The following is a 256423-nucleotide window of genomic DNA, read 5'->3' as shown; positions in this document are numbered from 1 at the left end:
GTTCTCAGGGGACCATATGAGATGCTGGGGATCAAACCCAGGTTAGCTGCATGCAAAGTAAATGCCCTGCCCATTGTACTATCTCTCCAGCACCACAAGTTTGTTTTTTGTACCTGCTGTACTATCTCTCTGGCTCCAACTAGTTTTTTTTTTTTAATAACACTTCAGACAGGGGCCCGAGGGGCAGAGAAATAGTGGGTAGAGCATTTGCCTTGCACAAGAATGACCTCGGTTCGATCCCCAGCAACCTATTATGCCTCCCCCGACCACCACCCCCCCACCCCAAGCTCACCAGGAGTGATTCCTGAGCATGCACGGAACCAGGAGTGACCTCTCAGCATCGCCATGTATGAGGCAAAAACCTAAATAAAAGACAGGGGCCTGGAAGAGGGCTCCATGGCTTAAAGCTCTTAAGCCCAGCAAACATGAGGGCATGAATTGAAAGCCTGGTGCCAGCCACACTGACAGCTCGGCTCTTTGTGGCCCTCCCCCCAGGGAGAAAGGACCCAGGAGATGGCACAGCATCCAGGGCAAGTATCCGCTCCTGAGCTTGGCACCTGCAGTGCCCGTGTCCATGCAGTATCAACAGCGAGGGGAGAAAGGAGGAGACGGACAAGCCATTGATCCTCTACCCTGGGGGGGCCACTCACTGTCCCCACAAGCCAAACTGGGCGATTTCTCTAGTTCTCTGTTCTTATCCCCCCCGCTCCCTGCCTGTGGGGTTGCTGGCAGAGGAAACCATTGCAGATACCAGGGCAGGTTTAATTGGGGTGTCTTAATTGCCTGGGGAGCTTATCAACAGGCCAAGCTTGCCAAAGGGGAAAGCAGAACGGACTGCAAGGCTCTGCGTGACCTTGTGCAAAGGCTGACGGGGTGTGGGGGGTGGAGGCAGAGGGGGAGGGGGAAGGCTCCAGAAGTTCATTAACGAGGGGAAAGGATTTGCTGGACGCAGGGTTTATTGTGTTTACAGCGTCTGCGGAAACGCATTCCGTGTTGTGTGGTCCAGTTTCGTTCGGTGGTTCAAAACCGTGTTATCAAATCGAGTGCGTTTTGGTATAATTTGGGGAGCTCTTAAGCACTATTAATATCTGGACTCAGACCCAGAGATGTCTGACTTAATTGGGCTGGTGTGGCGGCGGGGGTCGTGCCTGAGCATGAATGTGTTTACAGAGTGTTCTGGCTAAGCGCAATGTTTGTGCTCCGTGTGGGCTGGTCTGGCTCAGGCCTCCGCTACACCTGATGTACTGCGAGCTATTGAGGGTTTGGAGGAGGAGGCTCTAGGCAGGGCCGGCCATGGTGAGAAAAGTTTCTTCCAAGAGTCAAAGAGAGCTTAAAGGGCTGCATGAGTGCTCTGTGTGCCGAAGGCCCGGGTTCAATTCCCAGCACCATATGGTCCCTCAAGCATTGCCAAGAGAGACCCCAAGCACGGCTGGATATGGCCAAAAAAAAAACAAAAACAAACAGAATGTGTTTATGGCTTAAAAGAATTGTTAAGATTCAGCTAAATTCTTTTTTTACGAAAATTTTTTGGATATACGCATGAGCGATAGCACAGCGGGTAGGGCGTTCGCCTTACAAGCGGCCAACATGGCCGACCCGAGTTCGATTCCTCCGCCCCTCTCGGAGAGCCCGGCAAGCTGCCGAGAGTATCTCGCCCGCACGGCAGAGCCTGGCAAGCTCCCCGTGACGTATTCGATATGCCAAACACAGTAACAACAAAGTCTCCAATGGAGACGTTACTGGGCCCGCTTGAGCAAATCGACGATCAACGGGAGGGCCTTTATACACATGACACCTTTAACAAAATGTTCTGATTCACAACAAATTGTCACTTTTCTCGGTCTCTTCTGTTTGCTTTGAAAACATTGGGCATTTTCAATGTATGAGTGTAGGCCTTTTCCTTACTCCATGTTCTCTCCAACATAATAAGCTTCAATTCGAGGCTTCAGTTATCATTGATTTATCTCTGAATCTCAACTGTGAATCCATACCCCCAATTTTTTCTGAACTGTAGACCCATAAGCCCAAATTCCAGCATGTCTCCTTTGATCCGCCCTTGGCTTCTTTTTTTACTGATAGGACTAAGGACTAACACACTATTCTCTTTCTTTATGAACTCATATGCTCCTTTCTCTGTACATGTCTCAACATCCCTACCCCTGCCCATGCCAAAAATCTAGGCATTTTCTATTCATTTATTGGGAGCGCAGGGCTAGTCCCAGGTTCCTACTGGGTAGGACCAGAGCCCCCTGTAGGTAGAACATTGCTCCATCTTACACGAAACTCTTGAGTTGAGCTGGCTATTGCAGAAAGAATAGGCCGCTCAGCATATTGAATTACTTGGAGATAAAATAGTTTATAATTAGATGAACAAAATCTTACAGCCACAAACCAACTGCGTGGGCATTGAAATTTTCATCAATACATTCTCATTGGGCTAGAGTGATAGCACAGCGGGTATGGTGTTTGCCTTGCATGTGGCCAACAGGACTGACCCAGATTCAATTCCTCTGCCCCTCTCGGAGAGCCCGGCAAGCTACCGAGTATCTCACCCGCACAGCAAAGCCTGGCAAGTTCCTCATGACGTATTCAATATGCCAAACGTAGTAACAAGTCTCACAATGTTACTGGGCCAGCTGGAGCAAATTGATGAACAACGGGAGGACAGTGACAGTGACAGTGACATTCTTGTTGCTAATCAGTCTTAGTTTCTTTCAGGCATTTTTTGTTTTTGTTTTTGAAGAAAGTTTTTATAATGTTTTGTAAGCTAGGTTATTTCTGCAGTAGCCCTTATCTATTGCTCCACGTACATTTCGAAATTCAGCACTCAGAGTGAAACAGAAAACCAGTTTACAATTTAATGCTATCTTCAGAACTGTATGTACAAGCACCTATAATAATGTGACTGTAATTCAGTGACAATGTATGAGAAAATGTGTTTGTTTGTTCGTTTGTTTGCTTGCTTTTTGGGTCACACCTGGCAATGCACAGGGGTTACTCCTGGCTCTGCACTCAGGAATTACTCCTGGCAGTGCTCGGGGGACCATATGGGATGCTGGGAATCGAACCCGGGTCAGCCACGTGCAAGGCAAACACCCTACCCGCTGTGCTATCGCTCCAGCCCCGAAAATCTGTTTCTTGAGGACTCTTCTGTGCCATGAATTATTCTTGGTTCTGAAGAACCTGCTTTAATCTCTGCCAGAAATGCCTCTGAGGTATAAACTGACCATGTCTTCACGGAGCATTGAGAAAAGTACTAAAAATCATCTGAAAGCCAAGAACCTAAACCTTGGCATCACCACTGCTTGTCTCTACCCCTCTCCCTGCCCTCCCCCACCCCCAATCACTAATACTCAGGTCCTTGCAGGGAAAAGACCCAAAGGGCCTAATTCAACCGAGCTTAACCATAGGACTGTTTACAGAGGGGAGGAGAGTTAAGGAAGCAAACAAAACTTTGGGGATGCTCAGAAACAAGCAGCATCCGGAGTCTTTTACCTTCCCTTGTCCGAAAGGAATAGAAGGAAGGACTGAGAAATAGTACAGGGGCTAAGGCGCTTTCCTTGCACGTGGCCCACCCTCAGTTCTGTGATAGCTGAGAGGGAAGAGTAAGGAAGTTGCAGAAGAAAAATATGAAGCTAATCTGGGGACATGGTGGAGGGAAGTCGACAGCGGCAGTGGAAGTGGTGTGAGATTGTTGTTTACTGAACCTCTACTTCCAACAACTTTGTAAATCCGCATGGCCTTAAAAATTCAGGAGAGGACAAGGACAGACGTTTCCACCAAGAGGACAAAAAGATGACCGACAGGCACGTGTTAAGGAGAGAAAATAAGAGACAAGACAAGGAGAAAAGGAGACGAAATAAATGAGAAAAGATGAAGCTGGTGAAGTTGGTTCACGCACGCACGTGAAAAAAGAAGAAGAAAACCACAACACCCTAAAGGAAAGAGAGCAAAAGGGAATGCCCTACCACAGGGGTGGGGTGGGGGGGTGGGGTGGGGGTGGGAGGGCTACTGGGTTCATTGGTGGTGGAGAATGGGCACTGGTGGAGGGATGGGTACTCGATCATTGTATAACTAAAACCCAAGCACGAAAGTTTGTAAGTCTACAACTGTACCTCATGGTGTTTTACTAATAAAATAAAATAAAAAAATAAATAAATAAACAAATATGCAAATAAAAATAATGAAGAAGAAGCAGCCATCCTGGCAGGGCAAAGCAATAATTTCTCCTGTAGCAAGGAGGAGCTTAAACAACTACAGCAAGTTATAATGAAGATCTAGCTAAAGTCATTGATCAAGGTGACGTCAGTACACAGATGATGTTCACAGATGGTCATATGTTGAAAGAAATTGCCATCAAGGACTTTCTTACCAGAGAGTGAAGTTAATAAGGAGCTTCAAAAGACAGGTTGCCCAGTGTCAGGGCTTATGCAGCTGGTGTCTGTAGGTTGAAGCGAGTGCTCAATGCCACCCCCAAAATCCGGGGGTCCTTGAGAATTACCCGGGGTCTACTCTGCTCCCACTCAATAAATGCAAAAACAAAGTCTGACTTTCAACACATCTATTTGCGGCATGGTTTGCTGAGTATATGAAGCCCTCTGTTGAGATCTACCACAGTGGTTAGAATGATTTGTTTCTTTCACTGGTAAATTTTGGGGTGTGTTTTTGGTGAAATACACAGACTCAGTGAAAAACTGGAATAAGATATTTTAAGCCAGTATCACAGAGAACAAGACAGGAATTGCCCTACTGTTTTCTTTTTCCTTTTTTTAAAGACCACTACTAAATACTACTTATAAAGTGAATACGACTAAAAAGTAGTATTTTTTTTAAATAAAATACTACTCAGCAATTCATAATACACAACTGTGCTTTTTGTGACAACATGCATGGAACTTGAAGTGATTATTCTACACACAGCTAGTCAGAAATGAAAGGCAGTTACAAAATGGTTTCACTTCTGTGGAATATAAATACCCAAAACAAACAATCAAGGCACAAAAATAAATAGGTCCAGAACAAAAAACGCTGTGATGATCAGAAGGACGTGGAAGTGGGATGGGAGGAATGGGAAGAGGGATCATTTTGTTGTTAGGCTGCTGCTGGTGGTGGTGGTGGTGGTGGTGGTGGTGTGTGTGTGTGTGTGTGTGTGTGTGTGTGTGTGTGTTGTAATGCCGGGGAGTGAACAAGCAAGGAAAGTGCTTTACTGCTTCAAGTGCTCTCCAGCCCGTTGGGGTGTGTTGTTTTGATAGTGTGACGGCACAAGTTGGTGGTGAAGGTGGTGAGATTTAGACCCAGAGAGGTGTGAAGCTGAACTTCTGAAATCTCTGTGAGCCAATGGTAAAACGCTACAGTCCAATGAATGCAAAGGAAGTGGTTTCTCCAGACCACATGCACTCCCAATGGAGATACTTTGAACACGGCTGAGAAGACAGCAAAGAGCTTAGAGGATTGCTGACGCTTGGCTGATGAAGCATTGGCAGAGTTTGAGAGTTCAATTGGAAAGAAGTTCTGCTGTTGATAAAACGCTATTAACCAGCATCTTATGCTATGGAGGAATCTTTGGGCAGGGGGTGGGGGGTGTTTTTGGGCTTTTTGGGTTACAACCAGCAATGCACAGAGGTTGCTTTCCTGGCTCTGCACTCAGGAATTACTCCTGGTGGTGCTGGGAGACCATATGGGATGCCGGGGATCGAACCCAGGTTAGCCACATGCAAGGCAAATGCCCTACTCACTGTACCATCACTATAGCCCGGCTTTGGAGTAATCTTTCCTGAGAGGAACAGCCCATCAATGCGTTAACTTCATGACTATCTTATTTTGAGAAATTGCCTCAACTACAACAGCCTTTGGCAGTCCCTATCTTTATCCAACAGCAGATATGAATATCAAGTCAAGACCCCCACCCCATTAGCAAATAAAGGGGAAAAGAATAATGATATGCTGAATGCACAGATGATGATTAGTAGCTTTTAGAAATAAGGTGCTGATTTTTACATTTTTACTGTAATCTTGGACTGGAGCGATAGCACAGTGGATAAGGTGTTTGCCTTGCAAGCGGCCAATATGGCCAACCTCAGTTCGATTCCTCCGCCCCTCTCAGAGAGCCTGGCAAGCTACCCAGAGTATCTCTCCCACACGGCAAAGCCTGGCAAGCTACCCGTGATGTATTCAATATGCCAGACACAGTAACAACAAGTCTCACGATGAAGATGTTACTGGGCCCACTCGAGCAAATCAATGAATAATGGGAGGACCGTGACCGTGACCATGATTGTAATCTTTTCTTCATGTAGGGCTAAAAGGATACTGACTTCTTTTCCTTCTAGAACTGTTTTGGGGGTAGGGGATTGGGTCATACCCAGCAGTACTCTGGACTTATTCCTAGCTCTGTGACTGGATCACTAAGGGGCTCTGGGGACCATATGTGGTGCCAGAGACCAAATCCAGGTTGACCATGTGCCAGGCAAGGGCCTTATTTACTGTACAATCTCTTTGGCCCCCAGCATAAAGCATTTTTAAATGAAGATTTGTACTTTCAGGTGTCTATACTTTACATTCTGCATAACAGATTAGAGTGTCAAAATAACCGAGGTGAGCAGGCAACCAAGGAAAATCCTTATGACTTGATCTATCGCTATGTATGCAGAAGAACCCGGTCTGGAACTGAGTGCCCAGCACCCCTCGGGTGTGCCTGAAATCACCTTTTCTGTTTCCAAATTTTCTTTAAAAACTTTTCCCTCTCCTCTCCTCAGTGCTTGTGACCACATCCTGTGATTCGAGGCTTTCACCTTCTCTGGTCCAACAGTCTGGCCCTCTCTTGTCATCTGTCATGCACCCCATCCATCCACCCATCCATCTGTCCCCCACACTGAGTCTATAATGATCTAGAATACAAGCTCCCTGTTCCCTGGTTCCCTCACACCTATAACTTTATACCCCAACTTTATTACTGCAGGTATTTGTGTTAAAAGCATAATGAAACAAAGCTCTGGATCAGAGAAGAGACAGACAGCACCGTCATGTTGAATGTGGAGGTTGACTCATGGAGCTGGTCCGGTCGGGCTGAGAACATACCAGCTGAGTAAACGAACTCAGCATGCTCTGGGGTTCCTGCAGGCTCAGAGTCACAGGGACACTTAGTGGGAGTGTCTTCCCTGTGTGAAATCAAGTGGTTAGTCTATTGGAAGTGACCTTTGGAAGTCAATGAGCGGTTTAGGACACAGTCTCAACTGCATGATTGCATCACCTCAGTAGAACTTGTCAACCTTTTCTGTCTGAACGGTGGAGACACTTGGACCCCTAGAATACTGAACCTTGTTCACAGGATCCAGTTTCTTTTCTTTCTTTTTTTTTTTTTTTTTTTTTTGGCTTTGTGGGTCACACCCAGCGATGCTCAGGGCTTACTCCTGGCTTTGCACTCAGGAATTACTCCTGGTGGTGCTTGGGGAACCATATGGGATGTCGGGAATCCAACCCGGGTCAGCCACATGCAAGGCAAATGCCCTACCCACCGTATTATTGCTCCGTCCCTGATCTGCTTTCTGACCTTGGCCTCACACCATCTGCTTTTCTTTTTTTTAATTTTTTAAAAAATGTTAATGAATCACCATGAGATACAGTTACAGATTTACAAATTTTTGTGATTACATTTCAGTCTTACAATGATTGAGTACCCATCCCTCTACCAGTGCCCATTCTCTACCACCAATGTTCCCAGTGTCCCTCCCGCCACCCCCACCGCTTCTCACCCCCACCTCTGTGGCAGGCACATTCCCTCTTTCTCTCTCTCCTTTTGGGTGTCATGGTTTGTAATATAGGCACTAAGCAGCCATCATGTTTGGTCCATAGTCTACTTTCAGTATGCAGCTACCATCCCAAACAATCCCTCCAGCCATCATTTACTTAGTGGTCTCTTCTCCTTCTCCATCCCACCTGCCTTTTCCCACAGCACATGAGATCGGCTTCCAAGATGTGGAGCGACCCTCCCTGGCCCTTCTCTCTATTATCCTTAGGTGTTATTCTCCTGTTGTGTTACTTTATATTCCACAAATGGGTGCAGTCCTTCTATGTCTGTCCCTCTCTTTCTGACTCATTTCGCTTAGCATGATACTCTCCAAGTTGATCCACTCACATGCAAATTTCATGGTTTTCATCTTTTACACCACCTGCTTTAAAGCACTCTGGTTGAAACCCAGTTACAGCTCAAAGGTCAAAGGTCATCTGTTTGGATTTCAAGCCTCACCCTGCCACTTACCACAGTATAATTTTGTGTATTTTTCAAACGGTGAATCTTATTTCGTGTAAATATAGCTCAGGCTTGAGAAGGGCGGAGGAGCAGTAATCCTCACCCAGATGCTCCAGGCACTCACTGAGCCTCCAGGCTACTCCAGGAAGGCTAGAAGTGAGAATTCTAAAGTTTTCCTTTCATAGATAGAAAGATGATGTGGAAACGAATCTCCACTGACAAAGTCAAGGACCAAGTTTAAAAGGACCAGCAGGAAAATAGGGAGAGGACACTAGAAACTGGGGGAAAAAAAAACTTCCAGAAATGTGGTCCAGCCAGCAAATCCAACCTCAGTTAAATATTAGGACTAGTAAGAAAGAATTGTGGGTCTTCAGCCAGAATTAGCTCAATCAGAACTGTGAGAAAATACATTTCTGTTGCTTTAAAGCACACACACACACAGAGAATTCTGGCTCAGTCAGCCAGAATTAAAGATCATTAAAGGAATGATCTTTCCCCCATGACTCTATAACGCTGTTGGTCCCAGCACAGTGCTCTCCGGTGTACTAAACAAGAAAAGGAAGAGAAAGTATGGGCCCGGGCAGGTCTGTGCTCGCTGGCTCATTTGTATGGGCTAAGAGTACCACAGGTCTACCTCTGGTTTTTTGCTTTATTGGGGTTTGGGGGGGGGTCAAGGGGACACACTCAGCCATACTCAGGTGTTATACTTTTTGGCTTTGGGGCCACACCTGGTGCGGTGTGGGGGCTACTTCCAGAGCTGACGAGGTCATGCTGGGATCGAACCTGGGCCCAGACGTACAGACATGCAAGTGGTCTGTTGAGCATCTCTTTGGCCCTGTCTTATGTCTTAAAGTTTCTTCAGCATCTAGGTTAATTAAATGATCGTGCAACCCATTATATCTTTTTCTCATTCCCTCTGTGTAATTTTAGTTGAAGTTTATTAAAGAAAGTGGGGCCTGCCGTAGATATGTAGCCTTTTGATTTGGTATGTTTGTTTGGGGGCCACACCCAGGGGTCAGGGCCTCTGTCTGGAGGTGCTCAGGGCTCAGACAACTGGCTTTCTGCTTCAGCTCTTTAAAAAAAAAACTCCCTCTACTATCCTAGTTGTGAAAGTGGGTATTTCAATAGTATTTTTGGACTAATTATAGTTTTCTCTAATGCATGCTCAACACACAATCATTTCTTAAAGACTAAGTGTGGAACCTGAAAGTATCTGAAAATATCAATGAATTTTTTTTTAATTTTGGGTTTGGGGCCACATTCAGCAGTGCTCAGGATTTACTTGTGGTTTTGTGCCCAGGGGTCACTTCTGGGGAGCTCATGAGATCACACAGGGTGCTGGAGATGGAACCCAGGTCAGCCATGTGCAAGGCAAGTACCCTCCCCGCTGTCCTATTGCTCCTGCACCTCCATGAGCTTTTTCCCCCCCCACTTTTTTTTGTAGGGGGAGGTCATTTCCCCACTGTACTCAGGGAACACTTCTATCCTGCTCTGGGGACCCTGTGGGATGCCAGGGATCCAACCCGGGTTAGTATCATGCAAAGCAAGCGCCTCACTTGCTGTATTATATCTCTGGTCTTTCTTTCTTTCTTTTTCTTTTTTTGCCTTTTGGGTCACACCTAGTGATACTCAGGGGTCACTCCTGGCTTTACACTCAGGAATTACTCCTGGCGGTGCTCGGGGGACCATATAGGATGCTGGGAATCGAACCCGGGTCAGCCGAGTCCAAGGAAAATGCCCTACCCACTATACTATCGCTCCAGCCCGTCTCTGGTCCTTCAAAAAAAACGTTTTGCGCCCTGGCACTAAAATTTACTGGCATCTCTCCACTTTCTAATAATCTCACCCCCACACACAAAAATTATGCTTTGGTTATTTGGAAAACAAATCACTGACTCATACTAATCTTCTAGGTGTTGGCACATTTCGTTACCAAAAACATCACATTTGTTAATATCATCAGCATTCTCAGAAGTTTCTGATGTTTGGGGAAGCTGTTGAACGAAATGCTGGAGACAAATGTGCAGACGTCTAATTTTCACCTTAAAGGTCAAATTGAATCCTTGGCAACAAATACTTGTTATTTTCCTAGGCTAACTTTGTTTTCTGAAGTGCTGCTGGCCAAATTTTCCAGTGAGGATAAACAACCGTTTGCCCCCAGCTGTTATTTCACTGAGGAGATATTTTCGGATCCCAGTGTCTGCTCTGATTCCTGGAGCCCTGCCTCCCCAAACAGCCACCCCTTACCCGCCTTCCCGGCAATAGACATCTCATTCACTATCTAAACCACAGATGCACCGGGGTAGCACACCACATCGGATGGGATGTAAAGTAGAAAGTAACCAATCTCGATTAAAAGCATATTAGCACACCAGGCTCAACCTGTAATAACATGTTAGTTAATCTCTTATACAAGGGCTGAATGGGTCCAGGTTGAAATACAACCTCCACACACTTTTTTTTTTAAAGTAAACCTTTTGGGATCATTTTCAGTGAATTATTCATAACAAACAACACAACATAAATTATTTAGGGACTGCTATTGGGGCAGGCTTGGGTGGTTGTTGGGAAAATTTGAAACAATGGTGATAGGAAGGTGTAATGGTGGTGGGATTGGTGTTGGATATTGAATGTAATAAATCATGGAAAGGGACAGATATTGAATGACTGCATTCATTTGTGGCATATAACATATATAGTAGAAGAATAATATCCATGGCCAAGGTAAACTGGGGTTAAGGGGATTGAACAATGGTTGGAACTAACCACAAGTGTGTGTGGGGCTGAGGTTAGGTAAGATGGAGAAGAGACCACAATGACAATAATAGCTGGGAATGATCACGCTGGACAAGATCTGAGGGTTAAAAGTAGGTAAGGGATATTCTTGATAACCTTTCAGTATCAATATTGCAGCAGAGTCTCCTGCCTCTGTGCCTGGCTGTCCTCACCGAGGCCCCTTGGAAGAGGGTGGGTTGAGTTTCCCTCCCCACCCTGAGCAGAGCCCCGGCAGCTGAAGACCTCCAGTTCCAGCCACAGCCATGCTTAAGACCACTCTTCACACGTTCGGACAAGCCTCACGCATGAAAGAACTGGCAGAGGAACCCAGGTATGCGGGACCCGGGGCGCAGATCTCCAAGACAGCTCAGATTGAGACTGGGGCCTCCTCCATCCAGATCCCCATCTTCCAGTATGTAGGTATTACACCCACCAACTGCCTCTGGTGCCATGTAATCCCATCAACAGCCAAGACCCAGAGACTATAAAACCCTGCTCCTGGAAGCACACGGCCGCATTCTCGGCCACACAATATCTTATTATCTAGTTCTTACTCTAGAGAACCTGGCAAGCTACCAAAAGTATCCTGCCCACACGGCAGAGTCTGGAAAACTCCCCGTGGCGTATTCAATATGCCAAAAACCAGTAACAATGATGGGTCTCATTCTCCTGACCCTGAAAGAGCCTCGAATGTGGCACTTTTTAAAATCTCAGGGCTAGGACGATGGCCTACTGGGGCCTAGGTCGAGGCAATTGATGAACAACAGGATGACAGTGATACAGTGATCAATATTGCACACTACAATACCCAAAAGGAGAGAGACAGAGAGAGAGACAGAGAGACAGAGAGAAGAAAAGTGTCTGCCATAGAGGCAGGCAAGGGGTGGGGGGTGGGGGGTGATGGGAGGGAACCTGGGGACACTGGTGCTGGGAAATGTACCCTGGTGGAGGGATGATGTTGGAATACTATATGACTGAAATTCAATCATGAATGGCTTTGTAATGCTCTAAAAAAATAATTTAAAAAATTAAAAATCATTGTGAACAACTTTATAAAAATAAATTAAAATTTTTAAAAAGTGCCTTTCATAGAGGCAGACTAGTGGGTGGGGGAGAAACTGAGGACATTGGTAGAGGGAAGTGGACAAAGGTGACAGGATGGGCACTGGAGCAGGATACCTAAAACTCAATCACGAGGGGGCTGGAGAGCGGGTAGAGTGTTTGCCTTGCACGCGGCCTACCCGGGTTCTATTCCCAGCATCCCATATGGTCCCCTGAGCACCGCCAGGGGTAATTCCTGAGTGCAGAGCCAGGAGTAACCCCTGTGCATTGCCAGGTATGACACAAAAAGAAAAAAAAAACACCTCAATCACGAGTAACTTCATAAATCTCAATGCCTCAATTAAAAAATTTTTTAAGAAAAAAAATGAAGTGTCTGGCCTTGGACTGGGTGGTGGTGAGTGGCTGAGGCTTTGCAGTTGTGAGGTCATGAATCCGATTCCTGGTGCTCCCACATGAGCCCAGGAGGCTCCTGGCAGCTCTGCTCTCCCTCATCCATGATGCCACAGCGATTCTCAGCTGCAGAGACACACAGGCCTGAAGTTAGGTACTGGCCCTGCAGCTGAAGGATGCCACCCCCTAAGAAAGACTCAAGAGACTCAAAGACTCAAGAAAGACTCAAGAAACACCCAGCGCCAGGCAGGCTCTGCCATGGAAGAGCAGCCCCTCGGGAGCACCACAGCTGAGTTTTCTGTGCAGTTCACTGGTATTGGGCACTGAGACCGAGTGAGTACCACCACGCCTAATCATAATAGTAGCAGAGGCAAGGGCGGGGCGGGGGTGGGGTGGTGGAAAGCCCCTCCCCCCTCCCTTTCCCTCCCGGTGATGCAGACCCTCCCTGCCTCTTCCTCCTCCAACCAGCCCTCAGAAACACTTTCTGCTCCTTTCTCGTTGGGTCTCACAGTACGGAAAAGGTACCTGCTCTTAAAGTCTATCTCATGGTAATTTAAAAAATGTATCAGCCAGGGCTGGAGCGATAGCACAGCGGGTAGGGCATTTGCCTTGCGTGCGGCTGACCTAGAATCAATCAATCCCTGGCACCCCGTATGGTCCCCTGAGCACCGCCACGAGTAATTCCTATGTGTAGAACCAGAAGTAACCCCTGAGTATCACCGGGTATGACCAAAAAAGCCAAAAAAAAAAAAAAAGAAAAAAGTATCAGCCACCAAGTAGGGGGCTCACCTTGCATGGGGCTGACCAAGGTTCGATTCCCGGCACCACATATGATTCCCTGAGCCCCACCAGGGAGTGATCCCTGAGCACAGAGCCTGGAGTAAGCCCTGAGCACAGCTGGATGTGACCCCAAAATTAAGCAAACAAAAAATGCGATAGCCTAGAATCAATCACAGTATTTAGTTTTCAAATTTATATACCTACAAAAAGGAGCAAGATACAGTTCTAGAAAAAAAATTGTCTTTTGTGGCTTTTTTTTTTCTTGCCATACCCAGCGATGCTCATGGATTACTCTTGGCTAATCATTTTTTATTACTTCGTTAAAGCTCTACTAAATGAGAACAGAGGGATAGCGCAAAGAGCTCAGCCTGTGCTCTGCATGCAGGAGGATGGTTTCTGGAGCACTTATGGGAGTGACCCAGAACACTGAGCTGGGAGTAACCCCTGAGCACTACCAGAGAGACCCCAAAGCAAACTATAAAAAGACATGCTAAATGGAATGGGCTTGTTTTTCTGCATGTGTGTGGTGTGGGAGAGAGTGGGGGCGACTCCCTGTGCAGTTGGTCCCAGTGCCTTGATTCATATCAGGACACTTAAACTTTAAACCCTCATTGTTGGTGTAATACCCGAGCAAACGTGAACACAGAGCAAGAGTCAAATAACAACTTGTCACTGGAAACTGTTTTTGCGATCCCTGAGACCTTCTGAAATGCTCTTGTTCTTAGAGGGCCACACCCTGAAAGGCTTGGTCCCCAGAGCCTCTCGTGGTTCGTTCTTGGAGGTTGCCCAGTCGAATTAATCAGTACTTAGGGTCAGGCCGTGCTGGGCATTCAACTCAGGTCCTCACTTGTGCCAGACTGGGACTCTCCCACCTGAACTGTCACACCAGAACTTCATATATTTCAGAGCCCTACCAGGGTCCAAGAAACATACTTTACAATTTTCTTAAAGGGCCAGGGGGCCAGAGTGATAGCACTTCGGGTAGGGCATTTGTCTTGCACACGGCCAACCCAGGTCTGATCCCTGGCATCCCATATGGCCCACCATATGTGCACCACCAGGAGTAATTCCTGAGTTCAGAGCCAAGAGTAACCTCTGAGCATCTCTGGATGTGACCCCCACCTCAAAAAAATTTAAAAAATAAAGTGGCGTGATCGTCTAGTGGATATGTGCTTGCACACAACAGACCTGGGTTTGAACCCAGCACCCCCCACCCCAGATGCATGTCTAGGAGTGATCCCTGAGTTAAGAGCCAGGAGTGACCCCTGAGCTACAGAGTGTGACCCCCATAACAAAACAAACAATCAAAAAGTTTGAAAGCACTGTGCTTTGCAAAGGTATTCATCATTGGGTGTGGGACATGCAGTGTTCCTGCAGGAAGCCACCATCAGTGCCAGCGTCCCTCCTCCAGGGTCCCCACTCACCCCACCCCAAGTCTGGCTCCTCTCTGAGAAGCAGCAGGCGCCCTTGTAAGTGCGGTGGTTGTAGATTGGATCTCATGTTTCCGGTCTTGTCTGTCTTGTGGTTTGGATACAGAGCTCGACCACTTCTCCACATCACTGATGTATCTGAGGCCATTGACTCTACCACCCTTCACTTCCTGTCTTCCCTTTATTACTGCCTCCTCGATTTCTTTCCTTCTCTGACCTCCTCGCTATACTCTGGGGTCACGGTTGATCTAGCCATCTCCCCTCTTATGCACTTCATTCCTTCGTGCAGTTATCCTATATGCCGCAGGTTAGTGAGATCATCCTGTGTTTGTCCTTTTTCTTCCAGCTTACTTCACTCAACATATTTTCCAGTTCTACCCATGTTGCATGACTTTAGTTCCCTGCAGCTGCGTAGTATTCCATCGTGAATATACACCACGTCTTCGGAATCCATTCATCTATTTTTGGACACCTAAATTGATTCCTTATCTAAACTATTATAGTGGGTGCTGCAATGAATAATGGTGTGCAAAGGTCATTTTGGATGGAAATTTTTGCATCCTGCGGATAAATACCCAGAAGCGGTACCGCTGGGTCAGATGGCAGCTCAGTTCTTAGTTCAGTGAGAAAACTCCACATACTTTTAAGAATGGGTCATCTAGATGACTGGTTAAAGAAACTTTGGTACATCTACACAATGGAGTACTATGTAGCTCTTAGAAAAGATGAAGTCATGAAATTTACATACAAGTGGTACAATATGGAAAATATCATGCTAAGCGAAATGAGTCAGAAAGAGCAGGATAGACACAGAAAGATTACATTCATCTGGGGGATATAAAATAACAAAATATGAGATTAATACCCAAGAATAGCTGAGATCAACACCAGGAGGATTACTCCATAGCTTAGAGGCCAGCCGGGTATTCTAGGGGAAAGGGCAGTTCAGATAGAGAAGGGAGCACCAAATGGAGGGTGTTTGGGGGATCCTCCCAGGAGGGGAGATGCATGTTGAAAGTAGACTATGGACTGAACATGTTTGCCACTCAATGCCTCTTTTGCTGACCACAACACCCAAAAGGAGAGAGAGAACAAAAGGGAATGCCCTGCCACAGAGGCAGGGTGGGATGGGGGGTGGGTGGGAGGGATATTATCCATGGTGGTGGAAAATGGGCACTGGTGGAGGGATGGGTAATTGATCATTGTATAACCGAAACCCAAGCACAAAAATTCGTAAATCTACAACTGTACCTCATGGTGTTTCACTAATAAAAATAAAAAATGGGTCATCTAGAATGGGAACTCCATGAAAGCAATGAAATTCTTTTAGTCGTGTTACATTACCCCACCTTGTACCTAGGACAGTGCCAGGCACCCAGTGGATTTTTTTTTTTAGAGAGCAGATTTATTGCTTCCACAGCATACTGAGAGGTACATAAAAGAAAAATTATATATTAATGCAATGCAATAGGATCTGGCTCCCAATTAAAAGCTATAAATCGAGAGCTGGAGTGATAGCACAGCGGGTAGGGCATTTAGTTTGCACACTGCCATCCCGGGTTCGATTCCCAGCATCCCATATGTTCCCCTAAACACCGCCAGGAGTTATTCCTGAGTGCAGAGCCTGTAGTAACCCCATGTGCATCATATTTTCCAAAAAAGGAAAAATAAATAAATAGAAACTATAAACAAACAAACACTGTCCTCCCGTTGTTCATCGATTTGCTCGAGCAGGTCCAGTAACGTCTCCATTTTGAGATTCGTTGTTACTGTGTTTGGCATATTGAATATACTCTCGGTAGCTTGCCGGGCTCTCGAGAGGGGTGGAGGAATTGAATCCAGCTCGGCCGGGCTGACTTCGCACAAGGCAAACGCCCTACCGCTGTGCTATCTCTCCAGTGTATTCAATATGCCAAACACAGTAACAACAACAACTATAAGCCAACCATAAATTCTGTAAGTTCAAAGAGGAGGAGATTTACTTTGAGGGACTTTCAATACAGAAATGTAATTCTAGTTTTTAATCTCCGAGGTTGAAGTACTTGAATTGTTGAATCAGATCAGAAAATTTGATTTCCTGAAAATCAACTGTCATCCAAAAACCCAGTGGATTATTAATAAACATATCCTCGATGTGATAATAAAACAGCGAAAGACAGAAAACTCATCCTTACTGAAAAATCAAAATTACTGTTTCAGGTTTTGAGTTTGGGGCAACACCTGATGTGCTCAGAACTTACTCCTGGAGGGGCTTGGGGGTCATGTGTGGGGGACCATCTGTGCACGTTGGCTGCATGCAAGACAAACACCTCACCTGCTCTATAACCTCTCCAGACCTTAAAATGACCATTTTTCACTCCAGAGACGCCAATGAACCAATATGTGCTCCAAATATTAATAAAGTCTAGCTTCATTATTGTCACTCTCTTTGCTAACCATGTCACTTGGCTTTTGTGTGTGTGTTGTTTATCTTTGGGGAGCACACCTGGTGATGCTCTGTGGTCACTCCTAGCTCAGTGCTCAGTGGTCCTTTCGGGCCTACTCAGAAGACCAGGACGTGGTGCGGGGAATCCAGCCCAGGACTCCAGCGTGCAGAGACACTCAGCCCTTTGGAGTTTTGTTTATTTGGGGGCCACCCAAGCAGTGCTCAGGAGTCCTTGGAGCCCTGTCTGGAGATATTCTACACGCAGACCCGAGTGAGACAGTGGGCCCTCAGATCCTGCCATGCTAGTTGTCACCGGGGCCTCACCAGGTGGTCCTCATGGCCTCAAAGCATCACCTAGTAGTGCTCAGGGTTCATGTAGGCTGGGGATCCAATCGAGGTCATCCACACGCAAAGCATGAGCCCCTGATTCCTGTGGCATGAGCTCGGCCCTCCACTAAGTCAGGAGCCAAAGAACGAGAGGCCCTGTGAGAATGTACCAGAATCATGGAACCAACACTGCTTTTCCCTCTTAGAAACACTGAGCCGAAAAGCCTTTCAAGATCATCTCGCCCGATTCTTTCATGTTTAGAAACGAGCAGGCTAAGCTCTGTGTGTGTGTGTGTGTGTGAGTGTGTGTGTGTGTGTGTGTGTGTGTGTGTGGTGGGATTAGCCTTGAACGCCAGGGTGCCCCAGATCCCCCCACCCCCACATCAATTACATGGTGTAATTCCCCCCTACCATGTAATTCGCATACAGAGAAGGGCCTCGGGGGTGCAGGCTCTGATCCTGGACCTGTCCTGGACCGTGTGAAAGACACAGTAGTTAGAGGAGGGAGCCCCAATCAGCTCCTGGCTGAGAAGCTGCCCACCCCCACCCCCACCCAGCTTAGGGGGATGAGGCGGAGAGGGGAGTCAGGAAAACAGGTCAGGGAGCAGGTGTGGCTCCCCAGAGGAAGCCTGGCGGGTTCCCCCAGAGCGTGGCATCCCTGCACATTCCTAAGTGCCCACGAGGGGGCCGGCTCAGCCCCAGGATCCCTGCACGGCAAGAGAAATGAACACAAGTTCCTTGTGGTGGCAGTGGTGTTGGCATCGGGTCTTGCAGATAACAGTGAAAGTTTCTTCATCCGGGCTTGGTGCTTCCCAGCCCATCCCCAGTGCGGCTTCAGGGCAAACTCAACCCAGAAGCGAGGAAGCTTCCCTATTGTAGAAGGAATTTTGAAATCAGGGCTGACGTCGGCTATGGAGTCTAAAAGGCAGGCTTCCCAAACGTGGAAACACGTTTTTAAAAAAAAATTCAAATTCATTAATTGTTTAGAATTTCTCCCCCCTCCCCAACAATCAGAATTGCTGAAAAGGCATTGTGAAATACTTTGTTTTCTATAGCTGGTTATGAGAATCATATAATGATTTTGGATTTTTGCAAAGAGCTAGATAATTATGAAATTGGTTTCTGTGCATCTGGTGTTATGGCTGTGCTGGAGAGTCACTCGTGGGGGGCAACTCGTGACCTCAGTAGGGCGTGAAGGACGAGCCAGTACCACTCCCCTTCGTGTTGAAAAATGAGTACTGGTGAAGGGAAAGGTGGTTGATCATTGCATGACCGAGACTTAAACCTGAAAGCTTTGTAACTTTTCCCACAGTGATTCAATAAATAAATATAAGAAGAAAAAAAATAAAATTATAAAAAAATATATTCAAATTCATGGGGCTGGAGCAATAGCACAGTGGGTAGGGTGCTTGCCTTGCACGTGGCCCACCCGGGTTCGACTCCCAGCATCCCATATGGTCCCCCGAGCACCGCCAGGAGCAATTTCTGAGTGCAGAGCCAGGAGCAACCCCTGAGCATTGCCGGGTGTGACCCAAAACCCAAGCACTGTAGCACTGTCCTCCCGTTGTTCATCGATTTGCTCGAGCGGGCCCAGTAATGTCTCCATCGTGAGACTGGTTGTTATTGTGTTTGGCACATCGAATATGTCACAGGTAGCTTGCCAGGCTTTGCCGTGCGGGCGAGATACTCTCGGTAGCTTGCCGGGCTCTCCGAGAGGGCCAGAGGAATCGAACTTGGGTCAGCCGTGTGGGCTGCATGCAAGGCAAACGCCCTACCTGCTGTGCTATTGCTCCAGCCCAACCCAAAAACAAATTCAAATTCCTGCTTCACAGCTGTGGTCACAGTGCCCCACACCAGGGCTGGCTGTCCCCTGCTTGTGCTGCTTGCACACTCTTCACCAGGTTCTCTCTCCCTCCGTGGTGTCCACGGCGGTGGTGGCTCTGTGGCTCACATGTTCTTGCCAAGTGTCACGCTTCCTGGCCGTGATGCTCAGACATGGCTGCACGCGGTTGTGTATCTGCCCCTTTGGGGTGCTGTTTATACACACCTGGCTGTGGAGCGGCCAGAAATAAACTTGTGACGCCATCAGGAGCAGGCAGTGGAGCCGCCAACGCCATGCGTATCACGTGTGGGGCACCTGGGCTTGCAGCTCTTGACCACACACTGGCCAGGCAGATGCTGTAAGGTCCCAGGCTGTTCCTTGGGGCCAGGCGCAGGTTCCTCCAGCTGTAGGTGAGTAAGACATGGGGAGACCTGAGGCAAAGGACTTGCATCATCAACCAGAGCCAGGAAGAATGAGGTCTGAGGGCATGTGACCGCAGATGCTTAATGAGGGGGGTGGGGGGGAGGGAATTCCTGGGAAAGATTATAAATTCCCTGGGAAAGACAGGAATGTCTTTTGCACAGAGAAGATTGCTGGGGTGGAAGGAGGGGAGCAGGGGGCCCCCCAGGGGTGGTGAAAAGCCACTCCATATGCTATGCATGGCCAACCAGGCCAGCGGTTCCGTGTGAGGACCGGAGGATGTTATTTTGCTGGGCAGGGAGGCCAGAGAGCCACCCTTGGGGCACTGAGGGCCATGTGGTCATGGGATGGAACCTGTCTGCCCCGCTCAGCTGAGGACCTTCACCATATCACTTCCTGTAGGCAGCTGGCACAGGGCCCACCAGCAGAGGAAGAGTGACCTCTGCCCCCAGAAACTGCAACAATTTCCCGAATCCCCGAAGTATCCCTGAAGGGAGGTGACCTGCGGCCTTGGCTCCCTCTTAGGCTCCTTCTGTGTGAAGCTTTGGTGACCCAAGACTCACTGACCGGCGAGTTTTTCCTTCTTGGGGCTCTGCACACCACCTTAGCCACCTCACATTTACTGATACTCGGGAGAGTCACCACGGCCAGCAAATGAGCCTCTTTAAGATTCTTTGAAATAAAATAATCACTGTATCAGGGGGAATGAGACCTATTGTCGTTACTGTATTTGGCAACTCGAATATGCCATGGGCAGCTTGCCAGGCTCTGCCCGTGTGGGTGGGATACTCTTGGTTGCTTGCTGGGCTCTCCGAGAGGCATAAATGGGTAGGAAGTGTCTTATAATGTGTCGTGCGGCCGCTTCTTGGCTGCGCGGTCTGGAAAGCGGCCTGGAACATGGCAGTGGTCGGGCAGTGGAGGTTGGCTGCCAGGGCTGGGTCCCTTGGGGTGGGGAGGGCTCTCACCCACCCCACAGCCTGGTGTGGAGTTCTGAAACAAAATAATAAAAAAATAAGAGTCTGTTCTATTTTTTTGGTGGGGCGAGGGGTTGGAAATACCCAACTCTGCTTAGGGCTTACTCCTATTTCTGTGCTCAGGGATCTCTCCTGGCAGGATTTGGCGCCACATGCGGTGTCAGGATTGAATTTAAGTCCAGGTTGGCCATGGGCAAGGCAAGCACCCTACCATTGTACTATCTCTCTGGTCCCTCTGCCCATTTCTCTAATCCAAATAGCCAACAGAGCCAATAGCTCTCATATGGGGCATGTGAGAGAGGAAGAGGAAGAGGACTCAGCAGTTAGAGGAGAGAGCCCCGAGCACCACCAGGGCAGAACCTGAGCACAGAGCCAGGAGTCATCCCTGAGCTCCACTGAGTGTGCCACCACCACTCCCCACCCCCAATAAAATAATAAAGATTAACTAACGCTCTCTCTATGAAAACAGCAAGACCTTAGACCTTAGGCTCACTTTCTCGAATACTGTTTCCCAGCCTTTTTCTGACCGAGGATCCTCCGCCCTGATTCCTGTTTCCTAGTCCCACACCATAGTCCCCAATTTCTGTGATAGGCCCTTGGGATATCCCGGGGACCCACTGAGGGCCATGTGGCCCCAAATTGAGAAATGCCACTCAAAAGCATCAGAGTTCCTAAACTGAGAACCACAGCATCCGTTCAGAGGGGAAAGCTGGGGGCCGAAGCTCTAAGACAGCGGAGAGAGCATTTGCCTTGCATGCAGCTGACCTGTGTTCGCTCCCTGGCCTCCCATATGGTCCCCCGAGCACCGCCAGGAGTAATTCCTGAATGCAGAGCCAGGAGTAACCCCTGAGCATTGCCAGGTGTGACCCCAGAAAAGAAAAAAAAAAAGAATAAGGAAAAGCTGCTTTGGCTAGGAAGAAGAATCCAGAAGCACGTGATTTTCCACTCTGTTTACATTCTCGTGGTCGTTTTTCATCAAGGCGTCATCACCAGTCACATTCTAGAGCTGACAGCCAGACTCCGAGTGGGATGGAGCCTGTCCTTGAGGACCAACTAAGAGGAGCCTTTCTACCTTTCTGAGCTCACTCGTTTTCTGGAACCAGAGCTGATGTTCTTGTTTGGATATTAGTGAGACACTCATAGGATTGTGTTTTTTTGTTTGTTTGTTTGTTTTTGTTTTATTGGACCATACCCAGAAATGCCCAGGGGTTACTCCTGGCTCTGTGCTCACGAACCATTCCTGTTGGTGCTGAGACCTGGGTCAGCCACACGCAAGACCTGACTATATTATCGTCCCAGCCCTGAGAAGCTTATGTTTTATGTTAGCTGTTTCTAGCTGTTATCACTTTCCAGAAAAGAGGAGAATTTTAGCTGGTTTTCAAAGAGTGTCAGAATAGTCTGAACGCAAACAGCAGCAGCAGCAACAAGACAAGCTAAGAGAGTTTTAAGCTCTCCTAAGCGCATAATCAGGTCCTCCTGCCTTTCCTGGGAATTTTTGTTTGGTAACCTGCGCCTGAGATTCCAAAAGAGCGAAGTGGCTGTGTTCTCACATACTTCTGGTTTTGCAACCAAGACTCATAAATGTTCAAAGTTCTCTGCATCTGTGCATTTTTAAGATTAGCCTCCTTGCCTTGTGTTGAAATTAAGGGATTAAAAAAAAAACGCGGCGAAGTCAGTTCATTTTATTGCACACTTGACAGCTCTTGTGGTTGGAGTTTTTATTGATTCATGGAAAAAAAAGTCTGCAAGCCTGATTTTCCGGTCATTTCTGATAGCCTTGTGGTTTATTCTATTGTTTGGGAGCTGTACGTTATGCTTTTTTCCCCCTGGGCTTTTTTTCTTTCTTTCTTTCTTTTTTTTTTCAGTCAAAAGGAGTTGGTTGCTTGAATGGTCCCATTACTATTTATATAAAGAAAAAAAATTTAGACATAATAATAATAAAATAATAGTGTGTTATCTGAATAAAGCTGGTTGAGCCCTGAATTCAATGGAGAGTTGTGACTTCTCCTCCTTCTTCCTCTCCTCCTCTTCCTCCTCCTCCTTCTCCTCCTCCTCCTCCTCCTCCTCCTCCTCCACCTCCTCCTCCTCCTCCTCCTCCTCCTCCTCCTTCTCTGCCTACTCCTAGCTCTGCACTCAGGAATCACTCCAGCCCTTTTTTGTTTTGTTTTGTTCCAAGGCTCTGGGCTAGACGCCCGACACTAGTGTATGCCAGGCAAGACTCTCCCACTGAGCTATATCTTAGACTCGTCATTTCTCCTTGTGATCTCCTCATACTATAAATACCATACATACCCAAGAGAAGCATAAAAGCTGAATCTCTAAGAATATTTTCTGAGATTGAAAGACAGAAAAAATACAAAGAAAAAACTGAGTATTAGTCATTGAGCATGCCAGCCACTTACTTCTCGCATCTAGAACTACCTTTTTTATTTTTTATTAGTGAAACACCATGAGATACAGTTGTAGACTTACAAGTTTTTGTGCTTGGGTTTCAGTTATACAATGATCGAGTACCCATCCCATTCTCCACCCCTACCAATCCCAGTATCCCTCCCACCCCTCCCATTCCCCCATCCCACCCTGCCTCTGTGACAGGGCACTCCCTTTTGTTCTCTCCTTTTGGGTGCTGTGGTTTGCAGAAGAGGCATTGGGTGGCAATCATGTTCGGTCTAGAGTCTACTTTCAGCATGCATCTCCCGTCCTGGGCGGATCTTCCCAGCATCCTTTATTTGGTGCTCCCTTCTCCATCTGAGCTGCCTTTACCCCTAGGGTGTGCGGCTGGCCTCGAAGCCATGGAGTGAACCTCCTGGTATTTATCACAGCTGTTCTTGGGTGTTAGTCTCTTTATTTTGTTACTTTATGTTACCCAGATGAATGCAATCTTTCTATGTCTATCCCTCTCTTTCTGGCTCATTTCGCTTAGCATGATATTTTCCATGTAGTACCATTTGTATGTAAATTTCATGGACTTCATTTTTTCTAACAGCTACATAGTACTCCATTGTGTAGATGTACCAAAGTTTCTTTTACCGGTCATCTTAGAACTACTTTTTCAAGCCAGTTAAAAATGGGTAAGAAGCTCTTGGGAAACTGATCTATCACTGCAAAAACAACAATGATAATAAGCCACCAAGCTTAAACAATCAAGCTGGCAAGAGCTTCCTAGAAAAATCAAATGAAACTGAATCTGTCCTATTGGCTCACAAGCTGTGATACGAATTGAATTCAGCACAAAGATGTCTTCTTGGTCTGCAGTAGACTCTTGGAGCACATTTGCAGCTTAACACAGAGATGGTTACTCTAACTGACGCTGCAGGAAGTGGCCTTTAGGATGCTCACGTTTGCTCGGAGTTAGTGAGTTCCAAGCAGGTTCTTTGGTGACTGTTCAGCGCTGGACCACAATGGTTTGTGTTTCCCAGGAAACGGTTGCCGGGCACCATTCACTCTGGGCACATCCTTCCTGTCTCCACCTTTGTTCTTGTACCTTTGTCAATTTGCAAAATTAATCTCACAAGTTACTTGTTATTTCTTTTTCTTTCTCCCTGTCCACTATCAGTGTGTTAGTAATTTTCAAAACTGTGGTCAACTATGTAAAGTGATCCATCATAGAGTTATAACTTTTTTTTTTTTTGCTTTTTGGGTCACACCCGGCTTTGCACAGGGGTTACTCCTGGCTCATGCACTCAGGAATTACTCCTGGCGGTGCTCGGGGGACCATATGGGATGCTGGGAATCGAACCCGGGTCGGCCACGTGTGAGGCAAACGCCCTACCCGCTGTGCTATCGCTTCAGCCCCTATAACTTATTTTTGAGGCGAGTTCTCTCTTGTTGAACACTTAAGCTAGTTCCAATCATTGTAAATATTCTTATGGCTAGCTTGCATCCTTAAACTTAAATCTTCAGGCACATTCTACCCAAAAATTCCTAAAGAATTTCTAGGTCAAAGGATATCTATTCATGCATTCTTTCTTTTGCTTTTAGGCCATACCCAACTGTGCTCAGGGCGGACTCCTGGCTCTGTGCTCAGGTATCACTCCATATCAGGAAACCATCGGTTATGCCTGGATTGAACTAGAGTCAGTAATAAACAAGGCAAATGAATTAACTCCTGGATATTTCAAAATGTCATAGGTAATAGTCCCCCTCATAGAGAACACGATCCACAATTTGATGTAAGTTTTAAGTCTTTTAAGTTTTTATTTTGTTTTGTTGTTGGGCCACACCCAGTGGTTTTGGGGGCTACTCCTGGCTTGCGGGTTGTGGGTTGCTCCCTCCTTGTAATTATTCACTCTTGGGACCAGGCAGTGCCAGGAAAGACCCAAGGCCTCCCACGTGCAAAACTTCCTACTAATTCTTTGACCTCTCTTCCTGGGCCTATAATTTTTTAAAGCTAATATTTATATGCATTTTTAAAAAGTTATTACTGTGTTATATGGGGCTGGAATAATAGTACTGCAGCTAGAGCATTTGCCTTGCACACGGCCAGCCTAGGTTCAATTCTCAGCATCCCATATGGTCCCCTGAGCACCACCAGGAGTAATTCCTGAGTGCAGAGCCAGGAGTAACCCCTGAGAATCGCCAGGTGTGACCCAAAAAGAAAAACAAAACAAAACAAAATAATTACTGTGTTATAGATGTTATGAAGAGATTTAAGTAGAGTAATGATTGTTTTGCTTGATTGTTTTGGGGGTCCTTCCTGGTGGAGCTTGGGGCTTACTCCCAGAGCAGGTCCTGAGGGAACAAACGATGCTAGGGACGGGACCCGGGGCTCCCCCGTGCCAAGCATACACTTCAACCCTCTCTGCCACCTCCTGGACCTCTGATTTCTTTTCATTTCTTTTTTAAAATAAGGACCACACCCAGTGGTACTCAGGGATCCCAAACCTCCTGGGTTGAAACTCAAGCATGCAAAGGCAAATACCCTAACCCTGGAATTACCCCTGACCCATTTGAATAGGATTGTGTGTTTTTTTTTTTTGTTATTGTTGTTGTTTATTTTGTTTGGGGGCTGTACTCGGTGGTGTTCAAAGCTCACTTCTGGCTCTGGGTTTTGAGTCTGGTGGTGCCAGGATCAAACGGAGGTCGGCCACATGCAAGTGAAGCACCCAGCTTGCTGTGCTGTCTCTCTGGTCCCGCATAACATGATTTTGAAAAAGAAAGATGCCTCTGGCCTCCCTGTGAAAGGAGACTCCTGGGGAGCATGAGGAGAAACATGGAAGCACCTCAGGAGGCAATGACACAACAATTCACAGCTGGCTCAGCAGGGGAAGTGATGCGTGATGGTCAGTGTAGAGGGAGGGTCACATCTGGCAGAGCTCAGGTCTTTTTTTAAAAAAATATTTTCATTTATTTTACTTTTATATTTATTTGCTTTATTCCCCCCCCCCCCCCGCCCCCACACACACATACACACACATGGCTGTGGCTGGGTTTCGGAGGTCTTCAGCTGCTGGAGCTCTGCTCGGGGCGGGGATGAAAACTCAACCCGCCCCCCCCCTCCTCCCCGCAAGGGGCCCCAGTGAGGACAGCCAGGTGCGGGGGCAGGAGACTCTGACAAAGCCATGCTTAAGACCACTCTCCACACACTCGCTTGGACGAGTCTCACGCATGAAGGAACTGGCAGAGGAACCCAGGTGTGTGGGACCCAGGGCTGAAATCTCCAAGCCTGCTTGGATCAGGACTGGGCCTCCTCCACCCAGATCCCCCATCTTCCAGTAGGTAGGCAGTTACACCCACCAATTGCCCCCTGACGCCATGTAATCCCATCAACGGCCAAGATCCGGAGACTATAAAACCCAGCTCCTGGAAGCTAGACTTCTTATTGTCTAGTTCTCGCTCTTGGAGAACCCGGCAGGCTACCGAGGGTATCCTGCCCACACGGCAGAGTCTGCCAAGCTCCCTGTGGTGTATACGATATGCCAAAACCCAGTAACAATGATGGGTCTCATTCCCCTGACCCTGAAAGAGCCTCCAATGTGGCACTTGCTAAAATCTCAGGGCTAGGATGAATGGAGACATTATTGGTGCCTGCTCGAGGAAATCGATGAACAACAGGATGACAGTGATACAGTGATACAGTGTGATTCCCCCTATACTTTATTTAAACACCCGGTTTGCAAAGTTGTTCCTGATGATTTGCTACAGGCATTCAATATTCCAACCCCAATCCCCCCTCCACTGTCCCCTTCCCTCCATCACTGTCTCCAATTTTCCCAACCACACCTCAAGCCTGCCCTCTTAAGTGCTCAGAGCTTAATCCTGGCTCTGCGCTCAGGGGTCACTCTTGCTGGCTCAGGGGATCCTATAGGGTGACAGGCATCAAGCCTGGGCCGGCTACATGCAAGATAAGACCCCTCCCCTTCCGTGCATATATGGATTTTTGGCAGGAGGACACTGGGGGTAGAGCGGGAGATGAAGGGGTGTGAGCTTGTGCGGGCTGGTCCCTGGGAGGACGGCCCTGCTGTAAAGGAGGAGAGGGACAGGCTGGAGGGGGAGTGGGCGCAGAAGGACAGAGGGCAGGGCTGACGCAGAGACTGAGCTGGGAGGCTGGGAAGCCCCTAAGTACGGGCGCCTGCTAGCCTGGGGGTTGGTGAGGGGGGCTCTGGGGAGAGCAGGGGCTGGAGATGCGCATTTGGGGGTCACTGGCATCCAGAGGGTCTGTGAAGCTGGGAGATGGAGGATGACCAGGAAGAGCAAAGAGAAGAAAAGGAAAGTCTGGGAGGGAACAGCTTCCCCAACGGAGAGCCCTGGGCTCGCGGCTGGCACTGTCTGTGTGAGCGGGAATGTAGGTGGTTGCATTGAACGCCCTGCGCGAGTCAGTGAAGGCTCACTGTTCGATTCACAGAGGGGGCATGGACACAGAGCGAGGTACTCAGCAAGCCTTCCCCTATGGCCCGCTAGGAAAAGAGGGTCCCTTCGCTCCCCCGCTGTTCATTTTACCTCAGATAAGCCACAAAGTGACTGCCCGCCAAGTCCAACGCGGCTTTTACTCATTGACTCAAAATTTATCTGCTCCAAAGCATCTCCAGGACCCAGACCTAGGTCTGTCTGTCCCCAAAACAAAAACAAAGAGCCAGCAGAAGAAAGAGAATGCCCCTCCGGGCCAGCGAGATAGGACAGGAGATAAGGCATTAGCTCTGCAATGTTGCTGATGCGGCCAAGACTCTGGTTCGAATCCCTGTACCATATATGGTGCCCCAAGCACCCGTGGGCGTTTCTCCTGAGCAGGAGCCAGGAATAGCCGTGAGGACCTCTCTGGGTGCCCCAACCTGCCTCCTTCTCCAGAAAGAGGAAGCTCTGATCTCCTGTGGGAAGGAGGAAGGGGAAAGGCACCCAGGGCCCTCCCAGGAGGAGCTCAGCCTGGGGTGGGGCGTGGGGGAGGGCAGGTAGTGCTTCCCCTCCCCCCTCCCCTAGCCACAAAATGGCACAGGGTGGAAACTGCAGGCGGGGCAGAGTCTGCCGCATTCCATGGCAGTGCAGACTTACAGCCCTTCCCTTCCATCTTCCACATGTCCTCGGAACACATGTGCATGGATCCATGCAGTGACATGCAGGGCATGTGGTCCAGGAAGCAGTGGAACCAAACACTCGAGTCAGAAGGACAGAGCAGGTTTCCTGCGGGCCTCATCCTGTCTTGGCGCTGACCCCGAGAACAGTTCACACCCGCTGATCTCCATCCAGCCCTGGGAAATTAATCTGACACCACTGTAAGGTTTGCTCGGGACCAAATGGCTGGCTGATGAGGCAGTGACATTCCTGGAATCAAAGATCACCCAGTGGTTCTCAGAATCCGGGCGGCATTCCCCAGAAGAGAGAATGAAAAGGACATCAAAGCATATGGCCTCGTCTTTCTTGGAGCTTGGGTGGGCTACATCCAGGGGGGCTCAGGGCTTCCTCCTGGCCCTGTGCTCAGGGATCACCCCTCCTAGGCTTATGTTTCCAGGCATCAGACTCAATGAGCCACATGCAAAGCAAGCACCTTAATTCCTTCTCTCTCTCTCTCTCTCTCTCTCTCTCTCTCTCTCTCTCTCTCTCTCCAGTTTCTTATCTTTTTTGACTCAATAATTCCAGACAGAATGATAAATCCAAGGGTGAAAAAAAAATCTGATTTAAGGTCTATTTATTGGACGCTTTGCTGCAGAAGGCAGTGAGGGGAAGCCTTCTAACAGTGGGAAACAGGACAGGGAAGAAAGTGTCACCAAACCCCACAGCCTCATGGCTTTGAAGACTCGCAGACCATTCAGATGAGCGCCCTTTTGCTTTCTGGGGTGGACCTGTGCCTTTTGGATGCTCGGCTTCATGAATGCTTGTTTGCCCATGTGGCCCAGAGACTTGATTATTTTCCCACGTGGTGCATACACTTGATAATTGCACGCCATGCGTCACCGAGAGAAGCCGGGACACCCATCCGTAAGACCTTCTTCCTCTCTGACCCGCCCTGCCACCTCTGCCCCGCTGACCAAATTTGCTTTTCCAGACCTCCGATCTGCGGGAGAAGCAAACTTCATCCCCTCCTAAGCAGAGTGTCCAGAGGCCTGCCCCCGGCCAGCAGCCACTGGTTTCCACCCTTCCGAGACTGCTGTGCCAGAATGGAATTTCCCCCGTTAGGGTGACTAGCGGGAAACACAGGATGGGCATCTGAACTCCAGACATGTGGCCGAGCTGGAACTGAAAACAGTGACACTCCATTTCCATTGACAGAGGACCTCGGGCCACCTCAGCCACCGACGGAGACTCCTGGCTGAGTCGCTGTCTTTGATCACTTCACTCTAATGCCACAGACCCTCTGTGATGGCTCATTTTATGGGACAACTGGACCAGGAGCAGGGAGACCCCTGCCCCAAGTTTGTAAAAAAAACATCACTGGGGCCAGAGAGATAGCGCAGGGGGGAGGGCGTTTGCCTTGCACACGGCTGATCAGTGTTTGCTCCCCGGCTCCCTCTATGGTCCCCCAGCCCTGCCAGGAGTGATCCTTGAGCACACAATCACAATCAATCAAATCACAACCATCCTGTTATTCGTCGATTGCCTCGAGCAGGCCCCAGTAACGTCTCCTTTGTCCTAGCCCTAAGATTTTTAAAAAAAGTGCCATATTCAAGGCTCTTTCAGGGTTAGGAGAATGAGACCCATCATTGTTACTGGTATTTGGCATATTGGGTACGCCACGGGGAGTTTGCCAGACTCTGCCGTGTGGGCAGGTTACATTCGGTAGCCTGCCAGTTTGTCCAAAGTAGGAATGAGATAATAAGCACAGGGCCAGAAATAAGCCCTGAGCATCACTAGGGGTGGCCCCAAAACAAATAAGCATTCTTCCTGGGTACGGGTATATGGGCGGCTCTTTCCAGACTAGATGAGCACTGGATCGGTTCTGAGAAAACTTGTATCCACCCTATCCAGTATGGGTGGCTATACCGAGGTGCTAATCCTTCCCTGCCCTTGAACCTGAGAACTCAGGTTCTCTGGCCTTCAGCTAATGGTTCCAGCACTACAGCCAGATGTGTGAGCAACTACCCACCCCCAAACCCCCAATCACAACAATGCAAGGAAGATGGAGGGAAGAAACCAAATGACCTGGGCAGAAAAAAAAAAAACTCAGGAGGATAATTGAGACTGGCAAAGTCTTGGCCACTTTCTCCCCTTCCCTGGGGATTCCCTACCAAGGCACCAGGAGATGCTGGGGGCAGACGAAAGGAGCTTGGGAGCTCTGCTCTCTCTCTCTCTCTCTCTCTCTCTCTCTCTCTTATCTCTTGGACGTTACATCACTGCCCTGGAGTTCATGTTTTCCTGCTTGCTCTGAACATGACCTTAAAAGGACCCTTTTTGGTATTGTGTGTGTTTTTTTTTTAAAGAGAAAAGAAACAATTTTCCACGTTACATTTTTTAGAGTGTTCTGGCTCCTTTTTTCCCCCGGGTCTCTTAACCAAGGGCCCCATGGCATTCACAAATGTCCAGTGATGCAAATGGTCACAACCATATGTTGGCTTTCAGTCGGACTAATGGAGATAGATGTTTCTGTGGGTTCTCTTAATTTTTTTTTCTTTATTTTTGTAGGGAGGTTTGTTTTGGGACCACACCTGACAGTGCCTAGGGCGTACTGCTGTCTTATGCTCAAGCATCACACCTGATAAAACTTGGGGGATCATATGGGGTGCTGGGGATGGAACCCAGGTCAGTGGTGTGCAAGGCAAATGCCTTACATACTCTGGTCCTACTCTTAATTTTTTAAAGCCACTCTCTCTCTCTCTCTCGCTCTCTCTGTTTGTGTGTCTGTGTCTGTGTGTCTCCTTGTCTGTCTCTGTCTCTGTGTGTGTCTCTCTCTTTCCAACCCTATTGGAATTATTTTGGGTTTTGGGTCACATCCCGTGATACTCAAGGCTTGGGGGTATTTCCTGGTGATGCTCAGGCAGCCATGGGTGCTGGGAAAAGAACCCTGGCCCCCCACTCAGTGTTTTAGAATCCTCCCGTCCCTGAACAGAAACTTATTTTTTTTCCCTTTGTAAGCTCGCATCAATATTCTTTCCTGGAATGTGTTGTCAGCTGGAAAGAAAAGCACCTTTGAACCAATTAGTCATGCTGATTCTTTAAAGTCTAGCTGGAATGTCTACTGCGGCCGACTAAGATCTCTGTGGTCTGATGCTGTGCAGAAAAGTTCACAGCATTTCTTTCAAGATAAGCAAGCGTCACTGAAAAAGGCAGTGAAACCTCTTTCCCTAGTGTGCCGTAGGGAAAGACTTGCTGAGTCCACCTTCCCGGGCCCCCGCTGTTAAGTGAGCCTTTACTGCCTTGTGCGGGGTGTTCAATGCACCCACCTGCGTGCCCGCTCACACAGACAGTGCCCGCCACATGCCCAGGGCCCTTTGCTGGTGAGGCTGTTCCCTCCAGCCTTTCCTTCTCTTTGCTCTTCCTGGTCATCCCCATCTCCCGAACTCACAGACTCTCTGGATGCCAGTGACCCCTGGGTGTGCATCTCTGGCCCTTGCTCTCCTCCACTGACCCCGAGGCTAGCAGGCATCCGAACTTAGGGGCTTCCCAGCCTCCCAGCTTAGTCTCACATCAGCCCTATTCTTTGTCCTTCTGCGCCTGTTTCACCTCCAGCCTGTCCCTCTCCTCCATCACAGCAGGGCCGTCCTTCCAGGGACCAGCCCGCACAAGATCACACGCCTTCATACCCTGCTCCATCCCCAGTGTCCTCCTGCAAAAAATCCGTGTATGCGCGACGGGGAGGGGTCTTGTCTTGCATGCATTAACCCCTGTCCAGCTTGCGTTGGTTCCAGTCCTAATCCAGGCTCTACGCCCAAGCCGAGAGGCAGCCTCACACCCGATGTACCTGCTAGGCCCAGCGTTGAGTGCGTGAAACTCATCTCTCGCACCCCAGTCATCTCGCCATTGCCTTGTTCCGTTTACTCTGCCTCTTCCTTGCAACAAACACTCCATTAAGTTCTTCTGTCCCCTCACCTGTCAGAGCCGCAGCCTGGGGCTGTCTTTGTCATCTTCTTCCTCTTTTCTTTCCCATTGAGCTATAAGCGACATAACATGACATCAGCTTCAGAGGTACAACGCAATCATCGGAAACACGTATGGATTGCGAGGGGATCACCGTTACAAGTCTGGTTAACAGCCCTGGCCACACGGATTTATAATTTTTCATTTTTCTTTTGGCATCTCCCCTGAGGGTGCTCAGGGGTCACATATGATGCCTGGGATAGAAGTCGGCTGGCTTGCATGTATGGTGACAGACTTATCTGGCATAGTGATAGCACAGCGGGTAGGGCGTTTGCCTTGCACACGGCCGACATGGCTGACCCAGGTTCGATTCTTCCGTCCCTCTCGGAGAGCCTGGCAAGCTACCGAGAGTATCTCGCCCACAGGGCAAAGCCTGGCAAGCTCTCTGTGACGTATTCAATATGCCAAACACAATACCAACAAGTCTCACAATTTGTTGTGAGACGTTACTGGTGCCTGCACGAGCAAATCGATGAACAACTGGAGGACAGTGCTATAGTGCTACCGTTTTTCCAGCCCCTCTTCTTTTTGTTTTTCGGGCCATACCCAGCTGAAGTCAGTTTCCTCCTGGCTCTGTGCTTAGGGATCACTCCTGGCAGGGCTCAAGGGACCTTCTGGGACAGCAAGGGGTGGAAGTAGGGTCATCTGCATGCAAGGCAGATGACCCTACTTATTGTGTGCAAGGCAAACGCCCTACCCGCTGTGCTATCGCTATGCCAGGTAAGTCTGTCACCTGGCCCACTGTATTCTCTTTCCAGCCTCTTTTCCTTTTAGCAAAGAAACATTGTTACAAGGTAGAGGAAAGAAAATGCCCCCAAGAGAGGTACAGGCTTGTCTAGAGAGAAAGGGGTTGGGGAGATGGCTTAAAGGGTAATAGGGTGCGCACTAAAAAGCTAAATAGAAAGTGAAGAGAACATTAAGAAGACACACACACACACACACACACACACACACACACTCACACTCTCCCTCCAACCTCCAAATTGGGTTGTAGATGATTCCAGAGGTGAGTGTCGCCTTTCTTTTTTGTCGCGTAATGAGAACTTGGAAGATTTCCTCTCCCACTAAGTTCCAAGTATACAGTCCAACATTATTAACCGTGATGACCATTCAAATGAGCATTTTCATTTCCTTGAAATCAATGCCCAGAAGTGAAATTGCTGGATGAGAGAGATCTATTTTTAAGTTTCTGAGGAAGCTCCATCCTGTTTTCTGTAATGGCTCCATCAATTTACATCTTCCGGACAGGGTAGCCGGGTTCTCTTTTCTCCACCTTTTCCCTCATTTTGATTTTGGGCCACACCCAGCGGTGTGCAGGGCTTCCTCCTGGCTCTGTGCTCAGGGATGAGTTCTGGAGGTGCTCAGGGGACTCTAGGGGGTGCTGGGAGTTGAACTGGAGTGGGCTATGCACAAGGCAAACACCTTAATGCATTTGCTCCATTCCAGATGAATGTCTGCTCCATTCATCTCCCGCGCCATGTCTGCCTCCACCAAGACCAGCCCCCTTTGAAGCCAGTTTCTCAGGTCCAGTGGTTTGCAATAGGTCCTTCTTTCTCTTTTCCCATACGCCTCGGGTCTCAGGAGACTCAGGACCACTTCCAGCAGTGTCTCGGGGGGCAACATGGACATCGCTGTGGAGCTTAAGGGCCTCTGCGCTGTTTGGGGATGGAACTCGGGGCCTTGGACATGAAGGCAAAGGCCCTACGTGTTGTTCTCTCTAGCCCAGAAATGGTACAGCTTGAGTGTACTCATTAGTGTTCTCACAGACATGTGCATTCGCAAAATAATAAGCTGTGTTTGTTCTGAGGCCCGATCTGGCCGTGCTCAGGATATATTTCTGGCTCTGTGCTCGGGGATCATTCCTGGTGGTTCTCCTGGGACCATACGTGGGACCTGGGATTGAACCCAGGACAGCTGAGTGCAAGACAAATGTCTTCCCTCCTGTTCCAGCTCTCTGGGCCCCTGAGTCTTTTTTTTTTTTTCTTTTTGGGTCACACCTGGTGATACTCAGTGGATACTCAAGACTCTGCACTCAGGAATTACTCCTGATGGTGCTCAGGGGGCCATATGCTGGGATGCTGGGAACTGAACCCGGGTTGGCCACATGCAAGGCAAACGCCCTACCCTCTATACTATTGCTCCAGCCCCCAACTCCAGATCTTTTTGTTTAGGGCCACACCTGGCTACGCTCAAGTGTACTCCTGGCTCTGCACATAGGGGTCAGTTCTGGTAGTGTTGGGAGACCATATGGGATGCCAGGGACAGAACCCATGTTGACCATGTGCAAGGGAAGCACCCACCTTGCTGTCTATTGCTTCGGCCTTCAAAATCTGTTTTTAAAAATTTTTTTGGGGGGGCACATTTAGCACAGCGCTCAGGGATTACTCTGGTAGTCATAAGAAACCATCTGGGGTGCTGGCATTGGGCCCTTGGCCGGCTGTGTGCAAGGTAAGTGTCCTCCCCATTGTACTATCTCATTAGCCCCCAAACCTATGTATTAATTATTTTATCATCGCAAGAAGAATCTTCCCACAGCCCATCTAGCTCCCGGTAATCAAAATATATTTTCCCACAGCAGGTAGGGCGTTTGCTTTGCATGTGGCTGACCTGGGTTTGATTCCTCCGTCCCTCTCGGAGAGCCTGGCAAGCTGCCGAGAGTATCCTGCCCGCATGGCAGAGTCTGGCAAGCTCCCCGTGGCATATATTCAATATGTCAAAAACAGTAACAACAAGTCTCACAACGGAGATGTTACTGGTGCCCGCTCGAGCAAATCGATGAACAATGGGAAGACAGTGCTACAGTGCTATGAACTTTCTCCATTCTGGACTTTTCATTTGGCTAGATAGCATTACCTATGATAATTTTGTGATTGATTGCATTGTCAGCATGTTTTCGATGTTTCATCTTGTATCAGGCATTTTTGACGGCAGATGAGAATCCCACTGTATGGGTACGCATAATTTGTTCATTCACCTGATGAACATTCGATTGATTCCTTTTGTTGTTCTTAAATACATAGCTATTGGAAGATGTAGTTGTGTGGGCATACTTCTTTTTTTTTCTTCTTGGGCATGCACCTAGAGAGCGGAGTTGCTGGCACTTAATGCAAACTTGAGGTTTGCCACTTTGAGGAAGTGTGAGTTCTTTGTGAAGAAAAGATTAAGTTTTTGCCCAGAGGACTGAGGGTTGGGTGCTTAGCAAGTTCGCACTGCCCCTTCGCATCCCTTCTGTTGCTTCTTTCTCCGTTTTCTTTTGTTTTAATTCTCTCTAGATTCCAGCCTGCTGATGATTTTTTGTCTTTTACTAAGAACTGACTTTTCAACATCTAGAAGTTATTAAATCATTTTGAATTCTCTGAAATAAGGACATGAAAGTAATGATGTTTATCTGTTTATCTGGGGCGAGCCACTCACAGGCTGTTTTGTAACAAAAGAGCTCATTGAGTAGGAGGGTTATTTAACCTGTTTCTGAGGGCTATGCCGCTCCAACGCTGTCTAAACAGATTCCTAATTACCCAGCTCAGAGTCTGAACCTTTTAAAGAATCACTTTGAAGTTTCTTGGAGATATTCGCATGGTTAGTAAGCCTACAGAGGTAAACATATGTTGAAAGCATGTAAAAAGTATGTAGATTTCCGCATGTTTGCTTGGGGCATACCTGGCTAATACATTGCTAGTGGCTTTTATGAAAAATTACTTTGCACACGTTTCACCAAGTATTCACCAACGTCAGCTTCAGGGAGGTTGTGGGGGACACCTTTGAATTTTCAGAAGGCGTGTGCGCCAGAGTTTACTTTTCCTGGGCGCAGAAAAATTCTCAGTTTGATTGTCACCCCCCCCCTCACGTTTCCTCCCCATCCCGTGCAAACCGCCTGGGCGACCGGCCTGGCATTTGTTTTCCGGGGGTTATTTTTAGAATAATAGCAAACGTGTCTACCTACCCCAGCAAATCCAATCTGCTGAATGCAACAGAAAACAGCTCCCGGGGTGATTTCGACACACTCTCGCTCTGTCTCCCTTCCCCCCTGCCTGAACTTCAGTGAGGCTGGAGAGTGTAACTGGAGCTGCGGGACAAAACACCCGCTGCCGGCCGAGCGCTTCCCATCCACCGCGGGGGGCGCCACCGAGGGGCGCGGAGCGCTGCGGGTGTGCGTGTGCGTGTGTGCGTGTGTGCGCGCGCGCGCGTGTGTGAGTGGTGGGCGGTGATCCTCCTGTGTGTGTGTGTGTGTGTGTGGTGGGGTGGTCCTCCACGCAGGGACGCGGACACGGGTGATGCATTTGCAGTTGCAGCTGGAACGTTAAGACCCCCACCTCCCCAATTCTGAAAAGCTTTATAAATCACGGCAGTTACATTAAAAAAATAAAATAAAACAAATAAAACCACAGAAGTGGGGGCTGGGAGCCCCGCAGCGACCCCCATTCCCTCCATCCCCCCCGACAGCTCCAGCGCGCCCAGCGCGCGGAATCCCCCGCGCCCCGACGGCGGGGGCGGCGCCGGGACCGTGCACCCCGCGAGGCGCCCCGGAGTCCCGGGGTGAGTCACCCCGCAGCCGGCGAGCGGGGCGGGCCGCGGCCCGAGCGCCGGGAAGCCTCGGAAGGAAGAGGAGGGGCCGGCGCCCGGGAAGGGGAGCCGGAGAGGAGGAAGGAGGAAGGGGGGTGGCGGAGGGGCGCGGCCGGGGCGGCGCGGGGGCCGGGCGGGGCGGGGCCGCGGGGCTCGGGGGCGCCGCTCGCTCGCTCGCTCGCTGCGGCCGGCCACCCGCGCCCGGGAGCCGGCGTCATGGGGCTGCAGCCCCTGGAGTTCAGCGACTGCTACCTGGACAGCCCGTGGTTCCGCGAGCGGGTCCGCGCGCACGAGGCCGAGCTCGAGCGGACCAACAAGTTCATCAAGGAGCTCATCAAGGACGGCAAGAACCTCATCGCGGCCACCAAAAGTGAGCGGGGCGCGCGCGGCGGGGCCGGCCGGGCTCCCCGAGCCGGGGCGGGGGGCGGGGGGGGACGCCCGCGGGGAGCCCGGGCCGGGGGTGGGGTGGGGGATGCGGCTTCCCGCGCCCGTCCGCCGCGGGGCGTCCTCCGGTTTCCCGCCCGAACCCCTCGGCGGCCGCGGGGGCGCGGAGCCCTGCGCCTCCCGCGAGCTCCTGGTGGTGGTGGTGGTGGTGGTGGTGGTGGGGAGGATCCACTTCCCGGGGTGGGGGTGGGGTGGGGTGGGGTGGGGTGGGGGACCACCCCCCCCCCCTTTGGAGTTTGCACTCCGCGCCCCGGGCTTTCCCCGCCGGGGGTCGATTTTATTGCACTCGCCAGCTGCACCCAGGTCTGGTGCAGACACAGAAGAAGCGTCAGGTTTTACTAGTGTCTCGTGACCTCTCCCAAGAAGTGGCCCGGGGAATTTTCCCGGGCCGTTGAATTCGTGTCCGGAGTCCCTTCCCCGCCACCTGGCTCCTGTCATTTCCTGCGCGATCTCTGACAGCCCGAGCCTGGCCCCCTCCCACCCCGCCCCCCCCCCCCCGAGATGGGCCAAAACTCCAGAGAGGCCACCTGGCTTGCGCGTCGCTTTGGGGGGGGGGGCACCTTCCTCCTTCCCCTTCTCTCCGCCCGCGCCCAGGCGGGTTCAAAGATTGAGGATGAACGCGAGCTGCCTGCACGCTGCTGGGGAGATCCCGCCCTCCGAGCTCAGGCTCGGTGCCTCCCTCCCCTGCCTTTTAAAATTTTATTTATTTATTTATTTATTTATTTATTTTTGCAAAGCTCAGACGCCCTGACCGCGGGAGAAACGGGAGCGACGTCTAGGTGTCCGGCCGCGTTGGCGCGGCTTGCTGGGCGCGGGGTCGGGGGTGGGGGGCGTTCGCTGGAGCGTTGCGGCGCGCACCTGCCCGAACCACGCAGCCCTCCGGGCGCCCTCTGCCCTCCTGGACAGACCTGCCCAGACAGCGCTCGGGGACGGCGGCCAGCCGCGGAGGCCCCGTGATTAGGGTCTTTATCTCATCCCTATTCCCCACCCCCCCGCCCCCGCCCCCGCCCCCCTTTTTTTTTTTTTAAAGAATTTGCTCTCCCGAGCCCTTGTTGGTGACATCACTTCAGGGAAAAAGATCCCATCTCTTGCCCCATCCCCCCCGCCGCCCTTGCTTTTTTGCATTTCGGAAGATGAAAGCGTGCTGGACATACCGGGCATACTGTCTGCACCGGTAACTACTCATTTCATGAATGAATCGGAACACGCGTTCATGGGAAGAATGGAGGGCGCCCTCCCCTGTAATTTGGGAGGCAAGGTGCTCCACCTCCGTGGACCGTGGCCAAGGTTCCTTTATTTCGGTGCTCTGACCTCTTTGGTGTTGCAAAATGTGCATGGGGGAGTGACTCGGTGTGGGATGGGTGCCTCTGGCTGGGGCTTATTTGGTTAATGGCTAGCCAGTGGCTTGGCGTTGAGGCGGTGGGAATCAGGAGGGAGCAGGCAAGACCTAGAGAGGGGGCTGGAGAAGGTCTAGGGGGGCCTTGTGCGCGCGCGCGTGCGCAGCGAGACCCCCTCTGTAGTCGGTTGTTGCCTCTGCCATCGGGTGTGTGTGGGGGGGGAGTATGCCTTAACTCCTCTGCCCAGGTTAGCAGCTGAGGGGCGAGGCTTTGGTCAGGAGAGAGGTGGGAGAAACAGCCTGTCTGGCCCCTGTGGAGTGCTTCTTCCGCTCCTTCTGTTCCCTCTGTGTTCTCTTTTCTGCCAACAGGGACGCGTGCCTTGGGTCAGCTGCACTCACATCTGGGCATCTGGGTGGGTGGGTGGGGCAGCTGTGAACCCTCCTTCCCAGGACCAGGACTTGTTTGAATTTGTCAGTTGGCTTCATAAGCTCTGGATGCTTTTCATAAGTCATAAGCAATGAATAAGCAAAGAATAAGCAAAGAATTTGGATTCTTTTCATAAGTCATAAGCATCACCCAGAGTACCATAAGAAAGAGGCAGTGCCCCCAGCCCCAACACACACACACACACACACACACACACACACACACACACACACACCCAGTATGTTTAAGTTCCTTTCCCAGAAGATGAGAAAAAGCACAGCTTTCACTCATCATGCTTTCTGGCAAGTTAACTAGGAAGTTAGGAAGATGCTGGCGTGGCCTCTTGGCTGTGTCTGGAAGTTCCTCTCCGTTCCTTGGAGCCCTTGCCTGCTTTGGGACTCCTTTGCTCAGTGGGCCGGCCGGCTTAACTGTTGGACGGTAGGCAACTTAATCCTTTGGTCTTTGTTTTCTCTTGTCCTACTTCTTGAAGCATCAGTGAGGTTCTGCAGTATGTAGAAATCGCTTAAGTCATTTGGAATTGCAGCCTCAGCCGGTGGTTGGCCGAACCAGTTGAGCCTTTCCATCATATCTGAGAGTGAGGAAGACAAGGAAGGATGTGGAGCTGAGGGAGGAGCTGCAGAAAGAATAACACGCAACGTTGCTTACAGTTTCAGCGGCTTTAGGCTGTGCTCTGCAGAAACAGCGTTTTGTGCATGTTCAGAATTGCGTGTTCAGAGTGCTTCCTGCTCATAATTGTAAGATACTGCCTGCTGCCCGTGCTAAATACTTGTTGGATTTGTGTAATGTTGATGTCTTGACACTTCAAGTGTTTCATAAATGGTGTTTCAAGAAGTTGGAGGCTGTTCTGTAGGATCTGAAGACTGGACTCAGCGATGTAGCAATCAGGGACTACTTAGCGCCTGCGATTTGTTAAACATTTTGGATGGTGGTAGGAAGAGGGAGGGAAGAAGGGTGTTGGGTTGAGACCCCGGTTTATGGTCCTGGGGTTCACTTCAGTCTTGGGAATGTATTTTGAACTGTCAGCACTGTGCTAGCTTCTCTCACCACCCCCTCCTCCCTCTTGGTTTGTGGGCCACATTTGATGGTGCTCGGCACTTACTCCTGACTCTGCATTCAGGGATCACTCCTGGTGGCGCTCAGGGGATCGTCTGTGGTGCCAGGGATTGCGCCTGGGTTGGCCTACATGCAAGGCAGGCGCCCTTCCCTGCTCTCTGGACTGTTGCTCTGGCCTTGGGTTAACTTCTTGAAGGGACAAATGGCTCGAGACCATCAATTAAAAGGCCCTTATTGAAGGATAAGGGAAATGTCATGACGTCCCCCCAAAATAGCAGTTACAGGTCGTCTTGGTGGGGAGCTCGGGAAGACCTGGGTGTTTTCAGTAAGGTCAGAACTTTGTGGACCCCTGGCGGATGGCAGAATGCAGATTCTCTAGAACTGGAGGACCTGCTGAGGGGGAGAATGGGGAGGGGGGAGTGAGAGGAGGAAGGGAAGGAGGAGAGCAGCTGGTGTGGAGGGACTGCAGGGGAAGGTCAGTTGTTTTTTTGTTGTTGTTTGTTTGATTTGTTTTTTGGGTCACACCCAGCCATGCACAGGGATTACTCCTGGCTCTGCATTCAGGAATCACTCCTGGCGGTGCTTGGGGAACCATAGGGGATGCTGGGAATCGAACCCGGGTCAGCCACGTGCAAAGCAAATGCCTTACCCACTATGCTATCGCTCCAGCCCCGAAGGTCAGTTTTTGTGCTAACTTCTCCCCCGCTTGGTTTTTGGGTCACAGTTGGCAGTGCTCAGCTTACTCTCGGCTTTCTGGGTGTGGAGGTTCTTCCAAGGAGGCTGGAAAAGTGTCTTTCTCCAGGGAGAATTGCTGCGAGCCCAACCACCAGAGATCGAGGAGGAAGCTTGGAAACTGTCTGTGGGATTCAAGACAGCGATGGGCAGGGAGAGCTGGGGATGGTCCGAGATGGTCCGTGATGGTCCGCTCACGTTAGTGGTGGCGCCTTCTGTAGAAGACACTCTTTAGAGAAAGTCTTTCTCTTCCCATCCCTTTCCGAGTCACCAGTGCCTCTTCCGGTATAGTTCACACATGTGTTTGTCCTTGAATGGGTGTCTGTGCAGATCACATATGTACGGCCCATGCACAGGAGAGCATGTTGTCTTCTAGCAACAGCAAGAAGCCCTTCCTGGAGCCCTTCTCATCAGTCTTCTCTGCCCTCCCCTGTCTTACTCATTGCCCCCTTAGTCTTGAGCTGGCACCCAATTTATGTCATTTTCATTTGACAACACAGTGGGTAGGGTGTTTGCCTTGCATGCAGCCGACCTGGGTTTGATTCCGCTGCTCCTCTTGGAGAGCTCAGCAAGCTACCGAGAGTATCTCGCCCGCACGGCAGGGCCTGGCAAGCTCCCCGTGGCGTATTCTATATGCCAAACACGGTAACAACAAGTTTCACAATGGAGACGTTACTGGTGCCCGCTTGAGCAAATCGATGAACATTGGGAGGACAGTGCTGCAGACGGTGCTGCAGTCATCTGTTCCCAGCCCTCCAGAACATCCTGTATAACAGTGGGGGTTCAGTCCTGGATGGAACCCTTGTGGCAGGTGCTGGTCCTCAGATGCTGGGAGGTGGTGACCTAGTCGTTGGGTGGACGTTGTTTGCTGACTCCACCAGCGTTCTCTCTGCCAGTTTGGATTTTGTTCATACCTGTTCCTTGGTGACTCGGGTGACGGTGATTGCTTATCCGAATCTAACTCAGTGGTTCTCAGTCCTAGCCGTTGATCATTTTAGAGCTTGGGGGCTTCAGAGAGTCCCTGAATTCTCCATCATGGTCAATTTCTCTTCTGGACCTGTAATTAGGTGAAGAATGAGAGTATAGGGCTGTTCTGGCCCCTGAGACGTGGTGGGAAATTTACTGGAGACTGGGGAAGATTTCCTGGCATGTGAGAGGGAGGAGGCTTATGGAAATCTTGTGATTATATGTTGTGATGACCGGAGCTTCGACCTCCACCTTGGGACCATGAGTAAAGGCGGCGTGAGCACCTTAGTGAGGGCTGCCTGGATCCAAGTTTGTGCTGCCTTTGTGAGACCCATCAGTTGTTGCCTGCCGGAAGCCCACCTTTGGGATAGAGTGCGAACAGGTTCAGTCAATTGGACTTGGGTTCCTTTCCGGTGACCAGCCCGGCTTGGAAGGAATGCTCTCATTCTCAATTGCGTGCTGGTGCTCCTGTTGCATGGGATGCTTTTTAGTTGCTCCAGGGTGGACCGGAGAGATAGTACAGTGGGTAGGGCACTTGCCCTGCGTGCAGGTTTCTTGGGTTCGAGCCCTGGCATCCCCTCTAATTCCCTGCACCATCGCCAGGAGTGATCCCTGAGCGCAGACCCAGGAGTAAACCCTGAGCACAGCTGCGGGTGGCCCCAAAACCAAAAGAAAAAAAAAAGTTGCTCAGCGACAAATAGACTTTTCCTGAATGGAATTCCACAGACTCTTGCCACTCCTGTGTCGTCACTGGGGGCCCCAGAAGGCGGAGGTGGCTTCACTGCAGTGGCTGGTCTCTGCAGGAGTAGTGACTGGCTGTAAAAGTGACCACTCAGCCTGGCGCTGGGATGGACCAGACAGCCAAAGCTGTAACTAGTTTACTCCGTGCAGGTGACCCCTGCCCCCCACAGCCCTGTTTTACTTCTTCCTTCTCCTATGGACTCCCATTAGGCTCACTGACCTTTCCATGACTTCCCCTATCCTGGGGTTCCTTGGAGTACTTCCCTTTTGATTAATATTTTTTTGTGAGGGGCGTGGCTCTGGGCAGGTTGACTTTTGCAGCAGGAGCAGGGCGGGGCGTGTGTGAGGACGTTTAAATAGTCTGCCAGGCATCATAGAGACCCAGGGGCTCGTTCCACGGGGACCCGGGAACCAGGGTTGAGTGTGTTGCTTGTTATGAGTTAAGAGATTGCCATAGTCGACTGTGCGGAGCTGCCCGCTGGGTTAAATGCACGAGTGTGCACGAAACGTGTGGACACAAGCTGTGGTTCCGTGGCGTTGTCTGAATTGGAGGCAGTGTTTGAGTCCCAAGGCCCTTCTTCGCTTGCCTGGGAAAGGGGCGACTGGGGTCTGAAGTCCGTATCTAGCCTGAACGTGTATTTAACTGCGCCCAAGAGTGTGTCTGGGCCCTGTCCACTCGCTGCCGGCGGCCGGGAGAGCGAAGCAGGCTCTGGAAAGCCTTTTCTCGTCTCAATGGGATTCCACAAACCAGAAACCCTTGAAATCTTGAATTAGTGCATCAGAGCTGCTCGGGGCCCCTGGGGAGAGGATGCTGGGGTGTTTTCCCGATGCGGGATCCCTGGGCGGCTGTTGTAGATTCTTGCTGGGTTCCGATGCTATGCCGAGGCCTTGAGGGACGGAGTCCCACATGCCAGCAGTGACCGGAGCCAGGAAGAGATTAGAAGTTGCAAAGGTCCTTTGCTTGCATGCTCCTGTTCATGTTTAACAGAGGCAGGAGAGCCTCCTTGCCAGGGGCTGCGAGTGGCCTTTGCGTGAGTGCCTTGACCCCTCCCCCTCCCCAACCCCTCCTCCTATTCTATCTCTCTGGCTCTGAGTTTTGTTTTTTTTATTTTAAATAATTTGTAAATTATGCTCATTCCCACCCCCGTCCTCTTGACGTGTGGTCTCGGGGAAGTCACACTGTTTAGTTGTGTGGCCCCCACGCATCCTGAGTTGTGACACTTCCCAGAGGTCACCCACATGAGTGGTGGCACAGATGTCCCAGACAGGAATGTCGTCAGGGCCGAGAGCCTGTGAGTGGCCCAACAGTTGAACTTAGGGCCTCAGACTTAGGAAGTGGGTGTTTTTAGCCATTGAGTCATTCCTTTGCTCCTGTTACTGTGGTGTTCTAGATGTGCTTTTGTTTGGGGGCTACCCCGAGTGGTGCTCAGGTGCCATTCCTGGCTCTGTGCTCAGGAGTGACTGACTTCTGGAGTTGCCCGGGGACTGTACGGGGGAGCCAGGGATGGAACCTGGGTCGACCATGCACAAGACAAACGCCCTACAGCTGCTCTGAGCCCAGCTAGGTTATTTTAAGCGGAGGTAAAATTCAGAGCCGGTAGGCAATTGATAAACAAAGTCGCAGGTATACCACGCGTGCGTGCGCGCGGTGGCCCCAGTTCCATAGACTGGGAAGTCGGAGTCAGCCCGGTAGCAGGGCTAGAATGTGAGCCGGTCCGTGTTCGCCCCACTCCACAGCGTGTAACCACAAGAGTCAGGGCTGTGACTGCAGTCTCGTGTTAGAAAAAAGTGAGCTCCATGAGGTCGGGGTTGTCTGGAATGTGTGTGCGTCTTTGGGTCTAGTTACGCGGCCCGCTGTCACCCGGCGCAGGGACCTGCCTTAAGCTCAGGTGCATTGGAAGGGATGGTGGCAGGGCTGGCTTCTGGCTGATAGTCAGGTCAATGTCTGCTCAGAAAGCAGTTCCTCTCCCTGTCTCTTAATCTCCTCCCTTCAGCCCCTCCCCCCCATCTCACATTCTTTACTGTATTCTTTTCTTTTCTTTTCTTTTTTTTTTGTTTGCTTTTTGGGTCACACCTGGCGATGCACAGGGGTTACTCCTGGCTCTGCACTCAGGAATTACCCCTGGCGGTGCTCACGGGACCCTATGGGATGCTGGGAATCGAACCTGGGTCGGCCGCGTGCAAGGCAAGTGCCCTACCCGCTGTGCTATTGCTCCAGCCCCTACCGTGTTCTTTCGTAGGACACATTTTACTTTATAGACTTTATGCTATTTGAGACAATTTTTCATTTCTTCTCTCCCCCTCCTTCTTTTTTTTTTTAATTTTTTGTTCCATAACCAGCGATGCTCAGGATTTATTCCTGGTGGGGTTCGGGGAACATATGTGGTGCCACAGATCAAACTCAGATGTGCCACATGCAAGGCAAAAGTGCTTTACCTGCTGTACACACTCCCCTCCCCTCCCCCACTTTTGGCTACACCTGGCGGTGCTCAGGGCTTACTCTTGGCTCTGCACTCAGGATTTATTCCTGGTGGGGCTCGGGGGACCCTATGGGGTGCCGGGGATCAAACTTGGGTCTGCTGAACGCAAGAATGAACAGAGTGAGTCCTTTACACTCTCTATACACTTTATTTTGATTATTTTGTTTTTTTGGGGGCCACCCCAGACAGTGCTCAGGGTTTTCCTCCTGGCTCGGGGTACGAGCAAGGCAAACGCCTACCTGCTGTACTGTCATGCCAGCCAGCCCCAGGCCTTTTACAAATGGGTCTTCATTTTTTAGATCTTTTTTTGGGCCACACCCAGCAAGACTCAGGGGTTACTCTTGGCAGTGCTCAGGGGACCCTATGGGATGCCGGTATCGAACCCGGGTCCACCGCGGGCAAGGCAAACGCCCTACCCGCTGTACTATCGCTCAGGCCCTAAAAATGGGTCTTCAGCACATCTCTGATAAGACAAGGTCGTGTCACCTGTTTGGGGGTCTCACGTTATGGCTCCATACAGTGGTCCCTTCTGGTCTTTCCTCTTGGAGCCCCCTTTTTCTGCTAATTACATGTGGAGACACGAGTTCTCTCCCCGCCTGTGGTTTAAACAGGGTGTTAGGGGGCTGGAGAGGTAGCACAGCGGGTAGGGCGTTTGCCTTGCACACGGCCGACCTGGGTTCGATTCCCAGCATTCCCATATGGTCCCCTGAGCACCGCCAGGAGTAAGTGCAGACCCAGGAGTTACCCCTGTGCATCGTCAAAAAAGCAAAAAACAAAAAAAAAAAATCAAAAAAACAAAAATAAACAAGGTGTTAAAGGGCCGTGGAGGTAATAACAGCGGGGAGGGCACTTGCCTGGGTTTAATCCCCAGTACCCCGCCTGGTCCCCTGAACTCTAGCGGGACTGACCCCCGAGTGCACAGCCATGAGTCAGCCCTGAGCATCACCGGGTATGGGTCAAAACAACTGGACAGAAACGGCCTTCTGGCTTCTTTGGACTTAGCCCTCCGGTGCCCGGACAGGAGAACAGGAAATGAGATGTTCCCCGGGTGGCCGGGCCTGGTCAGGCCAGAACAGCTTGCCTCGTAGGCAGAGGCAGGCCCTGGCCCTCCCACCTGCCCGCAGGCCCCACAGGGCTTTATTGAATCATCCTGGGAGCGGGCTGGCCCAGGGGTGCGTCTACACCGCCCAGCTTCCTCCTCAGCTGTGCACCCCCCCCCCCACACACCCTGACACTTGCATTCTCGGGGGTCACGCCTGGCTGCTCCCAGGGCCCCGCCTGCAGGAGCAGGATGTTCCTCCCGCACCCACTTAATGCTTGCATGCTGACTGTCACTGCTCCTTTGGGGACTTGCTCCCCTGCAGGCACCGTCCACTCTGGGCTGCCAAGTGGGCCGGATACCCATACCACCCCCCGTGGGTCTGAATACAGGTGGTTAGAGCAGGGTGATCTGGCTGGAGGCCAGGGGACCACCAGGGCTGGGGAAGGGCAGAAAGCAGAGATGGGACCTCACTGGGGAGAGATGGAGGGATGCTCGGGAGAGATGGAGGGACACTGGAGAAAGATGGAGGGACGCCAGGGAGAGATGGAGGGATGCTGGAGAGAGATGGAGGGATGCCAGGGACAGATGGAGGGATGCTGAGTACCACATTTGGCCGTGCTCAGGGATCACTCCTAGCTCTGTCCTGGTGGTGACCATATGTGGTACCAGGGACTGAGCCCAGGATGGCTGTGTGCAAGGCAAGTGTCTTCCCCATTGTGCATGACATCCCCAGCCTCTCTCCACAACCTCTGCTTTTGAACCAGTGTTCTGATCTCTTGTTCTGAAGTTGGTCCCCATAGCTCAGGGCAGTGTGACTGGGGGGTGGGGGAGGGGGGTCCTTAAGGCTTCTTGTGTCTCCCTTCTTACTGCTTGTGAACTCGTGAATGGGAGGGAGTAGATACGATCTCTGCCCATGGAGGGCCGGAGAGGTGGTCCAGTGGGTAGGGCACTTGGCTGGCATGTGGCCAACACGGGTTTAATCCTTAGCACCAAATTTGGGCTCCCCCAGCTCCCCCAGGAGTGAGTCCCGAGCACTGTGGGTGCAACCCCGAGACCCTTCCACCATGCGCATGTTGAAAGGCTGGGGATCTCTGGTCCCTGATGCGACAGAGGCCTCCTTTGGTTAAACTTGAGCCCAGTCGTGGCTTTGTGAGTAGTGACCATGGAGATGATTTGTGAATGTATGCTCTCTTTCTCTTTCTTTTTTCTTTTTCTTTTTGCGTTACACCAGGCAGTGCTCGGGGCTTACTCCTGGCTCTGCTCAGGAATCACTCATGGCGGGCTCAGGGGATCATGTGGGATACCAGGGATCGAACCCAGGTTGGGAGCATGCAAGGCAAGCGCCCTACCCACTGTACTATCAGGTCCCTCTTTTTGTTTCTAAACGACTTTTTTCGGGGGTGGGTGTCTTTGCTGGTGCTTGGGGAGTACTCGGGGGTCAAACCAGCGTTGGCCGTGTGCCCGGCAGTCTCCTTAACCCTCGTGGCCATTTCTCTGCTGACAGTGTCCGAGGCCAGGGCTGACTGCGCGTGGCCTCTCATCTCGGCAGCAGGAGCCATTTGAGACAGTTTCTCCGAGGCTCTCACGTGCCTCCGAGGCTCTCGTGTTCCTCCACATCTTTACCTGCCACCTGGGGACCAGACTGGGGAGAGTCAGGGGCTGCCGAGTGTCGCGGCCGGCGGTGATTCTGGTGGGAGCCAGAGTCTGCGGCAGCCCAGCCGGTGTGCTCCTCTGGGCCTTGATTCAGAAGTGCCCTTATCTGCAGCCCTGCCTGCGGGAGCAGCCCGAGGCCCAGTGGGAAGGGATGCGAGGAGGAGAGCAGGGCTGAGAAGGGGCGAGGTGGGTCCTGGGGCAGGGCAGGGGCTGAGACTGAGGCCAGGGACTGTCCCTCAGGGCCCAGCTTGGGTAGCCAAGAGCTATTCCCTGAGGGTGTCCAGCCCGACAAACTGGTTCTGTGGGGGAGAGGAAGTCAGGCTTTCTCTTGGCTTCTACTGGGCACCTTCTGTGTTCCGTGCATGGTGGGGGGCTGGGGAGCCTGTGTTCCAGGAGCCTGTGTGTATGTGTGTGGGGGGGCGGCCTGGGGAGGAGGGAGAGGGAGGAGCTGGCTACTCAGAGCTCCTGCTGCTTCAGGGGTGGGTGCAAGACTCCAAGAGTGGCAGCTTTTTGTTTGTTTTGTGTTTGGGGCCGCAGCCAGTGGTGCTCAAGACCCATTCCTGTCTGTGCTCACCCCTGTGGGATCATTCCTGGTGGGGCTCAGGGGGCCTTATGAGGTGCCAGGGATCCAACCTGGGTCAGCCGCCTGCGAGGCAAGTACCTTACCTGCTCTGCTATCACTCTGCCCTTCCTTTTTTTTTTTTTTTGCATTTTGGGTCACACCCAGCAATGTACAGTTGTTACTCCGGGCTCTGCACTCAGGAATTACCCCTGGTGGTAGTTCAGGGGACCATATGGGATGCTGGGAGTCAAACCTGGGTTGACTGCGTTCAAGGCAAATGCCTTACCCACTGTGCTATCACTCCAGCCCCCTTTTTTTTTTTATTACAAAATTTTTTTTGGAGGGGGTGAGGCTCACCGGGAGGTACTAGGAGCATCCTCCTGGCTCTGTGCTCAGGGATCACAACTGGTGGGGCTCCGGGGACCATATATGGTGCTGAGGATGGGACCAGGTTCCGCCACATGCAAGGCTAGTGCCATCCCTCTCGCTGTACCAACTTCCCGGCTCCGCCTTTCCCCCTTTTGTTTTCTTTCCCCAAGGTCGGGGGTGGAACTCGGGGCCTCCTGGTTCGGAATCGTGTGCTCTGCCTCGTAGTCCGTGTCAGAATTGCATGCGTGGTGCTCCCAGAATGCTCCAGGGGCACGTGGGTTGTACATGGCTGGCTTCTGGATAGGATTGCCCCCTGGCTGCCCCAGGCCCGTGGGGTTTGCTGCTTCCAGGAGCAGTCCCTTGGCTTCCCTGATGGGTGGTTGGCTGTGCCAGTCTGCATCTGGCTTCCCTTCACGTGGCGTGTGTGTATGTGTGCGTGCTTGTGTATGTGTGTGTGTGTGTGTGGAGCCCGGCTCTCGGACCCCCAGCCACGTGAAGGCGAGGGCTGCTGTGGAAAACCCTCAAGGCCCTGGCCGTGGCTCTGGCCAAGCCGCTGCAGGCCGAGGTTTGCTCTGCCCTTAGAAACACAGGGAGAGCCCTGGCCCCTGTCCTTCCACTGCCCTTATATAGCGGAGGTGAGGTGGTGTTTGTCTCTCTCACAGGCTGCCTCAGAACTTCCCCAACCGACTTGGCGCGCTGCTCCTTCGCAGGAAAAACAAATCATTCAACCTGGAGGCTTCAGTCGCCCTCTGGATTGTTCCAGCACCTCCTCTTGCCTCCCGCACCTCCCTTGGGAAACACTGAGCTGGTGTGTCTGTGAGAAAGGGCTGTGTGCGTGTGTGTGCGTGTGTGTGTGTGTGTGTGTGTGTGTGCCCCCTGAGTAAGTCTCTGCAGCTGACAGCTGTGTGTTTCGTTCTGGGTGTGTGTGCAAATGCACATGTGTGCATGTGCATGTGTGTGCGTGTGTCCATGTGTGTGTGCATGTTTATGTGTGTGTGCGAATGCACATGTGTGCGTGTGTGCACGTCTGTGATGTTTGTGTGTATGAATGTGTACGTGTGTACGTGCATTTTTGTGCGTGTGTGTGCGAAGGCACCTGTGTGCGTGTGTGAATACCTGTGTGTGCACGTGTGTGTGAATGCACGTGTGTGCATGTTTGTGTACGTGTGTGTGCATGTGTGCATGCACGTGTGTGTGAATGAACATGTGTGTGCATGTTTGTATCTGCGTGTGTGCACACATGTGTGTGTCTGCAAATGCACGTGTGCATGTGCACGTGTGTGCGTGTGTCCATGTGTGTGCATGTTTACGTGTGTGCGAATGCACATGTGTGCATGTGTGCATGTCTGTGATGTTTGTGTGTATGCATGTGTACGTGTGTACATGCATTTGTGTGCGTGTATGTGTGGATGCACCTGTGTGCGTGTGTGTGTTTGTGTGCGTGTGTGCATGTGTGCATGCATGCACATGTGTGTGTGCAAATGAACACGTGTGCGTGCATGTTTGTATCTGCGTGTGTGCATGCATGTGTGTCTGCAAATGCACGTGTGTGCATGTGTGTGCGTGTGTGGACGTGTGTGAATGAATGCACATGTGTGCGTGTGCATGTGTGTGCGTGTGCATGTGTGCACGTGTGCCCGTGCCTGAGTCGGTTCCTGTGTTTCTGGATTTAATCCGTGTGCAGCAGGAGCAGAGAAATCGCAGCTGTCAGATCCTGGTGGTGTGGGTGGTTCTGGCCCTCTCTCGGAAGTTAGTGGAAATAAGGGCCCGAGGGGGTGTTCCCGATTTCTTGACTTTCCGTCATGCGCGGCTGGCGGTGCTCTCTCTAGGGAAGAAGAGGGGAGGCCAAGTTGGTCTCTGGGATTTTCCCAGGCACACCCTGGGTTCTCCATCCCCCTTTGCTGCACTACAAAGGGGGCCTTGACTGTGCCCTGCCTTCCTCCGGGAGAGCAGGAGTAGATGGACCGGCAGATTCTGAATGGTCCAAGTCAGGTAGAAAGGGAGCCCCGAGTCTGAGCCCAGGCTGTGCCTTTAGGAGACGTGCGACCGGCCCCCAACACGCTGGGGAGTGTGACTCCCAGGCAGAAGCAAGCGCACGACAGACCTTGGCGGGCCAGCGAGGAAGCTCTGGTGAGGGGTCTCTCCTTGGGACACCCGGCCTTAGCCCCTGGACTAATTCCTGAGTGCATGAGCCAGGAGTAACCCCTGTGCAATGCCGGCTGTGACCCAAAAAGCAAAAAAACAAACAAAAAAACTAAACTGTTTGCCTTGCACATGGCTGACCTGGGTTTGATTCCCAGCACCCGGTGTGGTCCCCCAAGCACTGCTGGAGTGACCACTTGGTACAGAACTAAAAGGAGCGCTGAATTTCATCAGATGTTTCCCTGAAACCAAATTCACCAGGCTTGTGGTTGGCAGGGCCAGGAGTAGTGTCTGGCTCATGTGAGGCTCAGGTGGCCTGTCTGTACAAAATGTGTCTGTCCCCCGAGGTCCGGCTTTGGGGGCCTCATCCCATGGGGCCGGAAGGTCTTTTGCTTCCTGGTCTTTGCCACTCGCCTCCTGTTTCTTCCTTCCTCTGATCCCTGTCTTCACCCCTTCCTCCGCTCAGCTTGTGTTGTCTCTTCTTCCAGACTGGGTTCTTCTTCAGATTTTACTTTCCCCAAGACCCCCCCACTCCCCTGCCCCTGGAATGATGGGTGATTTGGAGACACAGCAGCAGTGCATGGCTGGGGTAGTGTCCGAGGAGGCCAACTCATGCGTTGGTGATAGAGAACCAAGTGAAGCCAAGGTTTTCCACATCTGTGGCTGCTTTCTCTGCGTGCCAGTGGAAGCAGGGCTACTTATGTTGGTTATTTATGTTATGCTGTGGACTGGAGCGATGGCACAGCAGGTAAGGCCGACCTGGGTTCGATTCCTCCGCCCCTCTCGGAGAGCCCGGCAAGCTACTGAGAGTATCCTGCCCGCACGGCAAAGCCTGGCAAACTCCCCACGGCGTATTTGATATGCCAAACACAATAACAAGTCTCACAGTTTGTTGTGAGACGTTACTGGTGCCCACTCGTGCAAATCCATGAACAACGGGAGGACAGTACTACAGTGCTACAGTGCTATTTATGTTATGCTGTGAGGGTGGGATGGGTGGGGGCTCCTGGGGGCAGTGGCCTGGAAAACGGTGTATTGGGACATCACGCTGGGTGTGTGGAGTTTGGGCCCCGCTGGGAAACTGTTGCTTTTGGGCATCGATTTCTGAAAGGCAGTTTATTAGTTAGCGTTTTCATTCTGCTCATGCTCAGACGGTGAGCTCCCTCTGGCTCTACTTTCCCCAGGGGCGGCCTTGGCCCTGGTAATGCAGGTCCAGGTCCTTGTCACGCTGCCCATGTGCTTGTTCCCTGAGCTGCCTGCCCAGCTCTGCGAGTCCCCGAGCAGGGGACGTCTGTAACACAGACGCAGAGCAGGTGTGGGTGAAAACCTGACATCCTGCAGCCCCCGGCCACCCAGCCCTGACCTCACGGAGCAGCGTCTCCCGAGCTGAGCTTCTTCTTTTGTTTTTTCTTCTTTTTAAAATTTGGGCTGGAGCAATAACACAGCAGGCAGGGCATTTGCCTTTCCCGCAGATGACCCGGGTTCGATTCCTCCGCCCCTCTCGGAGACCCGGCAAGCTACCGAGAGTATCTCGTCTGCACGGCAGAGCCTGGCAAGCTCCCCGTGACGTATTTGATATGCCAAACACAGTAACAACAAGTCTAACAACTTGTTGTGAGACGTTACTGGTGCCTGCTCAAGCAAATCGATGAACAGCAGGAGGACTACAGTGCTACAGTGCTTTTTAAAATTTATTTTATTTTCACCAAGTTGTTTGCGATGCTTTATTTCACGCCATATTCCAACACCAGTCCCACCACGCCTGCCCCATCGCATGCCCTAAATAATTTATCTTGCGTGGCTCATTATGAATGATGTGCTGAAAATGATTCAAAAAGATTTCCTTAGAAAAAAAGTGTTGTAAGGGGGTTGGAGCGATAGCCCAGCGGGTAGGGCATTTGTCATGCACATGGCCGATCCAGGTTTGATTCCCAGCATCCCATATGGTCCCCTGAGCACTGCCAGGAGTAATTCCTGAGTGCATGAGCCAGGAGTAACCCCTGAGCATCTCTGGGTGTGACCCAAAAAGCAAAAAAAAAAAAGTGTGTAAGGTTTGTTGTGTCTCGCCCTGGAACCCTCAAGCCCTTGCGTAAGAGATTACTAACGTGTTGTTACAGGTTAAGCCTTCTGCGTGGATATTTCCTTAATCTCGATGGGTTGCTCCCTCTTCACGCCCCGTGCAGTGTGCTGTGCTACTTTGGCTATGTCAGTAGTGCGGAGTGTGACATGTCACGCGGCCGCATTCCTCTCGGAGCTGGACTGACTGCTGGCCAGCCCTGGCTTGGGTGTCTCCAGTGAGACCTGATTTCTTCTGGGAGCATCAGAGACCTCAGTGCTTGGGGGTGTGGGGTGGGGTCCAGGTGGGCTCCGTGGCCCCCAGATGGGGGCTAGCGCAGAGGCAGAGGAGGTTTATGCCGGAGCCGGCTTCCTCCCCTGTGGTGGCGTCCGGGAATCAGACTGGTTTCAGAACTTCCTGAGGGTTTTCCCCTTCTCATGACAGTCCCTCCATCGCAAGTGCCATCGCAAGTGCCTTCTGCATTTCTGGCTTTTTTTTCCCCCTTTGGGTCACACCCAGCGATGCACAGGGGTTACTCCTGGGTTTGCACTTAGGAATTACTCCTTGCAGTGTTTGGGACCATAAGGGATGCCGGGGATTGAACTTGGGTCGGCCGCATGCAAGACAAATGCCCTACCCGCTGTGCTATCGCTCCTGCCCCATTTGTGGCTTCTTGGGTGCTTTCTCGGTGGCTGTGGCGGGAGCAGTCCGTCCGGATGCGGCTTGCTGCTCTCTTGGGTGGGTTGTACAGGTGCTCAGCGCAGCTGGCCGGCAGCTGGCCGGCAGCTGGCCTCAGTTCGGTCCCAGAGTTGGGTGTGTGCGAGGCCCACCCTGCTGGGCTATCTCGTTGACCCCTAGGGAATTCTTTTTTTTTTCTTTTTTGGGCCACACCCAGCAACGCTTAGGGGTTACTCTTGGCTCTGCACTCAGGAATTATTTCTGGCAGAGCTCAGGGGATCATATGGGCTGCTGGGGATTGAATCTGGGTCACTCACGCACATGGCCAGCGCCTTCCCCTCTGTGCTATCGCTCCGGCCCTAGGCAATTCTTAATAAGGACTGAGTGTGCAGTGTTTTTGCTCACGGCGATTTGACGAGCACACGGCTTTGTTTTGGAAATATTACCAGAGTAGTCTGGAAGGCTGCCTCTTCCTTGGGAACGTTGGCACCCCTGGAATATTCTCGTCCAAGCCAGAGCTCCCAGCTCCACAGGAAGGCTCAGGTCCCCAGACTCAGGCTGCTGAGCTGAGGGTTTGGGGTTACCTGAAGTTAGGGCATCCCGGCTCCCGACCAGGTTAACACTGGGGACGGACTGTGGAATAACTGTTGTGTCACGAGCATTCGTGGGGAGTGAGAGGTACAGGTGGTTGGGGGCATTTTCTCCGCTTTTTATCATTAGCCTCAATTCATTGTAATGTGGGAGTAGCTCAGTGTCTCTTGAGCAGATAGAATGAAGTCTGCATGGGCCGTAGCAAGAAGTTATTTATATCGTGGTACTGTAAATACACATTGGAATAGGTGCGTGCTTATGTGTATGTGTGTGTGTGTGTGTTTGTGTGTGTGTGTCTGTGGGGAGTGTGTGTCTATGGTGTGTGTGTTTGTGTCTGTGTGTCTCTGTGTCTGTGGGGTGTGTATCTATGGGGTGTGTATCTGTGGTGTATGTATCTCTGTGTGTCTGTGTCACTGAGTTTGTGGGGTGTGTGTGTGTCTATGGTGTGTGTGTGTTTGTCTGTGTCTGTATTCTGTGCGGAGTGTGTCTATGGTGCGTGTGTTTGTGTGTCTATGTCTGTGTGTTTGTGTCTGGGGTATGTGTGTCTATGGGGTGTGTATCTGTGTCTCCGTGTCTGTGGGGTGTGTGTCTATGGTGTGTGTGTTTGTGTGTCTGTGGGGTGTGTTTGTCTGTGGTGTGTGTATGTGTTTGTGTGTCTGTTCTGTGTGTTGCTGTGTCTCTGTGTTTGTGGGGTGTTTGTATCTATGGGGTGTGTGTCTGTGTGTGTATCTGTGTCTGTGTCTGTGGGGTGTGTATGTCTATGGGGTGTGTGTCTGTGTCTGTGTGTTGCTGTGTCTCTGTGTTTGTGGGGTGTGTGTGCCTATGGGGTATGTGTCTATGGTGTGTGTGTGTGTGTGTATGTATTTGTGTCCCTGTCCATTTGCCCACCTGTCTGTCAGCAGATGTATCCATGGTTATTAGATCTTCAGAAGTGAATCAAGGATGAGGTTTGCTCCAGCAGGCCCTGCTGCGTTTTCTGGACAATGCCTGTGTGGAGAGAAAGCAGCTTCAGGACAAGAGCATCTGAGGTCAGCATCCTTCTGGAACTCACGGCAGGTTCCGTCCTGTCTAACGTGGCGGCATGGAAGGGCCTGTGGCAGGGAAGGCCGCGCTCGGGCTCTGCATTCCTCAGTTTGTTTAACCAAGACCTCTCGTCTCAAACAACACTCTTGAGTTCTCGAACATGAAGCTCGGGAAATATTATTTTAACCTACTGCCATTCAAGCTGGAGGCCTGCAATAGACACCCAGCCCTGGACTGTGGGCATACCCCCACAGCTCAGCCCCGTCAAATTTCTGTAGCTGAGTCTCGCTGCAAACCCTGTGCCAGACCCCCTGAGGTCTGGGTGTGCTGCCTGGCCAGTACCTTTCAAATGTGGCCCCTCTTTGCTTCTGTGAAAAAGGGCTGAGTCTGTGTTAATAGGCCGTCAGGAATCATGTGAAAAGTCAAATGCATCTTCTACAGTTTTCTAATCTGGTGCTTTTGCTTAACTGCCTTTTTTTCTTGTATTAGAGGCAAGTCTGAAAAGTCCTGTGGGCTGAACGGCCACAGAATTAAAGACTTGCATACTCAAGGGACTAGGTCTTTTTAAGTTTATTTATTTATTTATTTATTTATTTATTATTGAATCTCTGTGAGATACGCAGTTAGAAAGTTGTTTGTGATTAAGTTTAAGTCATATAATGTTTCAACATCTGTCCCTTCACCAGTGGACATTTCCCGCCACCAATGTCCCCAGTCCTGTTACCTCCTAACCTCAGGCAGCTTCTAGGGCAATGGCTGATACACACACACACACACACACACACACATGCACACACACATTTTGGTATCGCAGTTTGCAGTACAGGTGCTCAAAGGTTGTGTACACCTTTAGCTCCTCTCTGCACTCAGTTCTAGTCCAGAGTGATCATTTCCAACTTCCATCATCATAGTGGTCCCTTCTCTATCCTAATTGCCCTTTTCTGCCCCACTGTTGCAAGCTTCCTACCATGGACCAGTCGTTCTGGCCCCACATTTCTACTGTCCTTGGGTGTTGGTCTCATACGATGTTTTTTTCATTTGTATTCTGCAAATGAATGCAGTCGTTCTGTGTCAAGGGGCTAGGTAGGACACACCAATTTGAGAACTTGATGTCGGAAGAAAAAAATAAAAGATTGTAAAAACATGTAAGATATTATGTCTGAACATGCACATGGGTATCGTCCCCTGTATGGTATGCTGTGTGAGTATATAAGGAGTTCAGTGTATTACTACTTTTCTATGTAGTACACTGTATGGATAAACAGGAGTGTGTGTGTCCATTCTTCCATAGGTGGATATTTGGGTTGGTGCTGGTATCCTCAACTAGTAATCTTCGGGTTGTTTTTAGTATTTCATAGCAGGTGAATATTTGGGTTGTTTCTAGTATCCTCAGTTGGTGACTATTTGGGTTGTTACAGTGTTTTGGGAGATGAGGGTTTGTGTGTTTATTTGTTTTGCTCCGGTGGGCTCTCTGCTTGGGCGTCGCTCCTGGCTGTGCTTGGGACTGTTCGATGCTGGGGATCGAACCAGAGTCAGGTACCTGGTAAGCCTGTGCTCATCCCACCAAGCTCACTCCTGGCTGCTGCTCGGTGATAAAGCTGCTGTAAGCATGACAATCCATTTTCAAGTGTGAGTGAGCCTGCTCTGACTTAAAGTATCTAGCAGAGGGATCATGAGATATTTGATTGTATGGTTAACTCTTCAGAAAACATTAAATTTAAATGTTAAAAAAGTCTTACAGATGTTGGCCCAGTTTGCAATAACACCAACAATGTTCCGAGTCTCAATTACTCAGCTGTAAGTCCTTGGTAGTTTCAGGGTTTTCCTTGGTGCAAACAGATTTTATTTATTTATTAATTAATTAATTTATTTTTTATTAGTGGAACACCATGAGGTACAGTTGTAGACTTACAAACCTTAGTGCTTGGGTTTCAGTTATACAATAATCGAGTACCCGTCCCTCCACCAGTGCCCATTCCCCACCTCCAATGAACCCAGTAGCCCTCCCACCCCACCACCCCACCCATCCTCTGTGGCAGGGCATTCCCTTTGGCTCTCTCTTTCCTGTAGGGTGTTGTGGTTTGTAATAGAGGTATTGTGTGGCCATTGTGTTTGGTCTTATTTATTTTTTTCTTTTTGGGTTGCACCCAGCGATGCACAGAGGGTTATTCCTGGCTCATGCACTCAGAAATTACTCCTGGAGGTGCTCGGGGGACCATATGGGATGCTGGGAATTGAACCCAGGTCGGCTGTGTGCAAGGCAAATAAATGCCCTACCCGCTGTGCTATCGCTCCAGCCTTTAATTTTATTTTTTATTTTTATTTTTTAAATCGAGTCACAATGAGATAGATAGATGGTTATGTAACTGTTCATGATCAGGTTTCAGTCATGCAATGATCCAACACCCATCCCTCCACCAGTGTCCATTTCCCACCACCAATGACCCCAGTTTCCCTCCTGCTAACCCCCCACCCCCAGCCTGCCTCTATGGCAGGCACTATACCTCTCTCCCTCTCACCTCCTTCCCCCACCTCCCTCTCTCCCTCTCCCTGCCTCCTTTTAGGCACTATGGTCTGCAACACAGATACTGAGAGATTATCGCGTCTGTTCCTTTACCTCCTTTCAGCATGCAGTACCTATTAAGAGTGACCTTTCCAATTATCTTTGTCATAATGGTCCCTTCTCTATCCCAACTACCTTCTCCCCCATCAGAGTTTTTCTTTTTCTTGTCTTCTTTTTCTTTCTCATTGCTTTAATCTTCTCTCTGCTGGTTCATAGATAGGACCGACAGCTTTCATTGTTTTTTTTTGGGGGTTGGTGGGTTATACCCAGCGGTGCTCAGGGGCTCCTCCTGGCTCTGTGCTCAGGGATCACTCCTGGCAGTGCTCAGAGGACCTGTGCAGGGCTTGGGATCAAACTGGGCTCAGCTGCGAGCCAGGCAAGTGTCTAACCCGTACATGTGTGTATCAGGAACTGCTTTCATAACCGTACAGATTTGAAGACGTTGAAAATGAAATTAATGAGGGCCAGGGAGGTGGCCCAGCCTGGAGCAAATATTTTTCATGCAGTAGCTCTCGGTTTCCATTCTGGCAATGCTTGGTCCCCTGAGCACCTGTGGGTGTGACCCAAAGGCCACCCCCCAAAAAATGTTGGAGGGAACAGAAATAATGCATTATTTCTTCTTTTATAGTTTTTGATGGATGATTTCAAGGTCATTTCCAAGTATTTAGCTGGTTTACATCACCAACCAAACACTGAACAGATGCCAGTAATTGAGCGGCCTCCCCCTTCCCCCTCCCTCCCTTACAGAAGATTCTGGAAAGAATAGGCGTGGCCTGCTGTCTGGCATTTTTGGGTGGTGCTCACTCTTCCCCACCCTGGGTGGCTCTTGCTCCCCCTGGGCCTTCTCTCCTGCAGACCCTCCTCCCCTCCCTGCTCTATCCCTTCCTGTCTCAGCTTGATTTCGGCAAGGCTGTATTTAACGGCAGCTCCTGATACACACGTGCAGTTCCTGATACACATTCAGTTCCTGAAACACACATGCAGTTCCTGATACACACATGCAGTTCCTGATACACACGTGCAGTTCCTGATACACACATGTGATACACACATGATTGGCAGAGTCGGGAGACATGCGGCTGCTCTTGCAGACAGTGCTCGAGGGTTCTGTCTGAGCCCCGGAGACTTGGGAGTGACGAACCCATTCTTTCTGTCTCCTGAGTGAAGACAGAGTCGCTGACATTTGAGATTGGCTGAATTTTACTTAATTTTCGCAGGAAGGTTGTCTTCCACGTATTTTTTTCTCTTTTTTGAGCATTCCATATTTCTCTCTTGAAAGGTTTTGTTTTGTTTTTCCCCTGGCTGACCTCAGTATATTCTTGGGATAAATTGTTCATCCTTAGATTCAGTTCTGCCAAGTTTTCCATTTTAAAATGTTTTGGCCATTTTTTTTAAAAAGTAGAGATGCTTGATAGAAACTGTAGAAATGGAAAGAATTTCAGGGTTTCTCTCCCTCACCAAATTTTTTTTTGGACAGAAATAATTCCCTATGGGGGGAAAAATAATAAAATAACAATAATAAAATAAAAATCTAAAAAGAAGAAAATAGAAATTGCAGCAGTGACAACTCCCTTTCTGCTCTCAGGAGCTGGATCATGTCTCCAGCACAGGGATAAGGCGTTTCTCTCCCGCTGTGTGGTCCTCCTGGTCAGTAGGGAAAATTAGCAAATGTTCCTGAGAAAGAATGAAAAATGGAAATTATCCTTCCCCACCCTTGCCCGTCATGTCTGACTGCTGGTTCCTTCCCTCTCCTCCTTGGAAAACAGGCATCAACTTTCTGTGTTCGTCCTCTGCCCCTGTTCTGTTTTACTTGAATCCCATGGCACGCGTTAGAATATGAGCCCGGCTTTCGGTTTTAAGTGTGTTTCTTGAGTACTAAGGTCCCCGTTAGCTGGCGTTTCCGTCGCTCAGGAATTCCACACGCTAACAGGCTCTCTCTGCAGTGATGATTAACGCTTGTGATGACTTACCCCGAGGACCCGCGAGCGCCTCTTGAGTCATCAAGATTGAGCTGTATTTCATCCACCTTGAGTGGAAACACGTCCATTGCCTCGGAACGGTTGGGAAATGGAGACTGTGCTATTTGTGTCTCCATTCAATGCCCCGTTTCCGGATGCTGGATGTGCCCCGGCTGCTCGTTTTCCTTTTGGGGGGGTCCTGGTTTGCAGACCTGAGTTTGGAACTGGGCCAGGACCAGCCAGCGAGGGGTCTGACCTGACAGCTGTCCCCTGGTGTGGGGCTTGGGTGATGGAGTGAGGGTGACCGAGAGGTGGGGAGGCCACCAATGGTTCTGTGCCCTCCACACATGTGGCCCAGTTACTGCATCAGAGCAGAAGAAACTGTTTGGGGGAGCTGTCCTGGGTGGTCCCAGGAGTCGGTATGTAAACTGGCAGCCCCCATGCGCTCCTTCAGTTCCCGGGCCAGCTCCCATCTCCTTTATCAGGTGGTGGGGCTCCTGCCCCGATCTTCATATCAACCCCTGGAATTGGTCAGCTCGACTCTAGGGAGCCTCAGCCCTGCTCACGGGGTGCTGCGGTCACTGTCACTGGGTTTCCCCTTCATTTTTTTTTTTGATTTTTGGGTGTATCTCACCCACGCAGCAAAGCCTGGCAAGCTACCCATGATGTATTTGATATGCCAAACACAGTAACAACAATTGTGAGACATTACTGGTGGCCCCTTGAGCAAATCGACGAACAACGAGAGGGCAATGCTACAGTGCTACAGTGTTTTTTGGGTGACACCCGGCGATGTACAGGGGTAACTCCTGGCTCTGCACTCAGGAATTACTCCTGGCGGTGCTCAGGGGACCATATGGGATGCTGGGAATCGAACCCAGGTTGGCCGCATGCAAGACAAACGCCCTACCCGCTGTGCTATCGCTGCAGCCCCTCCCCTTCATTTCTTGATCACGGTGGTAAGGTGGGTCTTGAGCAGAGTAGCTGGTGTTTATTGAGCACCAGTGCCCGGGAGCCACGTGGGATGCCAGAGATGGAACTCGGGGTGGCCACGGGCAAGGCCAGCATCCTCCCCGCTGTCGGGTGTGCCAGCCGAGGGCTCTACATGCGCGTGGCTTCCAGTTCCAGAGCTGTGTGACAGTGATGGAGTGACTTATCCTCTCTGAGCCCCTGGGTCTGAGCCGCGGTGTGTGTTTGCTGGCCTGGGCAATGGGGGCAGCTGCCGCCAGCTCCTGTTCTCTCAGCTCTGGAGGAGGCTGCGGCCTGTGGTTCCCCCAGATGTCTCTCCCTGGGACCTGAAGACAGCTGCCTTCTTGGGGGCCACACAGTCTCTCTTCACATTGGGGTCTGCCTACCTTGGCTTCTCTCGGGGAGGACAGCGAGATGCTGGACCGGGCCACACCCCGCCGACAAGATCACATCTCCATCTGTGGTCACATGACGAGGCGTGAGGGCCTCAGGCTTCAGTATGGGAACTTCGGGGAACACAACTCAGCAGCCCCCAAACGTCAGCAAAAATAACCTGAGCTCGGTTGACGGGGGTGATGTTGGGAGGATCGAGTGCAGTGATGACTCACAGAGCACCAGTGTTGGGGTGTTATGGGGTGGGGGGGGTCCCCTTCGTGCCCCAGCCGGGATCACCAGCCCCCTGGGTTTTCATCACCTTCAAGGATCTACAAAGGCCGGACGCGGTGGAATCGTCTGCCCTCTCTCTGTGTTCTCCTCTGCCTACCGCAAGTCTCATCTTGTTGGCTTCCTTGCCTGCAGCCAAAGGAGCGTTTGCTTCCAGACCTGGGCCCCTGAAGGTCCCTGGGGATGGTCGTGGACACAAGGCCTTTGCCACGCATCGATTGCTCCCAGGGATGCTCAGGGGTTACTCCTGGCTCTGCCCTCAGGAACTCCTCCTGGTGGTGCTCGGAACCATCTGGGATGCCGAGGCTTAACCCTGGGCGTGCTGCTTGTAAGGCAGGCGCCCTACCCACTGAGCTATCTCTCCAAGCCCCTCTTTGCAAAAAGTGTCGAGCTTCCAGAGAGTTCCGTGTCACACAGGCAGGCGCCTCAGAGCCTCCCGGACCTAGAGGGCCACTAGCATCCTTGCGCCGGTCCCCGTGCTGCAGGCCAGCAGAGTGTGTGCGTGTCCCCTCTCTGCTGGAGCAGGGTCAGGCAGTGGCGTTTTCCAAGGGGCAGGCAGCTTGGTTTCCTGAAAGCTATTCTCGGTGTGCGGGGTGAGAGCAGCTGTTCCTGTCTCTTAGTGTTTCAGCCTGAGTCACTGGGTGGGCGGAACTGATTAGGATTCCTATAGCGGGACGCACTCAGGCCCCCAAGGACCGTGGAGATGCTCCCCAGCACCCCCCCAGGCTGGAGCCAAGCGCTGTCTGCAGAGCAGCTGGGGGAATGTCCTCTGTGTTTTGTTTGTGTTCTGTTTGTGTTTGTTTTGGTGGAACGGAGGCTTCTGTAGTCACGGTGCCAACTTGTCTTCAAGATTGGATTCTTGGAAACTGTTGAAAAGAACGTTTCTCTTCCTAAAGTTAGTGTATTTATCACAGATTCATGGGGTCTGGTTTTTCAAGAGGGGTCTTATGAACCAGTGTTCGTCTTTCCTTCCTTCCTTCCTTCCTTCCTTCCTTCCTTCCTTCCTCCCTCCCTCCCTCCCTCCCTCCCTCCCTCCCTCCCTTCCTCTCTCCCTCCTTCTCTTCCTCTCCTTCCTTCCCTTCTTCCTCCCCTCCTTCTATTGTTTGTTTTTGGGCTCTACCTACACCTGGTGGACTGGAGTGATAGCACGGCAGGTAGGGCATTTGCCTTGCACACGGCCAACCAGATCCCGGACGAGAGCAGTGCAGTCTCTGCCCCCGCGCCTCGGTGTTCCTTCCCGGAGTCCCTTGGAGGGGAGCGGGTTGAGCTTTCCTCCCCGCCCCGGCCAGGGCTACGGCAGCCGGAGACCTCCAGGACCAGCCACCACCATGCCGAGACCACTCTCCGCACACCTGAAGGTACTGGCAGAGGGACAAAGCCACGCGGGTTCCGGGGCCGAGACCTCCAAGCCTACTCGAATTGGAGTCGAGCATCTTCCACCCAGATCCTCCAAATTCCAGTAGGCGGGGGTCACACCCACCACCTGGCCCCCTGGCGCCGTGTAATCCCATCAGCGGCCAAGACTCAGAGACTATAAAATCCAGATCCCGGAACCGCGCGGCCGCGCGACATCTTATTATCTCATTCCTACTTTGGACAAACTTGCAGGCTGTCGAATGTAGCCTGCCCACAGGGCAGAGTCTGGCAAACTCCCCGTGGCCTACCAAATATGCCAAATACCAGTAACAATGATGGGTCTCATTCTCCTAAAGAGCCCTGAATATAATCTCAGGGCTAGGATGAAAGAGACGTTACTGGGGCCTGCTCGAGGCAATCGACGATTAACAGGATGATGAAATGAAAAAAAAAAAAAACGGCCAACCGGGGTTCGATTCCTCTGTCCCTCTCGGAGAGCCAGGCAAGCTACCGAGAGTATGCCGCCCGCACGTCAGAGCCTGGCAAGCTTCCCGTGATGGATTCGATATGCCAAAAACAGTAACAACAAGTCTCACCATGGAGATGTTACTGGGGCCCGCTCGAGCAAATTGATGAACAACGGAGTGCTACCTATACCTGGTGATGCTCAGGGGTTACTCCTGGCTCTGCACTTTGGGATCACTCCTGGCAGTACTCAGGGAAGCACATGGGATGCCGGGGATCAAAGCTGGGTCAGCCATGTGCAAGGCGAACACCTTACTCTCTGTACTATTGCTCCAGCCCCATGTCCTCGTCTTTCCTTTAAACAGAAGCTTAACCAAGCCTTATAGTAATTCTACCCAATAAATTACAAATCTAAAACAAATTTTTTTTTGGGGGGGGGGCAGTCTTTGGGCCACATCTGGTGGAGTTTAGGGCTTATTCCTGGCTCTGTGCTCGGGGGACCATGTGCAGTGCTGGGGACCGAACCAGGGTTGGCCTCATGGAAGATGAGCGACAAGCATCTTCCTCACACTCTGTCTGTGTCCTCTGTGTGCTTTCTTTGGGTCAGGTCCCTCTGGGGAAGAGAACTTGTGTTTCCTGAAGGAGCGGACAGTGGCCTTGGGCCTGGCATGCATCCTCACTCTGGCAGTGATGGCATGGGGTTGGGGGGGGGGGAGGGTGGCAGCAGCGGGAGAGGTCAGCTGCATGCGTCCAGCCGCCTGGCCACTGTGTGCAACGCGGCGTTGTTTGAGAGTTTGTCTTGGGCGTCCGCTCCAAGCCTTCCACGCCCGAGAGGGACGCCCGAGCTGTGACATCAGCTGGCCTGCCGTGTTTGTTGTCTGTGGTTTCCAGGGCTACTGTGATGTCCGAGGGGAGGCTGTAAAAAAAATCCCTTTTCTCATGGACGACGCTGACCCCAGGCCTCCTTGGCAGGAGCTGTCCTTGGCTCAGTCCCCATCATGAGTCCTAGGACTGCGGGCAGCAGTGTGGATGGATGCCCGAGTTTCTCCAACCCCGGGTCACTAGAACGTGAGTGGACACACCCAGGGCAGGGCTGGGAGCCTCTGGAAGCCTTCTGGTCACCCAGCCCCTGGTAATTCTATTTATTTATTTATTTATTTATTTTTTCTTTTTGGGTCACGCCTGGCAATGCACTGGGGTTACTCCTGGCGGTGCTTGGGGGGCCATAGAGGATGCTGGGAATCGAACTCAGGTCGGCCGCGTGTAAGACAAACGTCCTATCCTCTGTGCTATCGCCCCCCCCCCTCGGTGAATTCTAGGATGTAGCCTGAAATTCTAGGAACTGACCCCCGTGGTCAGCAGCACAGCCCCGTGGCACTGAGTGTCTGGGTGGGTTCTGCCATTGGGGTGGGCCTGCATCCAGAGCAGATTGTCCTGGCTTCCTCCGCTGCAGAGTGGACATTGTGGGGGGCTCGTGAGAACCCCGAGGGTGGGCGAAAAGGGTGATGCCCCGAGTCTACTCATGCCAGGCCGGTGTGGGCCTTCGTTTATCCCCCATTTCTCACTGTGTCCGTCTGTCCTGGTTCTCCAGCCCGTCTCTCTGCCCCGCAGGCTGGGGAAAACCCCTCCCCGTTTTGTGGGTTTTGGGCCACACCTGACAGTGGTCAGAGCTCGCTCCTTCCTTTGTGCTCAGGGCTCACTCCTGGCGGTGTTCGGGGACCATATGAGGCACCTAGGATACTAACCGGGCTCGTGGCTGTTGGCAGCTGCGTGCAAGGCATGAGTCTTGGCTTCTGCACTGTCATCTAGCTCTGGTCCTGCATACTTTTCCTTAGGATCATCTGGAGCACTTATTTTTTTCTTTTGGGGTCCCACCCAGCAATGCTCAGGGGTTGGTACTTCTGGCTCTGCACTGAGGAAATCACTCCTGGAGGTGCTCAGGGGACCCTATGGGTTGCCAAGGGTCAGACCTGGGTCGACTGCATGCAAGGCAAATACGCGACCAGCTGTGCTACCGCTCCAGCTTATCTGGAGCACTTTTGAGAGTATGAGGGAGCACTGCTTCCAGCTCCCGGGTTCGTGTGAAGCCATGTGTGAGACGCTTGTTCGCCTGCAGACCTGGTGCTGTTCTCCTCAGCGGGCAGCAGAGCTTTCTCCTTTCACCGGGGATGCTTCGTGTCTTTATTTTTGTGGGGAGGGGACTCGAGTCGCTCCCAGCACCCCTTAGCCCTGGAGAGTGCTCCTGGTGGGGCTTGGGGGCCTGGGTGTGGTGCTGGAGACTGAGCGAGGCCGTCAGCCTGCCAGAGTGGCACGGGGTCCATCTGGCCCCCATTGATGAAATCTGCGTGGTGGTTCTGGTTCCTCCACCGCCACTCCTCTGTCAAGGCACCCCTCATCTCCTGCTCGCCAGACCGAGAACCAGCTATTAACCTCGACCAGCGCTGCAGAGAGAGAGAGAGAGAGAAAGAGAGAGAGACAGACAGACAGACAGAGGAGAGAGACAGGGAGACAGAGAGAGACGGAGAGACACACAGAGAAGAGAGAGAGACAGAGACAGACAGACACACACACAGAGAGGAGAGAGACAGAGAGAAACACAGAGAGAGAGAGAGAGAGAGAGAGAGAGAGAGAGACAGAGACAGGGACAGAGACAGAGACAGAGAGAGACTTCCCCAGGCCCCCGTGTGCTGCATTTTTGGGTCTTTGTGCCATAGACTCAGGCACTGTTTGCTGCCCAAAGTTGGGGGTTGGCAGGGACACTGGATTTTGGTCATCAGCTGGCGTGGACACTCGCTTCTGTCTGCCCAGGGGATATGATGTCCTGATTCTGGCTCTGTCACAGGCTGGGCAGTGGCATGGATTGGGGCAGGAGAGAGCTTTGGGGCCGGCTCTCTGCTCGGGGGGTGGGGTGGGGTGGGGTGGGCTCACCACTCTGTCGCCGGCTGTGGCCTCTCGAATGCTCCCAGGCGGCTGTGGGCTCCATGTGCCCCTGACCGGCTGGGTGGGATCTGGACGCGGCCAGGACCGAGCTGTCTTCAGGTTCTGCCCTGACCGCGACCTGCCCGGGGCCCTCGGTGGATAAGATGTTGATCTGGGTTTAAGCCCAAGGAGGCCTTTTGCCACCCTGCGTGTCTGTGCTCTGGGGGGGGGATTTTCTCTGCGTCCTGTGTGAGTCAGGCTCATGGGGCGGCTGCCGGGAGCTGTGTGCCTGGGGTCTGACTTTAGGCTTGGCTGACCCGAGGGCTTGGCGATGGGACCTTCCTGTCCAAGCGGCCGTGAGTCACACAGACGCGGGTGGATGGGCTGTCCAGGGCGATTCAGGGACCTGTAACTTCCAGCTGCGTCTTACTCCATCTCTGCCAGCAGCTCTGTCTTCTTTCGAGTAGTCAGAGGTCTCGGGAGGGCCTGGGGCGGGGGGGGGGGGAGGTGCACCCTGCTGTGGCTTACTTGGGGGACATACACACAGTCTCTCACCCACCCACCCACCCACAGACCTTGTGGGAGTTTATTGCAATGCAGGTTTTGCACTTAAAACACTGAGATTAAGTACTGTGGGTTAAGGCATTTGCCTTCCTGCAGCCGACTCGGGTTAAATCCCCAGCAACCCACGTTCCCCCCCAAACCTCGGCAGGAGTGATCTCCGAGTAAGCCCTGAGCCCTCCTGGGTGGGACCCCAAAACAAACAGAGAAGAGGAGCTATGTACACTCTGTGTGTGTGTGCGTGTATGTGGCCATGGCCACGCTGGTGGGGGGCTGCACCCGGCCCCTGGTGCTCACACATAGCTCTGTGCCCTCCTGGGAGCTCCCATCAGTCCACGGTGCTCCCACACTCAGCCATGGTGCTCGCCGAGGCCTGCACTCCTGGAAGTGCTTGCCCAGTGCTCACCGGGGCTCACATGCTTCCTTTCTTGAGATTCGTGGGGGCGTGGGGGGTGGCGGTTGCAGGGTGCTCAGAGGTTACTCCCAGTGGGGCTGGATGGGGTGCAGCAGGGGTGAGGACGGCAGGAGATGCTGAAGAGGGAGCCCGGCCCCCGGCTGGCAGGTTCTCAGCCTCTGAGCACTCTGTCTGCCCCGGGCGTTGGGGACATACCCTGAGCTGAGGTGTGCAGTGACAGTTGTGGGTGCACTGCGTATCTACCCCAGCACCCCAACACCCATGCGGCCTAGCGGTCAGGGCTGCAGCCCTGCACTGAGCATCGCTGGTGGGACAAGCCCCTGGGAAGAGGGAGAGAGAACTGGGGGGGTGCATGTACTCAGCCCCCCCACTCCTTCCACTGCCGTCTGCTCTGGATCGGGGGTGCAGTGTTACTTGCCTGCCAAGTCCCGAGCAGACACTGGGGCCGGATGCTCTCGCCTCTGGCCTGACAGCCCTCGCCCGCACATGCAGTTGGCAGAGGTATTTGCAGGGCGGGCCCCTGGGGTCCCCCCGTCCCTGCTGGCGGAAAGGCCGCTTCCTCCCAGACGGAGTTCTGGGCAGCCCCGGCCTCTGCCTGTCACTGCTCGGTGCTTCCGGCCGGGGACTTGAGCCAAGCGTGGGACTCCGGACGCGTGAGGGGCGGCCGCCTTCTCACGCGCTTTGGCACTTTGAGTTTGGGCGCCACTCAGGGCTCACTCCTGGCTCGGTGCTCAGGAATTGTTCCTGGCGGTGCTCGGGGGACCCTACGGGATGCCGGGGACCAGATGAGTTGGGTGCATGTGTGGCAAGTCCCTTAATCCCTGTTCCGTCTCTCTGGCCCTAGTTTTCTTTTTTTTTTGTTTGTGTGATTTGTTTGGGCTCCAAACCCAGCAGTTTTTCAGGGGCTGCTTTTGACCCTATTCTCAGGGTGCCTGGTGGCAACTGTGTGTGTGTGCCCCCACCTGTGGTGCCATCTCTCCACCCTCCTTGGTGTTCTTGTGAGGGAGAGAGAGCAGAGCAGGGAATTTAAAACACTTCTAAAGAATATTTATTTATTTATCTTGCTTTTGGGGTCACGCCCAGCAATGCATAAGGGTTATTCCTGGCTCTGCACTCAGGAATCACTCTTGGCGGTCCTCAAGGGACCATACAGGACACTGGAAATCGAACCCAGGTTGGCCGCGTGCAAGGCAAACGCCCTGCCCGCTGTGTTATCGCTCCAGCCCCTAAAACACTTTTTAATATATCTGCACTCAGGGATCATCCTAGTGGTGTTTGGGGGACCATATGGGATGTGGAGGATCGAACCTGGGTTGGTTGCATGCAAGGTAAATGCCTTCCCTCTGTTCTATTGGTCTCTGGCCACTCTTCAGTTAATTTATTCACTTATTTATTTTTTTTTGGGGGGGGGGGGTCACACCCGGCAGTGCACAGGGCTTACTCCTGGCTCTGCACTCAGGAATTATTCCTGGCGGTGCTCGGGGGACCATACAGGATGCTGGGAATTGGACTTGGGTCAACCGCGTGCAAGGAAAACGCCCTGTCTGCTGCCCTATCTCTCCAGCCCCCTCTTCAGTTACTTTAAAAAAAAAATTAAAATTATTTTATTTTAAAATTTATTTTTATAAAAGGTAAAGGCCCTCCCGTTGATCGTCGATTTGCTCGAGCGGGCCCAGTAACGTCTCCATTGGAGACTTTGTTGTTACTGTGTCTGGCATATCGAATACTCTCGGTAGCTTGCCGGGCTCTCCGAGAGGGGCGGAGGAATCGAAATCGGGTCGGCCATGTTGGTCGCTTGTAAGGCGAACGCCCTACCCGCTGTGCTATCGCTCCAGCCCACATGGCCAACCCGAGTACGATTCCTTCGCCCCTCTCGGAGAGCCCGGCAAGCTACCGAGAGTATTCGATATGCCAAACACAGTAACAAAGTCTCCAATGGAGACGTTACTGGGCCCGCTCGAGCAAATCGACGATCAATGGGAGGGCCTTTACCTTTACCTATTTTTATAAAGTGTTCACAATAATTTATTACATTATGTATTTTACACCAGTCCCACCACCATGGTACTTTCTCACCATCATTATTTTGAATTTCCCCACCACCACCCAAGCCTGCCTCAAAGACTGATGTTAAATAATTTATTTTGTATTGGGTTCAATTCCTCTACCCCACTCGGAGAGCCTGGCAAGCTACTGAGAGTATCTTGCCCACATGGCAAAGCCTGGCAAGCTCCTTGTGACGTATTCAATATGCCAAAGATAGGGGCTGGAGCGATAGCACAGCAGGTAGGGTGTTTGCCTTGCACGTGGCCGACCTGAGTTCGATTCCCAGCATCCCGTAGGGTCCCCCGAGCACCGTCAGGAGTAATTTCTGAGAGCATGAGCCAGGAGTAACCCCTGGGCATTGCTGGGTGTGACCCAAAAAGCAGAAAAAAAAAAAGACAGCAACAACAAGTCTCACAATGGAGACGTTACTGGTGCCTGCTTGGGCAAGTCGATGAACAATGGAAGGACAGTGACAGTGACATTATAAATGATCGTTATGAATGATCAACTGAAAATGATCCAAAAGGGTTTCCTTGGAGGAAAGTGTGTGAAAACTGCTGTGTTCCACCTTAAAGCCGGTAGGCCGCTAAGAGATGACTAACACGTGGTTACAGGCTGAGCCTGTGTGCTTATCTGTAGCTGCTCTTGGTACATCAGTGGCGTACAGTATGAAATGTTGCATGGCCACAGAAGCAGCTACTGTGCTCCAGGAATTCTATAATTTTAAATATAGGGTGCTGGAGTTAATTTTTAACTGGGTGGTGGTTTGGGGGTCCGGAGGCATCTCTGCAGCGTGTTGCTCTCTTCCAAGATTCATTTGCGAGTCTCTGGATCATGGTCGTTAGTGAGCTTGTATGGCGCCCAAAGACCGTTCGTGGGCATGACTGCCAGGCTCCCAGAAGCACAGGGAGATGGGGGGAGGGTGCCTCATGGCAGCGATTGGGTCCTGGAGGTTTGTGGCTGCCGGGGTTCTGTTGGGGCAGGTGGAGAGACTCACCCGCCCCCCTCAAGGTCCCCCGGATGAAGTCAGCCTGGTGTAGGGTGAGGTGGAATGCCTGCAGTGTGTTGGTCTCTTCTGAGATTAATTTGTGAGTTTCCTTCTATTATTTTTAATCCAAGTTCCAATCGTTTAATCATTCTGCTCCAAGGTTACTGCCCATCCATTTTCCAAATCATAGACTCTGGATAGCTTCCCATGCCCTCTAATTGTTTTGTGTCTAAAAACGTCTAAACTTTCCCTCAAGTTTAAACCTGCAATCGCTTGCTTGCCCAAAATTTATTTTCTCTTATCCTGAGGTGTAAGTGGGAGAATATTGCTTAAAAACAAAAACAAAGGGAGGGTGTTTGCCTTGCATGTGGCCAACCTGGGCTCGAGCTCCAACATCCCATATGGTCCCCGAGCACTGCCAGGAGTGATTCCTTAGTGCAGAGCCAGGAGTAACCCCTGAGCATTGCCGGATGTGACCCCAAAGGCCAAAAAAACAACAAAAACAAAAACAAAAAAAACAAAAACACACCAAAAACAAAAGCCACAGCGAACTACCCAGCTACATCGCTGACTTTGCCATCTGCCCTTCTGCCCCGGTTTGACCTGCACCTGCAGAAGTGGGTTTATGCTGGCCAGTAGTTGTGTTCTTGGCCAGAATGTAGAATCCTGTGGGGTCCCAGAGTCATTCTCGGAGCACCCACACATTGGAGTGTATTTCATATACTCCTGCCCACACTCTGCCGTGCTCAAGGCTCTGTGCTTAGGAGTCAGTCTGGGGTGGGGGGCTCAGGACCATATTGGGGTCCGGGATGGAGCAGGGATGGGCAGTTTGCAAGATAAATACGTGCCTTGGCCCCTGTGCTGTCTCTTGGGCCCAGCCCCGTGCTTTGAGATTTGTGTTCCTTCTCCTCCTCCAGAGCTGCCTGGCCTGGGGTTAACCTGTTGGGGCAGAGCAGATGCCCTTCACATGTTTTTTTTTTTGGGGGGGGGGTGGTGCTTTTCTCCTCCCTCTCTTTACCCCCAGGACGTGGCGACACCCACTCTAAGCACGGGCCAGGCTTCGGGGGGGTTTGACCTCGGTCCCCCTGAGAATGGAATCAGGTGCCAGTGGAACAGGGATGCAGTCTGGGTGCAGAGGGCAGGGGGGAGGAGGAGGAGGAGGAAGAGGCGGGAAGGAGAGAGGAAACAGTGGCCTTGCAGCTGCCCAGGGGGAAGTTGAGAGCCTGTTCGTTGTGTGCAGAGGGAAGGAAGCAGGGAGGTCAGTGAGGGGGCGAGGAGGGGAGGGGAGAGGAAGGGCAGTGCCCAGGCGGGTGACCCTGGCGGAGGTGTGGGTGCAGGGGACCGGCAGCCCCCGGGCCTGTGGAGGTGCTGTGGGTAGGGGGCCTTTGCCAAGCAGGCGTGAAGAGGGGGTCCGCACCTTTGGAAGGGCAGGGACAAGTGGGCAGAGAGCAGGTGGGTTTCATCTCTCCCCTGCAGACCCCTGGAGGCTGGGAATGGGCTCCTATGAGCTGCTGGCTCACAGCACATTCCTGGGACCCTGGGGGTCTGGTGTCCTGGCCGTGAGAGAACATGCTAGACCTTCCAGCCACCAGTGCATCAGAACGTTTCCTGCCCTTCAGTGGCACCATTCGGGACCCCCAAGCATCCAAAAGCTTCCAGGGCAAACCACAACACCCAAAAGGAGAGAGAGAACAAAAGGGAATGCCCTGCCACAGAGGCAGGGTGGGATGGGGGGGATGGGGGGTAGGAGGGATACTGGGACCCGTGGTGGTGGAAAATGGGCACTGATGGAGGGATGGGTACTTGATCATTGTATAACTGAAACCCAAGCACATTGTTTCACTAATAAAAATTAAAAAAAAAATAAACTTAAAAGTGTTCTGGGGCTGGAGCAATAGCACAGCGGGTAGGGCATTTGCCTTGCACGCAGTTAACATGGCCAACCCGGGTTCGATTCCCAGCATCCCATATGGTCCCCTGAGCACCGCCAGGAATAATTCCTGAGTGCATGAGCCAGGAGTAACCCCTGAGCATCGCCGGGTGTGACCCAAAAAGCAAAATATATATATATATATATACATATATTCTCCAATAATAATTAAAAAAAAAACCTGCCAGGGCAAGGCGGGGAAGACTGTGGGCAGGGTGAATATTTACGGCGGGGTTGGCTCGCCCCAGCCAGGGTGTGGCATCGCCCTGGTTATTGGTGCCATTTCAGCTGCACCCGCACCCAGATATTGAGGTCCGGGGGAGCAGGGAGTGGGTCAAGGGACCGGGGCAGGTGCTTTGCATGAAGCAGACCTGAGCAGGGGTTCCTGGAGTTGACTTTGGCCCTGTGCATCGCCCCGCGTGGCTCACAAACAGGGCTGGGGTGAACTGAAGTTCGGGGAGGGCACGGGGGGGCTGCACCCAGCCAGTGGGGCCCGTGAGCTGGCCACTTAGCTGGCGTGGAGCCTGTGTGCTCGCTCTCAGCCTGCATGTGGGTCTAGCACCTGCCAGAACTCTCTCCCTACTGCACTAAGGGGGAAGCGGATGAAGGCCCATCTGGGGGGGCGTGGCGTGGAGCAGGGCACAGGCTCATTGTGGGGGGGGGGGGCTCTGGGTTTGGTCCTGCTGGCGTCATCCCGTGGCCCGTGGCTCCCGCAGTGAGATGACCACCCTCCATGGGGCCGTGCTGTCTGAGGTCACCCTCTCAAAATACTGCGGGTGGCTTGTTGCCTTGCACCCCAGCAGGAAGACCCCCACTTTCTGAACTCATTCTTTCCACGTCTCTCCCGCTATTTGTGTCGGCCCCATTGGCAGATCTGAGTGCGTTTCTCAGCATCTCCACTGACGTGCCGTTCTTAGAAGCACGAGGTCCGCTGGTCTGCCACATTCTAGGGTTCTGTGTGAAATCTGAATTGCTGATTCAGAATAGCTGGTGCCGGGGCTTTGAGGTGCAGAAGTAGATGATTTTTCAAAAGTCTTCCAAGAGGGGCTGAAGAGATAGCACAGCGGGTAGGGCGTTTGCCTTGCATGCGGCCGACCTGGGTTCGATTCCCGGCATCTCATATGATCCCCTGAGCACCACCAGGAGTATCTCCTGAGTGCATGAGCCAGGAGTAACCCCTGAGCATCTCCAGGTGTGACCCAAAAAGCAAAAAAAAAAAAAAAATGTCTCCCAAGAGTGTTTATGGCTGAGTATTTTCTCTGGAGATCTGGGAGTCCTGGGGGTGGAGTGTGTGTTTATGTGGGGAGTGTGTGTGTGTGTGTGGGGGGGGCATTGTTTATGCAGTGAGGTAACTTAGAAGGAAAACACATTATTGAAGCTGCAGCCCTTTGGCATTTTGCCCGAGAGCTCCAGCCTTGAGGAGAGTGCATTTGGCGGATTTGAACTGTGAAGGAGCAGATGATTAAAAAAGACACTTTGGGTGGCTTGCCAAGGGAGGGCAGCGTCCTCGGAGCTGGGGTCTGCTCCGTGTGGCTGCCCACAGCCGCGTCGTTGAATGGGGTGGACTTGGCACCTTCCACGTGTCCCTTTGCACGTCGTGTTTACAGCTGTTGCTTCTCCCTGGGCAGGTCGGCCTGGCCACAGACCTGTCCCCTTCTACTTATGTAAACTGCTCTTGGGAAGAGGTGATCAAAATACTGCTTCCTGAGCGCGGGGGGAGGTGTGGCTGAGCAGGGCACTGGGCCGTGTGGCCGTCGGCTCCGTGGGGCTGGGTGAGCTGCCAACGGCATGTCTGAGGTGCACCCCAGCTTGCTCAGGGCCCTGGGCAGCCAGCAAACAGCTGCAGAGACTCTGTGAACATTTGGGGCACCCAGACGTCCCGCTCCCCTCGAGAACATTCGGGAATTGCTCCCAGCTCAGCCCGTGTCTCTCAAGAGTCCCCAGATCTTTCCCTGGGGAGAATTTTTCCTTGTTCTTTTTTTCTGCACCCTCTGCTGCTGCTCAGGCGGGTTCCGGGTGGCGGGGGTGGAGGCTGAGCGTGTTGGAACAGGAGGAAACGAGGCTGCCCGTCTCTCCTCGCGCCCTTCCGAGACGCAGACTTTGGTCGAAGCCGGAGTGGGAGGGTGTTTTTTTGAAGCACCACCAAGTCTAAAAATAGAGCTGCGTGGCCAGAGTGCTTTTGCGGGCGTCTCAGTTTTCTCGTGGTGGCTCGTGGTGGTTCATTCCTTCTGGACCGTGTCTCTCGACCTGGGCACCTTTTAGACTCGCTCTGTTCTCTGGCTGCAGAGATCACAGCGGCTGACGGAGAGTCCTGGGAAGTGCAAACGCATGTTCGTGTGTGCGCGCAATATTTGTGTGTGAGTGTGCGTGTGCATGGGTTTATATTTGCACACACACGTGTATATGTGCATACATCCGTGTACATGTATGTATGTGTGTGCATATGTGTGCATGCCTGTGTGCACGGGTGCCTGTGTGTACATGTATGTGTGTGCACGTGCGTATGTGTGCACGCATGCACTCGAGTCCAGGACCTCAGACATGTGGAGCACGTGTTTTACCACGAGGCCACCTCCCTGCCCCACCCCCACCCCTCACCCACCCGTTGTTTTTGACCATGATCTGGTGACGGGAGAGGCATGCGTGGCAGCCGGGCTGTGCCCTGGGAGTGACCCGTCTGTACCTTTGAGAACAGGGACACTGTGGGGACATGCTTCGGATGCCTGAAGCACCTCCTGGCATGCCTTGGACATCCCTGACATAGCCGTCCACGCAAGGCATCCGCAAAGAGGGAGTACGCAGGCAGGAAAGCATCCGTGGCCAGGGAGCGCAGCGATGGACTCGAGTGCCTGCCTGGCATGCAGGCGGCCCGTGTTTGATGGTGGGCACCACATGGTATCTCGAGCACTGTCAGGAGTGATTCCTGAGCACTGAGCTGGGAGTAGCCCCAGAGCACTGCTGGGTGTGACCGCCCCCACCCCGCAGATGAAACATTCAGGCAGGCTTCCCACCCCCGCTCCCCATAACATTTAAGACCAAGGACTTCTTTGCTCTCAACACGGCTGCTAAGTCTCTTGGAGAAACGTGAGGCCCACACATTCCGTTGGTTGTGACTTTGCCCTGTCACTGTGTGTTTCCAGCGAGCACCTTATGGGGGAAGCTTGTCCTGTGGTGTTTTGACATTACAGTAGGTTTTAAAAATAGCTGGGAAGGCTTGGTTTGTAGCTGACTGTCGGATGACGCCCCGTCTTCTTAATCCCCGAGGTATGCAAACCCCTCCCTGTCACCAGGATTCTTCCCAGCCTGTGTTTTAAAGTCCCCAGTGAGGACTGAAGCGAGACCAACCAGGGCTTTCCTGGGAGGGAATAAACTGGTTTTGGATTTTAGGGCATTTGGGATTGGTGTGTGTGCCTGTGTGTGTGTTGGGGGTGTGGGGTGAGGGTCGGGGGGTACTCCTGAAGGCGGGTCATTCAGAAACATGTCCATTTCTGAATTTTCTTTCTTTTTTTCTCTCCTCTTTTTTTTTTTTTTGGCCACATCCGGCTGTGCTCAGAGGTTACTCGTGGTTCTGCACTCAGGAATTACTCCTGGTGGTGCTCAGGGGACCCTGTGGGGTGCCAAGAATGGAGCCTGGGTCAGATGTGTGCAGGGCAAGTGTCTTACCTTACTATCTCCAGACCCATTTCTGAATTTTCTCTATGGAATGTTGATTTTGGGGGACCTGGCAGGGGGAAATCTTAGGTCAGAGGTTCTCCAGATGATTTGGATTTTGCAGAAAAACACCCAAACCAAAGATGCTTAGTGCCCCCCTCCCCTTGACTCTACCTTATGTGGCTGGAGCAGTAGCACAGCAGGTAGGGCATTTGCCTGCATGCAGCCGACCCGGGTTCGATTCCTCCGTCCCTCTCAGAAAGCCCGGCAAGCTACTGAGAGTATCCTGCCTGCATGGCAGAGCCTGGCAAGCTCCCCATGGCGTATTTGATATGCCAAAAAAACAGTAACAAGTTTCACAATGGAGACATTACTGGTGCCCGCTTGAGCAAATCGATGAACAGTGGGAAGACAGTGCTACAAGGCTAAAGTGAACAAACAGATATGCCCGGACCCCCCTTCTGTGTGAGGCTCCTACCAGCCCCTTGAATTGTGCCAGTGTTGGCGGTGGGGTGAGCAAGAAATGGATCCCAGGGGGTTCTGCTGGCAACACCTTATAGTTGTGATGTGGTAGATTTCGACCCAACATCTGATCACTGCAAGTTCCGTGATCTGCCACTGTTGCCAATTTTTTTGAGAACCTCCCCCCCATCCATTTAATACCCTCTCCCCCACGGTGTTGGGCCCCACAATTTAAGATGTTGACCCCAGGGAGCTCCCATCAGAGTGTGGACGTTGGGTTTAGAGTGGGACTTGCCCCTGTGGGTGTCCCTGGAGGGGCTGTCGTGAGCCTCAGCTGCTGCGTCTGCACAGAGAACTACTTTGCACCATGAGACGACAAGAAGCTGATACGAGCAACAGATGTATCTGGGAATTGGGCAATGCCTCAGCCACCTGCATTTAAGTTGCTCCCCCTTAATCCCCCAGTAATTGTCTCCCTGTGAAACTGGGAAGCATGGGAACCTTCTGGAAGATCAGTGTTGGGGAGAAGTCGTGTCTGAATTTTTTTTTCTTTCTCTGCCTTCTTTCTCATCCACTTTTTTTTTTCTTTTTGGGTCACACAGGGGTTACTCCCGGCTCTGCACTCAGGAATTGCCCCTGGCGGTGCTCAGGGAACCGTTTGGGATGCTGGGAATGGAACTCAGGTTGGCCGCATGAAGGCTAACGCCTACTCGCTGTGCTATGGCGCCAGATCCGCTTATTTAATCTTCATATTGTTCCCTCCTAAGGTCCTGGGTGTGGAAGAATTCTGTGGCGCATATTGGCTCTGAGTCAGATTGGAAGTGGGAGGGAGGGGGCAGGTTTTCAAGGAATCCTCTGCAGAGAATGGTTGGAGCCAATCAGCCAGGCATTGGTAGGCGTGGGGCGGGCAGGTGAGTTGAATGGTTACTCGGGTTTTTTCCACCTAATTTTTGGTTTTGGGGTCACCCCTGGTAGTGCTCCGTGATTATTCCTGGTTCTGCTCTTAGGGATCACTCCTGGCTTGCTTGGGGGACCATATGGGGTGTCGGGGATTGAACCCAGGTTGGCCACATACAAGGCGAGTGCCCTGCCCACTGTGCTATCTGTCCCAGGACAAGTTTTGCCCTTCACTCAGCGTGTTTACTCATGTATTCAGCGGCAGTTGTTCTTATGAACCCGTGAGCCCATCTGGGTTTGTAAGGGGTGAGGTTAAGGGGAAAATGAAATCTGACAAAGGAGGAAGAAAAGTGAAGTGGAACAAGGAAAGCCTCTTCAACAAGTGGTGCTGGGAAAACTGGAGAGCTACCTGCAAAAAAATGAACTCTGACCTCTGTCTAATGCCAGCGACAAAAGTCAGATCAAAGTGGATTAAAGACCTCAATATCAGACATGAGTCCATAAGGTACGTAGAGGAAAATGTAGGCAGAACACTCCACGGCATTGAAGCTAAAAGCATCTTTAAGGACAAAACAGCACTGGCCATGCAGGTGGAAGCAAACATAAACAAATGGGACTGCATCAAACTAAGAAGCTTCTGCGTTTCAAAAGAAACAGTGAGCAAAATACAGAAAGAGCCCACAGAATGGGAAAGAATATCCAGGATATATGACACTAGTAGAATTGTAAAAGAAAAAACCTCCAACCCCATCAAAAAATGGGGAGAAGAAATAAACAGAAGTTTCCTCAAAAAAGAAATACAAATGGCCAAGAGGCACATGAAAAACTGCTCCACATTGCTAGCCATCAGGGAGATGCAAATCAAAACAACAATGAGATCTCATCTCACACCACGGAGACTGGCACACATTCAAAAGAACAAAAGCAACCAGTGCTGGCGTGGATGTGGGGAAAAAGGGACACTCTTTCACTGTTGGTGGGAATGCCCACTACTCCAGCCTTTCTGGAAAACAATATGGACAGTCCTTCAAAAACTAGAAATTAAGCTTCCATGTGACCCCACAATACCTCTTCTGGGAATATATCCGGAGGATCCAAAAAAGCACAGTAGAAATGACATCTGTACCTATATGTTCATTGCAGCATTGTTCACAATAGCCAAAATCTGGAAACAACCCAACTGCCCTAGAACAGATGACTGGTTAAATTGGTACATCTACACAATGGAATACTATGCAGCTGTCAGGAGAGATGAAGTCATGCACTTTGCTTATAAATGGATAGACATGGAGAGTATCATGCTAAGTCAAATGAGTCAGAAAGAGAGGGACAGACATAGAAGGACTGCACTCATTTGTGGAGTATAAAACAACATAGCATGAGGCTGACACCTAAAGGATAATAGATACATGGGACAGTAAAATTGCTCCATAGCTGGAAGCCTGCCTCATGAGTGGAGGGGAGAAGGCAGCTGGAATAGAGAAGGGATCCCTAAGAAAATGATGACCTGAGGAACCGATCAGGATGGGAGATGTGTGCAGAAAGTAGATAAAGGACCACACATGATAACCTCTCAGGGTCTGTATTGCAAACCATAATGCCCAAAAGTAGAGAGAGAGTATGGGGAATATTGTCTGCCATGGAGGCAGGGGGAGGGTGAGAAAGGGGGGATATACCGGGGATATTGGTGGTGAGGAATGTACACTGGTGGAGGGATGGGTGTTTGATCATTGTGTGATTGTAACCCAAACATGAAAGCTTGTAACTATCTCACAGTGATTTAGTAAAATTTAAAAAAAAAAAGAAGAAAATTTGCCCACCACTTCTGAAAATGTCTGATTCCAAATGACACATATCATTCTGGATCATAGGGCATAGCCCAAAATAAATCAGGTTTGTATTGTTCAAACAACAACAACAACAACAACAGAAATCTGTCAGGGGTTGATTTTGGTGCCGGACCGGCTCTGGGATGTGGGTGGTGAGAACCCACGTGTGTGTGCTTAGGTAGAGGTGCAGCTGGGTCTTCCCCTGACGTCTGTCATGCTGGACAGATGAGTGACAGGTGGGACCGGCAGTGGCACACAGCCCGTTTTCCCACCCTGCCGCTGTTCCTTTGCTCAGCTCCCTGGTCGCTGGTCGGCCTTATGTTCTTTCTTGGCAAGTGACACCCGTGCTCCCCAAGATCACACCCCCCCAGGGTCACCTTGGGCTCCTTCTTATCTTCAGCCTTGGCTGCCTCTGATACCCAGAAGTCAACTCCTTTGTTCTTTTTTTTTCCCCAACTCCTTTGTTGTTGAGAACTCCCCTCCCCTCTGCCCCCACTGCCCTTTGCAAGTGCTCTGTGCTGCCGGGGAAGGTTATCGACTCCCCTCCGAACCTTTTCTCCCCAACAGTCCAGGAAGCCCCCGAAGGCCGGAGTTGAACCACATACCTGCTCGTGCGTTCGGTGTGATGCCCACCTCGGGAGGGTGAGAGGGAACGGGGAGAGTCGGGGGTGGGCATCCTGGGTTGGAGAAGTAGCTTCCACCTTTGGCTTCCTTGGCGCCTCTGGCCTTGAGGGGTTGGCACCAGTCTCTGCCACCACCCCCGGGTATGTAGGACAGGTGCCAGCCTGCAGGTGTGACGTGGTGAAGAACATTGGTGTCGGCCACCCCCAGCTGGCACGCAGGAAGATTTTCAGTTCCAGACCCAGCTTGGAAGCAAAATCAAACAAACACTGTCCTCCCGTTGTTCATTGATTTGGGTGGGCCCGGTAACGTCTCCATTTTGAGACTTGTTGTTACTGTGTTTGGCATATTGAATATGTCATGGGTAGCTTGCCAGGCTTTGCCGTGCGGGCGAGATACTCTTGGTAGCTTGCTGGGCTCTCCGAGAGGGGCGGAGAAATCGAACCTGGCTCGGTTGGGCTGGCTGCACGCAAGGCAGACTCCCTACCGCTGTGCTCCAGCCCAAGCTTGGAAGCAAGTGGGAAAAAAAAAAATCACACCGAGCATGATTCAGGCAGTGACTGAGTTGGTCCTGGGAACAGACGGCTGGGTGGCTCATTGGTCTGTGCATTCCTGGGTCACGGGACGGCCCTGGGTCCAGGCGGCCACCAGCTACCACCTCCAGACAGTTTGTGGGCTGGGTTGGTCCATAGGGGTTTTGGGGGTAGGATTGGCGCTTGGGAAGGGCTGTGGCTGGACTCTTTCGGGCTGGTATAGGGGACGCTGTGGTGGGTGGTGACGGCCAGCATGCGTTATTTTTATTGTTGTTGTTTATGAGTGTTTGGGTCACACCTGGCTGTGCTCGGGGCTGACTCTTGGCTCTGCATTCAGGGATCACTCCTGGCAGGGAATTGAGCTGGGGTTGGTCGCCTGCCCTCGTCATCTTCTTGCAGGTCTGGGTGCCTCAGCCCGAGACTTTGGGGAGGTTTGAGGGGGAGGGGGAAGGGCATGGGTCCCATGGCTCTCCCCTGGGGCCTCGTCTTGGGCCTTTGGGCCAGGGAGGACTATATCGTGGCGAATGTGACCTCAGCCTGCACATTGCCCTGGGTGCCCCCTGGTCCGTGGACTTGGGGGTGCTTTGCTGGCTTCCAAGGGCACCCCCGGAGGAGCCACTGTCCTCTCGGTTCTTCTGATAGCACGTGCCCTGCTGGACCTGGCCAGCACTGGCCAGCTCTGGGGGGCTGTGTTCAGGGAGCGAGTGAGGAGCGTGTGTGCGGAGGGGTCAGGGTGGGTTAGGACGCGGGGTGTGTGGGGGCCACATTGGAAACACCCGTGGGGGCAGGAGTGGAGGCACGGCGGGTCGGGCTGCTTTCCTCACCTGAGGCCAACCTGGGTTCAGTCCGGGCACCTCATGGGACCCCATGACCCCTGCCGGTTGTGATCCCTGAGCACAGAGCCAGGAGTGAGCCCGTGAGTACCAGCAGTGTGACCTGAAACAAACAAACCAAAAAAGGAAAGAAAAAGAAAAAAAAAACAGAATCCATCCTGCCTCTGGATTTTGAACAGCCCGACAGCAGAACTCTGAGTTTTTACTTGAAATCTCCTCTCCTGGCCTGCGTCCCCATAACCGCCTCACACCCACTCCGTAATAACTGGCTCCCCCCGACCCCCTTAAATAGAATTTCTGAGTTCTATTTAAGGAGGAAGCAGGAAGGAAAGTTGTGAAGGAGTTCCTGTGGGTGCTGTTTGGAGCAGGGCCACTGGGGCCTGCTTTGGGGGCTGGGAAGGGCCTGTCTTCTACGTAGCTGCCGCTGGCCTGTTCCCTGACTGATGGTCTGGATTGTTCTTGTGTGGTTCCAGTGATGAGTGACATACAGAAAACAGCCTGCATCCTCTCAGAACATGACGTGGGGCGCTAGCTGCTTGTTTTTCCTTAATTATTATTATTATTATTTTTATTTTTGTGGGAAGGGTGTTGGGCACACCCAGCAGTATTCAGGGGTGACCTCTGACCCCATATGGTGCCGGTACTGAAACTGGGGTTGCCTCTGTGCAAGTGCCCTACCCACTGCACCCTTTCTCTGGCCCGTGAGGCCCTTTATGGTGGGTAAACCACGCGGCAATGCCAGCCCTGCATTGTCTGTAGAGCTAGCTACCATTCAGCAGGACTTTATGGGGCCATTTGGTAGCGTTTCAGAAGACGTTCAGGCTACACTGGAATTTAAAACCTAAAGCAACTTTGAGGGGTGAGGTGGAAGGGGAAATCAAAGAATAAACTAGAGAGAACCCAACCACAGCCATGCTCAAGGCTGCTCTTCACCAGCTCAGACGAGCCTCACGCATGAAGGAACCGACAGAGGAACCCAGGTGCATGGGGCCCAGGGCTGAGATCTCCAAAGCCTGCTTGGATCAGGACTGGGCCTCCTCCCCCCATATCCCCCATTTTCCAGTAGTTTGGCAGTCACACCCACCAACTGCCCCTGGCACCTTGTAATCCCATCAACGGCCAAGATCCAGAGACTATAAAACAAAGCTCCCGGACGAGAGTGACACAGAACATCCCGGAGTGTGTGGCTACATTTGCGGCCGCATGACTGACCTCTTATACTCTAGCCCACTGATGTGCCAAAAATATCACACATTTTTTGGTTCTAACATACATGCTTGTAATCCCTGACATAAGGGCTTCAGTGTCTCCAGGATGAGATACAACTATCTTCACACACTTTGCTCTTACGGTGGTGGGAAGGTGCACATTGGTGGGATTGGTGTTTGAATATGATCTGTAACGACTGTTGTGAACACTGTCCTCCCGTTGTTCATCGATTTGCTCGAGCGGGCCCAGTAACATCTCCATCGTGAGACTTGTTGTTACTGTGTTTGGCACATTGAATACGTCATGGGTAGCTTGCCAGGCTCTGTTGTGCGGGCAAGATACTCTCGGTAGCTTGCTGGGCTCTCCGAGAGGGGTGGAAAAATCAAACCCGGCTCGGCCAGGCTGGCTGCATGCAAGGCAAATAAAATTAAAAAAAAAAAAAACCTAGATTGGTGCTGGAGCAATAGTCCAGTGGGTAGAGCATTTGCCTGGCACTGCATTCAGGGATCCCCAAATTTGATCCCCAGTGTCCCTTACAGTTCCCTGAACCCGCCAGGAGTGACCCCTGGGCACCGAGCCAGGAGTGAGCCCTCAGCACGGCCTGGGGTGGCCTCCAAACCAAGAAAAACAAAGGTGTAGTAATACCTGGGAAGGCCCTCACATGAGCCTGGGCGGGTGCTTCAGAGGCTGGAAAAGTCCAGTGCCGGGGGCCACCCGGGACCTGTGTGGTCAAGGTGTGGCGTGTGTACAAGAGCTGAGTCACCGGTGAGGACCGCCTTCGCCCCTCCAGAGGGATAGTAAGTGGTTAAGGCACTTACCTTGCACGTAGCCTACCCGAGTTCAACCCCTGGCACCCCTACGGTCCCCTGAACCCCTTCAGGAGGGAACCCTGAGCACAAAGTCCTGAGTAACTCCTGAGCACTGCTGGGTGTGACTTCCAAAGCAAATGATACACACAGTGGCCCGCATGCCCAGCCGTGCAGTGAAGAGGCCACCTGGTCCTTGAGTACCAGCGCCAGAGGGAGGTAAGAGCCTGGAGCAGGGCCAGGCCTGGGAGTCCTCATGCATGTCTCATCAGCTCACTTGGACCCTCTGGCGCAGCTAACTACTAACTGCCCCAGGACGAGTTGTGTTGGAAGGTCCTGCAGCCCCCAAGACAGAAGTACCAAAAGTGTGTGCTCTTAGCCTGTACTCACCCCCTCTAGTTCCTCCCTAAACCCAGTGCAGACACGCCCCCGCGTTCCCGGGGCTGGAGTGGATGCTACCTGCGTGCTCCAGAAAGCCTGAAGTATCTGGCCGCCTGCTCCTGGGGGTGTGTCTTAACTGCATGCAGGGTTCAGAGGGGCTTTGGCTGGATCAGCCCCTGTTTGGACTCCCTGGGACTTTTCTGACCCAGCAGAGTTGCAATTTGATTTTTCTTTTTTTTTTTCTTTTGATTTTCGAACCACACTCAGCGGTGCTCAGGGCTTACTCCTGACCCTGCACTCAGGGATCACGCCCGGCTGTGCTCAGGGGTCCTTCTGGGATGTCGGGGAATCAAACGTGGGGCGACTCTGCCCCAGGCAGAGCACCCTCCCTGTGTGCCCTCACCCTGGCATGCCAGCTGAGTCCATCTGACTGGCCAGGGTCAGGCCCATCCTTGGCAGGTTGCCTGCCACTGTCAGGGGTGGGGCTGGGCAGTGGACATCCGCGGGGCCTTCTTGGGGTGGGGAGATGCAAGGCCCCCTGGTGTGGGAGCCACAGAAACGTGACCGAGACGAGAGGCGGGAGGGAGGCTCCCTGTCTCATTACCAGGTGGACTGACCTAGCATTCAGCGGATCTCAGGTAGTCCTTGAGGCACTCTTAGGGTAGATCCGGTTGCATCATTTCTTGGGAGTTGTCTTCAGCAGATAAACACAGTGTCATGGACATCGGCATCGTTGGTATAAGCAGTGATTCATGCAGTCTGTTTTACGTTCCATCCTGACATTTACTAATCGTTTCCCTGTCTCTGTCGCTCAAGCCACCTGATGGTGCTCCCTGTCTCTCTCTGTGACTTTCCGCCTCCTCGTCCTCACCCTGTCCTGGAAGGGGCCTCTCCGAACTCCTGCCTCCCGTTTTTCTGCTTCCTGGGTCTCTGGGTGCTGGTGTCCCTCTTCCTTGCACTCTTTTCCCCTTTAGTTGTGTCTGTGTTCCTTGCCAGAGTTTACAAAGCTTGTGGGAAAAAATGGAAAAAATCATTATACTTTATTTTGGGGTGGGATTGTGTTTGGGGTGCACCTGGTGATGCTACTGATTGCGCCTTCCTCAGTGCTCAAAGCAGTGCTCAGGAGGCCAGGAAGTGCAGGGGATGGAGCCTGGTCTCCTGCACGCAAAGCTTGCGCTCTGCCCATTGAGCCATCTCTGTGGCCCCAGCCTGTACTGGCTAGACACTTGATGGTCCCGACTTCAGTGTTGGGTTTGAAAGAGCACTGAGAAGTGTCAGAGCAACTCAGCATTTACTAATTGCTAGTCAGCACATCCTTCCGTGAGCTGTTGGTTGTTCTGGGTAAGTTGGAGGCCCGCTTAGGCTCTAGGATGAGGATGACCGTCCCCTCCCCCCCCCGCCTCCCCCTATCTTCTATGCCTGTTCCTGCTCCTTTTTTTTAATTTCATTTCTTTTTTAATATTGAATCACCATGAGATACAGTTACAAAACTTTCATGATTGAGTTTCAGTCATACAATGATTGAACACCCATCCCTCCACCAGCGTCCATTCTCTACCACCAATTGAACCCAGTGTTCCTCCCACCACCCCCAGCTGACCCCACCCCCTGCCTCTATGGTAGACAATTTCCATCTTACTCTCTACTTTTGGGAATTATGGTTTGCAATACAGATACCAAGAGGCCATCATTTTTGGTCTTTTATCTACCTTCAGCACACACCTCCCATCCTGAGCGACCCCTCCAACCATCAGTGACTTAGTGATCCCTTCTCTATTCCAGCTACCTTCTCCCTCAGCTCCTGAGACAGGCTTCCAACCATGGAGCGATCTTCCTGGCCCTTGTCTTTACTGTCCTTGGATGTTAGTCTGATATTATGCTATTTTATATTCCACAAATGAGTGCAGTTCTTCTATGTCTGTCCCTCTCTTTCTGGCTCATTTCACTTAGCATGATACTCTCTATGTTGATCCACTTATATGCAAATTTCATGACTTCACCTTTTCTAACAGCTGCATAGTATTCCACGGTGTAGATGTACCATGGTTTCTTTAACCAGTCGTCTATTCTTGGGCACTCCGGAGGTTTTCAGGTTCTGGCTATTGTGAACAGTGCTGCAATGAACATACAGGTGCAGATGTCATTTCTGCTGTGCTATTTTTGCACCTCTGGGATGCAGGTTCCTGGTCCTATGGTCGAAGTCAGACTGACGCTGACTGCTGTGTGCTGTGGCACATCCGGTCTTTCTTAGCTTGGAGCAGACGAGGTCAGAGTCTTGCGGAAAAGAAAACCTAAATGCTCTGGTGTTTATAGCATCGATAGACTGACTGAGCTCTGCCTCAGTGGGAAACCTGCCAGGATGTGAGAGGAAGAGTCCACTCGAACTGTATTTTGACTTAGGTGAAATGACATTCTCTTTGTCCCCATTTTATAAAAAATTAAAAAAAATGATTCTGCACTCGACCCAGAAGAATTCTGGGGCTACCCCTTGCTCGGTATTGAGGGTCACTCCAGTGTTGCTTGGGAAGCCATGCAGTGCTGGGGCTTCAGGAAGAAGGGATGCGTTCCTCTGTCCCTTTGAGCTGCCCCGTCCTTGCCCCCGCTTTAATGAAGGTCATCTTGATCCTGTCTGACCTAACTCGCCTTCCCCCCCTCCTCTCCACTATGAAATAGCTAAATGGCTTCCTTTACAATGTTCTTTTTCTGTAAAAGAGAGTTTCTGATGATGGCCTCTTAGTATCTATATTGCAAATTGTAACACCCCAAATTAGAGAGAGAGCAAGAAGGCATATACCTGCTCCAGAGGCAGGGGGTGAAATGGTGGCGGGAGGGACACTGGGAACAATGTGGTGGGAAATGTGCACTGGTGGAGGGATGGGCGCTTGAGCATGTATGACTGAAACATTATCATGAAAGTTTGCAACTGTATCTCATGGTGGGGTTGGAGTGATAGCATAGTGGGTAAGGCCTTTGTCTTATATGTGGCTGACCCAGGTTCGATTCCTCCACCCCTCTTGGAGAGCCCAGCAAGCTCCTGAGAATATCCATCTGCATGATAGAGCCTGGCAAGCTCCCCGTGGCAGTGGCATATTCGATGTGCCAAAAGCAGTAACAGCAAATCTCACAATTTGTTGTGAGATGCTACTGTTACCCGCTTGAGCAAATCGATGAACAACAGGAGGACAGTGGTACAGTGTTATCTCATGGTGATCCCATTAACAACTTTTTTTTTCAATGTGGAAAAAAAAGAAAAAAAAAGAGTTTCTGTACCACAGGTTATCATCACCCCTCATCGCTTCCTTGAAAGAGAGTAAAGAATATTATTATTTTATGCTTATTATTGTTAGGAGTCAGAGGTTCCCAAATTTATTTGGCACACGGTGAACTTTTTTTTTTTTTTTTTTTGCTTTTTGGGTCACACCTGGCGATGCACAGGGGTTACTCCTGGCTCTGCACTCAGGAGTTACTCCTGGCGGTGCTCAGGGGACCATATGGGATGCTGGGAATCGAACCCGGGTCGGCCGTGTGCAAGGCAAACGCCCTACCCGCTATGCTATCTCTCCAGCCCCGCACTGTGAACTTTTTAAAAAAAAAAAAGAAATTACTCACTAGCTGCTGCTCCCCCATGCCCTGCCCCCTATCTCTCTTGAAGCAAACAAGTAGAAGGGTCTTTCAGCACCACCAGGCATCACCCCAGAGCACAGCACCAAGAGTAGCCCCCGAGAACAACCAGGTGTGTCTATGGCACTTGTTAGAATCGGTAGAAGACGCTAAGGCCTGACGTTAGCATCAGTTTATACTATTCCTTTTCTAGTAATGAAGTTAAAAGGAAATACTCGTTAGTACAAAAGCTCAATTTGAAGAAATGAAGCCAACACAGTAATGACATCCCCTCCTCCATATTCCCTGCCCATGGAGTTGTAAAGTCATGTCTGAGTGCTGGGGTGTGACTCGGTCCGAGTGTGAGAACATCTGTCAGTCAGGTTTGTGATTCACAAGCTTAATCCTCGAATTTCCAGGTGCTTTGGCAGACGCCGCATTTTGAACATAATTGGCACAGAGTTCATGTTTTTGCTCCATCAGTAGATGGAAAAATAGAAACGAAATCCAATATTTCCTTTTGGAATCATTCCCGGAAGTGTTCCTTTTCTGATTCAGCCTTTTCTTTCCTTCCGCACCAGCCCTTGCAGGGATGGGTTCACTCCCTGGAAGTAACTGTGATTCATAAATGAGGTATCGTAGGCTAGTCTCGCACAAAAGGGCCTTGAGGTTATTCAGTGAGACAGAATTAGTTCCTGAAGGTTTGTACTTTTTTTCTTGCTGGCTTGTGTTGGTCAGGAGGAGGAGGAATTAATAATGTGATTAAATCTTGAGGCAGGTGATAGAATATTCAGCTAGGAACTATGCTTTTGGGGCATGTGGCTGGCTAGAAACTGTTTTGACATTTTTTTGAGAATGCCCTCTCTTCTAAGGACCAGTGTCACGGTCATGGTCACGGTCCTCCCGTTATTCATCGATTTGCTCGAGCGGGTCCAGTAACGTCTCCATCGTGAGACTTGTTGTTACTGTGTCTGGCATATCGAATACGTCATGGGTGGCTTGCCAGGCTCTGCCGTGCGGGCGAGATACTCTCGGTAGCTTGCCGGGCTCTCCGAGAGGGGCGGAGGAATCAACCCGGCTCGGCCGGGCCGGCTGCGCGCAAGGCAAACGCCTTACTGCTGTGTTATCGCTATGTGTATTGCATTTTATTTTTAGTTTCGGGTTTGGGGGCCACACCTGGCAGTGATGCTCACGGGCTATTCCTGGATCTGTGCTCAGGAGTGACCCGCCTGGCAGTGCGGGGGTGGGGTGGATGAGGACCATATGCTGTGCAGAGAGATTTGAACCGGGCTGACCCCGTAAGAGGCAAGTGTCTTAACCTCTGCCCCATTTCCTGGGCCTGCTCTTGCATTTTAATTACCTTTCTGCAGATAATTGACAGTTTGGTTTCTTTCTTTCTTTCTCTTTCTTTTTTTTTTTTTTTTTTTTTAAATCTCTGGCTCTGGCAATTGTCTGCAGCTGCTCTCAGAATGTCCGCGGGATCCGCTCCTTGCTGAAGGATCTAAAATCTTTCCACTGAGTCTCCTGGCTTCAAACCGGTCGAAGGCCGGAGCTGGGACTCACCTGTACAGCTTCCAAGACAGTCCCATGTCTCTGGCCTCTGACTGTCCCCACCCCCCCCCCCCACCAGTTTACAAACAAGGGTTGAGTTCGCAGGCCCGGTGGGAGGGACTGCTCCTGGTGGTCATAAATTCAGATGGTGCTTGAGTTTGAAGGAGGTGGTATTAGAACATTCCAGAAAAACAGAAAATGGGTCTAGAGACCACCTGCAAGGAAGGCAATAATTTCTCTTCCCTGTAACTTGCAGGTGGGGGGGTGGCGGAAGCTGGGTCTCCGAGGGCTGCATGGGGGTGGGGGTGGGGCCGAGGCTCCCAATCTTTGGTTTGGTGCTTTGTCCTCAGTCCCACGGGATGATGCTGATGGTTTGGAGCCGGTACGTGAGTGGGGACAGCCAATGTATGCTTTGTGCTTTTGGGGGTGTCTTGGGGAACCCTGGCCCAGTGATGGGGGGGAGGTGTAGGGGTGCAGTAGGTCCCCGGTGGAGTGAGACAGTCTGGTAGCCCCGTGACACTTGGCCAAGTCCAACTCTCGGTCCACCTTGGGGCTCTGTCTTGAGTCTCCGTTGGGTCACTTTCTCTGTCCTGACTTCTCCTTGACCCCGTTCTCTCCTCAGGCTTCTCCTCAGAGGCTGAGTTCTCCCCAGAGGTGCTCCTTTGAGTCTCTCCTAAACACTCTCTCCTTTTTGCAATCCAAATACCTGCCTTGGGGCTGGAGAGATAGTACGGTGGGTGGGTAGGGTGATTGCCTTGTGGGCAGGTGACCTGGGTTTTTTTTTGGGGGGGGGAGGGGGCTGGGGAGGGTGGCCACACCCATTGGTGCTGAGACCTGACTTCCGGGGACCATATGGGGCACCTGGGTCCAACCTGGGTTGGGTGCAGGTAAGGTAAGCAAGAGCCACCTGACCCTGACCTGTACTATTGCTCCGGCCTTCGGTGACCTGGGTCTAGTGCTCGGCAGCCCAGTGGTTGGCCAAGGGAGGAGTGACCGATTGCAGCCTTGGTTGGGAATTTCTGCAGCAGAGAAGGACTCTCAGCTCCAATGGCTAAAAGGGACTCTGCATTTTTGCAGCTGCTGATTGCCCACTCAGGGAGGCAGGCCAGAGGCCGAGAGACAGCACTGTGGTGTTGACTCTGCAAGTTCCAGCCTGTTTGGGCCGGACGTGGAGCTGTGCCAAGGCCCCGCGGGGCTCGGAGCCGAATGTTCGGCCTGGCCTGGTGTCTTCTTGCTCTCGGAGCTGCCGTCATCTGTTCGTTACGGTTAATACCTAACCGTGACTCGAGAGTTCACCTCCAGGAGCCTCGAGGGTGCTCCTCCCTCCCCCACTGTCCAGAGGAACACCTCATTTTTGCTGCAGATCTGGTTTTTGTCTGCCCTTTCTTTTCTGGAACATTCCTGCCCTCTCTTTATCCTTGGTGCTGCCTGCTCGGTTCAGCCGAGTTGGATGGGGCCCCTTGTCCCGTGTCGTTTTCCCGACCACAGCTCTGCAGTTTGGCTTCGAAGTTCTGGTCCCAGGCAGCCCATGTGCTTCCTGTTGCGGCAGTTCCTTGGGGCTCCCCCGCCCCATCCGCTGAGGCGTTTCCTCTCCTTGCGTGCAGCGAGGACATCCTTAGAATCCCCAGGGGCTGGAGAATAAGGCTCTTACTTGTATCTGCCACCCCGAGTCAAATCTCTGACCCCACAAGTGGCCCCCTGAACACTGCCAGTAGCCCCAAGCACCGCCAGGAGTGAACCCTGATCACTGCCAGGAGTGATCCCTGAGCACTGCCAGGAGTGATCCCTGAGCGCTTCCAGGAGTGATCCCCAAGTATCGCCAGGAGTGATTCCTGAATAACCCCAAGAGTGATCCCCAAGTACTGCCAGGACTGATCCCTGAGTACCACCGGAAGTGATCCCTGAGTACCATCGGGAATGATCCCTGAGCACTTCCAGGAGCGATCCCCGAGTACTGACAGGACTGATCCCTGAGTCCCACCAGGAGTGATCCTTGAGCAGCGCCAGGAGTGATCCCAAGCACCACTGGAAGTGATTTCAGAGCGCTGCCAGAAGTTATTCCTGAGCACTAACAGGAGTGATTCCCGAGTACCACCAGAAGTGATTTCTAAGCATTGCCAGGAGTGATCCCCGAGCACCACCAGGAGTGACCCCCGAGCACCATCAGAAGTGCTCTGTGAGCATTGCCTGTGTTGCTTCTCAGGCGCTGCTAGCGATCACCCCTGAGACAGAGCCAGGAAGAACCCAGCGTACTCCCAGATGTGGCCCTAAAACGAAAAACCGAACCATGGGACCCCGAGACTCCCGGCCCCCGTATCGCTGCCCTGACGTGGGCAGTGTAACAGAGCCTGGTTGCCAACGGGCTAGGTTGCTCTGTGGTTTCCCAGCCTGACGTGTCCACCCCTTCTCTGTGACCCCTGCCCCCGGCTGTGTCGGCAGAACTGGAAGGTGGGTGACGGCTTGGCACCCAGTCTGGCAGAAGCTTGGCTCCTGGTGCCTTTGGACATGGTGGTGGGCCTCCAGGACATCGACCCGGACGATCGCGTGCTCCCGGGTGGCAGGGGCCAAGGGTGGGCAGAGGCCCTGGCAGGATACCACCATCCCTTTTAGCCAGTCGGTGCTGGCATGTGCCACCCATAGGGAGGGTCACACTTGGATGTGGCCTCCTCCGGCGGCGCTCACGGGTGCCTCCTGGCGGGGTTGGGGGAACACGTGGTACCCAGGGCTTCCTGCCAGGCAAACGCCTTAATCCCTTGTATTATTTCTCTGGCTTTTGCCCTTTTCTGTTTGTTTGTTCTTGGGCCACACCCATGGCGATGTTCAGGGGTTCCTCCCGGCCCTGCGCTCAGGAATCGCTCCTGGCAGTGCTCCAGGGAAGTCAGGGGCTGCCGGGGGTCGAATCTCGGTTCGCCCGTGTACCTGGCAAATGCCCAACGTGCTGGACCATTGCCCTGACTTTTCCTTTCAAGCGACCCCTCTGAGGGTTGAAGATGCCCGGGAGGGCATGGGGCCTACGTGTCCCAGCGTCTGGCTGGCGTCCCGGGTGCAGCCGAGGGGAGGGCTCTCCCGGTCACAGCCCCGTGGCCCCCTGGCACTGACGTCCTGCTAATATTTGCTTTGGACCCGGAGCTGACACTGTGGTTCGCGGGCGTCTCGCCTTGACATTATCCCCCGATTGTGGTTTTTGCCTTTCTCTGTCCCTGCTTTGAGGCCCTACTGGAATCCTCTTTGTTGGCCAAAGTGCTGGATTTGGCACTGGAGTGTTTGAGAAACAGACGCGGTCCCGTCTCGTCCTTATTGGGTTGTTGCGTGGCTCCGCACCCTCTGTCACCCTTGTCACTGCAGAGGAACCGAGTCCCGGCTGTGTCGGCCACATGCAGGGACAGCCCGCTCTGCCCTCCCGTGTCTGCTGGGGTCTGGGGCGACGGGTCCCGTCCTTAGAGGTGCAGTGCTTTCCTGGAAATTGGACGGATCACAAATCACAAATCACAAATCATCCTGTTATCCGTCGATTGCCTCGAGCAGTCCCCAGTAACGTCTCCTTCATCCTGGCACTGAGGTTATATTCAAGGCTCTTTAGGAGAATGAGACCCATCATTGTTACTGGTATTTGGCATATTGGGTACACCACGGGGAGTTTGCCAGACTCTGCTGTGTGGGCAGGCTACATTCGGTAGCCTGCCAGTTTGTCAAAGTAGGAATGAGATGTTATAATAAGATGTCGCGCATTCCGGGAGCTGGTTTTTATAGTCTCAGAGTCTTGGCCACTGATGGGATTACACGGCGCCAGGGGGCCAGTTGGTGGGTGTGACCCCCACCTACTGGAATTTGGAGGATCTGGATGGAGGATGCTCGACTCCAATCCGAGTAGGCTTAGAGATCTCGGCCCCGGAACCCACGTGACTTTGTCCCTCTGCCAGTACCTTCATGTGTGCGGAGAGTGGTCTCAGCATGGTGGTGGCTGGTCCTGGAGGTCTTTGGCTGCCGAAGCCCTGGTCGGGGCGGGGAGGAAAGCTCAACCCGCTCCCCTCCAAGGGGCCCCGGCGAGGAATAGCCAGGCGCGGGGGCAGGAGACTGGGTCCCGTCCTTAGAGGTGCAGTGCTTTCCTGGAAATTGGACGGATAGGAAAGAGAAATCAGTGGCAGAGGGAGTGCTGGAAAGGGAGATGCTCTGTGCGTGTCTGTGTGTTGCTGCTTTATTGTTGGTGTGTGTCCCTGTGTCTGTCTGTGTGTCTGTCCGTGGCTCTCCACATCCCTGTTGGATTAGGGCCACCCTTGATCATGGCGCCTTTCCAATTTCTGATGTCTCTACACACCGTTTCCTTGGGAGACTCATTCTGAGATGCGGGGCCCAGGGCTTCGCTCTGTGAATGTCGGGGTTCAGCCCTGTCACCCCCCACACCTGCCCATCTGTTTCTGGTCAAGGAAGCCCAGGAGCCTCGTCCTTGGCTGCTGTGTCCCGGGAAGCCCTTGTGTGGAGACTTCCATGCTGGCCTGGTGCAGGGGCTGTTTCCAGACCCTTCCAGGAGGCCTGACCCCGCTCACCGTACTCCAGCCATTGGCTTGTTGAACTGCTGGCGATCTGGGAAGGGTCCTGTGTTTCAAAGCTACTGAGATGTATTTGTGATTCTCAGACTTTATGTTTCAAGCCTGGAACTCTCCCCTCAGGGGGCCGGAGAAGTAGTCTGGCAGGCAAGGCACTTTCCTTGCATGCAGCCAACCCCGGTTTGGACCCCAGCACCTCCTATGGTTCCCTGAACCCCACCAGGAGTGACCCTTGAGCACAGAGTTGGGAGTAAGCCCTAAGCACTGTGGGATGTGGTTAAGCCCACCGCACTTCTTTAAGCGTCCTCGTTTGGGGGACCGGGACTGAGCAGGAGATAGTCACCGTGACCTTTCGGTTGAGCCAGGCTTGTCACCTACAGGGTCAGGATGTATCTGCAGTGCTGAGCACGTCCAAGGGAGCAGCTCCAATCGAGAGCTGTCCTGGCCACCCACTGGGCTGCTTGGTTCTTTATCACTGCTGCCCCGGGCGAGCTCTGAGAAACTGTTTCCTCCTTTGTTGAGTCATCCAGGCTAGACCGTGGTGGTTAGGGCCAGTATCTGGGGCCTGCCCGTCCTGCCCCCCTGTTTGCCGGAGCCTGAAACTACTGTTTATTTATTTATTATTGGCCATACCCGACAATGCTCAGGGGTTACTCCTGGCTTTGTACTCAGGGGTTACTCCTAGTGGTTCTTGGGGACTCTTATGGGATGCTGGGGGTCCAGCCTGGGTCAGTCAAGCAAGGCGAGTGCTCTACCCATTGCACTATCTCTCTGGCCCTTTTTTTTTAAATATTTTTTTTTTATTAGTGAAACACCATGAGGTACAGTTGAGATTTACAATTTTTGTGCTTGGGTTTCGATTATACAATGATCAGATACCCATCCCTCCACCAGTGCCCATTTTCCACCACCATGGATAATGTTCCCCCCACCCCCATCCCCCTATTCCCCCCTGCCTCCGTGGCAGGGCAATCCCCTGTGTTCTCTCTCTCCTTTTGGGTGTTGTGGTCTGCAAAAGAGGCATTGAGTGGCAAACATGTTCAGTCCATAGTCTACTATCGACATGCATCTCCCCTCCTGGGAGGATCCTCCAAACACCCTTTATTTGGTGCTCCCTTCTCTATCTGAGCTGCCCTTTCCTCTAGAATGCCCGGCTGGCCACTAAGCTATGGAGTAATCCTCCTGGTGCTGATCTCAGCTATTCTTGGGTATTAATCTCATACTTTGTTACTTTATATCCCCCAGATGAATGCAATCTTTCTATATGTCTATCCCGCTCTTTCTGACTCATTTCGCTTAACATGATACTTTCCATGTAGTACCACTTGTATGTAAATTTCCCGACTTCATCTTTTCTAACAGCTACATAGTACTCCATTGTGTAGATGTACCAAAGTTTCTTTAACCAGTCATCTGTTCTTGGGCACTCAGGTTTTTTCCAGATTCTGGCTATTGTAAAGAGTGCTGCAATGAACAAACAAGTGCAGATGTCACTTCAACTATACTTTTTCTGCCTCTCTGGGATATATTCCCAGGAGTGGTTTTGCTGGGTCAAAAGGGAGCTCAATTTCTAATTTTTTGAGAATCGTCCATACTGTTTTCCAGAAGGGCTGAACCAGTCGACATTCCCACCAACAGTGAAGGAGTGTCCCTTTCTCGCCACATCCGCGCCAGCATCGGTTGCTTTTGTTCTTTTGAATGTGGGCCAGTCTCTGAGGTGTGAGATGGTATCTCATTGTGGTTTTGATCTGCATCTCCCTGATGATTAATGATGTAGAGCATTTTCTCATGTGCTTTTTTGCCATTCGGATTTCTTCTTTGAGAAAGTTTCTGTTCATTTCATTGCCCCATTTTTGGATGGGGTTGGATGTTTTCTTCTTGTGGAGTTCAACCAGTATTTTGTATATCCTTGATATCAACCCCTTGTCAGATGTGTATTCGACGAATATCCTTTCCCATTCTGTAGACTGTCTTTGTATTTTGGTCACTGTTTCTTTTGAGGTGCAGAAGCTTCTTAGTTTAAGATAGTCCCATTTATCTATCTCTGTTTTCACTTGCTCGTCTGGCCCTGTTTTTTATTCTTTATTCAACTTAATTTTTAGGCCACAACTAAAAGCTGGTGTTCAGGGCTTATTGCTGTCCCTGTGCTCAGGGGTCACTTCTGGCAGGGCTCAGGGAACCACAATGGGGTGCTGAGAATTGGAACTGGGTCAGTGACGTGCTAGGTAGGTGCCTTAACCCTTGTCCAATCCGTCTGGCCCTATGAAACTGCCCTTGAAATAGTCTGTAACAAATTAAGAGGCCACCAAGTTGGATCAGTAAGCTGAGAGAGGCAGGGAGCTTGGTTATCAAGAGAGCACTCATCTAGGAGGGGGCCCGGGTGCCTCTGGGCCTAGGGAGGGGGCAGCTGGTGAAAAAAATAAATCACCCAAATCGCCTTTTCTAAGGAACGTGTAAGGGAACTTTGGCTTCTGTTCCTTGTTGTATGAGCTATAACGTAAGTGAAATAAGAAAGAACAACTTGGGACCGGAGCGATAGCACAGCGGATAGGGCGTTTGCCTAGCATGTGCCCGACCAGGGTTGATTCCCAGCATCCCATATGGTCCCCTGAGCACTGCCAGGAGTAATTCCCGAGTGCAAAGCCAGGAGTAGCCCCTGTGCAATGCTGGGTGTGACCCCCAAATAAATAAATAAATAAGTAAATAAATGTGACCCAAGTGAACCTCAGCAGGGATGGGGGCCGGGTCTTGAGGTTCCCAGAAGCAAGATCTCCCTGGATTTCTCAGGTTTTATATTAAGTTTTTTCCAAACTTAAAATAGGAGACTTAAAATTTAAAAATAGGAGCTGGAGAGATAGTACAGCGGGTAAGGCGTTTGCCTTGCACGCGGCCGACCCTGGTTCGATCCCCAGCATCCCATATGGTCCCCCTGAGCACTGCCAGGAGTAATTCCTGAGTGCAGATCCAGGAGTAACCTCTGTGCATCGCCAGGTGTGACCCCCCAAAAAAGCAAAAAAAAAAAAACCAACTCACCACAATCTATTTCTGCATTAAATACTTTTTTTTGGGGGGGTCACACCCGGCAATGCACAGGGGTTACTCCTGGCTCTGCACTCAGGAATTACTCCTGGCGGTGCTCAGGGGACCATATGGGATGCTGGGAATTGAACCCAGGCCGGCCGCGTGCAAGGCAAACGCCCTACCCGCTGTGCTATTGCTCCAGCCCCACTGCATTAAATACTATTAAGTATAGGGGGGAAAAACCCATTTGTGTTAATGTGTTTTTGATGTCGAGGCTTTCCATCCATTATAGCTAAGTGCCAAGAGCAATACTGCTGCCTCACATAGGTAGGCAGAAAAACATCTTTTTTTTTTTTTTTAAATTTTTGCTTTTTGGGTCTCATCCAAGCGATGCACAGGGGTTACTCTTGGCTCATGCACTCAGGAATCACTCCTGGCAGTGCTCGGGGGACCATATGGGATGCTGGGAATTGAACCCGGGTTGACCGCGTGCAAGGCAAACACCCTACCCACCTGTGTTATCAACTCCAGCCCCAGGAAAACATCTATTAAGAAGGGTATTTGCACCCACTGCTCAGTTCTCATGGCGTTAGTCACAGTAGCCAAAACTTGGGATCCTCTAAATGTGCACCCAGAAACAACTGAAAAAAGGAATCAGAGGTCTAGACACTGTTCTAAATGCTGCTCTGCCATCCAAGAACGTTTATCAATGTATTGATGTTTTTGGTATTTGAGCCACACCTGGCAGTGTTCCGGGAACCATTCAGTTCCGGGGATCCAAATGGTCCCTCTGCCGCCAGAGCACACGCATTTGCTCTTTGAGCCACCTCCCTGTCCCTGAAATCCGGCTTTTCAGGGGGCGGGTTTAAAAATCTTGAGTTATGGGGCTGGAGAGATAGCACAGCGGGTAGGGCGTTTGCCTTGCACGCGGCCGACCCGGGTTCAATTCCCAGCGTCCCATATGGTCCCCTGAGCACCGCCAGGGGGTGGCTCCTGAGTGCAGAGCCAGAAGTAACCCCTGTGCATCGCCGGGTGTGACCCAAAAAGAAAAAAATATCTTGAGTTAGCCACAGAGCGAGGACAGGGCTTGAGGTGCTTGCCTTCACGCAGCCGGCTCTGAGCCAGGAGTCAGCCCTCAGCACTGCTGGGGGTGGCCCCCAAATAGTAAACTAATATCAATCAATAAAAATTGGAGTCTGTTCATCTTTAGCATCAGTGTTTCTGTCCGTGGGTTCTGCATTGGGCATTTGGCTGCCCTCTGCACTGAGTCTGAGGTTGGAAGAAAGTCGGGTGTAGGGCTGACCCAGTTCAACACGCTGAACCCGTGTTGTTCAAAGGCCTGCGGGGTAATTGCCACTTAGGCAGATCTGCCATTCCCTCGAGGTCTTTGCAGAACAGACCTCGCGTGTAAGCATGACCTGGGATGGCCTCCCTGTTGGTGTTAGTCAAGCTCGCTTTGAAAGGTCTGGGTTTCTTGGGGGCGTTGATAGGCATCAGTCAAGGGCATCTGGTTGGGCAGCTTTGAGCTTTGGAGACCCCTTGTGTTTGAGCCTGGGCGGCCGGCCAGATCTGTTCCAGTTCCGGGAGATAGGAGCAGGGTTTGTGTGTGTGTGTGTGTGTGTGTGTGTGTGTGTGTGTGTGAGAGAGAGAGAGAGAGAGAGAGAGAGAGAGAGAGAGAGAGTGAGAGAGAGAGAGTGAGTGAATGTGTGTATGTGTGTGCAGATCTACTCTAGTCCCAATGTGTGTGTGTGTGTTTATGTGTAGGGGTGTGTATGTGTGTGTGAGATCTTCTCTAACCCCAGGTGTGTGTGAGTGTGTGTGTGTGTGTGTGTGTGTGTGTGTGTAGGGGCTTATATATGTGTGTGCACACACATAGGTCCCTAATCAGAACCTGGACCCTTTTTTCCCCCTTTTTATTGTTTCTGTATTTTTGTGGGAAGGGCCACATCTGGCGATGCTCAGGGCTTCCTCCTCCCTCTGTTCCCAGGAATCACTCCTGGCGGTGCTCAGGGGACCCTGTGGGATACGGGGGATTGAACCTGGGTTGGCCGCTTACAGGGTCAACGCCGCACCTGCTGTACTGTCCCTTGGGCCGGAGCCCTAACTCTTGCCCTGGGCCTGTTCTGACTCAGGTCCATGTCACAGGTGTGACTGTGCATCTCTCAGAGCAGCTGGGCGGTGGGCTGAGCACACCATGTGCCAAGGAGGGTCCCCGGACAGAAGAAGGGGCTGTGCCTTCTCCCGGGGCCCCAGCAGCCTTATTTCACAAGGGGGCATGAATACCATCCCTTGCCCCCAGCCCTGACTTCAGCCGAGGACTCGAGTCACAATGCTCTCTGTCTTCCTAGGTCTCTCGGCCGCCCAGCGGAAGTTCGCACACTCCCTCCGAGACTTCAAGTTCGAGTTCATCGGGGATGCAGAGACGGACGACGAGCGCTGCATAGGTAAACAGGCGGCTGGTGGGCTCGCCCCGACGCCCCCCCACCCATGAGGCTCTCCGCCCCCACCCCATCATCCTTCCTCTCTCTCCACAGATGCTTCCCTGCGGGAATTTTCCAACTTTCTGAAGAATTTGGAAGAGCAGAGAGAAATCATGGTGAGTGCGTTGTAGGAGGTGCTTCAGTTCGACGTGCAGGTTGGGCCGAGGCCGGGCCAGGTGGAAGTTCTGATGCGCGTGACGGTGTCCAGTGTGCTAGCAGCACCTGGAACTCGGGGCGTGTTGTTGGGCCCAGCTCTCCTGGACCCCAGGGTTCTTCCTGGTCCTGGTGAAGTGTAGTGACCAGACAGTGCTTGATCTTGTTCCCCTTCTCCGCCCCCCAAAAAGTCAACACAAACAAGCCGTGTCATTGTTGGGTTGTTGGTGTCCCCCTTTGGGGCTCAGATGTGGCTGGACGTGACAAAGCGAATACCTAGACTCTCCCTTTTTACAGGTGAAACCACTGAGGCACGGTGTCTTGCTCAGGGTCCTGTGGCAACTGAGAGGGGGAGCTGGTCCAGGAAGCACCCGACTCTCTAAACTCTGTCCCACCCCACCCTGGTTTTAGATGTTGACTAACCTCATGGGAGGCATGGGGAGGGTGGCGGGAGCTGGGGGCCATACAGGGGTGCCAGGGATCAAACTGGGTTAACTGCATGCCAGGCAAATGCCTCACTCTCTGTATTTTTATTCCAGCCCCCCAGGGCAATGCCCCCAGGTGAGGGTGAAGGAGAGTGGGCGGGTAGCGATTATGCTATTGGGTCAGGTTTGGGGGTTCTCACTTTCTTCTTCTTCTTCTTTTTTTTTTTTTTTTTTTTTGCTTTTTGGGTCATACCTGGCTTTGCACAACTGGCTCATGCACTCAGGAGTCATTCCTGGCGGTGCTCGGGGGACCATATGGGATGCTGGGAATTGAACCCGGGTCGGCCACGTGCAAGACAAACGCCCTACCTGCTGTGCTATCGCTCCAGCTCCCGGGTTCTCACTTTCTGATGCTCGTTTGAGCTTTTCTCTGGGAACCAGAACCTTCAGCCATTATTTGCGGTTGCCGCTCAGCTCAGACTGAGGCAGAAAGTGTTCATTCTAGAAAAGGGAGGTTATAATTAAGTGTGGGGGGAGGGGACTGTCATAGCATCTGCCGTAGCATCTTCCAGAATGGACTATGGAAGAGCAAGCAGCCCATCTTTCCTCCCCCACCCAGTCCCTGCCAACCACACCCCATATCTCCCCCCAAGCCCCCACACACACTGCAGATCCCACCCTGTCAGCCCAGCCCTGCCTGGGACAGGTCCCCAGTGAGCCCCACCATGGCCCAGCCATCAGCACATAGCACCCAGGTAACCGCACGCCTGCAGCTAAGCCCGCACACCCGGGTCTGGACCCAGGCAAGTTTTCTCAAGAGACCAATGGAGCAACGAGATAGGCAGCAACCCTGCCGTGTGCCTGGGCTGTGCCAGTCAGTCCCGGCATCCCGCACGCCTCTGCTTAGCGTGTGTGCCTGCCCACGTCTGTCTGGCCAGCTGTCCACAGACACTCAGGCTGTTCCAGCTCTCAGTGTTTGTGACCTGGGCTGCAGGAAGAACGGGGTGCAGATAGGGTGCAGATGGCTCCCTGGTTCCGTGGTTTGAGTATTTGTTGGCATCAGTTCCCGGAAGCAGAGTCAGGGAATCCTGAAGAGTCTCTGTCTTGAGTTTTGGGGTATCGCCACACCAACCCTTTCTGCTCCCACCCTCGTCCCCATTCTCCCCAAGTGTGTTGTTTCTCTTTCGTGCTCAGGGCGGTGAGGTGGTGGTGTGCGTTTGTCTCTCTAATACGAGGTGATGGGAATCCCCACGGGAGGTGCTGGCCATCTGTGCGGCTCGGCCTGGGAGAAATGTCTGTTCACAGCCTTCGCCAGTTTCCTGATAGGATTTTGGGTGGTTGTTGAGGTGTATGCATTATTCATCTGCTTTGGATAGTTAACCCTTGTTGGAAGTGTGTTGTGTGTTCTCCCAGATATCTTTTCCATTTAGTAGAATGTCTTTCTGGGTTTTTTTTTTTTTTTTGTTGTTGTTGTTTATTTGATTGCTTTAATTTTGGTTTAGGGCCATGCCCAGCTGTGCTCAGAGTTTACTCCTGCCTCTGTGTTCCAAGATTGCTCCTGGCTCTGCTTGGGGGACCTCAGGCAATTTGGTCACTGGGGGATCAAAATTGGGGTTGGCACAGTTCCCAAGAGGGAGGGAGGGAGGGAGTGAGGGAAGGAGAAGGGAAGGAGAAGGGAAGGAGGAAGGGGGGAGAGAGAGAGAGGGAGAGAGGAAGGGAGAGAGGAAGGGAGAGAGAGAGGGGGAGAGAGAGAAAGAGGGAGAGAGAGGGAGAGAAAAAGGGAGAGAGAGGGAGAGAGAGAGAAAGAGAGGGAGAGAGAGAAAGAGAGAAGAGAAAGAGAGAGAGGGAGAGAAAGGGAGAGAGAGGGAGAGAGAGAAAGAGGGAGAAAGAGGGAGAGAGAGGGAGAGAGAGAAAAAGAGAGGGGAGAGGGAGAGAGAGGGAGAGAGAGAAAGAGAGGGAGAGAGAGAAAGAGAGAGGGAGAGAGAGAAATAGAGAGAGAGACTTGCCAAGGAGGCAGTCTGGGGGTTGGGTATTGGGGGTGATGGGAGGGAACCTGGGGACACTGGTGCTTGGAAATGTCCACTGGCGGAGGGATGAGTGTTGGAACACTGTATGACTGAAACCTAATCATGAACAGCTTTCTAAGGGTCTATCTCACAGTGAGTCAGTAAAAAAAAAATTTTTAAAAAAAATGGAGTTGGCCACGTGCAAGGGAAGTCCTCCGCCCACTGTACTCAGTTCTGCTGCCTTTTCATTTTGATGATTCTTTGGAGTAAGGAAAGGTCTGATCCTCAGGAAAGACTCTGGAGCATGTAGCTCAGAGTGAATTAAGTATATTAAGTGAGACAACATGGGTCGAGAGCGCATCTGTGTGGGCTGACAGAGACTTGGCCTGTGCTCTTCGCCAAAGGCTTAATGGAAGCATCTGAGTTGGAGTTCGAGGGGTCAGGAGCAGAGAAAGCCTTTGTGTAATTTGACAGGCTCTTTCCGCCCAACAGAGAGACAAGGAGATAAGAACTTGAAACAGAAAAAATGAGTACCAGTGTGTTCTTTTTTTTTTTTCTTTTTGGGTCACACCCGCTGATGCAACTGGGTTACTCCTGGCTCATGCACTCAGGAATTACTTCTGGCCATGCTTGGGGGACCATATAGGGTGCCGGGGATTGGACCAGGGTTGGCCGCATGCAAGGCAAACACCCTACCCGCTCTACTGTCACTCAGGCCCCTCACATTTTTGTTTTATGGAGGGATTCTGGGGAACGTGTTTCGGAGACTGTTCCTGTGTGGAACCCTGACCGTGTCAGGGTTCCACGGTCAACGTTCTTCTGAGGGGTTGCATTTGGGAAGGCGGGGAGATACGTCTGCACGTATGAACGTGAATTGTTGGGGAGGGCCGTGGGGGAGTGAAGGTTTGACCCACACCAGTGGCCCCCAGGGATCATTCTTGCTGGTGTTTGGGAAAGGTGCTGGGAATCCAAGATGCTCGGAGGACTCGCTCGGGATGGGAGATGCATGCTGACAGTTGGCTATGGACCAAACACGATGGCCGCTTGGTACCTGTATTGCAAACCATAACACCCAAAAGGACAGAGAAAGTAAGGAGGAATGTGTGAGCCACAGAGGCAGGGTGTGGGAAGGGGTGGGGGTGGCAGGAGAGATACTGGGAACATTGGTGGTAAAGAATGGGCACTGGTGGAGGGATGGGTACTTGGACATTGTTTGACTCAATCCTGAAAGTTTGTAAGTCTGTAACTATCTCTCGGGGATTAAGATAAATCAATAAAAACTGCATGGGCTTTGAGCTAGACTGGACTATAGCTGTCTATCTTTACTATATCTGGCCTACTGGGTCTCTCTGGCCCAGATGAGCTATTTATTCTGAACTTTCTTTTTTTTTTGCAGTCAGATTGACAACAAAACCATATGAAAATATTGGCCACCATTAATAATTGTGAAAATGAAAGCACATTATTTTTGTTAGTGGGCTGGAGTGATAGCACAGTGGTAGGGCGTTTGCCTTGCGCGCAGCCAGCCTGGGTTTGATTCCTCCGCCCCTCTCGGAGAGCCCGGCAAGCTGCCGAGAGTATCTCACCCCCATGGCAAAGCTTGGCAAGCTACCCGTGAAGTATTCAATATGCCAAACACAGTAACAAGTCTCAAAATGGAGACGTTACTGGGCCCACTCGAGCAAATTGATGAACAACGGGAGGGCATTGACAGTGACAGTTCTGGGTTTGCTCTTGTTCATGGTTCCGGGCTGGAGGTGCCCGCATCTTGCCCGATGAGCTGCGCCATCTCCTACCGTTTGGCCCTGGCCACGTCCCTGGGGGTAGTCCCGCCCTTAGAAGCCCCCCGCTGTCATTCTCAGGAGAGTGTTTTGGGCAAGCAGCTTCCCATGGCAGTACCCGCCTTGGGGTGCCCCGTAGTCAGTGATCGGGAGCGGCCTGTCCCCTCACCCGCCCCCGACAGTGCTTGGTTGGGGGTGTTGCTGCCAGAATTCCAGAGATGTTCCCTCTGGCGGGGCAGGACACCGTGTGCTGGGCCTTAGTGGGCAGCTGTCCAGGGACTGGAGGACTTCTAAAATAGTGCTGTCGGGGGTGGGACGCGTTCTTTTTTTCTTTTTTTTAGTACCATGAGGTACAATTGTAGACTTACAAACTTTTGTGCTTGGGTTTCAGTTATACAATGATCGAGTACCCATCCCTCCACCAGTGCCCATTCTCTACCATCACTGATCCCAGTAACCCTCCAACCCCCAACCCTATCCCCCCCTCACCCTGCCTCTGTGGCAGGGCATTCCCTTTTGCTCTTTCCTGTAGGGTGCTGTGGTTTGCAGTAGAGGTATTGAGTGGTCATCGAGTCTACTTTCAGCATGCATCTCGCATCCCAAGCGAGTCCTCCAAACATCCTTTACTTGGTGTTCCCTTCTCTATCTGAACTGCCTTTTCCCCCAGCATGTGCTGCCGACTTCCAAGCCATGGAGCAGACCTCTTGGTATTTATCTCAACTATTCTTGGGTATTCGACTCCCATTCTGTTACTTTATATTCCCCCAGATGAGTGCAGTCTCTCTCTCTTTTTTTTTCTTTTCTCTTTTTTGGGTCACACCTCGTGATGCACAGGGATTACTCCTGGATCTGCACTCAGGAATCACCTCTGGCGGTGCTCAGGGGATCATAGGGGACGCTGGGAATCAAACCTGGGTCAGCCGCATGTAAGGAAAACACCCTACCCGCTGTGCTATTGCTTCAGCCCCGAGTGCAGTCTTTCTATGTCTGTCCCTCCCTTTCTAACTCATTTCACTTAGCATGATACTTTCCACGTTGTACCACTTGTATGTAAATTTCATGACTCCATCTTTTCTAACAGCTACATAGTACTCCATTGTGTAGATGTACCAAAAGTTTCTTTAACCAGTCATCTGTCCTCAGGCACTTGGGTTTTTTCCAGATTTTGGCTATTGTGAACAGTGCAGCAATGGACATACAAGTGCAGAGGTCATTTCGACTGTACTTTTTTGCCTCTCCGGGATATATTCCCAGGAGTGGGGGACGCGCTCTTTCAAAGGCCCTTCACTTCGCTCTCTCTTTCCCCGTCTTCTCTCATCCAGCATTAGCCTCGAGAGTAGCCTCGACTGTTCGGCCCATCAGGGTGCTGTGGCATGAGCTCCAGAGGGGAGGAAGCTTCTGGAGAGAGGGCAGAGCTTACCAGGCAACTCCCCTGCTTTTGAAAGAGAGAGAGGGGCAGTTTGTCTCCTGGCTAAACCCCTTTGTACCCCCTTTCTCACCTGAGCAAGGTGACTCAGGTCTGTTGATGGTTTGCAGGAATCTTTTCACCAGGGGCCAGAGTGGTCACTCAGTGGCTAGGGCACTTGCCTTGCATGCGGCCGACCCACGTTCCATCCCCCGCATCCCCTAGGGTCGCCCGAGTCTATAAAGTGGATTCCTGAGCCCAGAGCCAGGAGTGAACCCTGAGTACCACCAGGTATGGCCCCCCAACCCCCCCAAATCCAACCAAACAAAAACCAAAAAAAATCCACCTCCCCCCAAAACCCCCAAACAGAGACAAAACCAACAAACAACAATCTTCTTTTCACAGCACCAGATTTCCTGTTCACTCCCAGCCGAAGTTGGCTTTAGGCTTCTGAGCGCAGGGCTGGCTGGGCCGGCTTTGTTTTCTTCTTTCTTCAGGATCTTGCCGACCCGATGAGTCTGTGATTTCCCTCTCTTGCACGAAACTGCATGCCAAGCTTTATGTTTTTATTTTTGGGGGGGCCACACCCAGCAGTGCTCAGGCTTACTCCCCGCTTTACACTCAGGAATCACTAGTGATCAGCTCAGAGGACCCTATGGGGTGTCGGGGATCAACCCCCAGTTGGGCACGTCCCAGGGGAGTGCCCTACCCGCTTGGACCATCACCCCGGGCTCCTGTGCCCAGCTTTGTATGATGATTCTTTATTTCCCTCTGCACGGTGCTTCTGATCCTGCTGAGATAATCTGTATAGGGTGTAGATGGCGCCTGTCTTGAGCTGAGGGAGGAATTTCCGTGATTAGTTAGCACGCCCTAAGGCGGGGCAGAGAGATCAGTGGCCTTCAGCTGCAGGCCTTAGACAAGGGACCCCACCCCACATCTGCTGAGTCAGAAACTCGGGGCGGGGTCCCCTTGTTTCTCGGAAGTCTTCCGCTTGTTTAGAAACGTTTCCATCGGAGCCCGTTGGCCTCGGGTGAGGTCTCTTTTGCCGGAAGTTAAAACAGTCTTGAAAAATTCACGCTTCTCCCTTTCAGTTCAGATAAGCTCCTTATTTTATTATGAGTATTTATTTGGGGCCACACTTGGCGGTGCTGGGGATCACTCTTGGCAGGACCCTGTGGGGTGCTGGGGATTGGTTGTGTGCAAGGCAAGTGCCCAACCCACTGTGCCAGGGTCTAGAACCCCCCTGGACTTGTCATTTTATTTATTTGTCTTTTGGTTTTAGGGCTACACGTGGCCCTGCTCAGGGCTGACTCCAGATGCTGTTCTCAAGGAATCAATTTAGATGGGTTCAGGGGGTCCCATGGGATGCCCGGGATTAAACATGTGTCGGCCACGTGCAAGGCAAATGCCCTTCCCTGACCTACTTTTCCTCTCACCCCCGGACTGCTCTCTTTGATGGACTCCGTTTCCGTTGCAGGGAATGTGCGTGTTGCTTTGTTTTCTTCCGACCTCCTACGTGGAATTGTGATCTGTACCTCAGGCCTCTAGACTCTCGAGGGAAAAGCGTGAAAAGTGACGTTTTCATGTGTTAGATCAGCACAGTTTTCGTCTGTGAGTTTAGAAACACAGTGACGTGGTTTTCTGTGGAATTCCATTGGCAGACACCTTCAGCTGGGGAGGGAAATCCATCTTGAACCTATTTGCGGACACAGTTCTCAGCTTAGAAGTCATCAGGGACGTTGCTTGAGGAAACATGTTTCCCTCTGTGCCATTGGGGCCCCTTCCTTGTGGGGCTCTGTTGTCCCACTACTGCACACCCCGTCTGTGAGAAATATTCTTCCCTGGGGGCTTCTGCTGACCCAGAGCCCTGCCCAGGTGACTCCAGCCCGTACTCACATCCCCGTCCCCACCACACGACTCAGCGCCTCCTCTCACTCCTCCCATGACTCAGAACCCTCCTGCTACTGATTCACCGTCATCTGGGGCTCAGGGCTCCACTTCCCTTTTGAAACAGCATTTCCGCCACTTCCTAGGTAGGGGCTGGTTCTTGGGTTCTGAGGAACCAGCTCGCCATTCCCTCCCGCGCTTCTGTAGTGCTATGAAGGAGGAGAGGGCAGGACCACCCCTTGCTGGTGGGAGCATGTGACCAGCCCTATCCGGGCGTGGATGTACCTCATCCAGAGCAGCAAGGCTGCCCGGGTGCTTGGGGACCAGCCGCATGTTCAGATGGGACCGTGCAGAATAGTCGCTGCAGTGACCCCGGCTCCCCAAGCAAGAACAGGAAGATGCACAGGGACCCACTTCTTTTAGTTATTTATTTATTTTATTAGTGAAACACCATGAGGTACAGTTGTAGACTTACAAACTTTCGTGCTTGGGTTTCAGTTATACAATGATCAAATACCCATCCCTCCACCATGCCCATTCTCCACCACCAATGATCCCAGTATCCCTCCCACCCCCCATCTTCACCCACCCCACCCTGCCTCTGTGGCAGGGCATTCCCTTTGGCTCTCTTTTTCCTGTAGGGTGCTGTGGTTTGCAATAGAGGTATTGAGTGGCCATCGTGTTTGGTCTCTAGTCTACTTTCAGTGTGCATCTCGCATCCCAAGTGAGTCCTCCAAACACCCTTTACTTGGTGTTCCCATCTCTATCTGAGCTGCCTTTTCCCCCAGCATTGTGAGGCCGACTTTCAAGCTGTGGAACAGACCTCTTGGTATTTATCTTAACTGTTCTTGGGTATTCGACTCTCATTCTGTTACTTTATATTCCCCAGATTAGTGCAGTCTTTCTATGTCTGTCCCTCTCTTTCTGGCTCATTTCACTGAGCATGATACTTTCCATGTAGAAACCACTTGTTTACAAATTTCATGACTTTATCATTTCTAATAGCTGCATAGTATTCCATTGTGTAGATGTACCAAAGTTTCTTTAATCAGTCATCTGTTCTTGGGCAGGGACCCACTTCTTTTTTTTTTTTTTTAATTTTTATTAGTGAGACACCATGAGGTACAGTTGTAGACTTACAAATTTTTGTGCTTGGGTTTCAATTATACAATGATCAAATACCCATCCCTCCACTAGTGCCCATTTCCCACCACCACGGATCCCAGTATCCCTCCCACCCCCATTCCCCCCTCCCATCCCCCATTCCCCCCTCCCACCCTGCCTCTGTGGCAGGGCATTCCCTTTTGTTCTCTCTTTTCTATTGGGTGCTGTGGTTTGCGAAAGAGGCAATGGGTGGCAATCATGTTTGGTCTATAGTCTACTTTCAGCATGCTTCTCCCATTGTGGGAGGATCCTCCCAACACCATTTATTTGGTGCTTCCTTCTCTATCTGAGCTCCCTTTCCCCCTAGCATGTGTGGCTGGCCTCCAAGCCATGGAGTAAAATTCCTGGTACTAATCTTGGCCATTCTTGGGTGTTCACGATCACGGCCACGATTCTCCCGTTGTTCATCGATTTGCTTGAGCGGGCCCAGTAACATCTCCATCATGAGACTTGTTGTTGCTGTGTTTGGCATATCGAATATGTCATGGGTAGCTTGCCAGGCTCTGCCATGCGGGCGAGATACTCTCGGTAGCTTGCCAGGCTCTCCGAGAGGGGTGGAGGAATCGAACTTGGGTCGGCCATGTTGGCCGCTTGTAAGGCAAACGCCCTACCGCTGTGCTATCGCTCCAGCCCTTCTTGGGTGTTAGTCTCCTATTTTGTTATTTTATGTTCCCCAGATGAATGCAATCTTTCTGTCTATCCCTTTCTTTCTGACTCATTTCGCTTAGCATGATACTTTCCATATAGTACCACTTGTATGTGGCTGGAGCGATAGCACAGCGGGTAGGGCGTTCGCCTTACACGCGGCCAACATGGCCGACCCGAGTTCGATTCCTCCGCCCCTCTCGGAGAGCCCGGCAAGCTACCGAGAGTATTCGATATGGCAGACACAGTAACAACAAAGTCTCCAATGGAGACGTTACTGGGCCTGCTCGAGCAAATCAACAATCAACGGGAGGGCCTTTACCTTTACCTTTACCTACCACTTGTATGTAAATTTCATGACTTTATCTTTTCTAACAGCTACATAGTACTCCATTGTGTAAATGTACCAAAGTTTCTTTAACCAGTCATCTGTTCTTGGGCACTCAGGTTTTTTCCAGATTCTGGCTATTGTAAAGAGTGCTGCAATGAACAAACAAGTGCAGATGTCACTTCAACTATACTTTTTCTGCCTCTCTGGGATATATTCCCAGGAGTGATATTGCTGGGTCAAATGGGAGCTCAATTTCTAATTTTTGGAGAATCGTCCATACTGTTTCCCAAAAGGGCTGAACCAGTCCGCATTCCCACCAGCAGTGAAGGAGTGTCTCTTTCTTGCCACATCCGCGCCAGCATTGGTTGCTTTTGTTCTTTTGGAAGTGGCCAGTCTCTGAGGTGTGAGATGGTATCTCATTGTGGTTTTGAGCTGCATCTCCCTGATGATTAATGATGTAGAGCATTTTCTCATGTGCTTTTTTGCCATTCGGATTTTTTCTTTGAGAAAGTTTCTGTTCATTTCATTGTCCCATTTTTTGATGGGGTTGGATATTTTCTTCTTGTGGAGTTCAACCAGTACTTTATATATCCTGGATATCAACCCCTTGTCAGATGTGTATTCGGTGAATATCCTTTCCCATTCTGTAGACTGTCTTTGTATTTTGGTCACTGTTTCTTTTGAGGTGCAGAAACTTCTTAGTTTAAGATAGTCCCATTTATCTATCTCTGTTTTCACTTGCTCGGCCAGGGGCGTGGCATCTTTGAAGATACCATTAGCTTCAATGTCATGGAGGGTTTTGCCAACTTTGTCTTCAATGTACCTTATGGTTTCCGGTCTGATGTTGAGGTCTTTAATCCATTTTGATCTTACTTTTGTACATGGTGTTAGGCAGAGTTCTGAGCCCATTTTTTTGCATGTAGCCGGGGCAGGGACCCACTTCTTAAAAAAAAAAAAGATGTGTGTCTGGGGAGGGGGCGCTGAAGTGCTGCCCAGCACCCTGTAAGTCAGAGTGGCAGAGAGGTGCCAGAATCCGCTTCTCCAGCTGCCTTCTCTGCTCTGCCCAGGATGCGCTCCCTCACTGCCAGCCCTGCCCAGATGAGGGGGTCCTGCCCTCCCTCCTCTCCCATTGACTCATGGGGAGGTGGGTGTGGCCCCGAGCCCCACCCACCACGCTTCAACCTCATAGAAGCACTCGGGTGGTTTTTCCTTCCAACCTGTTCCTACAAGAATTCCATCCATGCGAGCTGGAACCATAGTACAGTAGCCTTCCACATGGCTCACCCACATTCCATCCTCCTCATCCCATAGGGTCCCCTGAGCACCCCCAGGAGTGATCCCTGAGTGCAGAGCCAGGAGTAAGCCCTGAGCATCGCCCCCAAACAAAACAATACAAATTCCATCCGTGCACCCCCAGAGGATCACTTCCGAGAGAAATATGATAACCCTGAGGTGGTTTGACACTCCGCCCTGGGATAGCATCTTCAGAACTTGAAAGCATGACCCTCACCCCCACCCCCCCAAGACCCTTTCGCATGGAAGGAATTCTTTTCTTTTTTTTTTTTTTTTTGCTTTTTGGATCACATCTGGCAATGCACAGGGGTTCTCCTGGCTCTGCACTCAGGAATTATCCCTGGAGGTGCTCAGGGGACCATATGGGATGCTGGGAATCGAAGTTGGGTCAGCTGCGTGCAAGGCAAAGGCCCTACCCGCTGTGCCATGGCTCCAGCCCCCAGGAAGGAATTCTGATGCCCCTATAGACACCCGGTAAATATCGCCCCATCTCCAATGTTAAGGATGCCACAGAGGAAGAAGCCAGGGGTGTGAGGGGGATCTCGAGGTTGGTGAGATCTCTGGGACGTGGTATAGAAGAGGTCGTCCCTGCAGACCTTCCCGGGGGCCACCTTGCACCTGCACGGTGGGGGGCCCTCCCGCTCACTGCTTGGTGGTCCTCTGGGGGTCAGCTGCAGCGGGACTCAGGCTCATGCCACTCTGCCTTGTCTGTAAAGAGGTGCCAAGTGCCTGGATGAGAAACCAAGCTCTCGTTTTAGTTAGCCACGTAAAGGGAGCGCCCGGACTCAGGAGTGTGTGAGGGGCAGGTTGGTCCTAGCCCTGGGGTGGGCTTTCGGGGGCTCCTCGAGGAAGCGATGTGGACTGTGCGGCTAGCCCCTATCCCTTCCACCCTGGCCGCTGCAGTGCGCCAGCCCCTTGGCTGCGCTAAAGGACTCGGTTGCCCCCCACCCCCCCACCCCGGTGGAAGTTGGGTCTCTTCCCTGCAGCTGCCCTGCCTCCCGAAGAAGCCTCCCAGCTTCCTCCTCCATCCTCCTCCTCTTCCTCCCGCTCAGCTCTGCAGCTTCTCTGAAACCTTCCTTCGGGTCCTGCCCTCGCCCAGACCTGCTGTCTGCTGTGGGGAGTCTTGGTTCTGCTGGGTCAGAACCCCGCGCGGTGGAAGCAGGGGTTCCGGGGCCCAGAAGGAGGAGGAGGGAGGTGTTCTGGCCCCATAGCGAGAGTGCCACAGGGCTGGACCAATTCCCAGCGACCTCTGCCCCTTGTTCCCCCTTTCACCCTTGGCCCCTCAGGTATCCCAGCTCCAGGAAAGGGCTGGAGGTCTGGTCATTGGTTGGAGCTGTCCATCTGTCCGTCCGTCTAACCTACTGTCCCCTGGCCACCCTCCTTCCCCTCAGCTCCCTCCGCTTCCCTCTTCTTCCTGCCCTGCCCTGCCCTCCTCACCCTCCCATCTTTCCCCTGCCCTTCCCTTCCTCCTCCCCACCACCCCCTCTTTTTTTTTTTAATTTTAATTAGTGAGACACCATGAGGTACAGTTGTCGACTTACAAATTTTTGTGCTTGGGTTTCAGTTATACAATGGTCAAATACCCATCCTTCCACCAGTGCCCATTTCCCACCACCACGGATCCCAGTATCCCTCCCCCTCCCATCCCCCCACCCCACCCTGCCTCTGTGGCAGGGCATTCCCTCTTTGGTGGTGCTCAGGGCTCACTCCTGGCTCTGTGCTCAGGAATCACTCTTAGAGGGGCTGAGGGGTCCATGTGGGGTACCAGGCATTGCGCCCAGCTGGACTCTGTGTGTAGGGCGAGCCCCTCCCGTTCTTGACTCAGTTGCTCCGCACTTTCTTCATTTGGTTCTGTTTCTGCCAGCGGCCGAGTTCTGCCACTATTTCAGAAATGAAACCTCATGTCTTATTAAAAGCTAAACATTTTTATAACCTTCCGATGGGCTTATCTTTCACTCACTTCCCCGGGGCTTTCTCAGAATGTTCTGCCCTAATATTTCTTGCTTTCTTTCTTATTGAGTAGAAGCAAGGCCCTCGCTGTACCTCATGTGATCAGGGCTTCTGCCTGAGTGTCCTTTATCTGGGGAATTCTTTCCAAAGGTAGCTGCCTTTTTTTTTTTTTTTTGGCTTTTTGGGTCACACCTGGCGATGCACAGGAGTGACTCCTGGCTCTTCACTCAGGAATTACTCCTGGAGGTACTCGGGGGACCATATGGGATGCTGGGAATCGAACCCAGGTTGGCTGCATGCAAGGCAAACACCCTACCCACTGTGCTATCGCTCCAGCCCCAGGTTGCTGCTTTTGTGTGCGGTTTTTCAGTCCTTTTTACCCCGACTGGTGGAGACTTTACTGTGAGTAAAGTTGCTGTTTTATTTTTTTGTGTGTGATTGCCCTTCATTTTGGACACAGTTCCCTCCCTCCTCACCACAATACCCTGCGATATTTGCTCTTCCATCTAATGTCCAAGATGGGCATTATCAGAATCTTAAACTTCAGCGAGGCGTGGGCCTGATTTTTGTTTTGATTGGAGGCCACACCTGATGGTGCTCAGGGGTTATTCCTGACTCTGTGTCAGGGCTCACTCCTGGTGGGCTCGGGAGAACCCTGTAGGGTCTTGGGGGTTCACCCTGGTCAGCTGGTTCCTCCGCACCACCCCCCCTCCACTCACTTTTTTTAGGAGAACCGAGTCCTGGTCAAATATTCAGGGAATTAAGTCAGAGACCCAAAGTTTTCATAACTTTGACTCAGATGCTCTTGTTTTGCTCGTTTCAAAGCTCCGCGTCGTTTAGGATGGAAAGTTGATGGAACTCTCACGGGGACATTTTATTCTCGGGCTCCCTGAGTGAAAGCAGAGAGCGGGAAGGGAGCCAGCAGATTTGGAAAGTATTTTACAAACAAGGGGTTGGGCTTCTAATGCGGAGACTCTGAGAGACGGGGCCAGGGCACTCGCGGGGGAGGGAACAGGGTAGGGCGGAAGCCCCACCCGGGAAACTCCATCAGCTCAGGATGGTCCTCACCAGGCCTCAGCCCGGGAGTCTGAGACGGTCCGAGGATACTTGAGTCTTTCCGTGGAGATGTTCGTGCGCCACCATCCCAGTCCAGTGCTCGCTGGTCTAACAGTAGAGCCGCATGCTGGGCCCTTGATTTCAGCTTGATGTTAGTTTTCCCTACCCAGGAGGTCTAGGTCGGCTTGGGCTGCGTTTAAAATATCATTTAAGGACTTAGCTAAACTGAACGCTAGTGTGGTACTGTGTCTCTATTGGGACTGTTCAGATAACAAGAATTAGTTTCTTCTTCTTCTTTTTTTTTTTTTTGAATGTCTAAAAACCCTTTAGGCCGAGACCAGAGGAGAAAACACTTGTCTCCTTTTTTGTCATTGTGGCTCTTTTAATTTTACTGTTTCAGTTTTGGGACTTCACCCAGCAGTGCTTGGGGGTCTCTCTCAACTCTGTGTTTAGGATTATTCCCAGACCCTGTGCTCAGAAAGCCATGCCGTGCTGGGGAGTGAATCGGGACAGCTGTGTGCAAGGTGCGATCCTGGACCATCTCTCTCCAGCTCTTGATTTTTATTTGTTTGTTTTTGTGAAGCAAAGTCGTTTTAATGGAATGGAACTTACTCAGAAAGCTATGAAGAGAGAACTGGAGTCATAGCACAGTGGGTAGGGTGTTTGCCATGCGTGAGTTCAATCCCCAACATCCCATATGGTCCCCTAAGCACCGCCAGGAGTAATACCTGAGTGCAGAGAAAGGAGTAACCCCTGAGCATCTCCGGGTGTGACCCCCAAAACAAACAAAAAACAAACAAAAAGATATTAAGAGAGAAAGAAAGAAAATATGTGTTCAAGAGAGAACACAGGCTTTTCCAGAGTGGAAAAAGTGAGCCAGAAAACATCAGGATGAGGGACTGGAACAATAGCACAGCAGGTAGGGTGCTTGCCTTGCACGCGGCTGACCTGGGTTCGATCCCTGGCATCCTGTATGGTTACCTAAGCACCACCTGGAGTAATTCCTGAGTGCAGAGCCAGGAGTAACCCCTGAGCATTGCCAGGTATGACCCCCCCCCCAAAAAAAAAAACAGAGGGACAAGCAAGCAAAACACAGGTTCACAGGAGAACCCGGACTTGAGGAGCAAAACTCAGCTCGGAAGATTCTGAGATTCTAATCCCGCTTTCGTTGGGTTGCCCGCGGCCAGGCACCTCCAGTCCTGGAGAGGAAGAGAAGTTTGGGAGGGACGTTTTGCCACCTGCGGTACCTTTCTGAGATTTTGGGGAACTGGAGTAGTGTTGACAGGCTTCATTGAAGCTGCCAGGAAGGATTCCTGTTTCTCGGGTGCCCGGAAGAGCATGAGGACCCCAGACCGTGCGTGAGTCACTGCGGGTTTGGTGGGACTCTGCTGTAAGCCCGTCCCACCTGGACTGGGGCTTCTGTTCTTGGGGAGATGTTTGATGGCATCTCTGTCTCCTGATGTGCCATGGGGGTTCAGCTTTCCTGCATCCTCCTCAGTCTGCAGCCTCGGGAGGGTGTGTGGTAGCGGGAGAGCTGCCCAACACGATGCTGCAGAGCCGGGTTCGGCCTCACCTCTGTCCCGGGCTGCTGAGGGAGCCGTGGCCGGAAACGGGCATCGTGCCAGTCCCTGCCAGAAACCTCCAGTCACAGGGAGGTTAGAAGCTCAGCCTTCCAAAGTCCAACTCTCAGTGTCCTGGGTGAGATGGCCAGTGGGCTGGAGCTCGGACGTTGCCATGGGGGCCCTGAGTTCTCTCACCCAGTTCATGGTCCCTTAGAGCTGATGCTCAGCCACTAGCAGAGACCCAGAGCACCACCAGGTGGGAATGGGAATCAATAAAACCAAACAGATTTTAATTTTTGTTGTTGATTGAGGGTCTGTGGTTTGCAATCCTCTCGGTAATGGTTTCTCATGCTGTAACTCCAACACCACACCCTTCCCAGTGTACCCACTTCCAAAGGACCCTAACATATTCGCTCCTCCAGCTCATTTGTGTGGGTCGATTCCCCTGGGATGTGGCATTTGGACCTTTGTTGTTACCTCACTGTGTATCTTCAAGTCCTACATATAAAGAAGATCATTCTCCATCTATCTCTTCATTCTGGCTTCTCTCAGCATGATACCCTCGAGTTCTATCCATATTGCAACAAATTGCACATTTTTGTGCCCTTTTTAGAGCTGCATAGTATTCCTTCGTGCATTTACCGCAACTTGTTTATCCAGTCACCTGTACTTGGGCAGCTGGGCCATTTCCATATCTTGGCTGTTGTACTAAATATGGTGATGAGCATAGGTGTGTATATATCATTTTGAATTGACTTTTTTTGTTTGTTTGTTTTTTGTTTGTTGGCTTTTTGGGTCACACCTGGCCATGCTCAGGGGTTACTCCTGGCTCTCCACTCAGGAATTACTCCTGGAAGTGTTCCAGGGACTGTATGTGATGCCAGGGATAGAACCCCAGTTGGCCATGGGCAAGGCAAACACCCCCTCCCTGTACTATTGCTGCAGGCCCATTGAATTAATGTTTTTTATTGTTTTGTGCTGGTGCGATAGCACAGCGGATAAGGCATTTGCCTTGCACGCAGCCGGCATGGCGGACCCCAGTTCGATTCCTCCACCCCTCTCAGAGAGCCCGGCAAGCTACCGAGAGTATCTCGCCTGCATGGCAAAGCCTGGCAAGCTCCCTGTGACGTATTCAATATGCCAAAAAAAAAAAAAACCAGGAACAAGTCTCACAATTTGTTGTGAGACGTTACTGGTGCCCGCTTGAGCACATCGATGAACAACGGGAGGACAGTGACAGTGACATTGTTTTGTGGATCAGTGCCCAGAAGGGGACAGGCATGTTTTGCTTTGGATAGCTTGAGGGTTCCTCCTTGCCTGCTGTCCGAGACATCCAGTCCATATATTCTTGGTTGCTTTAAGTACGTGTTCCTTTAAAACATCTCCTTTTGGGGGCTTGGGGGTTGGCACTGGTGGTGTGCAGGGCCTGCTCCTGGCCGTGGGAGCTGCTCCCCGAGGTGCCGGGGACCCAGGCTGGGACTCTGGCCTGTGAAGTCTGCATTCTCACCCAGGCAGCTGCGTCCTACGTCAGGGATCAGCGCTGAGGGAGAGAGAAGGGTGATGCTTGCCTGGCACGTGACTGAGCCCTCTGTGGTCCCTCAGCGCTTCTGAAGACAGAGCCAGGAGTAGCCCCAAACAAACACAAAGCAGGAAAGAGAGACAATCCAGAGGGGACCGGGCTGGACTGGCTCCCGTCTTCAGCTCCGCATAGGTGCCCGGGCCACAGAGGCAGGAGTGAGCTCTGCACGCCAGCAAGTAGTCAGCGAATGGTCAGCGTCTGCGTCGCAAGGACATTTATCACTTGCTCATTCTGCCGGTTGGAGAGTGCGCTCGGTGGGTGATTGAGTGCCGGGCACCCGGGCCAGTGTCCAGCGCTGGTCTGGGAGCAGCCTCGGGCCCCCGCTGGTGGGGCCAATCCTGCCTTTCCTCCCTAAAAATAATATATTTTTCCCCCCAGTTGTTGTAAAGTCTTTTGCTGCTTGTGTGACTCTCCCAGGCTGTCTGGGCTCAGCTCTGGTCTCTGCGTTCCCGGGGACTGCAGCTCGGTACACCCAGATGTCTCCGAGGTTCCCACTGCTCTGCTGCCCTTTGGTTTTGGGACCCGAATCTGTCATCTCCGCACAGCTGAAACTAGACGTGGTGGGGGCCGTTTCAACCTGAGGTTCCCTATGAGTTCCTTGTTTTGTTTTGTTTTTTTTCTTTCTTCTTGGGTCACACCCGGTGATGCTCAGGGGTTACTCCTGGCTCTGCACTCAGGAATTACTCGTGGCGGTGTCCCGGGGGGATGCTGGGAACTGAACCCAGGTCACCTGCATGCAAGGCAAATGCCCTACCCGCTGTGCTATCGCTCTAGCCCCCATGAGTTCCTTGTTGATGCAAAGATAAAATAATAAATAATAATAATAAATAAAAATAAAAAAATGTTTGCAGCTTAAGGAGAATGGGAATTCTTTTTTAAGACCCCCCCTCCCCCCCCTTTGGTTTTAAGGAGTAGTTTGGGAGAAAATATTGAAAAAAAAACCATTTTGTTGTCATTTGTTTTTTTTCTGGGGGAACCATACAGAACTGTTTTCGACTGAGCCTGTGCTCAGGAATTACTCCTGGTGGGCTCACGGGGGACCCTCTGGGGTGCCGGGGATCAAACCCAGGTTGGCTGCATGCAAGGCAAACTCCAGGAGGAAGTGTTTCTATGTTCAGATAAATGGCATAGCTCCTTGTCAGCCTCTTAGACCGAGGTTGCGTTTCAAGGACAAATAAGGATTCTCACGGGGGACGATGGATGGCTTCTGGGCTGTGGACCTGGAGAGGTGACCGTGTCCCTTTAAGGAGCTTCTGGAGGTCGTGGGAGCAAAGAGACGAAAGTCCCCTTTGCACCGTCCTGCCCGCTCAGGGGGGGTCAAGAACACTCGGATCCAGGCTGGAAATAACTCGAGGCCTGGAGGGGGGAATTCCCCGAGGGCCTCCTCTCTCAGGCTTCTTCTGTCCTGGTTCCAATGGAGCAGGATGGTTTATTTTTGTTAAAAAAATTTTTTTTTTGGTGCGGGGGTGGGCCCACACACCGCAGGGCTCAGGGCTCAGGGCTTAGTCTTGGCTCTGCCCTCAGGACTGCTCCCGGCAGTGCTCAGGCCCCCTAGGGGTTGCGGGGATGGATTCCGGGTTGTCCTGGTGCAGGGCAAGCGCCCTATTCTCTGTACTGTTTCTCCAGCCCCGAATGGTGCGATCTGGCCTTACAGCTAGTTTCGCTATGCTGAGTCTTCAGAAGCAGCCAGGACAGTCACCTGCAGGTGCCGTCTTGCCTCTGTTGCTTCTTTTTGCAACAGTGTCTCACCTGGCGATGTTCAGGGGTTACTCCTGGCTCTGCACTCAGGAATTACTCCTGGTGGTGCTCGGGGGACCCTATGGGATGCTGGGAATCGAACCCGGGTCGGCCACGTGCAAGGCAAACGCCCTCCCCGCTGTGCTATCACTCCAGCCCCCTCCGTCCGTTGCTTCTTTTCCACCTGGTTTCTAGCAGGCATCCTGTTTCTCTTCAGAATTTGTAGTGTTGAAATGCAGTCCCAGCCCTTCAGAGGCGGGGAGGTGGGGGGTGGGGGAGTAGATCTGAATGGGGGTGCTGAGGGTCTTCTCACAGTAGGGAACCAGCCCGCAGTGTGTCTCTGGGGCTGACCGCTGCCGCTGTAGGTCCGGCTTGGACCGGAGAGGTCACTCAGGCCCCCGCCCTCGGAAGCTGCTGGAAGGTTTGTCAGAGCCGACATGCCGGGAGGAATTTGCAGCCTGCAGCCTTCCCCGCTGTGCTGGGCTCTGTGTCTTGTTGGAGCAGCAGTGTGAGGAAGAGATCAGGGGCTGGGTGCACCTGCGGGGACGCGGGTGGCCTTTTTCTGACACGGCCCCGTGTGCAGCAGAGGCAGACGACAGGGTCCTACCCTGGCCCTAACCCAGACCCGAGGAACTGGGCCAGCTGAGTTAGATCCCCGAGAGAGAACCCAGGCAGTGCTCACCTCGGTCTCCCTGTCTCCATCTTGTTCTCTGGAAGCAGACAGAGGTGACTTGGTTCCTCCCTTGTAGAACCATTTAAATAGTTAAAAATGGCTTTGCGGGAGAAGCACGCTGAAAGTAGAGTATAGACCAAACATGATTGCCACCCATTGCCTCTTTTGCAAACCACAACACCCAATAAGAGAGAGAGAACAAGAGGGAATGCCCTGCCACAGAGGCAGGGTGGAATGGAGGTGATGGGGGTGGGGGGGGTGGGAGGGGTACTGGGATCCGTGGTGGTGGGAAATGGGCACCAGTGGAGGGATGGGTATTTGATCATTGTATAATTGAAACCCAAGCACAAAACTTTGTAGGTCTACAACTGTACCTCATGGTGCCTCACTAATAAAAATTAAAAAAAAAAAAAAGACAAGTCCTGTCAGATTATGTCAGGTCACAGAAAAAAAAATGGCTTTGGGGCAGGAGAAATCATCTAGCAGATAAGGCGTCTGTCTTGCACACGGCCCTGTACCACACGTGGCATTCTGAGCAGTGCCAGGAGCGACCCCTGAGCACTGAGCCAGCCTGTACTACATCTGGCACTCCCGGGCAGTGCCAGGAGCGATCCCTGAGTGCCACCATGTTATCTGTCCCTCCCGACTCCCCCAAACAAAAGCAAGTCAATTAAAATTTTAAAAAAGTTTAAATTTATAAAAGAAATTTAAACAGATGAAAGCAGTAGTCATTAAAAAATATAGCAGTTGGGCCAGAGAGGTGAGAGAGGAGAAAGGTGATTCCGCCAGGGGCAGTTGGAGTCTCCGGCACCACATATGGCTCCCTGAGCACTTCCAGGGATCACTGCCGAGCACAGAGCCGGGACTTGCCTCTGAGCACAGCTGGGGGGTCCTACCTTCCCCCATCCCGAAAAGGAGGTTGTCCTATTCTTTGCCCAGGGTCTGTCTTCCCTCACACTGGACGGTGCAGGTTCTGCCTTGCCCTTGGTGGAAAGCTTCTCTGGGAACACCGCGACCTGGCCATTGGGAGCACTGTGGAGGGAACCCTTGCTGGGAATTGGACCCTCTGTGGAAGCGTGCATACTTTGTGTATCTCCGAGGACAGTCTGTGACTCTCTGGTGCTTTCTTAAGTTGACTCACACCCACAGTGCTCCAAGGGCCCAGAGATGTTGCCTGCACCCACTCCGTACTCAGCGGTGCCTGGAGACTGAGTCAAAGGCCCCGAGTGTGCTGGGTCCGGCGCCCTGGACGCTGAGCTCAGGGGACTTTGCAGTGCTTATCCACATGCCTTTTCACGTGGCTCCTGGCCACGCGGACCACCGCCTCGTTGGGGCAGGGGCAGATTCGTGGGCCCACTTCCGAGCCTCCAGCCTGCCGCGACTGAGAACTGGAAGGGCTGAAAATATGGTTGAGGCCGATGATGCTGCCGGCAGCCTTGCCGGAGGCCCTGAGATGCTTCTCTCGGGCGGGGTTCGGTCCCGGCTCCCCTCTCCCTCACCCCTGCCCTGGCTCAGTCAGGCCTTTTTGGGGGAGTTGGTTTGTTGGAACCACGAGGCGCATTTTCTCTGCTGTCTGATGTGTTTGGGTTTCTCATGGTAGAATTGAGTCACCAGGCGGGCAGCCAGGGGGCTCAAAAGCCTCCATTTCTCTTGTCGCTGTTCCTGGCAGTTGTTGTGGCCAGGACCTGGCCAGCCTCAGTGGTGCCTGGGGGCGTGAGGTGCTGGACCTCCGACCCAGGTCCTCGTGATGAAGGGTGCGGGCTGCAGGGTCTCAGCCAGCCCCTGGCCCCAGGCCCGCGTGGTTCAACCTAAGCCCCACCTTGGACGGGAACAACTGGCGAGCCCTAATGGGGGGTGGGTGGGGTGGGAGGCAGCTGTTACATGTGTTCCATGTGCACATCTGTGCTCTGTTTCCCACCTTGACTGTCCAAATGCCCTTTCCAAGGCCGTTGAAAAGCTTTTTATTGACTAAAAGACTCTTGGTTCGCTAATCTTTCCGGTGTGGTTATAAAATCACATTTCACACTGGCTTCCTTCCTGGATTTCTGAATTCAGCATGCGTGTGTGTGTGTGTGTGTGTGTGTGTGTGTGTGTGTGTGTGTATGGATTTCTGATGAAATCAGTGTGTGTGTGTATGTCTGATGAGATCACTGTGTGTGTATGGATTTCTGATAAAATCAGTGTGTGTGTGTGTGTGTGTGGATTTCTGATGAAATCAGTGTGTGTGTGTGTATGTGTGTGTGTCTGATGAAATCAGTATGTGTATGGATTTCTGATGAAATCAGTGTGTGTATACTTGATGAATTCAATGTGTGTGTGTATTTCTGATGAATACAGTGTGTGTATGCGTGCGTGTGTGTGTATGTGTGTGTATTTCTGATGAAATCAGTGTGTGTATTTTTGATGAATTCAGTGTGTGTGTGTGTGCGTGTGTGTGTGTGCATGCGTGTGTGTGTGTGTGTGTGTGTTCAGCTCTCTCTTTTCCACAGGGAGACGGGTATTACTCTTGTCTGTCAAGGTTCCAGGCTGTCTTGGGCTTGATGTTCTTTGTGTGTGGGGACAAAGTTTTGTTGTGGCCTTGGAGAAAAACACCAGTGACACTGATTTTTCTCACCTAGGACATGACACTACTGTGAGATTAGGATGTAAATGGGGGAGAGGGATTTCATGGGGTCCCCACGCAGAGAATAAGGGGGAAATTCTTGTCTAAACACCGTTATCTTCCTGAAGCGTTCCATAGAAGTCTAAAAGTGATTGTCCTCCCCTCTCCTAAGTTCCCCTCCCCTCCTCCCTCTCCTCCTCCCTCCTCTCCCCTCCCTTCTCTTCCCCTTCCCCCTCTCCTCCCCTCCGTTGTTGTTGTTGTTGTTGTTGTTGTTTTGGCCACAGCCTCCGATGCGCAGGGCTTACTTCTGGCTCTGTCCTCAGGGATCTCTTGGCGGTGCTTAGGGGACCCTCTGGGGTGCCCGGGATGGAACCTGGGTCGGCCGCATGCCAGGCAAGTGCCCTCCGTGCCGTTTTATCTCCGCAGTCCCATAGTGAAAATTGTTTAAAGAAGAAAAGTGGTAACCATTCTTTAGTTCAGAAGATGTGAAGTTTGGGGACTGGAGCGATAGCACAGCGGGGAGGGCGTTTGTCTTGCATGCGGCTGACCCAGGTTCGATCTCCGGCATCCCATATGGTCCCCCGAGCACCGCCAGGAGTCATTCCTGAGTGCAGAGCCAGGTAAGTAACCCCTGAGCATTGCTGGGTGTCACCCAAAAAGGTAAAAAAAAAAGAGAGAAGGTTTGCTTGGCTGCTGCCCCATCTGTGCCTCCCAGGCCCCTTGGAGCCTGGGCTGTCTGTCCTGGGATGGGGGGGGGGGCGCCCCATGCCCCCATCCACACCCCTTGGCACCCTGACCTTCGTGCCCGGGGCCTGGCCCAGCCACAGATGCGTCCCCCGATCCTGACTCCTTCCTCCTGCCACCTTCCTGCCCGCTGCTCTCGGCCTCCTCAGCTCCCCAGTCCCCTGACGGTCCCCCGGAATCCCGAACTTCCCTTCCCGGGACTCTGCTGTGATCTCGCCGGGGCCAACCTCAGCCTGGAAAGCGGGACTGTGCGGGGATGAGTGCCTTTACAGTCCCCAGGCGGCTGGACCCGCAGTGTGGGCATGCAGGTGTTCTGTTCAGCACCCTCGCAGACATGCCTTTGTCCTGTGTGACGCCCCCGAAGCGGCTGGGCCACCCGCGACATATGTAGTGGGGGGTCTCACATTTGATACCTAATGTGCCCCTTGTGGCATGGGTGGGCTGGGAGGGTGGGTGGGGGTGGGGTCTGCGTGTGGCGACTGGGTGGGCTTGGGGCAGGGCAGGGTAGACCACCAGCTTCCTCCGAGGAAGCCTAACCCTGTGCTCGCTTGTCCTCTTGTCCTTCCAGGCACTGAGTGTCACCGAAACCCTGATTAAGCCCCTGGAAAGATTCCGAAAAGAGCAACTTGGAGCCGTCAAGGTTGGTGGCTGAGAGGCAGCAGCTCAATGGGACAGACGTGGCGGGGGAGGAGGGTGGGGGGGGGAGAGGGGGCAAGCCTGGACAGTCTGAGTGGTGCAGGGCGGAGCCACTGCTCTCGGGACCCCACCAAGGAGAGGTGGCCCACTTGGCAGGGGTTGCCCCTGGCCCCTTGTGTGTGTGTGTGTGTGTGTGTGTGAGTGTGTAAGTGTGTGTGAGCGTGAGTGTGAGTGTATGTGAGTGTGTGCATGTGTGAGTGTGTGTGTGGTTGGTGCCTAGTGCCTCTGCCCCTCTCCTCGTGTGTGTGTGTGTGTGTGAGAGAGAGAGAGAGAGAGAGAGAGAGTGAGAGGTGCAGCTCTGTGCTGGGGGGCTTGCTTGAATTGTGGGGCCCCAAGCTCGCTCTCTGGCATTGCACATTCGAATGAAACAGGCAAACCAGCCTGACACACAAGGGAGAACTAACTGCATTTGTTAAACCTATAGTCGGACCCAGAGAGATGCCGGCTCAAGTAGTAGGACGGACCCTTGGCGTGTTCCCGGCCCGTCCCTCCCCCAGCCCTGGGACGGCAGGGCCTCCTATGCACAGACCTGATCTTTCCTTCTCTTTCTACCTGCAGCGGCTCCTGCGTTAGTCCAGGGGGGACGGCACCCACTGCACAAGGCCCCTCGCAGCAGGCATGATCCCTGAGCAGAGCCGGGAGTAACCCTGAGCATCACGGGGTGCGGCCCCAGCCCCCCTCCCTGCAGATAGCCTAAATCAGTTTGCACGTGGGGCTTTGAAGAAGTAAATCATCTAAACCAGTGTTGGGAGTTTTCAGCTTGGAATCGCCGTAGAGGTTTTTTTTGGGGGGTGGGGTGGGGAGCAGTGTGGGGGTCACTCCTGGTGGTGCTCAGGGGACCATACCCAGTTCTGGGGGTCAAACTCAGGTGGGCTCATTGAGGCAGCACTCACCACTGCACCATCTCTTTGGCCCCCAGCACGAGTGTCAGAATTTCCCTCTTCTCCCCCGACCTTCTCCCCAGAGCTCATCTGGCTCGTGACCGACCCCTCTGGCCAGGGTTGGGGGGGTGCAAGGGACAGGGTCCTGGTGGGCTGATGGCGGGTGGCTGCCACCTGGGCACACTCTGGGCCTGGAGTCAGCGCCCCCGTCCTGTGGAGCCCACCTGTCTCTGGTGGGGCCTGAAGGACCCCAAAGGGAACAGAATGGGGGCTGGGGAGGCGAGTGAGGGTCAGGCAGACGCTGCTTCCCCGCTGGTGGAGACAGATGGGGTGCTCCATCCCTCCACACCCCCCCCCCCCCCCCGCTCCCAGGTGGCCTGTCCCCGCAGTGTGGCTGTCTGGGCCCCAGGAGAAGGCAGTGCAGGCTCCTGACATGTGTCAGGTGGAATCAGCCGGAAAGCTTGGGGTGTCACTGTTTGGGGTCTCACTTATTTCTGGGTTATTGCTCCCTGTGTGTTAAGTTGCATGTGCTGGGCAGAACTGGGCTGGAAGGATTTTTTTTTTCTTTTTTTTTTTTTTGCTTTTTGGGTCACACCTGGTGATGCTTGGGGTTACTCCTGGCTCTGGAATCAGGAATTACTCCTGGCGGTATAATTACTCAGGTGGGCTCATCTGAGCCAGCGCTCACCACTGCACCATCTCTCTGGCCCTCAGCACGAGTGGCTTGGGGGACCATATGGGATGCTGGGGATAGAACCCTGGTCGGTCGTGTGCAAGGCGACCTACCCACTGTACTATCACTCCGGCCCCATGGGCTGTAAGGATTTAAACTCATCTGAGATGGAACATGACTTCATGTGCACAGTTTGGAAATGAGCTTTATTTCATTTATTTTTTTTAATCTTGTTTCGTAGGGGATGTCACCCTGATAGTGCTCAGGGCTCTGCACTCAGGGATCACTCCTGACAGCGCTCGGGGGACCGTGTGCGATGCCAGAGATTGAACCTGGGGTGACCAAACGCAGGCCAAATGCCCTGCCCACCCACTATACTCTTTCTCTGGCCCGGGAAATGAACTTGTGCATTTCCTTATCCAAGAAAATTTGTAAATATCTGAATTAATTATTTTTTAAGTCTGAATTTAAAAAAGATAAAGATCCCCCAGTGATGACTGAGCTGGATGTGAGGGGCTGAGAGCCTGTCTCTTTTGAAACGCAACTAAAGTCTCTTGAAACACAACACAACATTCCACAACCTCTCTCTCTCTCTCTTTTTTTGACGGGGGCATTGTTCTTTGGTTATACCTGGTGTTGCTCAGGGGTTATTCCTGGCTCTGCACTCAGGAATTACTCCAGGCGGTGCTCCTGTGACCTTATGGGGTGCTGGGAATCGAACCCAGGTATGCTAGGCGAATGCCCTACCCACTGCATTATCTCTCTGATGCCCCAGTACCTCTTAGGAAATGATACGATTCAGAATTGTGTTCAAACTTTCTTGAATGCTCTGTATATATTCATTCTTCCTCGGAAATACTGGTGTGGGGCTTTAGAAAAAAGATGCTTAAATTAGGAATATTTTTCTGTCAGTAGGTCTGGGCTTAGGGGAAAATATATAAACAGACAAGGCTCAACCTTTAACAGCGTGTCAGTAATCTCTTATATAAGGGCCTAATGGCTCCAGAGTGAAATACAACAGTCTTCAATCTTCACACACTTTCCTCTAAGGAAACTTTTTTGGGTCATATTTAGCTTATTATTCATAATAAGCAATACAAAGTAAATTATTTAGGTCCTGCTTTGGGGGCAGGGTTTGGGGTTCGGGGTGGAAACGTTCGAAATATGGTGGTGGGAAGGTGTCATGGTGATGGAACTGGTCTTCGACTATTAAATGTAATAAATCATCACGAACAACTTTATAAAAATAAAATTAAAAACATTTGCTCTGGGTCAGGACTATAGCTCAGGAGCTCGGAGTCCATACTTTGCGTGTGGGAGGCCCTGGTTTGACCCCCCCAGCCCCCCCCGCAGTCCTCTGAGCACCACCAGGTGTGACCCCCCCCCTAAAAAATAAAAATAGTCTCTCTTTCTCTTCCTTCCTTCCTTCCTTCCTTCCTTCCTTCCTTCCTTCCTTCCTTCCTTCCTTCTTTCCATATTGCAAGCCCTGTGGCTTTATTGATCACCTTTGTATATTTTCTGATTCCTGGTTCTGAGCCTTCCTACATTACTTCTTTTGTTTAGAAGGCCCTTCTCTTCTGAGATTTAATGAAAATAACCCTTTTTTTTAAGGCTTCATTTTTTTCTGATGACTCTCAGCCCATCTGGAATTAATTTTGATATGAGATGTGGTTTTCTATTTCCAAGTAGTTAACCAATTATATAAGTCCTATTGGCTATTGTTTTTTATCTTGTGATTTTGAAAACACACTCTGTTATGTAATCTAAATGCAAATAGCTTCTAATGTGTTAAAAAGAAAAAAAATCTGATTTGGGTTTATTTTTAAGCATATAAATTGCATCTATCATTTATATAGTATACATGTATACATATTATTTGACTGAATATTTTTTTGTAATTGTTTTGTTTAGTTTCTTTGTTTTTTTGAGACCACACCTGGTGATGCTCAGGGCTTACTCCTGGCTCTGTGCTCAGGGACCACACCTGGTGGTGCTTGGGGGGACCATATGTGGTACACGGGACTGAACCCAGGTCAACGGCATACAAGATGTGCACCCTACCCACTGTGCTATCTCTCTGGCACTGAGTCGCTGGTTTTAAGTAATAGTTATTTCTTTGGTTACTTTTTGGCATGTGTGTATCCTGAGTCATATTTAACCTGTAAACAGAATTTCTTTTGGCTGACTCATGTTACAATAAAACACACACACACACACACACACACACACACACACACGTACATGCACACGCACATACTCATGCATGCAGAATGCACGGCCCCCCTGCCCCCCTCCCACGGTTGCCGTTTCCAGCTGTGCCAGGAAAAATGAATCGAGGGTGTGGTGCCGTCGGCTGGGTGTGCAGAGCCCCAGAGCTGTAGGCACTCGTCCCCCGCCTGCCATTCACGGTCTCTGCCTGACTGCCTCCCTTCCCTCCCCCGGCCGGTTTTATTGCAGCTTTCTTCCGTGTACACTTTGATTACACACTCCCCAGTCCAGATCCCCTTGGTGCTGTATGCTGCTTTATATAAAGGAAACATCTTCATCCTACTTCCCTTTTTCCTGGTAGAGCGCTCTCTCTCTCTCTCTCTCTCTCTCTCTCTCTCTCTCTCTCTCTCGCTCGCTCGCTCTCTCTCGCTCTCTCGCTCTCTGCTCGGCTTAGAGTGTCTGTATGTATAAATCATTTGTATGTGTTTGTTGGGCTGGAGCGGTAGCACAGTGGGTAGGGCATTTGACTTGCACACAGCCCACATGGCCGAGCTGGGTTCGATTCCTCCGCCCCTCTCGGAGAGCCCGGCAAAGTACCGAGAGTATCTCGCCCGCATGGCAGAGCCTGGCAAGCTCCCCGTGACGTATTTGATATGCCAAACACAGTAACAACAAGTCTCATGATGGAGACGTTACTGGGCCCGCTCAGGCAAATCGATGAACAGCGGGAGGACAGTGCAGTGCAGTGTTTATTAGTGTTGAAGGAAAGAAACCTGGCTCCGTGCGTTATCTACTGCCCCTGGAACACACCTTCCCTTCCAAGTGTGTGTCTTAGCACCGGAAGTTCTCTGGGGAGTAGACACAATCCCCCCCCTTCCCCTGCAGCAGTGAGGCTGAGTAGCTGCAGAAACGGGGCTCGGGTCCCAGTATCACCCCAGCAGCAGAGTCTGAATTTGCAGATAGCTTCATCCCCCTGGATGGCATTTTGTTTTATACGCAGATATTTTATGTTTGAGTCTGTGAGAAAGTGTATTTGTGTGTGTGTGTGTGTGTGTGTGTGTGTGTGTGATTTGGACATCTCAGGGGATTAATTCTGCCTTCATTGTTTTCCCTTTTGCGTCTGTCTGTCTGTCTTTGCAGGAAGAGAAAAAGAAATTTGACAAAGAGACAGAAAAGAACTACAGTCTCATTGATAAGCATTTGAATTTGTCTGCAAAAAAGAAAGACTCACATTTACAAGAGGTATCATCCGTGTAGCTCTGCCAGCTGGGTTCCAAAACTGCTGCATCTCTCTCTCTCTCTCTCTCTCTCTGAAAGGTGTATTTTTGGGAAAACTTGTCACCTTGGATTATTGGGTATTGTTATCTTGAGTTCAGGAAAATAGTTCTGGCGGAGCAGGACAGAGAGCCTCCATCGTGCAGTGATTAGGGACCGACCTTTGGTGTGGAACTTCCTGGTTGAGTGTTTTCGTCGGGACTGTGTTATCTTCAGGCATAGGTGATTCCTTGGCCTTCAAGGTTCCAGTGGACTGGATTGAATTAGTTCATGGACCCTTTTGCTTTCCTGTGAGATCTGCCTCCATCTTGCAGGCCCCTCCCCTCCCCTCCTCCTCTCCCTCCCTGTCTCCCCTGCCCAACCCTTCTTTCCCCTCCCCTCCCTGCCCCTCCCCTCCCTTCCTCCTTTCCTTCCTTCTCCCCTCCCCTCCACCTCTCCTTCCCCTCCCCTCCCTGCCCCTCCCGCCCATAGTCCATCCCTGCCTCTCCCCTCCTTCCTCCTTTCCTTGCCTTCTCTCTCCTCCCTCCACCTTTCTTCCTTCCCCTCCCCTCCCCTCCCTTCCCCTCCCCTCTTCTCCCCTCCCCTCCACTCCCTTCTTCTCTCCTTCTTTCCCTTCCCCTTCCTGACCCTCCCATCCCCTCCCTGCCTCTCCCCTCCTTCCTCCGTTCCTTGCCTTCTCTCTCCTCCCTCCACCTTTCTTCCTTCCCCTCCCCTCCCCTCCCCTCCCCTCCCTTCTTCGCTCCTTCTTTCCCTTCCCCTTTCTGACCCTCCCATCCCCTCCCTGCCTCTCCCCTCCTTCCTCCGTTCCTTGCCTTCTCTCTCCTCCCTCCACCTTTCTTCCTTCCCCTCCCCTCCCCTCCCCTCCCCTCCCTTCTTCGCTCCTTCTTTCCCTTCCCCTTTCTGACCCTCCCATCCCCTCCCTGCCTCTCCCCTCCTTCCTCCTTTCCTTGCCTTCTCTCTCCTCCCTCCACTTTTCTTCCTTCCCCTCCTCTCTCCTCTCCTCCCCCTCCCCCTTTCTCTCTTCTCTCCTTTCCTCTCCTTCCTCCCCACACCTCCCCTCCCCTCCTTAGCCCTCCCCTGCTCTCCTCTCCCCTCCCTTCTCCCTCCCTTCTTCTCTCCTTTCCTCTCCTCCAGCATCCTGCTGCCCCTCCGTCTTCTCCTCTTCCCCTCCCCTCCCCCCTTCTGCCCCACTGGGGTCTGGACCTGGCAGACCGTGTTTCTAAGCACACAGACCGTGAGGCACCCGGCACCCCCCTTCCCCACCACTGGGCGTCCCCAGCTGTCTGTTTACTTTGTCCCCAACACCTGGGTACCTGGGGCTGCCTGGCAGTTGTTGGGGCTCCTCGAGCCTCCAATCTGGAACCTTCTCCCACCTGCCCTCAGGCTGGTGCTTTCCCAGCCGTTTCAGCCTCTGGGTCCCACCCGCCCTGCCCGCCCCCCCCCCCCCCCGCCCCGCCCTTCCCCACCCTTCCCGTCTTTTCTCACTCTCCCTCCCTGGGCTCCTCCCCCCAGACCCTCCCCTACCACTGCCTCACTTTGTCTTGCTGCCCCCCTCAGGGCTGCCTCCAGAATCCACACACGCCCTTTCCTGCCTCCTGGACTGAGATCCGCCTGCTCCCTCCTAACTGGCTAACCAGACAGGAGGGGCATGGGGGAGGTGTTCACCTAGCCTGTCCTGCGGGGTGGGGGGGGGGCGGGGGTTTGACTCCTGCTACCTCAGTGCTCCCAGAGCCCGCCAGGAGTGACCCCCGACTGCGTAGCTAGGAGTGACCCCTGAGCACAGAGCACAGAGGCAGGAGTGATCCCTGAGCATAGAGCCAGGAGTGATCCCTGAGAACTGAGCACAGAGCCAGGAGTGACCCTTGAGCACTGAGCACAGAACCAGGAGTGACTTCGAGCACAGAGAGCCAGGAGTGACCTCCATGCACAGAGCACAGAGCTAGGAATGACCCCGAGCACAGAGGCAGGAGTGACCCCTGAGAACTGAACACACAGCCAGGAGTGACCCTGAGCACAGAGGCAGGAATGACCCTCGAGCACAGAGCACAGGGGCAGGAGTGACTCCGAGCACAGAGCCAGGAGTCACCCCTGAGCATCCCCGGATAGGACCCAAAAAAGCAAAGCGAACAAACGGAAAACCCAAAGAGTGCTTGGAGGAGGAAGCTGGGCTGGGGACGACAGGGTTCGGGGTGGGGTTGGCGAGTCGGCCCAGCCGTGGCCAGGGCAGAGCTGAAAGCACCCGCGGCCGAGCCCAGGGCAGGTGGACGGACGGTCAGCTCAGTCTGTTGCCCACCTTTGTGCCCAGAAACCCCTCAGGGTCCTGACCCAGCCGGGACTGTGTGTGGCCTCACCTGGGCCCCCCGACCTCTGACCCGTCCCCCCACATCCCACACCCCTCTCTGCCAGGCCGACGTCCAGGTGGAGCAGAACCGGCAGCACTTCTACGAGCTGTCCCTGGAGTACGTGTGCAAACTGCAGGAGATCCAGGAGAGGAAGAAGTTCGAGTTTGTGGAGCCGGTGAGTGCCTCGGTGCAGGGGGGAGGCGGGAAGGGGCAGGCTGTGTGTGAGCACCCAGGGCCCAGAGACCCACCCAACGGAAGTCAGTCATCCCAGCCCCGCCTCTGCCTCCACCCGGGCACGCCCTGGGCTGCAGGCGTGGGTGGTTCCACTCAGATGCCCATACGTGGCCTGCTGGGTGACAGGGTTTGTGCCTCGAGAGTCTGGTTTCCCTCACCAGGTGGGCCACGGCCATGTCTAGTCTGGGGTCCAGAGAGCCGACCACTGGCCCATGACTGGGCTCTTGGAGGAATGGGTTGGCAGCGCTGTCACGGCCTTGAAGACCGCCTGATGGACGTGCAGTTAATTGGAGCCATTTAATGCATTTGAGCTATTTTCTTTTCCCCCTTTTTTATTGATTCACTGTGAGATACAGTTACAAAGCTTTCACGGTTGAGTTTCGGTCAGACAATGATCAGTCACCCATCCCTTCATCAGTGCACACCCTCCACCAGCAAAATCCCCAGTATCCCAGAAATTCCCTCTATCCCCCATTCCAACCCTTCCTCTGCCTGTGTGGCAGACAGTTTCCACACTACTCTGTCTCTACTATGATTACAGTCAATATCTCAACACCAGACCTGCCACCACTGAAATCTGCTGAAAAGAATGCTGGACGATTTGTTTTATATTGCTTGTTGTGGATAGCTCTCGCAGCTGTGCACTCGAGGAATTCCAAAGTTTTAATAATTAGGGTCTGAAGAGATCTCTGCAGCGAGCTGCTGGGTTCCGAGATTCGTGTGTGTGTGCGTGTGTGTGTGTGTGTGTGTGTGTGTGTGTGTGTGTGGATCATGACTGTGTAGCCAGGGGCCATTTGTGGGCATCATCTCAGAGTCCCTTGGGGGTGGGGGAAGGAGAATGGCCGGCTCCTCCCCTGTCCCGTGAGGCCTGGCATTTGCCGCTTCTGTTCCCACTTACCTGGACTTTTTGTTGGGTTCTAGAGGATGGTGGCTGCCGGGATTCCTAGGGGGCAGACGGAGGGACGGCACCTACTCCCATCTGGAGTGGCCCGGCGAAAGTGGCCCTTTGCAGAGTCCAGAGGCATCTCTGCAGTGAGCTGCTCCATTCTGAGATTCGTGTGTGTGTGTGTGTGTGTGTGTGTGTGTGTGTGTGTCTTGAGCTATTTTCTTTAAAAAGAACTGCAAGGTGATGAGAGGAGATAGATACTAGCTGTCGTTACTATCGTTATTGTCAGGACTATTATACCATTACTGTTGTTACTCTGGGTACCATCTTTCCCATTGTTACTGCCAGCACTATTGTTACTACTATGGTTACTCCAGGCACTATTTATCACTGCCACCATTGTTACTATTGTTGCTCTGGGTATCATATGGGATCATATGGGATGCCATTTGGGATGCTGGGGATCAAACCCAGGTTGGCGATGTGCAAGGCAAGTGCCCTACCCGCTGTCCTGTTGCTCTGGCCCTGTTTTTTTTTATACCCTCAGCACCACTGTTACTACTATTGCTACTCTCCATATCATTGTTACTATTGTTACTGCCACCACCATTGTTACTCTTGCATATCATTGTTACTCTGTACCATTTTGCCAGTCCCCTAGAGAGATCACTACTTTAAATCTTTAAGGGGAAAATGGTTAAACTTTAGAGCTTTTTCAGGCTGACAAAGTGACTATAGACCCTGCTGCACAAGGGGAGAAATCTATTGTTACCTTAGTTTTAATGGGTTCCAGTCAATAAATTGGTTGGTTTTTTGAAGTTATCAACATAGCACCATTGTTGCTATTGCAATTCTCAGTACCATTATTATTATTGCTAGTGTCCGCATCGCCGTTACTGTTTTAACTGTCTGCACTGTTGTTACTGTTATTACTGCCATTGCTACTCTGTTACCCACATTCCTGGCCAGGCTGGTTTTGGGTGCTGACTCGGTCCCTTTTTCTCTGTCTTAGATGCTGTCGTTTTTCCAGGGAATGTTTACTTTCTACCATCAGGGCCATGAGCTTGCCAAAGACTTCAATCACTACAAGATGGAGCTCCAGATCAACATTCAGAACGTAAGGAGATGGAAGCTTTTTCTGGCCGAGGGGATGGTTTGAGAGGTGACCCTGCCTCCTACCAGGTCTTTGCGCCTCAGGCATTTCAAGCTCAGCGGCTTATGCTCTGCTGCCACCTGCTGGTCATCATGGCGCACTGCGCACCCTCCGGTCCCCTGGAGGCGGCGGTGCGGGACGCCACCTAGTGGTGCTCTGGAAAAGTGAATTTTTTTTTTTTTTTTGGAAGTTACTCCGGGATTGCTCTTGACTCTACACTCAGGAGTTACTCCTGGTGGTGCTCAGGGGATCATATGGGATCCCGTGATCAAACTCAGGTTGACCAGTTGCAAGGCAAGTGCCTTGCCCGCTGTACTGTCTCTCGAGATAGTTTCAAGATAGTTTTCTTTTAAATTTGTTTTGGTGTTTTGGGCCATATCCTATGATGCTCACGGCTTACTCCTGGCTTTGCACTGAGGAATCACTCCTGATGGGACATGGGGGACCAGAGGGGATATCGGGGATAGAACCTGGGTCAGCTGCATGTAAGGCGAGTGCCCTACCTGCTGTGCTTTCCCTCTGGCCCCTGGAAAAAGTGCAATTTTCTCTCATTTTTTCCTTTTCAGAGGTCACCCTGTATGTTTCATTGTCATGATTTCACAGTTTTGTTTTTTATACTTTTTTTAAAAAAATTTGTGGCTCACACCCAGTGATGCTCAGGGGTTACTCCTGGCTCTGCACTCAGGAGTTACTCTTAGCGATGCTGAGGGGACCATTTGGGGTGCTGGGGATCAAACCCAGGTTGGCGGTGTGCAAGGCAAGTGCCCTACCCGCTGTCCTGTTGCTCTGGCCCTGTTTGCTAAATACTTTTTACACTGCTCGAACCCCCTGCCACCATCTCTGGGGACATGCAGCGCCAGGTTTAACATGTGTTGGCCCTAGGGCCTCTATACATCACGAAGGGCACCTTGTGTCTTTGTCACGGAGATATGTCTTCCCTCTCTCCAGATGAGAACTTTTAGGATCTCCCCTGGGTAAAGATCTGTTTGTCTCCCAGTTCTAAATCCTTAGTGGATGAAGCAGACAGACGGACAGATGGACTCTGCTTAGATTTTGGGCTTTTGAATGGCGCTCGATGCTTGCCCTCTAGCTAGTGTATTCATTGATGTGCTGCTGCTGTTTGGGTTTGGGGGACCCCCCGGCTGGCGGCCGGGTGGTTGGCGGAGCTGAGGCAGAGCCTGTGCGTGGCCACTCCCGGCCCCGCCGTCCTGCCCATCCCGGACTGGCCCCTGTTGTTCCTTCCAGTTCTGGCTCATTCACGCAGCTGCTGTGTTCAGAGGTGCAGTGAGTTTGTGCATTTCCTGGGGGTCTTGAGTGCAGGGGTGGCAACCTCCCTCCCCATGCAGTGTCCCCATTTATGGCTGGAGCAGAGGGGAGGCGTGCCGGTCACTGTGTTGCATCTCCGCACCCCCATAGCATCCTTTCAGCAGGTTTCGGCCCTAATTGTTGCTGAATCGTGGGTGATTGGAGTGAGGGGGGGGGTCTCTGTGCACCGTGGGCTGCTGAGTTTCGGGCTCTGGCGAGGACACAGTTATTTTTTCCAGCAGCTGGTTCTCCCAGGCTTTGGAAACGTACTTTTTCTCTGGAAGTGGACAGTGCCCTCTGGACAGTGTCCCTCTGTCCAAGGGCAGGCTCGTGATCTGGGCAGAAGGACACCCCCCACTGTGTCCTCTGGGAGTCAGCCTTGAGTTTCCTGGGTGCTTCCGTGTTCTCGGTGTTGGGGCCACAGCTGGGGGTGCCCAGGCTGACTCCTGTCTCTGCACTCAGGGCTCACTCCTGGCGGGCCTCGTGGGGCGTCTCTTTGGGGTGCTGGGGCTCGAACTCGGGTCACTGACTGCAAGGCCTGTGCCCTGCCTGCTGTGCTGAGGCTCTAACCACAGGGCTTCAGGTTCTGAGGGGTCAGGTGAGCTGCTCAGGGGACAGCGGCCTCCAAGGGGACTCCCTGTGACATAGGATGCGCATCACAGCTGCTGCTTTGTGACATTGAATGCCAAGAGAGACGCAGGCTAGAGAATGAGGATGGGTCTAGAAGGTTCTGGAAAGTGCTCCTGGAAAGGTCCAGCCCAGGTTCTATTGGCTTCTCATTCCCTCTTTGTTCTCTTGCTCCGCACAATAGTCTCAGCCAAGGGGACCCAGGAGTCGGCGGGACGTTTGTAGAAAGTGCTGCCACTTTCATTATGTTGCCTGAGCGGCCTTAATGGCCTTCCCCTCACCAGGCCCCCAGCTGACCTCCTTTCTTTCCTGTGACCCCCCAATGTCCTAGTTGTCCCCCACACTGCAGGCTGTCCCATCCTCCCTTCGTACCATTTCCTGTGACTCTCTTGTAATATTTTGGTTGGAAAGCACTGGCATACGGACTTTTTTCCCTTGTTCTGTGTTTGGGCCACTCCTGGCCACACTCGGGGCTTCCTCCTGGCTCTGTGCTGGAGTCCCTCCTGCTGGAACTCAGAGGACCCTATGGGATGCCCGGGATGGAATCCGGCCAGTCGGTCGTGTGCATGGCAAGCGCCCTCTCCTGCTCTAGTATGGCTCCAGGCTTTGGTCTGCAGGCTTAAAGAGATATACGAGAATTTAAAACATCTAACGTTTGTTTTAAAAAAAAATTTTCATCTCAGACGCGGAATCGTTTCGAAGGCACGAGGTCTGAAGTGGAGGAGTTGATGAATAAGATCCGGCAGAACCCCAAGGACCATAAGCGTGCCAGCCAGTTCACGGCCGAGGGCTACCTGTACGTGCAGGAGAAAAGTAAGCGCCGTGTGCCCTCCCGCCTCCCATCCACCCCGACTGCCCCGGGACCCCACGCGCCCCCATCCACTCGGCCCACCCCATCTGCCCCATGCAATGCACCTCGTTTGTACCATGAATGCCATCTCCCCCAGGTGCCCTGGGGTGTTGCCCTGCCCCTAATCTGGGATGGCATCTTGGGCATGTGGGGGGGAACCCGTCTTCCCACCCTAGGAGGGGCACTGAGCTCCCCTCTTTTGAGCCACACCCCAAGATTCTGCAGCTCTTTTGGGATCAGGCTGAGAGCTGGGGCGATGCATTTAGTTTACTTTTCCTCCTCTCCCCTCATCTTTGTTGCTATCGCATGTGCACACAGAGACACAGGTACACACTCGTATACACACACACACAGACATGTGTGAACATTCACACCAAGCTCTCATCTAGTCACACACAGCAGACATACACACACCAACACACAGACAGACATGTGCTCTCACAGACCGACACTCGCCCACAAAAGCCAGACACGCACGTAGATCTACACACTATATCATACACTCACTCACATTCACACATTTTCTTTTACACACAGAGACACTCATAGGTGACTTCACACTCTCCTATGCATCCCCCAACCTGCCACCTTCCTTTGAACCTCAAAGGGGATCAATTCATTTTTGCTTTTTTTTTTTTTAATAAAGGCTGGAATGATAGCACAGTGGGTAAGGCGTTTGCCTTGCACGCGGTCGACCTGGTTGGCCCAGGTTCGATTTCTCTGCCCCTCTCGGAGAGCCCGGCAAGCTACTGAGAGTATCTTGCCCGCACGGCAAAGCCTGGCAAGCTCCCCGTGACATATTCGATATGCCAAACACAGTAACAACAAGTCTCACAATGGAGGCGTTACTGGGCCTGCTCAAGTAAATTAGCAAATTGATGAACAACGGGAGGACAGTGCTACAGTGCTTTTTTTTTAAATTTTAAGCTTTTTGGGTCATCATACCCGGCGATGTTCAGGGGTTACTCCTGACTCTGCACTCAGGAATTACACCTGGGTGCTGGGAGGACCATATTTGATGCCGTGAATAGAACCTGGGTCAGCCGGGTGCAAGGCAAGCATCCTGCCCGCAGTGCTCTCTCTCCAGTCCAGAAAAGCATGTCTTGACCCAACACTAGGTTAACCGGAAGCCTTAGGTTTCGTCTCAGATCCGCCCCCTCTCCTTGGCTGTGATTCATTCACAGAACCTCGGCCTTGTTGCTTTCCTGGGTCTTGGCTCTCAGGGACGCGTCTTGGGGCTCTTCATATCCGCTCCTTTACGATTTCCGAAGTAACTCACCTTGGACTTAGCGAGAGACACGATCACAGGCTGTGTTTCTGCTTGAAGGACCCGCCCCGTTTGGATCCAGCTGGGTGAAGCACTACTGCATGTACCGGAAAGCAGCGAAGAAGCTTAACATCATCCCGTTCGAGCACCGGTCGGGGGGCAAGCTCGTAAGTGCTTGTATGGTGTGTATGTGTGTGTGTATGTGCGCGAGTGAGCGCGTGTGTGTGTTTGTGTGAGAGAGACACACACACACATACACACACACATACACTGGGACTCACTGCCTGTGTGTGTGTGAGAGAGAGGGAGAGAGAGAGAGGGTGAGAGAGAGGGAGAGAGGAAGAGGGAGGGAGGGAGGGAGAGAGAGAGAGAGAGAGAGAGAGAGATGCAGTGTCTGGCCGGGGGGGGGACAAGCTAGTATGGTGTGTGTGTGTGTGTGTGTGTGTGTGTGTGTGTGTGTGTATGTGTGTGAGAGAGAGAGAGAGAGAGAGGGTGAGAGAGGGAGAGAGGAAGAGGGAGGGAGGGAGGGAGGGAGGGAGGGAGGGAGGGAGAGAGAGAGAGAGATGCAGTGTCTGGTTGGGGGGACAAACTCGTATGGTGTGTGTGTGTGTGTGTGTGTGTGTGAGAGAGAGAGAGAGAGAGAGAGAGAGAGAGAGAGAGAGAGAGAGAGAGAGAGAGATGCAGTGTCTGTCTATAGACCCTGGTGAAAAGTCACGTCCGTGTTTGCTTCTAGGGGTTGAACCCACTGTCGCTTGTTTTCTCGATGACATATGTGTAATCACCAAGTGATTAGGAATCCCGCATCTCTTTCTTGCCCCCTGTGTTTGGTGGTCTCGCGGCGCTTCCCACCCGGGACGGCCGATGATGTGGGTGGACGAGAGAAAACGAGGGCCAGGCTGGTTGGTGATCAGTTGCAGTTCATTCCATTCTCTCCACGTGCCTGTTCCAATCTCACTAAGCCCCTCATTCCTGCCTCTTCCTGTCTCGCTGGCTCATCTCTCCATGCTCCAACTCACCGCCTTGGTCTCTCTCTAGTCTCTCTCAACTTCCGGCATTGGGGGTAGCAACCACACACCCAGGTGGGGTACACAGTCAACATATGAAAGCCCTTCTCTCGAGGGCGAAATACCATCTAGGGTGTGTTTCTCCTTTCCTTAGTCTAACAATCATTGAATTAACATCTTAATTTTACTTCTTAATATTAGTTATTTTGTATGGACACAGTAAGAGATACATTAGGCTTGTAGGGTGGCTCTCCTGGGAACATCTCACTATAGATCTCGGACTACAGTGCTCAGGCCAGATTAATCCTTTCTAACCCTAGCAGGGTCCTAATCTAGTTGTTACTTTTTGGATCATGACAGAGTTTGTCCATGACCATTCTATTAACTTATAGTTAAGTATTATGGTGCTTTGGCCTGGCCCATTTTGATGCCAGGGTAGCTCACAGCTTGCCCTGAGTCCATCCAGTCCCTTGTTGGGACCCTGCTTTTGGGGTGCTAGGAAGTAAGGGGAACTGAGGCTTAAGTCGACAGAACAGATGCCCAGGAGTGAATATTATTCAGAGTCAGTTAACTCCCATGTTACAAAAGCATAGCATTAACTGTCTTCCTGTGTCTGTACAAAAAGAATTTTGCTCTGAATTAACTCTGCAAAGGACATAAGGAGAAGAGGGAAGAAAATTTACAAGTTTAACAGAGTCTGCTTAGGAGATAAAGGTGACTGACCGGTTGGGGAAGCAGAGCACAAAGGAAGAGGTTACAGATATACACAGGAACGGGAGCACTGTGATGGGAGTAACCCAATAAACCTAAGCTCCCTGTGGCAAGGCAGAAAGGACAAACCAATGTTATCCTACAGACACAGACGAGAAAGCAGCCATCAGTGTGAGTTTGAATCTTTTGTGTGAGGCGATTCCGATTTCCTTTTCTGGGGAAGACTGTTTCTCGTGTCTCCCATCCCGGAAGGTGAAGTTGACAGTCCCACGAATGCACTGCTCGTGCTGAAGGGGGGCACGTGTGGATCCACTGCAGGAGACTCGTGGTCTAGTGGATGGGCTGAGTGAGTGACCCTCTGTCCGGAGATGCGCTCAGGCTAACCCACTGCAGCCAGGCAGGCTCAGGACAGGCGTGAGGCCGGCAGAGAGAGGCTCCAGGTCTGTGTTTCAGCAGAAAGTTCAGCTCTGCGCAGGGGTCTGGGGAGAAAGTTTGTTCCACCCTTGGTGGCCCTCACCAGTTATGTCTTCAACAAAGTGTCCTCCGGGGGCTGGAGTGAGTGATAGCACAGCGGGTAGGGCGTTTGCCTTGCACACGGCTGACCCAGGTTCAAGTCCCAGCATCCCTGAGCACCGCCAGGAGTAATTCCTGAGTGCAAAGCCAAGAGTAACCCCATGTGCATCGCTGGGTGTGACCCAAAAAGCAAAAAAAAAAAGAGAAAAAAGAAAGTGTCCTTCATCACTTGCTGGGCCACGGGCGCGGTTTTGCCTTGGGATGAGAGAAAGAACCTCGGCTCCCTTTGTGTTCAGATCCCTGAAACACCAAAAGCCCCACACCAGGCCAGCACGTGTCTGTGGTGATGAAACAGACTTGAGACCAGGGGGAAATCGGGGCGCTCCCTCCAGGAAGCTGAGGGCGTGGAGACTGAGCCCGACCTTCAAATTCGTCTCCTGTCGGTTATGTCCCCGACCATGTCTGCCTCATGATCTCTTCCTGTTCTCAGCCACCAGCAAGTTCAAAAGTACATGATGGGCCCTAGTAGAAGATGTTTGGAATGTGAATTTTTTTGAAGGTCATTTAGAATTTGAGGGTCCTCCTATTTGGATGCTGTTGAAAGTTTCTGTTCTTTTTTATTATTATTATTTTTTAAATTGAATCACCCTGAGATAGACCCTTACAGAACTGTTCGTGATTGTGTTTCAATCATACAATGTTCCAACCCATCCCTCCACTAGTGTAATTTCCCAGTATCAGTGTCCCAAGGTTCCCTCCTACCTCTCCAAGCCAACCTCCAGCCCAGCCTGCCTCTATGGCATGCACCTCTCATCTCTCTCTCTCTCTCTCTCTCTCTCTCTCTCTCTCTGTCTTTTCTCATTTTGGCATTTTAGGCATTATGGTTTGTAGCACAGATGCTGAAAGGTCATCATGTATATCCCTTTACCTACTTTCAACACTCCATTCTTGTTGACTGAGTGATCATTCCCAACTAGTATTGGCTGTTGAAAGTTCTAACATTCTAGAAGCATCTCGTCATGTGTATCTTTACTCAGGACCCTCATTCCTGCCTGGCTGTATTTCCTGTTTTTTTTTAATGCTCTCAGAGAAGATGGTTTGGTACTTATTGTTATGGTTTAATAATTCTGGTTTAATATATAAAAAATAATGGAGAGGGCTGGAGAGATTATAGTGGGTAGGGCTCTCACCCGGCACACAGATGACCCAGGTTTGCTCCCCAGCACCGCATATGAACCCCCTGAGACCCCACCAGGACTGATCCCTGAGCACAGAGCTGGGAGTCAGCCCCAAGCACTGCATGGTGTGACCCCAAAACAGAACAACCAAAAATCTAAGAGCAGGTGAATTCCAGGGTGCTTTACTAAGGGAATAGAAGCTGCGTGTTGACAGCTGGTTCTCGCATTCAGACTGTTCTGACAGCAGGTGAGGCCCTGGGGTTGTCTGTAAGCAGATTCCAGCGGGGTCTGATGTTTTCATAGCCAGAATGGCCACTTTCTGGTTCCCTGTGTTAAGACAGGGAATAGACAAGCTGCCGTCCTTTTGGGGGGAAAAAGGCTGAAAAGAGGAGCTGCAGTGTTGGCATGTGTGGGAGCTGTTCCCCCACCTCTTCCTCCAAATCCAGCATTCCCAGGCTGGGATGGCATCAGAGAAAATTCTAGAAAACCTTGAAAAAAGGAAAATGGATGCCCCCTGTCTCCCCGCCGCCCTCAAAAAAATTGTAGATGGTGATGAAATGGATGCTTTTATATGGGAACAGACTCAGGGGCCAGGCCTGCCACAGAGTACAGATCTCTGTTGGAGACTTGGGTTGTGAAGGTGCCTGTTTGCAGGGCGACGGGGAGGTCTACTTCCTGAAGGAATGCACCAAGAGGCACGCGGACTCCATCGACAGGAGGTTCTGCTTCGACGTCGAAGTCGCTGACCGGTGAGCTGGTGGGACGCGGGGGCGGGGGGGGGGGGGAGGCTGGGGTGTGGGTCGACCATCGCGGGGGGGCAGGGCTTCTTGGTCTGTGGAGTGGTCACTGTGCCCTGATGATGTTTGCAGTCATTTGAACCGGCCGTGTCCCTTAGCAGGTGACCTCGGAGTTTCTCTATCCCGTCATCTGCTCTCAGAGAGGGACAGACACAGACTGATCTCTCTCAGAGAAGTCGTAGGGGAGTGACTGATGCCAGAGGCAGTAGGAAGAAGGAAGGCGGTGTGCCTTGGCGGGTGGGGACACCAGACAGGGAAGGGCGCCCTAAGGTGGGAAGTGAGAGACCCCCTCAGTAGCTGTAGTAACAGGATTGAAAGCCACAGGGCCAGAAGAAACGGGAATAAAGGTGCCTGCCACAGACGCACCAGGTTGGCGGGAGGGGAGACTGGGGACACTGGTGGAGGAACGGGTGTTGGGACATTAGACCCCCAAAACTTGGTCTTGCGTAATTTACCGTGCAATTCACCGTGACACAAAAATTATAAAAAAATAACCCGGGAGCATTTCCGGGCGTGAGTGGCCTTGAAGCATTGTGGGCTGAGGTGGAGCAGGGCAGCTGCTGTCTCTCACAGGCCAGAGTGTGTGTGTGTGTGTGTGTGTGTGTGTGTGTGTGTGTTGGGGGGGGGGATTTCAGGGTATTTGGATCCAGGCTCGCAGGGAAACTCCTTATTCAAAATCCAAGTAGAAGAATAATATCTATGACCAGGGAAAACAAGGGCTAGGAGGACTGGTCAGTGGTTGGAATCAACAAGTGTGCGTGTCGGCGGGATGGGAGATGTGTGCCGAAAGTAGATAATGGATCAAACATGATGACCTCTCAGTGTCCATATTGCAAACCATAATGCCCAAAGGTAGAGAGAGAGTATGGGGAATATAGTCTGCCATGGAGGTGGGGGGAGGGTGGGAAAGGGGGAGGGGCATACCGGGGATATTGGTGGTGGGGAATGTGCACTGGTGGAGGGATGAGTGTTTGGTCGTTGTGTGATTGTAACCCAAACATGAAAGCTTGTAACTATCCCATGGTGATTCAATAAAATTAAAACAAACCAAAACACAAAAAACAAGTGTGTGTGGGGCGGAGAGTAGGTGAGATAGAGAAGACACCAGGATGACAATAATAGCTCAGAATGATCATGCTGGATAAGATCTGAGGTTAAAAGTAGGTAAAGGGATATTGCTGATGACCTTTCAGTATCTGTATTGCAAACCACAAAAGGGGGGAGGAGAGAGAAAGAGAGAGAGGAGAGAGGGAAGGAGGGAATGAGGGAGGGAGGGAAGAAGGGGAAGAGAGAGAGAGGGAACCTGGGGACACTGGTGCTGGGAAATGTCCACTGGTGGAGATGGATGTTGGTGGAACACTGTATGACTGAAACCTGATCATGAACAGCTTTGTAAGGGTCTATCTCATAGTGATTCAATTAAAAAAAAACAATCCAGGGGCCAGAGTACAGTGGGGAAGGCGTCTCCATGCATCCATTTGCCTTGCATGCATCCAACCCGGGTTCAATCCCCAGCATGCCATATGGTCCCCCAAGTGATTCCTTGAGTGCAGGGCCAGAAGTGACCCTTGAGCATGGTTGAGTGTGGCCCCAAAACCAAAACTCACAATGCAAAATCCATTTTTTTTCTGACGTGGGTTTAATGGATAGTAATAATAAAATATTAATATTAATAATAATAATAAAATTGAGCTCTGGGGGCTGAGGAGATAGCTTAGAAGGACAGGACACCGGCCTTGTCTGCGTGTTTTTATGAATGGAGACTCTAAATGTGACTGGTTTCCCCCCAGCACCTCCAAAAAGGAATTCCATTTTCTGTGGGTTTCATTCCCCACCCCTGACAAGTCATTCGTCTTCCTTGCTTTCCCCTGTAAGCTGTTTGTGGCTGCATTTGGGATAGTTCCCGCCCCCCCCCCCCCCCACACACACACACACTTTTTTTTTTTATGATAACCTTAGCTGTGGTTTCTTTGCTTTAGACTGCTTGGGAGTCATTCACATTTTTCGCTATGAGGTTTATTACTTTTTTTTTTTCCCTTGTTTTTGGGCCATACCCACTGGTGCTCAGGGATCACTCCTGGTGGTGCTTAGTGGACCATAAGGGGTTCTGGGGATTGAACTTGGGTCTGCGGCATGCAAGGCATTATCCTACCCCTGTACTATCTCTCTTCGGGCCGGTGCGATAGCCCAGAGAGAAGGTACTTGCTTTGCTCATAGTCGACCTAGGTTCGATCCCCAACATCCGATATGGTACCCTGAGCACCGCCAGGAATGATTCCTGATTGCAGAGCCAGGAGGAACCCCTGAGCATCGCCAGGTGTGGTACCCCCGCCTCCCCTCAAAATAAAAGAAAATCTTTGTCTTTGATGCTTCAGTTTTGTCTTAAGCCCTTTCTTTCTCTTCCATCACTTTCTGAGATTCCTAGAGCATCGTGTGAGACCATTTGGCCTGAGTCTCACCTACGCCCCTAGGATTTAATTTCTTTACAGAGGCTGTTGATGGCAGAGGATGCTGATGACATTGCAAAGGAACTGACTGGACTTTTTTGTTTTTGTTTCGGGGCCACACCTGGGAATGCTCAGGGCTTACTCCTGTCTCTGCACTCAGGAATTATTCCTGGTGGTGCTTGGGGGTGGGGGGACACAGGGGATGCCGGAGATCAAACCCGGGTCAGGTATGTGCAAGGCAAATGCCCTCCCCATTGTACTATTGCTTTAGCCTCAGGAACTTAATTTTTTTATAGTTTTTTTTTTCTTTTTGGGTCATCACCCAGCGATGCTCAGGGGTTACTCCTGGCTCATGCACTCAGGAATTGCTCCTGGCGGTGCTCGGGGGGCCATATGGGATGCTGGGAATCGAACCTGTGTCGGCCATGTTGGCTGCGTGCAAGGCAAACGCCCTACCCGCTGTGCTATTGCTCCAGCCCAGGAACTTACTTTTCAGTGTTTACATTTCATCCTTTTGTTTCATTGTTTGGAGGGGCCACACCCAGTGGTGCTCAGGGATCTTTTCCCCCTGGTGCTCAGGTGGTTCTGGGTAGACCCCACAGTGGTGCAGGATGGGATCCTGGTAGACTCCACACAGGACCAGTGCCTTATCCCTCCACCGTCTCTCCACCTGCAAAGGAGGGTCATGACTTAGAATCCCCGAGACAGATGATAGTCAACCAGCCATGCAGGGCCATGTGGGGAAACCCATCAGGGTAGGGCTGGGAGTCAGGAGCAGAGAAATCACCGGCCAGAGTGTACTGTGTCTTTAGAGGCCAGGTGGGGCCCGAGAAGGGGAAATAGCACTGGATTGGCTGGTCCTAGCGAGGCCAGTAGCTCTGGGTGGCCTGGGCGGTCCCCACATGGAGTCACTGGGCCTCTCTGTGCCCTGGGAGACCTCTCTGATCCGCCGAGAGAGTAGGGTGACGTCTTCACTCTTGGTGGAAAATGGGACGTCCTTCGTTACCATCTCTGCAGCTTGTGGTTGTAGATTTGGGTTGAACCCTCCTCCCCTCCCCGCCCCCGCAATTCTCCTGAAAGTGGTTCCTGACTCCCCCGTTTCTGTAGGGTTTACGAGTGACATGCGTTGTTAAGTGAAATGAGTCAGAAAGAGAGGGACAGACATAGAAAGACTGCACTCATCTGGGGAATATAAAGTAACAGAATGGGAGACTAACACCCAAGGATAGCAGAGATAAGGACCAGGAGGATCACTCCATGGCTTGGTTGCTGGCCTCACATGCTGGGGGGAAAGGCAGCTCAGATAGAGAAGGGAACACCAAGTAAAGGGTATTTAGAGGGCCTGCTCGGGATGGGAGATGGGTGCCGAGAGTAGACTATAGACCGAACATGATGGCCATTCAATACTTGCTTTGCAGATCACAACACCCTAAAGGAGAGAGAGAGCAAAAGGGAATGCCCTGCCACAGAGGTGGGGCAGGGTGGGGGGGTGGGTGGGAGTGATACTGGGATCAGTGGTGGTGGAGAACGGGCACTGGTGGAGGGATGGGTACTCACTCGGTCATTGTATGACTGAAACGTAAGCACGAAAATTTATAAGTCTGTAACTGTACTTCATGGTGATTCATTAAAAAATAAAAGAATAAGATAAGTTAAAAAAAAAAAAAGAGGGACATGCGTGGTGCTTCCCCTCCGCGTGGTCAGGTCCAGGCCGGCTTCCTGTGGGCTGAGTGCGTTCGCTTTTCTCCTTGGTGAAGCACTCCCATGCTCTTCCCGCTGTTCACTGTTTCCCTGCCCTGGCTGTTTCTCTCTCTCCTCTTCCATCTGTTTCTGTGCCGCCTCACCCAGCCGCCAGCGCGCCATGGTCACGTGTGTCTCTCCGCCTTGGGCTCCCTGGATATTCTCATACAAGCCCATCGGTCATGTATGGAGGATGGAAGGAAAATACATCGACCCGCGTTGGTAAAAATAAAATGCAGCGGGCGGCTGAGCAGAAAGACAGGGTCAGCCGTAGAACCTAGGGACGCTCTGTGGCTTGGGATAGTCCTGGGGTATAAATGGTCTTTAGAAATGAATTTTTTTTTTAAGTGGGTGAAGAGCGGTTGAGTTGGAGGTGGCAGGACTTGATGAAGTTAATGACAAAGCTAAGTTGTCAGAGCTGCATTGTTAGTGTGTTTAGCTCTGCCCATCCCAGCCAGGGCCATAAGGACAGACAGACACACTCTCTCTGCAAGCTGTTCTTGTTCACCTGCTTACTTTCTTTCTTTCTTTCATTTATTTTTTTTATTTTTTTTTTTTTTGCTTTTTGGGTCACACCCGGCGATTCACAGGGGTCATTGCTGGCTCACACACTCAGGAATTATTCCTGGCAGTGCTCAGGGGACCATATGGGATGGCTGGGAATCGAACCCAGTTCATCCGCGTGCAAGGCAAACGCCTTACCCGCTGTGCTATCGCTCCAGCCCCCTCACCTGCTTTATTTTTGTTCTTGGTGAAGATGATACTGTGGTGCCTGCTTTCCCCCCAAGAGTCCGCTTCTCCTCTCCGTGCTTCCCACAGCCTAGTGGAGTCTCCGGCACCCCTGAGGTCCTGGGTGCGGACAGAAGTGCATTATTTGGGGAAGAAGAGAAAACAGCATTAGCAGCCGGGGCCAGTGGGCGAGGAGAGAGGCTGCAATATCAGCCCGAGAACCACCAACTTTTCCCACTCTGGTTCTCGCTCCCGTAGCATCATGAGTGCCACGTGAGCTTTGAGTGAAAAGGAAGCTCTGTGCTCCGAGAGCCTTCCCTTTCTGCAGGCTTCTGGCTGGGAGAGCCTGTTCTGCCCGTCCCCTGTCATCCCTGTGTTGCCCTATTTAAGGCGGAGACTAAAACATCCCAGTCTCAGACACCAGAGGCGGCCCGACAGCTTGATTTAACGATGAGCTGCTTGAAAAGCTTGAAATGTGTCTCCCGGGGCTGGAGTGGGTGCACAGCGGGCAGGACACTTGCCTGGCGCCTGGCTGACCCAGATTGACTCCCTGCCATCCCATAGGGTGCCCTGCAGCCCATTAGAGCCCCAAAACAAACAAAATATGTCTCCCCCCACCTTCCCGAAATGTCATTTTTACTTAAGGATTTCCGAGCAGTTGGTGGCGGACCCGTAGGTGGAGGGTGTGACGCTGGAATAGTTCATATTTAAAGCCCTATTAATAAGTCCGTGAAGTGCCGCTGATGTGCACCCGGGAAAGGCCGACTCAGTAAGTCAGGGCCCTCGGAGCAGTGCTCGGTCAGGGCAGGAGCCCAGCCTTATGTAACCGTGGGTGAGTGATGCGCCGTCTCAGCCAGGGTTTGCAGGCGTGAAAGGTGCATGGGGTGATGAATTCGTTCTCACAAGCGGGATTGTTCTGAGTTACCTTGTTGTTATTCGTCACAGTGCGAGCAGGAATTGACTCTCCCTTCGTCTGTCTGCGCTGCGTCTCTCCTGCCTCTAGCTTGCAGCCAGCCAGTGATTTGGTTCTCTCGGTGCTGGGGGCTGAGTCACTGCGCTCCCAGGCAAGGCGCGTCTTGGTACCCGAGGGCTGATGCCACCTTCGATTTTTATCCAGACGTCATCGGACTGTTTCTTCCGCAGCTTGGCAGTTGTCACCCTCCCCTGCCACTTTCAGTAGCTGTGATTCCATTTCATGACTCTTGAAAGTCTGCATCATTCAACACTGTTCCCCCGCACCCCCCGTGGGGTTTTGAGTTCCCAGAAACAGCCATTCTCTCTCTCTCCTTCCTTCCTTCCTTCCTTCCTTCCTTCCTTCCTTCCTTCCTTCCTCCCTCCCTCCCTCCCTCTCTCCCTTCTTTCCTTCCTTTTGCTTTTTGGGTAACACCCAGTGATGCACAGGGGCTACTCCTGGCTCTGCACTCAGGAATTACTCCTGGCGGTGCTCAGGAGACCATATGGGATGCTGGGAATCGAACCTGGGTCGGCCATATGCAAGGCAGACACCCTACCCACTGTGCTATTGCTCCAGTTCCTCTTTTCTTTTCTTTTCTTTTCTTTTCTTTTCTTTTCTTTTCTTTTCTTTTCTCCTTCCTTCCTTCCTTCCTTCCTTCCTTCCTTCCTTCCTTCCTTTTCCTTATTGAACACAGTTACAAAGCTTTCATGTTTGAGTTTCAGTCATACAGTGATGGAACACCCATCCCTCCACCAGTGCACATTTTCCACCGCCAATGTCCCCAGTACCCCCCCCCCCCCCCCCCCCACACACACACCCCAACCCTCCCCCTGCCTCTATGGCAGACAATTTCCCCCATACTCTCGCTCTACTTTTGGGCATTCTGGTTTGCAATATAGATACTGAGAGGCCATCACGTTTGGTCCTTTATCTACTTTCAGCACACATCTCCCATCCTGAGTGATCCCTCCAGCTATCATTGACTTAGTGATCCCTTCTCTATTCCACCTACCTTCTTCCCCAGCCCATGAGGCAGGCTTCTAACTATGGAGCAATATTCCTGGCCCTTGTGTCTACTGTCCTTGGGTGTCAGTCTCATATTATGATTTTATGTTATTTTATATTCCACAAATGAGTGCAGTCCTTCTATGTCTGTCCCTCCCTTTTTTGACCCATTTCACTTAGCATGATACTCTCCGTGGCCATCCACTTATAAGCAAATTTCAAAATTTCATCTTTCATAACAGCTGCATAGTATTCCATTGTGTAGATGTACCAGGGTCTCTTTAACCAGTCATCTGTTCTCGGGCACTCAGGTTGTTTCCAGATTCTGGCTATTGTGGAAACAGCCATTCTTTGTATCTGACACCTCTGTTTGTGGCAGGGCGTGGAATTTGGGAGCGCCCCCAGGCTCCACCTGCAGTAACTATTAGCCCTTCTCCCCTAGCAGTGGGCAGCCTGAGTGAAAGTGAAAGCTGGTTTATCCTTCAAGCTACAGATAACTGCCCACCCTGAGCAGCCTCTGAGGTGAGGGTGGGTCATTTCCTCTTATCCTCAGGGCACCGGGGTCCCTTCCCTGGTGAGACCCACAGCTTGTGGAGCTCAGGGCTATTCCTGACTGTGCCCAGGGATCCCTCCTGGCGGTGCTCCAGGAACCCTCAGTGGTGCTGGGGATCCAAACCCGGGTTGGCTGCATGCCAGGCCAGAGCCTTCACCCCTAGACCATCCGCTCGGCTCTGGAACCTGCGTGTGCTGATGCTCCCTTGGCTTCCCTGTTTGGTTCCGAGGTAGCTGGTCTCCCTCCCTGCCGTGTTTTAGCCCACTCTGTGTGGCTTCAGTGCTCTGGATTTGGTTTGGTGTTTCACTTTTCTGCTCTCCTATCCTCCCGCGTCTTTAATGGATATTCCTGCCCCCTCTGTCTTCCCCACAGTCCCCTGGAGCTCGTGAAGTGGAGCGAGGCCCAGCGTTCCCTCCAGTCCAGCTGTGGTGCTGCTATCCCACCACTGGGCCCCTTCTTCAGCTGTGTCCCCACCTTGTAAAACAGCTTTAGGGATCACCTTGGCCTTTAAGCTGCAGGGGCTCCTTGCATTAAAAGCCAACCCGTTGTCTGAGGGTCCGGGGAGGAGAGAGGCTCCAGGGAACAGCCCCTCCCTCGGTGGCTGGACACCAACACAGCAAGGGGACAGTGTGGGATGACAATGACGGTCCCGTGGCCCTGGGCGACAGAATTGGGCGTCAGACTGAGAGGGCCAAGCGGAGGGGAGAGGGGGAGGGGAAGGGAGGTGGCGCAGAGGGCTGGCTCCCCACTTCTGGCGCTATTTGAGAAGCACGTCCTGGCCCGCAGTGGCCAAGAGGGTCAATGTATGTTGTATATAGTTTTCGTGATTAAAAATTAAAAACCAACTCATTATTAAAAACAATGGAATCACTGTGAGCTAGAGCATTACAAAATTGTTCGTGATTGTGTTTCAGTCATAGTGTTCCAACACCCATCCCTCCACCAGTGTAATCTCCAGCACCAGTGTCCCCAGGTTCCCTCCCAACCCTTCAAAACACCCCTTAACCCAGCCTGCCTCTATGGCAGACACCTCTCTCTCCCTCTCTCTCTCTCTCTCCCCTCTCTCTCCCCTCTCTCTCCCCTCTTTCTCCCCTCTCTCTCCCCTCTCTCTTTCCTCTCTTCTTTCTCTCACTTCTCTCTCTTCTTTCTCTTTCTCCTTCCCCCCCTCCTCTCTGTCTCTCCTTTCTCTCTCTCTCTCTCTTCTCTCTCTCTCTCTCTCTCTCTCTCTCCCACCCCTCATTGCAGGCATTATGGTTTGCGATACAGATGCTGAAAGGTTATCATCTGCTTTCAACACTCAGTTCCTGTGCAGAGTGGTCACCCTCCATTTCCTACACTCTTGTTTCCTACACTCTTGACAGCCACTGGCCTGCCCCCCTGACCCATTGTCTCTGGCCTTGGATATTAGTTTCATACTGAAAAACCAACTTCTTTATTGTGCTCCCATTATTTTTGAGAGAGACCCGGCAGACGGGATCATGTTTGCGGCAGCTGAAGACTCACCTGCCCGTCTGTGATGTCTTGCAGGCCGGGCGTCTCCTTGACCATGCAGGCATTCTCTGAAGAGGAGCGGAGGCAGTGGTTGGAAGCACTAGGTGGCAAAGAAGCTGTAAGAAGAAAACCCTTGGGGAGTCCCAGCCCGCATCCCTCAGAGTCCCGAGACGCCCCGGGGTGCCAGAGTGTCTTTCTCAGAACCCACTTGGGATGGGTCCTCCCGGAGAATTTTGTGTCATGTGACTGGAAACTTTTCCCACTGCCCGGCGTGGGGGGTGGGGAGGGTGGGGATTGGGGCTCACCTTTCTCTGGGAACCCTCCCTTGTCTTGCACCTGGGTTGTAGTGGGTCAGAACCTCACCCGGGCCCATGATGCACATTCCTCTCTGAACGCTTCTCTGGCCACTGTCTGACCCTCTTGCCGGAGGAAGCCAATCTTCCTTCCTCCCCCCCCGACCCCCAGGTGGTAGTTTGGGGTGCTGGGCAGTAAGCGCTATTCCCTCTGTCCTCGTGGTGCCAGAACTTACAGTAGAGGCAGCAGGTTCCCCTGTAGTGACCTGGCCCGACCGAGCAGTCGACGCCCTTTGCTTGGTGAAGGGTCTCGCGTGCAGAGGCAGAGGTCAAGGCAGAGAGAAGAGACTTAGGAGGCCCCTTGATTCATACCTTTTATTTCTGAATAGAAATAGGGCTGGTGGCTTTTCTTTTACTTTTTCCTTTTTTAATTTTTTTTTTCTTTTTGGGTTCACCCAGCAGTGCACAGGCATTACTCCTGGTTCATGCACTCAGAAATTACTTCTGGCCATGCTTGGGGGACCATATGGAATGCTGGGAATCGAACCCGGGTTGGGCTGCATGCAAGGCAAACGCCCTACCCGCTGTGCTATCACTCCAGTCCCTCTTTTTTTTTGCATATTATATATTGAATTAAGGGTTTTATGAAGAGAATCATAGAAAACACCATAGGACTACTATGAAGAAACTGAATAGATGATGATGACTCTAAGAAATTGCTCATGCGGGAGCCAGGCAGGCCTTTCTGGAAAACATTGGCCTTGTGGCACAGTTGAAGAAAAATAATCTGGAGGGGCCAAAGCCATGGTCCAGCGGGGAGGGCGTTTGCCTCGTACATGGCCAGCCTGGGTTCGATCCCCGGCATCCCATCTAGGCCCCTGAACCCTGCCAGGAGAGATTCCTGAGTGCAGAGCCAGGAGTAAGCCCTGAGCGTTGCCCAAAATAAAATTTAAAAATAAATGGAAGGGAGGGAGCCTAGAGGATAGGGAGAGAGGGGCAGAGGAGAGAGGCAGAGGTCAAGGGCTTCAGCCGAGTGCTTGGCGCTGGTGTCCTGATGATGGACCTTTGGCCCAGTCGTGTAGAGACCAGGCTGGCCAACGGGACCCCAGCTGGGCAGAGGCTCTCCAGCTGGGATGTTCGCCCACAGCCCTGGCCATAAGGCTCTCTGCGGGCCCCCAGCATCTTCCAGGGAAGTAAAAATGGCATGAATTTGAGGGACAAGTGGTAGGACAAGGAGATGGGCCCAGAAGGAAGGAAGGTCGGAAGGGGTCATGGTGGGAGTAGGGTTGAGGAACTCCTGACCCCAAGGTTAGGCTGCACACAACTACCCTAGGCTTGGTCTCTGCCTGGTGTGTGTGTGTGGGGGGGGTGCGGGGGGTATGGGAGGCCCCAAGAACAGCCTGGGGGCCACCCCTGGCACCACTAGAACTTTCTGGTGGGTCAGAGCCATCTCCCGAGCCTGTGACGCTACTTCTGCCCGATCTCCGTTGGACGGTGCTAGACTGAGCATAACGGGAGGTCCTGGCTGCAGTGACCAGGGGTCTGTGCCGCCCACAGCTAGGTCCAGTATGAGCCTCAGGCAGAGTACACTGGCGTCCACGGGTTAAGTAAATGCCCTGTTTGAGACCCAGCGGGCACCCAAGGAGCATCATCCCCTTGGAGTGCAGCAGCTTCTGTGCCATCCATGGCCGTGTTGGCATATTTGGGGTTGCCCTAGACTCACCTAATGCTCCACAGGAATCTTATAGCTTCTACATCCTCCCTTTGCCCCCTTCTCTGTTTCCTTCCTTCCTTCCTTCCTTCCTTCCTTCCTTCCTTCCTTCCTTTCTTTCTTTCTTTCTTTCTTTCTTTCTTTCTTTCTTTCTTTTTCTGTCCACACCCAACAGTGCTCAGGGGTTAACTCCTGGCTCTGCACGCAGGAATCACTCCTGGCAGGGCTCGGGAGGACCCTATGGGGTGCCGGGATCAAATGGGAGCCGGCTGCATGCAAGGCAAATGCTCTATCGGCTGGCTCCGGCCCTGAGGGGCCCCCTTTTCCGATTCATCTTGGGTCGAGCCTTTCATAGCCCATCGGTAAGCCTCATGCATGTGAGGCACACTGCAGAAACACCCGCGTGACCCTCTGAATGTGGATCTGGTAAAAAATCCTGTCTTGCCTTTCTCTTTCTCACCAGCTGCTCCACAGAGCCATCCTCCCGAGGCCCGAAGGAAGTAAGTGCTCCTCTCTCCAAATGACCCTTTGCTTCTGGGCAGAAATGCCCTCCCGGTGTCCTTGTGTCTCCTTCAGGGTCGGTGTGCTGAGAGCCCCTCTCCGGGCTTGCCCTCCAGATTGGGTGCATCATCTTCTCTGAAGAAACCAGAATTCCCACACACATCCGGCCTGGGCTGCTGTCCGGTTCCGCTCTGAACCTGAGCTGAGCCCGAGAGCCCTTTGAGTGCCTTTCAGCTCCGGAGTGGATGGTGTAGGAAGCTCTCTGCACCGCCAGAATCTGCTGGGTGCTGCACCCAGTCCATCCCGGCCCCTGGGGCACTGCATGTCAACGAGTTGAGCGGGGTTTACTGGAACCTTGATGCATTGACCATAGCGACTCAGGAGAGAGGAAGGCTTCACTGGGCAGGTGTCTCCGGTCCAGAGACATTCTTAGAGGACAGTGCGGTTGCACAGGGGTCATGGGGTGTCTGTCCCCGAGCCAAGGCTTGCCTAGAGGACATGTGCCTTGGCCGGACAAGGGCTGGACAGGGAGCTGGGAAGGCTGGGAGGCCGAGTAGGCACCGCTCACCTCTGCCTGCCTATTCCCCACTGTCTCCCCTCCTCTCCCTCCCCTCCCCCTATCTCTCTTCCTCTGGCCTTCCTCCTCCCTCTTCCTCCTCCCTCTTCCACTCCCATTCCCCTCAACTACCCCTCCCCTCCCCTCCCCTCCCCTCCCCTCCCTTTTTTCCCCCTTCCCTCCCTGTTCCCTCCCTCTACCTCTTCTCCTTTTTTCCTTCTCTCTTTCCATTCAATTTTTCTTACAGAGAAAAATAAAATGAAAGCACACTTTTTAAAAAAACGGTATTTTTGCTAAGCAGCAAGAAACACTTGGCGCTTTTAAAGCGTCGTGAGTCCTAGACCCTTCAAACAGTAAACCACTGCCCAATTTCCCCCATTTTCTTCATCTTGGCATAAGACCTGCTGAGTTTATAGTCATGATTGCTCCTGCTGTCCCCTCGGAGTGCCAGGAGTTAATATTTCCTAGTTCTAAATGCAACTAAAGCATTTGTTTCCCCCGATTTTATTTTTGAAGTCAGAATTGTCTTCTCTTACAGTGCTCAAATATGCTAGCCTAAGCACAGGCATCTGTACTTGAAAAACTAGGAAATTGTATTTTTGGAGTTGATCTTACCTGTTACATCTGTTTTAAATTCATTTAAATTCATTATTATTGTTGTGAAAATAATAAAGTATTTTAAATGTTTTGAGCATGGTATAAAATATGAAATCCTTACACACTTGACCCAAATAGTATTTTTTAATGTCTGTTTAAAAAACCTTTTTTTTTGGTTATGGAAAAAAACTTACTGCTCCAACGGCCAAGTAATTTAAAGAACCTTTACCCATACATACAGTTAAAAAACAAACCCCAAACTGTTGTTGGAATTTTGACAAAATATATGTTAATGCTTTCTAGATAGCTTCCTCTGGAAGATACATATCACTTTTTTTTCCCACCATTGAAAATGTAAAATCAATATAAAACATTTTGATAACACACTTATGACTTACAATTTTCTGTGTCCTAATATCCCAGTAAGTGCTGCTATAAATGATTAAATTTTCATTATTTAGACAGAAAAGACTTGACCTGTAACTTAGAAAGGTTATATTTTGGTATTTTGTGCAGTTGTAAATGGGATTGTTTTCTTAATTTTTTATTATTAATGTTTAGAAATAGAGTAGATTGACTTTGTATTCATTTTTTTCTTGCCCTGGCAGAATGGGGTCTTGCCCTGGCAGTACTCCGGAGCTCCTCCAGGCTCGGTGCTGGGGGCTTGCTCCTGGCAGTACTGGGCCTCCGGCATGGGCATGCCAACTGTGCCCTCCAGCCTGGCCCACTGTCCAGCAATTTTAAATACACTTAATTATTTTAACAGTTTTTGGATGGAAATTTTTTTTTTAAAGTTTGCTTTTTGAGTCACACCTGGCAATGCATAGGGGTTACTCCTGGCTCTGCACTCAGGAATTACCCCTGGCGGTGCATGGGGGACCATGTGGGATGGTTTGAATTGAACCTGGTTGGCCGCGTGCAAGGCAAACACCCTACCTGCAGTGCTATCGCTCCAGCCCCGATAGGTGGAGTCTGTAGGGTTTTCTATAGGCCAGATGTGAATAGTGACACGTTTCCTTCTCCCTTTCCCATTTATATGCCTTGCCTCTGTCTCTTGCCCACCCAGGGGCAGTTTTGGGAGAAGGCGGTGAGAGTGGGCACCCTCCTTTTGTATTGGATCTTGGAGGGCAAACGTCCACTCCCCAGTCCTGAGGCTTCTCAACTCCTTTTGCTTTACTGCCCCCTTTTTAGAAGACTCCCCCAGAGACCCTGGAAATGCACCTTCTTTAAGGGAACAGAGAGAAAGCCGGTCCCTGTTGGACCCCAGGGTTTTGTGGTCCTCCCTCTCGGGAATGGACACACAGACCCGAAAGGGTGTTTGCTGTAGCTGGAACTGTTGACACCTGGCTCCATCTGTCCCCTCTATGCTTGATTGAGTTCTTTATTTTTTTTCTTTTTTAAACTAATTTAAACTAATTTAAACATTTAAATTAAATGTTGAATTTTGTCAGATATTCAAGCTACCGAGAGTATCTCGCCTGCACGGCAGAGCCTGGCAAGCTCCCTGTGACGTATTCGATATGCCAGACACAGTAACAACAAAGTCTCCAATGGAGACGTTACTGGGCCCGCTCGAGCAAATTGACGATCAACGGGAGGGCCTTTACTTACTTACTTACTTATTCTGCATCCATTTGGATTTGTTTGTGATGCCTGGGATCGAGCCTTACAAGCGCGAGGCATGGGCTGTCCTGTCGAGCGTCACCCCCATGGCAACCACAGGGAGTTTTTAATCTAGTGTTTTGAGGTATGGGGGAAATCTTCCAAGCAGTGCTCAGGAGGCCTCGGGCCCCTCATGCAGTGCTGGGCACACTGGTTCCCTGGGAGGACCTGGACCGTATCCGGGTGCTGCCAGGCGTGGGCCCTGGGGGGACCCTGTGTTGGAGGTTGGCTTTATGCAAGGCCTGAACCTCGGTCCCAGGACTATCTGCCCTGTCCCATATCTCCACTTTGTATACATTGTGGTCCTGTCCTCCTGTTGTTCATCGATTTGCTCGAGCGGGCCCAGTAACGTCTCCATTGGAGACTTTGTTGTTACAGTGTTTGGCATATCGAATGCATCACGGGGAGCTTGCCAGGCTCTGCCGTGCGGGCGAGATACTCTCAGTAGCTTGCCGGGCTCTCTGAGAGGGGCGGAGGAATCGAACTCGGGTCAGCCATGTTGGCTGCATGCAAGGCAAACGCCCTGCCTGCTATGCTATCGCTCCAGCCCTTGTATACATTAATGTGTACAAAATGTATACATATGGTGATACTTAGATGTTGACTATCTTTGTATTTCTGGGATAAATCCCAATTGGACAGCCTTTTAAAAAATACTTTGGTAAATTCAGATAGCTTACATTTTGTTGAGGATTTTTCCATTGAAGTTTATTAGAAATAATGGTGTTGTATTTTGTGCTGGTGCCTGGTTTTTATATCAGGATAATGTGTGGTTCTTTTAAAGTAGATTAGAGGAGGTTGGAATGACAGTACATCAGTAGGGTGTTTGCCTTGTACGCGGCTGACCTGGGTTCGATTCCTGGCATCCCATATGGTCCCCTGAGCACCACTAGGAGTATTCCTGAGTGCAGAATTGGGATTTAAAAAATCTTTTTTCTAAAGTTTTGGTAGAATTCACCAGTGACATTTTTTTTTAAGTTGTAAATAGTGAACAAATGAATTTGATTAAATAGTTATTTTTCTGGCTTTTAAGGAAGAGAATCTTAAGCTACACACCCTTAATATTTTATAATTATTTCTTTTAGGTGCACAATTGGATAAGATGGGATTCACAATTCTCAGAAAATGCATCAGCGCAGTTGAAACACGAGGTAACGTGATTGACTAATTTTATTCATGGAAGGCTTATAGGTATGAAACTAAGAGTCGTTCCAAATGCTTATGGCATGTCCAAGTGGAATGAAATATTGCAAAATACACACATTTGGTGCCAGAGATTCACTTTTTCATCTACTTGAGAGTGGAATTTTTCTTTTCTTTTGGCTATTTTTCTCCTGGCACTAAAACAGGATGTCATTGCTGATATGCAAACTGGGAGTTGCATTGGATTACCAGCGATCACCACTGTCTTTTCATACCTAGTTAGAATGGCCCCATTTTCTTTTGTCTTGTTGGCCTTCGTTAATTAAAGCTCTTCGTTGATTCATCATCCACATTGATGTATTTTGCCAAATGGAAATGGTTCTGTCATCACCACCAGAGTGGTGAAAGAATTTTCACAACCCCCCCCCCCCCCCATTCCATCATTCCCCTTTGCAGTCAAACCATACTCCTGGAAACCACCTGGATACTTCTTATTATTTTGTGAAAGCATTTTAAAGTGGAATCACTTGCAATGTGTAGTCTGGCATTGGGCTTTTTTATTTCACGTGCAAAAAAATATGATGTTGAGATTCACCTTGTTGGGTCTGTTCTTAACTCATTTCCGTTTTCACATGATTTCACATAATTCTTATGCGAAGAGGCTGTTAACTTGCTTACCCATTGATCAGTATTTGGGTTGTTTTTACTTTAAATTCAAGGGGAATGAATTCTTCCCTCAACTAACCTGCCAAAGGCCTTTTCTTTCTATTTCCCAAGAAAAAGACGAAAAGTCCTCGCTCTCCGCTGCCATCCTCACCAACTGCCGAGAAAGTCAGTATTGGACTCGCAAAGTAGAGTGTCTTACTGAAGGTCAGGTGTTTCTTTGTCTAGAGACCCAGTAACCACAGGCGAGTTGAATACTTAATCCTCTCTCGTGCGTTGTATATGCCAGCCCTGCTCTGGGTGGGTCTTTGGGCCAAAGCATTGCACATGCTCTGTCAGTCAAGTCTGTCTGTGAACACCAGGCCGGCCACCTGTGAAGTGACGCAGATGAATACAAGCTGCTTTATGATTTGGGGGTTCTGTTAAAAATCGTTGTTCACAATGGTGCTAAAAAGCCAAGCTGCGGAGAGCCTTCTCATCCCTCGCTCTGTTCCTAAGACAACACAGGCTTCAGCTGATTGTCGCTCATTTCAATCAGCCATGAAGTTAGGCTGACAGTTTTCTTAATTTCCTCGTGATTCAGAAGTTTACAGAATTTAGGAGGGGCGGGAAATGCTGCGGTGTTCATATCTTTGACCTCATCATTCATATTTTCCTTCTTTTCTTGAGTTTCCTAATCAGCCTGAGTGACATGGATAAAATCTCCTCATGACACAGTCTTTTCGCTCAAGCTGTGTTTCCTATGTTTCTCTACATGAGTGGACAAGAGCTAGTGGAATGAGTTCTGGTGGGCCCGTGGAGTTCTGTGGAAGGGTGTTCTGTGGAAGGGTATGGTCATTGAATGAAATAACTGTATTTTCTTATGAATGATAGCACAGCGGTAGGGCGTTTGCCTTGCGTGCAGTCAGCCCTGTCGAGCCAGGTTCGATTCTTCCGCCCCTCTTGGAGAGCCTGGCAAGCTACCGAGAGTATTCAATATGCCAAACACAGTAACAAGAAGTCTCACAATGGAGACGTTACTGAGCCCGCTTGAGCAAATCGATGAACAACTGGAGGACAGTGACAGTGATGAATAGATCCATTCTTCTTCTTTTTTTTTAAATATTTTTTAATGAATCGCCGCGAGGTACAGTTACAGACTCACAAACTTTCATGATTATGTTTCAGTCATACAATGGTCGAGCATCCATCTCTCTACCAGCACCCATTCTCCACCACCAATGTTCCCAGTATCCCTCCCACCACCATCCCCCGCAGTGTTTGTGGCAGGTTTTTTACTCTCTCTCTCTCTCTCTCTCTCCTTTTGGGTGTTATAGTTTGCAGTACAGGTAGTAAGTGGCCATCATGTTTGGTCTGTAGTCTACTTTCAGCATGCATCTTGCATCCAGAGCGAATAGATACATTCTTAAATGTTTTTCTTTTGGGGAGGAGAGGAGTGCACCTCAGCGTCCTGGAGGTTGTCAACCAGCCAGGCTGGTGGTTCAGCGTGTGGCCCTGTGGATGTAGAGCGGCTTGGTCCCACAGTGCAAGATCCCCAACCCCCCAAGCACCCCAGTGGGTGCTGGGATCGTCCAGGGCTGTATTGGGCAGTGCTCAGGGAACTGCATGGGGCCAGGGATTGAACCCAGGGCTTGGCACATGCACGGGACATCTGTGAATGGCATTTGGGTGCCTTAACCCCTGGACTATTCCTCTGGTACTTCTTGGATTTTTGTTGTTGTTGTTTGTTTGTTTGGGGCCACACCTGACAGTGCTCAGGGATCACTCCTGGCAGGGTTTAACCATATGTGGTGCCAGGGATTGAATGGGGATTGAACCTGGGTTATCTGTGTGTAAGGCAAACGCCCTACCCACTCTGCTATCTCTCTGGCTCCGGCCTCTTGATTGTTTTGAAACAGGGTAACAAGTCTATACATTTTTTTAAAGATATGCTTTCTTTTCTCAATTTCAGACTTTTCCCCATTAACATTTTTATTAATGACACAGAAAAGCAAGTTATAAAAAAAAAAACCCTTTTGTTCTTCAAGGGCTTCTAATGGAAGATGCCTTTTGTTTTAAGTCGAGTCACAGCCTAAAAATAGTTTTAAGTCGCAGTGGTTGGACCCTAATATTAAAAATGGTGGGGGGCTTTGTGGAATCTCTGAAGCTTTAATTCTAGATCCGAAAGCCCCTTCAAGGAACACGGCTCTCGACGATTCTCCCCAAGTCAGCAATCAAAGCTATCAATCTTTGTGGCGCTGCATAATAACCATAGTAATTACTGTTATTGGGGATAAAGAAGGTTTGTGTTCGTGCAAGGAGAGGCGTGCAAGTGTCGCTCGCATAAGGACTGCAGCCTGGCCCCCTGATCCTCGCTTAGGGAACGGCTCTGCCTCTCTCCCTTCCGGGCCTTACAGGACCTGGTTGCTTCATTCATTAGCAAAGATGCAGGTTGCTGCTGCCTTGTAGGGGAAACTGCCGCTGAGGGTTCAGTAGCAGTGAGCTGGATGCTTTGGTCTTGAATGGACTTAGATTTGGTCCCAGTGATGGGTCAGAAATAACCAGAAGGTCCCACTTTGCTCAAAGAGTCTAGGTAGATAGCACAGCAGGTAGGACGTTTGCCTTGCATGTAGCTGACCCAGGTTTGATTCCCAGAATCCCTTATGGTCCACTGAGCACTGCCAGGAGTAATTCCTGAGTGCAAAACCAGGAGTAACCCCTGTGCATTGCTGGGCGTGTCCCAAAAAGCAAAAAAAAAAAAAAAAGTCTAGGTAGATGACCCAACCATGACCCTGGAAGACACGGAGGGGACATCCATCAATGGCATTTAGGACCCCTATGCCCTTCCTGGGCCGTTGTGCCCAGAGACACTGAGTAGGAGATTGAAGAATTCAGGGAGTGGGGAGGAGTGATGTTTGGACCATTCTCGGTGGACCTGAGGGGCTATTCCTGGCTCCGGCTTGCTCCTGTGTTGGGTCACACTCGGCTTTGTGCAGGGGTACGTGTGTGGTGCTCCTAATGATTCAGGTTGGGCCTGGCCGCATGCGAGACAAGCTCCGTAAATGTCCTGTGCTATCTCCCTGGCTCTGAAGAATTATTATTGATGATTGAATTTGACTCTTACTCTCTGAAAACTACTACTTTGTGGTTTCTTTAAAGCAGCCCGTGTTCATTTTTTTCCTGACGCCTCCAGTCATTTACGAATGATACCTGGGGACTGGAGAGAGAGTTCGGTAGGCAGGGCACTTGCCTTGTGTGCAGCTGACCAGGGTTTGATCCCCAACACCACCTATGGTCCCATGGGCCCCACTGGGCGAATGATCCCTGAGCCTAGATCCAGGAATAAATCCTGAACACAGCTAGGTGTGCATACCCCCCTGTCCCAAGCACCCCCTCCTAATATTTAGGGTAGACAGAGCTCAGTTGCTCAAGTACATATTGGGGTCCTGAGTTTGGTCCCCAGCACTATGTGGCTTTGAGCACCTTTGGGAGTGACCCTCTCCCTCTGCCCCCGACACCCTCCCCCCATGAGTACAGAGCCTTCTAGAAATGTACCTTCTTTAAGGGATCAAGTAGAAAAGCATCCCCACATTTGATTCTGAGGCCACAAACGCTTCCCCAGAGTTCCAGGCCTCCCCAGGGGGCCCTTGATACCCCACGTTGGGAGGAAGCATGGTATCCCACCCATCTGGGGACAAAAGAGCTAGGCTGATTTTGGGGGGTGGGTGCTTAGTAGATACACATTAAATTGTGCTTGATTCCTCTTTCCATTGTTCCCTGCTGTTTTAGTGACCGGGAGGCTCATGCTTCTCCTTCAGTAGCTGTATTGCCGGTATTTATAATCACATCATCTGCTTAGTTTGGCTGTTGAGGGGACAAAGTGTTTCCTCGTTTCTCTGCTGTCGCCTCTTTCTCTGAACGCTTAGTCGGGGACCCACAGTGAGCACTTGGGAAGCCGTTGCTCTTTTTGCAATGTGAGCGTTTAGAGATCTGTTTAAAATGCCACCGTGGCAATGTTAGGTGTTCCAACCTGTGGTATATTATGGGATGTGTTGTGCCCTCCTGTGTGTTTTCAAGGAACACTGGTTGCACTGGTTTTTATGTTTCACTGATTGTTAGTTTATGTTAGGGGGGATTTTTGGACCACACCCTGTGGTGCTCAGGATTCACTCCTGGCAGTGCTTAGGGATTCTGTTTGGTGCCAGGTTGGCAGAATATAAGACAAGCGCCTTACGTCTATACTGTATCTCCAGCTAGCATTCACCACCCACCCCCCCCTTTTGAATTACAGGCAATGTTTTGAGACAGGGAAATACCCACGTTACTTCCTCAGGATTTCAGAGCTCAGTGAGGAGTGATGTAATTCCAGCAGCCAGGTCCCTGTGCTGAAAAGGAATCACTTCCCGAACCCAGTGTTTTACCTGGGACTGGGAGGCACCTGGCTTTTCAGGTGCGCTGGAAAATTTGCAAACAGAATTAGACGCATTTTGCTGAGAGATGTCTGTTACATACTTAAACAAAGTCATGATCCAAAATTTAATTTGAATGCCACTTTCGTTTATGAAACTTGCTTGAGGAAGTCTTCTGCGTGTGAATAATTGGAACCTTCACTTTGGTTTCTAGGGCATGGCATTAAAACATTGGTCTAGGCACCGTGTCCGTTAGCAAATTCTGTCTATCACAAGCTGTGAATTCAGGGCTAGAAGTAGGGAACCACAGCTGAGCTGTGGCACTCAAGATTCATTGCATTTGGGTAAAGGGAATTTTGCTGTCTTTGAAAGGCAGAATCTGGGGCTGGAGCAATAGTACAGCGGGTAGGGCATTTGCCTTGCACACAGCCAACCTGGGTTTGATTCTCAATATTCCGTATGGTCCCCTGAGCACCGCCAGGAGTAATTCCTGAGTGCAAGGACAGGAGTTACCCATGTGCATTGCCAGGTGTGACCCAAAAACCAAAAAAAAAAAAAAAATAGGCAGAATCTGAGGGGTTTGGCTTGAAGACTCTGTTTCCGGAACATTCTGGGGTGGTCACGGGACTTCCTACAGGTAGATGAGAGGGTCTGCCCTCCACACTCATCTTTGAGGGCCCGTGTGAGCTGGCACTGTTTCCGTAGGGCTGCACGTTTATGGTAAGCACCTGGGGCCAGTTCTGTGCAATGTGAGGTAAAGAGAGAACAGCGGTCCCAGAAAGCAGATGCTATAAAAGGGGTTTCTGGTTCCCGTGGCTGTTCTCCCTGAGCGGGTGTGAGATGCACTTGGATTGGCCTGGAGGCTGGGATCGGGCATGAGGGAGCCAGAGGTCTCAGTGGGGACTGTAGAAATGTCAGCGGAAAGCTAAAATACAGAATCCGGGCGACAGGAATGAGGATGGCATTCTCGATTGGGGGTGTGACTTGTTGGGCTTATTGGGAAGCTGAGAGCTTCTGGGTGAGCGGCTGAGCCCAATGAGTAGAGACAAACAGAGGGTCTGGCCTCCGTGTCTGTGGGTTTCGTTAAATGCATTCTTCAAGGCTCACTCAAGAGACTCCTCTGGTTCTTGATATGGGACGGAGGCTGTACAGGCCAGTGGGAGCCAAAGCAGTTTGCTCCCTTGTCACCGGATCTAGGGCTAGTTTGTTCTGTTAGGGGTTGGGGTCTTAATTTTTCCTGTGGAACAGAGGCCCTACCCCCAATTTATTCTCCTTCTCCTCCTCCTCCTTCTCCTTCCACTTCTTCTACTTCTCCTTCTCCTCCTTCTCCTTCTCCTCCTCCTTCTTCTTCCTCCTCCTATTTTTCCTCCTCCTTCCTCTCCTCCTCTTCCTCCTTCTTCCTCCTTCTACTCCTTCTCCTTCTTCTCCTCCTCCTCCTCCTGCTCCTCCTCCTCCTTCTCCTCCTTCGTCTTCCCATCCCCCTCCTCCTCCTTCTTCTTTCTTCTTCTCCTCCTTCCTCTTTCTTCCTTCTCCCTCCTCCTCCTCCTCCTTCTTCTTCTTCTTTCTTCTCCCCCCCTCCTCCCCCTCCTCCTTCTCCCTCTCCTCCTCTTCCTCTTCCTCCTCCTCCTCCTCCTTCTTCTCCTTATCCTTCTTCTTCTTTCTTCTCCTCCTCCTCTTCCTCCTCTTCCTCCTCCTTCTTCTTTTCCTCCTCCTCCTTCTTTTTCCTCCTCCTCCTTCTCCTCCTTCTTCTCCCACCTCCTTCTCCTCCTTCTTCTCCCTCCTCCTTCTCCTCCTCTTCCTCCTCTTCCTCTTCTTCCTCTCCTCCTCCTCCCCTGCATTCCTGTGGATCAATCCAAGCCACAGGCACCAGGATTTGGGTGCCTCTTGACCCCAGGATTTGGGAAGAGAAGGCGGGAACTCGAGACACTGGCATTTAGGAAGAGCTTAGTAAGCCAAGTGCTGGTTTGGAGCTCACTCTTCATCAGGGCCAGATGTAATGAAGTAGTTGCAGTTATTGATTTAGGGCTCTGGGAGCAGGGAGGGGCTTTGTTTAGCTTTTAAAAAGCAATTTACCTGGGTAAATAAATCACCGGATTCACTTTACTTGGTAACTACTAAGTGGCTCCCATTTCAAGCAGGGGAATGAACTGTTTTGCCTTTTAACCATCTGTCCTGGGAGTCTTGTGTTTCTCACAGAGGCATTCAAGTGCTTCGGGTTGCCCAGAGTCTTGGATAGGTCTAGGGTATGAAACTGTTTGTTTCAATGTCACCCAGAGCAGTGGTGGCCTAGTAGTTAGACCCAAGGACCTTGTGCCGACTCAGGAATTCTTTCAAGTGGACAGGAGCTCTGCAGTGTTTCCTAATTCACCCTCCACCCGAGACTAGTCGCGAACCTGCTCACTGATCTCATCCGAGTCTTTTTGGTTGCACGTTAGGTTTTACCTGGATGTTTGGTAATTCTTATTTTACTTAGAACGCTTTCTCCTTTTCAAGACTCTTTCAGAGTTGGCTGTTGTTTGTGATTGTGTGTAAGATATAATTAGAAAAGATTTAAAATGATGATGCTTGGATGCGTGAGGTTGCGTGGTTGGGCATTACCCAGCCAGAGGAAAAGTCTGTCTCTGCAGGCTGGTGCCCTCTGCAAAACTGTGTTTGCACTGAGACATGCTCAGGTTTCTATTTGCACTTGTGTCTTAGCCGTATGACGTGTTGCGTTAAATGATGTCAGCCCCTTGAATGGAAGTATGGGACCTTTCACCCTGTCGCCAGCATGCACAGGTCCCAAATGCCTCATCTAGTCTCTTCTCATATCCTGACCATCCTCCTCATTGCGTGCCAAGCTCTCTGTTGGCTGCCATTGAGAGTGGACCAATGTCAGTTCCTGGGCTGTGCACTCTGGTCTTGCATTCCTGACTCGGATGCTTGCATGGTTCTTACCTGGGCCCATTGCCATCCAGAATCCCACGTGGAGGCCATGGAATCCCTCCTTGGGGGGGGATTTTTGTCTAACTCTTCTCTTTTTAATAACATTTTCATATCTCTTTTTTTATGTACGAATCACCAGCTTATTTATTTTATCATTATTATAATAATAAATATTTTCATTGTAAATAATACATAAATAGTATTATTATACATTATACATGGGCTGGAGCGATAGCACAGCAGGTAGGGTGTTTGCCTTGCAAGCGGCCAACATGGCCGACCCAAGTTCGATTCCTCCACCCCTCTCGGAGAGCCTGGCAAGCTACCGAGAGTATCTCACCCGCATGACAAAGCCTGGCAAGCTACCCGTGACATATTCGATATGCCAAACACAGTAACAATTTCACAATGGAGACATTACAGGGCCTGCTCGAGCAAATCGAAGAACAATGGGAGGACAGTGACAGTGATACATTATACATATTTTATTATTTATTATTTAATTGATATATTCATTAGTTTATCCATTTGTTAACTGTGTACCATATATAGAGAAGCACTAATTAAACTTTTTCTACTTGTGACTTCTTTTTTTTTTTTTATTAACCCAAGTGGGTGCTGCTGGAGCACTTCAGATTGATTATGTTTTTGACTATGAATGATCGGCATTGACAATGGTGCAGTTTTGTATTAATTAAATCACCGCTGTCCGTGCCAGCATTCACTTAGTTTTTGGTTTTTGCACATTTGGAAATCTGACTGTTAACGAGTTTTCTGTGTCCCCCACAATCTGTGACCCACATTTGGGGAAGCTGGGGTGTCGAGTACCCTGCAAGGCATTATCGATGCTGAGTTCCCTGGGAGAGAAGCAGCCGCTGAAGCCAGAAAGGAAAGAAAAGTCTTTGTGGGAGGATTCCTTCCCTCTCGCTCTCTTTTACTCTTAATTTTGTATCTGCTCCAAGACTTGTCTTTTTTCTTTCACGGTGCTGAATCCATAGTAGGTGCACGGTCCTTCTAAATGAGATTGTCAGGGGGTTGAGAATCGTTCGGCTTCTAGGTTGGTGATCTTCTACTTGAGTTCCAGTCTCCTGCTCTTCTCTCCTCCTTTGCTGTTGGCACCACCTTTGCCATGTAGGCATCGCACCCCGGCCCTTTTGCTGGTAACCTTTCCTCATGGCCTGCTGGCCTGGTGCGGTTCTGTCTGTCACGGTAGAGCAGCCAGGATTTTGGGGTGTGCAGGAGTGCATGTTTGTCCCCGGAATTCTCCTGTACACGGTCAGTGTGTTTCCCAGAGTGGAGAGGTGAGTTTCTCAGGGCACTGCAGTGCCCCCTGGGGCACTCAGACGGGTGGGGCTGCTGCCAGGAGTCACGTGGTCTGGCCGGGCTGACATCCTTCCGCTTTAGCTGAACTGTACAGTTGGCTGTCAGCCGTACACAGCGTGCCAGGCACTTCTTTCTGACGGTGTTTAAGTGTGAAAACTGTTCTCTGGGCTTTAAGCTGAAAGGGTCAGTTTACACAATTCAGTTTTAATGTCTGTTTACAATATTCTGTGCATCCTTGTCTTGCACCAAAAATAATGTAGTAGTACTTTATTTTCGTTTGTTTTTGTTTGGACTTAGGGTGAACACACCAGGGTGATGTTCAGGGCTTACTTCTGGTTCTGCGCTCTGGGATCACTTCTGGTGAGACCCAGGGGACCATGTGGCTCAAACCTGGTTCAGGGCAAGTGCCCTGCTGGCTGTACTATCTCTGGCCCCCAGTAATAAATTTTTTTTTTTTTGCTTTTTGGGTCACACCCGGCAATGCTCAGGGGTTACTCCTGGCTCATGCACTCAGGAATTGCTCCTGGCGGTGCTCGGGGGACCATATGGTATGCTGGGAATCGAACTCGGATGGGCTGCATGCAAGGCAAATACCCTACCCGCTGTGCTATCGCTCCAGCCCCAGTAATAAATTATTTTTAATGCTGGAACAATTATTTAAGAAAAAGTGTCTCATAATGGTTACATCATATTTCTTTGCAAAAAAAAAAGTGGTTTTTTTTTTTTTGGTCAAAAAATTTGCAATGCTTAGTCAGTGAGCCACATTCCCTTGCTCTTGTGCAGGCGTCTCTGGGACGTGTCATCTCTTGACGCCACTAGGTTCCCTGTGTTCCCTAATATGGGTCCCCACCCCACCCCTCGCCTCCACCATAGCTGGGTTGTGGGATTGATCGGTCACCCAAAGTTCCAGTTTCCTTCTGCTTCTGACTTGTTCTGGCAGGGGCCTCTGGGGTCCCCAGCCCACCTGCCACACTGACATCCTTCCTATTGCATTCGGAAAAAGAGAGAAATTCAGGGTACGGGTAAGATTCTACTGCACGTCATCAGTTGGGCTGGAGAGATGCCCACGGGGGCTCCATCCCTGGCACCCACCTGTGGTCCTGGGGCACTGCCTGGACTGGGATCCCTCCACGCAGATTTGGCAGTGATCCTTAGCCTAGCTGGGTGTCACCCCAGAATAAACAAAGGAATAGTGACCCCACTGGCCGGGAAGTGGACACTGGGAGGAAAGCTTCGCAGGGTTGATGAATTTACGGAGTGTATTTATTCTCTCAGTCTCTATCACAGATGTGTCCAGAGATGTGGAAGTGTGTTTTGGGTTCCCCAGCCTGTCAGAACTCGGAACCAAGGAGCAGAAATGGAAGCTCCTGCATTTCGATAGGGGGTTTATTTAAACATCTTGAAGGGGAAACCATGCCGGAGAACACGGACCCCACTTGGCCCTTCCCTTATGCATATGAGCAGTTAACTCTGCTCAGGTTGATGAATCTGAACTTGGTCAGTTATCTGATAGTAATTTCCAGCACCACACAATGCTGGTTTTCGGGGGGAACATTCTTCTCAATCTATTTCTCATTGGAGGTACTTCTCTTAGAGGCACCTGGGTTTGACTTGGAGGCCATGTCTTGCTCGTGTGGCCTCGAGGTCAAACAATTTCAGGGTAATCAAGCAATTACAGAGAGTTGGATTCACTGAAAAAAAAATCCACCACCTTTAAGACTCTGGGGCTGCGGCTTGCAGGTGCTCATTGGAATCTGTGTGCTTCTGAATCTTCTTCCTTTCCTCCCTCCCACTCTCCACACCTCAATCCTGATCCCTACACTCGTCTCTAAGGTCGGGCGGTGCTGCCCGGCCACTCCTGTCCTCTGGATTTGGGTGTCGACTTGTCCAGATGCAAAGGGTGTCAGCCTTCGTCGTGTGCCTGGTTCTGGGGGTTTTGTGGACGTCACTGAGGGAGAAGACGTGCTTCTCAGTGGTGATGGAGCCCCGGGCAGGGTACACCCGCCGCTGCTCTTTGCTCTCTCTTGGGTCGGGGGATCTGAGGTGGAGGTATTTGGTGTCTTGGTTCTGCTCCCCCCACCTCGGCCGGTAGAGGGGCCTTTTCTCCTGTCTTCACCTGTCCCCTTGCTCTCTAAGGCTCTGGGTGCTAATCTCTGATTTTTTTGGGGGGTGAGGTTTCCCAAGTGCTGCTCAGGGGGTCCCAGATCACCTGCTTGGCCACTTGGACCCTTGGTTCAACCCCAGGTTATGAGTCTGTGGTGTAGCTTGAGCCCTGCAGTATTGGGGCCCCCTGGGTCACCCGAGGACTGTGCCCGGCCATGTCCAAGACCAGGTGGTGCTGGGAATGGGATCCGGGCCGTGCCATCTCCTCTTTAGGACAGCAGCTGGCGAGGGGCCGCCTGACGAGCCCACTTGGTTTCATGGTCACATCGCAAAGTCTTACTTCAAAGTGCAGCTCAGGCTTGACGGTGTGGGGGCGGGGATGCCAGATTATGAGTGTGTGTGTGTGTGTGTGAGTGTATGTGTAAGTGTGTGTGTGTGAGTGTGTATGTGTGAGTGTGTATGTGTGAATGTGCGTGAGTGTGTGAATATGTGTGTGTGAATGTGTGTGTATGTGTGATTATGTGTGACTGTGTGTATGTGAGTATGTGTATGTGTGAGTGTGTGTGTATGTGTGTGTGTATGTTGAGTGTGTGAGTATGTGTGACTGTGTGTATGTGAGTGTGTGTATGTGAGTGTGTGAGTGTGTGTATGTGTGTGTGTATGTGTGTGTGTATCCCAGAATCCACCTGTGTCTGACATAGGAGTGCTGAGCAGCTTATAGGAGTAAGAACAAATCAGTAACAAGGAGAGAAAAGGAGAAAAAGCTGTTCTCAGTGTCTGGAGTAAGCAGTTGCAGGAGCCCCGTGGGGCACGTGCTGAGCTGTCCAGGGGGCAGGGCTGGGGCAGGGCTGAGGACAGTCCCCGTGGCTGGGGTGCTGGTGTCCCTGGCTGCTGTTGTGTCCAGACTCAGGCTGGCCTGTGACCTGGAACCCTCTCTCCAGGCTCTGTCTAGTATTCGTTCTTGGGGCAGGGGCCGTGGCCTTGTTCTGTGTGGAAATCTGGGGGATTAGAGGCATCACTTCATGCCCTTCCTTTCAGCTTTCTGTTAGTCCAGCAGGAAATAAACAGCCTGGCCAATAGCTCTGGCCTCTTGTGAAATAAAGATAATAAAGGCATGTTTTTTTTTGTGGGGGGGGGGGGAAGTACTTTTATTCTCTCTCTGTTGTGAGCGGGTTTTTTTCAGCAAAGTTAAAAAGCAGCGGGTGATACCTTCCGGCTTCAGGCTTGAGCTCAGTGAGAATCAGGCTTTTGCTGTGGTTGTCCCCAGCCCTTGTTCCCGCAGACGGGAGGTGGGCCTTTCCCTTCCCTTCAGCATGTCACTTTCAAAGGGGTCCTTAACTGTCTCCCGACATAACTCTAATGAGAACCCCTGTTTCTTGATTGTCACCCAAGGGGCTTTTCCCAGCTGCTCTTTGTGAATCAGAATCCCAACCAGCCCACGTGCTCCTGTGAGGATGATGTTGGACAATAGAACTTTATCCCTTGTTTCCTGTCTTCCTGTTGGAGTCATGCTTCATACCCAGGTCCCTAGGAAGGCAGAAGGCAGTAGCAGCGAGATCTCGCTTGCCTGTCCTTCATCGTCACCCCAGATAGTACCTGAGCAGCCCTTGCCCCAAAGCCAGAACAGTTCTGTCCCTATTTTGAATGAATCTCAGTGGTCTTCAGAAAACATCCAAATGACATTAAAATTTTCATTTTTTGGTGGCGGGGGTGGGGGGCGGGTAACGAAACTTCACATTGCTTTTTAAAGGATTCAAACTTTTCAAGAAAAATGTCAAGCAAACAACACACATGCCAGTCACGAATCGCATTGGCGCATTCGGGCGAAGCTTCAGGAACATCACCGACTCATTTACCTTCTTGAACTCACGACCTTGTTGTCCGCATAACACACCGTTTCCGATGCTTTTTCAGCCGCGGTTCATGAATGTCAAGCTGCTAGAGCAAGTGGCTGTGTGAATGCTTGGCTTCTGGTGAACCCCATTTTTTTTTTCTTTTTTGGGTCACACCTGGCGATGCACAGGAGTTACTCCTGGTTCATGCACTCAGGAATTACTCCTGGTGGTGCTCAGGGGACCATGTGGGATGCTGGGAATCGAACCTAGGTCTGCTGAGTGCAAGACAAACGCCCTACCCGCTGTGCTATTGCTCCAGCCCGTGAACCCCATTTTTGCCTTTTTTCCGTTAGAGGCGGCAGGCCTGGTGAGACTGAGCAGGAGATCGGAGAGCGACTGTTTGCCCGTAACTTGTGACATGTGATCTCTGCCTCTTCCTAACATCTTGTCTCTTCCAATAGGTATAAACGACCAAGGATTGTACAGAGTTGTGGGGGTGAGTTCAAAGGTGCAGAGACTTCTCAGTATGTTGATGGGTATGCCTCTTTTCTCATCATTTTCCATGCGTTGTTTGTTGATGTTCATTTGTCTTCACAACTTGATGTTTCACAGCCATGGACGTTCCTCCTCGTGAAAGCCACACGTTGGATTCTGCTGCCCAGCCTGTTTCTCCCTACGTAGAGGCAGTTAGGATGAGAGTAGATCAGTGTTTGCTGCTGTACAGATTTACTCTCCTCCACCCACCTCTCTCTCTCTCTCCCCCATTCTCTCTCCCTCCCTCTCTCCCTCTCCTCCATTCTCTCTCTCTCCCTCCCTTCCTTCCTCTCTCCCTCCCTCCCTACTTTCGGAGAAAGGAGAACGCAGGGAAAGGAAGGGGAAGTCTCAGAGGCATTGGACTCTGGGACTCTCGGGCTTCCTGGCCTTTGAGTGCTGGGACGCGTTTGTGTCCACGGCGGTGGCGGCGGTTCCCTGACTGTCATTTGGCAGCGCTGGCCTGAGTCTCGGGGCTCTGTTGCTGTTTGCTGTGGCTGCTGGTGTCACTGGCACCCACCTCCTTTTCAGAGCCACACGCGTGCTCCATCTGTGCCCATCACACAGTGAGAGCGAGGCGGACAGTGAGCTCAGTCCCTCAGCCCAGCACTCCTGTGAATGACAAAGCGCTTTTGCGTGCTTTCGCACTGCGTGGGTTCAGTGCCCCCTCACAGACACCCGGCTGGCTGCTCAGGCTAAAGGGCCCCTCAGGACTGTTATTCTGACCTCGCTTAAATATTCCCGCCTTTGCGCTCTCACTGGAATGAGTCAGGGTGATTACAGGACCCTCAGGAACGCCGTCCACTCGTTTAAACCCGACTGTAGCTTAAAACGTAGTAGCGGGCAGCTCCTTAAAGGAAGCAGAAACCCCGGTGATAACGAAGGGAAATCCTGACCAACAGGATGGCCTGTTTGGGCTGTACTTGAATTGAGGGTTTAGTAAGTAGCAGTGCATCCCCTCACCCCTATTTTTCATTCTTTCTTTAAAACCGTGAACCATAGGAAACACTGCTGCAGTTGGAAAGTCTTTTTTTTTTTTTTTTTGCTTTTTTGGGTCACACCTGGTGATGCACAGGGGTTACTCCTGGCTCTGCACTCAGGAATTACTCCTGGTGGTGCTCTGGGGACCATATGGGATGCTGGGAATCGAATCCAGGCCGCGTGCAAGACAAACGCCCTACCCACTATGCTATTGCTCCAGTCCTGGAGAGTCTTCTTATAGAGACGTTCGCGTGCAGGGGCTGTCTGCCTCCTGCTCTGGCGAAACGTGGGCGATTTGGGCAGTCCGGAGTTTCCTTTTGACCGTTAGCGGTCTCCAGAGCAAACCAGCTCAGCTTGCTCTATGGCAGCTGGAAGAGATTAACGGGGCGGCAGTGGCTTCTTTGGGCTCACTTGCAGGCGGACAGCACTGTGGGGTATTGGCCAGGGGGTGTTGGCCAGGGTGCTGGGGGACCGTGGCAGGAAGGCATCATGTGCCGTTTGCTTAGTCGCCACGATGCTTGCAGGGTTGCGGCCAGTCTAGAGACACTGCCAGAGCAGGCTGTCTCTGTGGTCATCCCGATGGGTTCTCTTTGGTTACTGTTGGTGGTGGTTAAGCTGGAAGGAGTTTTACCATCTTGCCTGCATGATCTTAGAAATAGTTTTTATGTTAATGGGGAATAAGCAGCCTGTTTTTAGAAAGGGCTGGTTGCAGGGGCTGGAGTACAGCCTGGAAGGCGCTTGCCTTGTAACCCCGGCATCCCATAGCATCCTCTGAGCACTGCCAGGAGTAATTCCTGAATGCAGAGCCAGGAGTAAACCCTGAGCATTGCCGGATATGGTTCTGAAACAAAAACAGGGAAAAAAAGGGGGGCAGGTAGCAGACTCACCTCAAATTGTTGAGCTGACTTAAAATTTGCTCCTGGAGTCTAAGTGATAGTATGGTGGGTAGGGCATTTGCACTGCATGTGGTCCACCTGGGTTCAGTCCCTGGCACCCCATCTGATCCCTTGAGCCCACCAGGAGGGTTTTTTTTTTTTTTTTTTAGCACAGAGCCAGTAATAAGGCTTGAGCACCGCTGGGTAGCACTGTAGCACTGTCCTCCTGTTGTTCATTGATTTGCTTGTGCGGGCACCAGTAACATCTCCATTGTGAGACTTGTTACTGTTTTTGGCATATCGAATATGCTACGGGGAACTTGCCAGGCTCTGCCGCTGGGTATGACTCTGGAATAAAAAAAGTTTGCTTTTAACATGTTGACACTCATGGGCAGTTTGTATTAAGTCACAGGCAAGCAGGCGTCACCACCAGTGGCACACGCTGTCCCTGTGTTAATCTCCTCGGTCCTTAGAAACCTGAACTCTGGGCAGGAGACAGGGGTGATCTCCAGGAGCCTTCACCTGGCAAGGTGCTGAGAAATATCAAAATTGACCCCAACTCATGACTTGGAAATTCCTTTCGCCTCCAGAGGCGGGACAGAAAGGTGATACCGCCCCATGTAAGTGGCCGGTAGAGAAACTGCCCTGTAGTCTGTATGATTTTTTTTAGCGAGAGACACGTCGCCAGAGGCCGCTTCCTATGCCTTAATTTCTGATGCAACCCTTCTCAAGGGGGTCGCACACTAGATTTTGCTTCATCGATACTTAAATTCCGAGTCTGAACTGGAGATTTCCGGACACAAACTCAGAACCTGTCTCTATAGGGTTATCACTGGCAACGTGGGTTACCTGCTCCAACAGGAACTAGACTCAGTTTGAGTTAAGGTTCTAGTTAAGGTCTAGTTAAGGTTTCCGTAGAACCTTGCTTTGCTCTCACTTTTGTTCTTCCCTGGAAAAGAGTCTGAGATTTGGAACGGTCTTATGCATAACTTTAAACTATTTTTTATGGGGGGGGTCACACTGGGTGTTGCTCAGAGCTTACTCCTGAATCTGCACTCAGGAATCACTCCTGGTGGTGCTCGGGGACCATATGGGATGCCGGGGATCGAACCCGGCCCGGTCTCCAGTAGGGCAACAGCTCTACCTGCTGTACTATCTCTCCAGCTCCTACAGCTCTAAACTCTTGCTGGCTGGTCTTAGCCTTGACTTCCCCACCACATGGCAATCTTGTTTGAAAGAATTTACAGAGATTAAAAAAAAAAAGGAATTTAAAAGGCTCCTTTTCCTTGTTTTTCTTGTATTCGGGCTACTGCTGGCTGGCACCTTGCTTACTCCTGTCTCTGTGCTCAGAGATCACTCTTGCTGGTGCTCAAGGGACCCTTTGTGGTGCCAGGGATGGAACGTGGGTTGGGTGCGTACATAGCAAGTGCACTAATGTCTGGACTCTCTCAGCCCCTAACAGGTTTTCCTTTTGGGGGTCACTCCCTGGAGTACTCAGGGGCCACCTGGTCACACCCACTGGTGCTGGATTCCCTGGGGCCTGGGAGCTGAGATCAGGTCTGGGAACAAGACTTGGGACCTCATACCTGCAGGGCCTGTGTTCTTTTACTCCAGGGCGCTCAGCCTTCTTGGCCCGATTTTATTTTATTATTTTAAAAATATTTTAATTAAATATTATTACTTTTTTGGGTCAAATCCGGCGAAGCACAGGGGTTACCGCTGGCTTTGCACTCAGGAATTACTCCTGGTGGTGCTCGGGGGACTATATGGGATGCTGGGAATTGAACCCAGGTCGGCCATGTGCAAGGCAAACGCCCTACCCACTGTACTGTCGCTCCAGCCCTCGGCCTGATTTTAATCTTGGCTCTTCCAAACCAGCTAATGCCTTCTCCCAGAAGTCAATTCTGATAATCTTGTTCATTTATATTGCTCTGGCAGTTTTTTTTTTTCAAGAAAAAATTTGTTTCTCCAGTTAATACATTTTGGTCCAGTTTGACATTCTTTTCTTCCCCCAAAACACATTTAGTATGTCCTGCATTTTTCTTTGCATAAATGGAAAAGAATTGTAATTTTAAAGTACCTGAGAAAAAAATAAAATCTTCCAGGCCATTTTGTCTTTTCGGTTTGACAGGAACTTCCTTCTACTTGGTTCCCTGTTGTTCTTGGAAGCCAGTGATTTATTTTGATAACAATTTTCCTCTTGCCCTTTTTGCATAAACTATTTTTGAACAGTCGAAAATATTCAGTAAGCAGTACTCAAATCACGGTCTGCTCAAAGATCCCTATTTGCTTATTGGCTTTTGTGGGTGTGTTGTCCCCCTGATAACTCGGGGCCAGGGCAGTGTACCAGGGTCTGGGTGTCTGACCCTGTTCAATCCCACCACCACGTGGCTCTCTCAGACATTAGGACCCCTGGTGGCCTCCGTGTCCTCGGGGCCTCTCTGCACTGCAGTGGGCGTTACTGCTGTGGCCCCAGGCTCCCTGACTCCACTGGGGGAGGCCCCACCCCACCAATTAAGTCCCCACAAGTGTTTGCCTTGTTCTTTCACTGTCCCCTCTCCCCACTTCCCTCTTGATTCTCCTTCCTCCCGCCAACATAAAATGCTCTCGGCCATTGACCGTAGCCAGTTTTCTGACATGGCCGAGTCTTTAGTCTTCCTTCGGCTGGAACAGGCGCTGGTCGTCCTCAGAGTTGTGTGGCCTGGGGAAGGCAGAGCGCAGTCTCCAGCAACCCCCAAACCGTTGTAGCTAAAGCAGTGCTGATTTTGGGGTAGATGCCTATTCCCACGAGGCACTTGCCTCTGATTAGGTACTTTGCCCGACCCTGTGGGACACCACATATGGTCCCCTGAGCACTGCCAAGACTCAATCCTGAACTGAGAACCACCACTGAGCATGACGGGATTGGTCCTGCCCTGCCTCCTCCCCGCCCCCACACCAAAAGCATTCTTCCCCAATTCATTCCATCATGCTGAGTGTTCTGGTATGCACCAGGCACCAGCATCAGGGTTCAGTGTGGGGCTGGTCCAATGCATTTTGATGGGGTTGCCAGGAAAAATGCCCAGGGTTTTTTGTTTGTTTATTTGTTTTTGCTTTTTGGGTCATACCCAGAAATGCTCAGGGGTTACTCCTGGCTCTGCACACAGAAATTACTCATGGTGGTGCTTGGGGGACCATATGGAATGTCGGGGATCGAACCCAGGTGGCTGTGTGCAAGGCAAATGCCCTACTTGCTGTACAATCGCTCCGGACCTCAGTTTTTTTTTTTTAATTGACCATGGGTTGTATAATTATGGAAAGAGTAACTGAAGTAACTGATTTTGATTTCTAATTGCCAGCATCAACCCCTGGTCAGTAAAGGAGCAAAATTTTGACCATAATATATTAATGTATGTAGCACAGCAGATAGTGCGTTTGCCTTGCATGCAGCCGACCTGGCCGACCTGAGTTCGATTCCTCGGAGAGCCCGGCAAGCTACCAAGAGTATCTAGCCCACACGGCAAAGCCTGGCAAGCTACTGGTGACGTGTTCGATATGCCAAACACAGTAACAGCAAGTCTCACGATGGAGACGTTACTGGGCCCGCTCGAGCAAATCGATGAACAATGGGAGGACCATGACCGTGACATATGTATATATGTGTGTGTCTATGTCTATTTTATCTATTATATATGTTCTGATTGAAGCTTTTAAAATATTTAAAAGTTTGGATCCCAAATAAGTTGCTAACGAATTTCCCTTGTCCCAGGATACCCAGCTGATCTTAGGGAACTGTGCAGCATGATTGAGTTATTTGAAAACAGTGCAGAGTTAATAGAGGATTAGTAGTGTAGACGCCATGTAGTCATCAGCTTCTGATGTGACAGCTACTTTTTATTCCATGAATTCAAAGGATGGCTTATTTTTCCATAGAAAGAATATGATTCTCAAAATATAGACTGATCATTTGGCAGAAAGAGGAAAATAAAAGATTTCCTCTACTAGAAGCCTCTCCTGGTTTATAAAATGATGATTTTTTTTTTCTCTCTCCTGGTAGCAAGTTGATTGAAAATGTTATCTGACTTGTATGTTAAAATGAGATTTAAATAATTGATTTAATGAGAGAGAGAATATTCAGTTACTGGAGTAATTGGTTGGCAAAGGCCTTCCTGCAGAATTATTTAGTCCCAGTGATAAAGGATTACACCTTTAATCAGGGTGCTTAATTTGATTTCTGGAGTGTATCTGTGGCTTGTCTGACAAGCTGAGTAACAAATGAGTTCGGAATCGCAGGAACTGATCAAAATGTAATCAGTGTCAATTGCCATTGTTGTAGTTTATTGCGCATTGCTGTCAGTTGCTGTAATCAAGAGCTGTGGAAAGGCTTTAAAAAGCTGCCAGACTCTGGAGTAATTGACTCCATGTGACAGGGCTGGGAAATAACCAGCACTTCTGGCGGGACGTGGTCTTCCGAAAGTCTGAGAAGAACATTGAGCTGCCATCCCTTCTTCCGCCCGCTGATGCCCGGAGGTCGGAAAGCCTCCATTCCCCGCGCCCTGTTTCGCAGGGGCTTCCCGCTTCGTGCTTGTGTGAAGGAAACAGTCACACAGTACAGTAGCCAGATACCAGTATAAAAGAACTATAAAATGTCGAACAATTAGATTTTTTTTTTTTAATTTTTGGAAGGGTTCTTGGTTGAGATACTAGGCTAGAACGAAGGGAAAATAAAACCTCAGTGATTTCTATTTTCTTTGTGTGCTGGAGTAAATTAGGCTTGTCTTCGGAAATGGTCATCCCATTTCTGCTGCCTCCCTGAGGGCTAGCCCCGCTGCCCACGGCTGAGGCTTGCTCCTGTGGCCATTGTGGCAAGTCTGTCTGCACTCCGGATTTGCTTTGATTCAGCTCTAGAGCATTCTGGCTCTTTCTGTGCTACAGATGAAGCTTTGAAGTCAAGTTAGGTTGAGAACTGACTCGCATGGGGCTCAGGATTGCTGGACCCAGATGCCAGAACAGCTTCTCCACCGGGCAGAGATGCTTGGACCCCGGGATCTGCTGTTCCCCACTGTCCTCTGATTTCAACCAAATCATATGGTTTCCTCTGGGGAACTTCCCAGTACACACTCGTTTTCTTCTCTCTCTCTCTCTCTCTCTCTCTCTCTCTCCTCTCTCTCCTCTCTCCTTCTTTCTTTCCTCACTCTCCTCATCCCCTTTCTCTCCCCCCCTCCCCCCACACACCATATCCTTTTCCTGCAGAGCTTACTAGCTATTTGCAGGGGCATTTGGAAGGAACACATCATTGACATACATCTGAGGACAAAGGAAGTGATTTGTATTTAAAATGGATGTTAGGAGTGTTTTCCCAGAGGTGACTGCTAAGTCTTGCTTCGAGGAGTGTGTGTGTGTGTGTGTGTGTGTGTGTGTGTGTGTGTGTGTGTGTGTGCATGCTCAGGTGAACAATACTGCCTGTTGTCAATTGTCTCTATCATCCTGTTTGTACTTTGCTTGACCGTGCATTAATTTCCAGAAACGCAGAGTGCAGGCATTGGAAGTGTAGGAACAGAATAATCCCCCGCTACCCACCACTGACTTGTTGTCACCATTATGGTGCTTTTGCACTGGGGGCTCTGCCTGCATCCCAGGGCACAGCAGTGACTACACCAGAAAACGACAGTTGCTCAGAGGCATAGCCACAGACTGTGTCCTCATAGTAAAAGTGGCTCTTCATGACTTCAGTTATGATGTTGCCAGAACTGGACACCGTGTCCAGTTCTTTCCTGCTCCCAGCCCAGCCCTTCCCTTTCAATTTGCTTCCCATTACAAACTTTCCTGAGTTGTTTGTAATAATTAGTAATAGGTGATGTATGTATACTTGTGAGGAGAAATTGTGCAGAATGTGTTCTCCAAATAGGAAACCACAGAATTAAGTATTCATGATTTGGCCATTTGAAAAATAGAACTTGGGCTGGAGAGACAGTCATGGGTGCAGGCGCTTCCTTGCATATGGCTGACCTGGGTTCCATCCGGGGCACCCCATCTGGAGCACCTGAGCACTTCCAGGAGTGATCCCTAAAAGCACAGAGCCAGGAGTCAGCCCTGAGAACCACTGACGGTAGCCTAAATTCTCCTTCCCGCTCAAGTAAATGAATAAAAAAAATAAAATTATTTTACAAAAAGATTACCTGAAGCACTTACGAACTAAAAAAATGCAATGTTAACGAGGGCCTTGAAGTGTTCTTTGTTTTCACTCCTTTTTTCTTTCTTGTCCCCTAGACGTGAAGACATGCAATGAGGTAGACCTGGAGAATTCCATAGACTGGGAAGTGAAGACAATAACAAGTGCCCTAAAACAGTATTTGAGGTAAGCAGCTTATTAGCAGATGTAGGAATGGACAGTTTTGGAGGGCGGGGGGGGTCCCCACCCCTAGGGGGGTCCACACCCCTAGAAACTCTGCACCTAAATCTAAGAAGTTAAATGAAACCTAAATGAAAAGTGAACCTGGGGCCAGGAAGGTAGCTCAGGGGTTAGCGCATAGGTATTTTTATGTGCCTGGCCTCAGTTCTGGTGCTGGCCCCACCTCAGGGAGGCCCTCATGGACCCCAGCATTGCTGGCTGTGTTGAACATCCCCAAAGGAAGTATCCAGACTCGCTGAACTCTCCTGGGGGTGGCCCTTATAAAAATTAAAAAAATAAAAGAGTCTATTTCTGAGTTGTCTAACAGTGTCTCAGGAACCGAAGGCGCTGGCAGGGGAACACGAAGTGGTTCTGAAGTCAGCCACACTGAACAGAATCGGAAGGGACTTGGGTTTGGTCTCATGTCAGGCAGAGAAGCAGGAAGGAGCCTCCTTGGGTATTTTTTTTTCTATTTTTTTTTTGGGGGGGTCAAACCTGGCACACTCGGCGATGCACAGGGGTTACTCCTGGCTCTGCACTCAGGAGTTACTCCTGGCGGTGCTCAGGGGACCATATGGGATGCTGGGAATCGAACCCGGGTTGGCCGTGTGCAAGGCAAACGCCCTACCCGCTATGCTATCTCTCCAGCCCAGCCTCCTTGTTTTTGGACAAAGCAAAGATATTTCAGTTTGAATTTAAATCATTGATACTGGCTAGTCGGAAAGTGGTGAGTGGTCACGAGGTCAACCTAAAGTCAGCCTGCAGCTGAGTATAACTAAACTCTTGACTTCGTTGGGTTTGCCTAACTCTCCCACAACTGCATTTGCAAACTTGTTCTTTTGCAAATTTGTTCTCTTCAGGCATTAAATATATACTCTATGTATTACATTATGTATCTTATTTAGAATTTTATATATTATTTAAACTACTATTAGAAGTTTGGAAGCTGACATGGAAAAGTATAAATGCAGAATTTCTATCATTGGCCTAAGAGTTGAGCATGCAAAACAACTGTATGGCCCCATAAGCCCTCTTTTCCCTCCACGAGCTAACATAGAATTTGTGCTGAGGGGCTGAGGGGTAGTACAGCAGGTAGGGCATTTGCCTTGCACACCACCTACTGGGGTTCGATCCCTGGCACCCCATATGGTCCCCTGAGCAGTGCCAGGAGTGACTCCTGAACTTTACCAGGTGTGGTCTAAAAAACCCAAAAAAGAAAAAAAAATAAGTCATTGATATTTAAAGGCTGACAATCATAAAATTGAAAAAAGCAAAGCTATTTGAGAAATTTATTGCTAGGTGAGGATCTTAGATAAACTTAATTTTGTACTTATTGTAGTGATCAGAGAGCACTAGGCAAGAAAAAGTGCGCTCAGCAAGTCTGAAATTTTACTTGGGTTCGTTCAAGGAAGTGACTTAATGGGCCTAAGTGATGATACATTTGCCTCGAACAAAGCCAACCTGAGTTCCATCCCTGGCATCCCACTGGATCCCCTGAGCACCGCCAGGAGTGGTTTTTTTTTTTTTTTTGTCTCTGAATTGAGACCATTTTATCTTTTTTTTGTTATGACTTATAGCATGTCTTAGTATCTAGAACAATTTTTTACATCTTTTTGAAAGATGCCTCATGCAGAGCCCTGAGAATCGCCCGGGGTAGCCTCCCAAACAAAAATCAAACCAAAAAGCAAACAAAAAAAAAGGGGGGCACTCAATGCTTGCGGTTAGACAGAGAGTCAGTCTGTAGAGTGAAAAATAAATAAAACAAATGGGAAACAAACATGACAATCATTCTTTCTTTTGGGAGGGACCTTCCCAGGGGAACTTGGCATTGGGGGTTTCTCCCCAGCTTGGTCTCGCTGGGCCTGAGGATGCTCCAGTATCCTGGGCCCCCCTCACTCCCCAGGGGACCACATATTGGGACTCAGACAGGCAGCCCATCCATAGCATGTGGGCCAGCACCTTAACCTGAGTCCTTTCTCTCCAGCCCTATCCGTGACCTGATTTTTAAGTTATGGTTCTGTTGGGTCTTTAATTCTTTTTCTTCCCCTACGTTTTTTTTGGCCACACTCTGCAGTGCTCAGAGCTGACTCCTGGTTATGTGCTCAGGGATCACACTGGGCCGTGCTTAAGGGACCATCTGTGGAGCTGGGGATTGAACCCGGGCCAGCTGCATGCAAGGCGAGCCCCTTTCCTGCTGTGCCATTTCTCCAGCCCCCGTCCTTTTGGTTCTTGAAACTTCTGAAGCGAGCCTGCCGTGGTCCTCAGCCTCGTGCTGCCTTTCTGCCTTTTTCACTCCCGGTCTCGGAGCATCTCATCCAATCCCACTTCCAGGCGAGCGTGGCCCCCAGGAACCAGCTGTGCCTTTGCTCCTAATGGCATCGATGTTCTCACTAAGTACAGCGCTAAGCTGATTATTGGTGAGCGTCAGTGCCTTTGGCGGCCTGGGGAATGAGCTTGTTCTTCTCCCCCCACCTTTCAATGGTATTTTTAGCCCCCGCTGACACTTTTTTTCTGGTGAGACTTGAGTGGGAGAAAACCAGATTTTCACTTACCAGCACTTGGGCGGCACAGCAGTGCCCGAGTCAGACCTTTGTTTTGGCACAGGAAGTGACGCAGTGGGTGTCAGGAGCTGTTTATAAGGAGGGCACAGTCACCCCCAAGGGGGTTCTGAGACCATCCAGGGCCGATAGTGGCCACATGTCCCTTTGGATGGTGCTTTCTCTTTTTTGACTTAGAGAAGATGAATTTTCAGGGACCGAGTGTTTTTGTTGTTGTTCCTGCAAATTTGCTGGAGGCCTGGCAGCGGGCTGAAAGCGTTCTCCCGTGACTCACCTGCTTCTGTCTCCGTACCACCTGTGGTTCGCCCTGGGCCCTGCCAGCTGTCACCCCAAAACTGGAAGGAAAAAGAAAGGACCAGGAACTGCAGGCCAGATAGTCCAGGACCCTCTGGTTAGGAGTGTGGTCTCTGGAACCCACCTCTAGGGTCTGGAATCCCAGCTCTGTCCCCTGGGTGTCGTGATATGAGCCACCGATCATCTCTTTTCTCACCACGAGAGCTGGTGCCCTTGAATTGTCTCACTGCAAACAACCCACGCATCTTTTTTTTGGGGGGGGTGGGAGAAAGGAAATAGCCAAACCCGTGAAATACAGGAGGGAAGAAACTGGACTTTGGGTGAGGGAGAAGGATGCCTGAGAGCCGTGGACCTCGGCACACCTCCCCCCTTCTCCCTCTCTGATTCGAAACTTGTATTGTCCCAGCATCTCAACTGATTTTGTCACACCATCCTTCTGGTCCCCAGTAATGTCTTTTTTTTTCTGCTTTTGCTTTTTGGGTCATACCCAGCGATGCTCAGGGGTTACTCCTGGCTCAGGCACTCAGGAATTACTCCTGGCGATGCTCAGGGGACCATATGGGGTGCTGGGAATCGAACCCAGGTCGGCCGCGTGCAAGGCAAACGCCCTACCTGCTGTACTATTGCTCCAGCTCCCCCTATCCCCCAGTAATGTCTTTACAGTGGTTCCCCATGGTCAGAGGATGGAGGGGCTGTTATTTTAGGAAACGGAGGTTGCCTAGGACACGCTTTTAACGTCTGTGATGTGGAATGGGAGTTTCAGGTGGTGATGATGTCAGCGTGGGTAAATGTTTGGATTTACAGCCCCAGCCCCACAGGTAGCAGAGAGGGGGCCGGGGCCTTCTTACTCTTGGGCTCCACAATGGGCGATGGTGAAGAACTTTCCAGGCTGTATTGCCTGGCTCGCCCCGTCCACGATGGCTGTAGTCTTTGGAGTCCAACCAGAAACACGAAATACTTTCTGGTTTCCGGAAGCCTCTTTTTGCCAATACCTCGGTGCTTTTCCTTTCTCCTTTGCTCTCTGGTTCCTCCTGAGCGGCCCATTGGGATTTTTGACTCAGAACCGCAGAGATTGTGCCTTCCTTGGCTGCTAGGCCTGGGCACTGCTGTTAGCATCTCCCTCGCATGGTGGGTGTGGAGAGACGGAGGGGCCGAGGCGAGCCCATTCCAAGGCCCTGCTGATTCCTGTTGTGTGTGATCCAGACCATCAGTCCCCCGAATCCCCTTGTGCCCCCCGGGAATCCTTCTCTCCCACCTTCCCCCTTTCTTCTTTCATCCTTAGGCAGCCGCTGGCCTGCAATATATTAATTTGTATTTATTATGATTCATCTGCAAAAGTATGTTCTCTTTTGAAACATAAATCTTGGTTTTGGTTTTTTTTTTTTGTGGGGTGGGGTGGGCGCTGTAGGAACGAGTCATAGAGATGCTTCGGGGTGGCCCTCGGCAGTGCTTGTGGTCCAGGTGTTTCTGAGGATGGACCCCAGCCGCCCGCCTGCAGAGCCTGTATGCCAGCCCTCTGGGTTGTCTCCCCAACCCTGACTTCCTGCCTGTGTGTATTGAATTTAAAAAGAATTTTAGGCAGTGTATGAAACAACCTCTGTTATGCCTGGCATTTTTCTTGACTTTTGCATATGTTTAAAGGGTTTTTTTTTTTTTTTGAGGGGGGAAGGGGAGTGTGAATCTTTCTTTGGTAAGCTTTCGAAGATGAATTTTCTGGACTGTGTGTTTTAAATATTTTAAAGGTTCTTAGTATAATCCTCCAGAAAGGCTATACAGATTTCAGATTGCTGCTTAGTCTATGTGAAAGCTCCTTAAGAAGTTTGGAAAGTTAGTGTTTTAAAACTTAAGCTGTATATAAAAATCGATCGAACTGTATAGCATTTTGCCCACCACAGGCTAAAACATACTGCTGTTTTTATAATCTGGTTTTTTTTGAAATTAAAAAATGTGTTTTTTTTGTTTGTTTTTGCTGTCCATAGATATTATCTTTTTTAAAAAAAATTCATAGGCACAAGCCAAAGTTTAATCTCATATTTTGTAACCGACATAGGATGGAGGAGGATTTTATTTAAGTTTATGTAATCTTTCACACAGTTTTCTATACCACCATCAGTTAATATCTTAGAGATGATTTTCAAAATGATAGGCACGCTTCTGGTTAGAGTGTTGATTTTTAAAAACATGATCTTATGGGAGGAAGTTTCACATATAAACTCAGATGTGTTTACGTAAAGGTACTTTCCCGGACTGAGTATGAACTTCGATCAGATAAGAATTTGTCACAGCTTACCCTTTGATAGCTCCCTGTGCAGAAAAACACTTAATAATTCATTTGATTTATGTCTCTTTTTGATATGTAAAAGTATTCCCGGGGGGAAGTTTTCTGTGTAAATTAAGAAAGGCAGAGCATAATTAATTTCTTTACTGAAAAATGTATGCAGCGTGGTGACTTGTCTGGATGTGTTTGGTGATTGTGAGTCGTCTCTTTCACACAGGAGTCTGCCGGAGCCTCTCATGACCTATGAGTTACACGGAGACTTCATTGTACCAGCCAGTAAGTATCACGTAGAGAGGCTGTAGAGTTTCATTTTTTTTTTTTTTTTGGTGGTTTGGGTCACACTTCGTGTTGCTCAGGGGTTACTCCTGGTTCTGCACTCAGGAATTACTCCTGGAGGTGCTCAGGGGACCGTATGGAATGCTGGGTATCAAACTCAAATCAGCCATGTGCCAGGCAAACGCCTTTCCCGCTGTACTACCTCTCTGGCCCTGTGCTGACACTTTCACATAAAAAATTAAGGTAGTATTGTTACAGTTCGTGTTCAAAGTAGAAGTCACTGTAGGAGATGTTTTGTTTCTTTCCTTCTTTTTTTTAAAGGTGAAAAAGGGGGCGTTCATTCAGTTCATACATTTTCAACATTTAACTTTTATTTTTCAAAGTTTCTTTAAACACCGTGGTTTGCAAAGTGGTTCCTGATACAGTTTTTCCAGGCACTCAGTGTTCCAACAATCAATCCCACCATCAGTGTGGCCTGTCCTCCATCCTTGTTCTAGGTTTCCCACCCTTCCCCCAAGCCTGCCCCCTTGGCGGGCACATACAAATTTACTTCATATTGCTTGTGACAACAAAGTGGCAAGTGAAATGATCAGAAAACAAATCAGTAGAATTCAGTTTGTGATTATTGTTATACCGGCCAAGGGTTGTTAAAGTCATTGTCTGAGGATCTAACTGTTGGTGCTCATTGAGCCTTCTGGGTTATAGTTTCTGCTTAATTGAACTTTGTGGGCTTCTATGCAACTTTCTCATCCGATTTGCTGTGTTCCTACAGGGGTGTCAGTTCTGTGAAATTGGGAGGTGGTAATCCAGGAGCTGTAGAATTGGAATTCAGTTGGCATCTCTTTGAGATTAGTCGTAAAGCTGGGCCATTTATATGCTGGAGGATACGGGGTGGAGGGGGTGGGGGGCGCCCTTGGGGTTTCCAGCAGATGGGGTGGGTTGGGGGCAGGCTGCCCATTCTCACTTCGAGAAGACCCCAGAAACTAATAATTTATTTATGCCCTCGTATACCAGTCAGAGGTCAATGATCTCTTGGGCATGAGCAAAGGCTGTGGCTTCAAGTTAATTCTCTAGCAAGAATTAGAGCAGGCGCCTAGCTCTCCTGACTCAGAGAATCTCTCAGAATGGTGTGATCCGACCTCCGTGGAAGTGTGGAACATTGGATCTTGCCGAGATTAACAGGCTGGAAATGGTTTCACATTGAAAGGTACTTTGATGGATGTTGCAGGCAGAAGGGATATTCTAAGATGATTCTAAAAGCCCACCCACTTACTATTTCACATAATATTAGGTGATAAAATATTCAGTGACAAAGGCCTGTGGTCAGTTAAATTTTAATTCGGGCTTTTTGTTGGTGTGAGTGCTCCTCCTTGAAACTTCCTTTCTGCTTTCCCTCGGCCTCAGTTTTCATCTGTCACTACATAATATTTAATCACAGAAATCCAGGGGTGTTTGAAATGAAGGCGGAGGCCCCCAAAGGAACTTTCCCGGTGACAGGGGTCTTTGTCTTTGAAATTTAGAATCCTCTCGACCAAGCTTGCGGGAGAGTCACAGGTGCGCCCATAGTAGCTATGATTTTTATTTTCATTTCCTCTAAAAATCCCCCCATCCCCCTTTGGAAGCTTTCCATAGTTTAATCTGTTAAAGAACTTAGAGCTACCCCTTTGGGCCCCGCTTCCTCCTGCCCCATGCTTTCCATGTTTCCATCTTGGGAGGTCTCGGCTCAGTCAGTTAAAACTGACGTGTGGCGGAAGCAGCCAGGAGTCCAGCTAGACTCTGTGCAAAATTGACTTATGGAAAAAGGCAAAAAAAAAAATTAATTCCCATTTGTTTTCATGTGGAAAAGTATTATCATTATTAGTTTTTTTTTTTAAGATTGAATTTGATCAAGGAAGTGGGGTGGGGGCGGTTGGGTGAGCTTTCTTGGCAAATACTCAAGCAAATGCTTTGCCGTTTTGATTTCTTCCCCATGGCATTTTTGGCAAGCCAGAGGGAGAGAAATTAAACTGGTTGGAGGGCAATTGTTTCCTTTTGTTCGCCTTGGAGCCTGGAAAAAGCAGACGGAGGAGTGCCAGTTTGCATCTGGACTCCTCTGAGAACTGGAGAAAGATAAAGTGATTATGGACTGTGGTTTTAATTACAAGTCATTGTCATTAAGATGGTCGTGCCTTGCCACTGAACCCAGAAGGTTTGAAATCTCCCTTTGTTTTCCCAGACCAGGGCTTCCTAAGAGGTGGGAACTTACGAGTGGGAACCAAGTTGCCAGGGACGGACTGTGATTATTTTACTTAACTTTGGGGGAGGAGGGTTTGGGGTTTGGGGGTCAAGGCTCTTTCTGGGCAGTGCTCGGGGATTAAACCTGGGTCAGCCGCATGCAAGGCAAGTTGCGCCCCCTGATGTTCTAGCAATTACCCCTGAATTTGAGTTTAGCTCGTTGAGGGGAGGGAGAGAGAAAGAGAGAACATAGAGGTTCGGGTACTTGCCTGCCACCAAAGTGGAGTTAGGGCTGCAACAGGTCCTGCAGCCACCTGATTAATCACCTGATTGATGATTGTGTCCAGTGCAGCCACTGTAGCTTTTAAAGTTTCTTTTGACTCTGTGGTAGGGACCACCGTCTACACTCAGCATCTTGGGGATGAGTCAGGGCACAGGTCCACTAATCTCTGGCGTATGCGACCGGTCAGCAGTCCACAGTGCCCTCTCTGTTGGCCTCTGCCTCCGCCAGACCACAGAATCTCCAGTTTTCTCCAGGTCACGTTGAGTGGCCGCTGTCTGTCTGTGGCATCGAGCAGTCTGTCTCCCTAGCCACCTCCACGGAGAGTTCTTGAGGTTCCCACAGTTCCCTTCTCTTTCGTCACCAGTTTCTTGCCTGTAGAGGTTTGCAGAGAATGCGGGTTTTGGGGTGTGGGGGGCCCTTCATCACTGTGCATGCAAATATGGGGGCCCTTACTTGCTCAGCTCCCTTGGAAAGACAAAAAAAAAGCTTCCTGTTGCACATTCAGAAAAATGACATCTGTATGCTGACTTCCCATTCAATGTTGACTGCAGTGCAGATTAAAAACAAAAAATTTAGAAGCTGCGGACGCTTAGAGGCTGAGCGAGCCCCTCTGGGTCTGGGCACTCCTGTGTTCCTCTTGATTTGCGCATGCACTGCTTCTCTTCCCACGTAGCTGGGGGATCATTTCCCTCCCAGTTCCACTCTTCACCAGCTGGGTATTCCTGTCTGCTTCCCTCTCCCTCCAGGTGGCATTCCATCCCCACTGAAATCTAACCTAGGGCTGGAGTGATAGTACAGTAGGGGACTTGCACTGGGAGGGTGTTTGCCTTGCAAGAAGTAGACCTGGGTTCGATCCGCTGGCTTCCCATATGGTCCCCTGAACACTGCCAGGAGTGACTCCTGAGTGTAGAGCCAGGATTAACCCGTGAACATTGCTGGGTGTGACCCAAAAAGCCAAAAACAAATAAACCCCCCAAATGAAATTATTATATACATGAAAACAACATGTTTTCTGTACTACACAGTAGCCAATGTAAAGACTATTATTAAATGTCATCAAACACAAACACTGTCCTCCCATTGTTCATTGATTTGCTCGAGCGGACCCAGTAATGTCTTCATTTTGAGACTTGTTGTTACTGTGTTTGGCATATTGAATACGTCATGGGTAGCTTGCCAGGCTTTGCTGCGCAGGCGAGATACTCTCAGTAGCTTGCTGGGCTCTCCGAGAAGGGGCGGAGGAATTGAACCCGGCTTGACCGGGCTGGTTGCGTACAAGGCAAACACCCTAGCGCTGTGCTATCGCTTGTGTGAGGAAATATAATTGTTCTTAATTTTTCATTTATTTAGGTTGTTGGGCCACACCTGGCAGTGCTTACTCCTGGCTCTATGCCAGGGATCACTCCTGGGAGGCTTGGGGGACCATATGGGGTGCTGGGGATTGAATCTGGCTTGGCTTTGTGCAAGGCAAGCACTGGACTCTCGCTCTGGCCCTGTAATGGGTTTTTGAAACATAGAAATTGATGGCCTGGTGTGCAGTTTACTGTGTGCCCCAGTTGATGCGGCCGCATTAGTGGCTAGTTGCGTTGAACCGTTGGCTGCTAACTTGGTTGCTTTCTTTCCCTCTCTCCCTTCCTTTACCTGCCAGGCCTCGGGGGACCATAATGGATGCTGGGGATCAAACCAGGGTTGCCTACGTGCAAGGCTAGCGCCCTCCCCACTGTTCTCTCTCTCCAGGCCCCAGAAGAAGCTTTATCGTGCAGGGTTTTCAAGAACTTCTTGAAAACTACTTGAAATACAACATTTCTCCCCTAGGCAGTCATCTTTGCATGCCTTTGGATTTTTTTTTAAACTTTTTTTCCTCCGAGTTCCTGCTGTGATTTTATATTTGAAACCAAATCTCTACATTGAAAATGTGGTATTTTTTTTATTGCCTCTCATTTTCCCTGGCTTTGATTTTGCCAGGCGTTAGCTTGGCTGTAACTCCAGGGTTAGGCTTGATGGACGTTTATCCCCCAATTCTTTAGATCTTGGTTTCCCAAAGTGGGAGGTACTCACTTCCTAGGGGCTGCCGGGATGATGTGGGGTGGAGGGTGGCCTGTGAGATGCTGGGGTGCAATTGTGGGGTGCTTTCTGTGTGTTCCTTTAGGTTGATGTATGATCAGCTGTCACAGATACCACTAAACAAATAATTCTGCCAGTTGGTGGTGCCAGACAGAGAAAGGCTAATTTCAAAGGACATATGCATTCCTCTGTTCATCACAGTAAGATAGCCAGGATGTAGACACAACCCCATTGCCCGAATACAAATGAATGGGTTAGAGACTAATATGGTAAAAACACATTACCAAGTATTCTGCAACTCTAAGAAAGGACAGGATCTGCGGTTTGCAGCAACATGGATGGAACTAGAGGATTCTAGGCTGGGGGAAGTCAGTCGGAAGGGAAGGCCAGATCCTGAATGATGGCTCTAGGGTGTGGGAGTGAAGGTCCACAGTGGGGCCTCACACAGGCCAGAGGTGGCCAATGGGAGAACTGAGAGCCGATCCACAGCTGAGTTGTTGTTGGTGCTGGGGGGGTTGGAAATGAGGCACTTGGGGGTCCTTGGGGGAAGGGAGGTGGCCACACTGGTGGTGGGCGTGGTGTGAGGCGTCGTTAGCAGTATTGTAAATCACAGGATCTCAGTGTAAGTGGATCTCCGGGTGGTTCTGAGTGTCTCGACCACGTCAGCCTCTTTCTTTCCGAGGTGTCCCTTGGCCTGGCCTCTGCTGTCCGGAGTCTCACTGTCTTCTCTCGGGTGTGTGATCTGCAGTGGAGCCCTGGAAACTGTGTCTCAGGGCTGGGGCTTCCTGCGCTGTGACTGTTAGGAACCTCACCCCCTGGTCTCAGGTGAAGGGTCAGAGCAAGCCTGGCTGCGACTGCCTCCAAGGTCTCTTTCTTCCTCCCCTCAGCCATTTCGTTGTCTGTTTTGACTGTCACCTCTTTGTCCAGGGAGACATTTCAGAGGACCAATTCAATCCATCAGATTGAATTGGTTGCCTTCCCCTCCCTTTGCACTGTAGTGTGTGCGACCCTGGGTTTGATTCTGGCCACGTGTGGCTGCCCCATGCAGCCCCACATGTGGCCCTGGTGAACACTGTGTCCCCTGGGGTGTGGCTCTTATAAGCAACCCCATGTGTCATCTTCAAATATAAGCAGAGTCCAAAATGTCACTTAGACCACATTTAGTAGTGCCTGGTTGCATTAAGATGTTTCCTTCCTTCCTTCCTTCCTTCCTTCCTTCCTTCCTTCCTTCCTTCCTTCCTCCTTCCCTCCCTCCCTCCCTCCCCTTCCCCCTCCCTCCCTCCTCTCTCCTCTCCCTCCCTCCCTCCCTCCCTCCCTCCCTCCCTCCCTCCCTTCCCCTTCCTTCCTTCCTTCCTTCCTTCCTTCCTTCCTTCCTTCCTTCCTTCCTTCCTTCCTTCCTTCCTTCCTTCCTCATGCTTGGGGCAGGCCCCAGAGGTGTCGATGCACAGCCAACCTCCTCCGGAGCTGGTCCAGAGGGAGAGAGGCCAAATCTTCCTTTTCCCTCATCAAGGTGGCAAAACATCTTCAACCTCCATGGGAAGACGGGCACAGAGGCGCTGTTGTTGCGGTGGGCTTGGGGGGCTGGGCGGTGGGGTCCTTCCTCCTAATCCTCAGCTATTCCTGTTCCTTTTGTGTTCAAGAAAGCGGCAGCCCCGAGTCTCGCGTGAATGCCATCCATTTCTTGGTCCACAAGCTGCCTGAGAAGAATAAAGAGATGCTGGACATTTTGGTGAAACACTTAACCAAGTAAGTGCCGTCTGTTTTCCCTGCTCTCCGTTTCGACTCTGGCTCCTTCCAACTGTGCCTGAGTTGCTGGCGATGACTGAGTGCGGGGCTGAGTTCACAATTCCAGGGGCCACACCTGCGAGGAACCGACACATACTTGATTCCTCCTGTGTGTTTTGGACAAGAGCGTTGAAACACGATGCTGTCATGAAGTCATGTAATTATTTGCTTAGCCTCCCTGCCAGCCACTCCGGGTTGATTGGAAGGAAAAGAAGCGAGTATTACCACATTTCCCTGTCCACAGATTCTGGAAATGTGATTATAAGGCTCTTAACAAATTTAGCTCGGTTTCACACCTACGTAACTCTGAGTTTGAGCAGGTTGTCCGAGTTTGTTTTAATCCAGTTAATAGGTAGTTCCTTGCTGGTGTCGATTCTCTTTTAAAAAGTCTGATAACTAGATGCGTAGAAATTAGCCCTTCAAATGTAAACTGACTGAGATCATCATCATTTTAGAGTCCCAGGGGGGAGTGGAACAGGAGGAGTGCTAGGCTTCAGAGCTTTATTAAATAACAGAAAAAAGGAACTGAAGGTACTGGAATTTTCGGACTCTCTAAGGGTCCCACTACCAGTATGAATATTGATTCATTCGCAGTATTTTTTTCTGTCCACTGTCCTCCCATTGTTAATCTGTTTGCTCCAGCGGGCGCCAGTAACATCTCACAACAAATTGTGAGACTTGTTGTTACTGTTTTTGGCATATCGAATACGCCATGGGGAGGTTGCCAGGCTCTGCCGTGTGGGGGAGATGCTCTCCTTAGCTTGCCGGCCTCTCTGAAAGGGGCAGAGGAATCAAACCCGGGTCGGCTGCGTGCAAGGCAAACACCCTTCCCTCCATTTTATCGCTCCAGCCCATTTTTATTATTTGGGGGGAGCCACACCCAAGGTGCTCAGGGCTTACTCCTGGCTCTGTGCTCAGGGGAACCATACGCAGTGTCAGAGTCTGAACCCAAATCAGCTGCATTCGAAGCAAGTACCCTGTGCTGTCCATCCCGCAGCGTTAGTTTGAATGTCCTCTGGAGAGGCTGATGGGTCCAGTGGCACACAGTTGAACAAGGATGAACATTAGCTCTCCTCATTTGAAGTCTCTTCTAAGAGGACAAGGATAGTAAACAGATTACATGTAAAATTGGAAAATTATTTCAGGAGGCAAAACAACAGAGTAGAGAGGGAGGGGACAGGGAGTTTATGTTGGGTGTTGGAGTCTCCTGAGGCTCATTATGGAAAGTCTTTCTTCAGGATAAGATCTCTGAACTGAGACACAAGTTGAGTGGCCTCTAAGGGCATTCGGCACTTCAGCCTGCAGGAGTGAAGAGGCAAGAACATTTTTTACTAAGCTCTGAGCTCTGTGCTGGTGCCTACCAGCCACTTTGGAGGCCGCAGCCAATGATCTGAGTAGAGGGAGAGCAGTAAGAGAAGCCCTGGGAAAACAAGCACCTGGCCCTTCCGTGGGATGATCTAGAAGGCCGCCTTGTTCTGTGGGTGGAACCCTGTGGCGGAGAACAGAGAGGAAGGCCTGGGTGGACCCTGTGGGTTTGTATTGGTGCCCTCAGGCCCTGTCATAGGCAGCCATGGAGGCACCATTGGAGAGAGGGGTTCCTAGTCAGAGGATCCTGGGTGGGGGTGGGACACCCCTTCCGAGGTGCCCAATGGGGAAAGCCACCCTGCCAGAGGTGCCTAGTGGAGGGGGGCCCTCCCCGTAAGAGGCAGGGGGAGCTGCTCCATCAGAAGCGCCCAGTGGAGGCGAATCTGCCCCTTCAGAGACTTTGGGGGAAGCCTCCAGTCAGAGGCGCCCAGTTGGCGGGGGTTTGCCCCTTCAGAGGTGCCCATGTGGAGCTGCCCCGTCAGAGGTGCCCAGGGTGTGTGGATGCTGCCCCATTAGAGGCGTCCAGGGTAGGGGGAGCGTGACCCTGTGGGAGGCCTTCTCATCAGAGCTGCCTGGTGTGTGTGGGGGTTGCCCTGTCAGAGGGGCCCATGGCGGACCAGCCCGTTAGAGGTGCAGGGGGGAGGGGTTGTTGCCCGGTCAGAGGTGCCTAAGGTATGGGGGTTCCTCTCTGTCAGAAGCGCCCAGTGGGGGTCTGGGCCTCCCTGTCTGAGGCGCCTGGTGGTGGTGGGGGTCACCCTGTCTGAGGCGCCCAGTGTGGCGGTTGCTCCTCAGAGGCACCCGGTAGTGGTGGGGGTCGCCTCGTCAGAGTCACCCAGTGGTGTTGGGGGTCGCCCTGTCTGAGGCGCCTAGTGGGGGGTTGCCCTTCAGAGTCACCCGGTGGTGGTGGGGGTCGTGCCTGGTCAGAGTCACCCGGTGGTGGTGGGGGTCGCCCTGTCTGAGGCGCCTAGTGGGGGGTTGCCCCTCAGAGTCACCCGGTGGTGGTGGGGGTCACGCCTGGTCAGTCACCCGGTGGTGGTGGTGGTCGCCCCGTCAGAGTCACCCAGTGGTGTTGGGGGTCGCCCTCTCTGAGGCGCCCAGTGGGGGTGTTGCCCCTCAGAGGCACCCGGTAGTGGTGGGGGTCGTGCCTGGTCAGAGTCACCCGGTGGTGGTGGGGGTCGCCCTGTCTGAGGCGCCCAGTGGGGGTGTTGCCCCTCAGAGTCACCCGGTGGTGGTGGGGGTCGCCCCGTCTGAGGCGCCCGGTGGGGGGGGGGTCGGGGGCCCAGTCAGAGGCGCCTTGTGCCCTGGGCCGCCCCGTCTGAGGCGCCTGGTTGGGGGAGGTCGCCCCGTGTGAGGCGCCTGGTCAGAGTCCCCCGGTGGTGGTGGGGGTCGCCCCGTGTGAGGTGCCCAGGCTGTGTGTGTGTGGGGGGGGGTCCGCCCGTCAGAGTCCGCGGGGAGCCGGGTTGTTCCCGCCCGTCGGCTCAGCGCCGCCCGCCCGCTCCCCGCAGCGTCTCCAACCACGCCAAGCAGAACCTCATGACGGTGGCCAACCTGGGCGTGGTGTTCGGGCCCACCCTGATGCGGCCGCAGGAGGAGACCGTCGCCGCCATCATGGACCTCAAGTTCCAGAACATCGTCGTGGAGATCTTGATCGAGAACCACGAGAAGGTAAAGGCCGCGTCCTCCCGCCCTCCCTCCCGCCCTAAGCGTTGGCGCCGGGCCGTCGTCGAGGGGGCGGCTTCCGGCGCGCTTCTCCCTCCTCGGCGCTTCCTTCCGGGTCAAGGGGGCGAGGGGCCGAGTCCCCGTCCCTGGCCCCCCCACGTCCGAAGCGTCCCCGTCTCCCCTCACTCAGGACGGTCACAGGTGCTGATGCGTTTGGGCCGTGTCCTGGCCAGGCGCTCTGACTGGATTTTTTTTTTTTGCCGCTTTCCTTCCTATCATCGAATTTCTCCCTTAGATTCAATTTCTGAGGGGAAAATATTGTTGTCAATCTAGGTCACACTCTTACTTTTTTTTTTTTTTTTGCTTTTTGGGTCACACCCGGCAATGCACAGGGGTTACTCCTGGCTCTGTGCTCAGGGGACCATATGGGATGCTGGGAATCGAACCCGGGTCGGCAGCGTGCAAGGCAAATGCCCTCCCTGCTGTGCTATTGCTCCAGCCCCAATGTCACACTCTTTCTGAGAAAAATAAATAAATAAATAAATAAATAAAACCTGTGCATAACTCTCCCTTTCCCTCCCGTGATGTGCCTAATTACGGGGCATTCATTCTTCAGTTTCCCTGCATTGGGGGACCCTGTGCCAAAGAATCTCTGGTTTAAAATGAATCATCCCTTAGGTAGAAGCTACTTTGTAATTGAGGGAATACATGATCCCCTCCCCCCCCCGACTTAATGTTGATTTTATTCTCTCAGTGATAGAACAGTACTAATAATTTTTTTCCTTAATTCTCGTAGATGTGAAATTTGGAAGCTGTTAAAATATTTGGTCATCATTCTTTCTTTTTTTTCCCCCAGCTCAAAGAGTTTCTGGAGGGTGGGGGGCCTCCAAGACCTGCTTGGAAACCTTAGGGTCTCTCCTGGCTATTTTCAGGCACGTGGTCAAGTGAGTCATTATGAGGGTCTAAGGACACAGTACCAGGACCTGCTGTGTTACCCCGGATCCTCATGAGACCATCAGTGATGGGAGCTCAAACCCTGGTGGAACCCCAGAACAACCCTAACCTCTGTATTATCTTCCTGGCCCTCATCAAAGGTTTAAATTTTTTTTTTTTTTTTTTTCAGTTTTGAACTATACCCAGAGCTCAGAGCTGAAGGCTCCATGCTCAGGGGTCACTCCTGGCAGGAGTGATCCTCTTTACTGGAATGATATAAGCAGCTTGTTTACACGCATAAGTTTGAATATTGGCGGGGATGGTGGGGAGAGGATAGTTAGGCCCTTTTATGGTCCTGTGAAACTCATTCAGCCTCAGTAATGGGCACCAGCCTCTCCAGATTGCCTCACGGAAACCTTCCTTCCTTCCTTCCTTCCTTCCTTCCTTCCTTCCTTCCTTCCTTCCTTCCTTCCTTCCATCTTTCCCTCCCTCCCTCCCTTCCTCCTGCTATCCTATTTTTGAAAGCGACACAGGCCTAGCCTCTCAAGCCGAAGTTGCATTGTGTTGCGACTTTGCTTTGGTCCCCTCTGGGGCTGGCGTGTGTGGATCCTGGCCCTGCTCTTCTCTGCCCATGGGAATTGCCGTTGGCTGCTGCCGCTGCTCGCACCCTGTTGCAGCAGGAGCTATGGAGGGGTTGGGGTGCTCTCTCCTGCCCGCTCTCTCCTTTCCAGCCCCACAAGGAGCTGCAGTGGTGCGGGCAGGTCAGTTAGGGTCGAGGTGGCGTGTGGAGAGCTGGCTGAGGGGATTTCCTGCCCTCCAGCTCTCCGTGGCCAGGACACGGTGGTGGGTGAGTGAGAGAGCAGAGGTTTCACGCATCGGGGAGCAGTGGGAGAGAGAAGAAATTCAAATTCGCTGCTCAGTGCGGGGTAGGCCACAGATGGGTGGTAAGTTGTGAGTTTGGACTATTAGCCGTTTGGAGAACTTCTCATCCCCGCTGTCTCTCCTTGCCTCACGTGTCCTCCTGTCTGTCCACCTCCGCTGCCCCTCCAGGCTTGGCTCTGGACCTAGAGTCCAGCCTCTGCCTTGAGGAAAACCCGGCAGATGGGGGGGGGGGTGCATGTGGCCGTATTGGGCATCGTTGCTTGGTGAACTCTAGGGCCAGCTAAGGCCTCTGGCGAGTCCTGCCAGCCTCCTTGCCGGGTTGCAGCTCAAGCCCTGCACCGGCTCCATCCTGGCACTCGCTTTTTTTCTGGAGAGCAGCAGAGGGCGGTTTGCAAACCCGCTATGGCCTGGGCCTGGCTCTTGAGAACCACTGCGACCCGCGAGTGGCGGTGTGGCACTGGCACTTGGTCCACGTGTCCCCCCAGAGGCCCTTGTGTGGTCGGGCTTGACGGTGGCTGACGGGGCGCGGGGGGCGGGGGGGAAGCGCCAGAGGTGACAACGGAGAAGGTGCTATGGAGCGTCATGCGCTAAGGGACGAGAAGGAGCACGTTTGGGAGCACGGAGAGGCCCTTGCAGTGTCCTTGGTGTGGAAGGGACAAGGGACAGAGGGCCTGTGACAGACCGTGTCCTCTTCCATGGCCATTTATATTTTCTTTGCGAGGAACGGGGAGAGCATGGATTTGAGCACTCGGGGCACAAGGGGAGGGGGTGTCCTTGCAGCCCGTCAGGAAAACAGCAAGCCAGCTACAGATTAGCGTTGGAGCTTGAAACAGACCCCGAGGTAATCGGCCCAGGAGATCACAATTTTTCTTTTGCCTCACCCTGCGGCTGTGTTTACAAGATCCATATGCACTTGCCGGGAACCCAGCCCACATGCCCTGGCAGCGTTTCCCCCTAATACATTCAGATGTTGTTTTGAAGGAGGTGTGCACGGGGCCAAAAATATTATCACGGCCTTTCTTCCCGTGCACCTTAGAAAATTGCATTTCCCAGGTGGAAGCTGGGGCCTGTGAACTTCCCCAGGATTTTCAAATTGGCAGGCTGTTGTCCGCTGCGTGAGCCCTGCCTCGGGGCCCCGAGAAGCACCGCTGACGGATCTTTTTAGAAAAATCCTTTGCTCCGAGGTAGACGAGTCTGGGGGTCAGGCAAGGGGGTATCAGGAGGGAGGGAGACATCTTCAGAGGCAATAGCCAGACCTGGGGAAGTTGGGGGGTGGGGGTTGGGGACATGTGGCCCCTGAGCTGTGATCACTGGGGTGGAGAAGAGGCAGTGACATTTGCAAGGGGGTCAGGGGCGTTTCTTGGTACGTTTGATGGGGCGAGGGCAGGTGTGTGAGTGTGAGTGCCTCAGGTGTGAGGAGTCAGAGAGGAGAGCCGGCTCGAGAATTTGACAGGGTGAAGGTTGCAAAGTGAGATTAGAGACGGGTACGGCTGGGGGAGTGCTGAAGAATGCCACTCTCGGCTGGAGAGAGATCGGGAGGGAGGGTGGGCATTTGCTTTACGTGCAGCTGACCTTCTTTCGATTCCTGAGCACCACCGAAGGTCATTTTTGAGTACAGAGTCAGGAATAAGCCCCTGAGCACTGCCCATGTGTCTTAACTCCTCCCCCCTCTAATGAAACAAAGCAATACAGTGCCACTGTCAGGCTTCTCCACTGAATTGTCTAGACGCCAGGGCAGCGCCGAGTCTTCCAGTAAAGGGATCCAGGAAGCTGAGACTAGCAGCGGGATTTCAGAATAAAAGTAGAGGATGGAAGGTCAGACCTGGGGGCATCTAGTGTAGGCAGTGTGGTCCGGGGCCGAGGGTATCACTGTGGGCAGCAGAATAGGCAGAACCCAGGTGCCGGGTGGTGGGCATCCCAGAGGCAGTGATGCTTGGGGGCACCAACCCAGGAGAATGTGGGCAGCGCTAATGGATGGCAGAGAGAGGGTGGGGTGGGAGGAATTGGAGTCGGCGTCTAACGTGCCTAGTGTCCACTGCTGTTGAGACGGGTAGCAGGCGGCAGATGCATGGACTCCAGCATATGAGGGGGTGGACAGTAGAAAGCAGTGCTGGATGAGAAGGCCTTAGAACAGGGTTGACCTACTCTGCGCTGCCATTGCCTGTCGAATAATGACACAGTCATTGCAGCGGACTTGGATCCCGGTGGAGGAAGTGGTTTTCATTTTTATTTTGGGAAAGATGGACCTGGGGGACCCCATGTAGTGTGGTGTGTGTCAGTCGGCCGCCTGCTCCCCTGGACACCCCCACTCCCACCACCACCTTTTCATGTCCGGAATGCTTTTTTTTTTTATGTCCGTGGCTCTGGCTGTGTGTGTCTTGGGTCTCTGCAGTAGTGCTCAGTGGTCATTTAGTTCCATCATTGCCCAGCAGGTGGCCGTGCTTCTTGGGAACCGACTGGCCATGTTTGTGGGACTCAGGACTGTTCCCAGCTAGAGGTGACCCAGTGAGCCCCCTAAACTCACTGTGCTCCCTCCGGAGTCCAGTTCTTTCTCCTGTGAGATCTGGAATGGGGGTGGTCAGTAGCCCCTGGTCGGGTGAGCAGCGTTGAAGAGAGAGAGGCTGTAGGTGGGGCAGGATGTGAGAGCTCCTTAGTAGGCAGAGGCAAAGTCAGACCCGGACAGTTGCTGTTGGCCCTTTAAGTCGACGTAGGCGCTGCAGTTTGCATTAATTAAATCAAATTAAATCACATGTACGTGGGCCACTGGTGATCCACACCTGTCATAAAGTTAAATCCGTGGTTTTTTTTTTTTCTTTTCTTTTTGGGTCATACCCGGCGATGCACAGGGGTTACTCCTGGCTCTGCACTCAAGAATTACTCCTGGTGGTGCTCAGGGGAACATATGGGATGCTGGGAATCGAACCTGGGTAGGCCTACCTGTGTGCTATCTCTCCAGCCCCTCCCTAAGTCAGTGTTCTTAAACCTTTTTTTTCTTTTTCTTTCTTTTCTTTCATTTTTTATAATTTTATTTATTGAATCACTGTGAGAGCAATTACTAAGCTTTCGGGTTTAAGTCTCAGTCATATAATGAAACACCTGTACCTTCACCAGTGCCCATTCTCCACCTCCCCAAACCCCAGTATACCCCCATCCCACACCCTCCCCCTACCTTTGGGGCAGATGATTTCCACATTGCTCTCTCTCTACTTTGGTTACATTCAATATTTTGACACCAGACCCACCATTATTATTTGGGATTTTACCCCAACACTCAGGTTTGCTGAAAAGGCAACAGTAGACAATTTGTTTTTTATTGCTGGTTATGAATAACATATGATGTTGCACAGCTGCAGTAGTGGCCGCGCGATTTTGAAATTTTGAAACTTTAACGCTTAAATCTGGAGGGATTTCTGCCCAAACCTGCTGGATTCCGAGATTTGTTCCTGAGTCTCTGGGATCATGGCTGTTAAGCAGTTTGATCAGGAGCCAGAAAGGCCATTTGTGGGTGGCAACTTGGGGTCTCGTTGGGACGGGGAGGAAAGGGCCAGCTCTACCCCCATCCTGTGAGGCCCTGCGTGTCTCGTCACTATGGGCCCAAACCTGACTGTCCAATGACCTCTGGTGGATGGCGGCCACCGACCCGCCAAGGGGGAGCAGGTGGAGGGACAGCACCCTTTCCCCCCTGGGGTGGCCCGGCAACAGTAACCTACTGCACGGTCTGGATGCATTTCTGCCAAAAGCTGCTGGGTTTCAAGATTTTCTTAAACCTTTTTATACCTGCAGCCTAGCACCGACCTCCTTGTTTGTGGCCTGGCAGTTAGAACCAAGGCAGTAGACCAGGGATTTCCAGTACTGGCACGCCTCCTATCTGTGGACCGGTGGTGGAAAAACCTGGTTTCAGTGACTCACAAATCATGGCCTTGAGCTGCAGCTGCCTCCTTCTGTTCCTGGTCACCAGTCCCCTTTTTGCACTCACGTCAGCTGGAGTGCTTGGAATGTTTGGGTTACACCCAAGGCATCTGTGGACGCTGAGAAAACAAAAGTTCCAAGTACCTGCAGTTTGAGACATCAACAGACACGGAGCTCGCTGGCTGGGACCCGACCCGGTGCTGGTTTTCTTGCCCGTGGCTCTGGGTGTGTCCTGCATCTTCTTGAGACTGACCCTTCGGTAGGCTGAGGCTGCTGCCAAAGGCCCAAGATGTTTAATGGAAATGGCCCCTTCTTGTTCCCCAAACCTGCGGGCCTGTTATTCTAGCACTGTGTTTTAGGACCAGAACTTTTTGCCCTTCTTTAGTTTAATCAGACCAAGCTGGAAACCAGAAGTCTCTGTTCTCTCTATTCTTAAGTTCTGTTTTCTAGACAGTTGCTTTCCTCCGTCTCTATCATCAGTGGGTTAGAACCCCTCCTGCTCCAGGCACCCTTTTGTTCTAGCAGAGCGATGGCCGGATGCTTTATAAGTGTCACCCTCTTTCACCCTTGTTTCCTTCCTGTGCTCCCCCGTCCTGCTGGGTGGCCTCCTAGTCTCATGTCATGGGCTCCCATTTCCACAGTTTTCTCCTCTGTCCCCTTTGGCATCACCTGGAGGCTTGCGGGGGCCAGATTCTTGAGAAACTTTAAGAAACACTGAATCTCAGGGAGATGCAGGATACACCCAGAGCCATAACAGTGTCAGTGTCGCAGACTGCAGGTACTAGGAATGCTTATTTTCTCAGTGTCCACAGTGCTGAAAAACACACTCAAGTCAGTTGTTAATATTTAAAGGTTTTTGAGTCCTATTCCCAGAAAACCAGGTATTGCATAGTCAGCAGAGAAATGGCATCTGCTGTTTAGCAGACACGGGGTGAGGAAGGTGCAGCCTTGGGGAGCCCAAGGGCTGCCCTGGAACCTGTGGGGTGGGGGAGTCCTTCTTCACACCTAGTTCTCCTTGTCTTTTGTTGACTTCTTTTCCTTGTCTCTGGAGAAGCTTCGAGGGGAGCCAGTAAGGCCTCAAGCCAGATTTTCCTCTCATCATCACTGATGCTTTGTGGTTCCTGACTTCAATGGTGGTCCCACCACCAATGTCCCACCTTTTCCTAAACTGTCACTCCTCAGTGCGGAATGACTGAAATGTGAGCCCACACTTCAGGACTCGTGAGAGATGGGCCCTCATCCCATTCTCTGGCCTCCACCTGGTGCCTACACTCGTGTGTGTGTGTGTGTGTGTGTGTGTGTGTGTGTGTGTTGTGTGTGGGTGGGTGGTAGAGGGCAGAAGCTGACTCCAGGGGACCAGAGAAGGCCCCTTTGGACTGGGCTGACAGAGGATCACTTGAATTCTCCTGCATCTCCCACAAATTAAACTATCCCAAAGCACCCCCGCCTCCTTTTAAAGACTATCCTGGGAAGCCTTTGCAAACCAGCTTAGTTTGGTTTTTGTTTCAGAAGATGCCTGTTGTACTCATTCATGGCAGTGAGAAGGCGCGTGTTCTTTCCCGAGCATTTTGTGCTCTTGAGCTCTTGGTACTTGGAGCCCCAGTCCCTGGCCATCTCATCCCTGAACGCGTGAGGCAGCTGGCCAGGCCCGAGAGGGTCTCAGCATTGGTTTACCTGCCCTGTAGAGGTGAAGGCAAGACGTTTGGAGGGTTGACATGAACTTAGCCAAGGTCACACAGCTTCTTTATTCATTTGCCCTCGTTCCCAGAAGGGTTTCAGCAGTTAAGCCACACAGCTAGAAAGTTCCTTGTGGTTTTCCTACAGGTCCAAGAAAAACAGGACTCTCCCCCCCCACACACACACAGCCCCACCTTTCTTCTTCTTAAGCTTAAATGATGCATAGTGTTTTAAGTGAGTGCCGCTGCGCTGCGTGGTGAGCTCCAAGTTTAAATTGCATGCAAGTGCTTATGTGTGCCGTTGTTGGAATGTGTGGAAGTTGAGAAAGGAAATCTCCGTCTCGGGTTTCATCAAGTCTGGAACTTTCCATAGGGGCTCCAGATCCCCTGCTGGGTCTGGTTGTGTGCACCAGAAAGTTGGGGTTGATCAGGGCACAGCTGGTGGGTTGTTTGCTGTCATTATTACTTACGAGTCATCACCGAAAGCGCACGTGGGCTGCAAACCATTGATTGTGCCAAACTAAATCCCTAGAGAGCTCAGATTAATCCGTTTGGAGGGAGATTTATAATCCTTTGTAAATCAGAGTAATTCGTGTGCGTTCATACAAAGAACTGGCATGTATCAGAAACTCACACGAAATCTGGATCTTAATCTTGAGAATATTAGTATCAAAATCTGTCTGCTGCTTGCGGCAGTTTGCGGCTGTCTCAATTTTGCAGCTTTTCTGTGTTAAACGTGAAAATTTTTCTTTTCTTTTCTTTTTTTTGGGGGGGGCAATTGTTTTTCCTTCCCCACTGTAGCTATCCATGAAAGTGGAGGCATTCTTTCTTCGTTTCTTCTCACTTCGTTCATTCTTTCTTCATTTCTTCTCACTTCGTTCATCCTTTTTTCTTGAAGGGGAAGATCTCAAACTCTTGGTGGCCGTAGGATGTTGGTTCTGTATATGTGGCCCTAAGGACCAGTAGGGGATTCACCGTCATTCTCTGAATGTAATGAATGTGTTAGGTCATCGGCATTTCGTGTGTGATGTACTCAGAGTTAGCAGCTGTCCCTACTGAGGGGGAGGTGCAGGGGGACAGTGCCCAATCCTTTCTCGCCTCCTTTCTTGGGGTCCGGGCCTCCTCCAAACAGGCACAAACAGGCACTGTCACTGGTGAACATTTTTTTTTGTGGAAGTCTGCTGTGGCTTTGTCAAAATTTCATGAATATTTAAGGAAAAGCTCTTTGCTTTTTTCAGAGGAGTCTGAGTTGTTGAAAACAGTTCCTCATTCGTTCTGTGCTCCGACAGTTTTCCTGTTCGATTTCTCCCTGTAAAGTTGTGTGCCTCTTGGGAGCTTGGTAACTAGTAACAATTCTGCTTTCTGAAAATACGTAGTAGAATAGACCCAATGTATATGTAATTTGAGGACAAATGCTCGCACTGAATTCTGTCAGATCTCAGCTGGAAGCGTCCTGCTGGGCTGAACTGGTTTAATAAAGCTACGTTGCCCCGTGTAATGTGGAGAGTGGGCAGGCGTGCATTGATAAAGTTACAGACTTCCAGAGCGATGGGGAATTCATATTTGAATTTGCACTGCAGAGTAAGCAGATTTTTTTTGAAGGGGAGGGGGCTTTTTGGATCACATCTGTGTATTACTTATAACATATGTATTTATCAGTATTACTTATTGTCTTTTTTTTTCCATTTTTTCTTTGGTTTCCTTCTTTCTATTTAAAAAAAATTCTTTTTATTGCCCATTAATGCTCTAAAATGTATTTCAGGTACAGCTCTAGGGTGGCTGTATAAAGTCAGATCTCACAGTTTCAGAAGAGAAGCCAGAAGATGCTTCAATAAAAGAGGTCAAAAAAGAAAAGAAAAGAAAAAAGCCCCAATAAATAGAAGTAGCTTAAAAGGAAAAGGAAACTTAAAGCTTGACTATAAAATGATTGCAAGGCCTTTAAAAAAAATTTCTGCATCACTTGCTTGCAGTGTCTGTCATCCCAGAATGTAGCTTAACCCTCTGAGGATGGACCATGTATCCGGCACTACCCCCCCCCCCCCCCCCCCCGCCCAGAGTTCCAGTCTCAGCTCTGCAGAGGCCCCTTCCCTTTCCACCCACCCACCCCCCACCCCCTGCCTTCACCCAGGAGCTGCCATAATTTCCAGTGCATCAAAGTTGGTTTGGTGAGGGTTTCACACTTAGGTTGCAGCTTTCACGCGAGTGAAACCATCCTGCCTCTTCCTTCCTTCCCGTGGTCTCGTCGCCTCCAAGCCCAAGACCCTTTTCTCCTCAGGATGCTACGCTGCTTTTCCTTTCCAGGTGGCTCAAGCCTGCGTACTCCTTACTGAGCCTTCAGTGTCTTGAGTGGACCGGGAAAAGTCGATCCGTCAAATTATATTATAAAACAACCTGTGTTATCCTTCGTTAAGGTGAATAGTTGGAAATATACGCAATGCAGACACATGCATATGCAATTTAAAGATTTTCTGTAGAACCTGAGAAGTTATTGACAGCGATTGGGGTGGGTGGGGGGAGTGGATGCAGTCTTTTTCCAGTATTCTGTGGGTGTTGATAGCTGCTGTTCCTGGAATAATAATAACTGGGAGTTATTGGGATGGTACATTTTTGGTCCGTTTGTATTTTTTTTTTCTCTTTCACCACTGACTACAACATGCTTGAATTTGCACTGGAGAGTAAGCAGCTTTTTGGGGGGGGGGGTTGGGTCATATCCAGTGATGTTCAGGGGTTATTCCTGGCTCTGTACGCAGGATTCACTCCTGGTGGTGCTCGGAGAACCAAATGGGATGCTGGGAATTGAACCCAGGTCCCCGCGTATAATGCAAATGCCCAACCTGCTGTATACTATTGCTGTGGCCCCTTAAGCAGCTTTTCAAGCTCTTTCTCAGAGTGTGGCAATGCCCTTTAGCCAGACCCCTCTCTCGGTTGGAGTGTCTAGAGGGACGGGCTTTGGTCTGAAGGACTCTGCTGATGGGGGGTGGGGCAGGCTGAGGGGAAAGGCCTCTGTGTGGCCTCTGGTAAGGAAGCCTTGTTGCTGTGGGCAGAGGAGGAGGTACTCGACCCCCTTGATCAGTGCGAGATGTTCGTTGGGAAGCATTTGTACCCTGAAATTCCTTGGGGGAGGGTTGGTTTGATTGCATCCACACTACCATCCTGTTCTGTCCTTGGAGAAGGTGAACACCCTCTTTTCCTCCCACAGAAATGGGCGTTGGTATCCAGGCTTCCTTTCTCTGAACCCGTCCGAGTGTGCTTCTGTGGCAGAAGTGATTTTTTAAAATTGATTTTTATTAAAAACATCGTGATTTACAAAGTTGTTCGTTATACAGTTGTTCCAGGCATTTAGTGTTCCAACACCATCCGTGTGACCTTCCCTCTACCAGTATCCCCTGTGTCCCTCCCAATCTCAACCTGTCCCCTTTGACACATAATTTTTATTGCTTTGTCTAACAGAAGAATTCACTTTTGACCCTGGTGTGACAAGACAAACATTTTTTTCCATGCTTCCTCTCAGAACCCTTGTTCTGGGGGACACCAGCTATGGGGGTTGGAGGGAGACAGACATTGGGCTCTCCCAGAGACTGCCACACACCTGCCTGGTATTGTGGGAGCTGGCAAGATAGGCCCAGTCTGGCCTCACTTGTTGTCAGCCTTGAGTCCCCAGCATCTGAAGACACAGTTCCCCCAGATCCCATCAGGCCAGACCACCCCAAGTGAGGCTTTAGATCTTTGTCCCCCTGACCCTCTCCCCACTGAGGCCACCCCTTCCCTTAGGCCAGGCCTGAGCGGAGCCCCTCTGGGCCAGGTGATGGTTAGGGCAGCTAAGGGAAGGACTGTCCTGCCTTGTGTGTATGAGTCCCTGAGTTTGCTCCTGAGCACTGCGAGAGCCCAAAGTACTTGTGGGTGTGGTCCTGCAGGTCCCCTTTGGCTGAGTTTTCTTAGTCATGGCCCTTGACTTACCCCCATCCCCCCACTAACACTTGAGCTGAGGAAGGTTTTTATTGCCCCCCCCCCCCCCCCCGCCACACACACACATTGAGCTGAGGAAGGTTTTGTATCGGTTTTGGGACTTGGGGGCCACACCAGACTTTGCCCAGGGTTTGTCCTGGCTCTGTGCTCAGCGTGGTCACTCCTTGCAGTACTCTGCGAACCAGCTATAGTGCTGGGGGTGGATCCAGGGTCAGATGTATGTGGCATGAGAGCCTGAACCCCTATTTTCTGTTTGTGGGCCCCACAGACAGGGATAGTACAGTGGGTACAGCTCTTGTACCACCAGGAGTGACCCCTGAGTGAAGAGTGGGGAGTAAGCCCTGAGCACCGCCCCGTGTGGGCGTAGATGGCCCCACCCTCCATCCCCACCCAAGAATCTCTTCCCAATATATTTCTGTGAGATGTGTCGGTGGAGGTCGTCACCTCATGTGTACAACTGTCAACCAAGTCCTGGAAAGGCCCAGGTGCCCAAATCTGGATGCCCCTGTGGTACCGTGACATCGTGTGGTCTGGGCACCAGCCATTTCACTGGTCTTGAGAGGAGGCGGGGGAGGAGAGGGGAGGCTGGGCAGCCTTATCTCCTGTAAAGAGCTTTATTTTCCGCCTGCGTGTTTATTCAAGAAATACCACTTGTGGGGCTGGAGTGATAGCACAGTGGGTAGGGTGTTTGCCTTGCACTCAGCCAACCCGGGTTCAAGTCCCAGCATCCCATATGGTCCCCTGAGCACCACCAGGAGTAATTCCCTGAGTGAAGAGCCAGGAGTAGCCCCTGTGCATTGCTAGGTGTGACCCGAAAAGCAAATAAAATAAAATACCACTTGTATTTCTTACCATTTTTGTATCAATACATTTGTTTAATTTTTTTAATAAACTTTCTTTTTAATTTTTTTAATGAAACACCGTGAGATACAATTACAGACTTATACAATTGAGTGATTACATTTCAGTCATACAGTGGTCGAGTACCCATCCCTCCACCAGCGCCCATTCTCCACCACCAATGTTCCCAGTGTCCTTCCCGCCACCCTCATCCCATCCCCTCCTCCCCCCGCCTCTCTGGCAGGCACATTCCCTCTTATTCTTTCTCTCCTTTCGGATGTTACCGTTTGCAATACAGTGGCCGTCATGTTTGGTCTATAATCTACTTTTAGCACGCATCTCCCATCCCAAGCGAGCCCTCCAAGCATCCTTTGCTTACCAACAATACATTTAGGTGAAAAAGTTATAATCAGGGCACACTGAAAAATCCCAAACTATCTCTCTGGGGTTCAGAGTGGTGAGTGAATAGGAGTGGTTGACTCCTCCCCCGACCATGTGAATCAGCCACCTGCAGATTCTGTTTTTACTGTAGATGTTTTCTTTTTCCTGTGAGCTAAAATGAAGAGGAAAATAAAGAAAAGTGTTGAGCCATCCCTTAATTGGGGCATGCCTTGGGGCGGCCACTCTTGAAAAAGAGTTGAAGATGATTTCGATAAATGCAGTCCGATATGTGCCTGCGAGAGAGACTTTCTCCTTGGTGCCTAAAATCCACACGTTTCCTTTTGGAGAATTAATAGGTCCTGCTGTAGCTCTCTTCGTTCGTGAAAAACGGGCATGCCAGCTTCCTAGAGATCGTGCCTCGCGTTGGGGAGTTGAACAAGGCGTCATGTGATTCGAAAGTCTCATGAGCTGATGAGTTCATTCCCAGCGTGCTCATGTATATTCAGGTTCAAGTTTCAGTGGTGACCTTGAGGCAGGCACTTGCTCTTTTATTTTTTTTTTAAGTGAGTTTAGCCCTAAGATGGGGGTGGGGGGTGTCAGTACGCCCTTTGTGTATTTTCAGGCCTGTGGGGACCACAAGGGGTTTGTGCTTCAGATGCTGCTGTAGGATCAAGTCATCTCTGGAGCTTGAGTTCCAGAAATAGGAAACTTGGAAAAGGAGAAAAAGCACCTTGGAAATGGCTGGACACCAATAATAAAAGAGGAAGAAGAAGAAGAGGAAAAGCAAATGAAATGATGGTTGACATAGTATCTGTTTTCCAAATGGTGTTTTCCTGTGTCCGGGCTGATAATATGTCAACTAGGGGTTGCATACGAGGAGAGTGAAATGTGGGGTGGGGTGGGGGGTTGGGGGTAGGGGTTCGGGTTCGGGCAAGGGAGGATTTTTAGCTCGGCTTGACTTTTCTAAGCAGTGAAGAATATTTGTAGACATTTGGGCTGTGAAAGTCAAAGTTACAGCTGTGTTTGGGTAAGTGTTTTCTTCTGACTTGGAAAGTGTGTGCTGCGCTTCCCAAATGTTTGCAGGTGCAAATTGATAAAACTGCACCTGGAGTGTTTCTAAAGGTTTGCAAACCAGAAAACAACGTTTCCTAATTGGGAATGTACGTTCCCACTGTGAATGGGAGAGTGACGCAGCTTTGGCTTAAACAGAGGTTCACCTTATGTAGTAGGGGAGAAAGCACTTTCGTGAGCCTTCCGAAATGTGTGTCCTGCCATTCAGCCCTGGATGGGCGATCACTTGCTTATTATTCTTATTGAAACTCGGGGCACTAATGTGGCACCCACACTTGGCGCTCTTGCAGATTCCGTGGCCATGGGGTAGGCAACTGTGAACAGTTCTGCGTGTTCCGTTTTGTGAACGTCATGGATACGCTCATGGCCATTCCCTGGTGATCCCCAAAGAGCATGTTCTGCAGGGGTCCTTGTGAGCCTGGAAATGCTCCAGTGACTAAAGAGATACGTTTCCAAAGAAAAAAAACACGGAATTCTGTCTATGATTGGCTACCTTCACAGCGGGTAGGGCGTTTGCCTTACAAGCGGCCAACATGGCCGACCCGAGTTCGATTCCTCCGCCCCTCTCGGAGAGCCCGGCAAGCTACCGAGAGTATTCGATATGCCAGACACAGTAACAACAAAGTCTCCAATGGAGACGTTACTGGGCCCACTCGAGCAAATCAATGATCAACGGGAGGGCCTTTACCTTTACCTTTACCTTTACCTCCCAATGTGTATATTTTATCTTCCTCTTTCTTCACCCCTTACTGTAAACCAAAATGGAAATAGACTTTTTCGGGATGTGCACGGGCTGTCCAGGCGGATGGTGCCCCCCCCTTCTCTGTACCCATTCCTCCCCGAGGCCCCTCATAGGCTCTCCTGTGGCCGCCTGCGGAGAGAGGACTCAGGCTAACCAGGCAACTGCACGCCTCTGGTTCCCGGAAGATCTCAGAGCAAAGCACATGGAAAGGTTTCAGGTCTCTGCCTGTGGGGAGGGCCGTGTCTAAGGATGGTCTGTTGGCAGGGCTGGAGTTGTAATGCAGTGGGTAGGGCATTGACCTTGCAAGCTGCTGACCCAGGTTTGATACCCGGCATCCCATATGGAGTGTTGCCGGGCACAGAGCCAGGAGTCAGCCCTGAGAACTGCTGGGTGTGATACCCCTCAAGGAAAAAAAAAAAGATTATTGGAAAGAGGTCAGAGCTAGTGGGATGGGAGCTAGCAGTTGGCTTGGAGTCCTCGGCCTTGGTGTGGAGGCCTTGGGCTTGAAAGGGAAGCCGAAGTTTGCCAGGGCCACCAGTGTGATTAAGAGCAAATCATTAACCACAGGGACCTCAGTTTGTTCAGCTGTGAAATAAAGGTTGGCCCCATGTGATAAGTAAGAAGATTGTTTCCAGCTCAGATTCCGACTTCTCAGAGATTAGGAGTTTTGAGTGAACCAGAGCAAACCTGGGGCCTTGAGGTAGTTCTAGAACCAAGCTCGAATTCCACCCAGGTTTCCTTTCCTGATAATCAGCTGTAGGTCAGTTTGCTCAGAAAGACTCCTACTTGTCCGGGGGTGTGGGGGGTGTGAATTCCATCAGACATGTGGGGAAGTGCCCAGGCCCTGGGGAGGTGTCTAGGTGCCGAGAGCCGAGTGAGCCAGCAATGAGGGGGTCTAGGGAAGCGAGTCGCCTGCTGGCCAGTCCAGACCACTGCCCCCGAAACGCGTATGTTCACAGAGCCAGGCAGGAGTGCCATGGGGCTATTTTGGTAATTAGGTGTTTCACTGGGGGCTGGTGCAGACCTGGTGATGCTTAAGGACGCTTCCTGACTCTTCGTGCAGGAGTAATCGGTGGGGAGGTGGTGCCTGGGTGACTTCATGCATTGCTAGGGATTAACCAGGGTTAGCTGCATGAAAGGCAAGTGTGTTAACACCCTCCCTCCTTTTCCCTCCTCTCCCCTCCTCTCCTCTGCGTTGGCCCTGGCTTCTGTCAAAGTCTAAGGGGTGTAGGCATCTATTTGCTGGTCCCTCGGGCTGTCCCTCTGTCTCTCTGCGGTTCCGTGTGAGCAGATGCTGTCGCGGAGGAGGCCTCTCCTGCTCTGAACGGGCAGCGTTAGAGATTGGGGAGGCCCAGTGACCAATAGAGCCCCGGAGGAGTCAGGTTCAAAGTCAAGCGCTTGGCCACGTGTCCGGCGCCTGTCAGATCCCCAGTGGTCGCAGCTGATGGGAAAAGACAAGCGTGTGAGTCATCTGTCCAGCCCTGTAAAGGCCAGCGGGCTTACCCGGAGAGACAGCGTTCTAAAAATGAACGTCCTCATCCCTTCTCATCCCCTGCTCTGAGGTTGACTCCTGCAGCTGAGCCCAGTGCTGCAGGTCAGCGCTGAGGGCTCCCCTAAAGAGGAGGGGACCCTCCCCTCCTCAGGAGTGTGTCCCAGGTACTGTGAGGGCGGCGGCCCGGGTATCTCCACAGTGGCCCCCAGAGCAGAGCTCGAAGCCCTCGGGGGAGGGTCCTGTGCAGTGGTGACTCCTGGAGCAGCAGCTGGTGTGTCACTGGCACTCAGAGAGGCAGTGCCAGACTCATACTGGTGTGGCCTCGGGGGCCTGAGCCAGCGCTTGTGGGCTCGCTGGCTTGTGGGCTTCTGTGTTGTCATCGGATTGGCTGCTTTGGAGCCTTTGCTGCTTGTTGCAAAGATGTAGGTGCAGGAAGACAGTTTCTACCCTGGGGAAAAAGAAAAAAGAGTTTGGAATCAGTGGGGTTGCTCTACTTCCTGGTCTAAGGCCTCAGCCTAATGGGCTGTGCGTTGGAGGGATTGAGGCCTGTTTCATCAGTGTTATTGACAGGAGGGGTCCAGTGACTAATACACTCGTTGATTTGCTGGTTCCTGGGTGCCGGGAACTATATGATGCTTTTTTGTAAGTTTTCTCTCATTGGATCGCCGTAATTGCTTGAGGTGTAGTTGTGTTGGTCCTCCTTATGTAGACAAGCAAGCAAGGTATATGATTTTAAGGAATATTCCAAATCAGGAACTCAATGAGGCAGCACCCAGCCTTCCTCAGTGGGCATCTGTGCTTTGGCACTAACCGTGAACTCTGGACGTAGGTGATTTCTTTGACTTACCAATGCAGTAGGGCTGGTTGGTCTTCAGAAATTTAGAGATGTGTCCCACCTACTTAGGTCTCACAGAAGTCCAGGGGATTAATTTATAGGGCCCAGTACCTTTTTTTTTTTTTTTGAGTCTGGCTTTGGTCCTTCCAGCTCAAGTATAGAATAGGATGACTTTCTAAATGTAGCTGCTGCTATATAGTACCATGTGGGAAACTTCACATGTTATACTTGTAGCATTGCAGCAGTGTCCTCCTGTTGTTCATCAGTTTGCTCCAGCAGGCCCAGTAATGTCTCCATTGTGAGACTTGTTACTGTGTTTGGCATAGCGAATACATCACGGGTAGCTTACCAGGCTTTGCCGTGTGGGCGGAATACTCTCGAAAGCTTGCCAGGCCCTCTGAGAGGGGTGGAGGAATCAAACCTGGGTCGGCTGTGTGCAAGGCCAACGCCCTGCCCGCTATGCTATCGGTCCGGCCCATGTTATACCTAGAAGAAAAAATATCAGAAAACCTGAAGCTTAGTCCCAGTTCCCAGCTCGATTTCCTTCTCCAAGTTTTATTGAGAGATATTTGACCCGTTGCATTGTGTTAGCTGGGAGGGTGCAAGATAATGACTTAATAATTGGTATATATTGCAAATGGATCCCCATAATAGTAGTTTTTTTTTTATCTAGAAATTGCTCTTTTTTTCTTTTCTTTTTATTTTTTTGTGGTTGTGGTGAAAATTTTTAGGATGCGTTCTCCTAGCAACTTCCAAATAGCAACAGGATTAATTTAATTTATTTTGGGGACGAGGCCCGGCATGCCGTATTCAGGAGCTGTTCTGGGCTCTGTGCTCAGCAGTGACCCTCGGCAGTGCTTGGGATTGAGCATCTGTAGTGCTCAGGATTGAGCCAGGGTTGGTTGTGGTGGAAGTCCATACCAGGTCCAGGTCGAGGTGGAGAAGTGCACTTGTAAGGCAGGCACCTTTCCTTTCATGCTATCTCTCGAGGCTGCGACAGTATTGCCATCTGTCATCACCACATTTTATATTATGCCCCAGAGTTTAGAAAAGGTAGGAATGGTGCCTTTTGACCACTCTGCCGCACCTACCTGCCTCCTGCACCGCCTCTGGCAGCCACCTTGGGTTCGCTGTACCTATGAGTTTCTTTCTTTTCTTTTCTTTTCTTTTCTTTTCTTTTCTTTTGTGTTAATTTTCACATATTATAAGTGAGGTTGTAAAATTTGCCTTTCTCTAGCTTGATTGCACTTGGCATCCAGGCAATAAAGCCACACCTGGCGGGGTTTCCTGTTTATGATTGAATCATGCACTCCCAGCGATTCTGATAGAAATGAAACACTGTCTGCCATCTTCTGCAGGTTTCTGGAGGTTCAGCCTGGATGCTGCAGACCCGTCGGGGCATTGGAGGCACACCTGGGGGGTCCCTTTTGCTCGACCCTGCAGACTGGGGCCACCCTCTGTAGGTGGGGGAGGCCCAAGAATCCCCAGCATTTGTACCCTTCTGCCAGCCTTCCATCACCCCCCGGGAAAGACTTCGAGGGAGGCTTTGGAGAGCCGGTCCTTGAGATGTAACGGTGGCATCGTTTGTTTAAGCTTTGTGTGTCTTGGCTCTGCCTATTGCTTGGCTGCATATGCAAGTAGCATCCCCGAGGTGTTTGCCCTGTTTGTAAAGATCAAAGATGTAAGTCAGGGAACTGATCTCTGCATGGGTCACGTTTCCTTCCCATAGCTACGGCGAACCCTCCACGATCCCCCCCCCGCCCCACTTTTCATGTCCCCTTCACTACGTTGCACTTTTCAAACTACCTTCCTCCCATTCCCACTGCTGTGGTGACAGACGGCCGTAAATCCGGCCGTGGAGTCATCGTCTAGACAACTGCGGATTTCTCAAGGCAGATCAGTACTTGGCTTGTTTGCCAGAGTGGCTCATTGGAACACGGCATCTGCAGAATATGGTGCTAGCAGGTTACCAGTTGGCGCCCTAAATTAAAATTCCACCAGCAAATATTTGTTCCTCACTAATTCCGATCATAATTTTTTTTTATTATTCCCTTTACACATGAGGGGGCAGTGTGGGACTATCAAGCTAAGGCTCTGTTGAAATGGTTTCTTTTTATTAGTATGTAATAGTTTTTAAGTGAGAACTAACTGTCAGACTGTGCGATTAGAACTCCAGCGCGGTGGTGAGTTATTTAGCGGGACACGGGGGACGAGGGCCACCCTGGCTTGAAGCCACGGGGTCACATGTCTGGTTGAGCCACATGCATAGAAGATCAGTTTTCCTTGCGCGACCACGGGGCTTTCACGAGGTACCTTTCATCGGGAGTTTGTTTGTGTTTGGTTTTCATGCTTCCTGCCTCGACCGGAGAATCCTGGGGCTGGGGCCTCCTGAGAGGTGGCGTGCCACGGCTGATGTCTCCCAGTACTGGATGGGAGGCTGAAGGCTCTCCTCATAGGTCTGAAGAGCCAGAGGAATCTGGTGTAAATCCTGGATGAGTTACACAGTTTGCTGTCCTCAACCCAAACAATTGCTAAGCAAAGCAGCAGCCCGTTTTCATAACCGCTGTCACTGCTGATCTGTGGAAGGCCCCTGCAGCTAAACAGGGTCAGTTTCCTCCATGTGGAGGCGTCATTATTAAGAACCCGAAGGGTAAGAAATGAATGAATGAATGAATGGAAGCGATCAAGCACTTTGTGAAAAATGGAACCTGAGAGGCAATTTTCTAAACACAAGCAGCTTTCAAGTGTGTAAAAAATATTTGCAGTTGTATGTTGCTGTTTATATATAGTTAGGAGGAAAAAAAAAATCAAGACCAGTTGGCGTAAATAGAACCCGGTGTGTGAGATTTCACGGGTATTTGTTTTGAATATTTCATCCAGGAGACTTCGATTGAGGATAATGAGCAGGCGAGGGTCGTCTCCACACGGGCGGGCGACACAATCGCATTTGGCGTGGCGGGGGAGTGGATTTACTATGGACTCGACGTGGCTTTTCCTTGCTTTGAAAAGTGAAGTTTTAATTTGCCATCTTCTGTTAAGCATGGCAAGGCTCACAATCTCTGCCTAAGATCCAGAGGAAGGGGTCTTGGGTTCTTGCCCATTGAGAACAAAACCCAAATCAAACGTTCAATGCTGGTTTCCTGTGGTAAGAGGAAAGTATGTGTGCATGGGAAACAATTAATGTCCTCTCTCTTTGCCGGCAGATATTTAGGACCCTGCCTGACGCCACATTCCCAGATCCTGTGCCCCCATCAACGTCACCTCCCAACGCTCCTCCCAGGCAATCCAAGCGACAAGGCCAGAGGACGAAGAGGCCCGTAGCTGTCTATAATCTTTGTCTTGAGCTGGAAGATGGTAAGACGCTAACAACAGCTTTTCTGCTCCACACAGTTGTGGTTATGGATGACGGTTGGACTGTCTGTGTTCATGGCTTTTTCCATCCTTTGGGCCTTTCTTTCTTTTCTCCTGTAGATTATGATTGTGTGAGATTAACAGGGTGGGTGAGGTGCGCTCGTCAGGGAGAGAATGACAAGTTTCGGTTTTGTGTTTGCTAGGTTCTTTTTTATTTCGAACAGACAGCTTCAATTTCTTTTTCTGGGAGACGTGTGTGACCTCTGGTGAGGTTACATAACCCGGAGACAAATGGAAGGCGGACTAAAATTAACGCGGATCTGATAGTCGCATGTTAAACACGTCTAGATTAAACACGCACTTCACTGCTGCACTTTTGAGTTGAGTTCTTGAGTTTGAGGGTTTTGTACCTTACTTGCCCTTCTTCCTTTTTTTTTTTTTTTGGGCATGTTTGTTTGGGGGACGCATCCAGCCATGCTCATGGCTATTCTGCCTTTGTGCTCTGACCATCACATGTAGGGCCAGGGTTGGCTGTGCGCAAGGCAAGTGCCTTTTTCTTTCTTTTTAAGTCTTAGACATTTGAATTTCAATCCCCTTTCTCCCCTGCCCTCCACACACACTTTATTCAAACACCATGGTTGACAAAGTTGTTCATGATGATTTGTTACAGGCATTCAATATTCCAACACCAGTCCCACCACCACTGTCACCTTCCCTCCACCACTGTCTCCATTTTTCCCTGCCACCCCTCAAGCTTGCCTCCATAGCAGGCCCACGATAATTTATTTTAAATTGCTTATTATCACTAATGGCTAATGGAATGATTAAAAATACTTCCCTAGAAGAAAATTAGTGAAAATTATCGTATCTTATCATGGGGTTTCTTGTCTGAGGGATTACTAAGATGCTGTTAAAAGTTCAACCTTCTGTCTTCATGTTTTTGTTAGTTGAGATTTGTTGGCCTCTGTGTTCCATCTCATCTGACCTGGTGTGCTGCTACTGGATTGTCAGTGTTGTGAAGTTTAGCCATGTTGCATGGCTGTGAATGTGGCTGCGTGTTCCAGAGAATCCAGAATTTTTAACTGGGCAGTCCAGCTGGAGTTAAACTTTTTTTTTTTTTTTTGCTTATTTTTTGGGTCACACCCGATGATACTCAGGGATTACTCCTGGCTCTGCCCTCAGGAATTACTCCTGGAGGTGCTCAGGGGACCATGTGGATATTGGGAATTGAACCCAGGTCAGTTGCGTACAAGGAAAATGCCCTACCCACTGTGCTATCGCTCCAGTCCCCTGGAGTTAGATTTTTAACTGGGCTGTGTTCTTAAAAAATTTTTGCAGCTAGTTGATCTCTTTCAAAGTTTATTTATGTATATGTATATCTAGAATGAGGCCAGTAGATGAGCTTCCATGGGGCTGGAGGTGGTTCATGGACATGGTTGCTAGGTTTTCCAGAAGTGCAGGGAGGTGAGGGGAGATAGCCCATCCTGACTCCGAAAAGGCCTGGAGTTTCAGCCATAGGAATTTGTGTGCGTGAGTTTTTTGGCAGGTTTACTTCTCTGTGAGCCTCAGCCCTGTGGTGGTGGAGTCCTGCTGGAGACATGGCTATGGCTTTGGGGTGTGGGAACAAGATACTGCTGGGGCTTTGTTTGAGCAGGCACTAGCCCTCCCCTCTCTGAGGGTTCTCAGCTGGGAACAGGTGTCCAAGAAGTTTTTGTGTCTAGTTGATCTCTTTCGAGATTTGTTTATTAGTTCTGGAGCAAGGCCCATAGATGAGCTTACCTGGTGGCAGAGGTGGTTCGTGGGCCAAGGTAAATGCCTTCATGCCTGTACTATCTCTCTGGTCACTTACTCTCCTTAAATGACTTCCTTACCAGGCATCTGATGGATACCCATTTCTTTTCCACGTTACTTTGGGGGCTCAGGTGGAGCGATGTGAGCTGCGGAAACCCTCGCTGATGCCCATTTGCAGGCTCCATCTAGGCTGCCATGGGCCAGCTTGCTGACTTGGGGTGGGTCATGGTCTTTAGGCCTGCAGGACACAGAGCTGTGCATTGCCCACAGATTGTCCTTTTGTCACCTTCTGCTTGTTCCCACCTTAAGAGAGAGTCCCAGGGTCACATTAGTTACTTGCTTTTCTGGTGCTGATATCCCCACAGTGGGCTTGGACCCTCTGAAGAAGTCTCCTGCATTTGAACGGAATCTTCTTCTGCTCCCTCTTCTCTGCCTTTGGCTGTGTTTCATTTGTTAGCCTTTCAGAGCTCCCAAGTCTATTTTGACTGAGAAGTGCAAGATGCCTGTCAAGGTGGGGGGGCGGGGGAGGGAATAAACGCAGAAAGAGCCATGGCACAGCTCTCTAACAAAACGTCTGCATGATTAACACTCAAAGACCCAATGCAGACAGCTGCGGTCTTCGGTCCCCCAACTTCTGGGGCGGGGGCTGATGGGCGGGAGCTACAGTGGACCTCAAAATGGCTTCTTGGAATAACACTGGGAACCTGCTGGAATGCTCTAGATGGGCGAAGGCTTTATCACATGAGTATCTGTTTCACAGTAGGACGCTGTTTTCCGGAGGAAGGGCAGGAATCATGAAAATGAACCTGCAATATCAAAGCTTCCTTTTAGACCTCAGTTTCAACTTTGGAGCTGGACTAACTTGTTTCACCCCTTCCCCCCACCCCCTTACTTTCACTCTTTCTCAACAGAGTTGCTAATGAGTAAAACTGACTGGTTTGAGTTGCACCATTTTTAGATCTCACTTGTCCTCTGGTGGCAGTGTTAGTAAATGGTGAAAGAGGCCAGTGTTGGTGAGTTGGAGAAAAGAGCGGAATTAAGATGACAGAGCTACCTGCAGGGGTTCAGTCGCCCTAGAGCAAAAGTGGATTGACTCTGTTTTCATTAAGGAAATGACTCTAGAGGAACACTTTGGCATTTGAGACCCATCTCTATTTTTGATTAATCCTCATATAGTTGGGACTCTTCAGTGCTTGGGCCAGGCGTTGGCAGCGGGGCCAGGGTCCACTTGGGCAATCCTAGTGATGATGGTAGGCTGTGTGATGTGGATACCCAACTCAGCATCTTGTGCATTCAAGTCATGCACCCCTGATCTCTGCGTTATTTCCCTGGTCCTAATTATTGGGTTCTTAATTATCACTGATTAATAGGACAGTTAAGAACCTTTTTTGACAGGGAGCCCAGAACTAGTGCAGGGGTTCAAGTGCTTGTCTTGCACTCAGCTGATCCTGGTTTTAATCCCTGACACCACATATGGTCCCCCCACAACCCTGCCAGAAGTGACCTCTGAGCACAGAGCCTGGGGTAAGCCTTGAGTACAGTCAGGTATGGCCCCAGAACTAAAATCGGCCAGGTGTGTGCGCATGTGGGAACAGCAGTCAATCTTTTGTTTTGTTTTTTGGGGGCCATGCCCATGCGCTATTCAGGAGAGATTCCTGTCTTTTTGTTCAGGACTGATCCCTGGCTGGGTTTGGGGCCAGAATATGGTGCCAGGAATCAGATTAGGCTTTGGCCACAAGCAGGGCCATCTCCTAACACCGCCGCCGCTGCCTCTCTGGCCTCAAGATCATTCAAGAATCTTAAGTGCTTTGATTGCTAAGAAGACTCAGAAACTTTTGAAGTGGTATTCTGTACGTCTCATTGTTGTTATTTTGGGGCCACACCCAGTGGCACTCTGGGCTTACTCCTATCTCTGAGCTCAGGGATCACTCCTGACAGTGTTTGGGGTGCCAGGTATCGAACTGGGGGGTGATCTGAGACCACTTGACCCACCCACTGTGCAGTTGCTGCAGCTTCCTCTGAACGTCTTTTATGCGGCGCTGAAGCTGGTATAATCTAGAGCTTTTCTGTAGTTTAGGTGACAGAATAATGCTTTGAAATTATTGGATTATAAGGGGGAAAAGGTTCTCCATGCCTTTAGTCTCTTTATGCTCCGTGTTTATGATGTTTTAGTCTGGTTGCCTATTTTACAACTTTAAACTGCCTTGATGTTGGCCTTGAGTTTTCTCTTTTGGAAAGTTGTCAGACTCGGGAATACCCAGGAGTTTGATTTTGGAAAGATTTTATCATAGCTGTCATAAAATGATAAAGTCATAAAGATGATAATTCCTCCCTCCCCCCAATTATGTGTAGCCAGGCTTTTGTGAAACTTAGGCTATATGAAAACAATTTTTTCCCCCAGAGAGAACAAAGTAAGATCTTTGTTCTACATTTTTTTTAAAGGGGAGTAAATAAAAAATAGTGATAATACTTTTGCAGGGAATCCTACGGGGAGAGGATACTGACAACTGTTGTTGAATTTCACATAGCTTTTTTTTTTTCTCTCAAAAACGCTTGCATTCTTTTTTTCGCTTGCCCTCTTGAGAAAATTATTCTCATCACTAGGATTTCTGTATTATTTCAGGCACCTGAGTCACCTAATTGTCATCTCTATTTGAAGGTTTCAAAAAATTTTTTATCATTTTTGGTAATTTTTCTCATTGATGGTACTTGAGTTGCTTCCTTTGTTTTTCTTCCTTTAGGTCTACCTGTGTGCTAAGGTGAACCTTGATCATCCCTCCCATCCCCCACCACCACCCCCAAATTCTCTTAAGTCTGATCAAAAATTGCAGTGTGAAAACTGTCCTTCTGGTCGTAGAAGTTAAGTTTGACTTAATAAAATCCGGGACAAGGCGTATTTGCTTTGGGACTTAGGTTGGTCGGTCACGTGACAAGCATCAGGGAACCAGAGTGGAGAGCCGGAGATTTGTCTTCCGCCCGAATATTTGGTCACACATTTGGTATTTGAGTGAAGTGGTTTGTGGTCTGTTATTCCTTTGCCTCCACTGAGCAGAGCCTGGAACTTGGGAGCTCCCAAGCCGCCAGCCCTGGAAAGCACTCAGTGCTCGTTTTAGTCGGGTATCAGGGTGCTCCCCAAGACAGTATTAGCAAAGGGCCATTAGCAAAGAACCAGCGAGCCCCGTGGAAGTGGGGACGCTTTGCCATGTAGGATAGGAGAGACCCCTCTGCTGGTGAACTTGACTTTCACTCAGTCAGCCTCACCCCCTTCCTCAAGTGAATCACCACGGGGACGTGTGCAGTTAATCAAATAGAGCATCTTTCCTCTGCTCCTCTAATTGACACCGGCCTATCTTGCCATTCTGTAGGCTTAAGGCCTGTTACTTCTCTGCAAGATGTGACTAACGTGACATTACACTTACTATTTACAGGAGACTTTGAAATTCTGGTTACTGCTTAAGGATCTTGGTGGATAATTAATATGTGCTGTAACGGACATTAATGTCTAGCTAGATTAATTTCTTTTTTTAAATGGAGCAGCCTTGCCATCTTGTCTTTCATTATTTTTATAGAAACCACCTTGTAGGATGTCCTAGAGCAATGCATAATCTCAAAAGAACTTCGAGGTTGAGGAGATTTGGCTAAGTTTGTGGTTAGGAAATAGCCCACTAAGGCATTAGACTGCTAAGATGATGGAAAATGCATGCTTTGCCCGTGTGTTGTATTCTTGAGTTCTCTTGTGGTTCGGTCAAGTACCTCTGGGAAAAATCCCAATGTATGTTTTCTCCTGTCTGCTCAAGATTCATGTTCTCACCACCTCTTCTCCAAAGAAGGACTGTTGGTTCTGGTTGTTGTGTTTGTTGGAATCCCTACCAACCTAAGTGCAGTTTACAAGGTGGGAGGGAGAGTTGGGAGGGAGAAGCAGGATTTTAAAAGCTGGTCAGTGGAACTTGGACTCCCGTGCTTCTTACCATGAGCCTAATTTTCATCACAGCTCTGCCTTCCTAGGCTGCCCTTTGATTTGTGCCCCCTTGGAGAGTTGGTAATTCTGTGCCCAGGTTCTTTTGCACACGACACAGCCATGTATTTAGGCAGGCAGCTCAGAAATAGGACGGAGGATGAAGTGGGAAACACAGCCGTCTTGGAGCCAGTTGGCAGGATTAGATAGTGTTTGAGAGTGGGTCCGCCTAGGGTGTCTGCGGGCTGGCACTCATGCGCACCCTTGGACACAGCGGTGCTAACAGCAGCACTTTTAGTCGAGTGTGTGGGATTCCAGCCCCAGAGGTAAAACCTCAGAAGCCAAAGTGCAGAGACACTGTCAATTGGTACATGGAAATGACTGTATTTCCTCCCCTAGAAAAGAGACACACAGCCAATATAGATGGGTCTCGAAAAGTCAGATCAGGACAAATCAGTCATCTTTAGATGTTTCCCAACCCTCTCGCTTCTCCCTTTCCCCTAGTGGGGGCCACTCCTACAGTGTCACGAAAGGCCATAGGCCAGGCTTCTGTCACACACATTCCATGCCCTTGGGCCACGGCCTGATGGATGCCCTCTCCACCCCAGTAATGCCAAGTTTGATATCCAACATCCAGTGACCCCTTTGTCAGCCTCTGCAGATTGGTGGATCTGCCTGAACTTTGAAGCCCAGGCAAGAGAAAACAAAAATGCTCGTCCCTGTAACAGGGATCATTCTAAAATAGGGAGTGCGCTTAGGCGTTTGGAATCTTTGTCTCTACCGTTTGGTTGGGATTGGGACTGAGTGAAATTGTGACCTCCAAAATCCAAACCAACATACAAACAAGCAAAAGACCCAATATTCCTGAAGTCCTGCTGACCAGCTCTGATCACATCTGGAGGCCAGCCTGTGTGAGACGGAGGAGGTGTCAGGCAGAGTTTGCGCCGTGCACACCCTGACCCCAGATGCATTCGCCCTGCAACTGCTTGGCGTAACTCTCCCAGCCCCAGAGAGGGGCCCCGTGTCTCAAACGATGGGAGAAGTAAATCTTTTTCTTTAGCAAAGGAAAAGAGCTTGAATGTGGGAGATAATATTTGAAGGAGTTGAATCTGTCTGCAGATTTGTTGGAACCAGGATGGCAAGGCTGGCTATGTAATTAATTTGTTGGCTGATGCAGGCTCATACCGGCTTGGGGATGGAATAGTCACTGCATATCTGGAGAGAAGTTAAAACCAATGGATGTCGGATCAAGGCCAATCTTGTTGTTGTTGTTGTTGTTTGGGCTATGCCTGACCTTACTCAGGACTTACTCCTGGATCTGCGCCCAGGAATCACTCAGAGGACCGTATGGGGTGCTGGGGGTTGAACCTGGTTGGCCCCATGCAGGGCAAGTGCCCTCCCCACTGTGCTCTCTCTCCAGCTGCCAGGGCTGATCGGTGAAATGATGTCATCAGCCACATTTTGAACTCCTGTGTTTATTTCTCAGCTTTGCCTTGGGCTTAAAAAAAAAAGCCATTTGATCATCTTTGCAAAAAGAAAAAAGGAACCTAATTTATTAGTGTATTCGTTACATATTGTTCTATGTAACTGTCTTAGAAATGGGCTTAGTGAACATGAGCATTGATGGACAGTAATGTTCTCCCCTACCTGTGGACCAGCCCTGTCCTCCACTCATGTCCATGGGCAGTTCCAAGCAAGGTAAGAGCTTTCCTCCCTCTTTACACGTGCGACCGGCACCCTGGACTCGTGGAAAAAGATATTGCTCGAGGTTGTCTGTGGAAATCCAGCCTCCAGAGAGAGATAGTTTTGGTCGATCCTAAGATCAGACGTCCTAGAGGCAGAAGAGTTCCTGCTTTCCCTGCATCTGAGAGCCGTGCTTGTTCTAGTTCGTTTCCACTGCTGAAGGAGCAGAGGCAACGCATGCCTGCAGAGGTCTGCTCTGAGGGAAAGACAGATGCTGAGAGAGCTGTGTGGCCTCGCCGGGTCTCCAGAGACTCGGATGAGAAATTGCCTCCACAAAACACGCTTCTGTAAGTGATTGGCACCAACTCCATCCTCCGCCCATGTGACGAGGCCAAGTTCAAGGACGAGGAACTTCCACTAAACCAACAGCCATGTGGATCGCCTGTGACTCTGAGCAGCCGGCGATGTCCCTTTCTTCGATAGAGCTGAGAACTTTGACAGAGGATTACCTGTGTGGGGCTGTGAGCAGATGTGCAGCGTGGCCATCCTGCCTGGATTCTGACCGTGTTTCCCACGACAGTTGGTGGATAGTAATGTCCTGAGTGCCAGGGCCTCTAGGAGTGCCACTCCTTCGAAGTGGCGCGTGATGACGCTTTGATGCAGTGTGGCTGTGCGGTGAACATTATCAAAACCCGCGGCCGGGCTCAAGTCAGCAGCTGTCATATAGACAGGTCATTTCTTTGCTCACTTTCACAAGGACAAGACCAGCGGGTGGGAAAAGGCAGTAAGGAATTCTGTGGCTCTAATTGAGTCACGACGTGACTGTCGGCCACGCAGGCCACCTCCTCCCCGGCCCCAGAGTCTCCACAGAAGCCAGTCCCCCTCATGTCGGTGACAAAGCAGAGGGCGGCTTCTGAGGGCCTGCTGCTGTGTGGGCTGTTTGCTCCCCTCCCTGCTTTGGGGAGGGGGTGAGACATTATTTAACACCTTAAAAAAAATCCCATCGCTGCCTCTGTGGCGAAAATAAGTTCATGGCAGGTAACTTGGATTTATAGAAGAGAGAGAACGTCTTTAAGGCTTGTCTCCCTGTGGCGTGGGGCTTTTTCTTCCCTTCTAATAGCTTTTATTTTAATTTCTAGTTCTGAATTCCAGCAGCTGTCGCTCTCTTTGAAATTCTCGCAGCGTGGGAGGTAGCCGGGCTGTCTAAGAAACATCTTTTCAAACCAAACCCAAGTATTGTTTACCCTGAACAAAATGGAATTTTTAAGGCTGTCAGGAGTGACTGATGGGGAGCGATTTGCTCTGGTCGCGGGAGGATGAGCAGGAAGGGTGGATGGGGGTGCGGGCTGCCCAGGTACTAGCCCAGCAGGGCCCGTTCCCAAAGTATTGTTCTGACTGAGAAAACTCTATGGACCAGGATTACAGAGACAGACGCCGGAAATCAGAGAGCAGCGAGTCCTGAAGGTAACCACCAGCTGTGGTTGCTTTATTATCTCTGAGTGCCTGAGAATCCCGGAGGAAAAAGACACGGAATGAGGCTGAGTGGATGATGAGGCCAAGACTGGAACCATGGTCTCTGGTCATCTGCTTGTTCTGTTTGGTTTGGGGGCTATACCTAGTGATGCTCAGGGCTCACTCAGAGCATTGCTGGTGGTACTTGGGCGATCAAACCCAGTTTGTCCGCATGCAAGGCCAGTACTCTACTCATTGCTGTCCTATCCTTCCATATGGACAGCAAATGGTCTTTCCTGAGCTCCGAGGAGAGTAGCTGCCCACTCAGTGCCCTCTAAGAGGTCACTGGCCTCCCTGACCTTCCCACTGCCCTCCATGCAGGGTGTAGAAGGAGCCTACTGTCACCTTTGAGCAAACAAAAATGTTCCAAGCCTATGAAAATGTGTTTGCAGACTGACATTTTGCACGTAGCCATAGTTGCTCTCTGAGCTCAGCAGTCTGATATTTGGAGCTTGAAATATGATTCTGGGTCATGATTTTATTTTTCTCTCTGGACCAGACTAGAAGCAGTCGTTAAGTTTCTTCTTTGTGTTTTAATCTTCGCTTTAATTTTTATTTTAGACACTGTGGTTTGCAGCACTGTTTAATTGTAGGGCCTCTGGCGTAAATCATTCCAGCACCACACCCTACATGAGAGTATCTGTTTCCCTCTTCCGCTGACCCAGTGTCCTGTCGCTCTCTTGGTCAGCTTCCTGCTGGAGACCTGTTCTCAATAACTCCTGCCATCGGGCACTTGTTATACTCTTACCCTGCTTCTTTATGTCTCACAAATGAGAGAGCTCGTTCTTGTCTGCCCCCCTCCCTCAAAGTTCCCGCAGCAGGGTCCTCTCCACACCCAGACATGTAGCTGCAAATCGCATGCCTTCATCTTTCCTTCCTGCCAAGGAGTATGCCATTGTGTCTCTGGATCCTAGTTTGTTCACCCACTTAGCTGTTCTTGGGCACTTGGGTTATTTCCAGGTTTTGCCTTTCATGAATAATATTGCAGTGAATGTTGGGGTGCAAATATTTTTTTTCTGAAGAGTTTTTGGGTTCTGGGGTACAGAGTGCAATCGCTGAGTCATATCAGAGCTCAATTCCTAGTTTGTTTGAAGAGTGTTCATATTGTTTCTTGTAAAGTTAAAATACTTTGCATAAAGCCAAGGAGAAGGTGTCACACGTGGAGGGTAGTCATGGAGACTGATTGGATCATTATTCCACGCCAGCTACTGTTTTTAGTAATGTTTATTAAACTTCAGGACGTCCTCAGGCCACTTCTAAAGGTGTATTATCAGTCCTGTTTTAGTTTGGGAAACTGAGGCACAGAGAGCACCAGTCACTCATTTAGGTCCAGCAGAAGCAGGAATGAGTACAGGCTAACGGCATCTGAGGCCTCTCCCTGCCACCGGATCTCCTCCCATGCTTCCAGACATCTGAGCATTTAATCAGTGCCGTCTCTTCTTTCCTCCTTTTAAGAATGACTGCTTTTCAACTGCAGTCTCATGGGAAGGGGGACGGTACCGGCTTGTCCTTCACGCCCTACTGAGCTCACGAGTTGCCCCCCATGAGCGGCTCTTCAGCATGGCCATGGCTCCAGAGGCAAAAGGACTTAGTCTAGAGCCCAACAGCTTGTGGCAGAAAAGTGAATGGACCATGCGTTCAACTACGGCGCCATGCCTCCCGGGGAAGGAAAGGGTGTTGCTCCCTTCCACCCCCACCCCCACCCCTCCCCAGTAGCAAGGTGGCCGCAGCCTCAGAGCTTATAGGAAAGCCAGGTATGAGCCAGCGGTGATATGGGGCAACTGCAATCTCATGGGAAGGGGGGGCGGTACTGGCTCGTCCTTCATGCCCTACCAAGGTCACGGGTTGCCCCCCACAAGTGGCTCTCCAGCACAGCCATAACACCAGACGCACAGAAACCAATCTCGTAATGATCTGGCTCTTTGCAGAAATCCAAAATCATTATATGACATTATATGATTCTCATACCAGCTGTAGAAAACAAAGTATTTCACAATGCCTTTTCATCAATTCTGATTGTTGGCGGTGGGGGGGGGGGAATTCTAAACAACAATGGTGCATCTTTTGTGAAAATAATGAAAGTAATCAATGTAGAGAAGAGTTAAGTAGAAATCATCTCCCTCACAGGCATTGGGAGGGGCGGGGGGGGTATATTGGGGTTCTTGTTGGTGAAAAATGAGTACTGGTGAAGGGAAAGGTGTTTGATCATTGTATGACAGAGACTTAAACCTGAAAGCTTTGTAACTTTTCCCACAGCGAATCAATAAATAAATATAAGAAGAAAAATAAATAAATAAAATTATGGGGGGAAAAAAAGGAAGGTGGAGTTCATGCCCAATTCAATCAGCTAATCAGTGGCTGAATAAATAGCAGTACTCCTACATAAAACAAAACAAAACAAAAAAAGAATGACTGCTTTTCCTTCTTGAAAAACATGGCTAATTTTGTTGTAAGGGATTCAGCAGATGAAGGCGATGAAGAAAGAATAAGAAATGGTGAGGTTTTAATCCAGGGACACAATCTGCTGTAGCGACAACAGGCCCTCCCAGGGAAAAGGGGAGCTTGTTTTTTTGTGAGAGAGGCTGGAGCAGACACAGTCATTCTGTTTGGGTGATATATTTTGTCATAAATGCCATCTTTTCCTTAAAGGAACAAAAGTCTGGTCTGACGTTTGTGATGCGGTTTCTATCGGGTACCTGATGCTGTAACAGTTGTTGGAAACGTGTAAACACAATCAGGAATTAGATGTTGTCTGAATATTCTAGATCTTGCTAGTTTTTTTTTCCCCCCTTTCCTTCTCCTCATTAAAAAAAGAAAACAAAAACAGTTCTCTGGCTTGAAAAACCAGAAAGGAAAAAATGATAGAAAGTGAGAAGTCTGCATTCCATTGCTCAAATCACCCATCTCACCCTTGTCTCCTCCTGCAACCCAAGTCTGTGAACTCCGGTAAGTGCCAGATATGGACGGGAATGTACATATTTCGTGTTTTGTCCACATTTAACTAACACTGGTAGTTTCAGAGGTGTGATCCCCCCCCCCCCAAAGAGATTGAAATTGAGTGAAATGTCAGAATTCCAGTGTTGGTCCTCCCATCATTTCCCAGACTTCCTCCATGATTGATATTCGAGTAGGGTCACCTGCCACCATGCCCAGGGCTGCCCTCTGGGAAACGGTCCCTTGTCAAGCACACTTTGTATTCCCAGTCTTCCCCTCCAGGGTAAGTTCCAGACTTTCCCTTCTAAGAGGGTTTTTAATGTACATCCAAGCACAGATGAATAGAGGTGCCACTTTGCTTCTATGGATACCCAGCAACCAGTGGTCACTAATGGAAATTTTTTATTTATATTTCATGTTGTTTTAATTTTTTTTTTAAAAATCAAGGTGTCGTAGTTTACAGTAGTATTGAATGTCTTAATACTTAATACTCAAAGTCACCATCAATTTAAAATTTTAACTCCAGCTCTATCACCCTATTTCAAATTTTAGAATTCCTGGAGTGCGCGACCGCAATGTACCAGTAGCACACCACATTTGATGGGGTGTAAAGTAGAAGTCAGCTGATCTTGATCCAAAAAAAAAATATATATATTAGCACACAAGGCTCAGTCAGCAACATGTTACACAAGAGCTTTAATGTCTCCAGGGCAAGATAGAACAATCTTCACAGGCTTTCCTCTAAGGGAACTTCTTTGGATCATTTTTAGTGGATTATTCATAACACATAATATAAAATAAATTATTTAGGATCTGCCTTTGGGGCAGGCTAGGGTGATGGTGGGAAAATTCGAAATAATGGTGGGGGGAAGGTTGTAATGGTGATGGGATTGGTGTTGGGATATTGAATGTAATAAATTATTGTAAACAAACATTATTTTAAAAAGTTAGTTTATAGGGGTTCCTCCTGACTCTGCACTCAGGAATTACTCCTGGTGGTGCTTGGGGGACCTTATGGGATGCTGTGGATTGAACCCAGGTTGGCCACATGCAAGGCATACACCCTTACTGTACTACCGCTCCGGCCCCAAGTTGAAGATTTTGTAGTGGGAAGAACAATGGCCTTGGAGATGCCTGGGGCTCTCTCATAGCTCCTCACTCCTGAGTTGGCCTCTTGAAACTTTATGCTGCCATATTGCAAAATGATGTCCTTGGACACGGTTTTCCTGCCTGATCAAGTATGTCCTGTCCTTTCCTGGCGGTGGTATCTGAGCCACATAGTCCCTATGTCTGGGAGGCTCACTCGGTCTGGAAACACTTAGGTAGCTGAGTGATTTATTGCGCAGTACTTAGTTTATGATTGAGTTTGGGTCTCAACTCATCTGGTCCTTAATCCCCATCTCCCTTATGCACTCTTTTCTGATCTCAGCAGGAGCCCCTCTGGAGCATGGGCCAGTGAGAGTTCACTGGCTTTCTCCTTCTGAGTTCCTGCCTGGAAACCAGTTAGTATTTAGACAGCACTTGAGAATTTTAGCTCAAATATTTTAGAGTGTTTGACAATGAGGAAGAGGCCATCAGATGCACTTTCATGGCTTGGAAAGAAGATGGATGCAACGTAGTATTTTTTGTTTTACGGATTTTTTTGTGCAGACTTAACACCCAGGTTTCCCCGTTGCTAGACAATTGCTGATAATTAGCATTGTTCTGGGGAGGAGGATGGGTGAATGGTTGACTCTCCAAGTCCTTGGCTCAGCTGAACCGGGGCCTGTGAGCTCAGTACTTTCAATTTCCTGAGCTGTCAGCTTGTGTCTTTCCCAGAAGTTTATGGATGACAGTTTGATTCAGTGTCTGATTACTTTTTGGTTCCTAAGGATAATAGTATATAGTTCTGATACTTTTTGTTTGTTTATGTAGGCAGAAATCTCCGTCCGTAAATAACGCCTCAGGACTGTGATTATGATATAAAAATGCTCTGCTTTAGCGAGTAAAGCAATTTGCTTTGACTTCTGTTGACATTGCAGCTCACTGATCTTACTCATGTTATAATTGAATTGCTAGAGACTTCCACCGACCTTTGCAAGTCGTAGAGGTGGTTGCTGGAGTTATAACCTAATGCCCATTAGCTGCTGTTACAACATTATAATGGAGCCTGTGTTTGATATCATTTGATTGTAACACATTTAATTTCCTCCCCAACTTACCTTCATTTCGAGGGCATACCTTAGCTGGCCAGGAGCTTTGAAAGAAAAGTCACACAGTAGAAAATAAAATATGCTCGGTAATTTTATGGACATTTCATTTTATCTTTTTCATGCTTTCATGTGATACTGTATCATGTAGCAATGTCTTAGTTTTTCTCCTATTCAGGATTTTTTTTGGGGGGGGGGAAGGGGATGCAAAATCTTGATGTAGTTTTGGGTTTTGTAGTTTGGTGTCTGGAGATGGGGTGGGAAGTTGTAGTTTTTTTTTTTTTCCCTAGACCTGGTTTCAGATCAAGAAATTGCATTCCCCAAGTGAGGTATTCCCAGCTGGCCACTCTGATAAATCCGCTCGTTCTTTAGCTTCATTATGGCTCCCATTATGGATGGTTTGTCTTACTCAGGGAAGGCAGAATGAAATGTGAGGAACTAGGGCATCTTGCCCTACCCAGCATGACATTGCTTTAACTGTCAGTGAGACCACGAATTGGGGTAAGTGGGACTTTAGGAACCTTTCCTTCACTTGGCAATTACAGTCCGTCCCTGCTGCCTCCCGCTGCTGAGAAAGGCCATTAGCTTCCCGTCCTTAATGCGCAAGGTTGATGGGTCAATGCTGCACTGCCCCCCACCACCTACCCCCATTGCTCCGTCAAGGCTCAGGGAAGACTGTGCTCAAAGCGTCTTAGATTATTTTCTGGCAAAAATCGCTTACCACCTACTCCGGTTGGGAGTCAAGAATTCCCTTTGATTGGCGGCATTGGACCTGCTGTTTAAAGGAAGATACCCAATTAGCCATTAAGGGAAACAAAGTGCTATGTTAAAGTCTAACTCAGAATTCCCCAACTTCTCTTTATTGTTCAGATTCATTTCAGGAGCTCTGTGTGAGCATGTGTGTCTGAGCACACACATGCACATACAGACTTTTTCCAGTGAAAAGAAACCAACATGGTCAAGAGAGCAGGATGCTGTTCTCTTTTTTTTTTTTTCCATTTTGGGTCACACCCGGCTATACTTAGGGGTTACTTCTGGCTCATGCATTCAGGAATTACTCCCAGCGGTGCTTGGGGGACCATATGGGATGCTGGGTATCGAACCTGGGCTGGCTGCATGCAAGACAAACGCCCTACCTGCTGTACTGTAGCTCCAGCCCCAAGGATGCCATTCTTCTGGCCTGGTTCAAAGGAGGAGAAGACAACATCCTGCAATGGGAAAGTTTGTTCACATTGGTTTTGGTGCTGCTTTGCACTGTTTGGAGAGCATCTCCTCTCTGGACCCATTTGAGACCAGTTGGATGTAGCCCCCCAAAGCAGATGGTCTGGGGTCTTTGATGTTTGTGCACCAGTGGACTGATGGGGAGCAAGTGCTGGGTGTTGGGTTTTCGATCTGACCAGGCTGCTCATGGAATGTTCTGCTGGGGCCTGCTCATTCCTTTTGTAGACTGCAGTTTCTAGGGAAGGTCCCAGAATTCCATAAGCTTCAGAGAAGGATGGCGAGGAACAAGACGGTTCTCTGACTCCAGCAGCAGGAAGTGGGCTGCTAGGAGGAGTTCAGGACTTGCTGTGTCAGATAATCCACTAGGCAAGGCGAGAAGCATGGAGCGTGGCCTTTTCTCATTTTCCTCCATGCTCTCCTCAAATGTAGGTACCGGTTTAGTCATGAGAGATAAGCAGTCCTAGACATTCTTCCCAGAGGTGGACCCTTGTATCTTTCACTGCCCCTTCCAAATTCTACGTTGTATTATGAAAGCACGTCAGCATTCTGTTGTAACTCTAAGACTTGGGCAGTTCCGAGGAGATCCTGGCCAACCGAAGTGTCCTTGGATATCCACAGTAGGCAGGTTATTACTCCCGTGTGGTGGGATCATTCTGTGGTGTATTTCTCATGTGTCCGGTCAGGGAGCAGAACTGACCACGGGTGCTTCCCTCGCTAAGCCCCAGATCACTCAGGCTTGAGCGTTTAGCTCCAGATGTTGATCTCTTTCAGCCCTAAGTTCTGTTGCGGGTTTCTTGCTCATCTATTTAATTGGCTCAGTGGAAACTAGAGGGGAAATACCTCCATTCTCCTGCTGGTATGTCCGAAGCTTCTCGCCAGCTCCTAGAGGGATTGACCTTAATTTTTACAGGCCACGTCCATCTTTCTTTGTGGGCAGCACTGGGCTTTATTCAAGCGTGAAATTCCAACAGTACTTTGCGACGGACAAGACCTAAGTTTTGACTATGTGTAGTTTGTACTAGGGCCATGTTGAAAATTAGGCTTTAACAGGGTAAGCTGTCTCCACTCAGATATACTTTAGCAGAGTGAGAACGATGTCAGAATACATATGCAATAATTAATGATTTGGGAGCACTGTTCTTGGGAGTAGCCGCCTCACTCCTCTGTAGCAGGCTGCATGTGGGGTTGACCTTAGGAAAGACCACTGTGGCCTGAAGGAAATTTTGTTGATGTCCCAATGTCAGGCTCATGGTAGAAACTAGGGCAGCAGGGCTATTTCAGGCTTACTTCAAAGGCTGTGTTTTGAAGGGCTTATGTAAGTAAAACAAACACACAAAACTCTCCTCCACCAAGCATTTCCTGGTCCCTGCCCAGTTTCAGCCTCTTCCCATCAACTTAATTCCCAGAGCCCTTAGTCTCTTCTGTGACTGTTACATGAATGGGTTTGCCCTGGGCAAAACCTTTCTGTCTCTCCTGCATTCTGACAACCCTGAGACCAAGCAGGATTGTGGGTGCTTGGGTCTTCCTTGGGTTCAGCACCATTAGGGTAGATGCACAAGATGAGCAGAAGACACTGAAAAACCTTAAACATGGCATTATTGGTAATGGGATGGGTATTTATTGTTTTTTAATGAGTTTGGAAATTTCACTGACGGACCCCCTGGTAGTTCAGTGAGTAGATCAACTGCCTTGCATGTGCATCACTGGGTTTGGTCATGGCTATCCCATGATCCCTGTTCCTACTGTATAAGATCAACTTAGTATAATTTTTATTTAATTATACTATCGTTTTTCCCACCATGTACCCCAGGCATCACTGGGTAGGATTCCCAGAGTATTCAGTTTTTTTTTTTAAACTAATAGTTTTGTATTCTGAGTTTTCAGTTGTGTATCATTATAAATAAACATTCGTACATTGTATATTCAGCATAGAAAGTTTAACTCTGTTCTTCACACAATCAATTTCATTTTCTCCCTTCTTTTTTGAAAACACTAATTTGGCCTTACAGTCTTGACAACTCTTTAAAAAAAACACACTTTATTTTTGTTTGTGTACTGTGAGTCAAATCATAGAATGTTGGTCTTTCTCGCTTTGCTTTCATTTAGCATAATACTCCTAGGTTTGTTCATGCTGTTGACAATAGCAGAATTTTATATTGTGTTTTAGCTAAATGTATTCTGTTTTATGGTTTTTTTTTCTTTTTGGGTCACACCTAGCCGATGCTCAGGGGTTACTCCTGACTCTGCACTCAGGAATCACTCCTAGTGGTGCTTGAGGGACCATATGGGATGCTGGAAATCGAACCCAGGTCAGCCGCGTGCAAGACAAACACCCTACCCATTGTGCTATTGCTCCAGCCCCCATAATCTGTTGGGTGTATACATACATGCATACACGTCATCTTTACTTAGTTATCTGCAGTGGATGCTTAGGAAGTTGCCAACTCTGAGCTACTGTAAATCATGCTTCAGTGACTGTGGGAGTGCATCTCTCTCTCTGACAGTGTTTTCATATTTGTCAGGCAGCCCTGCTTAAAAGATTAAAAGTACAGGATGGCAGAATGACTTCAGGCACATAGGGATATGTATTATATATGATGGTGGCTTTGCCTCCTGCTGGCGAGGTTACCTAATTTTGTTGGTGCTACCATGAACAATGATATAGATTATGCTGATCTGGGAGATTTATTCCTCTCTATGATTTATGTCAAATCATGTCTTTTAACCAATTTCTCCTGTGATTTCGGAGTTCTGTCGGGATTAGAGATACATTTCTAGTTCATTATGGCATAAAGATGTTCCAGTCTTTTTTGTTTTCTCATCAATATCTTAGAGCTGTGAAGTATTTTTAATAGCATTTTGCCATGCTTTGCAAAGTTTTATGTGAAATACTTCCACAATTCTTAATTTACACAATATTTTCTTACTGTGATTTGTAAGTATACTGTGATTTATAAGTATGTGGAACTCATAAAATATATTCCTCCATTCATTAAGTTCTAAGTATTCTGCTTTTGTGTGAGAAAAAGAGTATACGCAATATTTATCCTTTTCAATTTCTTAAGATTTTAGGCTTCCTTCGGATACGCTCTCTTTTCTGGAAAGAACTTCTGCTTATTGCAAGGTGTTTGTATGCAGACTAGATCAGATTTGCATCAGTAATTATAGATATCTCTGCTTTGTTCTTTTCCCTCCCTGAGCTGTTCCTGAGAGGCCTGTTTGGGTCTCTGATGAAAATTGTCAGTTTTTCCTATTTCCTTACTGTTGTGTTTGATGTTGGAGGCGTGTCATTATCATTCGGTTGTCTTATCCCTTTGTATGAAATAAAAGGGTCATATACATGGTCTTCCTCATTTATCATGTAGTTTTTATTTTTTTTTCTAGTTTATATTTTCCTAGTAAATCCTTCATCTATTTATTTTTCAACATTTGTTTTTTTTAAGTGTATTTCTGATAGTACAATGTTAGATTTAAGAAATATATTTTCAGTTGCTCTTTTTTTTTTTTAAAATTTATTGAATCACTGTGAGATAGTTACAAGCTTTCATGTTTGGGTTACAATCACACAGTGATCAAACACCCATTCCTCCACCAGTGCACATTCCTCACCACCAATATCCCTGGTATACCCCCCTTTTCCCACCCTCCACCTGCCTCCATGGCAGACAATATTCCCCATATTCTCTCTCTACTTTTGGGCATTATGATTTGCAATACAGACACTGAGAGATTATCATGTTTGGTCCTTTACCTACTTTCTGCACACATCTCCCATCCCGACCGGTTCCTCAAGCCATCATTTTTTTAGTGATCCCTTCTCTATTCCAGCTGCCTTCTCCCCTTTGCTCATCAGGCAGGCTTCCAGCTATGGAGCGATCTTCCTGTTCCGTGTGTCTACTATCCTTAAGTGTCAGCCTCATATTATTATTTTTTTTTACTGCACAAATAAGCACAGTCTTTCTATGTCCATTTCTCTCTTTCTGACTCACTTCACTTAGCATGATACTCTCTATGTCTATCCATTTATAATCAGAGTTCATGACTTCATCTCTCCTGACAGCTGCATAGTATTCCATTGTGTAGATGTACCAAGTTTCTTTAACCAGTCATCTGTTCCTAGGGCACTTGCGTTGTTTCCAGATTTTGGCTACTGTGAACAGTGCTGCAATGGACATATAGGTACAGATGTCATTCCTACTGTGCTTTTTTGCATCCTTGGGATATATTCCCAGAAGTCGTATTACAGGGTCATATGGAAGTTCAATTTCTGGTTTTTGAAGGACTGTCCATATTGTTTTGCAGAGAGGCTGGACTAGTGGGTATTCCCACCAACAGTGAAAGAATGTCCCTTTTTCCCCACTTCCACACCAGCACTGGTTGCTTTTGTTCTTTTGAATGTGTGCCAGTCTCTGTGGTGTGAGATGATATCTTATTGTTGTTTTGATTTGCATCTCCCTGATTGCTAGCGATGTGGAGCATTTTTTTATGTTCAGTTGCTCTTTATAATTGGCATAGATTAATGTAACACCGTTGTATTGGGATTTCTGTCATTCTATAATTTTTATTTAATGCATTTGAAAAGTTTTTGGCTTTATTTTCAAAAACATTTTTCTGTGGCTCCTAGTGATATCGGTTGCTGTTTTTAAAGGTGGTTACCCTGATTTTAAAATTTAGTTTGTTTAGTCTATAGATTTCTTTTACATTTAAACTATTTCTCTCTATCCCTATATTAATAAAACACTGTATTCTTATTATGCCCTGGCTCTCATATCAGACGTATTACTATCAGAATTTTGGTTCTAGATCATTTTTGGCTATGTTTTCAGCTTTTCATTGGTCCTAGTTTGTTTGTTATTTTAAGATATTAACAAAAAATAAAAGATTGGCTCAGAATCAAGTACTTTTTTTAGTTAAATACTTGGAAATTTTCTTTTAAGTATTGGTCTAGATTTCTTTATGTGACCAACCTCGGGTATTTCCATGTCTGATAATATGTTTATTACGCCCTCACATTTGAATACCAGTGTGGCAGTTCATTCATTGACAGTCTTTATATCAAGTTTGCTTTGTAAGGGGGGGCCACACCCCGTGGTGCTGTTCCACACACCCCCGTCACTCTCCCCCATGCTTTCCCACTGGTGCTCAAAGGTCCCTGTGGCGTGGGAATTGAGCTTAGGGATCCACATGCAAAGTATGACTTCTGGCCTTTTGAGCCATTTCCTCAACCTCAGCTTGGCAGTGTAAATTTACACTTCCATCCTGAAAATTCTTTTAATACTTAAAACTATTATGTAAGTATTGTTGTGTGTTGCTGAACTTCTTATACCTGTCTGGGGTGTGTGTGTGTGTGTGTGTGTGTGTGTGTGTGTGTGTGTGTGTGTGTGATCAATTTATTAGACCATGTTTTTCATTTGGTATTTGGTATTCCTAAGTTTCCTAATAATGTTTTATGTCTGCAGTACTTGTCTCTCCTTTTGGCAGTCTGGATCCTTTAGCCTGAAGTCTTTGAAATTCCCTTTCATTTTGGGGAATGGATACTATTTCCTTCAGTCCTTCTTTCTCCCAGTTTCTTTTCCTGGGACTGCATGTTGGCAAATGTGGACCTTCCCTGTAGATTTCTCCTTGTTGTGGGGGGTCCATCCCAGACCCCCGCTCTAGCTGGAGGGCCTGATTCTAGTCCTGTGCCATACCTGCATGATGTGTGGTAGGTGTGTTGGAATAGGGACATAAGTGTATGGTAGTTGTGTTATAGTGGGGATGCAGGTGTGTGGTAGGTGAGTTGTGGTAGGGATGCTGGTGTGTGGTGGGTACGTTGTGGAAACACGGAGGTATGTTGTTGCAGGGACATTGATCATTTTACTGCCCCCTAGTTGGGCTGGCCGTGGGAGCCAGGAGACTTCCTTGTGTCTCCGCTGACTGCTGACAGGGAGCCCACCCGTTCTCTCTCACAGACACGGGCAGCAGATCTTTGGGCACAGCTGTACCATTTCATTTCTATTTTTTTTTTAAAGTTCTAGGAAGAAAATGGTGCAGGAATTAAGGTGCTTATTTGCCTGCAGTCAACCTCTTTGATCCCCAACACTGCATATGTTACTGCATCCCCACCAGGAGTCAGCCCTGAGCTCTGCCTGCTCTGTGGGGCACTCCAGAGCAGGGATGCTCAGGGCCCGTGTGGTGTAGGGGATTGAATGTGGGTCAGCTGCATTCGAAGCGTGCGCCTTAACCCCTGTACTCCCCCTGTATGGCCGGTCCCTTTCTTTGCAAGCTCAGTGGGAAGTTTCCAGACTGGCCTTTTTCCTGTATTATCTGAGGAGCTTTAGATGTTCGTAGTAGAACATGTCTCAGAATCTTTAGAGGTTCTGTTCTCAGTTCTCAGTACTCTTCTCAGTAGACTGCTTCGACCCTGGTGTTTCTGTGTGGAGTGTTAGGGAGTGTGGAGAGGCAGGATGGGATCCCAGAGGACTGGTGTCCAGCACACTCTCGAGAACCGGCTTGTTTTCCTGTTCTTGGAGCACAAACCCAGGCCACTGGGGAGAACCTTGGTCAATCAGCAAGGTCGATTCTCTTTCCTTTTCTCTTGCCAGTTTCCTTCTAATTCCCCTTTCTTCTGCTAACACATCAGCCAGGATGTTTAAGAGAGGGGAGCAGGAATATTCTTGCTGCAAGGGAATCCACGTCTGACAACCCCCCTTTCTGGTTTCAGATGTTTTGATTATGTGGAAGGCAGCAGGCAAGGGGTTAACAGGAAGCCTGTGGAATTGTTTTTTTTCTTTTTGGGTCACATCTCGCGATGCACAGGGGTTACTCCTGGCTCATGCACTCAGGAATTACTTCTGGCAGTGCTTGGGGGACCAGATGGGGTGCTGGGAAACGAACCCGGGTCAACCGCGTGCAAGGCAAACGCCCTACCTGCTGTGCTATCGCTCCAGCCCCAACCTGTGTGATTTCTTCCCTGCTCAGAAGCTGAACCGAGAGCAAGGCCAGGAGGGAGGGAATGGAAGAGAAGGGAAATCTGAAAGGCGTGTTCCTTCTAGCAACGTCTGCGGAGGTGAGGTGGCCAGAATGTGAGCGCGCAAATGAGTGTGATGAGGCAACAGTTTGGCCTCATCAGGCCCAGGAGGTCCAAGTAATTGGAGTCAGTTCATCAGTATATTGAAATACAGGAGCTAAACATCAGCCTGGTGAGGTCAGGCCTAATTACCAGTATCTTGTTGCCTTTCCTTGCTCCAGTTTCTTGCCTGTCTTTGAATTTTGTTTTAGCCTCTCCTGCAAATAATACACTTGTTCGTGGGCCAGGGCGGCAGTTCAGCAAACTGAGGATGTGCTTTGCAAGTGCTTTGCATGTGCTTTGCTTCCTGGGCTTGCTCCTTGGCACTCCATGCACCCAGCATTGCCAGGAGCTACCACTGAACTGGGAATAGCTGTAAACACCACAGGGTGTGCCCCCCCAGACCAGAAACAGACAAAAGGAAAAAACAAGAGGAACCCCAAACAACCCCCAAGCTCATGAGTGCTGAAGTAGAAAAAATTCCTCTAAATTATCCAGTTCAGTAGCCGGTACGAAAGGTATGCCCTCTTGCATGCTTCTTTCTTTTTTCGAAATCAGTTTTGATGAAAACCGATGTCAGGGGGGAATATGGAGTATTTGCGGAATTGCTTTTCTTTGTGTTTAAGGTCCTGGCGACTCGGCTGCGGCCACCACCAGGGCTGCTCTAAGGAGATGCCCGCTTCTCTCTAGGTCTGCCGTGGGCATCTTTTCTCTGTCCCCTCTGCCTTCTCTTCACCCGCTGACTCAGGCTCTACCCACGGGATTTGAAGTAAAGTGTAGAAACCCTTACAGCCCAAGCCCCCAGAATTCCTGACTTGTGCCCCCTCCCCCTGCCCCAGTTTTATGTTGATACCACAAACACACGGTGTCCCCGCTCGCTCTTGTCCTCTCGGCTGCCCATCCTCCTGACCAGTCTGACCGTCGCTCTGGTTACCTGGGCCGAGCTTTTGAGGCTCCTCCTCGATGTTTCTCACCCTGCATTCGATTCAGAGATCCAGTGGCTGCGACCCCGGAATTCTCTGGAATGTGTTCTGTGGCTCTTGTTCCTTTGCTGGTGAATCTGTGCAGCGACTTCCCAACGCCTGTATTTGACCGTCAGAGACCCCCTGATACAGCTCTGGACTCCCCTGTCCTCACGCATATTTCTGTGCCGGATAGTGAGGATCCTTCCCCGAAGTTCTTTCCTGGTGTTTTCTGTGTCTCGGTAAAGGGGGGGAGAGGGAGGGGACTTGAGAGGAGTGCTTCACCTCTTGGCCACCAGTGCTTGGGCTCAGGACTGGTAAAATTTCCTGTAAGCACCTACATGGCACAGAAGGTCACTTCCCACCAGCCCCACGTGGCAGCCTTCAAAGCTATACCTGGAGTCCCCTTGATGGGCACAGGGTGGGAGATGACCCCTGCCACCCGATTCCTCGGGAGCCGTGGACTCCGGCTGGAGCAGGAAATTGCTCTTTGCAGGAGAGATGAGTCAGCCCTCACCTTGGCACAGGCGTTCCTAGTCATCGTCTTTCCCTCACAGAAAAGAACTTCGGGAGGAGGCAAAGTAGTGAAGCAAGGTAGACTTTATTGAGGTTTACTTGGAAAGATGTGAGGGGAGAGAACGAGAGGAAATACGTATTCAGGAGAGAACATGGGCTTCTCCAGAGCGGAGGAAGTAAGCAGAGGCTGAGAGACAAGCAAGCCAGGCCCGTGCTCCAGGGGGGACCCTGAATGGCTTTAGGGGGGAGCTTTTATCACTTCTTCCAAATGGGTGTTTTTCCTGGAGTCTTGCATACATACAAGTTAATCTGGGGACGGTCAAATATAGTACATTGGGAAAGGTGCTTGTCTTACCAGCAGCTGACTCAGTTTTAATTCCTGACACCCCATAGAGTCCCCCTGAGCCTGCCAGGAGTGATGCTTGAGCTAGGAGCCTGGTGTAAGCCCTAAGCACCCCTGGGTGAGACCCCAAAACAAAACAGAACAAAAAATGAATTGCGGCATTGCCATAGGAAAGCCTTGCACTGTGGACCTTTTATAATCTCATCCCTTTCTCTGTTGATGGTCTTCTCATAATCTCATAGGTGCTTCTGTAGCTGCTGCTTTCCTGGGGGATCCACTCTTCTCTGGGTAGGGTCTTGAGTTTTCTATGTCTGGGTGGTGCCTCAGTTTCTCCTTCCCAGTGATTGCAGGATTTGTATGCCATTGTATGTGGCTTCATGCTTTTGAGCTACTAGGAAATCTCTTCTTAAGTTTTATTATAATTTCCCCAAAGTATATTATGGGGTGGGGCGGGTACCTATCTACCTGCAGCACTGGGAAGTTGTGGCCCACGTTTGTAACTGCTGCCGCCTGATCCCCCTCAACTCTCCCTCCTGCCTCCCTGGCTGGGTGGAGAAGCTCCTTGGCCCCGGGGTCCTGGTACCCCAATACTTGTCAAGGCTAGGCGCTCCCCCTGCCTGCAGCACATGTCTGCTGCGTGCCCTGCATTAGTTGTGGGCTCCTGCTGTGGAGACGGACTCTAGGCCCGGGTGATTCTGGCTCTGGTGCTCCATCTCTGTAGGGGCCTGTGGGCAGAAAATGGGCGGTTAGAGATGTGTGTGACTTAAGGCTGGTCACGGGACACTGGAACAGAACTTGGAGCTCTGTAAAGTTCCTTCCTTCCTTCCTTCCTTCCTTCCTTCCTTCCTTCCTTCCTCCCTCCCTCCCTCCCTCCCTCCCTCCTTCCTTCCCTCCTTCCTTCTCTCCTTCCTTCCTTCCTTCCTTCCTTCCTTCCTTCCTTCCTTCCTTCCTTCCTTCCTTCCTTCCTCACCGTGAGATACAATTACAAAACTTTCATGTTTGAGTTTCAGTCATACAATGATCGAACACCCTTCCCTCCAACAGTGCACATTCTCCACCATCAATATCCCCAGTATACCCCCCACCCCACCCCTTTCCAACTCTCCCCCTGCCTCTATTGCAGACCATTTCCCCCATACTCTCTCTCTACTTTTTGGCATTGTGGTTTGCAATACAGATACTGAGAGGCTATCATGTTTGGTCCTTTATCTACTTTCAGCACACATCTCCCATCCCGAGCAACCCCTCCAACCATCATTAACTTAGTGATCCCTTCTCTATTCCAGCTGCCTTCTCCCCTTTACTCATGAGACAGGCTTCCAACTATGGAGCAATCTTCCTGGACCTTGTGAATACTGTCCTTGGGTGTCAATCTCATATTATGTTATTTTATACTCTACAAATGAGCGCAGTCCTTCTATGTCTATCCCTCTCTTTCTGACTCATTTCACTTAGCATGATACTCTCCATGACCATAAGCAAGTTTTGTAACTTCATCTTTCGTAGGTATTCTTCTTTTGCTCCTTTCTGTCTTCCTGATACTTCCCAGAGGAAGCTTCCCACCATCCACACCCCCCTCCCCCGCCCCACCATCGGGAAGATTTCCCAAAGATCCAGGGCCTAACCTCTGCCGTCCAGAACGGCCTCACGGAAACGCAGAGCTGGGAGCCCAGGAGTGGGCAGTGCCTGCAAACCGGACTGTGTTTTGAATTGTGGAGAAAGACTGGAAGAGGCAGGAGAGGGGCTTTGTAGGAGAAGGTGCCCGTGAGGTAGGATGTGGCAAGAGCCACGTGTTGGCCTCAGTGGCAGCCCCTCTGTTTCCCGTGAGCTTCTTACCTCCGAGCTCATCACAGAAGCCCTCCAGCCCTGCTGGCATTCACCTGCCGAGCCACCTTGTTAGGCTGAGGTGATGTGTCTGTCTGCAGGTGCCTGTTACGGGGTAACACCTAAGAGCTTGCGTGACACCCAGAAGAGGAGAAAGGTGAGAAGTAACGAGAGAATCTGACTTAAATTCTCAAGTACAAATTCGTCTTGTTGGACTCAAAAAAAAAATGCATCTTTTAGAAACGGTTGAATGTAGAACTTCTTCAAGTTTCATCATTTTCATGCCGCTTCAAAAGCAGTTGTTGAACGTTTCCAGCGATGGAGGGTTTCGTGGTTACGTGTCTGGCACTTGCGTCTCCTGGAGTTTAGTGCTGCTGGAGTAGATAGGTTTGTTCCTGAACAGTGAAGGGGAAAGGAGTTTTGGCAATGTGGGAAATAGGGTGAAGTAGCGCTCTGGTCAGTTTTGTGACAGCAGACTCCTTTCTAGAATATTCTTTTCACTCGAAGGTTTAAGTTACCGCTGTTTAACTGGAAGGAAGAGAGATTCTCCTAATAGAAGGTGATTGAATGTGTTGTTGAATGGCCGTTAGTGCTGCGTCAGTCTCCCTGGGCAGGGGACCCAGTGAGGAGGAGTATCTCAGGCAGCCTCTGAGGTAACCTGAGCCCGGGCTCTCCAGTTCGCCAAAGCTGCTGCTTCTCATTGACTGGCTTCTCCTCAGAGGAGGGAGCTGGGGATGAGCTGGCCTGAGACGCTGCTGCTTTTGCTGTTTCATGCCCTGCACTGCAGACAGGGAACGTGGCCCAGAGAACTGAGGGCCGGGATCCAGCCTCCTGAAGCCAGAAAGCCGCTTGCATCTGGCTGACGGGGGAATGGCGTCCTCTTCTGCCTCAGAGCTCAGCAGAGACAGCGGCTTCTTGCCAAGCCCCACTTGGCCGCTGTTGTGCAGGTAAAGGTCCAGGCGTTTACTTGAGACTGTGCTGGGATGGCCGTAGAGACCGTCTGCCTTCCAGACCTTTCCTTGTGCCTGGTAACAGGCACCTCTAAGGGGCCCTGGGAAAGCTGGAGCTCCTGCCCCCTTGTCTCAGGCTCATGCGCAGAAAAGATGGGGTGCATTTGAGAGAACCAGGCCTAGGCGAAAGGCGGGGTGGAGCCTCTGCTTCTGAAAGGACTGTGCCCCAGAGCAAAAGGCACCAAAGGACAAGCTGGTAGCCCTCAGAGGAGCTCGATCCTTGCATGCCAAATTAGCCCTATTAATTGGGACCCCAGTGCTCTATTAGCTAAAGTAAAAGGCAGCAGAAGGGAGATCGGTGACAGAGAAGTCATTGGGGGTTGTTGAGTGCCCTGGGTGACAGGACACAGTGGGAGATCAGAGATGGCTTCCTTACCCCACCCCCGTAGTACCCCTTCCACCCCCCCCACACCTCTCCCCAGTGTAGTCTCAAATGGAAACGCTTAGCACACTTCTGCCTTCTGGAACCTTCCATATGGATCCACCTGGTTTTCTCTCCTCAGACCTTTCCTTTCCCACTCCAGAAATCCCTCATCCTACCTCCCACTACTATCTCTGGCTCCTCCCCCTGCCCCTTTGTACAGTCAGTTTTCTTTTTTTTGATTCTCCCCTCCAACCCCCGTTGGGTTTTGGGTCACATCTGGCTCATAAAATCTCACTCCTGGTGGGGCTTTTGGGGGACCGTATGGGTGCCAGGGGCCAAACCTAGGTCAGCCATGTGCAGGCGCGCATCCTGCGATGTACTATAGCTCTCACCCCACCTCCAGTCCACTTTCAAGGCGAACGTTACGTGATCTTATTGACTCAGGGTCTGCTGTTGGTTCTGTCACCTCAAAATCCAACTGAGATGGTTCTCTGCGGGCAGGGCCCTTGCTGTCCCGGGTGTTCCCTTGTGCTGTCATGTAGGACCCAGGGAGTAGGGATGGGAAAGGCTTCTCCCGCTCAGAGCTGTTCATGGCCCAAGGGATGGACGTGCCGGGCTGTATCTGCTGCTCGCAGGAGCGTTGGTGGCGACTTTGGTGCCCGTCACCACCACTGTCAGTGCTGAGTCAGAGCCTCTTGGCCGGGCAGTCTGTCTGCAGCACCCCCACAGTGCAAGTGATTCAGGAAGACGTGCATTATTGGGGGACTGGAGAGCTGGGCGGGTCTCCTCCCCTTCCCCCCCACCCCCACCCCCGGTGGTGATCCTGGTGGGTGCGGGAAGACTAGAGGGAACAGCTGGGCCATAAAATCTCACTGTGCCAGGCCAGGACAGATGCCAACGGGCCTCCCCATGTCTCTTCAGCTCGTCCCCTTGGAACACGCCCAGCCAGCAGCCGTTTTCCTGTGGGGCTGACACTTGGTTTGTCCTTCATCATGGTCACCAGGAAGTGGAACTTTTTCTACCTGGGATTGTGATAGGCGGGGCTATCAAACAGTAACCCAAGACACCCACTCAGAATACAAAGTCCTCCTAGGGGTGTTTAGTTTATTAGGCACCAAGTGGTGGCGGGTGGTGACATTGGGACCTGTCAGGGGATGAGCCGGGAACAGGCGAGTCTCAGTGAGTTAGTCGTGCCGCTGTGCTGAGTTCCTGGATTTGCCCCCTCTCCGCTCTGGCTTCAGGGAACCATCGTGGCCAGCCTCGGAGATTTTCCTCTGCCATCCTATCTGGTTTCCATGCTTCTTTTTCTTGTAGGGAGAGATGTGCCTCACTCTGTGTTACCTGCCACTTGTTTTAAGTGTCTCTGGCTTGTAGAAAGAAACCCACGGTGAAGACTTTAAAGCGAGGCTATGCGGGGCCTTGGAGATGGGACAGTGGTTAGGGCTCATGCCCCACCTGCACGGGTTTCAACCCTGGCACTACATGGCCCTCGGGTTGTCAGATGCAGCGATGGAGGCTTCCCAGCACCAAATTGATGGGCACCTCCTCTGAACCACCAGTTGGCCAAGAGTCACTGGCAGGTCCCCGAAGAGGTCCCTGAGCACTGCTTGGAAGCACCTTTCCCCACCCCCTGGGTAAAAAGGAAGGGGGAAAAGTAGAGTTCGAATAGGCAGGTGGAACTGTGAATGTGAATTGGGTAGAACTTGAGTAGTCAGGCAGTGGTGGGGGTCACAGTGGCCTTCTGCATCTCAGAGTGATATCTTTTCTCCTCCCTAGGCGACAGCCCTAACCCTTCCAAGGATGACGCCTTCACCAGCAGCCTGGACTCACTCTCCTCCCCATCCCCCACGACCGCCGCCTCCATCCTTGGGACCCCCGGATCAGACAAGAACCACCTTCTCACGGATGGGGCTGGCCCCGGGGACTGGGCATCCGCCACGTAAGTAAGGGTACTTCCGTTTGGGGCACAGGGAGGGGGCCCAGAGCCCGCGGGGGCCAGTGTCCTATGCCGGGACACAGCCCTCTGCTTATGGGGACCAGGCAGAAGCCCTGCCTGGGGGTGGACGGGACAGTCTCCGATCTCTCCAGGTGGGCTGGTGGCCGTTTGAGGGTGCACTGAGGAAATTGGTTCTCGTCCTCCCTGGCTGTCTTCTCCTGAGTGCTCCTAACTCTTCGAACTGTCTTCCATGGAGTTTGGGGAGCTGCAGAGTAGTCCTTGAGTCTGGGGAGTTGCTAGGCTTTCCCTCTGTCCCAGGGCACCCTGTGGGATTGACAGTTGAGGGGTGCCAGGCCAGACTTTCTCATCTCGGTTTGGTTGATGGTCAGGCCAAGACCAAATCTGAGTGATTCAATTGCATGGTATTAGGGACAAAGACGATGCGAACAGAATAGCAGGGGTCGGGCTTGTCTTTCTGGCCGGATCTCTGCAGGGTGCTTTTGGTGCAATTCAGGCAAAGAGGTGGCCATCAGCTCTGCTGGTGGTCACCTTGATGTGTCACCCATGGGGCACCCCCACGTGTAGGCTACAGCCTGGAGGTCTCTGGGTGTTCTCTCTTACTCATTGAAGAACTTATACATGGAGAGGATTGTTCTTGTTTCATTCTGTTTGGGGGCGACATCACCACATCCAGCTGTGTGCTCTCGCAGGGATCAGATGGTTCCTGGGATTGAACCTGGCGCTTCTGCCTCCAAAGCATGTATTCCTATTCCAGCCCTTTGACCTGTTTCCCTGGCCCTAATACATATGTGTATGCATATATGTGTGCATATTAATCTATGTATTTTTATAAAAATATTTAAGTATTTCAAAGAATTGGGGTTGCCTGAAATAAGATAATGATGTCATCCAATATGACTTGGGCATTCTTGGGGCATTAAATGGAATGGAAAAATGATCCTCACATTACTTGATTTTTTATAGTTATCGCTGAATTCACATGAAATGTTTATGAACTTATTAAGTATTAAAGGAGACAGGGAGAAATTTGGTATGCTAAGATATGGGGGTGACCCCTAGTCTTTGACAAAACCTCACCAAAAATAAGAGTGAAACACAAGGAGATAGAGTTTTGCAAATGGCAATCCCAACTCCCTGTCCCAATAGTCATATATTTATTTTTGGGGGGAGCTTTTTGGTGATGTTCAGGGGTTACTCCTAACTCCACCCCCAGGAATTACTCCTGGAAGTACTTGGAGGACCATATGAGGTGCCGCGGATTGAACCCGGGTTGCTGTGTATAAGACGAAAACGCTCTATGTGCTGAACTATTGCTCTGGTCCCTCTGGTCCCTTATATGTATATTTTTATCTGGTTGTGTGAATTTAAGTTGCATTTCCCACCCCTCCCTCCCCTCCCGCCTTTAACTATTACCTTTTCTAGAAGTATGGTTTTGCTCTGGTCCAATAAGCAGCAATAACAGGTTCCATAGGAATGGTCACCTGTCATCCTGCATGCTCTGGGGCTGGAATTTTGGCTGCTTTCTTCTTTACTTAAAGCAGAACCTCTTCTCTGATGAGTGTTGAGTGAGCATGCGTCACCGGCGGGGCAGCTCTGCAGCCAGGCGGCATTCTGAGCATGCTGCAGTCATTGCTCAATTCACAGCACGTCCCGCCTGATATTCTCGGTCATAAATCAAGTGGGGAGTGAATTCCCCACCTTCCTATTCATACAAATTTTAAAATGTCAGCCTTGAGAGAGCAGAATGGGAGGCGGGTGTGGAAGTCAGTCTGGAAAGGAACCTTCCTGGAACACTCGGTCGGGACTTTCCCCTGCTTTGAAAAGTCGATTTGTTTCTTTGCTCATGCATTGGAGAAAATCCATCTCTTTCTGTCTTAAGTAGCCTAGCAGTGTCTTTGACTTTTTTTTTTTTTTAACATCTGCAGACTGGCTCCTGTCCGCATACGGGCCCACAGACAGGCCAGCCTGAAGCAGGACACCCGTGATGTTCAGATGGTCCACACCTGCAGATTGGCACTGTTCTCTAGACTTATGGTTAAAATTTACCATTCTATAGAATGTTTCCTGTCTTTTCTGGAAAGGATTCACTTGTGGGTGTACGTCAGTCCAGATTGGCCATCGCATTTGGCAGACTCTGCAAACATACCATCAGGGTTACCCTGTTGAACTAATGAACTCAGACTGCCAGGCTCACAGAGCCACTTAAATTTCTGGGGGGAGCTTGATAATGCATTTCCTAAATAATCCCAGGTGCTGATAGGGAAACCGGGAGACAGACCACGAACCCTGCCCACTCCACCTCCCAGCCCCTTGCTATGGTGTTGGTTGAACCCAGACTGCCTGCAGAGAGCCATAAGGGGCAATGAAAGAAAGGTCTTTTAGGATGGCATTTGCTGGTTTCCTATATCCTGTATGTGCGTTGTGAGTCCCTATTTGGAATAGACTCCCCTCCTTTCCTTGCTCCTGATGTGTCTCCAGGATGGAATTTGAGTCAGGACTCCAATCCCGGTAGCCCAGTCTCTGGGAGAATTCTGTGGCATTTTGGGTCCTCACACCTACCACTTGATGTTTGGAAGCCACCTTTGAGGATCATTTAACAGTTCACAATCATGATCATAATCATCCTGTTGTTCATCGATTTCCTTGAGCAGGCACCAGTAATGTCTCCTTCATCTTAGACCATGAGATTTTAGAAAGTGCCATATTCAAGGCTCTTTCAGGGTCGGGAGAATGAGACCCATCATTGTTAATGATTTTTGGCATATTGAGTACGCCACAGGGAATTTGCCAGACTCTGCTGTGTGGGCAGGATGTTTTCGGTAGCCGGCCGGGTTCTCCAGAGTAAGAACTAGATAATGAGATGTTGAGTGGTCGCGTGCTTCGGGGAGCTGGGTTTTATAGTCCCTGGGTCTTGGCGGTTGATGAGATAACACGGTGCCGGGGGCAGTTGATGGGTGTAACGCCTAGCTACTGGAAGATGGGGGATCTGGGTGGAGGAGGCCCAGTCCCGACCTGAGCAGGCTTGGAGATCTTAGCCCCAGGACCCCATGCCTGGGTTCCCGTGTCAGTTCCTTCATGCATGCGGAGAGTAGTCTCAGCGTGGCTGTGGCTGGTTCTGGAGGTCTTCGGCTGCAGTTAACAGTTACCCTTCTTATTTGATACTTCAGTGATCTCTGCATGCAGATAGGTAATTAGTGCCATATCTGTCTGGCAGCCATTGTATCTGTCCGTCCATCCAGTTGACTTTAATGCTGCATGTGCTGCTGTGATTAAAATACTTTTAAGTGGCTTAGAAATGATGACAACTGTTGGGTCTGGAACAACAGTACAAGCGGGTGGGGTGTTTGCCTTGCATATGGCTGACCCGGGTACCATCCCTGTCATTCCATATGGTCCCCTGAGCACACCCAGAGATATTCCTGGGTGCAGAGTCAGAAGGAATCCTGAACATCACTGATGTGGCCCAGAAATGACTCCCAAAATAATAATGATGATGATGATTGATGATGATGATAAAGGAAGTACATCAGGTATTGCTTGTAGTTCTGAGGCTGAAAGTCACGAGGTGGGGTCTCTAGACAGCACATCTGGTGGGAAGCTGCTCCCGGTTACCAGGCAGTTGACTCCGTTCATCTGCTCACGGTGGAGGCCACAAGAAGGAAGCCATATTTCCTGCCTCCCACAAGTCTGCCTGTCCCATTCCTGAGCGCTCAGCTCACCTCCATTGGCCCCGCCTGGGGATGGTCTACAACTTTGCGGTGAAACACCAGCTTCTTTCCCTCTTTCTAGAATAGGTCATAAAATTTCCTAGTGGTGGGGGAGTGCACACCAGCAGTTCTGGGGGACCCTGGAGTGCTGGGGATTAAATGTAGATTGGCCCCAGCTAAACTCCGTAACCCCAGTTCTGTCTCTCTGGTTGTACACTTCTTGGTGATTGGAATTGGGCCTTAACTTTCCTTTGAACTTTTTAGTGATAGACTAAATAATTTATCCATAAATAATTTACTTCCCATTGTGGCGCTTCTGTATTTATGAAAATGCTTCCCTTTAGCAGCTATCACTTCCTTCTGTCATCTTGTGTCTCTCAGGCCTCTCTGGTTGGTTTCAGATCCTCCTTCCTCTTGCTCTTTCCCTAAAAAGACGAAGAGCTTTTCCTTGAGAAAGTCACAGGACTCATCCACTATTTTTATCTTACAGCATTTTCCTTTGTTTCGCTGGGGTGCGTTTCCGCATTGCTTTTTTTATTTAATTATTTTATTTTATTGCTTTTTGGGTCATATTCAGCGATGCTCAGAGGTTACTCCTGGCTTTGCATTCAGGAGTTACTCCTGGCGATGCTCAGGGGACCATATGGGATGCCGGGGATCGAACCCGGGTCGGCCGCATGCAAGGCAAACACCCTACCCACTGTGCTGTCGCTCCAGCCCCACATTTTTACATTTCTTCATGTTTCAGTCTGCCCCCTGTTTACCAGCCATCAACTCAAATCCTCCGGTACCCTGTGGAGTTGGATTCAGCGGGATCTGAGTAGATGCCAATGAAGCACCCTGTTCCCTTTGAACCATAGTTGCTGGCTGGGGCCATGAGGATCATCTCAGAGATCTTCAAAGCAGCCATTGTGGGGCTGCCTGGGTTTTATCCAGGTTATCACCAAGACTATGCTGTCCTGACAGACAGAGTTCAAATGGATGTGGGTCTCCCGAAGCCCCACTCGCTCTGTCGTCCAGAAATGCTCATGACCCCAGGCCAAGGGCAGCAAATTTGCAGAGGGAAAACCTAGAGCGACTGGGATTCGGATCGAGGCCAGGTGTAAATACTGCAGTAGCCTGTGACAGGTAGAAAACCATCCAGCGGAATTGGATTGCTGGAGTTTCTGCTGGTGTTGACGACTTGTGGGTATCAGTCATTACGGTCAGTCAATCTGGAGCTATTACTTACCTGCACCCTCAGTAAAATGGTGGGGAGGTTCATTGGCAGTGAAGAATTGCTAGCTCAGTTCCTCGGAGGACATTACATCATAGGTCAAGGTGTTTGCAGTGTTCAATGTCATATATATTTTTGTGCCAATAAAGCAGTTTTCTCTAAACAGGTTTTTCCTCCATTGTAAACGATGGTGTAGTCGCTTGATAGGATGCAGCCACTTTTAGGTTGCCTGCCATGGACAAAATCCTGGCATGGGAGCCACACCCAGCAGTGCTCAGGGGATCAGCCCAAGGAAGTCTCTTTTAAGAAGTATCAGGACTGGAGAGAGTTCAGGATTTAAGGTTCCTGCCTTGTACGCTGCAGCTGACCTCGTTTAATTCCTGGTACTGAAGGGGAATTGGAGTCAGTTCACGTGAGAGCAGTGATTTCTCTTCCCTGCTGGGTCGTCTCTGTACTCTGAAGGAGGCAAAAGTGCTCCTGGATCCTGGAATTGGGGGCTTGTGGGCCTGCCAGACAAGCTGCTGGAGGTGGGGTGTGGGGTGACAGCAGTGGTCTTTGGAGCTTAACACTTAGGGCCTGCCTCCCCGCCTCTACTTCTGAAATGTTTGTGTTCTATCGCTGCCAAAAAGTTTTTAATATGCACAGAGCATCTAGTCTGTATTCGGAGAAGATGAGGCCCCCCCTCCCTTTGAATCAGAAACAGCCTATACTGCTGATTTCTTCCATTTCTTAAAGCTAAGCTCTGGAAAGGGAACACACACTGTACTCTGGTTTCATCATTTTGGTGTTTATTTTGGGTTTTGAGATTTTTTTTCCCATTGTGAAAATGAGAGGGTCATTTCCTGAAATAGATTTTTTTAACCATACCCAGTGATGCTTAGGGGTTACCCCTGGCTCTGCATTCAGGAATTATTCCTGGCAGTGCTTGGGGGACCATATGGGATGCAGGGGATTGAACCTGGATCAGCTGCCTATAAGGCAAGTGTGCTACCTGCTGTACTATTGCTCCCTGAAATAATAATAATTATTTTTTTAACAGCAAGGAGTGTTAGTTTTTTTAAGGAGAGAATTCTCTCCTCATTTTATATGATATGTATTTGTGTGTGTGTGTGTGTGTGTGTGTGTGTGTGTGTGTATTTTCTGTGCCTTTGTCCCCTGCTTATGGCTTAGCCCACCACTTCCTCCCACGCTGCTAATCAGGCTTCTCTCTTTATCTTTGACTTTTGCCATTTTAATTATGTATCTCGGTGTGTGCCCACTTGGGTTTATTATGTTTAGAAGACTTGAAGCTTCTTAGATCTGGGTGTCCAGTTCCCAGGTCTGTACATTTGGGGAAGTTCTCAGCTATTAATCTTTTGAAATGATTCTTGCTTCTTCCAGAAGTCCTGTGACGAGAGTGTTCTCCTTCTTGATGGTGTCCCATGTAGCTCCTGTTATCTTCATTATTTGAATTTTTTCTTTTTCTTGTAATTTTGGATGTTTTTCCATGACTTTATCTCCAAGTTCTACTGATTGACTTTTTTTTTTTTTGCTTCTTCCATTCTATGGTTGAGACTCTATTGAATTAAAACAAACAAACAAACAAAAACTGTTCACAGTGCTGTACTTTCTGATTGGAGTTGTCCTCAAAAGATTTTCTGTCTTTTAATGTCATGACTTCCATGGATATTTTAACAAGCATCGGGAGAACCGTGGCTTTGAGCTGCCCCACAGGGAGTTTTTTCCAGGTTTTCTTCTTGACCCTTTGGTGTGTATGGTCAAGGTTCTGATGTTTGATGCTCCGGAGCACCCAGGTGAAGGATGGACAGTGCCCAGTCACAGGCCCGGGCTGTGTCACAGCGCCCAAGAAGCCCAGTGCAGAGTGGAGAGGGGGCTGGCATCCACCAGTGAGCAGTCCTGCCTCCTAGGGGGTGCTGGGTGTTGGGGGAGGGGAGTGGTAGTCACCTCAGGGCCTTGCTGACCAGCAGTCAGTGTAGACCTGCAGGCTGGGGCCGTGAACATTTCTCTCCACCTCAGCCAGCTCAGCTGGTTGTCCTTGGGACATACTTCTTGGTTCACTTTCAGGGTCCGTTACCATGGAATTGAGCTCCAAGATGGCACCTGCCAGTCTCCCTCCCACGGTCCCTACTTATGTCCGGTCGTGTTTTACCTCCCATGCCAGGGTGGAAACTATAGGATTGGGGTTCTGGGTATTCAGTGCAGGCCTCCCTGCTCCCCAGGGTAAAACGCCACACTGTGGAAGTCTATCCTCCTGAGCCTATTGGTCCCTCTGGGTTGGCTTTTGTGGTGAGCGTGAACCACTCTCCTCAGTCCTTTGATGTGAAAGTTTTGTTCACGAGGCTTTTAGGACAGCCATGGTGTACATCAGTGTTTCTCAACCAATAGCTGCCTTCTGACCCTCTTTCCCTCCTGTGGCCCCCCCATTTACAGTTTTCCTCTGTGGCCATCTTGGAATATCCTGGTGGTCTACAGGAGTTCATAAAGCCCTCAGCTGAGAAATGCCTCTGTAGATGGATTCACATGTTGGTCTAGATTCACTGTGATTGCAGGAGGAGGTAGAAAGAGCTGTTCTCTCTGGGCAGCTTTGCCCCACCCCTAGAATCATGAAACAAAATTGATCCTTGGACTGAGAATATGGTTTACGAGATGCAGGCCCTGGTTCAATCCCCAGCATCCACACAGACCTCTATGTGGCCCCCTTCTTCTACCCTCCCCCACTAACAGCAATACCAAAACAGCTGTCAGTAAGTCTAAACTTCCCGCCACCCCTGCATTCTAAAAGGTAGGGAATAGATCATGTTAAGATTCACTTTCATTGCTCACTAAATGTCAAACAAAGGGTTGATATCCACCCTATATTAATCACTCTCAAAGGTCAATAGCAGTAATGGTGTATCTCACAGATACTCAATTAAAAAAATTAAAAAAGTAATGTGGAGTTCATGCCCAACTCAATCAGCTTAATCAATGGCTGAATAAATAGCAGTACTCCTACATTAAAGAAAAAAAAAGGTAAATAGCGAAAAAAATCAAACAAAATAAAAAAAATGAGAGGAGTTGAATAGACATCCTCAGAGACATAGAGTTGACCAATAGGCACATGAAAATATGTTCACCACTGATTTTTAGAGAAATCCAAGTAAAATGACAATGAGATATGGATTCCATATGAAAAGGATTAGTACCAGTAAGTGCCATCAGGATGTGGTGAAGACATAATTCTCGTTCATTGTTGGTGGGCATATTGCATGGTTCAGCCTCTCTGCAAGATAGTTTGCAGATTTCTCAAAATATTACAAATAGGCTAACTGGTGGTGATATTAGCAGTAGATACTACGTCCAAACTTAGTTTCCAAAATAATTTTTGAACTTGAGATTCTACCAAGAGAGGCAATTAACACCAAAAGTAAATTTAGCAACGGTAGACCTTGAAAGGTGGCTTAATTATTCTAATTTTATTACTTTGAACATTTATTGTTAAAATTTACCATGGATCCATGTTAAACTGCAGTAAATTAAAATTATTTCCATTCCTATTCTCTTTTAGCATATCTGTTTTAGCATAGTTCTTATAAATATACATAGATACGTGTATATGTATATATATATGTATATATATGGTTTTGAGTCACACACAGCCATGCTTAGGAGTGACTCCTGGCTCTGTGCTCAGGGATCACTCCTGGTGGTGCTTGGAGCACCATAAGGGACCATGTGGGACCAAACCCTGTTGGGTTTGGTCCATGTACAAAGCAAGTTCCCTACCCACTGTTCTATCTTTCTGGCCCTGGACTTAGTAAATATTACAAAACTTTACACACATTTTTTTTTTTATCCTGAAGGACAGTAGAAGCACACTGGAGACAAACATAACAGAAAGGCTAGAGCTTGAGTCATGGATGATTTCAGCTCCCTGTTTGGGGGAGGAAGCCGAGTGTGGGGCCAGGCCTGGTTGCCTCTCCTGTTCCAGCAAGAGCTTCACTTTCCAAAAGGTGGATTTTCCCTTGATGAAAAACAAAAGCCATATTAAAAGGAGAGAGAGAGAGAGAGAGAGAGAGAGAGAGAGAGAGAGAGAGAGAAGAGATGAAGATCAAATAGGTAATATCTATAAAATTTATGACCTATATTTTTAAAGAGCCTTATAAATATACCTACACTGTTACTTTATCTTCCTCTGTAGTTGTCCTCCCTCTGTGTGAGTGGACCGCCATTATTTATTTGCTTGGCTATTGATGTCAAGAAAGAGGTGACGGGGTGTGGCAAAACATCTCATTCCCCATCCCAACCGCCCTCGAAGCACCTTGAATAACGGCCCCAAGAGAGAATGGCAATTGTTGGGCTAAGTGCAGTCTTAAATTCCCTGTCAGCATGTCACCTGTTCATTCGTCTCCTGGGCTGATTAGTCAGATACCACTGAAGGTTCATTTTCTGCTCAAGAATCAAGTGACTCTTCTGGCTGAGGCTGCGGCTCATTTTGAGATTTATAGGTTTCTTTGCTTGCAGTGAAATAGGTTTTATGACTTTTAAATGAATGGCGGGATAGGGGAATTGTACGTAAGTTGTTTGGAGAATGATGCTTTGGAAAAGGTATTCCCTACTCATCCTCCTCCTCACGCTCGCTCCCGCCCCCAGCCTGCCCACTGTTCGTGATCCTGGCAGAGGAAACCTGTGCGTACTAAATATCTCTCAAGTCAGTCATGCAGGGCAGAGTTCTCGCGTGTGCGTTTGAATCGGTCGCTCAGGTGTTGCTTGGTTCCACAAGTGTGGTGTTTGGAAAAGAGCAGCTCAAGCCTGGATCCCGCCCCCAAAGTAGGAGCAAGAGCTGAAACCATCTCCGGACTGCACCAGTTAGTCGACTTCTGCCAGTCTGCCTTTGAAGCGATAGCGTCATGCGGCGGGGATATAGTGACTGGGGAGAGGCCCGCTAGGGGAGGGAAACTTCCAAGAGCCTGGGGGTCGGGGGTGTAGAGAGGAGTCTGAGGAGAGTGAGCGGGGACATAGCAGCGAGCCCCAGGGGTTCACTCATTCCAGGTGGGTGGGTAGGGGCAGCTGATAGAACAGGTTGAGAGGGGATGGGGCTGGGCCTAGCCAGGTTGCCCTGGAGGAGGTGGTGGTACCTGCAGCAGCCGTGACCTCATCAGGAGAAAGGAAGTGGAGGGGGGGAAGTGCCTGGGAGCTCCCGGAAGTGGACAGACACAGTACTAGGAGGGAACCCATGGCAGGGCCCAGGGATGGGCAAGGACTTGGCAGCTGCTCGTGGACACTGGTTTTCGTGGATAAGGGTGACTGTGGCCGCAAACTCAGGTTGAGGAGCACCTGGGGTTAGCAACCGTGGAAAGCGTTTCTTACTTGAAGATGGAGTGAGTGAGAGGCAAGTGTTCAGCTCTGTGCTTCCAAGTCAGTGCTCCCTGGCTTAGCCGCGAGCCTCTGGTATCAGGGTCCGAGGGGAAGCATTCCATCCGAGCGACGCCGGCCTATTGAGTGCTCCTTGGGGTTGAGGGGCGCCTCTGAGATTCTGACCTTTCTACTTTAAGTTTGTTACAGTGATAAACTTTAGGAATTATGGGGGTCCTCAGACAGTTTTGCCTGTTCACGAGTGTTCCCTTATATGCGCTCATCTTTGAAGAGTGACAGTGCTCATTCCCTACCACAATGACAGTGTTGGTAGGGAATGAGCACTCTGGACAAGAACTGGGTGCTGCAAGTAGGGAAACAGACATGTGTATATATATATATATATATATATATATATATATGTAGTCACCTGTATTGGTATATATATATGGTAACCTTCCAAGGCCTGTATTGCAAACACCATGATGCTCAGAAGGAAAGGGGGGGGGAGGGAGGGAGAAAGAGGGGGGGAGTGAGGAGGGAAAGGGAGGGGGAAGAGAGAGAGGGAGAGGGATAGTAAGTGAGAGAGCGAGCATGCTTGGCATAGAGACTGAGTTGGGGGAGGTGTTTGGGGAGGGGGTTATGGTGGGAGGGAAACTGGGGACATTGGTGGTGGGGACTGTGCACTGGTGAAGGAACAGGTCTTGGAACATTGTATGACTGAAACCCAGTCATGAATAACTGTCACTGTCACTGTCCTCCTGTTGTTCATCAATTTGCTCAAGCGGGCCCAGTAATGTCTCCATTGTGACACTTGTTACTGTGTTTGGCATATCGAATACGTCACGGGGAGCTTGCCAGGCTTCGCCGTGCGGGCGAGATACTCTCAGTAGCTTGCTGGGCTCTCCGAGAGGGGCGGAGGAATTGAACCTGGGTAGGCCGGGTTGGCCACATGCAAGGCAAACACCGTACCCGCGTGCTTTTGCTCCAAAAAAGTATTCATTTACTTATTTTTTAATTGAAACATAGATACTGCTTTGTACTCTTTTTTCAGAAAATTCTGGAAAGTCACTTTCTTTTCATTTTCAATTTTGTTTTTGGGTCACACCCAGCAATGCTCAGGAATTAACTTTGTAACTGAAAAAAAAAATAGAAGAAAAAAAACCCCTCGCCTTTGCTCCCCTCTAGAGGAGCCTAGATTCCCTGGCAGCCCTTTCAGATGACAGGGGAGAACTGTAAATGTTCCCAGGCCAGTGTGAAATCTTCGGCATTCCTGGCGGCGAGCATGCCTGCAGAGTCCGCGACTTTTCTTATTAGCTGTCAGCATTGCTGTCTGAGGGGTCCAGGCCTGGCATTGGGCCCTCGGGGGGCCTGGGGTCCTGCTTGGTGAACCGATTCCGTGTTCTGGTTGGGGGGAAAGGCTGGGCCCGGACAGTGTGGCCCCTTCTGCTGGTTAGGAGAGAGGGGACCGCATGTGGGCAGAGCCCACCAGGGTGTTACACACACACACTCTTGGTGTTGGTGGCCTTTCTCTCCTTCATTTCATCCTCCCCACTTGCACCCGTAGGCCAGGCCAGAGCCGCTCGTCCATGGTCCAGTGGCTGAACCCGCAGTCCCCGAGCACGCCCGGCAGTGGCCCAGTCACATCGCCGCCTCCACCCAAGGCTTCACCATTCCCTGCAGAGAAGCCCCCGGAAGGGTAGGTGGCAGGGGTGCAGCATGCGCTTCCCACTAGGGTGCGCCGGTGCTCTGCAGCATCTCCAGTCATCACCTGGTCTCTGAGCGAGCCTCAGTTTCCCCGTTGGCGCTCTGGGAGACAGGCCTCAGCACTGCTCGTGCAATTGGGGCTGGTTGTGTTTGCAGCTGGTAGTTTGAAAACCAGCAAGTGGTGTCGCACTCCTTGTGTGTAATGTTCTCTTTCCTTTTTGGGGGGCCGGGGCGTGGGGAATAGAGTGGGGTCAGAGGGTAGCCCTCAGTGATGCTTGGGGGAGCCAGATGTGGGTTGGGGATTTGAACCGGGCTCCACCCAAGGGCCAGGCGAGTGTTCTAATACCTGCCCAACACGTGCCCTTCTTTTGAGCAAGGTGCCCTTGGCCGTGGCAGGGGCTGCTCTCTGCCTCCCGGGCCGTGGCACGCTGCCTCCTGGTGCATCTGCTCCGTGGCCCGGGCTCTGCCCTTCCCTGGCGGCTCTTTCCCTGCATGGCAAGTGAGGCTCAGAGCCCACTGTGTTGGGGGATGGTGGAGGAGTGTAAGGGGTGTCTAGATTAAGACCCACGTTAGAACACCAGGTGCCTTGCAGTGGCACGAATTCTAGCTGGCGGCATAGATGGGGTGGGGCATTACCAAAGTCACTGAGCCGGGCCTTGTGCAGACCCTGGTCCTGTGAGATGACCTGGGTGGCCCTGGGGAACCCTGGGGGTGCTTCAAGATGGACTGGCGCCACATCCACTGGGCAGAGATGAGGTATTGGCAGCGAGTCTGGGGATGCTGACCCCCCTCACCCCCAGAGGCCCCCCAGAGCAGAAGTAGACTTGAAGTTAGTCACTCGCCCGGGAGCTACGTGCTTTGTTCAGGGTGTTTGCTTCCCTGTTCCTTTTTTTTTTTCAGGGGTGGGAAGGAAGGGAAGGCACTGACCCACGAGTGACCGAGGAATGAGGTTGGGGAACCGGGAGGCCGAGGTGGGGTGCCCGCAGTTTCTCACTGCATCGTCGCCTGTGTCTCTCGTCCCTCCCAGCACCAGCAACCGCAAGGCGCGAGCCGTGTACCCGTGCGAAGCCGAACACAGCTCGGAGTTATCGTTTGAAATCGGGGCAATTTTTGAGGACGGTGAGTGTCGGGGTGGGGCACTGGACTCAGGAATTATCCCTGGTAGTGCTCAGGGGACCATATGGATGCTGGGGGGAGGGTCAGGAGAGGGCCTGTTTTTGGGGTGCCCAGGAGCTGCGTCCTGGGGCGGGGGGATCTTACACCCTCCGCGTTGCTCTCATCCTCCTCCTCCTGCTTCTCCCTCTCGGCTCTTCCCTCCTTTCCTTGGCTGTCCGGGAGTTGGCGCCACGTGGAGTGAAGAAACGCGTCTGACTTCCAGCCTTGCTTTCCAAAACTTCTGGCCACTACTCCTAAGTGCTTCAGCCAGATGGGGGGTTACAGACCCCAGAGCCATCACGTGTGAGGATGAGGACCCCACGGGATGGGCGACCCCTTTTCATAAGCAGAGGCACAGAAACTCAGCCCAGTGTGGTTTTGCTGGTGTGGGTGAGGGGAAAGGCCGATCGACAGGAGCCAGATGAGCCAGACCATGGTTTGTAGGCGTCTCTGCTATTAAAAAGCGCTGGGGCTCCCGTTGCGCCGGGTTTGTTCTGCCGGGCGCTGAAGCTCTGGGCTGCTGTGTCCAGCTCTGTCCGCACCTTGCCTGTCCCTTGACCTCCCTGGTCCTCATTTTCTTTTCTTTTCTTTTGCTTTTTGGGTCACACCTGGCGATGCACAGGGGTTACTCTTGCCACTGCACTCAGGAATTATCCCTGGCAATGCTCAGGGGACCATATAGGATGCTGGGAATCGAACCTGGGTCAGCCGTGTGCAAGGCAAACGCCCTACCCGCTGTGCTATCACTCCCCTCCCTGGTCCTTCTCGACGGGCACGGGTGAGCGAGCTGAGGGTGGCCAGGACCCAGCCGGCCACACACAACCCCAGCTGTGTCTGGGGCTTCAGCAACAGCGTGAGGGAGGACCCCTGTCAGCTGAGTTCTCAGCTCGCACCTGTGTCTGCTTGGGGCATGCTCAGCCAACGTGGCCACTCTTCCCTTCCAGTGCAAAGCTCCCGGGAGCCTGGCTGGCTTGAAGGCACGCTGAACGGCAGGAGGGGGCTGATTCCACAGAACTACGTCAAGCTGCTGTAACCCCTGCAACGTGAGGACCCCGCATGGACCCTGGCACCCGGCGGAGGGGAGGGTGGCCGTGGCCTCCTCTCTTGCCCAGGAATGGGCCTCACTGCCCTTCGGACACGTGGGCATCACACAGCACGGATTGGCACTCCGGGGGTGCAGGGGAGGGTGGGGGGGACTGGCAGAGGCGGGGCCAGAGGATGGCACTCCCCAACCACTGGGGGGGACTCTGGGGAGCGGGAAGCCACCGTCAGGATGGACAGAAGGGACTGGGCACTGGTGGAGCCCTTGACGCCTGTGATTTGGAATGGTCTGGCCCAGGGATCAGAAAGATGCCCATGTTTTCTCAGTTTCCTCGGGGTGCCCTCGGCTTCTGTGAATGAGGTATGCTGGTGGGCCTCGGTATCCCATATCCGGCGGCCTGATCCCAGAGTGCAGCCTATGTGGGGGGGGGCTTCTCCCTGAAGCCCCACCCCCAGCCCCGCCCCCACACTCACTGCCTGGATGCGTCACGGGCTTCTGGGGGCCCCTCACCTGCGTGCTGTTGTCCAGACACTGCCTTCTTGCCCCGCCCCCCCAATCTCTGTCCACGAAATAAACCTCTCATTTGCTATTTGCTGCGTGTGGTCATGGGGGGTTGCGGGGTGGGGGACGGCAGCCCCCCACTCACTGGGGCCCTTGGTTTCCTGTCTCTCCCCTGCCCTGGCGGAGAGGGAGTAGCAGCAGCTCTGAGTGTCCGTCCACGGTGGCCAGGTGCGTGGGCACTTTCTGGAAGGAACCAGCCGGTCAGGGCACTGATCCCTCAGTGAGACGGAAAGTTTCCTGGAAAGCAGAAGAGAACCGCCCTGCCGAGGAGGACCATGGCAGAGGC

General features: G+C 50.7%; 1 protein-coding gene across 1 annotated transcript; it reads left to right on the top strand.

Moving 5' to 3' along the window:
- Positions 1-36868: 36868 nt before the first annotated feature.
- On the top strand, positions 36869-256132 carry ARHGAP10 (Rho GTPase activating protein 10). Its single transcript, XM_056118966.1, has 23 exons — positions 36869-37085; positions 98151-98246; positions 98337-98398; positions 121844-121915; positions 126874-126975; positions 129415-129525; positions 131483-131587; positions 134239-134368; positions 135733-135839; positions 139733-139827; positions 148832-148913; positions 151263-151299; positions 155201-155266; positions 168957-169031; positions 177132-177219; positions 182600-182658; positions 188860-188965; positions 191875-192034; positions 211959-212109; positions 241235-241397; positions 253240-253371; positions 254407-254498; positions 255479-256132. Exons 1-23 carry the CDS (start codon positions 36932-36934, stop codon positions 255565-255567), a joined length of 2334 nt encoding a protein of 777 aa, XP_055974941.1. The 5' UTR covers positions 36869-36931; the 3' UTR covers positions 255568-256132.
- The last annotated feature ends 291 nt before the right edge of the window (positions 256133-256423 follow it).

This window comes from Sorex fumeus, unplaced genomic scaffold (assembly GCF_029834395.1).
Source record: "Sorex fumeus unplaced genomic scaffold, SorFum_2.1 ptg000039l, whole genome shotgun sequence".
NCBI lineage: Eukaryota > Metazoa > Chordata > Mammalia > Eulipotyphla > Soricidae > Sorex > Sorex fumeus.
Note: the sequence above shows the minus strand (reverse complement) of the source record. Positions and strands in the feature narration are given on the sequence as shown.

Coding starts and splice junctions, on each gene's coding strand:
- ARHGAP10 (XM_056118966.1), top strand. CDS start 36,932: ATGGGGCTGCAGCCCCTGGAGTTCAGCGACTGCTACCTGGACAGCCCG. Junction 212,110..241,234: donor TTGTCTTGAGCTGGAAGATG/GTAAGACGCTAA, acceptor TCTCCTCCCTAG/GCGACAGCCCTAACCCTTCC. Junction 253,372..254,406: donor GCAGAGAAGCCCCCGGAAGG/GTAGGTGGCAGG, acceptor CGTCCCTCCCAG/CACCAGCAACCGCAAGGCGC.